General features: G+C 47.9%; 5 protein-coding genes, 1 long non-coding RNA gene, 2 other non-coding genes and 1 pseudogene across 28 annotated transcripts; 2 read left to right on the top strand and 7 right to left on the bottom strand.

Moving 5' to 3' along the window:
• Nucleotides 1–13,022: 13,022 nt before the first annotated feature.
• On the bottom strand, nucleotides 13,023–49,773 carry LOC128316137 (cytochrome c oxidase assembly factor 8). Of its 5 annotated transcripts, XM_053224994.1 has the most exons (6): nucleotides 49,585–49,772; nucleotides 32,713–32,910; nucleotides 31,520–31,583; nucleotides 24,651–24,741; nucleotides 23,745–23,809; nucleotides 21,758–21,809 (listed from the first exon to the last, which is right to left on the bottom strand). In XM_053224994.1, exons 1-5 carry the CDS (start codon nucleotides 49,705–49,707, stop codon nucleotides 23,767–23,769), a joined length of 519 nt encoding a protein of 172 aa, XP_053080969.1. In that variant the 5' UTR covers nucleotides 49,708–49,772; the 3' UTR covers nucleotides 21,758–21,809; nucleotides 23,745–23,766. The 5 variants fall into 5 exon arrangements, with proteins under 5 accessions (XP_053080972.1, XP_053080968.1, XP_053080970.1 ...); XM_053224993.1 differs by lacking the exon at nucleotides 23,745–23,809 and having other exon boundaries at nucleotides 21,438–21,809; nucleotides 49,585–49,768; XM_053224997.1 differs by lacking the exons at nucleotides 21,758–21,809; nucleotides 23,745–23,809; nucleotides 24,651–24,741 and adding an exon at nucleotides 13,023–16,347 and having other exon boundaries at nucleotides 31,508–31,583.
• Nucleotides 48,116–56,353, top strand: BAG5 (BAG cochaperone 5). 3 transcript variants are annotated; one of them, XM_053224992.1, is made up of 3 exons: nucleotides 48,116–48,231; nucleotides 48,982–49,219; nucleotides 51,966–56,353. In XM_053224992.1, exon 3 carries the CDS (start codon nucleotides 51,993–51,995, stop codon nucleotides 53,334–53,336), a length of 1,344 nt encoding a protein of 447 aa, XP_053080967.1. In that variant the 5' UTR covers nucleotides 48,116–48,231; nucleotides 48,982–49,219; nucleotides 51,966–51,992; the 3' UTR covers nucleotides 53,337–56,353. The 3 variants fall into 3 exon arrangements, with proteins under 3 accessions (XP_053080967.1, XP_053080966.1, XP_014928845.1); XM_053224991.1 differs by lacking the exons at nucleotides 48,116–48,231; nucleotides 48,982–49,219 and adding an exon at nucleotides 49,832–50,079; XM_015073359.3 differs by lacking the exons at nucleotides 48,116–48,231; nucleotides 48,982–49,219 and adding an exon at nucleotides 50,316–50,534.
• Nucleotides 56,354–74,120: 17,767 nt separating this feature from the next.
• On the bottom strand, nucleotides 74,121–81,067 carry TRMT61A (tRNA methyltransferase 61A). 3 transcript variants are annotated; one of them, XM_027066709.2, is made up of 4 exons: nucleotides 80,888–81,067; nucleotides 79,958–80,317; nucleotides 77,333–77,599; nucleotides 74,121–75,418 (listed from the first exon to the last, which is right to left on the bottom strand). In XM_027066709.2, exons 2-4 carry the CDS (start codon nucleotides 80,286–80,288, stop codon nucleotides 75,147–75,149), a joined length of 870 nt encoding a protein of 289 aa, XP_026922510.1. In that variant the 5' UTR covers nucleotides 80,289–80,317; nucleotides 80,888–81,067; the 3' UTR covers nucleotides 74,121–75,146. The 3 variants fall into 3 exon arrangements, with proteins under 3 accessions (XP_026922510.1, XP_026922509.1, XP_026922508.1); XM_027066708.2 differs by having other exon boundaries at nucleotides 80,878–81,024; XM_027066707.2 differs by lacking the exon at nucleotides 80,888–81,067 and having other exon boundaries at nucleotides 79,958–80,871.
• Nucleotides 81,068–81,188: 121 nt separating this feature from the next.
• On the bottom strand, nucleotides 81,189–86,049 carry LOC113601519 (eukaryotic translation initiation factor 1b-like; annotated as a pseudogene).
• An 880-nt stretch (nucleotides 86,050–86,929) lies between these two features.
• CKB (creatine kinase B) lies at nucleotides 86,930–90,337 on the top strand. The gene is made up of 8 exons (XM_027066706.2): nucleotides 86,930–87,089; nucleotides 87,403–87,614; nucleotides 87,825–87,979; nucleotides 88,053–88,185; nucleotides 88,406–88,577; nucleotides 89,319–89,442; nucleotides 89,685–89,874; nucleotides 89,950–90,337. Exons 2-8 carry the CDS (start codon nucleotides 87,422–87,424, stop codon nucleotides 90,126–90,128), a joined length of 1,146 nt encoding a protein of 381 aa, XP_026922507.1. The 5' UTR covers nucleotides 86,930–87,089; nucleotides 87,403–87,421; the 3' UTR covers nucleotides 90,129–90,337.
• Nucleotides 90,338–103,425: 13,088 nt separating this feature from the next.
• On the bottom strand, nucleotides 103,426–214,884 carry MARK3 (microtubule affinity regulating kinase 3). 13 transcript variants are annotated; one of them, XM_053224990.1, is made up of 18 exons: nucleotides 214,750–214,884; nucleotides 191,496–191,687; nucleotides 174,899–174,952; nucleotides 145,108–145,156; nucleotides 142,123–142,188; nucleotides 137,539–137,609; nucleotides 132,575–132,631; nucleotides 130,106–130,342; nucleotides 129,824–129,943; nucleotides 129,019–129,118; nucleotides 128,586–128,698; nucleotides 127,908–128,061; nucleotides 123,144–123,361; nucleotides 121,378–121,478; nucleotides 113,501–113,638; nucleotides 112,552–112,809; nucleotides 106,441–106,485; nucleotides 103,426–103,970 (listed from the first exon to the last, which is right to left on the bottom strand). In XM_053224990.1, exons 1-18 carry the CDS (start codon nucleotides 214,798–214,800, stop codon nucleotides 103,625–103,627), a joined length of 2,370 nt encoding a protein of 789 aa, XP_053080965.1. In that variant the 5' UTR covers nucleotides 214,801–214,884; the 3' UTR covers nucleotides 103,426–103,624. The 13 variants fall into 13 exon arrangements, with proteins under 13 accessions (XP_053080965.1, XP_026922498.1, XP_026922501.1 ...); XM_027066697.2 differs by lacking the exon at nucleotides 113,501–113,638 and adding an exon at nucleotides 107,769–107,795; XM_027066700.2 differs by lacking the exon at nucleotides 113,501–113,638 and adding an exon at nucleotides 107,769–107,795 and having other exon boundaries at nucleotides 127,908–128,013.
• On the bottom strand, nucleotides 158,297–165,118 carry LOC128316138 (uncharacterized). Its single transcript, XR_008299747.1, has 2 exons — nucleotides 161,797–165,118; nucleotides 158,297–159,147 (listed from the first exon to the last, which is right to left on the bottom strand). It is a non-coding gene; the product is annotated as an uncharacterized LOC128316138 (long non-coding RNA).
• Nucleotides 175,333–175,524, bottom strand: LOC113601655 (U2 spliceosomal RNA). Its single transcript, XR_003422945.1, has one exon. It is a non-coding gene; the product is annotated as a U2 spliceosomal RNA (small nuclear RNA).
• A 9,597-nt stretch (nucleotides 214,885–224,481) lies between the features above and the next one.
• On the bottom strand, nucleotides 224,482–224,554 carry TRNAE-CUC (transfer RNA glutamic acid (anticodon CUC)). The gene has a single exon. It is a non-coding gene; the product is annotated as a tRNA-Glu (tRNA).
• Nucleotides 224,555–231,487: the final 6,933 nt, after the last annotated feature.

Here is a 231,487-nt window from a genome sequence, read left to right as displayed (position 1 = left end):
CACTTCAGATTTAACCTATCCAAAACCAAGCTTACCATCTCGTCCTCCTCTCATTTTCCCCATCTTGGTGGGTATTACCAGCCAGTGAGCCTCCCGTTAGTGACAAGGAAGTAATTCTAGATGCATTCCTTCAATAAACATTTATTAAGTGCTTATAAAAATCCCTGCCCTCATGGAGATCGTGGACATGAAGTGAAAGGGACGGACAATAAACGAAGAAATTAAATACAATGAAAGCATACCGTAACAATGACAGAAGTGCTAAGGAACATGGGGAAGTGGGGACACGGGGACATACAGAAGAGCAGGCTCGGCAGGAGCCTGGGTGTGCTTAAGTGAGGGCAAGAGTCGGAATATGAGGGAAAGGCATGGGGGCAGAGTGCTTTCAGGACTTGGCGGAGGAGTGACCGATCCAACGCCTGCCCTAGCAGCTCGCTCTGGCTGCGAACACTGCCACTCCATGCCTTCCAGATTGCAGTCCGACTCTTACTGGTCTGCTCACTCCCAAGTCAGGGCCCCTGGAACCCTTGAAGCCATCTCTAGTCCATTTGTATCACTGTTCCTACTGCCGCGGCCCCAATTCAGGAGCTCTCAGTCCGCATGTGGGGCTAAAAGCTTCCCATCGAGTCTCACCTTGGTTCAAATCACCTGCCACACTACCTGCGCTTTCTAAAGTGTCCCCACACTCTCAAGAATCCCCCAATCCTCCTTCCTGCTTTCCTTCTCTCATCTTCCCTTTCCACTCCTGCCCTCCCCCCCCCCAACTTCACTCCCCTCTACTGCAATGCCGCCTCAGGGCCTATGTCCTCCAGAACGGCCACTACCAATCCCTGGCATTTGGTACTTTTGAGTCTCATATCCAGAATCACCTTCTCAGGACACTCAGCACAGCATTTAACCTAACCTGCAGTACCCATCAATTTTCCTCTGTCTCCACACCAGACTGAACTCCAAGAGAACAGTCTCTATTTCCCCAACTACTTAGCACAGCACTTGCCATTCAGTTGGGTTATTTATTTATTTTTTTTTAAGTTTATTTGTTTTTGAGAGAGAAAAGAGAGAGGCAGAAAGAGGGAGAGACAGAGGATCCAAAGCAGGCTCTGAGCTGTGAGCAGAGCCTGATGCGGGGCTCAAACTCCCGAACTGCAAGATCATGACCTGAGCCAAAGTCGGAAGTTTAACCAACTGAGCCACTCAGGTGTCACTCAGCTGGTTCGTGATAGACATTTAAGAACAAGCTTTCGGGGCGCCTGGGTGGCTCAGACGGTTGAGCATCCAACTTTGGCTCAGGTCATGATCTCACAGTTCTTGAGTTCGAGTCCCGTGTCGGGCTCTGTGCTGACAGCTCGGAGCCTGGAGCCTGCTTTGGATTCCGTGACTTTGTCTCTCTCTTCTCCTACCCCGCTTGTGCCCTGTGTGTGTGTGTGTCTCTCTCTCTCAAAAATAAATAAACATTAAAACAAATTTTTTAATAAAAATTAAAAAAAAAGAAACAACTCTTGGTTTCATTGATTTAAAAAAACAAAAGACCAAGCTTTCATCATTTACCATGCTAATCATTTTTATTCCATGTCCTGAAATTTGACACTTAAAACTGGCCTGTACTTCTGTTGAGGGTATTACTGATGACTTCTTTGTTACATAAAGTCCTGGTTTCTTATTATAGTCCACTTATGTTTCCATGTTATATGAATCTTACAAATTAATCAACTTTTATAGTCCCATATGGAAAGTTACACATCGGCTTACCTATTTTTCAACGTTACAGAACACGCTTAAGAACGTATAATTCTTTAATGTACAATTTTAAGTAACTACAGTTAACATTTTATTTATTTTAAAATACTTACGATACTATACGCCCCTCCCCGGTGGCATTTTCTCTCTTCTTCCTGCAGGTACGGTCTTGATGCCCATGCATGTCTTTCTAGCTTAACTATGTGTTGTCTAGCGTTTTTAGAAGGCACTCGCAAGCAAAGCGAATGAGCCAGGTCACAGTGAAGTTACCACCCGGGGTCTCCCACACCCTCAGCAACATCACAGGGCTGCCAAGGCTCCACCGCATCATGATGTTGCATTCTCTGATGACCTGGACAAGATGGCTCTTAAGACTGCTTCCCACGTGTAATTCCCCACAATCTGAAATTAATATTTAGTCTCGTTGTATTCCTAAACATATTTTAGAAACAGAACGAATCAAATTTTGCATCCCAAAGAAGGCTTGCTGCCAATCCCTGAAAGAAGTAAATTCAGTAATAAGACCAAGAGACTTAAGAAGGTTTCCCAAATTCCTAATGGGTTTTTCACTGAACTATTACAACGTATTCTGAGCTAATCATTCGGACCAATGGCTTAGTCATGCTGTACCCAAAAAAAAAAAAAAAAAAAAAAAAAAAGGCCTTAGAATTTAATGCAAAGAATCAAAGAACTGCCCTTTTACATACCAGTTTAAATAGCGTATTTCAAATGTTCTCTTCTCACACTTTTTAAAAACATTTTTGCAAGTACTCCTTATTAAACGTGTAACATGTAAAATCTTAGTGTTTTTGAATGACAAAACAACAAGGAACAACAATTCTATCACAAAATCACCTGGAGCTACAAACGTTACGTTATAAAACCATCCAACCCACCAGGCACCAATTTTACTTCCTTCGTGTTTCATTTTAGTTTCTGTTTTGTTGTTGTTTTTTAAGGAAAGAGGCGCACCATATTTGACAACAGCGTAAGTATCCCAAGACCAGGGCCGCTGCAAGTTTCGCACCAGAGCAACGCCAGCCCAGGTGAACACGGTGCAAGAAACAGACCCTGCACGCTTCCGACCCGCCCGGCAGCCCTTTGCCGGTGAGCATGACAGGCGCGTCCGCCCAGGGCGGTGCCGCCGGAGAGGGCGGGGGCCGGAAGGAAGAGGGAGGATTCGGACAAAGCCAGCCGGGCCGGCCGCCCCTCCCCGCGCGCCGCGTTCCCGGGGGCGGCCCTATCCCCCTGTCGCGCGGCTCCGGGGGTCCGCAGCTGTTCCCCGGGGCCGCCGCCCCCGCCCGCAGCCCGGGCCGGGGATGCGCACAGGGGGACGTACACGGGGAGGGGCCGGGACCTGCACTGGAGACCGAGATGGGGAAGGGGCTGTGGCCGGGGATGAAGTCTCGGCGGGGGCGGGCACGGGACGTGGATGAAGACCCGGGGCCGCGGCGCCGAGAAGGGGCCGGGCACGGACGACAAGTGGACGGGGATGAGGAGCCGGGCGGGGCTGGGCCCGGGAAGAGGAGCCGAAGGGGATGTGGATGAGGGCGTGGGACTGAGGACCGCGGTCCAGGGAGGGGACATGGGTGAGGAGGGGGGGTGCGGCCGGGCTGCGGACCTGAAGGGGACCGCGGACTCACCGTGCTGCTCCCGCGGGGCCGCGCGCTCGCGCTGTCAGCACCGGGAGGTCGCGGGGCGCGTGCGCGGAGCAGGAATGCGCGGGGCCCTCCGCCTCGGCTGCCTCAGGAGCGGCGCCGCGGTCACGAGCGAGGGGCGCTGGCGCGGCCGCCCCGCAGCATCCTCGGCCGCCCGCGAGCGCTGTCTCCCGCGGCTCCTCCCCGTAGCCGCCGCCCTGCGCCCGCCGGCTCCAGCTCTGCTCCGGCTCCGCCGCTCCCGCCGCCGAAAATGGCGTCTCGACGTCCCTCCCCCGACTCGGCGCTCCCGCCCCACAATGCTGCGCGCCGCCCGTGACGTCACTCGCCCGCTGCCGGGGGGCGGGGCGAGGCGAGGCGAGGCGAGGCGAGGCGCTGCCTGGGAAACTGAGGCCCACGCGCTAGAGGAGGGCGCTGGAGCGCTGCGCCACCGCCCGAGACCTCTGCGCGCCCGACGGCTGCCCCAGCCTGCGCCCCGGCCCTGCCCTCCTGCTCTCCCGTGTCCGGAATGATGTTCACTGTGTGCCATGCCCCTTATTCACGCGTTTTATGGGCGCGTTTCAATCGCTCTGGAACCCACAAGGAGGGGCCAAAGGAAGGGGTCCCCAGCTCCTCCAAAGGATCCTGAGGAGCTAGGCTAAGCCACGAGGCCTCTCTTTCTTCTCCAGGGAAATCTAGTCTTTGGTTAACGTGCTGACCCTCCCCATCTTATTGTTCCTTCGCCCTAGTGTCGTCGGATCCTCAAGAATTAGAGCTCAAGCGGAGTTTCCGGGCGCTCCCCTCAGCCACAAAGGCCTCGCACAAATTGCACCTCTAGTGCCTGGCAAGGGCAGACGTGCCACCTCCTGCTGCTGCACCCCTCCCCCACCCCCCAACAGCAGCCTTCACCAGCCCACACCCCGGGCCGCAGTGCCACGACCTCCAGCCCCCGCCTGAAGGGCAGTACTTCCAGGTCAGAGAGCGCTCCTGGGCCTCATACTGCTGCATCGCCAGCTATGCAGGCCTGACTCAGCAGTCGGGCCCGGAGGACGCATGCTGATTCAGTGGGCAAGCCTCAGCTTTCTCTGCCTGCCACCAGCTTGGGAGAACCACCGCCCCCCCCCTCCCCCCCCCCCCGCCCTCCACCACCACCAGATGCCTGCAGATGTCCCAAGTGCGGGGGCCCTGTGGCCGTATTAACCAGGAGGTGTTCCTACACAACACACTTGCTTTTGAACTGCCGTGCTCTAAAGATGTATCAGCCCAGCACCAGCAGCCCTTTTAACCCTGGAATTACACAGTCACTAGGGAAGTTAAGTGCTCCCAGGTTCTCGCAGGGAGGTCCAATGACTTTAGTATCATATAAATGTAAAGATCAGCTTAAAAGGGGCGAGGGAGAGGCAGTGCGTCAAACCTTTCCACACTCCCTGAGTGATTTGGCCACACTGCTGTAACCAAAGTGCTCTGTAGAAAAGAGAAACAGAAGAGAGAAACAAACGGGCTGAGCGAAGCTCCTTTCTCTGTAAATCTGGGCTTAGTGATTGTTCGCTCCACTCACCCAGAAATCTGAGATGCTTAATGTCCTCTTCTAATGAGTGGCCAAGACCCTACCTCCTTAATATTGCTTTAGTCCCTCCCCTGTCCGTCCCCACTCCTGCCACTCTGTTGAGGCTTTATCATCATGCTCTTTTATCCTTCGGACAATTATCTGTTGAGCTGCGGTGATCCCACTGTAAGAGCCAAGGTGCGCTGGTAAACAGAATAGATAAGATACTTGCTCTTGCTCACACGGTGCTATGCAGAGAAAAATAAGGGAATGACAAGGTGGTGGAGTGAACTCTGACACAGGCAAGTGAGCTGAGACCTACCTGACAGGAAGAAGCCAACTGAGCAAAAGTCCTGAGGCAGGAATGAGTCCGGAGTGTTGGGGAAAGAGGGAAAAGGCCGATTCATCCACCACACCCACGGATCCCTGAATCCGATCCCGCCACTTCCTTCCCGGAAAGGCTTCAATGCACCCATTGCTCAGGGCTCAGGGCGAGAAGCCGGAGCACAGGCATTTGGGGCCATCCTCGCTCAGAGCCTCACGCTGAGACTTGTAATCCCCCACCCTCACTGAGCAGCCCTGGCCATTCTCAGCAGCTTTCAAATCCTTGCTTTAAAAAAAAAAAAAAAGTTTGTTTGTTTGTTTGTTTATTGAACCACGCGCGAGAGAGAACAAGCTGAGGAGGGTCAGAGAATCCAAAGGGGGCTTAGTGCTGACAGCAGAGAGCTAGATTCAGGGTTCAAACTCATGAACAGTGAGATCATGGCCTGAGCAGAAGTCGGACGCTTAACCCACTGAGCCACCCAGGCGGCCCCCTCTCGGTTGCTGTCGCCCCTCTGATCCTCACAGCAGCTCCAAGAGAGGCACTGCTCTCCCCTTTTACTGCAGCTAAGGCCCTGCAGGCTCCCTGGCTTGCTAACTGATTCCCAGACAAGGATTAACTCAGCTTTAGGAATCAGAAGGGAGCAGCTCTGCCCTTCCTATGTGGGCACTAGCAGGGCTGAGGAGAGCCCTTGTGGTGGAAAAGCCTCAGCAAGGCTACCCAGGGGCACCACATCCATGATCTGTCCTTAACCACAAACCTAGAGGACCAGGGCCCTGGGAAGCACACACCACACCTATCTGCACAAGGCTTGCTGGCCTCCAGCATCCCTGTGGCCACCAGCTTGCTGGGCTAGCCAGGGTCCCAGGACATTAGCCAGGGTCCTGGAGGGTGAGGCTGTGTTCAATGGGAGCAGTGGGGGAACCTTTGGAGCAGGCTCTCTCCCTGCTCCCTTAAGTGCTCTTCCATTCTGAACATAGGCAGCCTGTGTGGGTGAGCCACCTCCTCCTCCTCCTCTTTGCCTGTCTGTCTCCTGCTTTTCCCTTGTGCTCTGCCTTCCTCTATTTCCGTCTCCTTCCCCACCTTCTCGAACCATTCTCTTCCCTGTTCTGAAACCTGAGGGATCAACAGGCAGCCTGGAGATCTATCTAAACAAAGGCTGGGGCTCGTGTAAAGACTTGGAGGCAACCTACAGGACCCAGATGAAGCCAAGACTGAAGCCCCTTGGTCAAGGAAAAGAGAATGTGAGAATGGGGTGCCTGGCTGGCTCAGTCTGTTAAGCATCATGATCAGGTCATGATCTCACGATTTTCTAGATCGAGCCCCCCATCTGGTTCTGTGCTGGAAGCACAAAGCCTGCTTGGGATTCTCTCTCTCCCTCTCTCTCTCTGCCCCTCCTTTGTATGTGCTCTGTCTCTCTCTCTGTCAAAATAAATAAATAAACATTTTTTTTAAAAAAGTAAGAGCGAAAACATCCAATGCCAACCTCCTGCAGATGGCCAGCACCTGGGAGTCAGAGAGAAATCGGGAACATACAGTCTGGTACCCGCTTCATTCCTGATACTTATTGAGAACTACTGGTGTCAGCTGTGAGGCTGGGTGATGGGAGAACAGACACCCCTACGCTGGCGGACAGCCTGCGGAGCTGAGACAGAAGGCCCAGGTGAGGTTTCCAGCAGGGAAGCCCTGCGTCCCTCAAGGGTCAGGGGGCCTCCTGGACGAGGGGCATTCATGTGGCAGGTGGTAAGAATAAAGCAGATGAGTCCAAGTGGTGGAACTGTAGGGAGAAAAAACAGTGCCCGACAGAGAACGCGCACGGGCGCCCCCCTCCCCCACAGAGTGATTTGTCTCCATTGGAGAATGGAGAGGGCTCCCATCTTTTTTCAAAAGCATTCATCTTTTCACCATCACTGTCTGTGGATGTCTCCGTCCAGGAGCTGCCCTTTGCGGTAGATTTCCCGAGGGGTGTGCGGCCCCGGGGCCAGCCCCAGTCCATTAGTGTCTAAAGAGGAGAGGGAGGGAAGGGGCGGAAGGGAGGGAAGAGGAACCGGAAGCCTGCCTTTGGCGGCGTAGCGGCGCTGAGAAGCGATTCTGGGTCGTGGGTCCTCAGGTCAGGAGGGGGCGACCTGTCCGGGTCGTCCTGGCCAAAGACAGGCCCACGCACCCTCGGAGGGACAGGCAGGGAGGAGGGTAAGCACAGGCCGTGTGGCCTGTACCCCCGCTTCGCTCCAGCCCCGCTGTGCTTCCTCCGCAACACCCCACGCAATCCCACGGCCGCGCCTCCGCCCCACCCCAGCCTGGGCACCGCCCCCCGACCTGGGCGCCTCCCTCACGCCCCCTTCAGCCTGGGCGCCCCTCCTCAAGCCCCCTCCAGTGTGGGCGCCACCGCCTTGCCCCTCCAGCCTGGGCACTGCCCCCCCCCCCCGCCACACCCCTGACCTGGGCGCTTCCGCCACGCCCCTTCAGTCTGGGCGCCACCCCCCACATCCCTTCAGTTTGGACGCCACTGCCTTCCCCTCCCATCTGGGCACCGCCCCCCACGCCCCCAACCAACCTGGGCACCGCCCCCCACGTCACCTCCAGCTACCGTCTGGTCTTAGAGAGGCTTCGCGACGGCGGCCTGGCATCTGGACCGACTATCCTGGATGGTCCAGCCCCTCCCACAGCCACGTGTGGGATGTCTCCACGTGCAGACATGATGCTCAAACACAGGCAGGAAGGGCAACTGAGTCTCTGCTGGAGAAAGCACCGCGGCCGTGTGTGGGTGCATACACACCACTCACCACTGAGCCCAAACGTGCCTCTGAGCCGGAGCCCTACCATTCCCAGACCCAGGAGACTATCCGACTACACACCCTCTCCACGAACTGCCAGACGTAGGAGATAAAGTGCTGGACCTCCCACAATATGTGGCCTGGAAGCCTGACCTGTTTTATGTGGCTGTCTACAAAGGGTTATGCCAGAAACCGGAGGAGGGGAGGGCAGCTGTTACTGAAACACTTGCAATGTAATTTGATGGATGGGAAGACAGAAATAAGCACTGGTGGGGGTGGGCGGGATTGCAACTGGCTGGCTTGGCGGGCGGAGCACACGACCCTTGATCTCAGGCCCCACAGTTGGGTATAGAGATGGCCTAAAAATAAAATCTTGGGGCGCCTGGGTGTCTCAGTCGGTTAAGTGTCCAGCTCTTGATTTGGGCTCAGGTCATGATCTCGAGGTTCGTGGGATCAAGCCCTGTGACAGGCTCTGCACTGACAGCACAGAGCCTGCTTGGGATTCTCCATCCCCCCCCCCCCCCGGCCAAAATAAGTACACTTAAAAAAAAACACAAAATCTTAGAAGAAAAGAAAAGAAAAAAAAAGAAAGGAAAGGAAAAGAAAAGAAAAAAGAAAAGAAAAAGGAAAAGAAAAGAAAAGAAAAAAGAAAAGAAAGCACTGGGGACCTGGAATTAGGCACATGTCATGGAAAACAAATTCTCCCTGGGAATCTGCCCATTTTATTATGAAAATACTCAAACATGCAGGAAAAAATGTACGGTGAAGACCACATACCCACCACCTGGATTGTACAATTAACATTTTGCTCTATTTATCTCCTGTCTCTCCATTTAACCAAACCTCTCTCTCCAGCCCCCTAGACACTGGCATGCGTATCATTAATGGTGTTCGATATTTGTGTTTTCGGGGGAATTTACACAATGTGAAATGCACACGTCTGAAGGACACCATCTAGGCACTCCAATCAATGTTTATATGTGTAATGGAACCTCTATCAAGAAATGGAATGTTGACCCCACAAAATTCCCTCGTGCCCCTTCTCAGTCCCCCAAGCACTGTTCTGTTGCTTCGTTTCGTTTACTATAGTTTACTTTGGCTCTAGTGTGTTATATAAATAGAATCATACAGTATCTGCCTTTCGTGTCTGGCCCCTTTCACCCAACTGGCAGTTTTTACACTCACCCAGGTTGATTGCCGCTCCCTTGTGGATGAGACCTTGGGCTGCCTCCACTCTGGTTGGTAGGAATAAAGCTGACCTGAGCTCTCTTGCACGTCTCTGGGAAACGCAGACTTTTCTTTCCTCTTGGGTGAATACCCAGGAAAGGAACTGCTAGGCTATAGGGTAGGTGTATGTTTAGCTTCATCAGAACCTTGTAGACCTTTTTCCTAAGCAGTTGACCACTTTCTGCCCCAGCGGCAATGGAGAAGCACTCACGCATGGCAATTGCTGTACAGACATCCTTGAGACGGTCTGCCGCGAGGGACGGTCAATGCCTCCGCTCACTAGGCTCCCAAGCCAGCAGGAGTGGGAGAGGCGTGGAGCGGCGATGCTCAGCCACACCTACACCCATAGGGGCACCACACCCGGATTACAGAGGGGCCTTGGGAGGCGGCAAGGGACATAGTTCCTCAGTGGCAGCCCGGCCCCCAAGGCGCAAAGCTCCTTCATAAGACATCCTGTAAACCAAGGATTCTGCTGTTAAAAAAATGATTTAAAATGTTGGCCTATGTGCTCCAAATATGCAGCAAGAGATGTGGTGGAGACCCGGGAGGACGCACAGCCACCATCTTTGGAGAAAAGACGGCCCTCCAGCAGGGACGGCTCAAATCTGACGCTCCTGTGGCAGATTCCACTTCACAGAAATGGTCATGCCAACCAGTATCTCCCATACCACACATTCTCCTTACAATGTGATTTTGACACTCCTCCCATGAAGAGCTGCAGTCTCTGTCCCCTTCCTTTGAATCTGGGTAAGCCTGTGACACAGTGGAAGTGACACTATGTGACTTCAGAAGACAGGCCTTAAAAGGTGATATTGCCTCCCCCTGGCTCTCTTGGGAAGCTCACTGTTGGAACCCAGCTGCCATGCTGCTGGGGGAAGCCCAAGCAGCCACATGGGGAGGCCACACAGAGAGCACTTGTGCAGATGTCCCTGCTGACAGCCAGTGTCACTGTCACACGTGTGAGTGAAAATGTCTCCTGTGAGATAAGCCATCCTTGATGTGCCCAATCCAAACTGCTGACCACACAGTCTATGTGCCTAACGGAATGGTTGAGATCTGCCGTGAAGTTTTGGGGTCGTTTGTTACACGGCACCAGTAACTGGCACATCTTGGGACGTTTTCTCGGGTCCCCAAGCACGATCCGTTCCTCTGAGAACTCATGGGCCTTCATGAGCTGGCACCCGGGGGTGGAGGGGCATAGGTTAGGAATGCACCCTCCACACCATTGCCAAAAGCGAGCAGCACCCGCCCCCCAGCTGCTGAGGTGAGGCTGATCTTTGTGGCTCCCGGTGTGATGCACAGCACGGTGGCAGGCACAGACGGTGTGAAAGGAAGAAGTGGGGAAAGAGGACGGAACTGAATTGGGTCCCATGAGAAGCCACACTCAGCTGGAATCAGGAGACTGGGCCCCAGCCCCAGGCTCCTCCTTGGTGTAATCTCAGCCTTTTTCCCATAAAGTGGGGGTCATCAGCCTGTCCATCTGCCTCCCAGGAACATCATGAGGGGACGGCGGATGGGAGCCGGTCCTGTGTTCCACCCCAATCCCTGGGGGGCAGCTGTGCCAATGGCCAAAACTTGGGGGTGCCTTCTTCACGGACTGTGTTGTGTCCCCTCCCCTCCCTGCACCTATCTGCCTCCTCCAGGCAGCCCCCCAGTACTTCTCTCTCCTGGGGGCCCTGCCAGCCTCAGCTCTGTACTCTTCACAGAAGGGCACCCCAGGGAGGGGGTCACCAAGCCTTTCCAGGGGCGATTCTCTTGGTGATCAGGCTCTTCACAGGCCCTGCTTCTGCAGAACTCTGGAGCCCAGGGACCCACATTATGTTAGCCACCCCCTTTCCACCTCGATGGCTGTGATTCCAGAAGGGGATGTACTTGCTCAAGGACACAGATATGGGGCTCCTCGGACAGGCAGATGGAGATCTCCTTCCAGCTTTTGGATAAATATAGCCACGCAGGTGCCAAGTCTGTCCCAGAATCAGCACAGGCTGCTCCTGTTTGGAGACAGTCCCCTCTAAGAGCAGGACACTGTTTGGGGACTTTAACCCCCGGATGCCTGACAGCAGCTGCCCACAGGCTCCGAGGTGCTCCCGCTACCGAACGTAGCCTCCTGCCTGCTCTCCATGGTCCCCAGCCTCATCCAGCAGGACCGGGCTCGCCTCACAGCGGCTGAGCGCTCTGGGGCACAGACCCCACCTGAATCCCCCTGGAAGTTCCTGCTGCCCCTCCCCAGGACCTAGTTCAGGCTCTTAATAGATGGAGCTAAGCTGAATGAATAAATGAGCGAACAAGCAAACGAACGAACGAGGAAACATTCGGCACCCCAGATGCCGACTTTCACACATCCCAGGTGGAAATCCTGGTCTTCATTTGCCTCACCCCTCCCCAGTGCCACCTGTGGGTGGCCTTGAACTTCCGGATGCTGCCATGGGGGTGGGGGGGGCTCCGCGTCTTGCGGCTTTCTTACCTCTGCCTCTAGTTGGCATGTAATCGAGTCTCAGCCCGGCTCCCCTTGTAGGAGAAGTTGCTGCAGTGGTCCAGACATCACATCTTTGCACCTCACCACCCGGGAGGAGAGAGACCCTCACCTCCCGCCCATCAATAAATGCCCCAGGCGACAAGCCCACTGGACCCCCGCCTGCCCAGAACACCTTGCACTGCTTGGCTTACCTGATGGGGGGTTCCCCGGGGAAAGTGCTGCTGCAGGATCGGGGATGGGGGTGGGGGCTGGGGGCCGCCAGTCCTCTGTACAGGCGGCTCTGGCTCTCTGAGCTCACACCCCCGGGGGCTGGTGCAGGGGGGCCCCTCCAAGCTCAGACTGTCCACACCAACACCGGTCTGGCTCACCCAGTCAGGTTGGTAAGCCTCCCTGGGGCTCGTGTCCACCACCCTCTGAGCCGGCTTCCTTCTTTCCCCTCCCCAGCTCCCGGCTGCCCTTCACACCTGTCTACATAGGAAGTGCGATTACGAACATTGTTTGCACTGGTTTCTTCTCTTAGTAGATGTCCTGGTCCCCATATGATCTGCTGCATTCACAATCACGTTTGGGAGAACAGGCTCACCTATTCCCACCAGAATTGCCTCTGCGTTGGCCCAGCCTGGGCCACACGACTCCAGAAATGCTCAGGGGAAAGGAGATCTCAGGACTGGAAGCCAGCCAAAGACGGGCTTAGAGGGCCACCCTAGGAGCAGTAGAGTCCCAGCCCGCCCAGACAGCCACTGCACCCGTCTCCGTGCGGAGGCAAAGGCCAGGCCTGAAGGGACCCAGGCTGCCCACCCCAGGAAAGGCTCTCAGGCCTGCGTGCGTTCAGTGCCCTGGGATGAAGTCTGCCAGGCTCTGCTCAGCTCTGCGGAGAAGGGAGGACGAGGCAGACGCTGAGTAAGGAAATGCACAGATGCATCTATCATCACAATGGGAGAAAGAGGGAGACGTCCCAGCCTTCAGAGCGTCTGGGGTGAGCCTGTCTTGGCCGTGCTGGGTGTGTCCGTCTGAGCTGTGTCTGGGCCCCAATCCACACCCCGCATCCGTGATCCCTGTCTGCACGGAAACTCAGTACCAAGCTTGTCCCCCGGGTCCACACCCACGTTCCATGAGCACCTGCCAGGGCAGGGAGCGCCATCCCACTTTACACATGGAGAAACTGAGGCTAAGAGAGGGGAGACTGGTGGCAAGTCTGACTCACATCCAGTCGCTGCACCAAAGTCAAGTGCCCACTTTGATGCTTCAGTAAGACGAAAGCTCGTACCCGGGTTCTCGGCTCCAGAGATGCCACTCGGGAGGAGACTTTCAGCAGGGCCTCTGGAAATTTTTATTTATTGATTCTTTCGAGAAGCTGCTGATCCATCAGACACAAATCTCATTCCCCTCTCCCAGGACTGCACATCCACTCAACCTCATTCCAAAATGCTCCATTCCTCCTGCCGCTGTCATTAGCGCTAAGTCTGGAGCCTGCCACAGTATGTTCGCTGGGGCTGCTGTGACCACAAACGAGGTGGGGGCTGGGGGTACCAAACAACAGAAGTAGATTCTCTTACAGTTCTGGAGGCCAGAAGTCAGACGCCGAGGTGTGGGCAGGGCTGGTTCCCCCTGGGGCTCCGAGGGAGGGGTGTGCAGGCCCCTGGCCAGACCCCAATAGTGGCTCGAGCCCCCGGGCTTGAAGACGCACCGGCCCGGCCTCTCTCATGGTCACATGGCCTTCCCTTTTGTGTGCCTGTGTCACAAATCTCCTTCTCCTTTCTTGGATGTAGGGTCCTCTCCTAAACCCACGGTGATCTCACCCTGATAACCTTAATTACATCTGCAAAGTCCCTGTTTCCAAACAGGGGCACAGTCCTGGGTACAAGGGGTTAGGACAGGGACACATCTTCTGGGAGCACTCACTATGGTCAGCCCGTCTCCCGGAGGCAGACTGCTGATGCCCCATTTTACAGATGAGGCAAAGGAAGTGCGGAAGGGTTAAACACCGTTCTGTTCTCAGTGTGGATGCATCCTGGAGCCTGTGAGAGGGGCGGGGGAAGGAGGCGGACTGTCCTCGCCTCGTTCTGCCAGGTGCTGTTTTGGGGGTAGACAACACAAGCCAGATGCATCACCTGCTCCCAGAAGGTGAGCCCAGGGCCGCCATGTTTCTCGTGCTGGCGAGGCCTGTGGAGTCGTCAGACTCGTAAGAGAAACAGGGAGCAGAATGGTGGGTGCCAGGTCCTGGGGTGGGGGACTTGCTCAGAAAATGTTCACTGACCCGACCTCTTGAACAAGCAAATGAGCTCACCCGCCAAGGCCCAGCTGGAACATCACTCCTCTGTGAGGCCGAGCCCATCCCAGCAGTACAGCCTGGTCTCCGTGATGGCTCTCTGCACTGGTCACACTCACCCAGCCCTCCCTTGGACCACGGCGACCTCTGTGGCCCATGATCGCTGCAGCAGCACCGGCCAGTGGGAAACCAATGCGAGCCGCGGTGCCATTTAAAATGGTCCAGTCGCCACAGTAAAGATAAGGTAAAGATAAGCAAGTGAACTTAACTTTAGTAATATATATACACATATTGTTTCTTCAGCAAGTTTTATTTATTTTTAAATGCTTATTTAAACTGCGCCTGGGTGGCTCAGTCAGTTGAGCGTCCAACTCTTGACTTTGGCTCAGGTCATGATCTCACGGTTCATGGGATTGAGCCCCACATCGGTCTCTGCACTGACAGCACGGAGCCTGCTTGGGATTCTTGCTCTCCCTTTCTGCCCCTCCGTCTCCTCCCCTCCAAATAAATGGATAAACATTTATTTATTTAAATCTTTTATTTTAGAGAGAGCGAGTGAGTAGGGGGGGAGGGCAGAGGGAGAGAGAGAGAATCTTAAGCAAGCTCCGTCCTCAGTGAAAAGCTTCAAGGGGGGCTGGATTCCATGACCCTGAGATCATGACCTGAGCCAAAATCAAGAGTCAGATGCTCAACCAACTGAGCCACCCAGGGGCCCCAGAAATTGTTTTTTTTTTTTTAAGTAAGATCCATGCCCAACGTGGGGCTCGATATGCAGAGTCATATGCTCCACCGACTGAGCCAGCTGGAACTGTAGCTGGGGGGGGGGGGGGCTGGCCAGAGGCCCTGTGCTCTGTGGAGACACCCCCCAGGGCCCCTCGAGGTATTCTAAGGGCGCCCCAAATCCCTGTAAGGGAAGCTCTGGGAGCCATGTCTGGCAGACCGCAACACTCGCTTCCTGTTAGCGTTATTTGGTAGAAGGGCCGGGGCCCACAACCGCACTCGCTCAGCACATCTACTGGCCCAGGTCCACTGTGCCAGGCGGTGAGACGAGGCAGGGGTGGGGGCGGGGAAGACGGAGATAAAGACAGACACAACTGCCCCTCCGGAGGCCGCATCCAACGGATGGCGAGGTTCTGGGGTTTTCAGCCACACGCAGCAGGACCCTGTGCTGACAGGAGGTCCCACTTTCTTTCTTTTTTCTTTTTTAAATGTTTATTTATTTTGAGAGAGGGCACGAGTGGAGGAGGGGCAGAGGGAGAGGGAGAGAGAATCTCAAGCGGACTCTGCACTGTCAACGCAGAGTCCGATGCGGGGCTCGATCCCACGAACCGTGAGACCACAACCTGAGCCCAGATGAAAAGTCGACGCTGAACCCACTGAGCCACCCAGGCGCCCCGTGGGGAGGTCCCACTGCCGTCTGGAAGGACGGACTCCGGCCACGGAGCAGGAGCTGGGGCTGTAGGGGTGGCTCTGAGAGGCGTCCCCGCAGGGGTGGACGTCCCCAGCAGCACAGCCAGGCCTGGGAGGTGCTGAGGACGTGCCGGGGTGCTGGTTTCTCTCTAAAATAAAAATCTTGTCCGCCCACTGGTTCTTCTGGCAAATGGCCTACCTAACCTTCCACGAGCCAGTGCCACTGCCTATACCTCTGGCTGTGCGTTCATCTCCATCTGCACCAAACCGTGGGTCTGTTTTGATGGCAAACTCATCTCTGGGTGCGTGTGTGCAGGGGCTGGGGGAGCACGAATAACCCCAAATACCTGGACAGAAACCACCCCTGGAAATCTGCCGACCTCATCCCTCCATCTCGTCCCCTCCTCCAGGGGCTCTTCCTGTACTTTTCCACCCAAGGACTGACTGAGGACAAAGTAGACGATCATCGCTGCGAATCAATAGCCAGTGGCTACAAATGCAGCTTGAAGCAGCCTGCACATTTTTGGAAGATTGATCAATTCGTTTTCAATGGCATGAAAGGAAAGAAATTACTTTCCTGGAAGACCAGTGGGGTGAGCAGGACATCTGAGAAGGGGTGCTGTCCGGCAAGGAGGATGGCGGTCCCCACCATGGGCACAGGACACTGGGGTCACGAGACGGGTGGGTGGCCCAACAGGGCTCTCTCCTCCACTGCTCCTCTATTCCCAGTGCCTCGAGCAGGGCCTGGCACGCAGTAGGTCGAATCGATGTGGCAGGAACGACCCCGCTGTCCTCACAGAACCCCAGACGGAATGCCATCACGTGCCCTTTGCTGCGAGGGTGCAGCACGCGTGAACTTTGAGGATTCCCAGTTCCAGGGGCACCTGGCGGGCTTAGTCAGTAGGGCATGCAACTCTTGATCTCAGGGTCATGAGTTCAAGCCCCACATGAGCTTTCTTAAAAAAAAAAAGAATAAAAATAAACAAAGGAACAAATACCGTATGATTTCATTCACATGCAGTCCCTAGTGTATTCCAATTCACAGAGACAGAAAGGAGAAGACTGGCTGCCAGGGACTGGAAACGGGGATGAGAGTGAGTGTTTAATGGGGACAGAGCTTCCGGCTGGGGAGAGGAAAGAGTGTTGGAGACAGAAGGTGGTGACAGGAGCGTGACAGTGGGAATGTGCCTCATGCCGTGGGGCCGCACTGCTGAGGGGGCATCTCGCGGGACAGCAGCAGCCTGGCGGGCTCGGCTAGGCGGAGGGGGAAATGTGGCTGTGACACAAACTCCCAGCCCCCACTGGGACCCGTGTCACATGGGCTTTGTGAGCAAGAACCCCCAGCCTCCCCTTTGGGGAAACTGACTCTCCATAAAGAGTAGCAGTCTATGCCTTCCTGCACAGTTTTAATTTGCTAACCAGAGACCTTTGTTAAGTGTCAGAACATGGCTAATCGTGTTTTACTTTTGTTTTTAAAAACGGAACAAAGGGACGCCTGGGTGGCTCCGTCGGTCTGGCTCTTGATTTTGGCTCAGGTCATGATCACAGGGTTTGTGGGATCGAGCCCTGAGTTGGGCTCTGTGCTGACAGCAGGGAGTTGCCTTGAGATTCTCTCTCCTGCCCCCCTTCTGCCCCTCCCCTGCTCACGTGCTCTCTCTCTCTCTCTCTTAAAAGTAAAATACATAAATAAAAATAAAAATAAAATTTAAAAACAGAAAAAAGCAGGGATGCCTGGCTAGCTCAGTCAGTGGAGCATGCAACTCCTTTTGTTGTTGTTGTCGTTTTAGTTTATTTTGAGAGTGTTGTGTATGTGCACGAGCAGGGGAGGGGCAGAGAGAGACGGAGAGAGAGAATCCCAAGTAGGCTCTGTGCTGTCAGTGTGGAGCCCAACTTGGGGCTTGAACCCACAAACCATGAGATCACGACCTGAGCTGAAACCGGCTCAGGAGAGCCCTCTCTTACTCTGATAACTTCGTGGACAATTCCTGAAGATCCCTTGCGTGTTGACAGCTATGGGACATTCAAGGAACCAAAGGGAACCAAAGGCATTTCCTACTTAGACTCTGGACTGGGGGGTTCCCAACCCAGCGGGAGTTGGCTTTCCGCCTTCCCCTGCAGAGGCCCCGCGGTGCCCAGGAGCTGGCTCAAGGACACCCTTACTAGTCACTGCGAGTTGAGCAAGCACTTGTGAGAGGCCAGATGCACGCCGAACCCACCCGGCCACCATGGCCAGGGTGCCAGGTGTGTATCCTCCCAGCCAAGGGAGCAGAGGCCAAGGGATGGGCCACAAGGCAGACAAGCCAGCTCTGGAGGGCTACTCCAGTGCTATTATGTCGTAAGGACACCTGGCTGTCCCTCCCAGAGGCGGACTTCCCCAATATATTAGGACTGAAGCAAGACAAGGAACGACACCGTGATCAGACTTCCTGTTGTCACTGACCCCTGAGGCCCCTGCATTTCTGATGGCTACACCTGGATCTGCTTTTCTTGGATAAACACAAGCAATGAAAAGACCAATGTTGGGGCACCTGCCGGCTTAGTCGGTAGATCTAAGGTTTTAAGTTCTTGGGGTCTTAAGTTCAAGACCCACGTTACGTGTAGACATTACTTAAAAATCAAATATTTGAAAAAAAAAAAAAAACACTAGGGCTCCTGGGTGGCTCAGTCCGTTGAGTATTTGACTCTTGATTTCTGCTCAGGCCATGATCTCGCAGTTTGTGCGTGTGAGCCCCCCATCAGGCTCCGTGCTGGCAGTGCAGGACCTGCTTGGGATTCTCTCTCCCTCCCTCCCTCTCTCTCTCTCTGCCCCTCCCTTACGTGTGTGCATGCGTGCACTCTCTCTCTCTTAAAAATAAACAAATAAACTTTAAAACAAACCAACAGACGAAAACGCAAAACACGAATGCTTACAAATGGCACCTAACACACAGAGGGGGAAAGAGACTCAATTTTATTTTATTTTTTAACTCAGAAAACAGAAACATTAAATATATCAGAGACATTTTCAGGGAAAAGCTGTATAAAATATGTCCCTGAGCTAATCTTCATTCTATAATTATTTGAAGTCCACAAAAATAATTTACTTGAATATGGTTATGATGGGAAATCATTTTTTTAATTAAAAAAAATTTTTTTTAACGTTTATTTATTTTTGAGACAGAGAGAGACAGAACATGAACAGGGGAGGGTCAGAGAGAGAGGGAGACACAGAATCCGAAGCAGGCTCCAGGCTCTGAGCAGTCAGCACAGAGCCCGACGTGGGGCTCGAACTCATGGACCGCAAGATCATGACCTGAGCCGAAGTCAGCAACCCAACCGACTGAGCCACCCAGGTGCCCCTGGAAAATCATTTTTTTAAACTTACTTATTTGAGAGAGAGATTGCAAACAGGGAAGTGGCGGAAAGAGAGGGAAAGAGAGAATCCCAAGCAGGCTCCATACAGAGCCCAATGTGAGGCTTGAACTCACGAACCACAAGATCATGACCTGAGTGGAAATCAAAAGTCAGACGCTTAACCAACTGAGCCACCCAGGCGCCCCTGGAGACATCTGACTTCCTACCCACTACCTGTGCCCGGAGCTCATTTGAATAAGCTTCTGTTCCTCGAAGCCTCAAGAGGCTCGCCTCTAGGAGCCAGGAGCATGTCAAGAAAACCAGCAGGGGCGCCTGGGGGGCTCATTGGTTGAGTGTCCTACTTTGGTTCAGGTCACGATCTCACAGTTCGTGGGTTCGGGCCCCGTGTCGGGCTCTGTGCTGACTTCTTGGAGCACAGAGCCTGCTTCAGATTCTGTGTCTCCCTCTCTCTTTGCCCCTCTGCCACTCGTGCTGTTTCTCTCTGTCTCTTTGTCTCAAAAATAAAATACATATTACAAATAAATACATAAATAAAATAATTTTTGAAAATTAAAAAAAATTGATGTGCAAAAATAATTCATAACAATACCACTGCAAGTTGCTGTTTATTCCAATGTCCCAGCATTTAGGGCAAAGACCATCTTCAAACAACCTGACGGTCAGCCAGTGAGTTTGATGGGATAAAGGAAGAACTAAAAACTCGCTCACACGGGACCCCAATCCTGCCGGCTGTCTGAGCACGCACACAGTGCCACCCACGCCGGCCACGGGCTGAGAATCCCAGTGGAGCAGAGGTGTGGTGTGAAGAAACAACGTGATGTTATTTCTGTGACACCCCGAGGTCCACGCTGCTTGGTGCGTGCACTCCACCCCGCGGGGACCTGTTAACAGGAAGCTGGTGAACGGGGCACGGAGCATGAACACCTGGGCAGCACTCTCCTGGGCAGACACGAGGCCCGCGAGGCTCTCACGTGACCCCCACTCCTCCACGCGGCCTTTAAGGCCTCCACGGGGTGGGGGGAGGGGGGTGCCATGTTTCCTCTGCCTCCCGCGTTTTCTCGGTGCAAACCGTATTTGCCGGCAGCAGCTTAGAAGCCACAGAGACCTAGGCTTCTGACTGTATCATCATGCCTCACCCTGTGACAGACTGTCTGCCAAGTGGCTTCGGTGAAGTCCAGATACCCCATCTGCCCTCAGCGGACACACTCCCTAACGCGGCCTGGCTCTGAAGGCCACCTCCCTGTTGCTGCGGCAGGTGTCCCTCCTGCCGGCTGTGACTCCCCCACGTCACAGGGCTCCAGGAGAGAAGACAAAGAGAGCCTCGGCACTTTATAATACGTAATCTTATTTACTGGTAAACTCTACCCCCAACGTGGGGCTCGAACTCACAACCCCAAGATCAAGAATCACCTGCTCAAAGAAGACATCCAGCTGGCCAACTGACACATGAAAAATTGCTCAACATCACTTATCATCAGGGAAATACAAATCAAAACCACAATGAGATACCACCTCACACCTGTCAGAATGGCTCACATAACATGAACTCAGGCAGCAACAGATGTTGGCGAGGATGCGGAGAAAGAGGATCTCTTCTGCACTGTTGGTGGGAATGCAAGCTGGTGCAGCCACTGTGGAAAACAGTGTGGAGGTTCCTCAAAAAATTAAAAATAGAGCTACCCTATGACCCAGCAATTGCACTACTAGGCATTTATCCACGGGATGCAGGTGTGCTGTTTCGAAGGGACACAGGCACCCCCATGTTTATAGCAGCCATATCAACAGTAGCCAAAGTATGGAAAGAGCCTAAATGTCCACCAATGGATGAGTGGATAAAGAAGATGTGGTATATATATACAATGGAGTATTACTCGACAATCAAAAAGAACGAAATCTGGCCATTTGCAACTACGTGGATGGAACTGGAGGGTATTATGCTAAGTGAAATGAGTCAGTCAGAGAAAGACAAAAATCATAGGACTTCACTCATGTGAGGACTTTAAGACACAGAACAGACGAACATAAGGGAAGGGAAACAAAAATAAGATAAAAACAGGGAGGGGGACAAAACAGAAGAGACTCATAAAGATGGAGAACAAACTGAGGGTTACAGGAAGGGTTGTGGGAGGGGGGATGGGCTAAATGGGGGAGGGGCACTAAGGAATCTACTCCTGAAATCACTGTTGCACTAGATGCTGACTTGGATGTAAATTAAAAAAAAAAAAAAGTCACATGCTCTACAGACTGAGCCAGCCAGGTGCCCCCATGCAATCCTGTTTTAAATAATGCTGATTTAAAAAGAATTTGGAAAACAAGGGATGTGGTCCAGCAGCAAGGTGTTCAGGAAAACTTTGGAAACCGAGGCTCCACCTCACTGGGGTAAAGTTCTCACTGGAGGAAAGTTCTCCGAAGGTGCCTCTGCCGCCACCTGGCGTCTCTCTGACACAGAAGCGGCGCCTGCTTTCACGTCCGCAGGTGCAAGTGTCCCAGGACAGCTGCGTTCCGTCAGCACTGACCGGGGTTGTCCAGCAACCCCTGGCCGCTGGTCACGTGAGGGTGGGGTACGGTTCACTCGGCAGCCAGCTTCCAAATCACTCCCGTCAGTGGAGTCAAATTTGCAGATCAAGTACACGAATATTTTTATATTATTCTATTTCAAATTGGTAGAATTCAAAACACAGAAAACAGTACACAAAAACACTGGTTTTATTTAATAGCATGTCCGTGACCCAGGGCCAGCTTGGAATCCACAGTCGGGAGAGTCACACGGCCTACGGCTCACCAGGACCCCCGTTGTCCCAGTCCACCCTGTCCTGACACAAGCCAAGGGCCCCACAGGGGAGGTGCGGGCGTCCGTTCACGTACAGGTTTTCAGAGCCCTTGTAAAATGAACTGCTCAAGCAGCTGCTTCTGGTGGAAACTCGGGACACCAGTGGGTGGGTCAGGGTGAGCTCCTAAGTGCTGGTCTTCCTTTGCTTTGGTCTCAGCTTGTGCCAAACCCTCTCCAGGGCCACTTTTCCCATGAAGAAGGTGATGGCAAAATTACGCTTGTACCAGTCTCTGTGGAGAAACCAGACGAGCACACGTGATGCCCCAGTAACTGAGGACCAGCACCCCAGCTTCTGAGGGGAGTTCCCGGCCAAAAGGCAAGTCCTCCTGACTATCCCCACCTTTCCTCACTGCCTCTTCCTTTTTCTGCCCTCATTAAAGCTAACCTGTCCCTAAAAGCCTTCCCTCCTTCCTCCTGGATTTTCATCAGGGCCCCCCAGGCTATCACAAGAGAGTAAGGCTCAGCACATGAACCCCCATCTTTGCCCATTCCGCTGCAATCCTCCTCTGGTTTTTGCTAAGAGACTCCAGAAAAGGAGATTGGGGCCTCAAGACTTCCGTGGCATTCCTGGGGAGCCACAATCGTTGAGTGTGGCAGGACTCCGTGGGGACCATCCTGGTTTGGGGCCTTATTTGCGTGAGAAGCGCAAAGTACTCCATCGGGAGAAGTTAATCTGTCACAAGTGCCAATGTCATAAAGCTCCACATCCTCTTTTTCTAAACAATCTGAGCTTCTGTGTCTCTAAATAGAGAATTCCAGGGCTTCCTCTAAATATTGGGGTGGAGTTCACCAACAGCCACGGGCTCACTTGCCTGTGAGTTACTGTACAAAACTTGCAAATTCACCTCACTGCTGAATGGGCAAAGCTTGGGAAGTTTCCACAACAGAAGGCACACATTCCAGACTCTCAATGCTAAGCCTCTGGAAGCTGAAATGTCCATAAGTACCGATGCTTTTCAGCCAAATGAACTCATGAGTGAACACGGAACTTCTGTTCCAGACTGGACTCAAATGACTTACTGAGTCCAGGACAAAAGGAAGCAAAACGACCACGGGCTCAAAAGAAGCGACAGCAAGAGGTAAGGACGCTCGTTTTCTGGAGCCTCTGTGTTGGCTGAAGAGACAATCTCCCTCCCTCCTCGTGAGAACGATCTTACGTTTCTATCCACTTAAGTGATGTTATAAATGGGAAGCAGTGCCCTAAATAAACAAGGCTTCCAGAAAGAGAAAACCGGTACCCCATCGAGACGGCAGTTCTTAGGTTACTAAGGAAAAGCCAGATTCCACTCCACCGACGCTCTGACAAAGCGCAGGGAAACTAAACTCTCCCTGTTTCCATGGGGAAGGCAGGGGCAGGGTGGCGTGGGCGCGGAAGGGGGCACTGACACTCCCCTGCCACCTGACCCGGGGTGGGGCTGGTCCTCTCTTCTCTGGTCCCCCTCTCCTCTCCAGCACACATGCTCGGGCCCACATCACAACTCACACTGGCCTGACGTTATAACCTAGCTAGTTCAGAGTAACACAGGACCGCAGGAGTGCCAACGTGCTCGTGCTGCCAGACTCCTCTGTCTGAGGGTCGGTCTCTCGAGCTCACCCAGCCTCACCCACCACCACCGTCCTTTAGATCTTACCTGCCCTGCCTGACCGACACTGCCACTGTCACCTTCTATTTTATTAAGTTTATTTCTATTTATTTTGAGAGTGGGGTGGGGGGCACAGAGAGAGGGAGAGAGAGGACCCCAAGCAGGCTCTGTGCTGTCGGCATGGAGCCGGATGCGGGGCTCGAACTCACCAACGGTGATATCATGAACTGAGCCGAAATCAAGGGTCAGATGTTTAACTGAGTCCCCCGCCAGGCTATCATTTTAAACGAGGTCTTCTATGAACCCCTCTCACCCCCGACCCATACACCCTTTACATATTTCCTGTGATCTGGTTGGTACTAAGTACGGGGGTCTGCCTAGATTCGGCTCTGTGTTCTGGTAAGAACGCCTCACAGGTGCTGCCCAATACTTCGTCCTGCATCGTGCAGAGGCAGCTGGCCCAGTGTGCGCAGCAAGAGAAGACACGGGGTGAGGGGCCATCACCCCATCCCGCGCCCTGCAAAGCCCCGCCTGCCTTCCTGCCCGCTGGTTTCAGCAGCTGTGGGTCACCGCTGCCCACACCTATTATTTCCCTGGGAAAATGTTAATTCTCCGACTCCACCGCTCCTTCTGCATCAGCTGTCAACCTACAAAGAAAAATGCTCCTTCATGTGGTTCCCCTGAAACAGTCGATGCAGGAAAGGTGTGAATTCTCTGGGTTCTTTTACTGATCAATTTGCAGAACGAGTTGGCTGACTAGCAGTGTGCGGAGGGGACCGAGCTCCTCAGCCTTGCTATGACGGCAAAGGTCTTTGCAGACTCGGTATACTTTTAATCCACTACGGTCATTTCCTTTGTGCGGCTGAAACGGCCTCACCCTTAGCCTAAGGGAGCCCCTCAAGTAGGCCCCTGTGCCGTTCTCATGTGACCCCGCCAGTCTCTGGGCCTCCTCTTTGACACAAGGTGTCTTGCCTCATCGTGTGCTGTTCCCACCGCAGACCTGCTTCTCTAAGGAGTCCAGGTTCCCCTTAGTGGAAAGTGCTGTTTAGAACTGTCGAGGGGCATCTGGGTGGCTCAGTCCGTTGAGCGTCCAACTTTTGATTTCCGCTCAGGTCTTGATCCCAGGGTCGTGGGATCAAGTCCTGTGTTGGGCTCCATGCTGGGGGTGGAGCCTGCTTAAGATTCTCTCCCCCATTGCCCCTCTCTCCTGCTCACACTCTCAAACAAACAAGTAAACAAATAAATTAAATAATGTAAAGTAAACTTCAAAAAAAGAACCTGCTGTCAGAGCACTAGGGGTGCAAACCGTTATGGGGTGGCCACGCAAATAACTGTAAGCCGTCCATTTTATTTAAAAGTACGAAAACTAAGTTTACAGCAACGTCTACCTTTAACATAAACATCAACGTCACTAAATTCAGGTAAGAAAATAATCCTACCCAATATAAATATGATATTCAAAATTTTAGAAAAAAAGTAAGCACTTACCTGTTATAACACAGGTGTTTCTGAAAATTTTTACTTAAAAATTCCTTGTAAAAGTCAGCCATTTCTTCTGCATCTAATGTTGCTTTCTGACCTGAAAATTAATTTCAACTTAAACATTAAGACTTAAGAAGAAGAGACCCACAGACTACTATTGATCTAACAAAGGAGGTCAGCAAGATCAAAATGCAAACATCAACTGTATCTTTCTATCTATACACTAGCAATAAACAATCCAAAAATGAAATCAAGAAACAATAATTTCAGGGGTGCCGGGCTGGCTCAGTCAGTAGAGCATGCAACCCTTTATCTAGGGGTTGTGAGTTGAAGCCCCATGTTGTGCATAGAGTTTACTTAATAAAAATATACATATATTAAAAAAAAAAAGAATACCATTTACAGTATCACCAGAAACAATAAAAGACTTAGGAATAAATCTGAAAGGAAGTGTTAAGACCTACACACTGCAAACTACAAAACACATTAAGAAATAAAAGACCTGAACAAACAGAAAGACATTCCACGTTCATGGTTTTAAGGACTGCAGACTGCTGAGATGGGCAGCACGCCCAAGCTGACCTACAGATACAATACAATCCCCATCAAAATCCCAGATGGCTTTTTGGCAGAAACTGAGGTGCAGATCCGAAAATGCAGAGAAACCCATCAGCCAACACAATCTTGAAAAAGAAAAGGGGAGGGGCGCCTGGGTGGCTCAGTCGGTTGAGCATCCGACTTCGGCTCAGGTCATGATCTCGCGGTCTGTGAATTCGAGCCCCGCGTCGGGCTCTGTGCTGACAGCTCAGAGCCTGGAGCCTGTTTCAGATTCTGTGTCTCCCTCTCTCTCTGACCCTCCCCCGTTCATGCTCTGTCTCTCTCTGTCTCAAAAATAAAGAAACGTTAAAAAAAAAAAAAAGAAAAAAGAAAAAAGAAAAAGAAAAGGGGTGCCTGGGTGGCTCAGCCAGGTAGGTGTCCAGCTTCGGCTCAGATCATGACCCCACGGCTCAATTTCTTCACGACTGAGGCAAGCACAGGTGTGCGTCTCCCAATACACAGCCCGCGACGCGCTTCGTCACGTCCCCTCAAATGCCTTGAAGCTTCTAACGAGAAACGTGAGCCACCCGTAGAGGGGAAACGGACTACTTTCAACCTGAATGCATCCTGGCTCAACAGCGCACCCTCCCACCCTGGCCCGGGGTAGGTGCCAGCCTAACCAGTCCATCTGGGAGTCGGTGAGCACACGCTCAACCAGGTGACACACGGGGACTAACCCGGCCACCTCCACGGTCCTGGTCCTCCCTGTGTGGTGGGAGATGCCGACCGCGGCGCCGGCCCCCAGGGCTCCCCCATCCCCCCCCAGGTTTGAAAAGGCCACACAGGACAGCAACCAGACTGCCAAGGGAAATGCGGCCAGACAGCAGCCCACAGGCCAGTCTCAGGACACCCAGTGATGGCTCGGAGGTGAAGGCACTCTGGCTTTGAAGCCCCAAACAGGCGCTCGGACCTCTGCCCCCCGGGCTCTCGCACGCGTAGAGAGGCCCACGTTCGAGTTCCTACCTCGGGTGTAGCACGCTTGCCCCTGGAAGACGCCGCCTCCGGGCAGAGGCCACGTTTCCCGGCCGCACTGCCGAGGTCGATGCTGCAACCCCAGCGAGGCTTGGGGGAGACGGGCTGGGAGGGTAACCCAAGGGCACGTTTCCACAGAAACAGGAGGGAAGGTGCTGACCTTTGACACATACGACACGGAAGCAAGCACTCAGATGGCACGGTCCAAGCGTGTGTCTGTCGGCGCACAGAGGACAAGGACACGTCCCTTCCACAACATAACCAAGGACCTGCCTGAGTCAACAGCAGTATTTTCCACATGTTCGTTCTCACTCCTCTGACCCAGCCTCCTGCAGCTCCTCAAATCCTCCATCTGGGGTCTCTTCCCTCATCTAGAAGATTCTCTCTCAAATCTCCCCTAGCTGTCCTCTCCTCAGACAGGCCTCTGTGAGGCCCTGTTAAGATGCCCGCTCCCCCTCAATTCCCGGTTGTTTTTCTTCCAGGGGCCGACGACAGACCCCGAGACCTAGTATTCACAGGGCTACCTGTCTATTGGTCCCACTCCCAGCCCACACTGGAATGTCCGCTCCCTGAGGGCAAGGCCACAGCTGTCTCATCCAGTATGAGGTCCCAGTGCCTAGCGTGGCACACAGAGGAGTTCGACAGCTACCTCGCATCAACACATGGCCAGATGCTAAGTGGGACAAGAAAGAGAACAGCCAGCCGCCCGAGGAGGGGAGGGTAGCCGAAGGCTCCCAGAGAAGGCGACGTGTAGGCTGGGTCTTAAAGGACGAGTAGGAGCCCACGAGGCAGAGAAGGGAGAGAATGGGTCAGAAGCCGGGGACCGGCACAGAGGGAAACAAAGGGTCTGGAGAGGCACAGATGTGGCCGAACAGAGTGAGTGAGGAGGAGGGTGGGCAGGGCTCGAGTGTGGTGAGGGGACCAGGGAAGAGCCCCCAGCTTCAGGCAGGAGGAGTAGCCAGGCCGGCCCAAGAGCATTAGTGTCCTCTGAACGATGGGTCTTGGAGGGACAGCACGTGTGCATGCTCGAGTCAGCATCCCAGCACATCTGTCTGCACCCCCACGTGAGGACCCGACGAGGCGCCCCAGCGGCAGCGGTTAGCGGCCCCGCGGAGCTCTGTCCCTCGCTGGCTGCTGGCCCAGGACTGTGGGTTCTCATCTAGAACATGGGTCAGAACAGCACGCATCGTGAGGCTGCTCTGAGACAGAATGGGTGGCAGCCAGTGTGACGGGTGACACGGGGCCTGGCACGGAGCGCACCCTTGTCACCACCACTGGCGGGACAGCAGGAGCCCTGGGCTCTAAGGACAGGCAGGTGCCAGCTTCAGCTGCTGGTCTGGTTTGGTGTCTTGTGCAAACACCCCACAGCCAGAGCTCAGCATAAAGCAGAAGCCAGGTAAATGTCTGCTGAGTAACTCGGCTTCCATGTCTATCGACACTGCAGCAGGCTACTGCGCTCGGATGAAACTAAGCAAAGAAAGGGAGGTGGGATAACCTAGTTCATTACACATTTGCTAAAAACCACGTGGGGGTTTATGACTGCAAGTAAATCTATCTCCATGGCGTGCTTTCTTCCCACTGCGTGAACACTTTAGCAACAAAAGAAATTAGAGGCAAGAATCTTCCCACCATACTGCTGCCCTACAAATGAGACTCAATTTGGGGACATGCAGAGCTGAAATCAGGGTATTCCGCTTTTGCACTGGAAATTCAGTAATTTTTCTACACTGCTGCAGAATATTCCAGTGAACATCCACTGAGTGGGCCACCTTAGCCTTACCCAGTCCGTGATTACTAGAATTATATACTCCCCCCCTTTTTAAAAGATAATGCTGCAAGGAACCTACAGCTACCTCTTCTGTTTTCCTCTAGAATGCATTCTTAGATATCCTGTGGTCACAATTTCCCTGCTTCTTGGCAGGGGTGCTGCCTACAGGGGCATCCTCTGGAAAGACGGCTGGAAATTTCCCCTGCCGCGGACCACCTACGAGCACTGTATTGGACTATAACTCTAACTCCACCAGCACGGAGTGTAACCACTGAAGGCACCCCCTGAATTCAGCAAGCTCAAAATGATGCCCAGTTGCTGTTCTGATACACATCATAATCTGCAGTCACATTACTCACCTACAGGTATTTTGTTGTTTCTACAACCCTGTTAACGCTCTTCACAAAGACTGCCCCTGTCGCCTCTGTTCTATCATCTGCTGTTCATGCTTCACCTGTTTCCTGGATGCTGACCTTTCGTTCCAGCCCTCTGCTTTCCCAGACACCGCTTGCAATTGAGCACACAACTCTTGATCTTGGGGTTGTGAGTTCGAGCCCCACGTTGACTGAGGGTACAGACTGCCTAAAAATAAAATCTTAACAAAAAAAGAGGTCCTCACTTACATAGAAGGCGGTTTTCATGTCCTCCTGTCCTTCTACCTTAACTGTCGAGCTTAAAGAACCACCATTCCTCCAGACAACGGAGACTCAGTTGTGTTCTATCAGACCTTCTACAACTGGCAGCTACGTATTTAACTCTTAACCCACAAATAACTGATTTTTAAAAAATGTTTATTTATTTATTTTGAGAGCAGGGGGAGGGGCAGAGAGACAGGGAGAGAGACAGACTCCCAAGCTGTCAGCACAGGGCCAGTATGAGGTCCCAATATGTGGGACTCAAACCACAAACCATGAGATCATGACCTGAGCCGAAATCAAGAGTCAGACACTTTAACCAACTGAGTCACCCAGGCGGTTTTTTTAATTAATTGATTTTTAATAATTAGCTTTTCGATCCATTTGGAATATATTTGTATTATAGGGGTCATGAATCTAAATTTACTCTCGAGTCAAAAATAGTTTCTTCATTAACATTTTCATTTTATTTTTTACATTTTATTTATTTTTGATAGATAGAGACAGAGCTTGAGCAGAGGAGGGGCAGAGAGAGAGGGAGACACAGAATCAGAAGCCGGCTCCAGGCTCTGAGCTGTCAGCACAGAGCCCGATGCGGGGCTCAAACTCACAGACTGTGAAATCATGACCTGAGCCGAAGTCGGACGCTTAACCGACTGAGCCACCCAGGTGCCCCATTTCCATTAACATTTATTAAACAAACTCCTCCTCCCTCGGTCCTGCAGGACCCCTATAATCACGTGTTCAGCACGCATTCTGGCCCACTGAGGTGACATGACTGTCACCCCCCCCCCCCCCCGCCCCGTTTCCATCACTGCAGCCTGGAAACTGTTTAACTAGCTGACACAGTGGGAACCTCCCTTCATGTGTCCTGTCCTCAATACATTCCTTCCTGTTTTATTACCAAATTCATTTAAAAGTCTGATTTAAGGCCAACCTTTCAGTTCTTAGAAACGCCAGCAAGAGAAACTCTGATATTAATAACAGGACTCAAAACAACCTTTCCCGTGTTAAGAAAGTGGTTATCTCCAAAGCATGTCCACAGCCTCCCTGACCCTGCCTGATCCTGGTGAGACTCACGAGGCTGGTGCCCCTCCCTTAGGGCTGCAGCATCTGTGACCACAGCCCAGGGCCCGCTCACTCGTCAGCAGGGCCGGGACAGCACAGGGTGAGCTGAGAGCCACTGTGGCACGGTGACATCAGATGGGCCCGGGAACCCTAGTCACTAGGCCAGAACATAGGCCCTCCACTTCCTGTGTAATTTTGGTTCAATACCTTGCCCTCAGGTTCCTCATCTCTAAGGTGGTAAAAGCAGCGGGACCCGTTCCTCTGGGTCATTGTGGGAAACAAAACAGATACAGGCAAAGGACTTGGCGCATACAGTCAGCATCTGAAATTGTGCGCAATTATGCTATGCTTATTGTTAGGACTCTGCACCCTTTCCTGCTGGCTCCGGCCCTCCACGATGGCACCTTGATGGGACCCTGCAGCCGTCGGCAAACAGCAGAGCCCATCATCCGGCATCCACCCTCCCAGCTCTTTCTCCCAAATGGAGTCAAGCGGGGCTAAGGGAGGGGCAGCGCTTTAGCTCAAGGACAGACGTGGCTTTTGGGGTCAACGGTTCCAGATTTTCCATCAGAATGTTTTGACAGCAGACATCTGTTTAACAAACACTATGACACGTTATTTGGACCTCACGTCAACAGCAAGAGAAAATGACTAAAGGTCATTTTGGGCACCAGACCTTCTATCCAAAACAGGAAAGGCAGCACAGCAGGCAGAGGGAACTGAGTGCATCCAGCATCCCTGGCATGTCGCACAGCATGGGGGACAAGATGTAAAAGAGGGGACAGGACAGGCGCGGGCCGGGGAGGCCTTCAGTCCAGACAGAGAGCGCAGCTGTCATTCCATAGTCACACGAGTCTAAAAACCTAAGCCGGGCAACAAATGTCAATTGTGCATCTGGGGCAGGACAGTCTGACTACACTGCAAAGGATAAGTCTGAGGCAGGAGCTGACAAACGACAGCCTGCAGGCCAGCCGCCCCTGCTTCTGTAAATAAAGTTTTATTGGAACACATTCATGCCCATGAATCTATGTGTTTTTCTTTCTTTTCTTTTTTCTCTTTTTTTTTCTCTCTCTCTCTCTCTTCCTTCCTCTCCTTAAAAGAGCAAGGGCCAAGAGCAGAGGGAGAGGGAGAGAGAGAATCTCAAGCAGGCTCCACACACAACGTGGAGCCCAACTAACCCACTGAGCCACCCAGGTGCCCAGTCTACGTATTTTCTAGGTCTGCTTTCACGCTTCAACAGCAGAACTGAACAGCTGAAACAGAGACCCCATTTGGCCCAGAAGGACTAGTCTATCTACTATCTAGCCTTGACAGAAAGCTTGCCCATCCCTGATTTAAAGATCGGAGGCCAAGGAACCAATTAGAAAGTTACTACAATAGGCACAGAAGTAACAAGGGCCTGGGGACAGGGAGTGGCAAAAGCACTGAAAAATGTTTAAGAGGTGACTGCAGACAGATGGGAAGGGGCGGGGCTTTGGGAGGCTGGTGGGCGTGACCTGAGGTCAGGAATCTGGGAAGTCCAGCTAGTACAGGAGAAAGGGTGCAGAAGCCAGGGGACTATGGGACAGAAGTCCAAAGGTCCGAGGGAAGTCATTGATCTCGGAAAGACCTAAAAGTGTTAGAGGGATGACCTCACCCAAAGAGAGGAAAGAGACCAGGAGGAAGGCACACATGTGTCCCATGTATGAGTATGAGGACCCCCTCAGAGCACCTGTCCCAAAGGAGATCACGACTTGCCCCAGAGCTTTCTCCCCTTCATCTGAAATCCTTTCTTTTTATCTTCTCATGCAGTTAAACAAACACCATGTTAAGAGGAAAAGGACAAATGAACTAACCTGATCCGGTTCTCAGTTCCAGGCCTTTAGCTTTTAGTCTTGAGCGAATAAATTCTTCTTTTTCCTAAAAGAAGACCACTATCAGAACGCTCTTTCTTCGTCTTTCCATCTTTCCTTGGGTGGGACACAGCCCAGAGTGGTCTGGGGGAGTCTGCATGGGCCCATCTCCAAACCTGAGCTAAGCCATCTCAATTTTCCTTGGGTGGGACACGGCCTAACATGGTCTGGGGGAGTCTGCATGGGCCCATCTCCAAACCTGGGCTAAGTCATCTGAATTTTCCTTGGGTGGGACACAGCCCAGAGTGGTCTGGGGGAGTCTGCATGGGCCCATCTCCAAACCTGGACTAAGCCATCTGAATTTTCCTTGGGTGGGACACGGCCTAACATGGTCTGGGGGAGTCTGCATGGGCCCATCTCCAAACCTGGGCTAAGCCATCTGAATTTGGTTAAAAGTCCCATGCTTGAAGTAGGGATTTCAAAAGAAGATGTTTCATGAACTGTTTATAAATCCACAGAATAAAATAAGTACAGTCCATGTGACACAGCCTACCCAAATGGATAGACATATAAAGCTTTTCTTCTGGATTAGAAAATTTTTACTTCTTTCTCATATAGTTTATTTATGAATATGCTGTTAAGAATTCTGAATTCTCAGAATGAAATCACATCACAAAAACCCATATTTCATAAACATAAACACACACATTCTAGTTCTGGCTCTGCTACTCCTTTTAAGGAAAGACTATTGAAAGTCTTGAGATCTATGATTTTATGAATGATCAGTATTTATGTACAGTTACATATAGATTTAAAAACTATATGCAGGGGGCACCTGGGTGGCACAGTCAGCTGAGTGTCTGACTTCGGCTCAGGTCGTGATCTCACAGTTTGTGAGTTCAAGCCCTGAATAGGGCTTCTGTGCCCCTTCGGATCTTCTGTGCCCACCTGTCTCTGCACCTCCCCACTGGTTTTCGGTCTGTCTCTCTCAAAATAAATAAACTTAAAAAAAATAAAAAATTATATGCATATGTTAATTTACATACAGGCATACATATGAGAGAGAGAAGGGAGGGAGATGGAGGGAGGGACCAAGTCAGGACTGAGTAGAAGAAAGGCAAATAGTAAGGATTTAGCACCGCCAGGTGGCCATTTGTGGTACCTCTTTCTCATTCAGACCTTAAATCAAAGCTTACCCGACAGAATGTCAAATTCTGGTTTGCCCAAAACTGTTGGTTCCATTCTTGTGTTTCTTGTCTTAATTTTCGTAGCTTTTGTTCCAATGGTGATTCATTTTCGGGGACATAAAAATGAACAGGTCGAAGGTTTGAATGTTTGTCTGGGGGTCCTATCCAATCATGGCAAGATTTTCTTGGAGGGCAGAATCCTGAGACCTTTAACAAAATGCACAGGGTGAATATAAACTAAGCAAATCTCCAGTACTGTAAAATGCATAGTATAAATTTATTAAAGCCCCTCATTAGCATTCTCTTTTTAAGACCATGTGCCAGAGAATACCCAAATTAAAAGAACTACAATAAATATTATTAACGTGAATACTATAGGGAACATGTTCAACAATGGCACTGGAATAATGCAACTCGTAATGCAAAACCAGCATTTAAGCCTGCACTTTGTACTGTATACAAAACTAACTCAAAATGGATCAAAAGCCTAAATATAAAATCTGAAACTATAAAACGTGTAAAACAGCAAAATTTGCACAACCTGAGACCAGGCGAAGATTATTTAGATACAACACCAAAAGCACAATCCATGAAACAAAAAAGATAAGCCACAGACTGGGAGAAAATATGTGCAAATCTGAAAAAGGACTTGTTCCCAGAATATATAAAAATCTCTCAAAACTCAATAATAAGAAAACAGACGACCCAATTTAAAAATGGGCAAAGTGGGGGCGCCTGGGTGGTTTAGTCGGTTAAGCGTCCGACTTCGGTTCAGGTCATGATCTCACGGTTCATGAGTTTGAGCCCCTCTGTTGGGGTCTGTGCTGACCGCTCAGAGTCTGAAGCCTGCTTCGGATTCTGTGTCTCCCCCTCTCTCTGCTTCTCCCATGCTCATGCTCTGTCTCTGTCTCTCAGTAATAAATAAAAGTTAAAAAAAAAATGATTAAAAATGGGCAGTGGCCAAATAAAGCTTTCTCCGAAGAACACATATGGATAAAAGCATGCTCAACATCACAAGTCACTGGGAAACGCAAATCAAACCCACAGTGAGATACCACCTCACACCTTTTTATACGCCTAAAATAACCCACAAAGACATCTGACAATAACAAGTGTGGTCAAAGATGTAAAACAAGTGAGCTTTTATATGTTGCTGGTGGAAATGCACAATGGTGCAGCCACTTTGGAAGAAAGGCTGGCAGTCCGTTACACAATTAAACACACACCTAACGCACAATCTGGCACCACTCCTAGGTATTTATCCAAGATGAATAAATACATATGCTCACACAAAAACCTGTCTGTGGCTGGGAAAAGTGGTTTTATTTAAAATTGCCAAAATCTGGAAGCAGCCTACGCGTCGTCCTCCCACTGGTAAATGGCAAAACCAAGTGTGGCACACACAACAGTGCTCGTCAACGACAGAGCGCGACACTCTCAACAGCAGGCAGCACATGATGGATCTCAGGTACATTCTGCTGACTGAAAGAGCCACACCAACAGGCCGCCTGCTGCAGGATCCTATCCACAGGCCATCGCTCGCAGGATAGAACAGGCGTGGGGGTGGAGGAAGCGGCTGACTACCCAGGAATTTCTACACCGAGACACAGAAAATGTTCTATATCTTGAGTTGTGGTGCTGTCCACACATTCGTCAGGAGTGAACTTCACTGTATGTCAACCGGACTTCAATAAACGCGACATTAAAATGAAAGGATCAGCTGGGTAATCGAAAGACTAGCTTTCCATTTGTCTGCTTTAAGACTGATGCAGATCCATTGTCTGGGTGGCTCAAGTCAGTTAAGTGTCCGACTCTTGGTTTCAGCTCAGGTCGTGAGGTCACGGTTCATGGGTTTGAGCCCCACATCCAGCTCTGCACTGCCAGCACAGAGCCTGCTTGGGATTCTCTCTTTCTCTGCCCCCCCCCCCCTCCGCTCACGTGGTCTCTATCGCTCTCAAAATAAATAAATAAACTCAAAAAAAAAAAAAAAAGATCAATATAACCTAAACTCATGAGGGAAAAGTACCAATCAATTTAGAAATCTCTTATACATTATTTAAAACAAACAAATAAGCTCTATTGAACACGACTTCCACCTCTAGCTACAACAGAGTGCCTCCCATGCGCCCTCCCCGCACCAACAACTAGAAAACTCCCAGCCACAGGAAGGAGTGAAACCACTGAGACTCACAGCATGGACGAGTCTTAGAAAAATACAGAGGGAAAGAGCCAGGCAGGAGAGAGGATGTACCGTGGGAGCCCTCCGTGCCGCATCCTCGAAGTCAGTGGTGACTGCAAACATTCACACGTTTGTCCAAACTCATCAAATGTACACTTTAAGTGGGGTACTCAGGGGCACCTGGGTGGCACAGTCGGTTAAGCGTCCGACTTCAGCCAGGTCACGATCTCGCGGTCCGTGAGTTCGAGCCCCGCGTCAGGCTCTGGGCTGATGGCTCAGGGCTTGGAGCCTGTTCCAGATTCTGTGTCTCCCTCTCTCTCTGCCCCTCCCCCGTTCATGCTCTGTCTCTCTCTGTCCCAAAAATAAATAAAACGTTGAAAAAAAATTTTTTTAAGTGGGGTATTCATTTTACTGCATACAAATTAAAAAGCCAATTAAAAGAATGGTTAAAGCTTACAAAGACCAAAGGAACTACCACACTGCACATAATTAACATTTCTTTTCCCTTTGGAAGGTACTTCATTCAGGATATTTCAGTTCTTCGGGATCACGGTTACAAGATGCGACTTCCAAGGAACTAAAACCAGAGAGGCAGGGTTTGCAAATTTTAACATGAAACAGCTTTGTCTACTTGGCTACTCACTGATCGTTTCATTTGAAGCAGAAATAACAGCTAGCTTACAAATATGATGTGGCCAGTGTTTCGCGGCAGGTCAGGCGGCATCAGCAGCAGCAAGGGGCAGGGGGAGGAGCCGGAGCAAGAAGGTGGACATCTGCTCAGCTGGGGACATTGCCCCCAGGCACCCTCCCCAGTGTGGGCTGACATCCCTTTAGGCCCCTAGACTCAACCTTGAAAACACAGCTTGCTAGTTTTTGCTTCTATGCGCCCTGCGAATCACCACCAACACACCAAACATCTCAAGAACCCGACGCTGCCGAAGAAGGTTGCTACGAGCAAAACCACCAGCGGTGTGCCCATTTGCTCCTTTTCTTGGATGCTAGGACCTTCCTACATTTTCTACATTCCCAAGCATTCTACAAATAGGATGAACTTAAAGCATGGCAAGGAGCAGCAGGTTGGGTCTGGAAGGGTCGTTCCCAAATTTGCTGCAGAGAGCGTCTCAGGTTACAAGAGCTCTGAAATCCTCCTGTGAATTTGGAAGGCCAAGTTCTACTGTAAAATACACAGGCACAGCTATTCATGCAAAAAGCCTTTTCCTTGACCTGTGTTCTCCACAGGCGGTTTTGGAGTTACGTTATAGCTCCTCCTTCAGGACAACACTGGCACCTGTAACAGTTTATTAAAAATCTGGTGTGTTCACCTCAGCTTCAGAATGCTTACCATTTAGAAAACCATCTTGAGTCTAGAATAAGTGAATGAGCAGGACAGGTTGGAAAGTATATTGGGATTTCCTCAGACTTTCAAACTGTTTCTAGAAAAGAATCTTTAGGGGCGCCTGGATGGCTCTGTTGAGCCTCCAACTTTGGCTCAGGTCATGATCTCGCGGTTGGTGGGTTTGAGCCTCGCGTCCGGCTCTCTGCTGACACTTAGCACGGAGTCTGCTTGGGACTCTCTCGCTCTTCCTTTCTCTCTGCTCCTCCCCCACAAAACAAATAAACTTTAACAAATAAATTCAAACTGTTAAAGACTTGACACATTAGGTAAAAGAAGTTACAACATTTGAGTGAAAAAATAAAACCATGGACAGGAAGTGCACCATCACCGAAAAGGAGTTGTAATGAGTGAAAGCTGTGGTGCTGGGGTCCTTGGGTGGCTCAGTGGGTTCGAGCCCCGCGTTGGGCTCTGCGTGGACAGTGCAGAGCCTGCTTCCAATCTTTTCTCCCTTTCTGTCTGCCCCTCCCCCGCTCATGCTTTCTCTTTCTCTTTGAAAAGTAAAAAAACAAAAAACATGGTGACAATTACTATCACAACATGGAATGCTTCCTCAAGTTCAAGCAACATATCGGAGGCTCCAGAGGAGTGGGGGGAGGGACCCCCAGGCCTGCTGTGGCGGGGCGGGGGGGGGGGGGCGTGCGAGCACACTGTGGGGGCAGGGAGGACAGGAGCCTTTCTCTGCTGTCACCGGGGGAGGGTGCAAGGCGGAGGCACAGGGAGAAGCATGCAGTGGTGAGGGATCCATGAGCCACCCCGGGCAGCGCACAGTCCCTGATTAATATGGCTGAGGGAGGTATACAAGTGCAAGGGTGTGCAGTGCACTTTACAAACAGTAATGAAACATGACACACACCCTTCCTGATAAACCCCACGCAGCCAACCGATTCTTACAAACTGCTTTCATTGTTTTGACAACGGCTTTAGAGAAAAATAATTCACGTACTGTGAAATTAACCCCACTGAAGCGTACAATTCCGTGTTTTCAGCATGCTCCCAGAGATGTGCAACCATTACCAATTCCAGCACACTGTCACCACCCCAAAGAGAAAGCTGTCTTCATGAGCAGTCACTCCGCATTGTCCCCCAGTCCCCACTACCACTGTTCTATTTCTGCCTCTGTGGATGTGCTTGCTGTGGACATTTTGTGTAAACGGAAGATCACAGTATGTACTCTTTTGTGACTGACATTCACATAACATGTTTCCAAGGTTCATCCACATGGTAGCACGTGTCAGAACTTCATTCCTTGTTACGGCTGAAGGCTGAACCAAAAGGTATTTCGGTATTTCCCAGCGTGGCCATAACACATTTTGTATCTGTTCGTCAGCTGAATGCATCTGGATTGTTTCCACTTTTTGGCTGCTATGAATTGTGTTGCTGTGAACACTGGTGTACAGATTTTTGTGTGGACATCTGTTTTCAATTCTCTCGGGGGTACACACAGGAGCAGGATGGCAGGGTCACATGGTAACTCTATGTTTAACCTTCGGAGAAGCCACCACGCGGCTTCCCACGGCAGCTACACCAGGTGACACTCCCTCCGGCAGGGCGCGGGGTTCCAGTTTCCCTGCTGAGCATTTGTCACCGCGCGTCTTGTCCTCATTGTAGCCACTCTAGTGGGCACCAAGTGCTGTCTCACTGTGGCTCCTTCTCAGATTTCTGCCACAACCTTGTATCACTAGCCAGCCCATGGCTGCAAGTGACTCGTTAGTGTCCTTCAGACACAAAGGCTACTTGGTAGCGAGGACAGGAGAAAAGTGAAACAAGCCCTATTTGTCAAAGACAGGAGTAATTTCTTTGCTTTTGAATACTAGAAGAATGTTTCCTCAACTTGGGGCTATCCACGAGGTAATGGCAACAGACAAGATACACTTGTTAATTTAACTTCTGTTACTAACATCTTCTCCTTTGCCTCCCTAAGTCAAGACAATCAACAAAACAGTAACTCAAGTCCTGATTTAGCACATTTGCCAATTTCCATGGTGCAAATCCTTCCACTGTGGACAATTTCAAGCAGTATACCATTATGTGGTTTTTCTACCACGTAGGTACAATAGTCGTAAATAACCTCAAAAGCAGAGATGATTGTAAACTATAATAAAACACATGTGAAAGTCTAAATATGTATTATCTTTAATATAATTTATTTTAGTATATAATTTTTAGTAATAGCTGTTTATTAGCAAACTTCCTGAAAATGTAGCAGGGCATCTGGGTGCCTCGATCGGTTAAGTGTCCGACTCTTGATTTGGGCTCAGGTCATGATCTCACGGGTTCGTGAGATCAAGCCCAGCATCGAGCCTGCTTGGGATTCTCTCTGGACTTCCCCTGCACATGGTGGCAGGCGGGGGGGCGGGGGGGGCGGCACACGCTCTCTCTCAAAAATAAATAAAAACTTAACAACGTAGGAAGCAGCTCTCTTCACTGCAGGACGTCAGTGCTAGCTGGGACACACCAGGCCACACTCCTCACTGCAGACCCCATCACGAATGCACTGACCCAGTCACCTCAATTCCCTACTGCTTTTCAAAAGGGTTCATAACATGTTCCACACCACTTTAACCAAGTTATTACAGATGTTCTCTGGAAATGGTGGTCAAAACGTAGCTTAAGTATTTATAGTTTTGAGCCGTAGGTGAGGCCAAGCATCCCCCCCCCCCGCCCCACCCTGGGGTCTGCAGCTGGACCTGCGGGGTAAATCCACGGGAGACACATCCACAGAGGAAAGCCCCAGGGGTCATGCAGGCATGGGCCCCACAGGGAAATGAGGACCCAAGCAGCAGCCCGGTGCTGATACACTAGGCTGCACTAGAAGCATCAGCTGTGGAAAGGAACAGAAATATATGGAGACCAGAGGAGGGCAGGAACTACTTTAATCAAGGTTTGTTCCTGTAGATTTCCTTCATTCCTGGTGGTGAGAATGCTTCTTTCCTCCTGGGGGTGGGGGTGGCGCCTCTCCAGAAGCTTCCTCTGGGCCTCTCTCGGAAGGCAAGGAAGGCAAGGAGGGAAGACCACCCTGTTGGCATGTTTCCCGAGTGCCTCACACCAGAGCGGCCCAGAGCGGCCCACGCCGTCACCCTTCGGCACCCTGTAGAGAGCAACAGCTTCAATGGTTTAAGCACCCAAGGTGGTTTCGCTTTTCTACCAGTATGTATGAGAAAACAGATGAAACCAAATAGAACTTCCAAAGCTATCAACATGATGAAAAGGTTTCCTATAACGTCTTCTAGAAGCAAGCGAACGTAAGTGTGTGTATGAGAAAAACATAAGAACGTTTTTAAAGAAAACATTTCTAAGACTCCCTGCAGGCAGCGTTTGCCACAAGAGCTCTGTCCCGTCCGCCTCATTTTCCGAGCGTGTCTGTTGGCAGGCCCTGCTGCTTCCTCCTGTACTTGACCGTTCTTATCACCTTCAGACTTCTGGAGGAGGAAGCCACTGGAATGCAAACTTTCCACCTGTTTCAAGTTAACTTATTTCGTGATCACTGCCAATACTTTTACTTACAGCCCTTTTTCTCACAGCAGCAAAGGCGAGGGCCCGCAGCGATCAGAATTAAAAAGAGTCACACCCTGTCCTTTGAGAAGCCTTCTCTGTGGCTGAAGGAATAAGCTTCGCAGAATTCTGGCCACCGGACTCTGGCACCCCCCTGCCAGGACCTGAAGGACTCGGCTCGGGTGGCTGCAGCAACCTCCCCCCACCACACACACACCACACACACACGCACACACACACACACACAGGCGTGCCCGCCTCCGCCATGGTGAGGTCTCTGGCCCCGTGGCAACTCCTGATGGGCTGGTCTGAGCAGCGCCACCGCCTCCAGGCTGCCCCCTCCCCGCCTACTCCCTCCCCACCTACTCTGTCTCCATACCCACCCCTGCTGCGAAGCAGTGTCTCCCACACCCCTGACCGAACTGTGCCGCCCCTTCCCGTAAAATGTAAAATCTTCCTCGGTGATTATCATTACCCTCAGGAGAGAACCTAACCCCTTCTTCCTGTGGTCTGGCAGCCCGGGCCTGCTGGGGCCCCAATCTCTCCTTTTCCTCCACCCACAGGAGGCTCCTTTAATGCCACGCCAGCTGGCTTCTGTCCTTCCTCCGCCTGCGTGTTTTCTCCTCCGTGCTCCCTCCTCATGTTCACGGCCCCGGGTTCGAGGGCACCTCTCCGCGGGCTCCCCCCTCATCTTCACAGACAAGGGCACCTCTCTGCGGGCTCCCGAGGCTCCTCACAGCACTGGCACGTCTGCTTCTCCCAGGAGCCTTCGAGCCCCAGGAGGCAGGACTGCGCTTGTTGGAGGAATGTTCTTCCCAGTCTTAAAATTTTTTTTTTTAACGTTTCTTTATTTTTGAGACAGAGAGAGACAGAGCATGAACAGAGGAGGGGCAGAGAGAGAGGGAGACACAGAGTCTGAAACAGGCTGCAGGTTCTGAGCGGTCAGCACAGAGCCCGGCGTGGGGCTCGAGCTCACGGACCGCGAGATCGTGACCTGAGCTGAAGTCGGACGCTTGGCCGACCGAGCCACCCAGGCGCCCCTGTTCTTCCCAGTCTTAATCTTTCCTGTTGACTCTCTGCTTATGCAAGAAATGCACTTCAACGACAAAAAGCCCTTGAACTTTCTGCCGGAAGGACACCTGACAAGCTAGTTATGGCCATTATTGATGAACTGGTGCCAGAACTTTCAGAAGTTGTGAGCGAGCCAAACACCATCGGCTGTCAAGACTGTTCTCGAGGGTCCGTCACTGCTAGATCCCGCCGAGTTTCCAGGTTTTCCGGTCTGTGCGGTCAGAGCGGCGCGCCTCACGGGCGGTTCTGCAGGAAGCTGGAGCACAGTGGGAGACTGGGAGGAGCTGGTGTAGGTGGCCGGGCCGAGCTGCGGCAAAGTGGGAAGCCAGGCTGGCCGGCTGGCCAGGAGGGAGAGGGGACAGGTCCTAGACACAGCGGTCATGTCCGCGTGGCCACAGCTGCGGCACCTACCGAGGTGTTCACTTTGTCCTGCGTCCGCTTCTCGCAGACTCACACGTCCTCACATTTGATCACGGTGACTTCTGTCTGGCACTTCCGAAGCATCTCTCTCACGCAAAGCTGGACCAGAAGAGGCACAGCCAAGGTGGAAAGTTCCAAGCGAAGGGCCGGCTGGTCCACAAAAGGGACTGAATTCCTCCTTCCTGTGCCATAGCGACAGGGCCCCGCTGGCAGAAAGACGCCCTCATCTGCTTACCTAAGACCTGAAACTGCCACTTGTCGTCGTCAAATACGACTGGACACCACACTGAACAATCGTTCCAGGGTTGCAGTGTGTAGATCTTCAACCTTTCATCCTTTATGTATGTATGTATTTAGAGCGAGCGAGCGAGCGAGCGAGCAGGGGAGGGGCAGAGAGACAGGGAGAGAGTCCCTTACTGACAGTGCAGAGCCCAACACGGGGCGTGAACTCACGTACTGCGAGATCATGACCGGAGCTGAAATCAAGAGTCCGACACTTAACCGACGGAGCCCCAGGCGCCCCTCTCATCCATCCTTCTAAAAACAATATATGATCTCTACATTTTCCTTTTGTTTTCCAAAAAAAGCATTTTTTTAAAACCCTACCTTTCCACAAATATTCCTGGACTTCTGCCCCAAAGCCTTCAGTCTTAGAAACTAAAGGTGATTCACACACAGGGACCCAGTGAGTGGCAACAGGCAGCTGGCCCAGGCTCGCCCCACGGACTTGCATCCCAAGATGGGGACCCCTCCCCTCCCCCAAGCCGACCGAGGACGCTGAAGGACAGCAGCAAGGGGACAAAAGGGCAGGGGTCACCCCCGCAGTGTTCCACCGGCTCACCACCCTCCAGAACTGTACCCCAGTGGCATCTTCTTACAGGTTCCTTATCAGGAAGCGTTAAAGCAGTCACCCCAACAACTCACGGCTTTTCCGAGCTACCCACACATGAAGAAGCGCCAGGAGGCGCCAGGAGTGTTCAGTGACCCCTCCTCATGTGTCACCTCGCTATTGCCTAAATCATCGGCTTTACAGGTGAACTCTGTCAACCAGCTCTCTCAACCACCCTCAGTTTTCCACTATAATTTGAGAGATTTTATCTTAACTGTAGCAGAGTTAGCTCTTCTGCGCTCCCCGGTAAATATATGTTCTGTTTTTGTTCACCCCAGAACTGCTATTTAAAAGGGAGGAGAAGGAGCTTGGGGGAGGAAAAAGTCCTTCTGTAAAAGGAAGACTCCCTTTGAGGTTAGAATAATTACCGTAATTTGCGGCTGTCACAGCAGCAGCATGGAATGCACGGCTTCCTCACAGTGGAGTGGCTGTCTCGGGCGGGACAGGAGGCGGGGGCCGCGCAGGCTAGAACCCACCAGCTCTGCTGGCGCGCAGCCAGGACAAGAAAAGGAACGTGCGTGTACGTACTTGTCACACTGAGCGTTCGTCACCGTGTCTGGGAGGGAACAACCCCTCCCGTTTTTCCTCTTTCTATGTAAACTGCCAGCCAGGCAGCCCCGTGGGGGGCTTCTCCTCCTCCAGCGCTGCAGGCCCGGCCTCCTTCTCCACCCCTTCCCGCTTACAGCAGGCTCCTGGGCTCTCCCGGCACAGTCCCGGGCCCACCTCCCCACGAGGAGCCAGGATTTGGAACCAAAGACTTTCCCCTAGGCCCTCCTTCCCGGAAGTGCCTGCACAGAACACGAAGCTCCTGAGCGAAGGCGTCACACTACACCACTGGGGAAACCGGTGGGCAACGATGAGAGGAACAGATGCTGGCAAAACGTGGCGTCCCTGAAGGTCTGTAGTCCTGACACTTCGGGGCTGGGAACCGAAAGTCTTCCTTCCGGAGGGTTGGGATCCCAGCCTCCCATTCTAGACAGACGTAGACACATCAGCATTCCGTATTCAGCAGTACCTAAAGGACTAAACAGGGTTTATACTGGGAGTGAAACGTTGGCTTCACATCAGAAATCAGCCAATCCTGATAGAGGAACACAATCCCCCAACGAAGTTAGTCTTCTCAAAAACAAAGTCAAATCTGGATGTGGTCAAGGCTCTAGACTGCAGCTGTCAATTTACAGGAGACACACAGATCGGAGGAACATGGTACATTACGCCCTGGGAAAGCAACAGCAAAACACAGTTTGTGGAAAATTCAAAAGGACACATCCTTCCCCTCCTCCCGCATAAACTACTTTGAAAAAAGGAAGGGGACGGAGTCAAAACCTATAGATTAAAAGGTAACCAAAAGAATGTCAATAAATCACAATCTGTAGCCCTAATGTGCATCCTGATACAAGAAAACTGTAAAAGCAACACAAAACAAAAAAAAGCAAAAAACATTTCTACGATAATTGAAGAAATCTAAAAAAAAAAAAACTGAACGCTGAACATTTGCTGAAGTTGTATTTTAGTTATTATGTTTATATATATTTTTTAAAGTTCATATCTCTTTTTTTTAATTTTTTTTAGCACATTTATTTTTGAGAGGCAGAGCACGAGCAGGTGAGGGGCAGAGAGACACAGAGACAGAATCTGAAGCAGGCTCCAGGCTCTGAGCTGTCAGCACAGAGCCTGACGCAGGGCTTGAACTCATGAACTGTGAGACCATAACCCGAGCTGAAGTCAGCCGCTCAACCGACTGAGCCACCCAGGTGCCCCTATTTCTTTCTTTTTTTTTTCAAGTTTACTTATTTTGAGAGGGACAGGGAGAGAGAGAGAATGAGCAGAGGAGGGACACAGAGAGAAGCCCAAGCAGGTCGGCAGTGTTAGCACAGAGCCCAACACGGGGCTCAAACCCATGAACCATGAGATCATGACCTGAGCTGACATCAAGAGTCGGATGCTTAACGGACTGGAGCAACCCAGACGCCCCCATATGTAACTGTAAAAGATACGAACTTTTGAACTCTAAAAAATAGTAAGCATTAAAAAAAAAAGTTAAAAAAAATATGAACTTTGGGGCGCCTGGGTGGCTCAGTCGGTTAAACGTCCATCTCTTGATTTTGGCTCAGGTCACCATCTCACAGTTGTGACTGAGCCCTGCGTCCAGATCCACGCTGGGCGTGGGGCCTGCTTGGGATTCTCTTTCTCCCTCTCTCTGTCTGCCCCGCCTCCCCTCTCAAAACATTAAAAAAAAAAAAGATACTTAGGAAATATTACAAATGAAATGTTCCTTTTTTTTAACTTTTGAGAGACACAGCATGAGCGGCAGAGGGGCAGAGAGAGAAAGAGAGAGAGACTCACACACACACACACACACACACACACACAGAATCAGAAGCAGGCTCCAGGCTCCGAGCTGTCAGCACAGAGCCTGACACGGGGCTCGAATTCAAGAACCGTGAGATCATGACCCGAGCTGAAGTCAGAGCTGAAGTCAGACGCTTAACCCTGAGCCACCGAGGCGCTCCACAAATGAAATGTGAAATCTGATATTTGCCACAAAGTAATCTGGGAGCCGGGAATGGATGGGTAAAGATGAAATAAACACCCCCAAGCAGACAGGGGTAGAAGCAGGGTACTGGACACACAGCATTCTTTACACTCTTCTGTTTTTGCAAGTTTAACATTTCCCATAAATAACAAAAATAGAAAATAAAGGAATGTATTTCTCCACATGAACAGAACAAGGGGAAACCCTGTAACTGTTTCACTCCATGAAGAAACAGCGTGTGGGGACATCTGAACAGGAGGCAGAGAGTGAGAAAGGCCCCTTTCAACCCTGACTCTGCTGGGTAACACCAGGCCAGTCACAGCCAGGCCCTGGGCTGTTTAAAGTCCTCTGCCCCAGCTTTAATTTTCTTCCAACTAATTTATTGAAAGCCTTTTAAATACTAGAAATATCCATGCTTATTTTAAAACCCTCTGATGAGGCTGCCTGGGTGGCTTAGTCAGTTGAGCATCCAATTCTTGATTTTGGGATCAAGCCCTGTGCTGGGCTCTGCATCAGGATCTGTGCTGAGTGTGGAGCCTGCTTAAGATTCTCTCTCTCTCTCTCTCTCTCTCTCTCTCTCTCTCTCTTTCTCTCTCTCTGCCCCTGTCCCCTGCTCATGGGCAAGTGCACTCTCTAAAAAAAAAAAAAAAAATTTAAGTTTGTTTAAAAATAAATAAATAAATAAAATCCTCTGATTAGACCACTCACCACTTTCTCATTTGTCTAGCATTTAACTTCCCTCATGTGTTTACTCTGAAGCTACATTTGAAGGGAGGGGACTGTTGAAAATCATTCTCTTTAATGAAAATCTAAGCAAAATATGGGATCAGGACTCCCACTATTTATCTGTAAATATTACCTCTCCTGCTGAGGGCCTGTTTGGGCTTTTTATTTATTTATTTATTTATTTTTGATCCAAAAGTTACTAGAAGAAAAATGTTAATTCACTATCCTCTAGATACAGGAACTATAATATAGATATTCTTTATGAGCAAGCGCTGTGATCTTGAGGAAATGTTTCCATCTTATTGCACTGAAGTTTTCTGGTCTGTACAACGGGGAGGGTAAAAGCACCTACTTCACAGAACCGTGCAAAGAGGAAAACAGGCAAAGTTCACAGACCAGCGTGTGCAAACACTTGGTTAATGCAAACTAGTGCTGTGTTGATGAATCCAGGACTACAAGCAAATAGTCTACTTTATACATTTTTAATGTTTACTTATTTTTGAGAGAAAGAGAGCGAGACAGAGCATGAGCATGTGAAGAGCAGAGAGACAGAGAGAGACAGAATCTGAAGCAGGCTCCAGGCTGCCAGTTGTCAGCACAGAGGCTGACACGGGGCTCGAACTCGCAACAGCTAGATCGTGACCTGAGCTGAATTTGGACTCTTAACCTGCTGAGCCAACCCGGCGTCCCAGGACTACAAGCAAACAGTAATGTGTATAATGTAACCACTGCTTCTCTAACTTGTGAGCTCATTTTTATTTTTTTTAACGTTTATTTATTTTAGAGACAGAGAGAGACAGAGCATGAATGGGGGAGGGTCAGAGAGAGAGGGAGACACAGATTCTGAAACAGGCTCCAGGCTCTGAGCTGTCAGCACAGAGCCTGACACGGGGCTCGAACTCACAGACCGTGAAATCATGACCTGAGCCGAAGTCGGCCACTTAACCGACTGAGCTACCCAGGCACCCCTTGTGAGCTCATTTTTAGACTCCCCCTGATAAAAATCCTGATGCTATACTTCAATAAACCTGGGCAGGGGAAACTAGACAAACCAATAAATAATTAAAGATCCTGGTGCCCAGGGCCACATCCCAGACCAATCACCTCAGAATCTCAGGGGGTGGGGAGAGGGGGTGGTATTTTTTAAAGTCTTCCAGATGATTCCAAATGTGCAAACACTTTTAGGAGCCGATGATGTAAACTACAGAGACAAGGAATAAACAGGTGTTAAGTGCCTAGAATACACTTAATTTTAGAGCTGACTTTTTTTTTTTATTTTGAGGGGGGAGGGGCAGAGAGCGAGAGAGGGAGAGAGAATCCCAAGCAGGCTCCCCACTGTCAGTGCAGAGCCTGATGCAGGGCTCGATCTCTCAAACCATGAGATCATGACCTGAGTTGAAATCAAGAGTCCTAGCTGACTTTTTCAGTTGGGTTTGGAAGAAAAAGTGGTACCAGAGACAGCAGATGGGAATAAATCATGTAGGTCCTAAAGCAGCTTTCCTGAACTCAAGTGAGGAACAAAGAATTAAAGAAAAATATGTAGTGAGGATGTGGAGAAAGGGGAACCTTCCTACACCGTTGGTAGGAATGCAAACTGGTATAGCCACTCTGGACAACAATACAGAGGTTCCTCAAACATTAAAAATAGGACTACCCCATGGTCCAGTAATCACACCACTGGGTATTCATCCAAAAAATACAAAAACACTAAATCGAAGGGATACACGTATACAATGGAATATTCAGCCATAAAAAAAGAATGAAAGCTTGCCATTTGCAACAACTTTGATGGATCCAGAAAGTATAATGCTAAGTGAATAAGTCAGAGAAGGACAAATACCATATGATTCACTCATATATGGAATTTAAGAAACAAAACAAATAAGCAAATGAAAAAAAAGAGAGAGAGAAAAACTAAGAAACAGACTCAACTGTAGAGAATCGATGGTCACCAGAGAGGAGGTGGGGGGGGGGGAGACGGGGATGAAGGAGGGCACCTGTTGGGATGAGCACCGGGTGATGTAAGGAAGTGTTGAATCACCGTATCGTACACCTGAAACTAATATAATAGTGTATGTTATACTGAAATTAAAATTAAAAACTTAATAAAAAATATGTTGTGTGAACTAGACATACAGGATTAAGATATATCTATTTAAATAAAGAAAACAGAAGGTTCACGACCTGTTACTTTTAAGAAGACCTAATATCTATGGGGCGGGGCGCTGGGTGGCTCAGTTGGTTAAGCGCCAGATTTCGGGTCAGGTCATGATCTCACAGTTCGTGGGTTTGAGCCCCATGTCAGGCTCTGTGCTGACAGCTCAGAGCCTGGAGCCTGCTTTGGTTTCTGTGTCTCCCTCTCTCTCTGCTCCTGTCCCACTTGCGCTCGCACTCTCTCTCTCAAAAATAAGTAACCATTAAAAAAAAAAAAAAAGGTCTAATATTTAAAATCAAAGTCTGAAAGACAACAATCTCTCTGTGCAGCAGGAATTGAACTACCTGGACAGAGCCAGCCATGTACTCAGCGAGCACAGGGAGATACGCCCAAACAGGAAACACAAATCGCCCTGAAGTAAAAACTGATCCTGTAAGTTCTGTGCAAGATCTAGCACAATGGGGCGCACGTCCTACAAAAACACAGCAGCAGTTTCCGCAGGAGAGCAGGGCCAGGTCTGACTCACAGGCAGCTTATCCCCTTGTCGGCATCACAATCCACACCTTCGCAAGTTCAGGCGGCCCAGCGGGGGAGCAGCCCCCTGCTCCACTGTCACTTGGACAACAAAAGGAAGAAAGGTCTCATCCTGAGGATTAGACCCACGGTAAGACTGACTTCAGCAAAAGGGTATGTGACAATAAAGGAAACCTTGTTTGGGTGTTTTTTTTTAAGATTTTATTTTTAAGTAATCTCTTCACTCAGTGTGGGGCTCACAACCCCAAGATCAAAGGTCGCATGATCTACCCACTGAGCCAGCCAGGTGCCCCTTGGGCACCCTAGTTCACAAAATAAGCTAGGGTAAGTCCTCATCCTAGGGACAGTTGGTTGATGTTACGTTTGCCTGCCCGGAGCATTTTCAGATACCTGTTGAATACCTTGCTGCCCAAAGACTGAGATGCTGGGTGGGTTTCTATATTGTAGGAATGAAAGTCCCCGCTGTGGCCACTGGAACAGGAAGCTGAGCTAGAGACCGGGGCTCTGGGTGACCAGTTGCCCTGTTAACTTCTTCGCTAAACTATAAACCAGGCAGAACTTCAAAGCTGCATTTATAAAAGAATGCTAACGGGCAACAGGCTAAAATAAATGAAAATTTACAGGCAGGCTCATTTTGGAATTCTTTACTGGCTCTTTTATCCCGGGCTTTCCAGGTCCCCTCCTTAGCCTGTTGGCAAAAGGAAGTGTTAGTATTTGTATGCTTTGTTTAAATATTTTAACTGCAGCGCATTCCACAGTTAGACGACATTTTCTTGTGACAGGTGGACTCAAGGCTTAGAAGTCCACTGACTAAAAAAAAAAAAAAATCCTTTCCCAAAAAAGTGCAATTGATAAAAACTGTCATTCTTTGTTGCTATAGATATTGATCTTTGTGGACCTTCAACCTGTAACATGCGTGTATGCAAATAGCTTCCAAACAAAAAAAACTATTCAACGTGAAGTCCCACAAAAGTCGATGATAACGTGTGCCATAGCTTGAAGAAAAGGACTAATAATCTTGACGAAGCCAAAACACAGACCGAAAACAAAACAAAACAAAAACATGCTGTGCACATCAAGAGCTGTTTAAGAAAGAACAACCTTCGGGAAGAAATAAGGTACGTGTAACAAACTCGCTACAGCTGACTCGGAGGTACGAATTAGCAAAAGTTCCGACCACCAACAGTCCCCGGCGTGACAGCGACACCCTCAGTTCCTAGAGACCAAGGGAGTTGACGCAGGGCACTTGGGGGCCCCTCGCGCCGGGGACTCCCCACTCGCCACGCCCCTGTCCCCCGCGGGCCGCGGGCGCTGCTCCGCGCCAGGCCCGGACGGGCTCGAGGACCCGGCTCCCGGAGAGCTGACGCCGCAGCCCGGCACAAAGGGGTGCGGGACCCACAGGTGTCCCTGAGGAGCGCCGCCTGGGTGTGTCGCCACCTGCGGTCCCCCGTCCCGGCCCACCCTCTGCAGGAATCCCGCTTACCCGGCTCGGCGCCGTATCCCTGCGCTCCCCAGCTCGCTCGGGAGCGAGCTGACAGCCTGGTCCAGAGAAGGCGCGGCAGAGCGGAGAGACCAGAGCCCTCCTACGGGGCCGCAAGGCGGCCATCGCCCGCGTCCCCCGGCTGCCGCGGCGCACGGCAGAGTCGCGCCGGCGCGAGCGGCTGCGTTACGGCACGGTCGCAAAGCCGGCGGGAGGGAGCGGCGCGGCCGACGGTGCGCTTTCCCAGCGTGGCACCGGCCGCGGGGTGCACCCGGCGGGGGCGCAGGGCGCCGGCGGCCGCTCTTGGGCCGCGGCAGTTCCGGGCTGTTGTGCCAGGCGATAGCGGCCGGCGCGGCCCGGGCGCGGCGCGGCGCCGGAGGACGTTTTCCCAGGGCGGGGGCTGTTCGGCCCCGGGGCGGGGCCGCGGGCCGGCGACCGCGGGAGCGGCGGGGTCGCTGGGCGTCGGCGGCGGAGTGCGCGATGGCGCGGGCGGCACAGGTGAGCGCGGCGCGGCGGCGGCTGGCGGGCCCGTGGGCGACCCCGGCCCCGGCGCGACCCCCGCTCCGGCGCGACCCCCCCTCCGGCCCGGCCGGCCGGGCCTCGGCGCCGCGCCGTCCTCGCGTCCGACGCGGGCCGGCTCGCTCGCCTCCCGCCCGGGGGCTCCGCGGCCCCGGCCCAGAGCGGCCGCCCCCTCCCCGCGCTGGCCATTGTGAGGTCAGGGCCGGCGGGCGCGTTGGGGGCCCGGGCGAGACGCCCGTAGCGGCCGCTGCGGCCAGTAGCTGCCGCGCCACCGCCGGCCCCTTCACCGGCCGCCCGGTTCAGACCTAGCCGGCTGGGGTGAGAGGGATGCAGCCAGGGGCTCAGCTCCCGTGCCGCACCCCGTAAAGGGCTGACCTTCCACCTCGCCATCTCACCTCGGGAAGCCAAGACCAAACCAGCTTAGACTCTTCTGGGTAAAGTGCTGGCAGAGAAGGGCGAGGGGGGCGGAGAGGAAGAAGCCGGGCAGCCCGCCCTTCGTGGGGCTCCAGAGGCATGTTCCTGGCCGGGACACCCACAGGGGGTCGGTTTCAATTGATGACCCACTCTCCCATTGAGCCGTGATGGAGACCCGAGAGCTTGGGGGGAAATGCGTTAAGCCATTCTCGACTCTTGATGGGAGGCTAATGAACGAATTGCTCCTAGCTGTCACATGTTTGGGGGAGGGGGTGGCGAACGTGACCGGGGCTGGGGAGGTACTAGCCCTCCAAAGCCCAGCGTGGTGCTTTTAACACGGTACCAGTCACCTGTCCCTCTCCGGGCAATTTTCTACTTCTGCAGGGAAGGTTTGCGAGGTGCTAGAAGGGTGCGGGGAGAAACGGGGTAACTTTGTACACGTGCGTGAAGGATGGCGAGGAACGGTAGAAGTGGGGACTTTTTTTTTTTTTTTTCCAACGTTTATTTATTTTTGGGACAGACAGAGCATGAACGGGGGAGGGGCAGAGAGAGAGGGAGACACAGAATCGGAAACAAGCTCCAGGCTCTGAGCCATCAGCCCAGAGCCTGACGCGGGGCTCGAACTCCCGGACCGCGAGATCGTGACCTGGCTGAAGTCGGAGCTTAACCGACTGCGCCACCCAGGCGCCCCAGAAGTGGGGACTTTTGGTGGCGATTGGGATGCAGTGGTATTTGTTTTATTTAATTACCTTTTTCTGGAAACTAAGCATAGCTCTTTGGTCAGGTGGGTGCTTAGATGGCACTGTTCCCATGTGAAGGTAAAAAGATAAGAGGCCACTGTTTTACATCCCCCAAAGGTGCCTGCTGTTGCCATCAGCCAGGTTCCAACGTTAATACCTAAGATACTTGTGCTGTTTCTAAGCTGATAGTTGATTTCATTCTGTTGGTATAAAGACATGGGCTGCTCTCTGACAGTTGAGGAAACTCGAAATTCACAGGCACAGAGCTCCAACTCCGTCCACACTGCAGTAAGCCGTTCTTAATCTCTGCTGTGTGTAGGTGATTTTCAGGAAGGTGGATTAGTCACTCTTTCTGCACTTGAGTATGATTGTTGTTTGGATCACAGCAATGACGGGCCTTTTTTTTTCCCCAATGCTTATTTTTGAGAGAGATTATGCACAATAGGGGGAGGGGCAGGGAGAGAGGGAGACCCAGAATCCGAAGCGGGCTCAGGCTCTGAGCTGTCAGCACAGAGCCTGATGCGGGGCTCGAACCCACGAACCATGAGCTCATGGCCTGAACCGAAGTTCGGACACTCAACTGACTGAGCCATGCAGGGGCCCCGGGCCCTTTTTCTTAAATATATTTTTTTAAATGAGAATCTCAGGATAAATATACAGTCACCGTTCTGAAGAGGCTTTGTGTAATTTGTCATTCTTGTCATTTTTTAGTGCTTCTAAAACTGAACACAGCAAAGTATGGATATGGGAAATCAACATCCATCCATCAGTAGGCTTCAGGAAATCCAAAAGGAAGTGAAAAGTATAGAACAGCAAGTAATTGGCTTCAGTGGTCTGTCGGATGACAAGAATTACAAGAAACTGGAGAGGATTTTAACAAAACAGCTTTTTGAAATAGACTCTGTAGATACTGAAGGAAAAGGAGACATTCAGCAAGCGAGGAAGAGGGCAGCACAAGAGACAGAGCGTCTTCTCAAAGAGTTAGAGCAGAATGCAAACCACCCACACCGGATCGAGATACAGAACATTTTTCAAGAAGCCCAGTCCCTGGTGAAAGAGAAGATTGTGCCCTTTTACAGTGGGGGCAACTGTGTAACCGATGAATTTGAAGAAGGCATCCAAGACATCATTCTGAGGCTGACACACGTCAAGACCGGGGGGAAGATCTCCCTGCGCAAAGCAAGGTATCACACTTTAACCAAAATCTGTGCGGTGCAAGAGATTATCGAAGACTGCACGAAAAGGCAGCCTTCCCTGCCGCTCTCCGAGGACGCGCATCCTTCGGTTGCCAAAATTAACTCTGTGATGTGTGAGGTGAACAAGGCCAGGGGCACTCTGATTGCACTGCTGATGGGAGTGAACAATAATGAGACCTGCAGGCACTTATCTTGTGTGCTCTCGGGGCTGATCGCGGATCTGGACGCTCTGGATGTGTGCGGGCGGACGGAGATCCGAAATTACCGCCGGGAGGTGGTGGAAGATATCAACCAGTTACTGAAATATTTGGATTTAGAAGAGGAAGCAGATAGCACCTACGCATTTGACCTGGGACAGAATCATTCCATCTTAAAGATAGAAAAGGTCCTCAAGAGAATGAGAGAAATAAAAAACGAGTTCCTTCGAGCACAGAATCCTCCTGAATTGTACCTGAGCTCCAAAACAGAATTGCAGGGGCTGATCGGACAGCTGGACGAGGTAAGTCTGGAGAAAAACCCTTGCATCCGGGAGGCTCGGAGAAGAGCAGTGATCGAGGTGCAGACCCTCATCACTTACATCGACTTGAAGGAGGCCCTGGAGAAGAGGAGGTCCTTCGCTTCCGAGGAGCACCCGTCCCATAAAGCGGTCTGGGACATCCTGGGAAACTTGTCCGAGATCCAGGGAGAGGTTCTTTCATTTGATGGGAACCGAACGGACAAAAACTACATCCGTCTGGAAGAGCTGCTCACCAAGCAGCTGCTCGCCCTGGACGCCGTGGACCCTCAAGGGGAAGAGCAGTGCAAAGCTGCCAGGAAGCAGGCGGTGAAGCTCGCCCAGAACATCCTCAGCTATCTCGACCTGAAATCCGACGAATGGGAGTACTAACGTACCACAGGCCTCACGGTGGCAAGTTCTGCTCTGCACTTTATATATCCTTCTGTGTGTTTAGAGAGAGCTTTCGGTTCGTGGAGCCGAAATGGAATTTATACGTGCATATTTCAATCTCGCTATTTATGATTTAAGCAAATTCTATTCGGTATCTCTGCTGCTTTTGATGTTGCAAAACGAATATGATTACAGCACATTAACTTTTCCATTTGGATCATTATTTGTATGTTGTGGTGTGGTTTTTGGCTTTTTTTTTTCATCAGAAAGTGGAATTGGGCAGCTCTTGTGATCTCTAAGTGGGTTGTGCAGGCATTAAAATGCAGACATTTCAGGATCTACATGTAGGCATAACCTCATACGATACTAGAACAATTATGAGAAGGGGGAAGATTTTTGGTTAAGTGGAAGTAACGTCCAAACACAAAAGCAATACGGTGATGTGTTTTATTATGCTGAGTAGAGCAGAAGGCTTTTTTTTCCCCCCTTAATTTCTAAGGCCTGATTGGTCCAACCCAAGTTAATAGGGTGGGGTTTTTTTTGTTTGTTTTCAGATTTTCTGTTCTTTTCATAAGCGTTTTTTGTTTGAAAAATGGTGTCTGTATTTTCCCCCATACTCTGCACTTAGAGGGGAAAATCTTATTTTTGTGTGCAATGTAAGACAATTATGAAAGCTAGTAGCAAAGAAACCTTTGAGACTGCATCGAAGAAGGGATCAAACATCAAATTGCCTTCAAGTTGCCCTTGTTTGCACAACCTGAATCTATAATTTTCCGTAGTAATTAGTAAGGATGGGAACATTTAGGTAAGGTTAAGAGACCTTTAGAAAAAAAAAGAAAGAGAAAAGGAAACACCCTTACGTGTAGCAGGGTGATGAAGACCGGAGATTAGTTACCAATGTCAGGCTGCTAACACTAAGCCAGCACGTCTGAACGTGGTGCGGCATGGGCTGCCTCTGTCGTTCGAGACCGTGTGATGGACAGACTCCCTGAACCCACCTGCTGCTATCATACAGCATCTGAGAGCAGAACCCGCCGGGAGCTGCGTGGGACCAGATGTTTCCAGCTTGTCTGAGGAAGTTCGCTACTCGCAGCAGCCCACACCCTCGCACTCTGGGACGAAGCCGCAAAACAGCTCTGAGCACCTGCCTCGCTCCTTAGCTCGTGTCACTGGTCCCCAGGTGTTTCTCTAGTGCCCTCGAGAGCCAGTCAGTTCTGTCCACGCGGGACGTGTCTTTCCTCCTGCTGAAGGCATGCGTCTTTCTGTCAATGCTTTCTGAGGATTCAGTTTCATGGCTGCCAGTCTATGGGAACAAAAGAATTTCCCAAAGTTCTGAAGTGCCTCCATAACATGTCGGTCCCAGTATTATAACAGACAGACTACTCTTTTCTGTTCCCACTTTTCACAGAAGAATCCTGTTAGAGCACATCTTTTGGACCCTATAGTCTGTAATTTTCTCTCAGAGATACTAATTTGGTAACTGTGTAAGCAGTTAAGAGTAGGAGATAAGGGACTAGCCCTAAATACCTAAAAATGATAAGTGTGGCCCTAACAGATTTTCACTTTGTCCCATAATGAAAAGCCCTTGATGTGTCTTTCCTGCTAGAAGTGTTCTAGATGCAGTGGGCGGTGGGGTCAAAGGCACTGGCACATGTGCACAGGGCTTTCGCGTGTTGGGACCTTGAGCCCCTCCCTGTGCACACCCCGCCCCCGGCCCCTGCGGGTTCCCAGTGCAGGTCACTGGCAGCTCATTTTGGCCAAAGTCCTTTTAGGCCTGCTGTTCTGCACGCTAATTTTAGGGCCCTTTTAAATCTGGGAGTTCTTAAATTCAGTGCCGTCTCAGTCACCCCGCTGGGAGATCAGGGCTGACTCCGCCGCATTGGGCGTATCCTGCGCAAGGCTCTACTTCAGTTTCAACGTCAGATTTGGAAGTCTGGCGTCAGCATTTCCTTCACGAGCATCCATTGTTCTTTGAAAAGGGACCTTCCGGTGCTGTTCATTTCAAACAAGGTTTGCCGTAGCTCTGGCGGCGCTGGCCCGTGTCGCTAAGCCCGGAGCACTGGTCTGAGGGCACCGATGTCTTGCGTGGAGCCATGTGGATTTCCCACGTGGGTTATTTTGGTCACGGAGGTGATCGGGTCAGCCTTGAGTGAGTGTTCAGGCACGACGTTTCCTGTCTCCCATCCTGTTCCAGTTCCTTACACCTGATTATTCTCCCTTAAGGAACCCTGGTGACGCGGGATTTACGCTTCCTGTCTGTCCCCCGCAGGGTGGTGTCTGTTAATGGGGCCTGCCGCATGTAACCATAAACTGGGCTCGTTACATTGTATTGTATTTTCATGACCTTACGTGAGGAGAACCTGTACTGGAAGTAAATCCTACCCCTCAAAACGTTTGGCCTTGGGTCTGCATTAAACGGTATAGTCCATGTTCAAGCAAAAACTGGCTGGGAATGTTTGCCTTCTTTACCTCCCGTGCAGACAGCTTTGCCTCCAGGGCGGTCCTTACCCAAATTAGATTAAAGTCAACCGACCTATAATGAAGTAGTTGTGAAAATAAAAGGTAGTGAGTCTCCGCAGTACAGTGGGATGCTTTATTTTGCTACGACGACCGACGCCTTGGCGTGTGGTGTATCTGTTACAAGGTATCGTGTGTGAGACGGGGGGGGGGGGGGGGGGGGGAGGCATCGCTTTTTCTCATGTTTTACTTTGCCAGTTTTTATCTGGTTTTTGAAAGTCTAAGCTTATCCTATACACACAGGTTATTTTTGAGCAAAGCTTTTCAGCTTTTAACGTGTCTAGTATTTTTCTAAGAATAACCGAAGAACTATTTGCCATTGGTTTTGATGTACAATACAGATGTGTTACCCCAGCGTGTTGGTTCCTGCCCCCTCTCTATTCGTTGTATGACTATTGTAACCGTATGTCTGAAATAATGCAGTATTTTGAGATACTAGTGTGCCCTTAATTATTAATGAAATAAAAATCTCCTAGCTTATCTTTGCAGTGGAGAAAGGATACGAGTCTGAGGTGTGAGTTCTGTTCTGATGTGTTCACCTTCACTGACTGCCTGCTTTGGGGAGGAAAAGGTCTTGCCCGAGCGGGCCAGGCGAGGGGAAGGTGGGCTCCGTAAGTCCGTTTGGTGGCAGTGGCCTAAGAAGGTGACAGCACTAAGCACAGGCCAGGGTCCTGTGGCAGGTGAAGGGGTACCTGTGTAAAATGCCCCGGAAGCGTGGGCGCCGGAGAGCGGCTCCCCCGGGGCCCGCGCGCAGGAGTTGACCTTCCCCTAGGAAAGGGGAGAGTCTGGGGAGCTCCTCCCCCCGGAGAAAAGGCTTGAGTTGAGGTACTGAAGCTCACCTCTTGCGGAGGGAGCTCGGAGTTCTGACCTGTCGGTCCTTCCGGGGCTCCCGAAATCGCGCCGTGGCCTCCGGGGCCCTCGGCCGCCTCCCCGCTCTGCCTCCCGCGAGGACAAGTCCCTGTCACTCGGGGCAGCCTCCCCGCGTGTCCTCCGCCTGTTACAGGAAAGCGGCAGCTTGGTTTCTCTGCTGCTCGCCTTCCACGAGCACTTCCCTGCTGTCTCCCGTCTACCTGCTGGCGTCTTCAGACGGTCCCGACAGAAGCAGAGGCGTGTCCTCGGCCGTGCAGATGCGTCACAGGCCCAGAAGTGAAAAGAAACCAGCTGTACGGGTTAAAAAGACCCTTGGGGGAAATTTGAAACGTGTAACAAATCCTCTGCCTCTGCCTGCACCGTCTACCGCGTCGGGCTTTGATTACTTCCGGACACTCGAACCCGGGTGGTCCAGCTCGTGCTGTGTGCTGAATGCTGTGCTCCTGGGTGGAACATACCCGTCAGGCCGTGTTGCCCCAAAGAACCCAGGGTGGTTAAGGTGCTGGAGGACATGTACTGGGCACCCCGGCGCTGTCTCTCGCCTAAACGTCTGGACATCAGGAGGGCGGGGCAGGTGCTGAGTGTGCTTCGCAGAGGCCAGGGGGCGCCACGGGCCCGGAGGCTGAGGGAGGGGGCTCGGGGGGGCCCCTAAAGGAGCTGGGCGGCAGAAACCCCGGAGCGGGCTGGGGCAAGGCCCTGGCGAGCAAAAGCGCCAGCTGGGGTGCAAGCCGGGCCTGAGTTGGGCCCCTGGAGGGGAGTGTGAGGTACCCAGGCTGTCAGGATGTGTCTGACGGTGGCTTCCATCGCTTCTGCTGTAATTTAAACGCTTCATTTCTCAAGCCATCGCAGGCTGGGCCTTTCTACGTGTCAGGCCCCGCGTGGAGCATTTACGTGCACGTTTACTTCTTGGAACTGTTCCAAGGCGGGTTTTAGTCTCCTGTTTCCTGGGTGATTCAGACACTCCGGTGTCACCTGCTCCAGGAACCGCCTTCCGTCACCGCCTGGGATGGCACCGGCTCAGGGCTCCTGCTGAGTGTTGGTTCACCTGGAGGCTCCTCCCCACAGGGCTCCTGACCTTGTGCTCCGGGCCAGCACCCCAGATCTCAGCCCTGCTGCTCCCCCCTCTCCCGCTGGGCCTCAGTTGGCTCCCACAGCACGGGTCCTTCGCACCGGGCGTTGAGGACTCCTAGCCGACGCACGCCGCCTTGGGCGCCGACGTCGATAAACCCTGCATCCTTTTTTAGAAAAAAGATGTGAAGTAATTTCTACACCCCATGTGGGGCTCAAACTCTCAACTGCGAGATCAAGAGTTGCGTGCTTCAGGGGCGCCTGGGGGTCCCAGTTGGTTGAGTGTCCGACTTCGGCTCAGGTCATGATCTCACGGCTCATGAGTTCGAGCCCCGCGTCGGGCTCTGCGCTGACAGCTCAGAGCCTGGAGCTGCTTCGGATTCTGTGTGTCCCTCTCTCTCTCTGCCCCTCCCCGGCTCATGCTCGCTCTCTCTCTCTCTCTCTCTCTCTCTCTCAAAAATAAACATTAAAGATTTTTTTTTCTTAAGTTTTTAAAGTTGCATGCTTCAACCAACTGAACCAGCCAGACACCCCTGCCACTGCATCTGTTTTAATGGGAAAACTTCATTTGAAATACTGTCGTTTCTAGAGGTGCCTGCGTGGCTCAAGTCGGTTAAGTGTCTGACTTCAGCTCAGGTCTCATGAGTTCGAGCCCCGCGTCGGGCTCTGTGCTGACAGCTCGGAGCCTGGAACCTACTTCGGATTCTGTGTCTCCCTCTTTCTCTGCCCTTCCCCCACTTATGCGTGCGTGCACACACTCTCTCTTTCTCGCTCAAAAATGAATAAACGTTAACATTTTTTTAATTAAAAAGAAATACTGTCTTTTTAAAAAAATGTTTTATTTTGAGAGGGGAAGGGCAGAGAGAGAGAGAAAGAGAGAGAGAGAGAGAGAGAGAGAGAGAATCCCAAGCAGGCTCCACACTGTCAGCACAGAGCCCGACGTGGGGCTCAATCCCACAAAACTCGAGATCATGACCTGAGCTGAAATGGGAGAAATAGTGTCTTAAACCAGCGTCTTATTCTGTCCTAATGTCTCTTTGCCGTGAATTATAACTGCGAAAATACATCCTATTTATCTCAGCGAAGTTAACGCTTGTCTTCTTCGGACCCATAGACCTTTCTGAGCTGCTGGGAGGCCGTGGCTCCCAGTTTGAGAAGCCCTGCACGCCTCCATGTCGTGTCTTCACTCCCCGGTCCCAGCACAGGCCGGTTCCATTCGTACAATAATCCTCTAAACCCCTGAGCCCTTTCCCTGCACCTGTCTCCCCACGAACGTTGCCAACCCTCATGCTGATGTGAGCGCCCCCTCCTTGTCCTGGGACGCAGGGCTAGGTGGCTTCTGTCCCCTTCCTCCCGAGCCCTTGCTACCTGGCCTCTGCCTCACCTGTCACCCCCACACCAGGCCGGGCCACACTGCCTTTCCCGACGAGCCGCCTCTCGGTGCTTGTGGCCTCAGGCCCTGGCAGTGATAGGCGCTCAAGTGTCCTTTGGAGGAACGCTTCTTTAGAAGTAGTGTCCTCGGCTTCTGGCGCTTAAGACATATTCAAAACCTCGCTGAGTAAATGAGTAGAGAATCTCAGCTTTCAGATAGCTACATGAAGTTTTAAAATCAGCTGCCTGGGGTTCCTGGCTGGTTCAGTCGGTAGAGCACGAGACTTGCTTTCAGGGTCGTGAGTTCAAGCCCCATGTTGGGTGTGGAGCCTACTTAAAGTGTTAAAAAATAATAGAATCTGGGGCGCCTGGGTGGCTCAGTCGGTTAAGCGGCCGACTTCGGCTCAGGTCACGATCTCGCGGTCCGTGGGTTCGAGCCCCGCGTCGGGCTCTGTGTGGACAGCTCAGAGCCTGGAGCCTGTTTCGGATTCTGTGTCTCCCTCTCTCTCTGACCCTCCCCTGTTCATGCTCTCTCTCTGTCTCAAAAATAAGTAAGTGTTAAAAAAAGTTTAAAAAAAAATAATAGAATCTTAAAAAAAATTCAGCTGCCTTTTTGCTCATCAGGATTCAAAGAACTTCTGTTCGCTGCACCTGCAGCCAGGATCCTGGTGTCACTGTCAGGAACTCGCCGTATACCCACCTCACCCCTCGGACAGGGTCAAGAGTGCCCCAGACCAGGGCCCGTGTGGAGAGGGCACTGCCTCCGACCTACGGCCCTTGGCTGAGCGCCTCGCTGGGTGATGAGCCAAAGGGACGCAGGCAGCGCCCACATGAGGGAGCCCCCGCGGGGTGCACACTGTGGCCTCCTCCGTCCTGCCCTCTTCCCGGCCAGGCCCGGGACTAGACAGCAAGGTGCCCCAGGCCCAGCGTGTCAGGCAGAGGCAGGAGCCTTCTGCCCGGAGGGGCACTACGGCCACGGCTCAGGCTCACGGGGGTGGAGACGGGTGTGGAGGGTCCTACCGGGACTCCTGCGGTCTGGGTGCAGGCCACCCGCCTCTCTCCCCATCTCTGTTTCCCCCGGGGAGGGCGGAGAATGGAATCGCTCCTGTCTGGTGCCTGGTCACAGGCAGATCGACGAGCACCTGACGGCCGTCCCCGCAGAAGGGATCAGCTTCTGGGCCGCTCTCCCCGGTCCTCGGCACGGCCAGGCCGACCGCTGAGGGGTCGGCACCCACCCCAGGCTTCAGACCGAGCCCCGTGAACCCGCCGGGGCAGCGGGAGCCAACGGCAAGCGCTTCGTGCCGGAGACTGGCCACGGTCCTGGTCCGCGGGCTCTGGACAGTCACCCAGTGCGATGCTGCCGCACTCCTGTCTCCATCCAGACCCCGAGGACACGAAACTGTTTTCTTCCTGGCCGTGCCCTCAGCACCTAGAACGGCACCTGGCTCAACTAGTAAACACCTGATGGGTGAGTGGGTGGAGGCTGTGAGCCCGTCCCTGGGGCCCGGGGCAGGGAGGCCCCGCAGCCCGCTCGCAGCCCGAGGTCTTGCGCAGGCGTCCCCTGCAGGCCTCCTCGTGCTTCCTTCCCTGCGGGCCGCCCCTGCAGGACAGGGCGCGCCCCGCGGCCCTCGGCTCCTGGGAGCCTTCCTGTCTCCGGGACATTCAGGCCCCATCTTCCTGCTCTCACCCCCCACCCAGCCACTTAAAGGAAAGGAAGGTGGCCCGGGACCAACGTGGCTCTCGGGGCGGCCCTGTGGGCAGGGGCCATGCGAAGATCTGGGGAAGAGGGTGCAGGCAGACCGGTGGCCAAGGCAAAGGCCCAGAGGGGCAGCAGCCCCTGGGGGAAGGTCAGGTGCAGCTCGTCAGGGCTGGATCCCATGGCACCTTGCTGGCTGTGGGGGGAGCTGTGGGTGCCTCGGGTGGCAGGAATGCCTGCTGGACCATAGGGTCCCTGAGCACGGAGGGCCGGGTACAGGTGGCCTTCTGGGACCGGGTGCTTTCCCCCAGCCCCAGCCCACTGCAGCTCCACCAAGCCTGGGTGTCTATCCAGATGCTAGGCCTGTACCCCAGCAGGCTTGGGAGGGCGCCCCAGGGGATCCCTCCGACGAGTTCTCTAGAGGCCTGAGCCCCACTGCGTGTGGGGCCTGCCAGGCCGGGGGGCCAAGGAGGGCTCCACAAGACCCTCCCCGCCCCCTCTACGCCCCTGGCCCTCCGCAGAGCCGCACCTGCAGCACGGCGCACGGTGCCCCTGCTTAGCACGCGGCCCCTTGACCTTGGAGGCCTGAGGAGCCGGTCGTGTATTGTTGTTGTGACAGCGGCCGCCAGGCGGCGCCCGCGACCCGACCCGGCGGACCCAGGGCCGCGCCGGGTGGAGGGAGCCGCAGAGTGGGCGTCGCAGCTGTCGCGCCTGGGCCCCCGCCGGGCGCACCTGCCCTCGTGCTGGTGGACAGGTGGCCGCGGCGCCGCCTGGCCGCCGCTTCTGCCCCCCGCTGGTGCCTGTGGGGGCTCTGTGACCCGTCACGCCACCACTGTGCGCCACGATGGAGGTTCTCGCAGCTCCTGAGGCACGGCTCGGGATTGGGGTCCAGCCGGACCCTCTCAGGCCTGCAGGCCCACCCACCAACAGCCCACATCGCCCCACACCATCAGGGTGGAGCCCCCCCCTCCCCCCCCGCCTGGCAGGCAGGGGAGCCCATGCTGTCTGTCCAGTTCTCCACGCAGGCTGGTCCCCCGCCCTGGGGAATTCCCGCTGACCTCCCTGCCCCAGCCCACGTGCTGGCCCCTCGGGGCTCTGTGATGCTCTGGTCTTGGACAGACACCCCCTGGAGCTGGGTAATCCCCATCCCATCCTCTGTCTTCAAGCCCCGCTACAGCTCCTGTGTTCTGGGGCCTAGGGCAGAGGGGTGGAGAAAGTCAAGGAAGGCTGGAAAGGAGGAAGGAGCCAGAAGACCCGCAGCACGTTAAGTGTGCCTGGGCTGCGGTCTGGACCCTCAGGGTCAGGAAAGGCTGCTGTGGGAAGGGAAGGCTGGTCCTGACCCTCCCTGGGCCTCCCCCTGGTACTTTTGGCACTCAAGGAGCCCTGTCATCCCCTGTCCTTCTCCGGGCCTGGGCTTCCCCCAGCAGCCCTCCCAGGGCCATCCCAGGCTGACAGGGTCCCCACACTGTGCTGTGGGGTCAGCAGCCATGAGGGCAGCACAGGCGATGGTGTGCCAGGCAAAGGTCACCGTCACCGGGCAAGGCAGGCCTCTGGACGCTGGCTTCGTGCTGCCCACAAGCAGCCGGTGGGGCAGGGTGTGTGGGGTGATGGCACCTGCCCTGGCAGAGCTCATTTGCTTCCCTGGAGCCTGGCGGGTGGCCTAGGGTACAGCTGGGGAGTGGGGGACCTTAACTCCTGGCCTCGAGCCTGGCCAGCCTCACTGTGGCAGTGGCCTCGGCGCAAGGGAAGCCTCCTTGCCATCAGTTCAGCCCCAGGAACAAGGCCCTCTCCCTGCCTCCACCCCTGACGTCCGCTGCCTCCTGCCTCGCCCAAGCGCCCTGGCTCCAGCCCATCCACCTGCCCCTCCATGAAGCCCCCCTCTGCCCTGCCTCTCATGCCTCTGACCAAGGAGGCTTTCTGGGCCTCTCAGCGGCCACCCCCCGACCCTGCACTCAGCCCTGCCTCTCCTGAGCACACCTCACACGGCGTTATGCCATAGAGAGGCCTGGAAGCCCTGGCACTGCTGGGTCCTTGGCTCAGGCCTTGACATTGCTAAGAGCTCAAGGCCTTTCCCAGGGACCTTGAGATTCTGACAGACAATAACTCTTCCCCCAAAGGACACAAGCGCTCGTGGAGGCCACAGCCACCGCACAGGTGTGGTTTCTGTCGAGTGGTGCCTCTTTGTAAGGCGGCTGTCCCGTTTCCCAGGGGCCTGCATGTGCTCAAACTCGGGGGGGGGGGGGTGGCTTGGGGATGACCCCTGGCCAGCCCTGTGTTGTCAGATGGAGAGGCTGCGGCAGGGGATCCAGGGGCCCAGCTGTGACCCTCAATGCGGACCTGGGCGTTCTCCAGCAAGGGGCCCCAGCCCCTCCCACCTGGCCCCTTCCCAGCACTCCTCCCCAGGGAAGCTTCTCGGCTCTGCCATTCTCCCTGCCCCCTCAGTGGGGTCCCGCAGAGGTTCAGGGACCCCCGCTCTCTCCCCTGATGCCCAAACTCCACTCTTTGACATCAGTTGACAACGAGAGCCAGGCTGGGCCGCCTAGGGCCCCAGGGCCTCTCTGTGCTCCAATGGGCCCCCGAGACAGCCCGCGGCCTTGCCAAGGCAGCTGTGCACCAGTGTGTTTCTGGGCCACTGTCTGTGAAGTGAGCAGTGGCGAGTCCAGTGTGGCCCACGGAGCCCTGGGTGAGGGGGAGCACAGCCAACATGCGGGCAGGAGCCCAGCAGGTCCCGGTACCTCCCAGAGGCGGCCTCATCTGAACTCAGTGCCACTCGTGTCCTCCCTTTAGACCGGCGTGTCCCCTAAGTCCTAGGCCAGGAGAGCCTCCTCCCCTCCTCTCCACCGTCAGCAAGCAGATGAAATGAGGTGGGCTCCTTGCCAAGGCCTCTGAAGCCCAGCTCTGGGCTTAGTGGCCCCTGGAGCCCAGGCGGGTCTTGGAGCCGGAAGTTCTGCACAGACATCTCACTTCCACTTTGCCTGGGGCTGAACGTGGGTGGAGCTCTCGGGGACTCTGGGGCCATGGCTCCTGCAGCTCCAGTGAGCGACTTGTGTGGCTGTGCCTGCGTGCCTCCGTGTGCACGAGTGCTGCACGCTGTGTGCCTGTGTGTGCATGCACGTGTGTGCTGTGTGTGTGACAAGGTGGGACGGAGACATTGTGCCACGGACCCCCCAGCAGGCGGCAGGTGGGCGAGGGGCCTGGGGACAGGGCCTGGGCGGGGCTGGAGAGGGAGCTCTGGAGGCGGCCAGAGGTGTCCTGGGAACGTCCCAGGAGGCCTGCTGCGGCACCATGGCAACGTGGCACAGAGCGCTGGCCTACTTACACCCCGCCCCCGCCGCCTGCAGGCTCTCTGTTCCAGGAGAGGGTGCGGGGCTCTCAGGCCTCCTGGGGGGGCTGCACACCCTGGCCTCCGGGGGCTCGTGCCTCGGAAGCCTTGGCCTCCTCCGAGCCTCCCACCCAACCGTGGATGTGGGGCCAGGCCCATGGGGGTCATTTCCTGTCCCTTGAGAGTGACGGGGGCAGAAATGCCCAGCATAGTAGGTGCTCAGCCACACAAGTCCCCCCTCCCCCCGCCCCCCGTCTCCTGGTGAGCTGCGGACTCAGTGGTTGCTAAAGACCTTTGGAGCACCCCCCCCCCCCCGAAACCTCAGGGCTCTCTGCGCTGCTGTGCTGACAGCCAGCCGTGAGGTTCTCTGTACCCCAAAGGCCTCAGGCCTGGGCCTCCCCAAGTCAGGACAGCATCTCAGTGGGAGGGGGCAGCCCGGAGCACTGGGGACAGAGCCCCAAGCCGCCCATATGCCCCCTCATGGGACAGGACCCACAGGAGGGCCGGTGCCCCTCACTCGCTCAGACACCTCAGCCCCTGTTAACAGCGCGGCTGTGACACCAGGGCCAGATTCCACTCACAGCAGGTGGGGCAGGTGGGGAGGTTCATCCTTCAAAGGACACCCCCTGGGCCTGACATTAAGCTCACCTGTGCCTGCCTCCTGCCCCACTCTGACCTTCGAGGGCCAGTGCCACGCCCGCTGCCTCCACCTACAGGAAGCCCGTCTGGCCTGGAGCCCAGGTGCACTCAGAACTGTGGGGCTGGGGACAGTCAAGCGTCTCCGATGCCCAGGGAGGCTAAGCAAGTAGCCAGAGGAGACCCGGGTGCGTTGGTGGGGCAGCCTGAGGGACCACCTGGGTGAGCCGCGCTGGCTGAGCCTTATCTGTGATGTCTGTCCACATGTCCCTGTTGCCATGGGCTGCCCTGGGCTACCCAGACCCAACGGGGTCTCCCGCAGGAGTCCTCTCTGGGGCAGCGCCCTGAGGGCTAAGGACCAATAAGGCTGTGAGGACACTTTGTGGAGTGGCAGGGGCCCTGGGGACAGGAAGCCCTTGGCCCCACAGTGGGGGGGGGGGGGATGTCATAAGACACCACTCATCTAAAAGCAAACGTTTTCCTGACCTCACCTGATGAGCTGGCCAGGCTGAGGGGCACCTGCTGGACCTCGGACACCCGCAGACGTGCATGCTCAGCCCCAGCCTCCCCTGGGGACCAGAGCCCCCGCCCGGCAGACAGGCATCCAGTCCTTCCTCCAGCAGGTGGTCTGTGTCCGCAAGGCCAGCACTGATGACCACGTGAGGAATGAATGAATGAGGCTTGGAGGGGGCAGCCCCGTGTACCCGTGGTGGGGGGGGGGGGAGGGAGGGTCGGCTGTGCGTTTGCGCACGAGAACGAGAACGGCGCGCCTCCCCCACCGCCCTGGGCGCCAGCTGCAGCCACCATCCCCTCCTCCACCTCAGGCCCCCTAATTTATGCCATGAGGGGGGCCATCCGCTCACTTGTTCCCCGCCTGGCAGCGGCTTTGTCCCCAGGCGGATTCCCAACAGCCGCCTTTGGGAAGAAAGGGCCCTTCTCTGGCCGGCAGTGAGGTCACCAGGAGGGGCCGGACGCGCACAAAGGCCATGCCCACCCCCCACCCCCCCCCACCCCCCCACCGGCAGCTGCCTCTTTGTCCCCAGCTCTCAGCCTAGAAGAGCCCCCCAGCTCAGCATAGGCCGGGCCTGGGCCTCCTTGGAAAGTAGACGGAGTGGGGGAGGGGACGGGAGCGGGCCCCTTCCCTGGCTTCGCTCCTGAAGAGTGACAGCAGCAGTTGAGGTGCAGCATCCCCCCTCCGAAATGCCATGCTGGGCCCAGGGCAGCTGGAGGGGTCTCGGCTTAGTGGGGGGGGGGGGGGTCTGTGTCTAGCTGTCCCCCAGGCAGGCAGGCGAGCTCCCTTCAGGAGTAGGGGTTGCAGGAAGGTGAGAGGGAGCCTGAGGTGTTAGGAGGCAGCCTCGAAGGGGCAGGCAGCTGGTCCCCTGGCCTGGGGGTGCGTGGTCACGGGGAGAGGCTCAGGGCAACGCTCCTTTGCACTCAGCCGCCAAACCCAGCTTCTCTCCGGATCGCGTGACGCCTGGCCTGTGCGTGTGTATATCTGCTGTGTGTACACACACGGGAGTGGGGTGGGGGGAGAGGGCCCGGCGGCCCGAGGGTCTCTCGAGGCTGAGAGAGGAGGCGGGGGCGCCCTGGGGGGAGGGGGCCCACGGCGCAGAAGGCACTGGATGGGGGAGTTGCGTGGGCAAAGGCCTGGTGGCCTGACCCAGGAGCTCAGTGAGGGCCGTGGGGCGGGGGCCAGCCACGTGGACCTCCGTCCCCAGCCTGCTGAGTCCGTCCCCTCCCCACCCCCCAGGGCCAGCTGGTGGCACTTGGGCCCAGAGCTCCTTAGCAGTCTCTCCGCGGAGGGAGGAAGTGGAGCCTGAAGGGCAACACAAAAGCCCTCGTCTTGTCCCAGACAGACAGAGGCCAGGCTGGACGCTGGGGACGGCCGCTGGGGGCCCGCGGCCCTGCCAGAAGTGCCTGCAAGCACAGCCAGAGCACTGGCCAGGCTGGGCTGAAGGCGGGGGCGCCGAGCCTGAGGGCTGGGGAACAGAGCAGACGGCAGAGGACTGGGGTGCCACCAAAAGCTCGAAGACCTGCCCAGGACCCCTGAAATTCCTGCATCAAGATTGTGGGGGACCAGCCAGGAAGCAGGACCGGAGGAGGCAGAGGCCGGGAGGGGGTGGCAGGGAGGGTGTTGCAGGAACCCAGCCAGCGGGCCTGGGTCCCGGAGGGCGCCTGGGGCGGGCACAGGACAGGCACTCTACCCCGAGGGCCCAGGCAGCCAGTGCACCTTCACGTCCTGGGGGGGCACAGAGCTGGGGGATGGGGGGGCCTGGGCCTCCAGTCCCCACCTCTCCTTCAGCGACGGCCCCGGGCCCGTTGCCTAGTGCCGGGAATGTCCATTGTGCCTGTAGCTTAGCAACAGGCCCCGGTCACCCCTGCCGCCCCCGCCCCACATCCCGCAGCCCGCATTCCTTGGCGGCTGAGTCTCTGAGTCCGCAGGCCTCTTCTGTGTATCTAGCAGCTCAGAGCCCTGGCCCATGCACCTAGCATCCTGGGAGCCTAAGGCTGCTGGTGCGGGCAGCTGGGGTGCCACCGACCGCCATGTGCCAGCTACCTGCTCTGAGGGTGCCTCTGAAACCACGTTCACTCCTCACCTCAGTCACTGGTTCAGTCCCATTTAGAGCCTCTTTCTCGAAAATGCTATGATAGTGGCCAAGAGCGGCTGCCTAGGGCCGGGCAGGGGAGACGGCGGGAAAGGGGATGGGGTCACACAGGACTCCTGGATCGGGACAGTTACATGGGTGCCATCCATCACATGTCAATTACGCTGCAATGAAATGGGTTTCTGGGCTATTTTCTGGGGGACAAGGTCAGTGGGGCGGGGGCAGGGCTGAGGGAGGGTGTGGAAGGAGGAAACAGGGTGGTCTTCTGGAGTTGGGAGCTGTGGGACACAGCCTTCTCCAGGGCAGGAAGCAAGGGCCCTCCTTCCCTCTGTGCTGGGGCCACTCGCAAGGCCCACCCTCCACCACAGCAAACCCACTCCTGGGTCTGTGGCCTTGGATCCATGCGAGGAGCATAGAGTGGATGGCGCACTGTGGCCCTGCCAGGGACGGGCCACCTGCCTCTCCCACCTGCCCCGCAGCGTGTGACCCACTGCTCCCTGCCCCTATGCTGGGAAACCCTAGAGAAACACCAGGGCCCTAACTTCAGAGGAGGCTGAGGGAAGTAAGTCTGGGGCACCTGCAAAGACAGGAACTTCTTCCTGCTGCCTGGAGAGTCTAGAGCAAAGAAATGGTTGAAACGGCCTGGGGCACTTTTTTCCTTTTAAAAAATGTATTATGGAAAATGTCAAGGGCACCTGGGTGGCTCAGTCGGTTGAGCATCTGACTCTTGATTTTGGCTCAGGTCACGATCCCAGGGTTGGTGAGCTCAAGCTCTGCATCGGGCTCTGGGCTGAAAGCATGGAGCCTGCTCGGGATTCTCTCTCTCTCTCTCTCTCTCTCTCTCTCTCTCTCTCTCTCTCAATAAACAAACAAACAAATAAATAAACTTAAAAAAAAAAAAAAAGAGGGGCACCTGGGTGGCTCAGTCTGTTAAGCATTCAACTTCAGCTCAGGTCATGATCTCACGGTCTGTGGGTTCGAGCCCCGCGTCGGGCTCTGTGCTGACAGCTGGGAGCCTGGAGCCTGCTTTGGGTTCTGTGTCTCCTTCTCTCTCTGTTCCTCCCCTGCTCACGCTCTGTCTCTCTCTCAAAAATAAATATAAGAAAATGCAAAGCCTTCCACGTCCAAGGAGTATGGGGCTTCCTCTCTCCCAGCCTCCACTCCGTTGGCCCAGGGCCACCTCCCGGTACCATTAGCACACCTAAAAAAGGTGTCATTCCTTAAACCCACGAAATAAGCGCTCAGGCTTCAGTTTCCCAAATGTCTCATTTTGTAAAATAAAACCTCTGGGTCGTTCACGTCAGGACTCGAAGGGGTCCGCGTGCGCTGCCTCTCCCAGCTCGCCGGCGAGATGAGCCTCCAGAGACACAGCGATCTCAAGAGAAGGGTTTGGGGACAACACGAGAGTTCCGAGCAGGAGCAGGCTGAGGCAAAATGAAGCTCTGACTGACACCAGCGCGGCCTGGAGGAGTGAATCCATGGTGCTAGAAGCCTCCACGGACTTGACCTTGCTGCTCAAGTAATCGGGATGCGTTTGCGCGTTTTAAGAAACAAAAGAAGGAAGAAAGTTCGAGAGTTGCCGGTGTCTCTGCAGTGATCACTGAGCCCCATGCCCCCAGCTTCCGAATGCCGCAGGCCTGGGGTGGGGCCAGGGAAGAGCATTTCCACGGAGCCCCCAGGCGATGCTGATTCGGCTGGTCCAAGGGCCGGCCTCAGCTCCGGGGAGATTTCCTGGACACACCCGCGGCCCAAACTCAGGAATGTTTTGCCACGGGAACTGCCTTGTGGGTTTGGAAAGACGGCCTGGCCAGCAGAGAGGACTGAGGCCTGGCCGTGGAAGGTCACTTCTGCCTTCTGGGGGAGGGCAGCTTGGCAGAACTCATTCTGGGCGGACACATCCTGATTTTGCTACAGAGACAGGAAGTCAGGAGGGGGTGCCGACCTTTGGGTCCTGGCAAAGTAAAGGCCACTCAAGCATCTCCCTAAATGTCTGGAGTTCAGACAACCCCGTCCACCTCCTGTCCCAGGACTCAGTGATTTCTGTCTCTCACTGGGATGCCAGACCTAGGGTCCACGCTTGGCTGTGGGGACAGGCTGGGAGGGACTTGAGGGCTGAGACTCAGAGGGTCCCCCTGTGCCAAGTGCTTGGTGACTGGCGCACGAACAGAGCATTTGTGGGCACGTGGGGAGGACTTGAGGACATTAGGGGCAAAAGGGCTGTGTACCATTTTGGGCTCAAGTTGGGGGGTAAGGGGCTGCTGAAGAGAGACCTGAGGGCTTGGAGAGACACGAGCCCCAGGATCCCCCCACTGCTGCCTCTATCCTCCACGGAAGGAAAGAGGGCCCCAGAGAGAGAGAGAGGGAGACTCGGGAGGTAAAGGGCAAGGGCGGCCAGAGCGCAGGCAGGAGGGCATGGCTGGTGGCTGGCGGCTGAGAGGTGGGGACGGCGCAGGTCGGGGGAGGGGTGGAGGTGGCCCGTCTGGCGGGCGGGGGGGGGGGGGAGAGTGGAGGGATGTAGGGCCAACTCGTTACCGGACCCTCCTCCCCTCCTGGCCCCTCTGCTTCTTCTAAAAATGTGCCCACACCCGGCCGACCCCCTTTGAAGGGACAGATGTCAGGGAGAAAGCTGATTACTGTCAAAGGCTGGAGGCTGCGACCGGAGCTCTCGGTGAGCGTGACCCAATTCTGAGCTATTCTCAGCCTGGTGGGAGCCGAGCTATTCCCTCCCGCCGACGCCGACGCCGCTCCCGAGGCAGCCTGACTTTGAAATGCCCTCCTCCCTCCGAGGGGCGAGGCAGGCGGGGAGGGCAGGCGAGGCCGGCAGAGACCCGCGGTCCCACGCCCTGCCCTGCCCCGCCCCCCACCCCGCCCCTGCCACGCAGTCCCGCCACCCGAACCGCAGGGCCCCCCCGTCCGCCCGACCCGAGGGCAGGCCGTGTGATGCAGGGCTCGGAAAGGGCCCGCCCGCCCCCCTCCCTGCACGCAGGCCAGGCCGCAGCCCCAGAGGGAGCAGAGAAGCGGGGGGCCGGGCTGAGTTGACATCAGCTGGCCCCGCACGTGAACAGGCCTGGCTGAGGTCGGCCAAGAGCAGCCACACCGCAGATCTGAGGGCGAAAGGGACTGCTGCTGGCAGCCTCTGCGGCCATGGGGGGATAGGTATTTGTTATGTAGCACGCCTGCGTGACAGCTGATTGACCATGCACGTACCTCAAAGGCCGTGAGGTCACCCAAAGTGCTCCTTCCCCCCACCCCCACCCCGCTGGCCTGATGTTCCCGCGGTTCTCAGTTTTATTACACAACCGTGAGCACAGCGGGCAGATGAGCTGGGTTTTCCAGAGACGTCTCAGTGTCAAATCTTCTCTCCCATTATCCTGAGAGACTAGCCAAGTGCCCCTGAAGCAAAAAGCTATTCGAGGACCTCAAACACCAAAGAACATTCTCAGACCCAGAGTGGCCCCAAGATTCTGGCATTGGAATCTGAGACGGAGACTGACGGCTTCCCGGAGGCGGTGGCAGCAGTGGCTCTCACCAGCGATGACAATCACAGATGTTCCGGGTGCCCGGAGGGCTCAGCCAGAAGAGCGTGCGACTCTCGATCTTGGGGTCAGGAGTTTGAGCCCCACAATGGGCGTAGAGATTATTTCACAAACACCCCTCTAACTTACAACAATCCAAAACGTTGTACGAGCACCAACTGGGCAAACGCCAACTGGATATTTCAATCCCATGGCAGCTCCTCCCCACTCCCACCCCCAGGCAGGCACTGTGTGTGTCCTCCTCTCTGCCAGGAGGGAAGGGACTGTCACCACGGCGCCCAGAGGGGGGACGTGAAGCAGGTGGGCCCAGAGCCCGAGCCCCCCAGTGCAGGGCCCAGGGGAGTCTGGCCTCCCTAAGAATCAAGTCCAAATATCCTTGTCCGTCGGCGACTGCAGGGGGCCACCTCCTGGCAAGGCCTTCCTGATGGTCCCAACCCTCCGTCCCCCTACACACCACGGGTTGAACCCCCTTCCCTTGCTTTGCTGCCACTTCGTGGCTCTCACCTGCACCGTTGGTGCCTGGTTCTCGGGAGCCCCGCAGGGGCAGGCAGGGCTGCCCGAACGTCTGGTTCCCGGCGCCGGGAGGGCGTGACCCGTAGCAGGGGCTTGGTCTGCACTTGCCGGACTGGCGGACACACCCGCGAGGCTGGCCAAGAGGGCAGAGTTCTGAGGACTGGGCAACATTAGCCTCCACCTGCACATCCCTCCTGGGGCATCAGGAGCCAAGACCCCCAGCAGGGAAGCCCCTGGGGACCCTCCCACCTGAGGCCCCACCAGGAGGCAGGGACACCCCCAGCCTGGCCTGTGAGCCCAACAGCTTCTGGGTCGAGTGGGGCACTGTCTGGGCGGCCAGCCTGTGCACACAGCAGCCTTGCAAACAGGGCAGGCGGCTACCAGTCTCAGAGGTGGGGACACTGCCCTCTACAACTCATCAAGCTGCCCTCTCCCAGGCCTGCCCGTGGGATTCCTGTCTGAGGCCTGTACACTCCCACCTGGAAGGACCCTTGCTCACCCTCCTCCAGTTTCCACCAGCCCTTCCACACCTTGCACAGCGGTCCCCTCTTCTGAGGAGCCTTCCAGGATTCCAGTGGAAATTGCTCTCCCCTTTGGCCTCTGTGGTTACAATCCAAGGGACCACACAGGGCAGGAGAGCGTCTAGGAGTCCCCGGTCAGCATGCAGAAGCTTGGCGGCCTGGGCCCCAGAGAGTCTCATTTCCTCTGGGCCTCAGCTTCTCCGCCTAGGCAGTGAGCTAGAGCCGGGTAGGAACAGCATCATCTCTCCGGCCTGGGGTCCCACACAGCCTGTCTGCCTGCCTTCAGCAACAGGTTGGAGAAGAGGGGGGCCTGTGTCCCTAGAAGACAGACCAGGTAACGGAGGCAGACAAGGCTGGGGGGGGGGGGGAGGCGGTGTGAGGGGGGCAGGTGTGGGGCAGTGCACCTGCTGTCCTATCCTCATGGAGCAAACAACCCTTCCTCATCACTTTGCTAGACAGGGTGTGGCCCCCAGCAGCCTGGCATCCATTATGCCACCTGCTGCCCATCCAAAATCCCACCCTGGGCCCCCAACCCATCCCAGCCCAGGGGCTTCTGGTGGAGGGGGTGAGCCCCTCAGAGGCAGGCGAGGGTGAAGCATAGCGAGGGCAGGGGCAAAACACACCAGGGCTGAAGAGGGCAAGGCCCAGGGGGCTTCCTGGGGGAAGGGTGTGATCTTGGACTGCGACCCTCGGAGCAAGTAAGCCAGGGTCTCTAGGTGTTGGAGGGCTCGGATGCCCAAGGGGGGCAGCAGGGGAGGCAGTCAGACGTGTGACATCTTCACATCTTGGGTGGCGGCAGGGTGGGTATAGGAATTTCCAGGAAAAACTGAGGGTCAGAGTGAGTGTCTGGGGCTGGGCAGGAGACGTCCCCGTGAATCCTTGCCCTGTGACCAGCCCCGTGCTGCTGACTCGCAGAGGTGGCTGTCACCAACCTGCTGACCGGCCACTCATCACGGGCCCTGGCCCTGCCTCTGGACACTGGGCTCCCCTTCTGCAGAACTGGGACACCACTTGGCTTTGGCTCCTTTGCCAGGAGACACGGGAGCAGAGAATGGTTCCCCAGGATGCTCCTGCCTGAGGCTGGGGCTGGGCGGCACTGAGACACATTTTGAGTGCGGTCTTTAAGGGTGCAGAGTTGTTCACCGGGGGCTCAGGGCCACACGGGGCTCCAGACTGAGGCTGAATTGGGCCCAGAGGGCTACCTGGGGCAAGGCTGATGCCTGGAGGCCCGGTGGGGTCACAGGGGCTCACACGGGGCTTGGCGGCACAGATGAGGGGCCAGAGGGCCACCCAGACTTGAGAGCTGCCCTGTGCCTGGTGTGCCCGTGGGGAGGGGTGCAGGTCTCCTGACCCCAGTCCTCTGGCAACCCCAGGCCCAGTGACAAACCAGGGCCGTGGTCTAGATCGCCATCCTCAGCCCCATCTGGGAAGTGGAGCTCGCCGAGGCGGGCCATGCCCTGTGCCAGACCTCCTGCAGGCCTCTCTCTCAAAGGCCAGGGGAAGGCACAGGTCCTCCTCTGTCCCCGAAGCTAAGCATCCGCTCAGAGGTCGGGCCAGGTCCCGGGAGGCAGGAGAAGGCTGGGACAGTGGTCCCAGGGCCCCAAGGAAATCTGGTGGGGCTCAGGTCCTGCCAGGAGGTTGGGAGGAAGAGGGAGCCCCGCCCTGTGACGCTTCCCCCAGGAGACCAGTCCCCCAGTAGGCCCACCTCTTAGGCATCTTCCCACGGACTCAGGCCTGGAGGGTCTTTCTTGAGCTCTAGACCCTTCAGAAAGCAGAAGAGACAGACCGTGCTGTGAATGGAGGGTCCAGTGCTCTGGGACGGAAGGACGGAAGGACAGACGGACGGACGGATGGACGGACACACACACAGAGGCAGACCCTCTCCCCCCTCCCCCACTAGGACAAGTGGCCCTTTCTGCAGCTGAGTGGGGGTGGCCACACACTCGCCCCTTTGTCCATCATGTCCCAGGCTGTTGTCCTGGAGTCCAGAGCCCCTGTCCAGACGCCCCGCCCTGGGACAGGGAGAGGAAGGAGCAGACCCAGGGCTGTGTGTGGGGAGGCCCAGCCCAGAGGCTGGTGTCGGGAATGAGGGTCTGACTCGAGCGGCACCAAACAGACCAGGTGCACGGCAGGGGCAACGGTGTTTATTTCTCCGCCAGGCATGGTCAGGGGCCGGCCCCCTGCCCCCTGCCAGCACAGCACCCTGGGGCTCTCGTCCAACATGGGAAAACTGAGGCTCCTGATGACAGCTGAGGCCGAGGGCAGACACTCGGGCCCTTCACGCGGCGGTGGCAGGCACGGATGCCAGAGAGCGGGGCAGGCCTGCCCTGGAGGGGTGCCCTCCCCCCTGGATGCGCCCCCGTGTCCCCAGGGCTCCCGTGAGGGTGGGGCACCCACGTAGCTCCGGGGTCGGACAGCTGGGGTTCAAACAGCTGAGAAGGACCGCCAGCCAGATCACTTGAAGCACTTCTCTGCCCTCCTCAGGCTCCCAGCTAAGTGAGCCGCGGTCTCGCTTCTTGACGCGCCCGGGGCTCTGGCGGGACCGCGGCCACAGGAGGCACTTCGGCAGGGGGCAGGGCTCCCCTCCCCCGTCTCTCCAACAGGAGGGGCCGCAGGACACTGCCGCTTGGCCTGCATAGAGCCAGGCAGGCTGGGCCAGGCTCGAGGCCACACGGCAAGACCACCTCTCCCTGGCCTCCGGGCCAGCCTGGCACGGGCAGCTCTGGTCGGGGGGGGGGGGGGGGGGGGTGCCCAGGGCAGCGCCAGGCCTTGCCCCGGGGAGAGGACGAGCCAGGCCGCACACCGAGTGGGGCAGCAAGCCCCTGGTCCTTCTCCTCGGAGTCCTTGCTCCCCCTTCCCTGCCAGCTTGGGGCCACCTGGGAAGGGGCACCCCTTGGCCTCAACACCCAGAAGAGCTTGCGACGCTGGAGATTTTCTGTGGCAAAAAGAACAGCAGCAGCTCGGGGAAGCAGAGCCCAGCAGTGACTGGGGCAGGAGGCCTTCCTGGAGCCGCCCCCTGGGGCGCCCCAGCCCTGCCCGCCCGCCCCCCCGCCTTTCTAAACACAGGCCTGGCCCGGCGGTCGCCCGCTGACCGTATAAGGCGGCCTCTGGCTGAGCCACACCTCCCTGCCTGGGCTCCGGGGAGGCCCGCTAGCTAGCCGGGGGTCTTGGTGGCAAAGGTCAGGTAGCCGGTGTGGCCCACGGCCTCCTTCATGGGTGTGCCACTGCGGAAGGGGCTGGCGTCGGGGCCGGCTTCGGGGCCCGGACCGGCCCCCAGGTCGGGCGCGGGCAGGCTGACGGTGCGCACGTTGTACACCCGGGGCAGCACCTCCAAGGTGCTCAGCTCTGAGAAGCCGCGGGCCGCCAGCGCCTGGCACGTGCGCTGCACCTGCTCGATGCACGGCGAGAAGGAGCAGAAGCGCCCACCTGCGGGGAGCCAGACGCGCAGTCAGGGGAGCCGGGCGGGGAGTAGGGTGGGGGCTCAGGAGCCAGCAGCCTGGGGGCTGCGGACTGCGGGCCGGGCGTGTGGGTGCAGAGCCCGGGGCCCGAGGCTCTCCACCACGCAGAGCCTGGCAGCAGGGTGGAGGAGGGGCAGAGGCCGGCAGGGCAGGGGCTCTCCGGGAGCTGCGTGGAAGGGGCCACTTAGACCAAGCCCACGGCCCTTATTTCTTTGGCCTTTGGCAGGCACTTCTACGGGGAAAGCCGAGGGTCGGGGCCAGGAGGAACAACGGGCTCAGGGGTCAGGGGTCAGGGCAGAGCCCTGTCCCAGCTGCAGGAGCACGTGCCCAGAAGCACTCACCACACGGCACGGTGGCAGTGGGGGACGGGGCTCACTGGCGGGCGTAGGCTGTCACAGGAAATTAGAGGCTGTCACCCGCTCTGGGGAACAGGAGGCGCCGACGGCCAAGGATGACAGGGTGCAGGCGGGAGCTGACAGCCCCTTCCTGCCACCTCCCACCAGGGCCCACCTGCAGTGTCCCTCGGCCTGGCCCGTGTCCAGCCCACATCCCCATCCTAGCAAGGAGGGTGTGGGGAATGCGAGGTGGGGGAAGGGATGTGGCCGGGCAAGTCCTGGAATGCCCCTGAGGCCTGGTCACCTCAGCCACACCTGGGGACACACCCAGGGACCGCCAGATGGATCTTTGGGAAGGGGTGAGTTTGGAGGACGCACAAGCAGTTTGATGGTAACCTAGAGGGCACAGTGTCATCCCCAAGAAGGCACCTGGCCCCTGAGCGTACTGCTCAGAGACAGGGACAGAGACAGGACCAGAGACAGGACCCTCTGGACGAGGGCTAGAGCCTTCCGGCTGGCCCGAGTCCCAGGGAGCCTGGGGACTGCACTTCGCTGGGGTCGGGCTCACAGAGCAGGCAGGTATCGGAAAATACAAGGCCCATGAGCAAGAGACACAGAGAGAACCCAAGGGAGGGGCTTGGAGGGGTACAGGGGGTGGGGTCCACGGATGGTGCAGCTCCCCCCAGCCAAGCAACAGGAGGGAGCCCCAACGACAGGAGGAAGGCTCGGGAGGGTGACCATGTGGACCTGGCATCATCTGGGGGCAAAGCTAGAAGGGGTGGAGGGGCGGGAAGCTGGGCTCAGCTCCTCCCGAGCCCCAGGCCACCTTGGCAGAGAGCAGGGGCACGGCAGGGGACCCACTGGGACCCACTGCTGCTGCCTTGCTGTTTGAGGCTCGCCTTGGCACCTGTCTTTGGGGGGGGGGGGCAGCCCTCCCCCCGGGGGTGCCTGGGCTGGCTCTCCACCCTCCTCCCCACCCTCTGTCCTGCTCTGCTCCGCAGGCAGGAGGGAAGGGGCCCTGGCTGCCTGGGCTGGCTCCTTCTCCACAAAAGGGAAAAACCCAGGGCCTCACCAGCGCCTCCCTGGCTCAGAGCCAATGTTCCCGCCTCCTTCCCGCCGCCTCCACATCTCGTATCTTCCCTAAAAGGGGCTACTCTGCTGGCTTGTGGCTGGTGGGGGGAGGGGAGATTCTTCGGGCAAGAGCTGGGGTCAGAGTCTGGAGTGCCCTGAGGTGCCTTAGAGGTGGCACCTCTAAGGTGGGGCTGCCACAGTCCCCAGGGAACTCAGATGCCTCCCAGCTCCAGGGGGTGAGGGGTGGGGGGGAACGGGGCAAGGCCAAAGAACACAGGCTCAGCTGGAGCCCCGTTCTCCCCAGTGCCTATTCCTCTCCACCTCCCCACGAGCCTTCAGCCAGCCTGACCCACCCCGACTTCAGGTCAAAAGGGGCCCTGGCCTGGCCACACTATGTGGCCTGTTGGCTTCTGACCTCTCTGGGCTTCAGACAACCCACACCCAAGGCCAGGCCCACACCAGAACCCCCAACGTACCTTCAACCTTGAGGGCGTCCCAGGCGTGGCCCACAGCCTCCCAAGGAGACGGGATGTCCAGGAAAACAGCATCAGCCACGTGGCTCACACCAAAGCCGCTGCGGCACACGTCCTGGTTGCGCACCGTCACCCAGCGGCCCACTCGGTGCTCCTGGAACTCCTCCCGGGCCTTCTCTGCCCGCTGCTGGTGAAACTCCACCGAGTGCAGGTGGCCCGTGGGCGCGATGGTGCGGATGAGCGCGTGGGACACGGAGCCGCTGCCAGTGCCTGGCAGGAAGGGACGGGTGTCAGGCAGGACTGCCGGGGACACTTAAGAATCAACCCCACCCTTACTCTGGAAAAACCCACACGGGGCCCATGGGTCAGACGACCCTGGTCGCTAGTGGGCACCACTCCGGAACTGCCCAGCAGGTCCGGGCTGCCCACGGTTTTGTCACCGAGTCTGCACTGGGGCTGGGTGGGGACGCGACCGGCTGGGTTTGTTTCCGGGGTCTGCAGTGGGTCCGGGCGGCAGAGCGGCCGCCCTGCCCGATCCCAGCACCGGAGCAAACCCCGTCCCCGCCCCACACCCCCTACCCCCCACCCCCTACCCCCACCCGGTGGCTGGCCCCGAGTCCCCCAAGCTCGCTGCCCACTCAGAGGTCTGCCCACCACTCCTGCAGCGGGAGTGTGGTGTGCCTCCGCCCTCGCTTCGCCTGGTCTCACGGCACCAAGACACGGCAGCCGACTTGCCACAGGGCCCCACTCTTCCCCCACGTCGCAGTCCGCCAGTTCTCTTCCACCTGCCCTGGCCACTCCCCGGCTCCCGTCAGTGCTGCCCCTCCGCCTGACTTCTCACCTGGCTGTGCCCAGCTGGGGCTGCGTCCCCCCATGATCTCCCCCGCCCTGCGGTTTCGGGTGCCAGTCTTGATGCACGCTCCCCAGTGCCAGGTCCCTTCGCTGCAGACTCCTATTGTCCAGCACACACGCACGACCTCCCAACACCCGACAGCGCTCGGCGTTAACGAGGACAAAGCTGGATCCGCTCCAAGCCCGAACCCCTCCCATCGGCCCTTCCTGCCCAGTCAACGACACCCACAGCTCGACCAGACATCGCAGGGGTGCCCCAGACTCCCCTCTCCCACCCCACATTCGGTCCACAGGTGGCTCCTGCCTCCCCACCTCCACCCTGCCCCCGTGCAGCCTGGGCCCTCCTCCTGGCTCTGTAACCACCACCAGACAGGCAATTCTGTTCCCCCCGGTGAGGCCCTGCTCTCGCCTCTCCACACGGGTACAGTCAGACCCGACCACCCTCCGAGCTGTGCCCGTTTCCTCCCGACCTCATTTCCTGCCCCTGCCACGCTGGCCTCCTTGCTGGGTCCTCACTCAGGGCCTCTGCACAGCTCACCCTTGGGGTGACACTCTCGCTTGCTTGGCTCTTGGTAGCGCCTCCTCCTTCTCGTTTCCAACTGAATGTCCCCATGCCAGAGGTCTTCCCGGACCGACCGAGGTGTAGGGACCTCTTGGAGCCACCCTCAAACACACAGTCCAGTTTTACTAGCCTCACAGCGATCACAGCACTGAAACAGTGACACTGGGCTTACTGTCCCCTCGGGGAAGGGCAACCTAGCCTGTCTTGTTCACGGCTGTACCTGTAGTTCCTAGAGGACAGCTGGCATATTAGAGCCCAGAAGCACACCCACTGCAGAGAGCAGTAGGGGATGGAGCTGGCTCGAGGGCCTGCTGCCCATCTGTCACCGGCCCCCCAAGTCCCCAGTGGCTGAGCAGCAGGCCTCTGCCTAGACCCCACTAACCCTCTGACCCACAGCCCAGGTTCTGCACCTGACTCTTCCCGTTTCAAAGTATCTGGCTGGCCAACACGGAGAAAGAGGCCTGAGAGGGACAAGATGGCCTCAAGTCCTCAGACCTGGAAGCAATGGTTCTGGGAACTCTTTGTGACCTTGGAGCCCAGCTGCACAGCCCATGAGGCACATGCTGGAAATATAGGTGCATCGGGCCTGGGCTGTTCCTGACCAGGCTGTATGCTTCAGTCTCCACCCCAGGTGGCCCCAGCACATGTGTGTGTGTGTGTGTGTGTGTGTAAGGGCCAGAACGACCTCAGGCCCTGGGCTCAGTGACAGCAGTGCTGGCCAACGATGAGCTTGAGATAGAGACTCCCCACCTACAATGAGTACCTCAGAGCAGCCCTGGTCTCCCTCCAGGAAGGGGAAACTCTCGGCACTGGGGCTGGGTGGTCGGGGACTGCTGGGCCAGCCACTCTCTGCCCTCCTGTCAGCACAGGGGTAGCGACTGGCAGTCAGCACCTAGGCCACAGCCAAGTGGCACTCTGGCCCTGCCTCGCCAAGGCAGGCAGGACTCTCACTGAACACGAGCTCCTCTGGGGGAAATCCCTGGTCCAGTGCCATCAACTCTCATTTAGATTACAGCACCTGCCTCCTAACTAGTGCTCCTGCTTCTGCCCTCACTCCCTGCAGTCAGCCCCCCCAAAACATTGGTAAAATAGAAGCTGAGCAACCACGCCTGTCTTCAGGAAGGGCAGGATGGAGGCTGTCTGGATGCTGGGTCAGACTTTCATCTTCAAGTCAATTTTTCAGAATCAGGATTGACGTAGCCCAAAGAACTCACCGGATTCACAGACCACAGAGCCAGGCCGAAGCTCCAGCATCATAGTGAGCAGAGCAATGTCAGTGGAGTAGAGGATCTGGGTGCGGTGTGGCAGGTTCAGTGTCCAGAGCTCAGGCGTGGGGTGGAGCACATACACCCAGCCACCTCGACCACAGGTCACCTTGGAGCCGAAGGGGCGGCCGATGAGGTCTACTGAGTGCCGCAGGACGCCATGCCGGGTCTGGGTCTGTGCCCCCCGCTGCACACGCACTGCCACCATTGCACCATGGCCCAGTGACAGGATGGCCGTGTCACCCTCTTTGATCAGCTCCTCATACGCCACGAAGCTCATGGTGTTGCTATCTGGCAGGTGCCTGAGACCTGGGAGAATGTGTGTGGGCATGAGCATGCAAAGGTGCCAAGAGGGTGCACCTGGGATCTGGGTGGAGGGCTGTGAGGCCCAGGTCCCAAGCGGTGAGGGTGGGGAGGCTGGCTCCGTCGCTGGCTCTGTCCAACAGGACGACCAACAGGCTGCACCCTGCACTGACGTGTTAAGCCCTTCTTGGTCTAGGTCATGAATTAGAAGTCATCAGCCCAAATCACAGATGGAGAAACTCAAGCGGGGCAATGGCAAAGGACGAGCCCACGATTTCCTACTAAGGATCAGACCCTCTCATCACCCTTCTCCGGGACACCGGCTCCCATTCTCCAGGTGTGAGAGGAGGGACCGGCCACCAGCGGGGCAGCGGTCAGTGGTCTGTGCTATCACCTGCAGGCCAGGCTTCATTCCACGGAACCCCCCTCACCCCAGTCTCCCCCAAAGCGGGCTTCCAGGCGGACGGGCGGCAAGGGGGGGATGCAGGAGAGGTAAGGGCCCCCCAGCAGAGGTTGGGGACGCGGCAGGCCGGGCCGGCACGGGGCGAGGGGGGGGGGGGCCGCACCGAGTCTCACCCGCCAGGCTCGGCGGGCTCCCACTGCCGGACGCTCCGCACGTGGCCGCGCGACGCTGCCTCCGCACTTCCGGCTCCGGCGCGGCGCCCGCGGATGGCGTCACGGCGCCCCGCCCCTCGCGCGCGGGATGCCGGGACCCGTGGGCAGCCCCTCCCGGCTGCGGAGCGCGCCTCCTGGGCGGCCTCTGCTTGCTACGACTTCGCTGTTTATACAAGCTCGTGGAAAGGACAAACGAGAAGTTCCAGCGTCCCCTCGGTCGGGCTGCTGTGGGCGGGGACCGGGGCAGGGCCTCGTAACGCACTCTTTTTGGCAGCCCTGAAGTCCCCGGAAAGGCTGGCCCTTTGCTAGCTGCCCACGCCCTACGAGGACACTTTGCCTTGGCCGTGTTGTCCCAGCAAACCACTCTGGGAACACCTCACACTGGGCCCCAGGATGAATTCCAGAAAATGGAATTGCAGATCAGAGGGTCGTCCCAGAAGGCTCTGGCCCGAAGGGTCTGCAGAAGTGGCCTTAGGCCAAGCCTTGCCTCCCCTGCAGGGGCACATTCTCCACTTCGGGGAGGCGGCGGGCGGTCCCCTCCCGGAACCGGGGCACAATGAGAGCTGCATGAACCGGGCTCACATGGGGGGTGCTGAGGACCAGGTGAGCAGCCTGAGCAGGCACACTGGGGGAAGGGCAGCGGGAACACAGGGGCAAAAAAAAAAAAGGGAAGCGGCAGCCCTGTTCTGTCTCAGCAGGGCTGATTCAGAGCCAGTTCCTCTGTAGAGAGGGCGTGGGGCGGAGGGGTGGACAGCAGGGGATATGGAATGCCTTCCTCTAGCACTCAGCTCCCAGCACCCTGGGCTCGTTCTGATAGAGCCCCTCAAGCCCACCTTGGGCTTAGTCTGGGCCCTACTAAATCGAGTGACTGTAGGCCCTACTACAGCAGTGACTGTAGGCCACACCCCAGCCTGACAAAATGGGAGTGGCCAGGCCCCTGCAGGGCCAGCCTGTCCGTGGGGCACTCTGAATTCTTTTTCTGGGGCCAGGACTGCCAGGGTGCCTGTGGCCCTTGCCATGGGCCCCTCAGAGAGTCCAGGGTAGAAACCAGGTGCCTAACCTCAGCTCCCCCCACCATGCCTCTGCCCTGGCTGGGTCTGGGTCTGGGAACCTCTCAGGGGTAAGAAGGTAAGGGGACTTAGGTGGCCACCTAAGTGGGTTATTGTTCCTTTTCGGCCAGCACTCTGGCCACCAGCTGCCCACGTGGCTCATTATGGCCTTGCTGCTTCTTCCCCTTAACATGGAGACAAGCCAGCCCCATCTACAGCTTGACAACCTCTGTTCCAGGTCACTCTGCTTCACTCTCTTGGTGATGCACCTGCCTGAATCACCCCCTAATTGCTCCACTGGGAGATTTCAACTTTCCACTTCTGGGGGTTCCTCTTCCCCAGCCTCTCAGCTGTGATATGGAGTTGAGGTTGGGTGCCTACTAAGAGCCTAAATTGGGACTTAGTGACTCGGCAGTGGTTTCCTGTGGTCCCAACTTCCCACTTGCCTCTCTGTCTGTGACTGGTTAGCTAGCTTCTCCAGTGCCCCCTCCTCTAGGTAGCCTACCCAGAGTTGCCCATCTGCTCCATCTGAGGCTGCCCCAGCCCTGAGCGGCACCCTTAGCACTGCTCCCCCAAGCCCCAGCTGATTACTCAGGTCAGGTGGACACTTTGCCCAGGGCAGAGTTTGTATACTGGGACTCCCCTACCAAGAACTGGTTCTAAAGAATCCCAGGTAAGTATCATTATATTAAACCTTCTCCACAATCCTGTCAGGGTGGGGACCACTTTATGGAAACTCAGGCTAGGTAATTGCCTGAGGTCACAGCCACTGGGGGATTGGGATTTAAAGCCAGTAAACCTAACTTGAGAGAACCAATGGCAGATTTGAAGAAAGGTGGGAACAGGCAGGAAAAAGACCCTGGAGACAAGGGTCACAGGCACCCTGTCAGGAAGAGAGAAGCTGAAGATGTCCACGGGGGGGGGGGGGGGGGGGGGAGGAGAAGGCTGCACCTGGACCTGGTGCCCTGACATCCCCCTTTCTCTGAGTAGCCCAGGCTCTTACCCCATGGTGCTCAGTGACCCCAAAGCAGCCCCTACCCCTCTCCTGACTGCAACCAACTTCCCCTTTGGGTTCTTCAGGGCTCAGGGACGGGGCACCAGGAGCAAGCAATGCCCATCCTGTCTTTTAAGCACAGGCTCTGAGAATGACCTCTGGCTCCTTGCCTGTCTCTCCCACTTGGCCTACCCCCCCTGCATGCCTGGCGCTGCACCCCACTGGGCAGGCTGAGTTTGTGGATGAAAAGCTGGGGACTCCATTGAAGCTCCCCTCCCCCTCTAGGGCTGGCTGGTTAATGTGCAACCAGGTGTGATTTCTGAGGAACCTGGACCATAAACTCGTTGGGTGATGTCACCCAGCTTCTTGCCCAGACGCTGCCAAACCGGCTCCTTGGGCCCTGGGGGAAATGGAGGGTCCAGAGACAAAAGCCAGGTCACTGGGGCAATGTTATTCTTGGTGAGGTGGAGGCTGGCACCGTCCAGGCCTCCCTACCCCTTGTTCCTCTGCTCTGGGACCACACAGGCTCCCAAGCAGTCCCTGGTAGGGAGCCATCCCCTGACATTTGGGTCTAAAGGTCTTGAAGGCCCCCTGCCTTTCCCCCATCGCAGCTGTTGACCACCCATGCTGTCAATCTAGTGCAGCCTGGGCTTGGCCAGCCCTGGGGTGGGGGGTGGTCCCCAAGATAGGTCCCAGGTTAAGTTAGCTCAGGGCCAGGCACTCCAGGACCAGTGAGGGGTTGCTGGACCTCTGACCTGTCTCTTCTGTCACCCATCTTCTGATCTGCCTTTGCTTATCTGCGAAAGGTTAAAACACCCCTCTCAGAGGCTGTATCACAGGGCCTGACCTTGAGCAAGGCAACCCCAAACCTCTGGACCTCACCTCTCCAGCTTGGACCTTGCTTTTGGGGGGAGAGGGGATAGGACCCTTCCCTCCTCCCACCCAGCAGGTCAGGCCCTTGGTGGCCTGAGGGTGGCGTGGGGGACGGGTTGAGAAGCTGCAGAGGCTGAAGACAAAGGGGAAGCCCTGAGTGCCCCTCACCCCATGTCTGAAAGCCAAGTCTGCCTTCAGGTTTCCAGAAACAGAAACTTGAGCCCATCAGGCTTTTGGGGGTGGGGAGGTGGAAAAGGCAACTGCAGATTATTTCTAAAATGGGAGGAAGGGGCTTCAAGGGGCACAGGGGGCAGGAATTCCAGGCTTAAGGGACACCTGCTGTCTGGGCAGTCCTGCCCATTTGCCTCTTTACCTTGGTTTGTTTTATGTGTCTAAGAAAATGTTGACTGGGAACAGGCCAAAGCACACCAAGGTGAGCGAGGGAAGAGACAGAAGTCCCGTGCGTGGTAACCGCAGGGACAGCCTAGCGACACTCCACACCCTCTGGTGCGCACACAGGCGGAGGTGAAGGGGCTTGCTCATCCTGTGCCTCTTTGCTCCACTGCCGGTTCCTCAGAGGTACCAAATCCCCTGGAGCTCCTTGCTCCGCCTCTGCCCTGCCCCCAGCCCCCGCAGCACCCGTCTCCTCCCGGATGGCGACGTGATTTCATTCACGTGGCTGGTCACTCATGGCCAGCCTTCCAGCAGCAGCGTGATGTTCACCTTGCTGTCCCCCAGAGCTCACTGTGTGGTCCTGGAGGCGTTTTGTTACATACACACAGAGAAGGGTGTCCCCTCCTTTCTTGCCTTATTCACAAGACGATGCATGGCGTGCATTAACACACAAGCTCCAATTGACTCTTCTTTTTCTCTTTTCATTTTATTGCATGAAGCACGACTACAAGTTAAAAGCAGACCCCAAATGGTTACATTATACAAGCTGTGGGGTTTTTAAACTTGTGGCAAGGGACAGAAGGGAAATTCTACTCGTTGCAAGGAAATCCTCACTTAAGCTTAATCAAAAGCACTTAAAACCCATGAAACTGGGGCGCCTGGCTGGCTCAGTCAGTGGAGCACGCGGCTCTTGATCTCAGGATCGTGAGTTCAAGCCTCAAGTTGGGGGAAGAGATTACTTTAAAAAAAAAAAAAAAAGGAGATGATAATAATAAAAAGAAAACCAAGTGGGTAACTTCAACTAGGGCTCCTTCGCCACACCAGTCTCCACGAGGAATTGGCGTATGTTCTTGCACTGGTCACCCTGCAGCTGAATTACTTCTCCATATTCTGGGTGCTCAATTACATCACCATTGCAGGGGAATTTCTTAAACACCTTACTAGTTCCTTTTTGTTGTAATCATCAATGACCCCTTGGATAGCAGTAAGGGTCTCCCAGCCATTTCTCTGTTGGCTTCATATGTGGACAAGACCTTCAGTGTTCGCAGGAAGATCGTCACTCTTACTCACGTCGGCAAAGGGTTTGGAAGAGGGGATGTTCTAGATAGTGGATGTGGGATAGGATCTCTTTTCCGCCGTGAAGGTGGCCTGCAGAAGGCTCTCATGGGACAAGGCAGATGGATCTTCAAGAGGTGAGGGGGCCGAGGGGGAGGCTGCTGAGTCCTTGCTGGTGGCTCAGTGACTAAGGGTCTAACTCACTTTTATTTTTATTTTATTTTATTAAAAAAATTTTTTTTTTAAGTTTATTTATTTTTAACAGGGACAGAGAGCGAGCATGAGCTGGGGAGGGGCAGAGAGAGAGAGAGGGAGACACAGACTCCGAAGCAGGCTCCAGGCTCCAAGCTATCAGCACAGAGCCCGATGCGGGGCTCGAACTCACAAACCGTGAGTGAGATCATGACCTGGGCCGAAGTCGGATGCCCAACCGACTGAGCCACCCAGGCGCCCCCTAACTCACTTTAAAAAATAGCTGTGTTAATACTCTACACTGGGGATGTGCCTTCCTACCCCTGGCCAGTCCCCAAGTGATGGGCATCGAGTTCATTTGTGTGTTTTCCCCACTGCACATCTCTACCTGCAGGGATGAGACCGTCCTTTCTAAAGGCTGGATTCCTAGAAGTGGGATGGCTGGGTCACGGAGTACAAACGTTTTTAATTTTAATAGATACTGCCAAATTACTTTTCAGAAAGGATGTAGCAGTTCACAGTTGCAGGCCGCGTGTGACCGTCTGTCTCTCCACATTCCAACCCATGGCCGACACTGGCTGGTGTGTCTTTCACATTTTTGCCATCTGGGTGTTTTGGGGGCAGTGGAAGTCCTTGTTTTAATTTGCACGATCCTCATTTCTAGCGACTCGTTGTTGTTTTTTAAATCTCACATATGCTTATTGTTTGTGTTTCCTCCCATCTTTGCTGAGAGTCTCTGGGGGACTACCTTTGGGGGTGGGGTGGGGAGATGAACTTGTCCCCTGTGGAAAGGGCCCAGGGCTGGGGTCTGGAGGCTCTGAGACCGCGCACTCCCCAGTGGCCTCCCAGGGCCACATTGTTCTCTCACCTACCAGGAAAGGCTGGCCCCGGGGGTCTCTGGCTTGGGTCCCCTGGCGCCGGGGGACTTGCCCAAGGTCAAGGCACCACGGGTGCCACCCCACTGGGCCGCAGCCAGATTGCACCTCCCTCGAGCTTAGCTCTGCACCAAGATCGCCCGGGAGATGCCTGCGGGCACCTTGAGGAAGGTCGGCAGCTCCGCTCCGGGCCAGCTCGGATGGGGCGGGGGTGGGGTGGGTGGGTGGAAGGGTTCGTACCTGCTGCGGGAGCCTGGGCCGGTCACGCCTGGACCCTCGTCGAGATCCAGGGACTGGCGGGGCTAGGGAGGGCAGGAGCAGGGCTGCAGATGAGCCCGAGCGTCTTCAAGTGCCCAGTGGCTCTTCTGCCTCAGTTTCCCGCCCGGAGGCAGCGCGGGGAGAACTACAGAATATCCAAGGGCCTGAGGCTTCAGCCGCGGGGTCTTGGGCAGGCGCCGGGTCGGACAGGCGGGCTGCGCGGGGTCCCAGCAAAGGGATAACAGGGGTGGGCGGCCGGGTGGGGGGGTTGTCGGGGGCTGCGGGTGGCGGACAAAGCGACGGCACCACCCCGCAGCGCGGGCCAATGGAATGAATGGGCTATAAATAGCGGCCAATGGGCGGCCCGCGTCGCGCCCCTTAAGAGCCGCGGGAGCGCGGAGCCACCGCTGTTCGCCTGCGCCGCGCCCAGAGCTGCCGACCGACCGAGCGCCCCTGCCCCGCCCGGCTGCCCGGTGAGTGGGCCCGAGGGCTGGGGGGAGGGGGGGCGGCCGCCTGGGCGCCGGGGTGGGGGCGCTGCGCACGGAAGGAGCTCGTGGGCAGCAAAGTCGTGCACGCCGGGGTCCGCCGCCCGGAGCGCGCGCGCCGGCTGGGCCTGGGGTCCTGGCGGTGCGGGAGTCTCCCCCGCGCGCGCGCTGCGGACCCCTCTGACCTTGGCCGCGCGCCCCAGGGTGACCAGGAGCAGGGGCAACGAGGCCCTGAATGGTCCGCAGGTCCCTGGGGGGCCGGTGCGCCGGGTCCCCCCTGACCCTCGAGTCTCCCCCGCAGCCTTCCGCTCGCCGCCGCCATGCCCTTCTCCAATAGCCACAACGCGCTGAAGCTGCGCTTCCCGGCCGAGGACGAGTTCCCCGACCTCAGCGGCCACAACAACCACATGGCCAAGGTGCTGACCCCCGAGCTGTACGCGGAGCTGCGCGCCAAGTGCACGCCGAGCGGCTTCACACTGGACGACGTCATCCAGACCGGCGTGGATAACCCGGGTACGCGCACCTCGGTCCCGGGGTCAGGGTACCGGGTCGCCTTATCTGCAAGACACTCCCCTGGGGCTCGGGCCCAGCGCCTCCCCTAGAACCCCTCCCAGGCTAGGGTTCCCGCGGCGCCCCCTTCCCGCGAATAACCTCAGGGTCCTGAGGGGCTCGGTCAGGCCTGGCAGTGACGCCACTGTCCCCATTCCGCCGCGCTCCCCCCAGGTCACCCCTATATCATGACCGTGGGCTGCGTGGCAGGCGATGAGGAATCCTATGACGTGTTCAAGGAGCTCTTTGACCCCATCATCGAGGACCGGCACGGAGGCTACAAGCCCAGCGACGAGCACAAGACCGACCTCAATCCCGACAACCTGCAGGTACGAGGTGGCTCCGGGTGGCGGGGCGGGCTGGGGAGGGGTCCCCCAGCGCTCACCGCCGCTCTGCCCCCAGGGCGGCGACGACCTGGACCCTAACTACGTGCTGAGCTCGCGGGTGCGCACGGGTCGCAGCATCCGCGGCTTCTGCCTCCCCCCGCACTGCAGCCGCGGGGAGCGCCGAGCCATTGAGAAGCTCGCTGTGGAAGGTAGGGGTCGCACCTCTGTCCCCGTGCGGTTTGTTAACCAGTCACCCCAGTCACCTGAGCCGCCGCTGCCGTGCTCTCATCTGTGCGCCGGGTCCGGTTTCCCCAGGGGGGACAGCGGCCTGGGGCCCTGCGAGGGCCGGCCCGGCCGGGGCTCCCACAAAGCTGGGCGGGCGTGAGCACAGGGGCTCCCGTGTGTCCTTCTGAGCGCGCCCCTCCGCAGCTCTGGCGAGCTTGGACGGCGACCTGGCCGGCAGGTACTACGCGCTCAAGAGCATGACCGAGGCAGAGCAGCAGCAGCTCATCGACGACCACTTCCTCTTCGACAAGCCCGTGTCGCCCCTGCTGCTGGCCTCCGGCATGGCCCGCGACTGGCCCGATGCCCGTGGCATCTGGTGCGTGCCCAACTCCTCTCGCGGGTCCCCCCCGCCCCACTCCCCTTCCCCTCCTCCCCTTGGCCCTCCCCACACCAAGGCCAGGCTGAGGAGGAAGGAAGAGGGAGGAGCAGTGCTCCTAGGACAGGTTTGGTGCTTCCCAGGCCTCCTCGCAGGTGACCTTGACCACACAGGTGCATCAAGGGACGCCAGCTGGTAGAGGCTGAGGCCTCGTGGGATCTTGGAGGTGGGCATTGGGTCGCTTTGACTGCTCTCCTCCACCCTCCTCTTGGGAGCCGGAGCTTCTGGTTTTCTCACCCCTTTCCCCGCAGGGACTCTGCCAGGTGCTGGGTGACGCAGACACTTCCTAGTGGGAGTGGGAGTGGGGGTGAGGGTGGGGAAGGCTTACAGCTCCTGCCTCCACTGTGTGCGTAGGGAGGCTTCTGCGCCCAGATACAGCGGTCCTCTTGCTCCTTACCTCCTAGGTGGGGCCCTCGTCCCTCCCCCACACCCAGGCCACGCGGCACATGACTGGCTACAGGCTAGGGCACAGCTCCGGGCTTTCTGGACTCTCTGAGATGTCCTGGCTTCCCTGCCTACCTCCAGAGTGTGGTCCTGGCAGAAGCCCAAGCTTCTGGGTACAGCCGGATGGAACACCTCAGGGACTTGGAAAGTTCCTGGGGTCTGGGGACCCCCTAGAGCTTTTTTTTGGATGTGCTCTGAGACCTCCAAGGAGGAGGCTTGACCGTGCCCCTCCCCCAGGCACAATGACAATAAGACCTTCCTGGTGTGGATCAACGAGGAAGACCACCTTCGGGTCATCTCCATGCAGAAGGGGGGCAACATGAAGGAGGTGTTCACTCGCTTCTGCAATGGCCTCACCCAGGTCAGGCCTGACCACCCCCAAACCGGGCTGGCACGAGTGGGGTCTGGGGCCAGGGAGGGCGCAGGGCCAAGCCCCAGAGCTCAGGCCAGGATGTGGGCGTCCCATCAGTCCCCCTGGGAGCCCTGGTCTCCGTTACCTCAGGGTCCTGCCAGGGGACTCCTGGGTCCGAGGGTGTCCCCCACCTGGTGCCTTGGAGGTGCCCCTCAGCCAGGCCAGCCCTGTCTCACCTTCTCCACCTCCAGATTGAAACGCTCTTCAAGTCTAAGAACTACGAATTCATGTGGAACCCTCACCTGGGCTACATCCTGACCTGCCCGTCCAATCTGGGCACAGGGCTGCGGGCAGGTGTGCACATCAAGCTGCCCCACCTGGGCAAGCATGAGAAGTTCCCGGAGGTGCTCAAGCGGCTGCGGCTTCAGAAACGAGGCACAGGTGAATGGGGCGGGTGGTCTTCTCCCCCTGGGGCAGCCCCCCACCGCAGTCCTGCTGACCTGGCTGTCTCCCCAGGTGGTGTGGACACAGCTGCCGTGGGTGGGGTCTTCGACGTCTCCAACGCAGACCGCCTGGGCTTCTCGGAGGTGGAGCTGGTACAGATGGTGGTGGACGGCGTGAAGCTGCTCATCGAGATGGAGCAGCGGCTGGAGCAGGGCCAGGCCATCGATGACCTCGTGCCTGCCCAGAAGTGAAACCCTGGCCTGCACCTGCCGCCACCACCACCAGCCCCGCTGCTTCCTAACTTATTGCCCGGGCAGTGCCCACCACGCACCCTGATGTCCGCCGCCTGGCGGCTGAGCCCTTAGCCTCGCTGTAGAGACTTCCGTCGCCCTTGGTAGAGTTTATTTTTGTGATGGCTAAGATGTTGCTGATGCTGGAATAAACTAGGGTTTCGGCCTGCCATGAGTCTCCGAGTAGTGGCTCCCCTTTCCCGAGGCTGTTCTGGGACCCAGGAGCCAGGATCTGAGGGCCTCAATCCTGGATCTACCCTTTCTGCTTCACTTTCCTTAAGAAGGGACAAAGTCAGGAGGCAGTCACTGTGCCATCCTGTCTACTTGGCTCCCCTGCAGCCCTGGGATGGGCTGGCGGGGGGGGGGGGGGGGGGAGGAGGGGGAGGAGCTCTAGGGTGACAGAGCCCCAGCCGGAGCATCTAAGGGCATTTGGGCCCTGGGAGGTGGAGCCTGGCACTTTTGCTCAACCCCATCCCGCAGTGTGGGAGGAGGTGTGGAAGCCGTGAGGCGAGGGTGGGTCTTGCCCCCCTAATCTAGTTCCTTTTCCAGTCAGGGTCTCTGCCACCTCTCCTCCCCACCTACAAGAGCCCCTAAATAATCTCTCTCCTCAGCTTCCCTTCCTCACAGCCTCAGGCAGGGCAGACAGTACCCCCTTCTTGCTGCCCCCAGGCCCAGCCCTTCAGTCCCTTTCAGAAAGCCCTGAGGCCCCTTTGGAGCCCCCTCCTCCTTGCAGCCCCCTCTCCAGGACCCTCAGGTGCTCCACCCCTTGGCCTCCCATGGCAGGTCCTCAACATAAGGTCCCTGGGCGGGAGGATGGGGTGGGGCCTCGCTTTCCCAGCCACTCTACAGCTGCCACAGTTCCTGACTGATCTCACACCATGGTGGGCTGGGGCCATAGAGGTGGACCCTGTGAGCCAGCCAAGGGCAGGGCTTGTCCCCCAGCTCCACAGCTCTGTGGACAGTCTGTGCTGCCACCTGTCGGCCACGGCCACCTCTGTCCTGGTCTCCCACCCCCACCCCCATCAGAATCTGGGGTACCCCAACTCCTCACGCTTTGGGTCAGCAGGCCCTAATCCCCACCAAGGTTACCCTGCAACTAGGAAGAGAACAGGGCACGGCCTTTGTGCCCACTGTGTCCTGGGCTGGGCAGTCTTTCCTGCCCCAGGGGCAGGGGCAGCTGGCCAACCCAGACCCTGGGGCCCAGGACAAGCAGGCTGGGTGGACAGCAGTGGAGTAGAAGCAGCTCCATCTGCCTTAGTGGCCAGGCTTGAGCTGAGGGGCCCACCCAGGCCATGTGCCGGCAGGGGAGGGTTTCCAGGAGCCTGTGCTGGGGGAAGAGGCACAGGCACGGAAGCCAGGTGAGTGAAAGCTGGGGTGGGATGGGCAGAGTAGGGGGCAGGCCTCCTGGGGCACAAGGTTGGCAGGGAGAGGATCTCTGAACCCACCCTTTATTTAGGTCAGGGGCTGGCACTTGGTTCCCTCCTCGGCTGACCGGTGTGGGGCACACATCAGATAGGGCTCACCTTTTCTCACCTTCAGTGTCCTCCTCTGGTCAGTGGGCACTGGGCCGGGGCAGACAGTACACTGTAGACTGTGGAGTCTGGTAATTTGGGAGAAAGGGCTGTGAGGAGCACAGGAAGAACGTCCTCTGGAAAGGCCTCAGGCTGCGTGTGCCCATGCTGGGGGGGCCCTTGTCCAGAAGGCCCTCCTGCTTGCACAGGCTCAGGGATGGGCCACTGTCCCCACTCCACCCTGAGGTGCGTACAGGCACCTGGGGGCCTAGTCAGGCAGGCACATGGCTTCCTGATCGTCTCCACACTGTCTGGACCGTTAAGAGTGGGGCAGTCCCTTAACTATCAGTGGTTCCATAAGACAAGCTGCAACCTCCAATCACCTCTCAACAGGACACCCAGGGAGGCCCCAGACTTCTTCCAGGCAGTAAAAGCTGCTCCTGGGAGCCCCAAGGGCCCCTACCGTTCTCCCCTGTGCTGCGGCACACAGTGCTGGGCCCTCTCAGGGGGCTGGGCAAGCAGGCGAGCCGCTCCCCACGGCCCTCTGGGAGGAGCCTCGCCACGGGCCCAGGGCTACACATGCTTCTATGGGCCACTTGTTTTTCTACCTGTAATATTCTCTTTGCTCACTTTTATTCTCATTTATTTTATCCTGCTCTATTGAACACACTTTTTAGCTGAGTCCATTCTTTTTGGGACAAGGCAGGGCTTACTATGCTCTCCCCTCAGTGGGGGTACCTCTGCTTCCCAGTCCATGGGCCAGACTCCCTACAACCTCCTCCCTTTCCTCTGCATTCATAAGACTCTTACACAGGGTGAATTTAACTTTCCTCGAAGTCACAGTCAACATGGGGAGTCTAAGAAACACCCTACCACACAACACAGATGAACGCACTTTTATTCATTCACTGTCTTGGATGGACCACACCCATCAGCAGCACTAGAAGCATCCGTTCCTGTACCTTGGCCATGGCCCAGCTAGGACATGACCCCATGGCAGGGTTTCTCAATGGCACCCACTCACGTCAGGCAGGATGACTCCGGGCAGGGGCTTCCCCTGAGCACTGCAGCTCAGCCTCCAACCTCTAGATGCCAGCAGCTGTTATCCACCCACCCTGTAACAACAGAAATTATCGGACGTGGCCAAAAGTCCCCTGAGGGCCAAAATCCACGCCTGTCTCTTTGAATAGGGTTTACACTTTTTTTTCCCTTTTTTTAAAGTAAGCTCGGGGCTTCTGGGTGGCTCAGTCGGTTAAGCGTCCGACTTCAGCTCAGGTCACGATCTCACGGTCCGTGAGTTCGAGCCCCGCGTCGGGCTCTGGGCTGACGGCTCAAAGCCTGGAGCCTGTTTCGGATTCTGCGTCTCCCTCTCTCTGTCCCTCCCCCACTCATGCTCTGTCTCTGTCTCAAAAATAAACAAATGTTAAAAAAAAAATTAAAATGGGGTGCCTGGGTGGCTCAGTTGGTTAAGCGTCCGACTTCGGCTCAGGTCATGATCTCACGGTCCGTGAGTTAGAGCCCTGCGTCAGGCTCTGTGCTGACAGCTCGGAGCCTGGAGCCTGCTTCGGATTCTGTGTCTCCCTCTCTCTCTGACGCTCCGTCTCTCTCTGTCTCAAAAATAAACATTAAAAAATAAAAATAAAAAAAAAAATAAAGTAAGCTCTATGCCCAATGTGAGGCTCAAACTCACAACCCCAAGAACAAGAGTCACATGCTCTACAGACTGAGCCAGCCAGGTGCCCCATGCTCCAACTGCCTCTCTGAGAACCACTGCCCTACAGAAATAATGAAAAAGTACACAATCACTCCAGAACAGGGAGGAACTGATGGGTCAGGACTGCCAACAAGAAAGGCTGGTTAAAAATCCAGGCCACCTCCCTCAATGAGGCACCATGCAGGCATCCCAACAGCATGAAGAACTCAGTGAGATGGCAGCATGCTTAAAAAAATGGAAGTAAAAGCAAGTTATAAAACAGCTTGTACTGTGGATCCCGGAGCATGTATGGAAAAATCCCAAAGAACAGTAAACTGTGGGTGGTGGGGTAACAGGTGATTTCCTTCTTTATACTTTGTTTTCCAAATTTTCTACAGTGAACATGTATTACTTATATAAGCTGAAACAAATTCTTTTTTTAAGTGGTGTTTAAAAAGATGCTCTAATGTGTCACAGTTCGTGGGAGCCCACTGAGGCAGGACTTCATTGTCACCACCCCTCATTTAGTCTGTGTGAACGGATCACTGCCCCTCCGCCCCCAGCGTGGGGCGGGGAGGGAACTGGATGCTAGGAGAGGAAGGAAGACTGGCTCAGGGTCACCAGTTTGAGACCACCCGGTTCGAAGTGCTGGGCTCTTTTCACTGCTCTTTAACTTTTCAGAACATCCAGACCTCCAGCGTGCAGCCCCTGCTGCTCTTAGCAGTCGCTGCATAGGCGGCAGTTGCCTGGAAGGTGCCTCATCCTGCATTTCTATTTGGAGCTGCCTGATGCCTACAGTAAGGCCTCCCGAAGCACCCTTGGGGCTGCACCCTGCACCCACAGAGTCTGAACTAATTTCCTTTTGTATAGGTGACAAAAGGAAGCAATTTTTGATTGGCAAGAGTTGTCTTTCTGGCTGAGAGGTTTCCATGGAGCAGGGGTGGGGCGGGGGGAGCAATTCAGTTTGGAGCTGTGAATTTTACATGTGGATTGGATGACAAAAACCTTGGTTCCCAAGTCTGGCTAGAGCCTTTTTTTTTGTTTTGTTTTTTAATGTTTATTTATTTTTGAGAGAGAGAGACAGAGTAAGAGCAGGGAAGGGGCAGACAGAGAGGGAGACAGAATCAGAAGCAGGCTCCAGGCTCTGAGCTGTCAGCACAGAGCCCAACGTGGGGCTCGAACTCACAAACCGCGAGATCATGACCTGAGCCAAAGTCTGACGCTTAACCAACTGAGGGCGCCCCAAGGCTAGAGACTTTCTGTAGGGATCCGTGCACAGTGTTTGGACTCTTCCCCGCCGCCCCCCCCCCAAACCTGTCTTTGTGGAGCTCGTTCTGCTTTACTGAAGACACAGAGACGCAAAGACCATGTTCCCGGTTTTAGAAGTCCTGACTTTCATATCCTTCTCCGAGTTGGGGCTTGTAAAATCTAACACTCAACTTAATTAAACAATGGCCCTTAGGACCCAGAAGAGCTAGAAGTATTTGTAGCTCTTCCCACTGCTGATGAATCTGTGTGGAATTGGCCGCTTGTCTCCTAGCGGCCATTTTCCCCTTCCGCTTTGGTAACAAAACCCTGGTTTTGAGGCTGGCATGCGGCCGTCGGGCTAGAGAAGCACATTCTCAAGACGCCCCGGAGGCAGCTGTAACCAAGGGCATGAAATGCTCCAGCAGCCACCCTGGGATGGGAGACAAGCGCCACCTGAGCCCAGCAAACGGAACGCCCGCATGTGCGTGACCCGGTGTACACGCGTGAGGCGGCCAGCACCGCTCCTCAGGTGGCAGTGGGGGCTGGGGCTGGGACGCTGCTCTGCCGCTCACGAACCCTACTGCGAGGTGGGGCCTGGCTTGGTGCTTGCTGCCGTGGCAGGGTTACAGGTCAATTTGTCCAAAACTGTCATTGGAACTAGATCCAGTGGCTCCAGAAACACAGGCTGGCTTTGCCCGCATCCACCCCCCATGCTGATGTGCATGCAGACTGCAGATGGCACATGTGGGACCAGGGACACACAGCAGAGGTGCCAACCCCTCCAGACCTGGTCTAGCCTGGAGCCCCCTGCTGCACGCCTGTTTCCTGGTTTTGGTCCCACCTCCCCGCCTGCCCTAGCCCTCCTTTCCAGAACGACCTCAGTCCCCTCTATCATTCTCCTCGGGCTTCACCCTTTAGGCATGGCCCCTGGCCCCGTCACATACTTGCTTCACTGAGAGTGTCCTCTCTGAGAACACGGACTGTGGGGTCAGGCTTTGGGTCTCCCCCCACCCACCCCACCCCCACCCCACCCCAAACGGACTGCTCCCATTACTGGTGAAGGTGGTCTGCGTTAACATGCCTGGGCTACTCTGGAAAAATACAACCTAGCAACAAAAGACAACTTCCGTTAAATTTTCACTGAAGCGAAAAGTCTAGTTTTGTCTATACTTTTGACCCATCAACTGACCAACATGTCACTACTTGCAAGAACTGATAAAGATGACGCGTCATCACCCGCACTTGACACTGGTGGCTCTGCTCGACGGGACCCACGTGTGCTGGCGCCCGCTGCAGCCAAAGCCACAGCAGTGGTGCCAGGCTGGGAAAGGAGAGGCTCTGGGCACAGGGAGGCCACAGGCCAGGCCTCCTCCTCCTCCCCAGAGACCAGAAACGAGGGTCAAGGTGTTTATTGCTTTCCTCTGTTCCAGGACTTTCCTCTTCTGGCCTGGCTCCGGTGTTTTGGTCCAACTTATTAATGATATGATACTAGGAAATGGAGCCCAACAAAACGTGCCCTACGCGTTTATGATGTCAGGACAAAGAGGCATGTGGCACTGCCTTTCTGGGTGACAGGACTCCCACTGCACACGGGCTGAGCTGATACCTAATGAGACAACAGGATTCTCCAGAGTTCAGAGAATGCGGGGAGAGGGCCCCAGGGCACCGGGGCTGAGAGGGAGGGAACTGCAAAGATGGGAGGCAGCAGGTGACCAACGAGCCGGGTGCTGCAGGGCAAGTAGAAGCTGGTCGCAGGACACAAACAGAGGAGAGACCGGCCTGAGCAGTGCCCCAGGGTGCACAGAGCAGCTCCTGGTGTCAGATCAGGAAGCAGCTCTCAGGGGCCCGTCTACCAGTCTACCAAAGGATTCCGGGTTCCTTATTAATGAACATGACTGCATAGGCTCCTACTTCCCAGCTTATTTCCATGCAAAACATGTCTGACTTGAGAATGTATTCACACCTACCCACGCCTGCTGGCAGCTCCCTTTCGAGAGTGAGGGAGAGGCAAGTCCATGCAGACCTCACTCCGGAAGGAGCTGGCATACCAGGTGCCCCATACTGGCCGGGATGCTTCCTCTCTGGTCCCTAGAACCTGGCTTCCTAGTGCCGTGAGGTCTATTTTTGGTGACAGAACTCTACCCAAAGCCTGCCACACCACTTCCTAAGAAAGTACTGGACTGAAGTCCTCTAAACAGAACAGAGGTGCATTGTTGGAGACATATTTTATCGGGATGGTGACCAGACAGAGCCTGTCCAGCAGCGCACCGGCCCTGTCACTGCCCCCACACACGCCCCAAGTCCGAAGCAGGAGGAGCCTTTCCATGCCTTCCTTTGCAAACACCACAGCTTCCTCTTCTGCTGAGCAGAACAGGGGTGCTTCGGGCTGTACCTGTAACCTCTGCTGCCTCCCACTCAGACTGGGCTTCCTGCCTGGGTTTCCACCATGCAGCCCTGGCCATCCCAGACTTCCAGACTGTGTCTGTGCCGCTCTCCCTGGAGACTTTAGAGGACTTGGGTTTTACCCTGGTTATTTTTGGATCCACAAAGCTCAGCACAGGGCCCTCTAGAGTAGCTGCCTCACTCTAAACCCTCCAAAAAATGCATGTCGATGAATCAACATAGGAACAAACAACCACGAAAACTCTTCACTCTTCTTGTCCCGAAACACCCGAAAAGAACTGGGGCAGTTTAACTGAGAGAAGCAAAATTTGAGAAGGAAACACAATTTCTATCTTCAAATACTTGAACCCTGACCAGTTAAAGTTCCCAAGAGTAGGAAGCCACCAGGTGGTGCAAGAAGCTGATGAGCACCAGGAAAATGCAGAACCAGACAGAACTCTTCCCCCCAGTTCCCTGGAGAGAGAGAGAGAGAAAGAGAGAGAGAGAGAGGGAGGGAGGGAGGGAGGGAGGGAGGGAGGGAGGGAGAGGGAGAGGGAGAGGGTGTGTGTGTGCGTGCACGCACGCGCGTGCCCTGGCACTGAAGGTGCCCCAGCAGAAGCTGGAGAAGTTCCTGATGAGCAATTGCAGATCTCCCTCCTGCTTGAGGGAGGAGTTCTAGAATTCTGGCTTAAAATAACACTTAGAGGTGGGTTAAGTGGGTGGGAGGTAGAGAGCAGGAAATTGCAAAGGAACAGGCTGGGGGAAGGGCTGCAAGATGAGCAGTTGTCCCCTTTCTCAGCGACGCCCCCCAGGAAGGCACCTTATTGTCAACCCACATGGTAAGAAGATACTTCACCACAGCTGCAAACCATAGGTGTGAACATCTAGGGAACTGGAAAAAGACGTGAGACCCTGAGAATCTGTAACCAATCAGCCCCACCACAGAAACAAGACAAACCAAGCAATCAAACCAAAGCCAAAAGCAGCAAAAGTGCTTCCTGTGGCCCCAGCCTCTCCAGGCTTCCCTGAGAGATCTGGGTCATCTCAGCAAGCTGCGCTCTAGCCTCGCCCCAAGGTGACCCCCGAGGACCAGCCTCCCTATCTTGGGCACGAGGTGTGCAAGCTCTGCGAGCCAGGACTTGTGCTCAGCAGGTCTCACCTTTGGCCCGGTGCCTGCAAGCAAGCGCTCAGGGTGGAGAGCTGCTGTCCATACCGCAAAGCCTCCGTGACCTCCAGCTCACACACTGCGGCCAAGCCTCAGGTGGCTGTTCTCTTGAGGACTGAAATCCAAGCACTACACCGCATGACTCTGCTGGGGGACACAGATTAAGTCTCGAAACCAAGCGTTTTAACCCCCGGTTTCATATCTGAAGGCAAATGTCATGCGATTCAGGACTTCCCCCGGACACCCACAGCAATCGCATGCTCTCGTCCCAGACTGGACTGAATGACACAACAGGGCATCAGCTATACAGGCAGCTCAGTGAGAAGGACATTTCCAGCCCACCTCTGAGCCTTGTCTGTAAAACAGGAAGGGCTCAGCTCAGAGCGCTGCTGGAGACCGAGGAAAATGGACCACAAATCCAAACACAGCTTCCTATGGCTGTGCCTGCCTCATCCTTGGGCCTTGGGCCATAGGGGAACCTCAGGAAGAGTTTTGACTGAAGCCATTAAAGCAGCCTGTGCCTTCCAGATAGTTCTTGCCCATACTACTACTACTTACTCCTCCATCATCATCATCATCATTTTTTAAAAAATTTCTTAACGTTTATTTATTATATTATTGACACAGAGAGAGAGAGAGAGTGCATGAGCAGAGGAGGGACAGAGAGAGGGGGAGACACAGAATCCAAAGCAGGCTCTGGGCCCCGAGCTGTGAGCACAAAGCCCGACATGGGGCTCAAACCCACAAAACGGGAGATCATGACCTGAGCTGAAGTCAGATGCTTCACCGACTGAGCCATCCAGGCGCCCCATCGTCATCATCATTTTAAATGAATACTTACTTTGTAAGTAAGTACCCGGCACTATTCTAGGTACCTAAGATAGAGAAGAAAAAGCCCTTCCCCGTGCGGCTTTCATTCTAAGTATGGGTGGGGAGGGTAGATACAGAGACAAATACATTTGTCCATGATGCTGACTCTCAGCATGACAGGAAGCAGCAGAGAGTGGGAGGGCAGAGCTGGGCAAGCAGTCCAGGAGAGAGGGTGTCATTTTATTTTTTATTTGTTTAAAAAAAGAAGGCTCCATGCCCAACGTGAGGCTTGAACTCATGACCCGGGGATTAAGAGTCCCATGCTCTGACGACTCTGGGCCCCTAAGCCAATGAGATCTTAAATGTAATGGCAACGGTAGGCCTGTTGGAAGAGAGGTGACCAGCAATCCGAGGAGGGGAGGGTACCATCGGCCACCCCCGCCTTCCACCAGACTCTCCCACCAGACTCACGCTCTTCCTGTCCCCTGGGGACACAGGCCAAAACTTGGGGCGAAGAAGGTGGCAGTGCAGGCTGGTCAGCTTCCCAGACACCGCAAGCTCAGAGACCAGCACTCTACACTTGAGAAACTGGGCGAATTTTCTTATCAAGTCTCTGCTGGGAGGGCAGAGAGCATGCTGTTCACGGACTTCGGTGTCTTGGCTAAGCTGGGCGGAAGGGCGCCCAAGAAAACCCTCGTCTCCCTCGCCTGTGCCAGGCACCCTGCACTTGTCACCTGGTAGACTCTGCCAAGAATGCAGAGTGAGGCACTATCACCACCATGCTGCCTTTATAGAGGAGGCGACCTGAGGTCACGAGCCTGGAAACCAGGCTGCGGTGATCAGGACGCACCCCTCCCCCACTAAACCACACTGCCTCCAGCGGTCTTCACCATCTAGGCCCTGCTGCAGAAACCAGTGTGTGGACCTCAGCATCCCACACAGCCAGCGGCTCCCCTCCTGGTGGAGTGCTATTCCTGTGATTCACACGGTCTTCCCTCCAGTGTCTACCCTGCTGCCTTAGTGGGCTGGGTTCCTCCTTGAGTCTCAGACCCCCCCACCCCCGCCTCAATCTCCACGCGCCCGAACGTCTCCTTCCCCGGGGGAGGGGCCGGGCCCAGACGTCCCGCTCAAGCTTGGACTCCTGAGGCACACGTGCCGCTTTGACGCTGATCGTGCCCAGTGGCCACCCTCGGGTGCCACACCGATGGCGAGCACTACCTCTGAGGGAGTATCACCCCTGCCTAGGTTCTGTCTCTGAAAGTGGTAAACCAAAGACCCATTTGCAAAGCTGTTAAACTCTGTCCTCCCTGCTGACCGGAGAAGATGCCCAGGTTCTACTCTTGGGGACGGTCACATTTAGACTCCTGCGTGCAGTGTCGGGACACCTGCGAGGCACACCACCCTTCGCTCACCATCGCTCCCTTCGAGAGCCACCTCCTCGCTCCCTTCGAGAGCCACCACGCTCCCCGATGCAAAGTGCTTGCTGAGCTCTCTGAAGGGTCTCGTGGCACATTGGCAAAAACAACCCCAAACCCCAAGCTCCCCAAAGAACAAAAAACTCCCACAAAAAAACAAAGTTTTGAGCAGACACACCTCCCTGCCCCAGGGCCTCGCCTGCTCTGTGGACACGGAGGTCACCGTGCGCCACTCACAGAGCGGGAACTGCCAGGAAAGGGTATTCTAGGGACGGTCTCCACAGCGACAGGGACGTGTTCACAATGCACACACAGGGAGATCTTTCTTTTAAATATCATCCTTCTCTGGGCTTTTGGAGAAACACATGCTGTGAAAACGATCACGGTTGTGCTTCTCAAAGTTAGTCATGTTTCCTGCCAGCTTTCTTCACTCTCAGAGATGGACGGATGGCCCAAGAGCCAGGCATGTCATTAAGGAATGCTGTCTTGGTCCCTCGGATTTGCCTGATCTGGACGAGAGCTGGCGATACTCGAGTACTAGGGGAGGACAGCACTCTGGTCGTCAGGTAAATAGGAACAGCACCGCCCCCATAAGGTACCTTACCTCACCTCTGAAGGACTCCAGAGGAGCGGATGAGGAAAAAATGTGGCCTTGTCATTGCGTCTGAAGTGATTATGAAGTACTCTAGAATATTCCTTTTCAAAATTCACTGTATGCAGAATAAAAACATCATATTATAAAAAAAGTACTCTCTAAAGGAAGGGCATGGGCCCCTTAATAATCGACTTGAATTCATGTTCCAACTGCAGTAAAGGTAACACTACCTATGTTGCCATTAAAATCAAACCGATGTCAATCAGTGATAGCGGCTTTTCAACATGAACAGCTCAGGTGAATTCTGCGGGTGAACACCCGTCTCTCCTCGGACCAGTAACGTACTAATGCAGACACCACTTACGACAAATCAACAACTGAAAACAATATGAGCATCTACCTGTGTCTGCATATAGAGTGGCCATTTCATCAGACGTGGGGGAAGCTACCTGCTCTCAAAGGAGCCCAACTTCCAGTATTCAATTTGTCCTTGAGAACAAAACTATGGAAAACTATTAGAACGTCTCCTAGGCGTAAAGGTCAGAAGGAACCACGCCGCAGCCACACCTTGGCTTGGCAGAGCTCTGCTTCACCTCTGCCAGCTTCCACAGGGTGGCCGCGCAGAGGATACCTCGCACCCCGATGCAGAAGAGAGCTGGTTCCAGAGAAGGAACAAAAATGCCTCAGGTGATAAGAGGAGGGAGAAGGCACTTGCTGGGTTGAATAAGGGAGGCTCGAAAATTCTAGTAAGGTAAGTGTGAGCTCCACGGTCAGGTCAACCGCCACCCTGGCTGCCGGGGTCCCTCGCAACTCACTGCTTCCCTGCCGGCTCCGCCTCTTCTCCCAGGCCTCGCCCTTGTCTGGGAGCTTCTCTGCCAGCTCTGCCAGCTCAGAATAGGATCCACCCACCCACAGGCTGAGGGCTCCCAGGGCCTCTCCCGGGGTCTGTCCCGGGTGCCCATACGGTGTCTTGAAGGCACCTCAAACTCCGGGCCTTCAAAACTGCTCTCCTGTTCTCCCTCCCGGCCACAGCAGTGGTGATTAACCACAGAATGGTTAATTCCAATGGACAGCAAACCCATCCTTCCTGTTCAGGCCAGAACTCATCCACATCCAATCAAGAGCAGATGGGCTGACTCTGTTTTCAGGACATAATCCAGAACTGACCACCGTCTCCCTAGGCCAGTTACCTCTTGCCTAATCATTGCCGACAGCCTCTGAACAGCTTTCCTGGCTTCTTCTTGCTCCCAGAGAGGCCAAGCCACACCCCCCAACCATCACCCCATGTAACGTGGCACCAACCAAACCTCAGGTCCCTAGCAATGCCTCAACCCGCCCTGCAATTTTTTTTCCTGGCATTGACCACTTTGTTCCTACTTTACTTACTAATGCTTATTGACTGCCGTCCTATTAGGACATATGCTTCAAGAGGCTCTAGGGATCTTTGTTTTCTTCCCTGATGTGTCACAAACACCTAAAACAGTGCTCTGCCTGTGGTAGTAAATATCTATGACCGAGTGACTGTCTAGACTTTCATACTTTGACCAACAAGAAAAAAACCCAGAACCCAAAACAGCACACCAATCGATGTGGCAGTTTCCCCATGAGATTCAAGTGTCACACTAACTGATGAATTCATTACTCCCTCTGTATAACCATGCAGGGTGCTGGGAAAAAGCTGTAGGACTGATTCATGTACTGAATCAAAAAACAAGAGAGGAGAATTACATACGTCGTGGAGAACCAACCCAGAACCGTCAAGACCTGGCGTCTCTCCACATGGGCTCGCGAGGCTCCTGATTCCCTTCCTCCTCAGGTCACCAGGAGGGCCGACTTCTCCCTTTATTTCCTTTGGAGAAAAAAGATGCTAGTAATCACAAAATGCTGGGATCCACGCTAAGGACAAAGTGGCCCCAGGCCTTCATACACTTTCCATTTGCTTTTGTTCAAGTTGGTGGCGGAGGCAAAAACATTTAGTCACTGCCTTAATTTGAGTCTTAAATACAGCATTAGGAGACAATGGAAGACTTTACTGAGAAAAAGTGAATTTTTAATTATCTTGTGAATCTACTTAGAAAAACACAAGCAACGTTCACAACTATAAATTTAAACCTTTTGCACTAAAAAAAAAACCCACAAAACAACAAACACAAAACCACAGGCATGAACTGTAAACCTGTATTAATTATCAACTAGTCTTAAGGTTAAGGTTAATTCTTAGTAGTAATTCAGTATTTTCCTCCTTGGCAATTTTAATGTTTTAGCACCAAATGATCTCCCACAGAGGTACTCGTAACAACTCTGGCTGCCAGTGTAAGGAGATGCTTCCGTATGCACTACTTCACACGCACAGTCCACGCTCACACCACACAGACAGGAGGCCCGTGGCGATGATGTCACACGCTGACTTTCAGGGCAATGGAAATAAGACAGAGGGCACGCGTGTCACACATCTTTAATGTAGTGCATTCGTAGAAAAAAGGCCAGCTTCCGCTCCCAGGCGTGCTCTCGTCCTTATATTTTAATATCATGATTTAGAAGATGCAGACGTTATTACCTAAATATTACTCTATACATTTCCATCAGTGTTCAGGAAAACACTTTAAATTGCTACTTAATTTACACCGTAATTACTGGGTTACAGCTTTAGCTCGTTGGCAATTTTGGAAGCAATATTTTTGAAAGCTATGGATGTCCCTGATATCCGCTTAAACCGGACCCCGTTCAGAGACAGTCTTGGCAGCTTGCACACCTCCATCTCCCACTGCACGAGGTTCTCCGCGTGCCCATCACCGTGGACACAGAAGAGTAGGAAGCGTTCTCTCTGCTCATAGTCGCAGTTATTGGCATCCAGCACTTTGCGGATCTCCCGCATCATGTCACTGGGGTCCATGGAACTAGTGGTTTTCATGCTCCAGGTAAAGCGCAGGGAGCGAGGTTTTGCTTCTTTGTTTTCCTCCTTTTGCTCAGCAGATACGTTGCGACTGAAATGCACAGTAGCAGGTTTATTTTTAATTGCACAGAAAACCAACCTTTTCTGTTACAGCTAGCTCATAATCAACATCTTCGATGTAGCATGACTGACCTCCACATTTTTCTTGCACAGGCTCACATCTGATTATCTGTTCCTTTCCGGAGAAGTATTCATCTACCACCCACCCCCGGACTCCCTTCCAAATCATAACCCATACAGGCAAAATTCTACCTGGCTGGAAAATCTTCATCAGCCATCTATATTTAATAAAATTAAGAAGATAATTTGTGAAACAGAATCCTTGGAGATCAGCAAATTACATGGCGGAGCGCCTCTCCAAAAGCCCAGCTCTCCCCTCTAGGCTGACTGCAGGCGGCAAGGAGCCGAAAGGGCCCCCCAGAGGCCCAGCTCAGGGAGGTCGGGTCGGCCGGCCAGTAGTACCACTTTTCTTTTAATTCAGCTCATCGCGACCTTTCGCTGGAGATGGTACTCAGGATAGCCAGTGACTCCACATGGTTCAAAATCACTTTCCTTGCAAATGGCACCCCCCACCCCCCATGCTGAGTACACAGCTGGGTGTGGGGTGGGCTGTTCTCAGTTCCCTCCGCCCACCTGGATATTTTTCCATTTTGTTAAAATTCTGATGTCACAGTTAAAAATAATTCTTAGATGACATTATCTTACGACTGAAACAGGAAAATGAAACGTTAAAGCTTATCTGCTGCTGAGCACTGAAACCACCGGTGTGAATGCAAGCTGTATCGATGCACAGAGTAAGCTGTGGTCCCAACATCTAAGAGGTGATGTCATAGCGGGGTCCCAGGCACAATTCTCTTGGGAACCCCAAGACCAGGTGTCTACTATCCTGCCGTTCCCCAGCATTTAATCATTGCCACAAACCCGTTATTTACACTCTCACGTGTACATCTGAATGTTTCAATTAGGAAGGTGAACACCTAACACTCTTGTGTATTAAAAACACCCTGCACGTGCATGATAAATACACTTAATCCAATGGCAAAATCGGCAAATTCATCAAAGCTGAGGGTTTGGGGCTATAGGTTTTACTTTAGATAGAGCTGCCAGGCTGCTGGTAAAATATTCAATTTGGTTCACACCCACTAAAGTTGATCAGGAGCTTCCTGTGTATAAAATGCTGTTTTAGGTACTAAACAGGTTACAAAAATGAGCAAAAGCTCTCAAGCTGCGTTGGGGTTGAGGGAGGGAAGACTGCAACTTAAGGAAATAGCACTAGCACAGGAAAGGTATGAGCACACCATGAGGGGGCGGGGGCAGAAAAGACAGGTAGGGCCCTCTAGAGGGAGGAGGGCGGGGAAATGAGGAAATGGGTTCCAGGAGGGAGGGGCATCTGGGAAGAGCTACCAAGAGCCCATAGAATTCCAATACAACGGGGGTGGGGAAGGAGAGATCGTGTGCTGAGCAGAGGGAGTATCATAAGCAAAGGCAAGGAGGTGTGGAAAGCACAGAATGTGTTTAGGGTATAATCAAGTGTGCAGATGGACTGGAACTGGGGGCACAGCATCACCCCCACAACAGCCGCTGAGTACTTGCGGGAAGCAAATAGGACAGCTGGAGCCTGCTTGAGGCTGGGATGGGCAGGCCTGGGGTGGGAATGCTGCCAGGCCGTCATCCGGGCACTCTGCCTCAACCTCGGTGGGGAGGGTGGGGGACTCCAGGGCTGGGTCAGGCCAGTGACCCAGCATGACCTGGGTCAGGTCAGGCCTGGTGAGGCCACCCAGGGTGGGTCAGGTAATGGGGCCCCTGCAACTTTTCATTCAGAAAAGTCACATGATCAGAGCTGGGCTTCAGAAAGAGCAGAAAGAGAGCAAATGGGTTAACGGGGACCCAAAACAGCATGGTGGCGACTGGTATGGAATGAGCCGGAGTAGAAAAGACCCAGAACCATGGCAGCCTACCTGCGCCTATCTGGCGAACTCCCCCACCCCCCGGACTTGTGTAATGAAATACAAAATGATCTACAAAATGTGAAAGCAAAACATCTGACTACATAATTGTTCTTCAAAAAAACCATGTAATTTAAAATATGAAAATTCAACTCCATATTCTGCTTTCATTCCTTGAGAGGATGGTGCAGGAGTCATGGACACAGCAAGCGTGCTCCTACTGACTCCCAGAGCTCACTTCAGGCCATCAGCCCCCAGGCAGGAGGGCGGCACATTTTAGCACCCAAATGCCCAGTGGAAGCCCAGTGGAAAGGCTGGACCTGGGAGGCTTTCACCAGCGGGCAGCCATGGCGCTCTGGCGCCCTCAAGTGGCCACTAAGAGGTGGCAGCAGCGACAGGCTCCTGCTTCACAAACCACACAACGGGACTCTGCCAAGCAATCCCTACATTGAGAGCAGGGATCTGATGCGGGATAGTCAGAAAAGAGCATTGTCTCTGCCACAGACACGAGGTAAATACCTATAAAATAGTTTAAGTAAAAATCATTCCCCTCACCTTGAGCCCTCATATCTCCCGTTCCTCTCATATTCAGTTGGAAGCCTCAACGAACAGAATGCAGAAGCACAGAGAAATGGGAAAGAGAAAAGAAATCTTACAGACCGATACACGACCACCCACATACAAACACAGACGTCATAATATGAACAAATCCAAAGCGCTTGGGGTCACCAGCCAACTCTTGTTCAGCTCGTAGTCTCCCAGGGGTGACCGGCCCAGGCCGCTGTCCTCTGTGCGAGCTGGCAGGCAGGCTGGGAGGCCGACCGCGCACCGGGCATCTCTGCCTGGCTCTGGAATTGGAGGTCTGCTGACTTTTTAATACCTCCCCCAAAGTGTAATGGTTTTTAACTAAAAGGAAATGAATTCTATCAGTTAAATCCTACATTCAACTACAAAATTTTCTGCCCGAGGAAAAATTTGCTGGGAAGATTAAAATCATGGAGTGGAATTTCCCACAGGAGGAAAGCACTCTTCCCAGTTTTTGATAAAGAGCTCACGTTCACACAGCCTTTCAGTGGCCCACTGATTTCATCAACATAGAAAAAACTCCATAGCCTGGCTTTCTGGACACATGGCGGCCAAATGGCAGATTTTCTACCTCATTATGTGTGTGTTGTTAGTCTCCTGATTCGTTATCATCAAAACATATTCACCTGGTAGGAATATGATTTCTTACAGTGCTTTAAGTAAAAGTAATGAGACACACTTTCTTCAGTGGTTGGTGGAAAGTGGCTTTTAGAATACTACTCTTCAACTCTCTGAAAATATTAAAGCATTTCTGCTCTACAGCTGCCCATATCTTAGTTTCCAAAAACCTCAAACTAAATGAGGCTGTAGGTCTGAATTTTATGCTTGTTTCCCCCATAAAAATATCAGCTAATTTCCCGGTCATTTTAAAGCCTTCTGCAGATTCAATCCTTCATGAGATAAAAAATGGCAACAGTTACCACTTACCTTCTGCACGCCCGAGGCCAACCATTCATTGTACATTAATATTACTGAACATTGCATTCTTCAAACAGAAGCATGCTAAGTGTTATTAGTATGAAGACAGAATTATTTGGATGCTAAATAATTCTACCAAAGAAAGACAATGCACAGAGCATGCACAGGCCTGTTGTTATGTGGGCGCCTGACAGAGTCAATCTACTTCTTTCCGAGGCTCCTTGCAAAGAAGTAAGTACGTAGTTCTCAGCAGAAAGTTTAGTTTTTAAGAAACAAAACAAAACAAAACAAAAACAAGGCTAGAAAGCCAAACCTGATGTTAATTGCAGGAGCCATTTTGGGGTAAGGATTGAAAAATAATGTGTATATATAAATCCTACCTTTTGATAAACCTGAATGACATGTTTCTAAAAGAAATTAAGCCAAAAACAAAATTAACAAAAATGACTTGCACAAATGAAATAGAAAATCTAGTCAATTATAGAGAGAAAGAAAAACAACAAAACAGGGCTCCTCTTCTGTCCAATGAACGATGAAACAGTGACATTTGTTGAAAAAGTAAAATTACAGGTAATCGAGTACATGATCTTTTAATTTTCTAGAAATATAAAAAAATCTGTCCTTGTAAGAAAAAATTTAGCAGTAAATATTGACATTAGCTGTAATTAAATTTAAAGGTTCTTCAGATGGATAGACTTTAAGCTAATAAAATCCAACATTCCATGTTAAAGAAATGACTTAAGTCATGTGCAATATACTATAGTAATAAAGTAACATTTCTTGATTCTCTTCAGAATATTCTATGAACAAAAATCTCACCTTCTATACAACATTAAAAAGTTCATTTTAAAATGTTCAACCATTAAGAGAACCATTACTTATTTCAGGAAGACGATTTAAACATTAACAGAATGTCTGTTACAGTGGTATCACATATATCACTTAATAAAACAGTAAGTTACTGCGGTTTAAAATGAAGTGGACTTTTCAGAGTTTTAGACAGCAAAATGAATGGAAACAAAATGGTAACAACGGGGGTTTCATGTTTATGTTCTGTGTAATAAAATGGAATAACTGTATTTAGAAGTAACTTTGCTCATTAAAACTTAAGGAGATGCTGAGGTTGTACTGAACAGAATCTGACAAAAGAAATTCCAAACTACCCATCAGGCTTGTACGATCATGTGGTCAGCATTCCTGGGCGAGCGCAGGCTGGCCTTGTGAAACCATTTCTGAAACTTCCCAGTTCTGTGACTGAACACAGAATTCAGTCTGAGTGAATGAAGTAACGAATTCCGTGGGTCGGTTTTTCTAATACTGGTAACTTTGACATTGCTTCAGATGCTGCCCAATTAAAAAACAGCTAATGACTGTAGGTAACAGCCAACCACTTCATTATCAGATCAGAAGTGGTCCACAGAGGGGTTATATGCAGCAGAGAAGATCATGCATGTGACAGGATTTTGTAAATAATTAAGCACTACATAACAAGGCAGGATTATTCAAAAGATTATTTTAGTTGAAAATTGATTAAAAGGCCTTTCGGTATTTTCTCTTCCCAATTTTCTGCCTGAGAAAGGTCAGGGTTATTGGTCAAGCACCCAACTGCTTTTCCTCGCTTTTTCAGCCACGAATCCCTGAGGTATAAAGAGGAGGAGCAGCGGGACTGAGGCTCTCTACTCCTGCCAGGCCCTGCGGACCAGCGCAAGGCACACAGAGGCACCTACATCATGCCTGGGCTGTTCTGCCTATAGGGTAGGAGTGGCCCTGAGAACCCTAAGCAGGCCAGGCCTGGCCCCAGGAGAGAGAAGCCTTGCTCCTTCTGACTACAAATGGCTTCCGAGGTTGGAGAGCACACAGCTCTCCAAAGCCACACGTACCCAGGGCAGAGTCAGCGCCAAGAGAACACAGGCTTCCTGGCGGTGGAGCTCCTCCCACCAGATCTGAGCAGGCCTCCGACGCAGCACCTGGGTGAGAACACCTGAGCCTCTTTTGGGCACCAGGACTCTGATCTTAGCATTTATTGTCAGGGCAGGATAAGCAGCCGACGCTGACAGCAGCAGCAAGAAGAAACGGACCACCGCCAAAGTACAGTAACCAGGGAAGACTACAGAACTTAGTTTGCAAACTTTAACAAACAGAAGACTACCTTTCTGTAAATCTTTAGGGGTGGAAATTGCCTGAAAATGTAAAGTAAGATGACCCCTGAGACTTTTTTTTTTAATTAAACCAAGAAATCTGTCTCCAATTTTAATTGAAATGCATGAAATACACTAAATTAGAGAATGAGGGACAAGGATTCCAGCCTACACTATCCTTGACCGTTCTGCTCTGCAGGGCAGCACACGCAGTGTGCCCTGGAGGGCCTCTTCTGGAGGCACCTTTCTGGCTCAGCATTTTTTGGGTGTAGAATCTTCAACATGTGCCTTAAACTCTCTGAATCTCATTTCCAGCTTGTTCTACACAACAGTAAGAGTATCTACTACACAAGGTGGACGGTGGAGATTACGTGAGTATGTGAGAATGTGTTTGTACGTATGTGACACGTGCATGTTTATCAATGAGAAACAAGTATAGCTCTATACATCTAAGGACGCTTATCTACCTTAACTTAGCACACAGGAAAAATACACCACAGAGGCAACAATCAGGGGTGCCCAGCTGGCTCAGTAGGAAGAGCACGTGACTGCTGATCTTGGGGTTGTTGAGTTTGAGCCCCACATTGGCGGTAGAGATTACTTAAAAATAAAATCTTTTTTTTTTTAATGTTTATTTTTGAAGGAGAGAGAGAGAGAGAGAGAGAGAGAGAGAGAGAGAGAGTCAGTCAGCAGGGAGGGGCAGAGAGAGAGAGAGGGAGACACAAAATCCTAAGCAGACTCCAGGCTCCGAGCTGTCAGTACAGAGACTGAGGTGGGGCTTGAACCCAAGAACTGTGAGATCATGACCTGAGCCAAAGTCAGACACTTAACTGACTGAGCCACTCAGGTGCCCCAAGATATTTTTTTTAAGTTTATTTATGTATTTATTTTGAGAGAGAGAGAGAGAGAGAGAGAGAGCGAGCATGAGAGGGGAGGGGCCGAGAGAGAGGGGGACAGAGAATACCAAGCAGGCTCCATGCTGTCAGCACAGAGCCTGATGCGGGGCTCGAACTCACAAACCATGAGATCGTGACCAAGAGTTGGATGCTTAACTGACTGAGCCACCCAGGTGCCCCGCCATCCCCCAGATTTTATTTCTAAGTAATTACTTCACCTAACGTGGGGCCTGAACTCACATCCCCAAGATCAAGAGTCTCGTGCTCTACTGGAGTGCCTGGGTGGCTCAGTCGGTTAAATGTCCGACTTCAACTCAGGTCACGATCTCACAGTCTCACAGTCTGTGAATTCGAGCCCCGCGTCCAGGCAGAGCCTGGAGCCTGCCTCAGATTCTGTGTCTCCCTCTCTCTCTACTCCTCCCCTGTTCATGCTCTGTCTCTGTCTCAAAAATAAATAAACGTTAAAAAAAAAATTAGAGTCTCGTGCTCTACTGCCTGAGCCAGCCAGGAGCCCCTGACATATGACATTTTACCTAAAGAGCCCATCATAGACCAAAGTGTAAAGACACAGAACTAGCTGACCTGTAACTAGATCTCAGACAGACCTGACTGATGCATATCCCCTCTGCACTCAGGGCTCTTACAGGGCAAAATACCCGTCGACATGAAGCTCAGTCGGGAAGGCAAACAGCCAGGTGAATGATACCAGGCTCCGTCTTCTACCACCCAAGTTTTGGAAACAGATTCCATTTCAGCCTAGTCCATAATGAAGCAACTAGGGGACAGGGAGGCCTGGGACAGGCCATGGGATGATCCTAAAAACAAGGAATGAATTATTCTGGGGTCAGCAGACTCTTCCTGGATTGAGCTCCCTGCTTCTTTTACTGGTCACGAGTGGGTGCCCCAAACTTGGCAAAGTCCTTTAGACCACTCTGCCCAGTTTGGAAAAGGGGGTCTCAGCAAAGGAGCCGAGAAGAGAACAAGAGGCCGCTGTAACTTCTGGCACCTATCTGGCCTCCAGCCGATGATAAGAGACAGCAGAAGTCCTCCTAACTTGGTAGCCATGTCCTGACAATAAGCAGAGTACCCGGAGAAAGACTAAAAATACTAAAAGAACATAAAAATACTGGACGAATTAAGGAGACTGAAAATGCGGTATTTGGCTTACAGGTTAAATTCCAAAAATGGAAGGAAACACAGCAGGCAGCTGGTGAGCCACAGGGGGCGCCAGCTAGTTCAGGCTTGGAGAAGACCCCACTGTTGTTCTGAGTAAAATACAGATGAAAAGAGGGTCTGCAGCGGGCAAAGCGGCAGGATGCCTTGGACGTACTAATCCTCGGTGAAGCTCAGTGTCGAAGAAATCTCTCCTGGGAGTCCTGAAAGTGAAGGGGCCCTCAGTCTCCTGAGTGTGGGCCCAGCTGGCGGTGCCTCGGCCTATGTGTTTATGGTGCAAAGGGGCACTTCCTCCTCTCATAGCCATCAGTGATTCTAGGCCTTTGCAACCTCCAGATGAGGTTACGGAAATAAAGTACAAAATACCTCAAGAGAAAAAGTATCACATGAAGGATTTTATACACAAGCAGATTTACTATATCTTGGTGAGAATAAATCAGGAATTTTATCCGCCAAACTGTACCGTTTAAGCAAGTTACTTTGTTCTTACTATAACTTACTGAGACCAAGAGAGAACAGTTTTTAAGATTTAGACCCTAAGAAACTTAGTGCTCCTCAGAGACGCTGGCACGACATGAGAGAAGAGAGGTCTCTCTCCTCTGCGTCCAGGCTGGCCGCACCGCACACTGTCTTCCTCGGGGACGGCTTCCGAAGTGCCAGCTTGCACTAAGCTGCAGTAACCATGCATGTGGGCAGATGTGTGATCAAAAGAACAGTAATTAAAGAGAACGACAACCTCCCAAGTGCTAGAGGGACTTCTGATGTCGGGAAGACTCTGAGCTCTGTAATTCCTATTCTAAAAGGTTTTAAAGTATAAAGTTCTATATATAAACCAGAAAAACACGAGCTAAAGACAAAGTGGAAAGTATCTGGGCAGCCGCATCACACGACAGAGAAGACGTTTCTCCTTTTGCTCTTACATTGGCTGCAAACAACCAGCACCACCTGGCACTTACCTCCTTGTGAGTTTTGAAGTTAATTTACTAAAAAGATTAGTGGAGCCTCGGCTTCGAGTCTGTGACAGTGGTGTGGCTTCGTGGGACAGGCTGGGCGAGGCAGGTGGGCCGTTATACGTGGCGGTCCGCCGCTCCCGGGGCTGCCCGTGGAAAGTGCTGCGGCTGGCGGTGCCCCGTGGGAAGCGGAGCCGGTCTGGGGTGGCTGCGCTGCTGACACTGTGCGTTGAAGCAACGGGAGTCCTCGGATCAGGAATAGTGCTAGTAGGGCAGAACAGAACAGACTCACTCTCACTGTCACGTGGTTGGCAAAAGCCCAGCTGTGTGGCAAACATGGCGCACGACAATCCACGATCCCAAAAGACACCTTTTATCCTCAGTGGACAAAATCAGTTCTAATAAATCTAGACCCAAGGCAGTATTTTATAGAACTCAGGACCAAAAGGCAAGTTAAATAGGAAAGGGTATCAAATAGATGGTATATAATGAGACAGAGCCTCGTGGGGTTTAAGGGAATAGGTTGTACATATTTTCAAGGACAAGATTAATGCAGGGAAATTCTAGGACACAGAATGGCTAACTCAAGCTTTTTCCCTTTGCTTCCCTCCTCAAAGTGCTTATGTGCGAGAACCCTGCCCCTGTGAAAAAAAGAAACATGAAATGAACAGGCAACTAAAAAGTTTTAGAGACATACAAATGGCATGTTTCCTGTGAAATTCCACATGCTAAGAGCACTGTGAAGAGGAGGGGGATTTCTCACGCCTTCTGTAGTATGCAAAGGCACAGACGACCAAGGACACCGTGAGACAGGATGTGCTTAACTAAAACCACACACAGGAAGAACACCTGTGGACAACAGATAGTAACACATCGCGGACTATAAAATCCACAGCACAGAATGAAGCAGCGGTGGGTACACATTAGTTTCACAAGGAATGTGCACTTTTCTTACACAGCCTCACATTTCCCTCCTTCACTGTCTATTGGAGGTACCATCATCGGAGGGGTGCCCATAGGCTGGCATGGACACCGACCTGATGTCTCACCCACTGAGGCAGGGCTAGCTGCAGAAGCGAACACTCCTGTCAGGCTGGGAGGGGGGTTGGGATCAGGCAGAGGCAGAAACAACAATATGATGGCACAGTGACAGAAAAAGTTATCTGCTATTTAAAGCACACACCTTCCTCTTAACCTTGTTTTGGGGATTCTGTAGCAATTACTGACCTGTAGCTGCCTTCCCCCCCCCCCCCCCCGCAAATAAAGTAAAAGATTTATTAGCCTTTTAAAAAAAGTGTTTATTTATTTTTGAGAGAGAGAGAGGCAGAGAGAAGGAGACACAGAATCCGAAGCAGGCTCCAGGCTCTGAGCTATCAGCACACAGCCCGATGTGGGGCTCAAACTCACAAATTGTGAGATCATGACCTGAGCTGAAGTCTGACACTTAACTGAGCCACACATGCGCCCCAAGCTACATTAGCTTTGGGGGGGGGGGGGGGATGACATCTTACTTGTTTGAATATTTAGGTGAGGGGGCAACGTTTTCTGAGCTGTGTACAAAATAAAGCCTTTCCTAAAAGAGATGTCTCCATTCAAACTGAACTGGTTGAGTGAATCTATAATATGAGCACACCTTGCTTTCGGCCTGTTCTCCAAACACACAGACATATTTTAAATTGTAAAATTTAAAATATGGTAAAATGACACATATAGTAATTAGTTGCTATTTATCAAAGTGTCCTAGGCTGTTTCAAGATAGATGAGAAGCTTCCTACGCAAAGGACATTCACTTCTTTATAAACAACAGTCAAAATTCTTAAGGGGTCAACAGAACCCCTTTTTTCAAGGCAGGAAAACTATTCAGAGTAAATTAACTGTTTGCAGACAGAGAAAAAGAATGATGGACATGGCTGGATGCCTGCAGCTTCCCCCCGGCACAGAGAGACGAGCCGCGCCCTGGCCACTCTGCTTTAATTCCAGCTCAAGTCATCTTGCCCTTGGAGCTCCGAAGAGGCAGTTTCTCTCCTTGGAGGAGAGCCGGGGACTCAGGACTCAGATCCCGTGTGTCAGTCTGCATATACGCCCCCACCTCTACCCCAGGGTCTCGGCACCTCTCCCCTTCTCTCCCACACGGACCTATACCTCAGTGTCTGTCTTGGCTACACACTTCCCAACCTGTCCAACATATAGCCATGAACGTCCCAAAATGCAAACCTGACCTTGTCACTCATCAACTTAACAGCCTTTCAAAAGCATGCTGCATCTTCAGGACAGACTTCAAATTCCTCACCCTGGCATCCCAGTCACACCCTCAGGTACCCACAGCCCAGCGGCGCCAAGCTGTATCTCCAGGGTCTACCTTCTACTGTCACCTCTGGGACTTGACTTTCTGGAGCTCCTAATGATGTGCAATCCCTTGGTCATGCATCAGGTCAAATAACTTTCACAGGAACTATTCTCTGTGCCTGGAGTGCAGGCACCTATTTTCATCAAAATTCAACCCAGAGGTCACCCTCTCCATGAAGTCATCTCCATGAAGTCATCCTCTCCCATCAGGAGTTTATCATTCCCATTTTGTACTGAGTATGTGCCCCTGCCACCCTGTGCTACCCCAGTGACCTTTCCCTGATAGAGTGTCCTGGAAGCATGGTGCTCAATGAATGCTCTCCCGAGAAGTTAACAAACTGGAGTTCTTACAGTCCTGACATTGGGGGGAGGATGGGCACTTTATAATAAATTGCTCAAGATTTGTGCGTCCCTGCATTTCTGTTTGAGAATTCTGTCTTCTGACTTGGGAGAATGGCTCTAATATAGTCCAAGAACTGAAAATGAGTACCTTATAAAGATAAAAAGAGATTCAGTTTTGTGTTTTTGCCACTCAGCACCTACTTTTTATCCTGTGGCAACGACACTTGAATTCTGCTATTAGGGAAGCAAGTTCCTAGGCTCTGGATGTCAATGACTCCACCCCAGGGTTTCCTAGCCACCCTGGTCAGTGACAGACTTAGAGACAGGCACATGGCCAAAGCCAGACCAACAGAGACCCAGAGACAGCTGCAGGGCTTCTGTCTGAGCAGAGCTGAGTGTGGGAAGATGCCAAGTCTGATGCTGTGAGCCCAACAGGGGAACCACCACAGAGGAAGCAGAAGTAGGAGATGGACCCTGACTCTATTCCTAGACATTTTTAGTTCTAGGAAATCAAATATGCCCTTTTGAATTTAAGCTTGTTTGGACTGGGTTCCTGTGATGCAGCACAGAGTCCTAAATGATTCAACTCTTTTTTTTTTTTTTTTTAAATATTTATTTTTTGGAGAGTACAAGTGGGGGAGGGGGCAGAAAGGAGACAGAAGAATATGAAGCGGGCTCTGCAATGATGGGCTGACAGCAATGAGCCCCATGTGGGGCCTGAACTCACAAACTGCGAGACCATGATCTGAGCTGAAGTCGGACGCTCAACCGACTGAGCCACCCAGCTGTCCCTTCAACTCTGTTTAAAGACTAGTCAAGTGCAGTAGTGAGAAGTAAGGAGAAAGAGTAGAACAAGGAATGATTCAACTATCTGAAGAAAGGCTTGCTAGTTTCTTATACATAGACATACATACATATATGCAAATACATACTTTTTTAAGAAGTTACATTACAGCTAGTATGACTGTCTTTTGTGCTCTATTACCTGCTTAGGGCAGGTCAAGGGTCAATATGCTTGATGCCTCTCACCAGCTGCTGACATTCTCTTGCCCACATTAGAAGCTGGGATCAACGGGTGCATTAAAAGCAAGGGAAGAAGGGAAGACAGGGTTATCTGTTTCCTTCCCTGGAGAATACAAAAGATCCCAAAGACTCAGAAGAAGGCAAGGGCTTTTCGTCAGCATATAGAGCAGAAGACGCTTGATCTACTCCTCCTGAGACACGCTGCTTGTAGGCTGCCCAGCACAGGCAAGATCCACAGGGCACAGAAGCATAGCAAGACCGGACACACACTTCACAGCAAAGAAACTGACCCTTCTCAGAGACCTTCCTAAAAAGGAAGTGTAAATTGATATTTTCATTATAAATTATTAAGTTTTTTGACACAATAATCCTAAGTGCAATTAAATGAATTATTTTAGAAACTTAATCCTAACTGCTTTGTACTTATGTTTGACTATCTTTTTTCTAAAATTCTAATCCACTTACGGTGACTAAAGGACAGGTATTTTCTACTTTTTCAAATGTTTATTTATTTTGAGAGAGAGGGAAAACACACACATACAAGCAGGGGAAAGACAAGAGAGAGAGAATCCCAAGCAGGCTCTGTGCTGTCAGCGTGGAGCCCAATATGGGGCTCGACCCCACGAATTTTGAGATCATGACTTGAGCCGAGACCAAGAGCTGGATGCTTAACCAACTGAGCCACCCAGGCTCCCCAAGGACAAGTATTTTCAATTTGACAGGACATCTCTCCCACAGCAGAACGTTCTGACATGAAATGTTCTGGGGTGCTGATTCAAACTATACTCAGTGACTGGGAAAAAGCAAAATTAAAAGTAAAGATACATGTGTGAACTGTGATCACACTTTCTCTGCTCAATCCCTGTGCCTTGATGCATGACAAATGGATAAAATAATAGAGCCATTTTGCACTTATAAAATCTTATCTAGAATATCAAATGCCTAAAATTTATTTGAAAAGATTCTGTTGGGGCGCCTGGGTAGCTCAGTCAGTTGAGTGTCTGATTTCAGCCCAGGTCATGATCTCATGGTTTATGAGTTTGAGCCCCAACGTCGGGTTCTGTGCTGTGCTGGTAGGGTGGAGTCTGCTTGGGATTCTCTCTTTCTCTCTGCCCCTCCCCAACTTGCATGCTCTCTAAAAATAAATAAACTTAAAAAAAGATTCTGTTCTGTTGTGCTTTATTATAACCATATCACACTCCTTCGGGGGTATTCAAATGAATACATTTGCAACAGTCTTTTTTTTAAACAGTCTTCTGTAACTATCTAGAAGCATATGAAAAAGCAGGGCAGAGTCCATGTTATTTGTGTCGGTTAGCAAAATTATTAAGTCAAAAAGTGAGTGTAAACTCAGAAAATTTTTACATTCCCATCAGAATGGTTTATTACCAGTACTTCGATAAGCTAGTTTTTTGTTAAGCATTATGTGTCAGTGCCTGTGCTCAGTGGTTTAAGACTCATTATAAAAACCTACGTGATTCTGACAGAATCTTACAACTGAAGATGTAATTACACTTTCTCATGCCTACTTAGTACTGACTGTTAGTCAATTTGAAATTGGGCCATCTTCAGAGTCTGCCATCAAAAGAAGGTAGAATAATTATACCAGAACATGTAGCAGAAAATAAGCTGGACTTCAGCATGCCTGGTGTCAAAACAACAGTCTTCCTTAGAAAACCACTCACATGTGCTCAAGCCAAAGCAACAGTTTGCCAAAACTTGTAACTTCTGTCCCTTAAACAACACTGATTAGCATTATTTTTCATACAGTGAGGCTGATAAACAGCACTAGTAAGAATCAACGCATAAAATTAATTTTAAAATGAAAAAAATGATCACATGGCCGGTGGCGAGACTTGAAAACCACATCTCGTGCTCACTGCTCACAGCAGGATTCTGAAGACAGCTGAAAACCAGCTTGTTTGGGGCACGTACAGCCTTTGGTTGTAAACATGCATAGTTTTCACTAGCATGATCATGCTCATACTGGAATTCTGTATAAACATACACACACACACACGAAAAAAAATCCCATATATTTACGGTTAAACATGAAATGAATGTCCTTTCAGAAGTTAACATGGACCCCGGCACCTGCAGCTCACCAATATTTAAAGAGTAAGAGATCCATATGAGAGAGAAGAAAGCAGTAATTTCCCTAAGAAGTCATCTGTGCACAGAGAAGGTCCAGTGCATCGAATTTATCTTTCAGCATCTATTTCACAGGTGAAAAGTCACATTTCGTGCTCTGAGAGTAAAAAATATGACTACTTTGGCATTCACGCCCCCAATAATTTTCCACAGTTCTTCCATTAACTTGTACGATAGAAAAAGAAAATCTAGAGATTATAAAAATTAAGGGCCCAATCTTGTGTGGTTTGGCACTGAGGCTCTGTTTGGCTAAAGATAGAAACAACATTTTCAAAAGCAAAGCGTTTAAGTGACTGAAGCTAATGAAAGCGGTGAGGCCTAGGTTGGGATAAGGAGGAGTCAGCTCAATAGGGAAGGTGTGGGCAGGGAGGACACAAGGGTAATGACTCCAAAAAAATCAGAGAATTCTTCAAACTCTTTCCAAAGAGTGAATTGGATAACTGCAGGAAGGAAGGGTTAGAAGAGCATGTGCACACACACAAACACAAGCCGGGTAGCAGAGAGTAGATCTTCATCCTTAATGGCCTTTTTAAAAAGTTTGACCCTGAGGGGCACCTGGGGGCTCGGTCAGTTAAGGGACAGACTTCAGCTCAGGTCATGATCTCACGGTTTGTGGGTTCGAGCCCCATGTCAGGCTCTGTGCTGCCAGCTCAGAGACTGCAGCCTGCTCCAGATTCTGTGTCTCCCTCTCTCTCTGTCCCTTCCTTGTTTGCACTCTGTCTCTCTTTCTCTCTCTCAAAAATAAACATTAAAAAAAAAAAAGTCTGACCCTGAACTTCAGAGAATTGTACTTTCAAAAAAAATTTTTTTTAACCTTTATTCATTTTTGAGAGACAGAGAGAGAGGAAGCGTGAGCAGGAGAGGGGCAGAGACAGAGGGAGACACAGAATCCGGAGCAGGCTCCAGGCTCTGAGCTGTCAGCACAGAGCCCAACGCGGGGCTCAAACCCATGAGCTGTGAGATCATGACCTGAGCCAAAGTCAGACCCTAAACCAACTGAGCCACCCAGGCGCCCTGAGAATTGTACTTTCAAAGTTCAAAAGGCATCTGACAGAAGAGCTGAACAACTTAGAAGAATTTCCAAAAGAAAGAAGAATCATGAAGCAACATTTATATTAGAAACTCCTAATTAAGTCTCCTACTGATATCCTCTTGAACTAGATGAAATCTGGTAGACTTGAGAATGTAACTAATAAAAGAAACTTTATTAGAGAATAAACTATACTATTAGAAAATAAATATACCAATCATATTTGTAAGCTATCTAGCACAGCTACTATAATATACTCAAGTTATTAACAGATTTTAATCATAAAGAAAAGGTGTTAAAACAAGCACACAAATAGGAATCAGACAAGAGAGCACTAGAATGTAAATATTTCTAAAAATGCTCTGAAAAATCAACATAATCTTCCACAATAAGCTTTTACCTTCATGTCAAATTCAGAGTTCAGTGGTGTATGGAAGAGAGAAGTTATAAACAGTCTGGTTTTAAGGATGAAAAAGGAAAGAAGAATTTTTGTTCAGGCTGTCACAGAAGTTAGTGATCAAACATTTGACTAGTGAGATCTAAACGGAACAGAAACCATACAATGCAGTATCAGAGAGTAAATGTCAGAAAAAAAGAAACCATTTTGATGCCACACATGGGACAAGTGACGAGACCAGACAATGTTCAAGTTAGGGGGCCAAGGGACAATTAAAGATGGCAGGAATTACTTTATGGATTTCTACCACAGAACTTTAACTGGTTGCTGTAGCTTTATCTCACCCTTTGAATTTAATTTATACACTATTCTTACCAAAAGGAAGAAGGAAAATCCATGCCTGCCTGAGAAATTTGTCCATACAGAATACATTTACTCCACCAATCTCAACTTCTCTTTTTCTCTCCCCACAAACTATGGTCTTTGGACCTACTTAATCCCACTCAGCTTTTTTCTTTTTAAAATTTTTATTATTTTTTTAGTAAACATTTTTTTTTTTTTTTTACACATATATATTTATTTTGAGAGAGAGAGTAAGAGAGAGAGTGCACGCCTGCATGCGGGAGAGGGGCAGAAAGGGAGGGAGAGAGAATTCCAAGCAGGCTCCACATTGTCAGCGTAGAGCTCATAAATAGTGAGATCATGACCTGAGCCAGAATCAAGAGCCAGACGCTTAACTGAGTCACCCAGGTGCCCCAAGACTTTTTTATTATTTTTAGGTAATCTCTATGCCCAACATGGGGCTTGAATTTACAACCTTGAGATCAAGAGTCACATGCTCCACTAAATGGCCAGCCAGGTGCCCCCACCCCCCCACCTTATTTCTTATTTGGTAACCCTAACAAAGTTGTTTGCATGATATAATTCTCTCCTTATTGACATATTACTTTATTTGTATTTTAAACTGTACTTACCCTATGTGTGCCTGCTTCCCTGCCAGATTAAAAAGAAAATCATCCAGAAGACTACTCTCTGCATCTTCCTGGGGTTCTCAAGTGTGTCCAAGGTGGAGACTGTGTTACTGCTTGTCCCCTTGGCTCCTCTGGCAGACTGCTGGCCTGTTACTGAGGCTCACTCACCCTACCTCCCACTGTCCTCTAGAGGCACGGCCCCCTGCACCTCAGGTCCTTATCCCTCCCCGCTCTACCCTTTGTTCAAGTTATTACTGTACACAGCATAATACACATTTCCCTATTTCCTATTCTGGAATGACACCACCGCTTCAGATCTGTGTCCTGTGGGAAAGCTCTCTGGTTTAACCCAACCCTTTCAACCATCACACGCAGCCCGCCAGGAGGACAGGCTCTGGACAGTAAGAGGAATTTGGAAGTCTAGTATCTCACTAAAAATCTGCACTTAAATTTACCTTACCGTGAAGAACACTTCACGATTATCATCTGAATTTTGATTCTAAAAACTAAGAAGTAACTTCCATTTCTTTTGCGAAAAACAAATTTTCTTGCAAACAGGTAAAATTTCGTACCTTTCTTTCCCATTCTGAATTACTGAATGTCTGTCGGCTGTAGTTCTTTCACTGCAGACGTAAGTATTGCGCCGTGTCATTCCACCAGCTGCTGTATTACTCTATAAAAAAGGGGGGCCCATTTTTGTCTTAAACCATTTAGAAATAAGTATAGTACAATGAGAAAAAAATTCTTACCTAAATACACACAATTTAATCCTTATTTTTAAATTTATTTGTAATGCTTATTTATTTTTGAGAAAGAGCGTATGTGTGCACATGAATGGGGGAGGGGCAGGGAGCGAGGGAGACACAGAATCCGGAGCAGGCTCCAGGCTTCGAGCTGTCAGCACAGAGCCTGACAAGGGGCTTGAACCCAGGGACCATGAGATCATGACCTGAGCCGAAGTTTGGACACTTAACTGACAGAGCCACCTAGGTGCCACTGGAGACTGAATTTAAATTGTAGGGCTATGACATGACAAACCAATTTTATGGAATTAGGAAGCCAATAAAAAACCTTTTACAGGATGCCTGGGCAGCTCAGTTAAGGAACCGACTCTGGATTTCGGCTCAGGTCATGATCTCACAGTTCATGAGTTCTGGCCCCACGGTGGGTTCCGCACCGATGGTGATTGTGGAGTCTGTCTGAGATTCTCTTTCTCCCTCTCTCTGCCCCTCCCCTGCTCACAGGCTCGCACGTGCTCTCTTGCTCTCTCTCAAAATAAACATTATTAAAAAACAAACAAAACCAAAAACAAAAAACCCTTTCACACAGGGTTTACTCTGACAGAACGCAAGGTCAGAGGATGGAGCAGACAAAACCCTTTGACCTCTGTCATGAGCTCCTATCCCCAGAACGGCACATACAAAAGCCTCCTAAAAGCAGCAGCAGAGCTTCCATGAGGGTCCCTCACTCTGGGTTGTTTTTTTTTTTTTTTTTTTTTTTTTTGAGGTAGAGGGAGGGCTGTGTCATTGTTAACTTTGCAGGAAAAAAAAATGTGGTCACAGAATATCCCTCAGACTGTATATGCTCTGCAAATTCTTTCTAGAATTACTTCAGGAGTGCTAAGAATAAGAATTACTGTATTAGGTCAGAGAGAACACATTTCAATTCACAGAAAAGTTCCGGAAACTGAACAGACTTTAGCAAATACTACCTATTTAAAGGGGAGATTTGTCAAGGATACGGATTAAGAGATGGACTCAGATCAGCAATATAATTTTAGGCAAAGACTAACTTTTCTTCATTTTTTCCACCTTAAAATTTAGGTGGTACATGCAAAAGCATTTGGCACAGTCCTTGGCACAAGGTAAGGACTTGGTCAAATGTTCTTTATTGTCAGAGCCCTTTGAGGATGCACGCCACATCCTTGGCCCCCACATCCCTGGCCCTCAGGCAATCAGATGTCCCAGAGTCCCGCACAGAACCCGTTAGGCATCTTCTGTCCGCGGTTTCTTGTCGGCACCATCATCATTTGGTTTTATTTCCTCAGACTATGAGGCATTTCTATTTCTCAGGACCCGATACAACCTAAAGCTCAGATGTTTGTGGAATAGCCAGAAACAGCCCTTGACACAAAAGATCGGGTCACTAATCTAGTGGGATGGGGTGCAGCAGGAAACCCCTTCAACACAGGTATTGAAAGTGATCTCTACAGGTGGGAGACTGGGCATGGTGGCCCGGTGGGGACAGCACTGCAGGTAGTTGAGAACACAGGAGTCAAATGTCTAGACCACCCTAACCCTACAATCTTAGGAACGCTCTGCAGTTTAACAATACTTACACTAGGGACAGTAGAGCTTTTCTTGCGTTCAGGAATGTCAGCCTTATTGGGATTACTTGCATTCCCAAGCATGGGGCTCGCTGGAGCAGTTCCCTTTCCTCCGACAGCACTGCCGCTTGTTTTCCGGGAAGGAATTCCGTCTTCTTTGAGGTCACTATCTGCAGTGCTGGTCTGACTCCTTTTTGGATACGCCACAACTGAAGGAATAGCTGGTCCAGCTAAAATAAAACAGTTTACTTTTTAAAAGCCAGAATATAGTTTTATATTTTAGTCTGTGAAAACCAACGTATTTAATAAGATGACCCAAGACTGCTATCATCTAAGAAAATACAAGACAGTAAAATCCTGTAAGAGATTTCCCACCATGTATAATGTCCTTCCTTATACAATGAATTCAATTTTGAAATTTCACTTTTGTCCCTTTCTATTGAAAAATTAAAAAAAAAATTATTAGTAAGTTTGTATAGTATTTGTGCTTCAGAAATACCTTCAGGGAGAGTTATCCACTGAAACAATCTCTAGAGTGTTACTGTACAAATAACAAACAAACTAAGCGGGTGCATGTGTATCATGGCAGCGTGAACTACTTCACCTGGTATATCTGAGAGAACCTTAGTTATCCTTTTTTGTACACGAGATGCGTTCACCTTTTGGAACAGAACAGTACAGACTTATGGGTCATTACTTCTGAAGTGTTATCCTGGATCTTTTGTAAAGCATTCGGAATCTTCTAGATAAACAGGAATTTGAGTAGACAGGGAAAGGTGACACAGGCAGAGGAAAGCATGTTCCTCATGCAAGCGACAGGGAGGAAAGGCGGCAGAGGTTCCCAATCACACCCCACCCCAGGAGGAGTGTGCCTAGGTACATCCTGGATGGGCAATTAACCGATATCCTACAAAATAGCATCAGGAGAGTCTGATGGCAGCACAGGAAATTTGGAGTTCAAAGCATTTTGGAAATGAACAAACTCATATATAACTCATATATTCATTATGTATACTGTCCAGTGGTCATCTTCAAGAATGGCACCAAATGCTCATCATTTATAGTAGAAGAGACTTTATATGTTAGGTGTACTAAAAAGGGGTTGGGGTGGGGTAGAAGAAAACTACTTTTTGGACAAAATCTAAATGGTAAATCTATTTGGAACTGAATTAAAAGTAAACAAAAGTTTGTTTTTATTTATGGGAGGAAAAAAACTAAGCTTCCAGTTTGGGAAATTTACCACATAAAACAAAGAATTAACCAAGCATGCGTGATACTACCCTTAACACTTATCTTTCTTTGCAAAATCATGAGGCAGCTAAGGACATCCTGCACTTTCAGGGTTACTGCTGATCTGCTCTGAAACTTGGCTCAGACCGCATGGTCTCACCAGAGCCACTTGCATCCGGGGCAAGTTGAGCTCCAACGCACATTTACCACCTGGTTGGTAAATCCGGGCCAACACCAGTCACGCCAGAGCAGTCCTGTCCCGAGGACTGTGTGGACTGCCTTTGCCAGCACAGCCACCTCCTCCACCGTGGCCTCCAGCTCCCTAAACCCTGGTAATCACTGGTCTGGTCTCCATCCCTCATTCTCTCCTTTCCAGAATGTTACATGAATGGAATCAATTTCATAACACCTTTTGAGATTTTTTTTCCATTCCGTGTAGTTCCTTTGAGATCTATGCAAATGGTTGCACCTATCAATACTTTGTTCCTTTTTATTGCTGAGTAGTGTTCCGTGATGTGGCTGTCTCACAGAGAAATGTGATTTTTATGTAGTCAAACTTGGTAAACATGTCTTTTCTTTCATAACTATTAGTGTTGGGGTTTCGGTCAGAACGACCGTCACTAGTCCAAGTTACAACGCGAAAAGCAAATTATCTCGTGTTTTCTTTGACTATTTCCATGTTTTTCACATTTCCATCTTCATTCCAAGTGGAACCCACCCTTGTGTAAGATGTGAGAAATGGATACAGATTTATTTTTTTCTGATCACTACCAAACTGCCCCAGTGCCCCAGAGTAATAAGCCAGTGATTCTTTACTTTTTTTTCCCCCTAAGACAAAGAACGCTTTGAAAATCGAAAGAATATCACCTTTCCTAGAAAAATATGTGCACACATCCCAGGGGTTCACACCTGGGACCCAAATTAAGAACCACAGATAAAAGTTAAGTTATACTTTCATAGAACCAGGCCTATATAAACAGCTGGCATCTGGAAGGAGGAAACAAGGGGAGAAGGAAGAGGAAGGACAAGCTGAAAGCGGGGTTAGCTGTAGGCTTGTCTGCCTTTACTCAGTACCAAGTGAGTGTGCTTTACTAGACATTGCATTTGGGATCTACCTCATTCTTAGCCCTTAAAACTACACAGCCAGAGGTATAACAAAATCTCTCCTTTGCTGACCACCATCTTCATCCCCATAAAGAATAAAAAACAACACAGAATTGGGTGACTTTCTATATATACTTGGATTTCTGGAAATATTCTTTTTATGAAAAATTTTTGGTACTATTTTTTCTTTTTTTTTTTTTTTTAAGTAGGCTCTGTGCCCAACATGGGGCTCGAACTCACGATTCTGAGATTAAGAGCTTCGTGCTCCACTAATGGAGCCAGCGAGGTGGCTTTCATGAACTTTTTGCTATTAGAGGCTCCAAGAAGGAAGGATCGTTATCATCACACAAAGAGCACTCCCTGAGGCAATCAGTGGGTCAGTGGGCAGAGCCACGGGACCTGGCCCCTGAAGTCCGGGCATGCTGCCACAGGTACTCCCACATCCTTGTAACCCTGGGAGATGTGGTGGGCCCTCTTGATAAAATTGGAGGTTTGGTGAGTGTCTGACACCATGTCTAATGCTCTTCTTAGCTCTAAAATTTTCTGAACTGGGTGAGAAAGGCATTACCAATCCAAATGGAATACATATGCTTACAGAAGAATTAACTTATTAAGATCGTCACTAGAGACAGGAGAAAACTCTATTACCAGGTTTTTCCCCTCCAAGACTTTAGGAATAATTCCCTTTAAACTGGATGGTCCAGAGCAATCTGGAGGCATTTTGCTAAATGCCTTGTTGTCTAGAGGCGCTGAAAATCCCTCCTTAACAACTAATCTGAACATGGACAGAAACAGAGACCCAGATCAACACTTGGTTTACAAATGCGATGTGCACAATACCTAGTGTCAGAATGGGTCCTCGGCTCTCAGTTACGTCCTAGAATAGCAGACACGCTCACAGTTTACCGGCAGCTTCAGTACATGGTGCTGCACCAGCCCAGACCACACAGACAGGCAGCACATCAACAGGAAGAGAAACGGACACTGAGCAAAGTGTCATCGCTCCTGGTACAAAGCCAAAGCTATCCACACAGGAATGTTCTGTGCCACCGTCAAGCGCCAAAACTCAAGGTGAAAGAATGAAAGCGGACAAAGTCCAGAGAAGGGAAATGAACTGAACAAAAAATAAATGGGTGTTTCATGAGAGGATGTATTTTTATAATTTTTTTTTAACATTTATTTATTATTGAGAGACAGAGAGACACAGAGCGTGAGCAGGGGAGGGGTAGAGACGGGGAGACACAGAATCCGAAACAGGCTCCGGGTTCTGAGCTGTCAGCACAAAGCCCAACATGGGGCTCGAACTCACAAACTGTGAGATTATGACCTGAGGCGAAGTCAGTCACTTAACCAACTGAGCCACTCAGGCGTCTCGAGAGGATGTATTTCTATTTATTTTTTTTTAATTTTATTTAAAAAAAAAAAAAAAAAAATTTTTTTTTTTAACGTTTATTTATTTTTGACACAGGGAGAGACACAGCATGAACAGGGGAGGGTCAGAGAGAGGGAGGCACAGAATCTGAAGCAGGCTCCAGGCTCTGAGCTATCAGCACAGAGCCCGACGCGGGGCTAGAACTCACGGACCGTGAGATCATGACCTGAGCCGAAGTCGGCCGCTTAACCGACTGAGCCACCCAGGCGCCCCGAGGATGTATTTTTAAAAGTTAGGACCAGGCCAACTGGTCTAGGTTCCTGGATCTTAAAATGCTGGAATTAAAGAAATACCTGCAACATTAACATTCACAGGTTACAGGCGAATAAACACACATCCATGCTAGAGTGTCTGGATTCCAACACAGGGTTGCCTTGAAGGTAGAATAAACCGTTAAATTTGGTACCCAACATCTCTTAGGGTCCCGAGTCTCATGAAAAATTCACTTCCATGGTGAATATGTTAAGAGTGAGGGTGTTCAGACACACCAATGGCCATAGTGCACCTGACAATGACCCAGGTCAAAAATTTAAACCAAGTAAGGCAAAATTGGGGTACTATGCATTCTCTATGGCTGGCCACGTGTAGCTACATAAATTTAACTTAAACAAAACTGAAAACCATTTCCCTGGTTCAAGTGCCCAACAGCCAAGTGTAGCTACTAGCTACTCTGTTGGACACCATCGATCCAGAACATTTTCATCACAGCAGAAAGTGCTGGACAATGACGCTCGGGAAAGTAAGTCTGATGCAGAGATGGGGAGGGGAGTGAACAGAGAACCAGAGAGTGAAGCGAGAGTCCCAGAGGACTGAATGTACCAAGGAGATCAGAGCCTGGAGATGATCAGGCCAACACTGGCAGGACTGGTAGGAAATAAAAGTCCTGAAGGGAAATCAAGTCACTTTCCCACCCTGACAGGCCTTAAGCAAAAGGATGCTTCCCAATATTAGGAGGCTTCTTGTTTTAGGGGAGACTCAAGGAAAACACAGTGGAACAGTCTCAAACTTACCATGGTCACTGTATCGCCTCTGCTTCTGGCTGGAAGAAACACTTCTCTGCACCTTGTGGTGAGGAGACTGGCCAGTGCTGTTGTTGAGGTCACTGCTTGGCCTAACCTTAGCAAGTGAGAGATTGCTGCTAGAACTGGAGTCACTAGCATCCAGCTGAGAGAAAATGAGAAGAACAGAGCAAACCACAACACGGACCCAAACGGTACGTTAGGAAACTAAACTTCTCGTAACACATAAACCTCTCACAAACAGTTCATTCACAGATGAAGAAGCACCATGTACAAAAACGACAACCTTACATTTGGGCAGATGTATTTTTCTGACTGCTGAAAAGCTCATGAAAGGACGGGTATTTATGACCTTTTTAGGCTTTTTCAAATAACGTAAAACACTCTCTATTTACTTCACCTGATACTTTATATCACTTCCAAACCATTAATGACCACAGGCTAACTTATGATGTTCATGTCTGTGACAACATCCAATGTTACAGTTACCATCTCAAAGTTGAAACAGGAGCTCCTAAAGGTGATAGCAGTTAGGTTCATCCTTTGCAGGCCAATTTCAAAATTACATACCCAATGTTATACATATTAACAAAATAAACACTAAGAAAAGAGCTTTTGAAACTGATCATTTACATAAAAGTTGTATTAGCTTTTTCCAATTACTCTTACCTCTGAAGATTTTCTTCCCAGCAACAAATATGTAGCTGTGATTTCATCATATTTCATTTTACTAAGAGATTCTTGAATTTCTTCTTGTGAATATCCCATTCCCACCATAATATCTAAAAGAAGGGCATAATACAGTTGATGTGTTTTGTCTGGATACGAAATCACTGTGTTAGATATTAAAATAATTTCCTTTACTCGACTCTAAACATCATAGATTTTCTAATTTAAATGGGCGGTTGGTTTACTTCTGAGTAACTATAAGGGATAACACAGGAAACTACAGGTGGGTTCCTAATATGACAAAACAGATAAGCTGACTCATATAACTTATGTTTCGCTTCCTACCGTTCACATTTGAGGTGTATGCATACGAGTCAAAACAGAAATATGCCACTTGCACACACACAAGCATGGAGGCACAGAGTAATTTTACCTATTCTCTTCTGGTCTGAGATGTCCAGTTCTGGTTCAACAAATGGTTTAAGTTCATCTTCTTCGTGCCCTGCGTTGATCCACCTGTCCTTCATGATTTGCTGAAAGGTCAACTGTTCATTAGCAGCATAAAATAAAACATGCTAATAACCACAATATTTAGAAAAAATTATTTTCAACGTTTCATGGATTACAGCTCAAAAGGTTAACTTTAAAAAAATGTTTCTGGGTGCCTGAGTGGCTCAGCCAGTGAACGTCCGACTCTTGTTTTCGGCTCAGTTCATGATATCACAGTCTTGTGAGATCAAGGCTCACAACGGGCTCTGTGCTGACAGCATGGAGCCTGCTTGGGATTCTCTGCCCACCCCCCCCTCCCCCAATCCCCTGCATGCTCACGTGTGTGTGGTCACTCTCTCACTCTCAAAATAAATAAATAAACATTAAAAAAATGTTTTGGGGAACCTGGGTGACTCAGTCCAGTTGGGCGTCCAACTTCAGCTCAGATCTGATTCCACTGTTTGTGAGTTCGAGCCCCATGTTGGGGCTCTGTGCTGACAGCTCAGAGCCTGGAGCCTGCTTCAGATTCTGTGTCTCCCTCTCTCTCTGCCCCTCTCCCACTCTGTCTCTTTCTCTCAAAAATAAATAAACGTTAAAAAAAGCTAAAAAAAAAAAAAAAAAAAAGTTTTAATGCCTCCATTCCTGCTTTAAAAGCCCCAGGGCAGTATTCTCATACAAACCAAGCAAAGTTCTACAAATACCTTAAAGACCCTCCAAAGTTGTTACTTACTTTGCACTTATGCAATTACCTCTAGAGTGCCTCGCTTTATTGGATTTAGCACCAGGAAACGTTTGAGAAGGTTTTCACAGTCTGTGGACATGTAGAAAGGGATTCTGTATTTCCCTCTTAATACTCTTTCTCTCAGTTCCTTTGGGGATGGAGGGAGGAAAGAAAACTAGTGAGTCAACTTTTAGGTTAAAAAAGAACCAGTGAGACCCCATGATACTGACAGATTCTTATAATATTAACCCTCATCATTTTATAAAATCTTTTGCATTCTGAAGAATGTGGATGCAACTGGTTCTAATACCTTTAGGTTCTGTCCGTCAAAGGGGAGAGACCCGCTGACAAGAGTGTAGAGGATGACGCCCAGGCTCCACACGTCCACTTCTGGCCCGTCGTATTTCTTGCCCTGGAAGAGCTCTGGGGCTGCATATGGAGGACTGCCACAAAACGTATCCAGTTTACTGCCAACAGTAAATTCATTGCTAAAACCAAAGTCAGCTATTTTAATGTTCATATCAGCATCTAACAATAGATTTTCGGCCTAGAGGGAAAACATCAAGACAAAAATGAAATTTAACCAAAATATAATTAGAACTGTGACAGAATTAGGCATTTCATAAAAGCTTTCTGTAATGATATCAAGTTAATATATCCTAATGAATAAAATGAGAAAACATTCTTTCTAGAGGAAAAAAAAAAAAAACAACCCTGAAGATAATTAGAATTTCTAATTCTTTTTTTTTTTTTTAAGTAATTGCCACGCCCAATGTGGGCTCAAACTCACAACCCTGGGACCAAGAGTCAGATGCTCTACTGATTAAGCCAGCCAGGCGCCCCAGAATTTCTAATTTTTTTTAACATTAACAACCAGTAACAGATATGAGGTATAGATTAACTGGCAATAATTTAAACAACCAATGCCCATGATAAAAAAAAAACAAAAAAACCCTGAAATAGCTTTTCAATTAATAATGATAAACAGCTTTTAAAAAATGAAAACTTGTTTTAAGTGGACAACCATGTTTCATAAAAACTGCCAAAGAGCTGTGCAATGGCTATTATTGGGGAGGGAGAACCTAGGCCTCATAGAAGATACAGAGCCAGCCACTTTCATTTATTTCAACAAACATCTACCACGTGCCAATCACATACCAGGAACAGACATGGTGTCTGGATGTACAATGATGAATAAGATAGATGGAGTCTTGCCCTCAAAGAGCTCATAGGTTGGAGGGGGAAAGGCAGAAAGTCAAGTAGCCACACTCTGACCTGAGTGCCAAGACAGGAGGTGTGGGGAGTTGTGGGCCCAGCACTGAAGGAGCAGAAAGGTCTCCTAGAGGGGCGAAATCAAAGCCACTGCCTGGAGGCTTGGTCAATAGTAGTGGGTGTGTTGGCCTGCAGAATACAGTCTGAAAACCCAGGAGGAAAGATAGACCATGTTTTACTCAAGAAACTGAAAGACAGTATATGGAAAAGAGGTGCAGGGGATATGGCGATGACTGAATCACAAAGGGCCAGTTGAGTGACTGGTAGGAAGTTTGAGTTTTCAACCTAATGGCAATGGAAAGCCATTAAAGAGTCACTCAAACAGGAAAGCGACAATGTTATTTGTGTTCTTAAAAGACCACTGCGGTTGTAATGTGTAAAACAGACAGGACAGGGAGAAGCAAGATTGGAAGCAGGGAAGACCAAGCAAGAAGCTAGTGTACAAGATGCCGGTGGTCTAGATGAGAACAGTGGTAACAGGGACAGAGAAGAGTGTGCTCAAGACAGGTTTAGCAAAAGGGCCTGGGGGCTGAGAGGGCAGCAAAGGAGACTGAGGCACCGAGGGACACAAGCACCAGAACGAGAGGTGAACATTCTGGGGCAGCAATGAAGAAGGCAGGCTGTGGACCTGAGCAGGGGCGCAGGTGGTGTGGTCAGACAGCTGGGCACCAGACTGCAGAAGACAGCTCTGGCTGCAGGCACGGATCCAGGACTCGCCAGCATGCAGGTGGCCACTGCAGCTACCAGCGCAGGTGCGAAAGCAGCACGGGTGGGTATGGGAAACAGGGAGGAATGTGGACAATGTTTGGGGAGATATGTGGCAAAGGTGGAGAGAGAAAACGGAGGGTATCTGGAAGGGGACGTGGGGTGAAGAGGTGTTTTGGTGAAGGCAGTACAGACTTGAGCATGTTTTTGTAAAGGCTGCTGGTGAGGAGCCAGCAGGTAGAGAGGGTGGATGAAGAAACAGGAGTCAGGAACCAGGACCCAGAGGCAGGGCCTGCAGGGCCAACCTACTGACCGTAACGACAGGAAGGGGGCATGTGGTACAGCTGACTCTGGGAAACCACAGGAGTTCCTGCCTGGTGGAAACTAGAAAACCTTATCCTATGCCAAGAGCGAGGGCAGAGGTGAAGGAAGGATGGTGCAGCAGGACTCCAACGGCACTGCTGTTAACAGAAGACACTGCTGACCAGAGAAACAGAGGGGGCCAGGTGGCGCGGAGGGCACTGTCCACGTGACAGCACACGTCTCGGAGGCCCCCAGCTGTTTGGCAGCATGATGGTTTTTCTCCAGAGACCAGCTATGAGCTACGTTTACTGAAATGTAAAATATTTTTAATAAACTTCCTACTTCTTTCTTTTTAATACCAAAACCTGATTAAAAGGATCAATTATTATAGGATTTATTTTTTTCTTATTTAATAACACAGTCTAATCTGTGACCGCTAGGAAAACTGAGTGCATGCAGACAGAGCACACGCTCACAGACTAAGGGCCCCACAACTCACCTTGAGGTCTCTGTGAACAATCCGCTTTTGGTGGCAGTACTGGACTGCAGATACTATCTGCACAGGAGAGACACAAGGTTATTAATCATCGTTAAGAAGAAAAGACTCCATTGATGTTCACACATGCCAAATACTTAGTGATCACCTGAATGTGTGGATCTCTGAAAATAATTTTCTTGTGCTTTGAACTTTCCAATTCGGAGAAATTCAGGGGTGAGGGTGAGAAGAGAAGGGTGAGGATGTTTTTGCTGCTCTCTAGTTTTAACTGTAAAGTCTCCTTTGGGACCTACCCCTTGACATTCTGGTTCTTTGGGAATGGTGCCAGGGTCCAACAAATCACCAGGATCTTGAGGACCCTCTTTGTCCCCAGACCCAGGATCGGATGGCTCGGGTGCAAGCTTCCCACACTCATGTAATTAACTCAAAACCGAACTGGCGGTTACAGACGATCAATGGTCAGGCGTCCATCCAGGTCGGGTCTCCTCTGTTAATCACTTCTCTTCCCAGTCAGACTGCTCCTTATAACACTCTCTTCCTTTTAGCTGATGCGGGTGCAAAGACAGCAAAACTTACTTCACCTCTCTGACAATCAGTTTCCTCTTCCTCAAAGTGGAAGAGTAAATGTTGTAACGTGTGAACTACAAACCATGGAATGGTTGTGTGCTCCATCGGTCAGGGTCCCTTCCACACTCAGCAAACGGTATGCTTTTATTTAGTCCACTTTGGATTATTCCTGTGATTAGTACTGCTGATTAAACAACTATTTTGCTGAAATTTCACACTTCCGCCTAACTTTTTAAGAAGTCTCCTTTTCTAAATATGAAAGTTTTAGATGCTCATTATAGGAATTTTAGGAAATACAGAAAGGTATATATAGGTACATGACTGATAACATCTCTTGTTGTCTTACTGCATCTGCTTCTAGTCTTTTCGTTGGTATTATGCCTGTGTAACTATGTATGACGACATATACACAAAACTGGGGTTCTAAAGCTTTCTCCAGATCATCATCAGCTTTTAGTTGTAAGCCCCACACACCCACCTACACTGGACATAAACATTCAGAGAGGCTGTTTTTTAAGGAGGCTCCGCACCCAGTGTGTGGTATGAGCTCACTGAAGAGTCGCATGCTCTACTGATTGAGCCGGCCGGGCACCCCAGGCTGTTTTATCAACTTGCATTTTGGTTCAAAACAGGCAGCAAGGAGAAGCTGGACTGGGGTTAGGGTGAGGTGATGCCAAAATCAGGGCTTCACTAAGCAGCTTCATACTTCATAAAGTGAATAGTCACAAGATCAGATCGGATCCACTTATAACCAACAAAAAATAGAAAATTTCTAATGGTAAAATACGGTTTAGAACACTTGTTACCTTGGATTAGCATTTACACTTGTTCTAGTCTGTCTGCATGAAAACTGAGAAAATGACATTGCTTTGTTTTCCCAAGACAAACACGTTTATTGCCTGAAACACAGGTACAGTTTACCTTCCTTCTGCCTGATCGGATTTTCCCTCTCCTGCCATACTGAGATTCCCCTACAGGTTATTTCCAAACTCTGTTTTTGAACCAGATTTGACCATCTCCCATCCATCCTCAAAGAGATCACAGAACTTCTCCTACCTTAGAACAAGTGAACCTAAAGCCACAATAGCCTGAAAATGGTCAACTTTAAATCACTGCGGTATTTTTTGCATTCTTTTAAGCTAGAAACAATTCTTTCTTAAAAAAAAAACAAAAACAAAAACTGAGGATCTGTGTGTTTTCCAGATTGAAATATGAACACAAGCCTAATTTGCCTCTAGCCAGACAGGAGACCACAGAGGCAGCAACGTTACCAACCCCCTAAGAAGAAGGTGAGGAAGGCAAGACGGAGCCGGGAATCTAGTCTTTCTCTCTGAAAACAACAGAGCTCTTGTTCAAAAGCTTAAAACCACACAAGCAGTCACTAGGAGGAGAATGGCGAAGGAGACATCACCTGCTAACGGATGTGAAAAGAAAGGCCTATTTCTGACACAAAACACGATCCTACCGAGTGTACTTTTTGTACGGCATACCTTCTTCTTTGCCACAAACAGGAAAACGTATTCAAGTAAGGATGGCTTATAACCTTTTGGAAAGCATGGCTATTCGAATCAGAGCAAAGAGGAAACACCAGTATCTCACTTGATCCTTCCAGCCTTAAGTGAGGGGTCTTAAGGAAATACTAAGGCAAGAAGAAAGAATTACATTAAATTGTAAGCAGTGTAAATCAAGTCATTCGTAGGAAAGGCACATACACTATCTTTCCTGGACAAACTAATAGGTTCCTCAAATAAAGAACTCAGAAATTTCTGCAGAAAATTTAAAATAACTGAGCAAGTGCCTCAAGATTTGGGGTAGTCGATGTCCAAGCCCCTCTGACAAGTGAGACCCCGCCAGGGGGCTGGGTAGAGACGGAAGAAGTGAGGGGCAGTTACAGGGTTAAGCACCGAGCTGCTTCCTTGGAGAAGGTCAGGCTCAAACCTGTTGTTGCTGGCTGGCGCTAAGCAGCCCGCTCCTCACAGTCAACAGACCACATTCACATAAATGTGTGCAAGTTAGACAGATTCATCTGAGTGGGAAGGAACTGAAGTTTTAGGAGGAAAGAAAAAAAAAATCTTGGCTTTTAAGGGGCCAATTTACAAAAATTAAGAGTACAGTTATGGGAAGGGCCAAATAGGCTTGTCTTGTAATAAAGAGAACCTTGAGCTTCCCTCCACAGACCACAGAATAAAATGATAAGAGAACTGGAAAGTACTTCAAAGTTTATCAAGTAAAATTCCAATTTTTGAGCTAGAAAAACTGAGGACATGAGAAGTTAAATAATAGCCAAAAGTTAGTTTCAAATTTTGATATTTAATAGGTTTTAATTCAAAGTATCATTAGTATTTAAGCTTTTAAATTAAATTTAAGGAACAGAAGTTAATCTGAGTAGCAAGTTCTTAACTGTAAATACCAGACTAAGCAAAAGAGGCAACTGTTAAAAGAAATCTGGAAAATCAACTAAAATTGTCTTTCCAAATATTATGAAATCTTTAAAGACTACTGTCTATACCTCTACTGTGGCAACCTTATAGATAAATAAAACAAAAAAATTAAAGGTTCTGAAACGAGGCTATACTGCCATCTAAATACAGAACTGATTGATGTCTAGCGAAGTACAGAGTTAATTTAATGTTTTTATTTGTTTTGACAGAGAGAGTGCACGTACATGTGAGTGGGGGAGGGGCAGAGAGAGCAGGAGGGAGGGAGAGAGGGGGAGAGAGAGAGAGAGAGAGAGAGAGAGAGACAGCGAGAGACAGAGAGAGAGAACCCCAAGCAGGATGGAGCCTCATGCGCTCGATCCTAGCAACAGTCAGATCATGACCTGAGCCAAAATCAAGAGTCAGACGCTTAATCGCCTGAGCTCCCCAGGTGCCCCAGTACACAGTTAGTTTAAAAGCAGTAAAGGGGGTGCCTGGGTGGCGCAGTCAGTTAAACGTCCAACTTCAGCTCAGGTCATGATCTCACAGTTTGTGGATTCAAGCCCCACGTCAAGCTCTGTGCTAACAGCTCAGAACCTGGAGCCTGCTTCTGTTTCTGTGTCTCCCTCTCTCAAAAAAAGGAAGGAAGGAAGGAAGGAAGGAAGGAAGGAAGGAAGGAAGGAAGGAAGGAAGGAATGGAGGGAGGGAGGGAGGGAGGGAGGGAGGGAGGAAGGAAGGAAGGAAGGAAGGAAGGAAGGAAGGAAGGAAGGAAGGAAGAAATGCGGTAAAGTATCCTGCTCCTTTTCTGTGTCTATATCAAGGATGGGCAAATCATGGCCTTCAGGCTAAATCTGATCCACCACTTGTAAATAAAGTTTTGTTGGAACACATTCGTTGGAGCATATTCTTTTACAAACTGTCTACAGCTGTTTTTGTGCTACAACAGTCATGTTAGATGGCTGTGACACAGGCTGTGTGGTCCACAAAGCCTGAAATATTTACTCTCTGGCGCTTTACAGAAAGAGTTGCCTGATTTGTAATCTAAAAAAATAGGAGAATATAACGATTAAGAATTTGAGTTTTTGAGTCAGAGGACCTGGGTCTGAATCACTGGCAGGTCTGCTACTTGCCAGACGTTATATTTTGGGCAAATTATTTAATCTTCCTGTGCCTCAGTTTCCTTATCTTTAGCAAATGAGCACAAGACCCCTTAATTCACAAAGGCTGCAGCAAGATTCACATTAATGTAGATAAAGCACTTATCCCAATATCTGGTAGGTAATGATCCATCAGTAAGTAGCAGTTATGATTACTAAAAACAGGGAAGTTAGGTCACCTTTATATTTAAAACCTGCTTATTAAAATGAGCGTGTCTTTGGGGCACCTGGGTGGCTCAGTCAGTTAAGCATCCGACTTCGGCTCAGGTCATGATCTCACGGTCCGTGGGTTCGAGCTCCGCGTCGGGCTCTGTGCTGCCAACACAGAGCCTAGAGCCTGCTTCGGCTCCTCTGTCCCTCTCTCTCTTTGCCCCTTCCCAGCTCGTTCTCTCCCTCTCCTTCTCTCAAAATAAATAAATAAACTTAAAAAAATAAAATGAATGTGTCTTTGAAGAGCAGGGTGAAGACAAAACTAATAATGAACTGTGGGACTGTGATACTCCTCTTGCTAAAAACCGGGAGATGGTTTTAATTAATGCAATCATAGGTGTTTTGAAAGACTAGATTTTTGAGGCTCAACTGTCAAAAGTAAGGTTAAGCGTGAGACTAAAATTCTGATAAAGCTAGAAATAGAACCCACAGTCATTTCTAGCACAGCGCCTTAGGCATGAAAGGCACTTAATGAATTTTTGTTGACCCGAATGGCCAACCCCCTACTCCATCCAATGGGACTTACAAGCATTTATTGAGGCAAACACTCTTTGCTTCAGGGTTTAAGCAAGATAACTTTATTAAATTAATAAACTGGAGGTGCATCAATTCATACCTGTCTAAATTTAGCTCTTGCTTCTTTTTCCTTCATTCTTCCATGTGCAACCAAATAGTCAAACACTTCACCTAAAATTGAGAAAAATGAAAGTAAGCAGAAGTCCTACTCTGGAGCACTAATTTTCCTATAAATTGATATTTCACTTTTAGGAATGCTCTAATTTTTATTTTTAAATCCAGGTTTGAAGATAAACAGAAACGTGGATTTTGAACTAAGTTAGCCTTAAGTTTAACTATAGGCAAAAGGTTCATCGATAAAATCTTTAAGCTAGAGAAAACGCTTACAATTAAAATCTCTTATGTTTATACAACTTTTATTTTAAGCATGATGCTTTCAATGTGCTTTAACAAAAACTGAAAACTAACATGGGAAAGTGATTTGTGTTAAAAGAGGATGACACCTTCATTGTGGGATTATGATAAAAGCAGTTCCTTTCTTCCTTCTTTCCAGAAGTATTTATTGACCGCCTACTAGTTGCCAGGCACTGCTCTAGGCTCTGGGGAAAGACGGCAGTGAACAAAGCGAAGTCCCTTTCCTTGTGGAGAGTTTACAGTCTAGCAGGGAGAGACAATCAGTAAACAGGCGAAGAGCATCTTGGCTGACGAGGACGGTGGAGCAGACGCGGGGAAGTACGCAGAAAGTGTGTGTTCATGTGCAAGTGCTTTGCTGACTACTGTCAGGGGGTGGACATCGTCCTTGTCTGGGAGAAAGAGTCCGGGCAAAGAACAAGGAAGCCATGTGGCCGAAGAACCATGAACAAGGGGAAGGGCACAGAGATGGGAAGAAGGGGTGAGGTGGTAAGAGTCCCGCAGGCTTTGCTCTGAGTAAGAGGAGAAGCAGAGGAGAGTGTGAAATGACTGACCCCTTAAAAGGGTCACTGTGGCTGGGGGCAGGGTTGGGGAAGGTTGGGGAGAGAACGGAAGGACAAGTGGGCGTAGCGCAATAATCAGGGCAAGAATGAGGGAGGCTGGGCCTCAGTGGGAAGTGGTGGTAGTCAGGATGCGGTGGGAAGTTCGAGCCAACAGAACGTGCTGGTGGACGTCTGGCTGGTAGTTTACACAGTATTGGTTCCTCAGCAAAAAGGTGACACTACAGAAAATGTATCAGAATTGCCAATTGCTTATCAATTTGGAATAAAGAAACAATACCTCAAATCAACAGAAAAGGGTATTAATTTAGCAAATTAGACATAAAATGTGTTTGGGAAAGCATCCCATCTACTTCATACAAATGAATATTTCCATCAGCTTAGTGACAACTTTCAACTAAAAGATTTTTACACTTAAAAAATGCTTAGTTTCAGAACATAACAAATACTTCTGGGGAAAAAGCTGCTCTGAATTGCACATTAATATCTCCAACTTCTAAGCTTCTAGCCCTGACTGAAACATTTTTAAATAATGGATGGGCATAAATACTGTATTTTCAAGTTCTCATTTGACTGCATAATGATCTATTCAAAGGCATTACATAATGTTAATTTACACTACACGATTCGTGTTAACTACGATGAATTATGAAGTTAAATGTCAGCTAAGTAAAATGTCAGCATTTTCTAAGCGAATGACCTTTCTATTTGCAGAACAGTATACAATGTCAAAACAAGTGGTTAAAAAGTGAAAACCACTAAAGATATGTGCATATCCTATGAAAAACAGTTTTGACTTAAAAAAATTAATGGATTAATTAAACCCACTAGTTGTAGAGTAACATGGAGAAAGGTCTGTCAATATAATTTTAAAATAGTATTTTTATAAATTCAAAATTTATAAATTATAAACCTCTTAAGAAATTTGGAACCATGAAGTCACACTCACAATTACTAAGTTACAAATCAGGAATTCAACTTATAAATCAGGAATTCAACCCAGATCTCTTTATTTGCCTCATTAAAAGTGTATTAGCACTCAGATTAAGTAGCTAAACTGAAAAGCTCAAAAGGCAATTTATTAGGAAAAAGAGCACAGAGTGGCTCTCCCTACCCAGGTCAGGGACCATGCAGTTTGACAGGAAGCCCTTCGTCCTAGCTCAGGTCCTGCCACTACCTAGCAGTGGTGCTGCTGGCACAGAACAACCTATCAGAGCTTTACTTTAAAAATTACTTAAAATTTTTTTGTGGGAGCGCCTGGGTGGCTCAGTCAGTTAAGCGTTCAACTTCGGCTCAGGTCATCATCTCACAGTTCGTGAGTTTGAGCCCCTCGTCAGGCTCTGTGCTGACAGCCCGGAGCCTGGAGCCTGCTTTGGGTTCCGTGTCTCTCTCTGCTCCTCCCCCCGCCCCATGCTCTATCTCTGTCTCTCAAAAATGAATAAACATTAAAAAAAAAAAATGTGGGGCTCAAACCCACAGATAGTGAGATCACGACCTGAGCTGAAGTCGGACGCTTAACTGACTGAGCCACCCAGGCGCCCCCCCCCGCCAAAACTACTTTAAATTAAGTAAATTAATTTACTTTAAAAATTAAGCAGTTACCTTGGATGACTTCTAAGATTCCTTCCAATTCTAAAATTCTATGATTCTACCAAACTGAAAAATACCAGGCTAGGGAGGAGTAGGTAGTCAATTTATGAAACTCTGGGTTGTTCCAAATGGCAAATGTATCAACAATAAAACAGATGTCCTGGAGACAGTGCTTTGTTGAGCTGATTAAAACAGCCCAAGCCAGAAAACCACATCACCAATGAACAGTGCCCGTTACAGCGCTGAGCCCCGCACTGAGCCCTCAAAGGAGGGCTGTGTTAGCATGTCCACTAAGAGGCTCAGAGACATGTTAATTTAGCAGATCACACTGTCAATGAAAGGCACTGGCTGGACTGACCCCACGTCTGTGTTTTTAAAAGCCCACCCTCTTTCTACTAAAAGTGGATGTTTCTAAGATGTTTTTGCCTTGCCCCTACAGAAGAGCAATCTCTACGACCCCTAAAATACATGGGAACAGAAAGCCACGACCAACTGACCACTCAGGAGAGGCTATCGACTGTCAGAAGGCTCGGGCTCCAGGCCTGACAGCGTGACCACAATGACTTCCCAGCCTCCATTTCTTCAAGGGTAAAAAGCCCATCCTTCACTGCCTGGCCACATCAAGGAGTCATTGTGAAGGTCAAAGGAGATCAGGTAAGAGAAAGCACTTGTGCGCTGCAGAAGCTACACCAATGAAAAGGTTATGAACATAATTCTGTAACACAAGTAGAAAGCATTAGAATTCCATATAGATTTTTGGTTCTGCAATTAAAGTTTCAGTTCTTCCTACTACTCCTTAATTGTGGAAAATCCCAAATAATTCTCAAATCAAACATTTAAACTCTAAATCAGACAACTAATACTGAATTAGGGGTACGAAAAAGTAGTGTCAAAGGTTTGCCTATTGTAAACTCATTCTTGCCCACAACAGGTTGACAATCTTTTCATTGCAAAGAGGCTGTGACTCAATTTTCTGACTGATCAAAGTACTAACAATAAAATAAAACTCTACTGTAGTCAAAACAGTCAAAGCTATACTGCAGAGTTAAGCAGAATATGTCCCCAGTAATTTGTAATTTCATAAATGCAGGTCAGTTCTTATTTGCTGAGTACATCTGCTATGTGCCGGGCACTATGTAGAGGTAGGAGCATGCAAGGACCAGTAAGAAAGCTTCCGCCGTCGAAAGACAAGGAGACTCACATGTGGTCCAAAAACTACAAGCCTAACCCAACCTCAACCCCAAAATGACAATCTTTGTAAAAGACAATAGTTATATACATGCATTTCAGAAAAATGGCTATATGTATACAACCCTGTAGGCAAAAAATGACTAATCCTTAATCTTTAAGGAAAATCTAAATGTATGCACTGCAACCACCATTTCTGGCCTTGGGAAAGAGGAACACCAATGACATTATTATCTGATAAAGAAAATGATCCAATATACAGTACACATTTAATTGAAACAGGCTAAGGCACTGATATATTTAAAAATTCAAGTTCTTAAAATAAACAAAATGTGGTGTATGTATATACATAATGGAATATTATTCAACCTTAAAAAGGAAGGAAATTCTGACACATGCTACAACATGGATAAACCTTGAGGACATTATGCTGAGTGGAACAGACGAAATCACAGAAGTATTGTATGATTCCACTCCTATGAGGTCCCTAAGAGGAGTCAAATTCATAGAGACAGAGAGAATGGGGGGTGCCAGGGGCTGGGGAGGAGGACAGGGAGGTTAGTGTTTAATGGGGACAGAGTTTCAGTTTGGGAAAATGAAAAGTTCTGGGGATGGATGGTGGTCACAGTTGCACAACAATGTCAATGTACTGAATGCCACAGAACGGTACACTTAAAATGCTGAATTTTATGTTATGTACATCTTGCAACAATAAAAAAAAATCCAAGTTTTGGATATCATCACTTATTAATGCTAATAGTGAAGTGCTTAATAGCAACCCACAGAAGAGCCAAGACAGCTTTCCTTCCTGATCCCCTATTGCTGTATTACAACTCTGGACGGTAAACGAAACCCGAACAATCATCCATATGGGCAGTGTGGTTGCGCATTCTTCTAAAAGGGAGAAAGGAAGAAAAACCTTTTAAAATTCTTACCTCCGCTTGCATACTCCATGATTAGGTACAGTGTTTTGTCAGTTTCAATGACTTCGAACAACTTCACTGGGGGAGGGGAAAGAATACAGGAAAAAAAGAAACAAATGTCTTTATGCATATACAATGTACATATAAACTGTAACTATGAACGGTAACTTTTTCCCGGTTAAAGATTTTTATAACTGGCCTTCTTCAGAGAATATTCTTTGGGAATTTTATCACACACAACAACTGACTTTTAAAAGCATGGAATTCCCTAAGAACAATTTCTGGGTGCTCAAGTGATGTGACTCTGGCATGCACTCAGCTGCCTAGGCAGTGCACCTGTGCATATCTCCTCCATCCTCGTCCTGTGCTGTGTCTACACTGGCTAGCTGCCTTCCCAGCAGCTCCGCCTTTCCCCTCAGGAAGAGTTCTTATTTCACATCTAACCTGCAGGAGCTGCTTAGATCTACTCTACTCCTCCAAGTTTAAGTCTGTTCACTTGTCATTATGGCTTTAAGGGTATACAGAACAATTCCACGTGAGATTTCTGTTCACTTGTTCTCAGAGAAGAAGGTTCTTTTGTTACTATTCTGAAGCCAGAGATGGAAAATATTAGAAGGGATTATGCTATCATCAATTGAAAAGAACTTTTTAAAGAATTATTTACAATGGGTCAATGTGACTGCGCTATAGCAGTCTCTTGTTACAGATAAAAATAATACTTCTATTACTGCTAATTTACCAAACCAAATCAAATCAATCAGAAATATACACATTTAAAAATCAAACTGAAGTACATGTCTAAAACTACTGAATCACTTTTTCCATATCTACTTTATTTTGGTAATGCATACTTGGAAGTTCAACTTACCAAAAAAAGGGGGAGGGTGTGCTAGTCTCTTTTACTGCAGACTATTTTCTGATACTTTAATATAGAGCATCAGACCAAATAAAGTGTCTAACATAGTATGCAATGTTTGTTGAGCTGATGAATAAAACTATTATATCATTTCTTTTTTTTTTTTTTTTTAATTTATTTCAAGTTAGTTAACATACAGTGTAGTCTTGGCTTTAGGAGTTGTATCATTTCTAAAATGTTATATTCAGGTTGTCAGGAAAAAGAATTTAAAGAAATTTAAGGCATATATGCTGGTAAACCATCAACATTATCAACGCAAACACTGGCTCTTCTGCAAAAGCTCTCTGAATCCAATACAAATTTAAAATTTTAGAAATTCATACCTATTATCAAAGATATGTTATTTAGGAGTAAGTAGAGAGAAGTCTAATCAGGGCACAATTTAACTAAATAAAACACAAAATATGTTTAAGTTAGCAAGTTCTAGGCTGCTGTGATTGGTTATTTGGTGCAAAGCTGGAATCTGAAATCGAGAGTTAGCTAACCACAAAGGGCTGAAATGAAAAGTAAGGAAATGTTTTCTTCCCACTATTATATTCCTTGTTCTACTTCTCCTAACGTATATTTATTGATTCTAAGATTTTCACATTTTAACTAATATCACTAATAATAAGATGATGGCTTGGTAGCATTTTTTTTCCTTAGCAGTATGTGAAACTAATAATGCCTTTTAAATAATGTGGCTTAGACCTGATGAAACAGGGTGTAAGCTTTTCCCTCCTGTGGCTCCATTTTATTTTCTATTCTTATGCCTTAAGAATTCTTGATAGGGTCGCAACAACATGGGCAGAACTAGAGGGTATTATACTAAGTGAAATTAAAGACAAATATCACTCCCACTCATATGTGGGATTTAAGATACAAAACAGATGAACAGAAGGGAAGGGAAGCAAAAGTAATGTGAAAACAGGGAGGGGGACGATACATAAGAGACTCTTAAATATAAAGAACAAACTGAGGGTTGCTGGAGGGGTCCTGGGTGGGGGGACAGGCTAGATGGGCAAGGGGCATTAAAGGAGGACATTTGTTGCGATGAGCACTGGGTGTTACACGTAGGGGATGAATCGTTGTATTCTACTTCTAAAATCATTATTGCACTATATGCTAACTAACTTGGATGTAAATAAAAAAAAAAAGAATTCTTGAAAAGGTATCCTTAGCATCAAATATCATCCCTTCTACTTCCTAGAACTGATTTTGATATTAAGTTGGCTGTCAAGTGGCTGTCTTAACAGCTATTTCACTCTTGAAATAATATTTTTAGATTGTAGGAGATAGCATTGTGCAAAAAAAAGTATTGTTTTAAAAGAGCTCTATTATGTCATATGTGGGATCAAGCTTTCATTGAGATGTATATACAAAATACTAAGTAATTTGCATACGTTTGCCTTGTTCCAACAATTATGATGAGAGCAGGACCACAGCCCTTCCTCATCCTTACTCACTCACTCATTTTTAAGTAAGCTCTACACCCAACATGGGGCCTGAACCCATGACTCCAAGATCAAGAGCTGTGTGCTCTACTGACTGAACCAGCCAGGCGCCCCTCTACCTTTTTCACTCCCACCTCATCCCACCTAGCACAAAGCTATGCACACAAAGGGCACATAACACAAATTTGTACTGAACAGAACAATTCCTATCAAAATTCCATTAAATAGCAGGTATCCTGTATTTTTAAAAATACAACTCAATATACAAATAATTTCTTAAGAACAATGCCATGGCAAAAACTGTTATACCTTTGAAACCTTAACTCTGACTTAGAATTCCCTTCTCTATGAAATAAAATTACGTTATGTTCTAATATGCATTAAAAATTAGAAAATTATAATCTGATTACAGATGTTTCTACTGCATTAAGTTTTAAATTCAAGTGTTTAATACCTATGCTTTTGACTGTCTTCAGCAATTTCAAAAACTTAATACAAATGATCAAAAATTTGTATAAACACAGATTTTACGAAAAGTGTACCTGGGCTGGGAGGAAGGAAGGAATCTCCTACCACTCCTGGGATGTATGTTTAGACACAAAATGGAATGCATTTAGACCCAAAAGTATTTAAGAAAGCAGAAAGTACCTATGTTTGGATGATTTAAAATCTTCATTATTCTTACTTCTCTGAAGAGCTAAAAAACAAACACATAATCCCCCAACACAGGTTATTAAACATTCTATTCCACTGTTGTAATACAAATTTAAATCTCTTAGATAACTGATCCATTGCTAACGTTCAACAGTCCACATCTAACACTAGTATGAGAGTCCAGGGTAGCTATAAATGCTTCAGTTTTATCTCCTGAAAAAGCAGAAGTCCCAGAGGAGGATGATATGACAATCTGCATTATATTTTGCTATCCTGAATATATGAGACCATTTAGGCAAGAACAGTCTGTGATGAAACTTAGTCTGATTCAGTACCTACCCAGGGGCAGATATTGCAAATCCATACATGTACAGTCCTAAAGAACTACGTCACAAGTGCATTCGACTGATAATTCCAAGTAATTCTACAAGAAGACTTTGAACAAAACCACTTTGGGAAATCCTTGTTGGAGAAGGCAGGTAATTTAGCATGGAAGTTGTGGCAGACTGTGACACTAATGATCCCACTGAGCCCTGTCTCGCATGTTCACGCTTTTGCATGGGCTGTGTGACCTGCTCTGGCTCTGGCCTGTGGGACAGTACCAAATTTGAAGAAAAGGCTGGATAAGCGGTTGAATATCAGGGCTTGCTCTCTTGGAATGATGTTGGCATGAAATGAAGAGGCCAGTCCAGCCTCTTTAAGGATGAAAGGCTGTATGTAGGAAAAGAGCCACTGCTCCAACAGAGGACAGCCCCATCAACTTGTCAACCGAATGCTGCCATAGAAGTGAACCCAGCAGATGCCATAACAAAAACCACCCAGGCAAGCCGAGAGCTGTCCAGCCATCACAAAGAATAAGGAGAAATATTAACCTGTCGTATACACATGTGCTGTAAATTCAGAAGAGGGGCACAGTGTACGGCCTCGGCTAGTGTCAGAAGATCTCAGAAAATAACAATTCTAGAGACCATCTTATTCCACCCTCTTGCAAACAGGTGGAAACCAGGAAAGGGGAGGAAAAGATCTCCGAAGGTCCTGCTCTCTTTCTGTAGGGAACTGGGCTACTAGAACCAGGTCTCCCAACACCCAGTATCCATAACCTATGAAAGGCATGGGCTCAGCAGAACTTGGGAAGGAGGAGCAGCTGACTATGTGGAAAGGAATCTGGGGAGAAATCACAGGGGTCTTACCGCACTTGCCCTGCCCACCACATCTAATCTAGAATTGAATCGGCACCTAACAGCTAAGAGCATGGAGATGGGCATGGATGTATCTGACCTATAAACCGAGCTCAGAGCCTAAAAACATGGGGTCAGAAGAGTAAGATTCCTTTCCTGAAGGCTGGGTCATCTCTAAAGGCACTTTTCTCTCCAACACAAATCTCTCCTGTTGCTGCTGTGGTCATTCTCACATTTTATGTTCTGAGATGAGAAGTAACTACCCTGACTACCACTCAGGCTTGAGTCTGTAGTTTCCCTCTGTCAAGCCAACATAGAAATCCTGTTTTCCAATCCATTATAGTTGAATTTGTAGCATATAATCTGAAACTCCCAGTTATTTCCACAACTGCTAAATTAGGAGAGCTCCAAGTTAGATACAAAGCCAAAACAAGTTAGGACACTGCATTTCGAATGAAACCCAGGCTTGCTCCTCCCACCTCAGCTCCAGCCACCCCAACTCCTGTGACTCCTCTCAGGTAGGAGAGCATACAAAGCTCCTTCCTTCCTTAGAGTCTCTTCTTTCTGTCCTTGAAGTCTCAGGCAGATCCTCTGTAAACCTCACCTGAGAAGATCTTTGTTTTACACCATAGCGGTCTGTTTGCTTCCTCATTACAATGTCTTTCAAGTGTAAGGACACACTTTTGGTGGACCTGTGGGGAGGGGGCACATCAGTGTCCTTTCACTACTGTACTTGAGACCAAGCCTGGCACACAGCACTCCTCTGGCACACGTACTGACCACCAAGCAGTGTGGTTTCATAGTTCTGCTGGCAGGAGGGCAGGTCAAATGAAGGTGATCAGTTTTAAATCCCTACTGGCAGTGCAGCAACTGAAACAAAGTACTCAGGGCCAAGGAGCAGGAAAAGATGATGCAGTATTCCAGGAGCCCAAGGGAGGCAAGAGCTCACTTTAGTAACCAGACTTGTGCAGGACTTAACAAGAGGTCTACAGCAGAAAATGAGCTCAGTGTGCTTTGGACACATGAGGAAAGATATGGCGTGACCAATTAAGACTATTTAAGGGGGTGCCTGGGTGGCTCAGTGGGTTGAGCGTCTGACTTCAGCTCGGGTCATGATCTGATTATCTGTGAGTTTGAGCCCCGTATCGGGCTCTGTGCTGACAGCTCAGAGCCTGGAGCCTGCTTTGGATTCTGTGTCTCCCTGTCTCTCTGCCTCTCCCCAACTCATGCTCTCTCTCAAAAAGAAACAAAACTTGAAAAAAAAAAAAAAAAAAAAAAAAAGACTATTTAAGGAAGACCAAGGGATCCATCTGGCAGAACAGTGCATTTCCGAGCATGGTTTTCAGGTCACCTGCATCAGAATCATAAGGATATGCAAACTGCAGGTCCCTGCGCCCTACCTCTCGCTAGATCAGAAATGGGACTGAGAATCGTACTTAAACATTTTTTTTACGTTATTTTTGAGACAGAGAAAGTGTGAGTGAGCAGGGGGGGACAGACAGAGAGAGAGGAAGAGAGTGAATCCCAACCAAGCAGGCTCAGAGCCTCAAACTCACTGGGATCATGATCTGAGCCAAAACCAAGAGTTGGACACTCAACCCTGAGCCACCCAGGTGCCCCCCACCCTTTTTGAGAGAGAGAGAGAGAGAGAGAGAGAGAGAGAGAGAGAGAGAGAGAGAGAGAGAGAATATGAATGAATCTTGAGTGGGCATGGAGTCTGATGTGGGGCTCGATCCCAGGATCCTGGGATCATGGCCTGAGCTGAAACCAAGAGTTGGATGCTCAACCGACTGAGCTACCCAGGCGCCCTGAGAATCTTTCTTTCAACAAGCATCCCAGGCATGGTGGTTTTAAAATTCTTTTTTTTAAAGATTTATTTTTTAATTCTAAAATTTGTCGTGTCCACAAATTCTTTGATAATCCTCCCTGCAAAGGATAGAACATAATATCCTTGCCTTTGAGTGAGGGGTATACTTAGTGACCTGCTTTGAATGAACTGAGTAAGGCAGAAGTGATGGTGGGGAGCATTCAGAGATTGACCAGGTCCTGAAAGGCACATGGCACCCTCCAGGTCTCACACATCACTTGCTTGTGTGTCACGAGGACGTTAAACCCTCCGATGGACAGACCCAGATGGCAAGGTACTGAGGCCTCATGCCCATGGCCTGTGAGGAAATGCAGCCCCTAGACAAAGCCAGGTGAGAGGGCTCCTCTGGAAGCAGAGCTGCGGGCCCCAGTCAAGTCTGCAGATGCCTGTAGCTGTGGCTCCTACCAAAACTCCCCAGGAGCCCCTGGGACAGAACTACCCCCTTAAGTCACTCCCTAACACAAGACTCGCAGAAACTGTTAGATAACAAATGGCTTCATTTAAGTTGCTAAGTGTTGGAGTGATTTGTTAGAGAGCAGTAGGCGACTAATCTACTACAGACAACCCATGACTTACAGCAGAGGGTATGCCGAGGGAAGCGCTGTGAAACCCAGAGGAAAGGTGAATGGGGCCCGACGGAGGGATGGGTAGTACAGCATTCTTTTAAAAGTTTTGTTATTATACTGAAGTCTTGCCATTTGCAACTACGTGGATGGAACTAGAGGGCATTATGCTAAGCGAAATTAGTCAGAAAAAAGACAAATATCATATGACTTCACTCATATGAGGACTTTAAGATACAAAACAGATGAACATAAGGGAAGGGAAGCAAAAATAATATAAAAACAAGGAGGGGGACAAAACAGAAAACAGAAGAGACTCCTAAACACGGAGAATAAACAGAGGGTTGCTGGACGGGTGGGGGGATGGGCTAAATGGGTAAAGGGCATTGAGGAAGACACTCGTTGGGATGAGCACTGGGAGTTATACATAGGGGATGAATCACTGAAATCTACTCCTGAAATCATTATTGCACCATGTGCTAACTAACTTGGATGTAAATTATAAAAAATAAATAGATTATAGAAAGAAAAAAAAGTTTTATTATAAAAGGACACTTGAAGAGAAATCACCTATTTCTACCATATTAATTTACCGTATTTCTCTATATTCCTTTTCAATCTTATGCAGAGGCTAGTTGTAAAAAAAACAAAATGAAAAAACCACTGAAATGGATAAAGTGACCAATCTGCATCCTCCTAACATCTCCATGTCCTCTAGGAACTGGTCACCCAGGAGGAGAACCAACATGTTCGAAGGCAAAGATTCAGGATCCTGGTGATCAGAATACCAAGGACACCAAATATACAGTACCAGAGAGTAAAGAAATGTCCCAACAGCCAGGACTTGGGACGTCCGGAAATGATCTTTGGAAAAAGACAGTTTACCAAGTAATGTAAAATGAAGTGAGAGCATAAAAAAAGAGCATGAAGGGTGGGGAGGAAGGGGTCATATAAAACTGGGGTCAAGGCTCGCCTCTCCAGATACACAGGTACAAGACAGGAGGAACAGGCTGTAATGTGGACGGCCTGTGCTTTTCAGGGCAGCTGAGTGACAGGCTGAACGACAACTTAGGTGGTAGAAATCATGAAGCAAACATAATGACCACCTTCTTCTTTAATAGAAAACAGCCGTATTGTAAATCTAAGATTCACGAGTAATTATTAGCAGTCTTGGATAAAGAGAAGGAGACACAGTCAAGAAACATCCAGAGGGTAAAGGAGTCAGAGGCCAAGGGGACGCTGACACCTCGGGTGCCACTCTGAGACAGAGAAGATGTGATGGTCTGAGCCACAGCACAGCGGGGCAGACTGAGCTGGTTTCGGACAAGCAGTGCGAGGGGTGCTGGAGGCCAGTGCAAACACAGCATAGTATGTGTGTCCGGACCTCAAGAAAAAATTCTGGGCTAGAGATAAACTCTGTAGAATTACCAGCTTAGAGATGACATCCTTGGAATGACGCAACACTGCCTAATTGTGCAGAATGAAAAGACAGAGACACCGAAAAGCAAACATTTCAAAGAGGAAAGAGCTGGGGTCCACAACAGAGACTCAGACAAGGCAGCCAGAGACCATGAGATCCGGACACCGGGGTCTAATGCCTACCACAGACCTACACGCGGGGCCGGGAATCTATTGACCAACAGCATACCAGGTCCTGGGGCATCTCGAGGGTGCTTTAGGAAGGAAAGACGGAAAGGTGATATACCTGCTCTTCCTCTTCACTGTGCAGCAGGAATCTCTGTTCCTCTGTTTTACTACGCTGCTCCCTGCAGCTTTGCTCAACGAAAGGATAAATCAAAGCCTCTCTCAGATAAAACCAAGGGAGAGAGGCTGGCAAAAACCCACAGAGTTTAATGAAGAAGAAATTGTGAAGAAAATGCATTGGGGTGAAAAAGGAAAAATACAGGTCTTCACTTTTCTGTACACGGAATATCTCTGGAAGGACAAACAGAAACTGATGCTACTGGTTGTCCCAGAAGCAGGATCAGGGTGACTGGAAGTCAAGGGCTGAATGAAGACCATTCCTTCTATACTTTTTTCTGTCCTTTGAACTTTGAATCACATAACTGTATTTTAATCTCCCTTCCCCCAATCAATCTGATTTTTAAGAAAAAAGGTTGAGAATGAACAAAGCTTTTTGTTTTTTGTTTTGGCTAAAAGGGGAATTCTTAAAAAAGACAAGGTAGCTGGAAATTGCTGTGTTTTGATCTCTGGTAACAAGAAGAGCAAATCCTATTCCTTCTCACCATGTGGGTGGGAGGCTGCTGGTGGGTGAAAGGCAAGCGAGTCTTCTAGGGAGAGTCTCTGAAGTCAAGTAAATGTGACAGCCAGTGCCATAAGGCAAAATTTAAGACAGGCAGAGATTCCAGTTGCCCTGAGAACCACCCTGACATTAAATGTCTTGAAATAAAGAACAGAATAGGAAAGTTAACATGATAGGGAAATAAGGTAATTAGCAGCATTATTAAAGACCATGTAACAACACTAGCCAAAAGCAATGACCTCTCCTACCTAGGAAGAGATGTCTAGAGATGTGGGGATATGACACGTCTGGGTGTATTACAATGCATTTAACTAGGATTTTACTGACGTCACGTAGGTTACTAATACATTTATGCTATTATAACAATAAACTGAACATCCTTGTGCAGTAGTGCCCCGCCCCTCGACCTTATCTGCAGTTTCAGTTCCCTATGATCAACCTCAGTCCAAAAGCAGATGATGCTCCTTCTGATGTATAGTTAAAAGGTCGGGAGTAGCTGAACGCTGTCATATGCCTACATCACTCACCTCACTTCACCTCATCACTAGGCATTTTATTATCTCACATCATCACAAGGGAAAAAGGGGAAGTACAGTACAGTAAGATGTTTTCAGAGAGACCACATTCATAGAACTTTACTACAGTACATTGTTATTATTCTACTTTATTATTAGTCATTATTGCTATTCTTACTATGCCTAATTTGTAAATTCAACTTTATCATAGGTGTGTGTGTGTATAGGAAAAACGTAGTATATGCAAGTTTGGTACTATCCATAGTTTCAGATAGGGAGTCTTGGAACATGCCCCTCTTGGATAGGAGGGGACTATTGTATATACATTCTTGTACACTTATGCAAATGTACTGGCAAGGTAGAGTCTTAGAAAGCGAATGGGGGCCAAAGGGCATACACACTTTTTTTTTTTTTTAAGATTTTATTTTTTTAAAGTAATCTCTACAACCCAGCGTGGGGCTCAAACTCAAAACCTCAAGATCAAGAGTCACATGTTCTACCAGCCAGACACCCCCAAAGGGCATGCATGCCTTTAAAGCTTTGTTAGTGCTATATTACTAGATTGAAATATATTACACTATTGGCAACAATATGCGGTTTCCTATTTCTCTACACTCTTGCCAACACTACGCATCACTAGTTTTTTTTGCAGATCTGAGTGATGAGAAAATGGTATCTACAGGATGTTGAACATTTTTACTTGAATACTGACCATCTGTCCTATTAATTACTTAAGTATATCTTTCGATTATTTTCCACAGATTATATACTCCTGTTCACTGATTTGCATGACCTTTTATGGAGTTAAGGAAGTAAGACCTGTGTCTGCCAAGGCAGGCACTGTTGGTGACTTATCCAAACTCATCCCTGCCCTCTTCTGTTTGCCTCTCTTCTCTGTGAAGTTCCCAGAAGCAATCCTTTCAACTTTTTTAGCTATTTCACCTACTGTTTACCTACTTATTTCTAAAAAGCCAGAATATAATGCTTCCTTAATTTTCCATTTTAGACGTTTTCTTGTAGCTACCTACTATAGCGAGCATTTTCAACTCTGGCCATTTGCTGCCTTACTTCTAAATAGCCTGCTTGCACTGCTGTTCACGGATTTGTTTAGCCCCTCCCCAACCCCATTATCTACTGAATTTAAGTAGGCTACGTACCCAGTGTGGAACTCAATGTGGGGCCTGAACTCATGACCTTGAGATCAAGACCTGATCTGAGGTCAAGAGTTAGATGCTCAACTGTTTGAGCCAGCTAGGTGCCCCTTTACTGATTTCTTAATATGGGCAGTGAAGACTTCACTCTCTTATGTCCTTCCCCCACGGTATGTCCCTTCCCTCCTTCTTCCTAATCAGTTATGATAGCATTTGGCTAAATCATTCAGTTTACGTTATATAAATATTTACATGGATGGAATGCATTTCCATCTTTTTTATTTATTTTTGGTTTTCTTGGAGCCAATAACTTCCTTGGTAATTTTGTTCACCTAAGTTTTTTTAAGTTTATTAAATAAATAATTTTGAGAGAAAGAGAGGAAGAGAGAGAATCCCAAGCAGGCTCCATGCCATCAGCATGAAGTCCAATGCAGAACTCAATCCCATGAACCATGAGATCATGACCTGAGTTGAATCAGGTCAGATGCTGAACCAACCGAGCCATCCAGGTGTCCCTGTTTACTTAAGTTTTCTATGTATCCCTCACTTTACTATTTCACCCTTAAACTCTGTGACAGAGGTGTAAATCTTTCAAAATACTTTCACAGTTAAGTAATTTTTTTTCCTTATAGATATTCATATTTTGAAGGCCTCTGCCCTGTTCTCAAGGCCCACTCTGTTGGATTTCCTGTTCTGGATCCTACACTTGTCTCTTTCTTGGTATTCTCTCTTGTTGTGGTTCCCAAGTGAGGGTAAGTATATCCCACCAATAGTTCCCAAGTGAGGGTAAGTAAATGGTTAATTTTAAGACCTTGCATGCCCCAGAATATTTGATTCTGTCTTCACATGTGATTGACAGTTTGGCTGGGTAAAGAATTATATATTGATTTTTCTTGGGGCTCCTGGGTGGCTCAGTCCATTAAGCATCCAACTTCAGCTCAGGTCATGATCTCCTAGTTCATGAGTTCGAGCCCCGTGTCAGGCTCTGTGCTGACAGTTTGGAGCTCAGAGCCTGGAGCCTGGTTGGGAGTCTGTGTCTCCCTCTCTCTCTGCCCCTCCCCTGCTCACACTGTCTCTCTCTCTCCCTCTCAAAAAAAACATTAAAAAAACCCAATAGATTAGATTTTTCTCTCAGAAAAATTTCCCCTCAACTTTAAAAGGTGTTTTTTGAAAAGATGTTTATTTATTTTGAGAGACAGAGACAGAGCAGAGATCAAGAATCGGACACTTAACAGACTGAGCCACTAGATGCCCCCTCAGCTTCAATGACATATAATTAACATGTGACACAGTGCAAGTTTAAGGTATAAAATGTAATGATCTGAAACACCTATATTTTGTGAAATCTTTACCAAAATGAAGTCAGTTAACACACCCTTCGCCTCACGTAATTACCATTTCATTGTTGTCATGGTGGTGCTACCTCCACAGCAGTGTCGAATATACAACACAGTATTGTTAACGCCAAACACCGTGCTGTACGTGAGATCCCTGGACACTAACCATCTTTAGAACCGGGGAAGTTTTTTTTTTTTTTTTTTAAGTTTATTTATTTATTTTGAGAGAGACAGAGACAGCGCAAGTGGGGTTGGGGCAGAGAGAGAGAGAGAGAGAGAGAGAGAGAGAGAGAGAGAGAATATCCCAAGCAGGCTCCACACCGTCCGTGCAGAGTCCAACTTGGGGCTTGAACTCACGAAACGGAGAGATCACCACCTGAGCTGAAACCGAGAGTCGGATGCTTCACTGACTGAGCCATCCGGGCGCCCCATAACGGGAAGTTGTATCCTTTGTATCCACCTCTCCCCATTTCCCCCACCCCCCACTGCCTGCCCTCTGCTTCTAGGAGTTCGGTTTCTTAAGATTCTACATAGAAGTGAGAACATACAATATTTGTCTTTTTCCATCTCGCTTGTTTAACTTAACATAATGCCCTTGAGATGCATCCACGTTGCCTCAAACAGCAAGATTTCCTTTTTCGTGGCTGAATGATATTCCTGCATGAGTGTGTGCGTGTGCGTGTGTGTGTGATCTCACATCTTCTTTATCCATCTGTTTTGTATGTTAATGTCTTGGCTAGTGAAGGTCAGATATCTCTTTGAGACAGTGACTTCATTTCCTATGGATGTGCACCCAGAAGGGAGACTGCCAGATCCTAAGGCGGCTGTCCTGTTGTTTGAAGACTCTTCATTCTGTTTTCCACAGCAGCTGCGACAGTTTGCATTCCCACATTCCCACCGATGAAGAGTGCCCGAGGGTCGTTGCTTCTCCACAACGCGGCCAGCATTTACCCCTTTCTGGCAACAGCCATTCTAACAGATATAAGGTGAGAAAGATCTCATTGTGGTTTTGATTTGCATTTTCCTGATGATGAGTGAGGTTGAGCACCTTTTCATGGACTTACTGGCTATTCCAATGTCTTCACTGAAAAAAAGGTAGGTTTTTGCCCATTTTAATCTGATCATTCGGGTTTTTTGTTTTTACTATTGAATTGCAGAAGTTCCTTATCTATTTTAGATATTAATTCTTTACCAGATATATGGTTTGCAAATATTTTCTCCTATTCTGTGGGTTCCCTTTTCATTTTGTTGACTGTTTCTTTTCCTGAACTTCTCCACTAGTTGATTTTTGCTTTTGTTGCTTGTGCTTTTGGTGTCATGCCCAAAAAATCATTGCCAAAGCTAACGTCCAAGAGCTTTTGCCTATGTTTTCTTCTAGGAGCTTTATGGTTCAGGTCTTACGTTTAAGTTCTTCATCCATTTTGAATTAACTTTTGTCAGTGGTGTAAGATAGGGGTCCAATTTCAATCTTTGCCTGTGAATATCCAGTTCGCTCAGAATTTTAAAGGCCTCACTCCATTATCTTCCAGCTCACAACAATGCAGAATAGTGTGATGCCATTTGGTACAATTCTGTTTGTGACCTAATTTTTCCTCTTCATTCTCCTTAACCTTGATGTATTTAAATCTTAATGGTACCAGAGATTTAATATCTGTGCTGCATTAGCATTCATTAGATATACTGTGGGCCTTTAGTCATTTTGCACTGGGCACCAAGCCTCTCAATCTGGAAGTTCAGATTACACGGTTCTGGGAAACTACCTTTTGCCGTTCCTTGGTAACTTCCTCTCCTATCGTCAGTTCTTTTTATCACTCCTCTTTATCACAAACTACACCTCCTGGATAGATACTTCAATTAAAAAAATTTTTTTTTAATGTTTATTTTTTTGAGAGAGACAAAGACAGAATGCAAGTGGGTTGGGGCAGAGAAAGAGGGAGACACAGAAGCAGAAGCAGGCTCCAGGCTCTGAGCTGTCAGCATAGAGCCCGACACGGGGCTTGAACCTACAAGCTGTGAGATTGTGACCTGAGCCGAAGTTGGACACTCAACCGACTGAGCCCCCCAGGCACCCCCAGATACTTCAATTTTATACCATATCTTCCTTCATTCTCAAAGTCTTTGAATTTTTGTTACTTTCTGAGAAATTTCTTTGACTTTATTTTCCAACCCTTTTATTGACTTCCTTCCCAATACCATAAATTACCCTTCCTCAATGGTCCTTTTTCAATGCATCATGTTCTTTCACAAATATAATGATTGTTATTGTACTCTCTTTCTCTTTTAAATCTTTGAAAACACAAATTATAGTTTTTCATTTCTTTTAAGTAGTCTAGTTTACTCTTCCAGTTTTCCTTTTTCATTCCTGTTTTAGTCTCTAGTTATTCTCAAGTATCTGGAGATTTCTGGTTGTCCTTCTATATTTCCATATTTAAGAGAGGCACCTGTCAAAAATTCTCTCAAAGATAAATAAATAAACATTAAAAAGAGGGGCGAGTGCCTGGGTGGCTCAGTTGGTTAAGCATCCGACGTAGGCTCAGGTTGTGATCTCACAGTTTGTGAGTTTGAGTGCTGTGCTGACAGCTTGGAGCCTGGTTTGGATTCTGTCACCCTCTCTCTTTCTGCCCCTTCTCCGTGCTCTCTCTCTCTCTCTCAAAAATAAATAAACATTAAAAGAGAGAGAGAGAGAGAGAGAGAGCGAGCCCCAAAACTCTGGACTAAGTGTTATGTATATGAGGGCTGGACCACAAGATGACTAGGCAGAGATTAAAGAGCTTCAGTAGAAAATACTCAAATGTCTGTATCTGTATTTTCTTTTCTTTCTTTTTCTTTTTCTTTTTTTTAAGGGGGGGTAGGGGCAGAGAGACACAGAGAGAGACAATCCTAAGCAGGCTTGGCACTATCAGCACAGAGCCCAATGTAGGGCTCTAAACCACAAGCCTTGAGATCATGACCTGAGCCAAAATCAAGAATCGGATGCTTAACAGAATGAGACGTCCAGGTGCCCCGTATCTATATTTTCTTGAAGTCAATTTTTCCAGAAAAGAAATCTACGATTTCCTTTTCAGGCAATATACAAGGGGCTAACAAAGTTCTGGGAAGTGAGCAAAGAGGGTGGGCCCCTGTTTGAGGTATGGGGTCCCCAGTCTAGAAGCTCTTAGATTCACCCTCTTCAGAAAACTGCCCAACATCTACAAGGGCAGAGAAGGGGAAGATGCCTAACTGGGCAGGCTGCAGAAGGTGGCATAGGGCCCTGGCACAAATTTTCGGCCAGTCTTTCCGTTTCCAGTTCTACTTGTAACTCCACCCCCAAAAGGAGTTAGAACTTATTTCTCAGCGTTCTGAATCCTGTGGCATGACTCAGCATGATTCTTTTTGCTACCAGTCTCTATCTACCTCCACCCTTAACTCCTGCTTGTAGGGGCTTGGTTTCAGCTCAGTCAGGGTTGCTAAATCTATTAAACACCACACACACACAACACACACATGGGCGCATGCCATCTGGCAAAACTAGGTTCGATTCTTTGTCAGCTAGTCTTCTGTGACTTCTTTTTTTAATTCCTTCACCACTATTTAGTAAATGGGGGGAGGGAGCAAAGATAAATATACTAATGTTTAAGTCTAAGTCCTATATGCTAACACTTTTAATTTCTGGTTTTTGAATAGATGTGATATTGAACTGTAGTTTTCTTCCCTTTTTCCAATGCATTTTGATACTGTTTCTAAATTTGAGAAAAGAATTAGTAATTTCCAGGGCCCCTGGGTGGCACAGTCAGTTAAGCATCTGACTTCGGTTCAGGTCATGATCTCACAGTTTGTGAGTTTGAGCCCTGCACTGGGTGAGCTTGAGCCCCACTTCAGGCTCCACACTCTCTCTGCCCCTGGCGGGATCTCTCTCTCCTTTCTCTCTCCCTTCCCCTGTCTCTGCCCCTCATGGGATTCTCTCTTTCTCCCTCTTTGCCCCATGATCACTTGTGCTGTCTCTCAAAAGTTAAAAAAAAAAAAAAAAAAAAAAAAGTTAGGAAGTTCCCCTTCTTTCTTAAGTTCTGAAATAGCTGGAGAGAAATGGTACTATCTATTCACTGAAGGTCTGAAAGAAGTCAAACATGAAATCCTGGGTTTGGCAATTTGAGGCGTGCATCTGGCCTTTTTACCACTTTCTCAATTACTTCTATAGTTACTGGTGCAGATAGATTCTTTCCTAGAGTTAATTTTGGTAACTTATGTTTTCCTAGAACACTATCCATTTCTTAGGTTGGTTCTAATTTATTTGCACAAAAGGTTCCCTTGTAATAATTTTAATTCTTCTCTATCTAGTCTTTTCCATGCCCTTCATTCCATACTTGGTATTTTCTCTCCCTTTCTCCCACTAAGTTCCCTAAAGTAATGAGGTGGTTTATCTTTTTTATTGCCTCCCTTTTCATCCCCCCTCAAAAATAACAACAAAAACCAAAGCTTTAGATTTCTCTTTTCTTCTGTTTCTCAAATTCGTGAATTCCTGCCTTTATTAGTTCCTTACATTATTATTAATACTTCCCAAGATTTTGTTCGCTCTTCTTAGTTTAATATTTAATGTATTCATAGTCATTCTTTCTTGTTTAATAAAGTGTTTAAAGCTACAAATTTTCGGGGCGCCTGGGTGGCTCAGTCGGTTAAGCATCCGACTTCGGCTCAGGTCATGATCTCGCGGTCCGTGGGTTCGAGCCCCGCGTCGGGCTCTGTGCTAACAGCTCAGAGCCTGGAGCCTGTTTCAGATTCTGCGTCTCCCTCTTTCTCTGACCCTCCCCTGTTCATGCTCTCTCTCTGTCTCAAAAATAAATAAATGTTAAAAAAAAATTTTTTTTTAATAAAAATAAAAAAATAAAGCTACAAATTTTCTTGAGCATCAAAAGCAGTATTCTTTAGGTTCTGATATGTAGTTTATTAGTGTTAATACGCCTAGATATATTCCAATTTTGGTTTGCATTTTAATAAATAACCTATGAATTCTGTGTTTTAAGTTCCACATGTTTGTACTTTTATTTCTATTTTTATTGGTTTCTATTTTTACTGCTCTTCATTCAGAAAATGTAGTCTGCAGGGTCGCCTGGCTGGCTCAGTTGGTAGAACACGTGACTCCTGATCTCTGGGTCATGAGTTCAAGCCCCACGTTGGGCATGGAGCCTATTTAAAATTTAAAAAAAGAGAGAGAGAGAGAGAGAGAGAGAAAATGTAGGCTGGAAAGATCTATTAGGCTTATTAATCATATTAACAGAAGCACTGCTTACAGTTGTGCAAGTTATGTATCATGCAACTCTGAAGAAATCACTTACCTTGCAGTCATCATAGATTTTGACAGCGATTACAATAATTTCCTGGCACATAGTTATAACATATCCTAAGAAATGGGTGCGTTAAAAAAAACTCCACAAAGTTATAATATAGGCTAATACACTGAGATCTGTATCTTTTTTCTCATACTTAATGTGTTATGCATGGCCTGAGAGACATAAGTCTCCTTTGTCACTCATGTGTTCCTGTTAATTTATAGCTCGGATTTTACCTCTTAGCTACTTTGGGGTTCTATTTATTATGTGCCACTAAACTAATAATATTAAAAATATGAAAATAAATTTAAAACAACTGCCTTTACAACAATTGCTAAGTGACTCAGAGTAACCACTTCAGAAGAACAAAGAGTGTGTGTACCAGGTGTGTGCAGGCATGGAAACTGCACTGCACATCAGTAGGGAGAGGAGGCACTAGGGGGTAAGTTGAAGCACATACCAGAAAACACGAAATTGGATCCCTACGCCACAATACACACAACTTCCAGACAGATTAGAGATTATAAAAACTTTAAGACAATAGAGAAATACCTTTATGGTCACAGGTATGGAAGAATTTCTTTTTTAATTTATTTTTGAGAGAGAGAGAGAGAGAGAGAGAGAGAGAGAATGTGCACGTGAGGGGGGGGTGGGCAGAGAGGGAGACAGAATCCTAAGCAGGCTCCACGCTGTCAGCACACAGATCATGACCTGAGCCAAAACCAGGAGTTGGATGCTCAACCAACTGAGCCACCCAGGAGCCCCTGAAAGAATTTCTTAAAAAAGACACAAAATCCACAAACCTTTTAAGAGTGATCAGTTCAGGTGCATTAAAATTAAGAACCTCTGCTTTTCATCAAAAGACAACATCAAGACAATAGAAAGATAACTGGAGGAAGACATCTGCCATGTATGTTAGTATCCAGAATAATCTCCTAAAATGATTAAGAAAAAATTCCACTTGAAACTGAATGAAAGATGCAAAGAGGCACTTCACAGAAGAAACAAAAACTAGTAACAATATGAAAAGATAGAAGACTTCCTCAGAAATGTTATTTTTATATCCACCAGATTGGCAAGAATTTAAAAATCAGACAAATTCAGATTTTGATGAGGATGTGATGTTACTTGTACTGTCTCCTATATGTTACTGGTGGGAATGCCAATTAAACAACTGCTCTGGAAACCATTTGGCCAGCTCCAATAAACAGACCCTGTGAACCAATAATTCTACCACTGGAGATATATTTATCATTAAGAAACTGTCGCACAAGTATACCAGGACAACTCATAGCAACAGTACTTGTTATTACAAATAGCTAAGAGCAACTCAAATGTCTCTGAACCAGAGAATGGATATATAATTCATGGTGTATGCATGTAAAATAATTCTATATAATCATGAAAATAAGCACAATAGAGAAAGTGACTGTGAGTTAAATATTTCAACATGGAACACAATTTGGACAAAAGAAAGCAAATAGAAAGATACATAAAATGTGATTACATTTATATAGTATTTTAAAACTTTACAACACTTTGGAAAAGATAAAAAAATAAAACCTTTACAACTATTTTGATGAGGGAATCCACATATGGCAAAATTATAAAGACAACCAAGAAAACAACACAAAAATTCTTGTCAGTGGTTACCTGGTAGGTGGGAAAAGATAAAGGGGAGTGAGTTTGAAAGGGCCACAGTGGGAATGATTTATAGGTACTGACGATGATCTGTTTCTTGAGGTAAAAGGGTGTTCATTTCCTATAATGTTTACACTGTAAACATCTAACATTATTTTCTTCTTTAAAAAAAATTTAATGTTCATTAATTTTTGAGAGAGAGAGAGACAGACAGACAGACAGACAGAGCATGAGGCGGGGAGAGGCAGGGAGAGAAGGAGACACAGGCTCCCAAGCAGGGTTCAGGCTCTGAGCTGTCAGCACAGAGCCCGACACAGGGCTCAAATTCCCCGAGCCGAAGTTGGATGCTTAAGGATGCTTAACTGACTAAGCCACCCAGGCGCCCTTTTTCTTCTTTTTTTAATGTTTATTTATTTTTGAGAGAGAGAGGCAGAGAGAGGAGGAGACAGAGGATCCAAATCAACCTCTGTGTTGACAGCAGAGAGCTTCAAAAGTGGGGCTCAAACTCACAAACCATGAGATCATGACCTGGGCTCAAGTTGGCAGTTAACCAACTGAGCCACCCAGGTGCCTGACATCTAACATTTCCTTGTGTAAAGCATTGAATGAAAATTAACTGAATTTTAAATAATTGCTTAGATTTAGCTGGTTAATAAAATTAAGCAGTTTTTAAAAATTTAAAATAAGAACAGCAGCAATGTGGATTTTTAGGATTATATATTTCTAAGACAAAGATTCTCCTACTCCCCAAACCCCAGGTTCTGGTGGTCAAGATTCCTGGAATCAGGGTACTATGAGAAAATATTAACTCCGTGTTAAAATAAATTTGGTAATTAATAAAGAACAGATTTCACTGGGCATCTACCATATGCAAGCTGAACTTCAGTATGCTCCTTTGCTGTCCTTCCCATATGGAAGGTGCTGGGCCTGATTCCTTCCAAAGGGACATGGTGGAAAAAGACTATCTGAAGTTAGAGCTTTAGGTTCTAACACCAGTGCAGTTGCTTCCTCATTGGATGACTGAATAAGCTACAGAATGTTAGAAAACTTCAGCCTGCTCATCTGCAAAATATAGATAAAAATAGCTATGTCACGGGTCTGACATGAGAAACAGGCAATGTGTGATGTAGGTGGTGTGCACAGTCATTAAAAATCTGATCTCTGGAGCATGATACCTGGCCCTAGCCTGGCTCTAGCAATGACCAGGTCTAGGTGACGTGACCTTCCTGGGACTCTGGTACCCACCCAGTTAAGGGAGCTGGATATGTGGGAGGCTTGGAATAGTACCTGGCACATGACAAACAGTATGGGGTTGTGACTCTGGCTGCTACTGTTACTGTTATGATTCTTTCCCAAAGGCCTAATTTGTGCCCAATTTTCAATTTTCTGTAAATGGGTCCATGTTATGCTCTAAGTTTAACCTATTTAAAATATTTTGCTCTTGAGTGACTTTTCTAAAATAACATAATGAATCATGGGTACATTTGTATAATTATAATTGGTATAATTTATAAAAATAAATCATATATTCTTAATTCACAATCTACTTTAAATATCAAGCTGCATTATTTCCTGCCAAAGCATAAATAAGGCTGGCAATAAATTAAAAAGTTCCTCCTTTGCAACTTCATGGATGGAACTAGAGGGTATTATGCTAAGTGAAATTCGTCAGAGAAAGACAAATATGAGTTCACTCATATATATGAGAACTTTAAGATACAAAACAGATGAACATAAGGAAAGGGAAGCAAAAATAATATAAAAACAGAGAGGGGAACAAAAACATAAGAGACTCTTAAATATGGAGAGCAAACAGAGGGTTACTGGAGGGGTTGTAGGAGGGGGGATGGGCTAAATGGGTAAGGGGCACTAAGGAATCTACTCCTGAAATCATTGTTGCACTATATGCTAACTAACTTGGTAAATTAAAAAAAAAAAAAAGATCCCCCTAAAGGAGTGACAACATGGAAGCTGTATTTTCCTACATTTTTTTTAAAGTTTATTTATCTCTTTTGCAAGCAAGAGACAGAGACAGAGACAGAGAGAGAGAGAGAACGCACGAGCAAGCGGGAGAGGGGCAGGGAGATACAATCCCAAGCAGGCTCCAAGGAGAGCCCAATGTGGGGCTCAAACTCATAAACTGTGAGATCATGACCTGAGCCAAAAACGAAGAGCGGGATGCTTAACTGACTGAGCCACCCAGGCGCCCCTTTTCTTGCATTTCTACTACAGCTTTTGAAATGAAAACACATACATAAAAATTGTTTTTTCATTTTATTTTTAGAGAGAGAGCGTGTGTACATGTGCAGGGGAGGGAAGGAGGGGGGAGGGAAGGAGCGGGGAGAGAGGAAGTGGGGGCTCTGGGAGGGAGAGAGGGAGAGAGGGAGAGAGGGAGAGAGGGAGAGAGGGAGAGAGGGAGAGAGAGAGAGAGGAATCTCAAGCAGGCTCCATGCCCAACACGGAGCCCAATGTGTGACTTGATCCCAGGACCTTGGGATCATGACCTGAGCCGAAACCAAGAGTCCAACACCTAATTGACTGAGCCACCCAGGCACCCCCATACATACATTTTTATTCTCATATTTTGAATATGTATAATCAAGAAGGGTTGTAGATTTCATTTACCATACTCTGGTTTGCTTTAGTTTAACCAGACTCATTATACTGATCTGGAGGCAGACACTGTACTGTAAGTAACAGGACTTTTGTAACTACTTTTGTTAACGGCTTGAACTGCGAGTTTGCTACAAGTCAATCTGGAAAGAAGCGGTATTAAGAAAGGAAAGGATAACAGAGCTGTTCAATGAAAAAGATTCCCAAAAAGACTTGTGCTTCACCTGATGGAAAAGGGGAAGGAAGGAAGTCCAGAGATTGGATATGGAAGCATTCCCAGGAAAAGAGGTGGAGAGAAGGAGGAAATACTGGCACTGGCAGTACAGCAGTGTCTAAGACTTAGAACACTGAGGGAGAGGTCATCTTTAAAACAGGTGACCTTGTGGAAGATAGGAGAAATTAAGAACTTAGAGGGGAACCAAATGACGTCCAGAGGCCATTCTCACCTGGGCTGTGCACTCTGGGATCCTCCTCTTTGCCCCAGGCCTATCAAATCAGAATTGGTGGGGGGAGGGCTGTTGTGAAGGAAACATGGGCTTTTTTCTTTTTTAACTCCACAGATGATTCTAGTGCACAGCAAGCAGTGGAAATTACTGGTTTAAGGAGGCTGAAGCAAAAGTGACCCAAACAACCCAGTGGTGGTAACAGTAAAAGTAATTGCACCGTACCCCACATGAAAAGCATGAACTGGTTCTCTCTCCGCCTTCAAAGTATACAGTTCTCTCATTTGTCCCACAACTAACATTCTCTGGGATGCCAAAAAGGCCACTACTGTCACAGAGCTCTGAGAGCATTAGCAGTGACTCCAAAACAAACAGCAGCTTTAAAAAGAAAACAGGCTGAGGAGCCTGGGTGGCTCAGTCGGTTAAGTGTCTGGCTTCAGCTCAGGTTCTGATCTCATGGTTTGTGAGTTCAAGCCCCATGTCAGCCTCTGTGCTGACAGTGTGGAGCTTGGAACCTGCTTCGGATTCTGTGTCTCCCTCTCTCTGTCTCTCCCCTGCTCACACTCTCTCTCTCTCTCTCTCGCTCTCTCAAAAATAAATAAATGTTAAAAAAGAAAAGAAAATAGGCTGAGTGGGTGTTAAGTAGGATTTCCCCACAAACACCCTCATAAAAGGAATCTATAGCCAATAATATTTAAATAAACCTTAGACAACCTACTGTATATTTTGCATATACTTGAACTTAATGCCTTTTTTTCCTTCATTATTTTTTACCAATTTTTTTTTTTTTTTTTAAAGCACAGGGATTTCCCTTTCTCTCCTACTAAAAGTCTGGATTGAAGAATGGTACTTGAATCTTACTCAAAAAATGCTTTGTTCCTGAGTCAGCAGGATCAACTAAGGGATGGATGCCCCACTGAAGGCCTGTCATATATTTTACCTGGATGAAGACATCCTTACCCAGTTTATGCAGCACCAAACTAGAAGTGACAGCTAATACAGAGGACTCACTATTCAAAAATACCTCAACAGACTGGAATTGTGGCAGAAAACCAATAAAATGAACTTTAGCAGGAATCAAATTCAGGAAAAGAAAAAAAAAATCAGGGGTGCTTGGGTGGCGCAGTGGGTTAAGCTTCTGACTCTTGATCTTGAGTCCACATCAGGCTCTGCTCTAATGGTGTGGAGCCTGCTTGGGATTCTGTCTCTCCTCTGTGCCCCTCCTTTGCCTGTGTATAAGTGCTCTTTCTCAAAATGAATAAATAAACATTAAAAAAAAATCAGTTGTAGGAATCAGATAAACTAGGCCTATGTTGAGGGCAATTACTGCAGCTGGCCCAAGAGGCTGAGTATTGACTTTGGTGAAGGGACCAAGAAGACTCACTCAAAAGAGCTGGCTATGTTTGCAGTGGTAGAATGACCCTCCACAGCTCCATATGGCAAAAGAGAGAACAGTGTTGTAGATGTTTCTAGAAGACAGATGCTAGTGCCAACTAAGGGGAAAAATTAACTAGAGCCATCCAGCATGAACGAGACAGTATAAGGAAGTGTGCCTCTGTCCCTAGATGTGTTAAAACTGGCTAACTAACCAGATACCATAAATACATATTTTAAACAATTATTTCATTGCATGTTATAAATCTCTTACTTTTAATTAAGTGGTTCCAGTTTAAGAAAAAGGAATTACTGCTTCAATCGATTATGGCAGAGTATGGTGACAACTAAGTTTCTGCCACCGAGAAGAATATTTCTAACATAACAAAATATTAGAAGAACCCAAGGGAAGGATGGAGAGTCACTGAAAAGTTTTTTTTTTTAATTTTTTTTTTAACGTTTATTTATTTTTGAGATAGAGAGAGACAGAGCATGAATGGGGGAGGGTCAGAAAGAGGGAGACACAGAATCCGAAACAGGCTCCAGGCTCTGAGCTGTCAGCACAGAACCCGATGCGGGGCTCGAACTCACAGACCGCGAGATCATGACCTGAGCTGAAGTCGGCCGCCCAACCGACTGAGCCACCCAGGCGCCCTGAGAGTCACTGAAAAGTTTACTGCACACAGATGACTGTTCCTTACAAGAGCCAGGCACCAAGGGCTCCGGTGGGGCCCAATGTGAGCCCTGGTGCATCTTCCTGCACTCAGCTCAGGGCCCTGCACCACCCTGCACACACACAGCTCTCTGCAGCCTGATAGTGCACCGCGTCCTGGGCTGTGCACGCAGTCTTGCCAACAATGAGTGAGGGTCCCCAGAACACGATGGGACTGCGAAGGTCTTTCCATCTTTTTTACTTGGCAAAAAAATACTTAGATCCTTCGAACCTAGGTAAAATTTTACTGCAAATCACACGGGTTCACCCAGAGTCCACTGCACTCATCTGACCCATCAGAGACATCACAGAGCTTGGTTCAGGAGGTCATGATGTATCTTTCTTTCTTCCTTCCTTTCCTCCCTTTCTCTCTCTCTCTTTCTTTCTTTTTTAATGTTTATTAATTTTTGAGAGAGAGAGTGAGCACATGCAGGAGAGGGGCAGAAAGAGAGGGAAAAAGGATCTGAAGCGGGCTCTGTGCTGACAGCAGAGAGCCCGATGCGGGGCTCAAACCCAAGAACTGTGAGATCATGACCTTAACTGAAGTCACATGCTTAACCAACTGAGCCACACAGGGGCCCTGGATACGATGTTTCTTAAGTGAATTAGTAAAAGGCCACCCTTATTTTTCATTTGAAATCTACAGGTTCTTGAAATACTATCTCCTCAGCCTGTGTTTTAAAATGTAGGTTACTCAGATATGGTGAGCCAAGACATCAGGACAAGCACTGAAAGGAGGCCATGCAGGGCCACATGGGGAAGCACCAGGGTCAGTCAGGATGTAGAAGGAGCAAGAGGGAATCATGGGAAAGAGACTTCATCTTGGTTTCCACAGGAAAGGAATGCCCAGGCAGGGTAACAGACTGGGGACTGGCTTGTCTGAAACATTTCAGGAGGCTCTCGGGTACAAATATAGTTTCTAATTATCTGGCACCTAGCCCTAGGATGATTAGGGCAGAGGAACTCCTGGAGTTTAGGAGCCAGATAAAGGTGATGGTTCTGAGTATGAGCTCTGGATTAATTCGTTTGCATATGAACAGTACACTCACAAGGGAGCAGTCTATTTCTAGGAATCAGCTGCCCTGGGGGGGACAGTCTATGAAAGGTCAACATAGCCCCAAGTGCAGGAGCATCAAGAAAACAGAAAATAAGCATCTGGGGGGCTCAGTGGGTTAAGCATCCAACTCCTGATTACGGCTCAGGTCAAGATCTCATGGTTCCTGGGCTCCGGCCTGCATCGGTCTCTACACTGACAGGGCCAAGTCTGTTTGGGATTCTCTCTCTCCCTCCCTCTTTCTCTCTGCCCCTTCCCCATTCTATCAATAAACAAACAAACAAACAACTTTAAAAAGGGGGGGGAAGAAAATAGAAAATAAGAAAATATAGTTAATCCATCTCACTTTATTTTCTTCAAAACACTGACATGACGTTATATATTTATTTGCTGCTGCTCCCCTACTAGGATGTCAACTCCACTGAAGTGGAAACTTCACTTGGTTCACTGTTGTATCCACACTGCTTACAACAGTGTTTGGCATACAGTAGGTATTTAATAATGTTTGTTGAATGAATGAGTGAATAAATGAACAAACCTGCATAAAAACCTGGCTTATGCAATGTTTGGAAGGAGAAGTGGAGTAAAGGCCTACTTTTTTTTTTTTTTTAACATTTATTTATTCTTGGGAGAGAGAGAGAGAGAGAGAGAAAGAAAGAGAGAGAGAGAGAGAGAGAGAGAGAGAGAGAGAGAGGCAGAGTGCAAGTGGGGGAGGGGCAAAGAAAGAGGGAGACAGAATCTGAAGCAAGCTCCAGGCTCCGAGCTGTCAACACAGAGCCTGACATGGGGCTTGAACTCACGAACCATGAGATCATGACCTGAGCTTACGGCTTAACCGACTGAGCCACCCAGGTGTCCCTTGGCCTACTTCTTTTAAGTACTTGAAATATTCCTCCAAACTTTAAACTATTAACTTCTCTATTGCTACTACAAAGGAAAGTCTCAGGTTAGTTCCAGTCCAAATTTTCACAAATCCTGAATTAGGGAAATTTACTAATTACAGTAAGGGGGCACAATCGAGCAGAAAGAGCCTCTATTTGGAAGCCAGACCAGGATTTCCATCTTTACCCACCACTTACTAGCTGGAGAACTGAACTATCTCCACTTCTTAGAGTCAGTATCCCTCACTGGAAAATCAACAGAGTATGAAAATGAAAACATACCTATCAGACTAGCTAATGTGAAAAAGTTCAACACTTCTATGTATAAGAACACAGGAGGCACAGGCTCTAGTGCCTAATGACAATGAATCCCCACAAAACTAACACTCAAAGGTGACCATAGGACACTGCTTACCAAAATGTTCTATTATCTTAACAGTGGCAAACACATTTTCATTCAGTGTTCACTAATGTGTGACTTAAAGCTAACCACACCTGCCATGGAAGGACTGCCCAAGTACCCATCAATTATTACTTAAGGGACTTTGGGCAGGTTTCTTAATCATTCTGGCCTCTCTTTCCTGTATAACAGAACTTACCTTATGAAGTTGCAAAGAGTGAAATGAATGCTACAGACTGAACTGTGTTCCCCAAGATTTGTATGTTGAAGCCCTAACCCACAATGTGATGGTATTTAGAGCTGGGCATTTAGGAATTAAGTAGGTTTAAATGAGGTCTTAGGGTAGGTCCTCATGATGGATTAGTGCCCTTCTAAGTAGACATGTCTCTTTCTCTGCAATGTGAAAACACAGTGAGACAGCAGCCCTCTGCAAGCCAGAAAGACAGCTCTCACCAGAACCCAACCAAGCTAGCGCCCTGGTCTTGGGCTTCCCAGCCTCTCAAATTGTGTGAAATAAAGGTCTGTTGTTTATGCCACCCCACCTATGGCATTTTGTTGTAGCAGCTTGAGCAAACTAATACAATGAGTTCATACAGGTAATACACTTAGAAAAATGCTCAGCATTCACCAAATGCTCAAACATTAGCCATTACCAGAAATAGTCCACTGCAATTAAGTTCTACAAAAGAGACTGAGCCAGGGGCGCCTGGGTGGCGCAGTCAGTTAAGCTTCTGACTCTTGGTTTCGGCTCAGGTCATGATCTCACAGTTGGTGAGTTTGAGCCCCGCATCGGGCTCTACACTGACAGTGCAGAACCTGCTTGGGATTCCCTCTCTTCCTCTCTCTCTGCCCCTCCCCCCCCCCCACACTCTCTATCTCTCTCTTTCAATAAATAAATAAATAAACAAACTTAAAAAAAAAAAAAAAGACCGGGTGCCTGGGTGGCTCAGTGGGTTGAGCGGCCGACTTTGGCTCAGGTCATGATCTCATAGTCTGTGGGCCCGAGCCCCACATCAGGCTCTGTGCTAACAGCTCAGAGCCTAGAGCCTGCTTTGGATTCTGTGTCTCCCTCTCTCTCTGGCCCTCCCCCGCTCATGCTCTGTCTCTCTCTCTCTCTGTCAAAAATAAATCAACATTAAAAATAAAATAAAAATGAAAAATAAAAAAGAGGGAGGGAGGGAGGGAGGGAGAGAGGGAGGGAGGGAGGGAGGGAGGGAGGGAGGGAGGGAGAGAGAGAGAGAGAGAGAGAGAGAGAGACAGACAGACAGACTGAGCTAGAACCCAACACTGAATTCTTAAGCTTTGCTTATTTCCTGTGAGGGGAAAATTTTACTCAAACAAAAAACACCCTTTACCCCTCAAAACCAAGCAAACAAAAACTACTATTCAGCAGAACACACAAAAACAGCAAGAATTCATTCAGTCCTTATCGTGTGTCAGGTACTATTTTCTGCCCTTCTAAGGGCTTTTTTTTTTAATTTTTTTTTTTTTTAATTTATTTTTGAGACAGTGAGAGACACAGCATGAGCAGAGGAGGGGTAGAGACAGAGGGAGACACAGAATCCTAAGCAGGCTCCAGGTTCTGAGCTGTCAGCACAGAGCCCGACATGGGCCTCAAACTCACGAGCTGTGAGATCATGACCTGAGCCGAAGTTGGATGCTTAACTGACTGAGCCACCCAGGTGCCCCTTTAAAAAAAATTTTTTTTTAATTTATAAGGGCTTTTAAATGTTAACTTGTTTATGCAATAACTTCTTTCTAGATAGGTCTCCTGAGGCAAAAGAAACAAAAACAAAAATAAAATATTGGGACTACACCAAAATAAAAAACTCATGCACAACAAAGGAAACAATCAACAAAACTAAAAGGCAACCTACTGAACGGGAGAAGATATTTACAAATGACATATTCAATAAAGTGCTAGTATCCAAACTATATAAAGAACTTATAAAACTCAACACCTAAAAACGAAATAATCCTATTTAAAAATGGGCAGAAGACGTGAACAGTCATTTTTCCAAAGAACGCACCCAGATGGCCGACACAGAAAAGAAATTCATCATCACTTATCATTAGGGAAATACAAATCAAAACTACAACGAGGTATTACCTCATGCCTATCAGAAGGCTAAAACCAACAACACAGGAAACAATAGGTGTTAGCTAGGATGTGGGAAAAGGGGAACCCTCTTGCACTCTTGGTGGGAATGCAAACTATGTAGCCATTCTGGAAAACGGTATGGAGGATCCTTGGTTAAAAACAGAATTACCCTACAACCCAGCAATCCCACTACTGGGTATTTACCCAAAGGATACAAAAATACTAATTCAAAGGATACAGGCATCCCTATGTTTACAACAGCATTATCTACAATAGCCAAATTATGGTAACAGCCCAAGTGTCCATCGATTGATAAATGAATAAAGATGTAGTATGTATGTGTATATACACATGTACACACATACATACATACAATGGAATATTACTCAGCTATAAAAAAGAATGAAATCTTACCATTCGCAAAGATGTGGATCAAACTAGAGAATAGAATGCTGAGCAAAATAAGTCAGAGAAAGACAAAGACCATCTGCTTTCACTCCTGTGTAATTTTTTTTTCATACATGAAATTTAAAACCAAACAAAGGGGCAAAAAAGAGAGAGAGGCAAACCAAGAAACAGACTCTTAACTTTAGAGAGAACACTCTGACGGTCACCAGAGGGAGGTGGAGGGGACAAGGATGAAACAGGTGATAGGGATTAAGGAGTGCACCTACTGTGACGAGCACCGGGCGTTGTGTGGAAATGTTGGATCACTATGTTGAACACCTGAAACTAATATTACACTTTATGTTAACTGGAACACAAAGAGAAACTTAAAAAGGCGTGCCTGGGTGGGTCAGTCGGCTAAAGCGTCCAACTCTTGATTTCCACTGGGGTCATGATCCCAGGGTCATTGGGACTGGGCCCTGTGCTGGGCTCTGCACTGAGCATGGAGCCTGCTTAAGATTCTCTCTCCCCACCCCACGCCCACTCACCCTGCTTGCACTCTTTCAAAACAAATTGTTTTAATAAAATATTAACTTACTTAATTCTTACTACAGCCCTATTACCTACTGCTACTGTTCCCATTTTAAAAGTGAGGAAACTAAGACCTGGGGAGGTTAAGTGACTTGTCACACAGCTAAGCTGGGTTAAGCCTGGCTCTGAATCCATGTAGCCTGGCTTCATAATGTTCCCAACCATCACTCTATACTCTCTCTGCATGTTAACAGTCTACTCCAACACTGACAAAGAACAGTAGTTACTAGATGGATTACACTGAGTATACCTGAACGTCTTTAATAGGTAAATACCTTTTTAAAACTGAGCCATAACTTGCTTCTTAATGACAGACTAAAATAAGACCCAGCAAGATTACTTGCATATAATGAAATCAAATTTAAAAATGTGTAAAACCAGGGGCGCCTGGGTGGGCTCAGTCGGTTAAGCATCCTACTTCGGCTTACGTCATGATCCCACAACTTGTAGGTTCGAGCCCTGCATCGGGCTCTGTGCTGACAGCTCAGAGCCTGGAACTTGCTTCAGATTCTGTGTCTCCCTCTCTCTCTGCCCCTTCCCCTGCTCACGCTTTGTCTCTCTCCAAAAATAAACATTAAAAATTTTAAAAAATAAATAAAAATAAAAATGTGTAAAACCAAAAAGACTAACATAGTTCTTATACTTGCTGCTTTCAAAACCATTATAGGTACACAACAATAAAAAGACTGACCTTAAAAAACAACAACAACAAAAAAGGATGACCAAAAACATTTACAAAGAGAAAACATCTTAGGAACAGTAGTTCAAAGTTGAAAAGTACAAAAACAATGGAGAAAAATATCTCTTAACAGAATCTAACATTTACTAATGCAATGGCTGGAAAAATAAAAAGAAAAATGAAAAGATCTGTCTATGAAAATAACATCAGTTTACAAATGTGCAATCAATTCAGGTTTACTTATATGAATTTATTAAATGTGCATGATTCAATGTGCAAGCCTGAATAATGTGAATATTTTGAGACGGACACTATTGTAACACGCATGTTAAAAACACTCTTGAATGAGCCAGTCCACATTTTTTGATAAGTGGCAATACAAAAAGATTACATTTTGTTGATGGCACAATGTTCCTTGAAGTGAATGTTAGCTTCTAAGGCAGTGCCCTAAATTTCAAGGATTAAAATCACATTATATAAAGAGAGCTGTTCCTGATACAGATGTGATACAATTGTGCACAGTGCTGAGGAAGAAAAAAGGCTGTGTGAAGCACTATCCCAAAGGCAAAGATGCCATGTACACTCTACCCTACAGCAACTTTTCCATGGGAAAGCAATTCAGTGAAAAAGAATTATAGAGAAATATAGAGAGAATGCTTTTAATTTCTAAGAAAAGAATATGAACCAATACACATGATTTAAAACAGTGCCCTATACTTCAATAAATGGTGCTGGGAAAACTTGACAGCTACATGCAAAAGATGAAACCGTCTGGAAAACAAGATGAAGGTCCCTCAAAAAAAAAAAAAAAAAAGATGAAAATAGACCACTTTCTCACACCACACACAAAAATAAAGTCAAAAGGGATTAAAGGCCTAAATGTCAGACCTGAAACCATAAAACTCCCAGAAGAAACCACAGGCAGTAATTTCTTTGACATTGGCCATAGAAACATTCTTCTAGATGTCTCCTCAGACAATTGAAACAAACGTGAAATTACACTATTGAGACTACACCAAAATAAAAAGCTTTTATGCAGCAAAGGAAACCATCAACAAAACAATAAAGCAACCTACTAAATGAAAGAGGATATTTACAAACCATATACCCAATAAGGGGTCAATATCCAAAATACAGGATATTAAACTAGAATCCTCAATAAACTTCTCATATACTAATTTTAGTTCTGAATACCAAATTTATTAACCCTTAACTTACTTATTAAAACCAAGTCCTTAGATATATGAAGAAATTAACGTTTAAAGTAATGGATACAATTTTATCTTCAGAACAAAGAACTGGAACTTTTGGGTCCATTCCAAAAGCCACCTTGAGTGCCATTAAGACTCACTTTGGCCTGCAGAACCAACTTGTTTACCATTTTTAGTGCAAGATAAACTCCCTCCCTCCTACTTCTCTCTCTCTCTCTCTCTCTCTCACACACACACACACAGGACTTCAAAATTACAATGATATAAATGGAAAACAATCATTAGGAAAACATTAGGAATTTATACAGGGCAATATGCTTACAGTATCTTACATGAAAAATGCTTTGCAGTTTATACTCTTTTAAGTGCATTGTTTTATTAATTCATCCATCATGAGCAGATTAAATTATCTCTATTTAAAAAAAATTTTTTTTAACATTTATTTATTTTTGAGAGACAGAGAGAGGCAGAGTATGAGTAATGGAGGGGCAGAGAGAGAGGGAGACACAGAATTCGAAGCAGGCTGCAGGCTCCGAGCTGGCAGCACAGAGCCCGATGCCAGGCCTGAACTCACAAACCGCGAGATCATGACCTGAGCTGAAGTCAGACGCTCCACCGACTGAACCACCCAGGTGCCCCGAAATTATCTCTATTTTAAAGATGAGAAAGCCAAGGTTAAGAAAGTTAGCTTGAGACAGTTAGCTCGAGGTCAAGTTAGACATTTCACTAAGTGGCAAAGCCAGGACTTAAATTAGGACTACCTGTTCCTAGTTCAGGGTCTCTAAAACCCCAACTAGGATTGGCCAAATTTAGAAATCAAACAAAGTATGTAAAAAGGCTATGCAAGACTAAAAAGAACAAGAAGGATTTTATTATGAAGATCATTAATCATTTGCTAATGCACCAGTGAAATACCTATGCCAAGCCCCTAATCTGAGCAATTAAATCAATCTAGGCCAGTCATCAAGACTTTCAAAAGAGGTCCACAGAATTCTAACATGCACCAGGGTTGAAAATTTCAGATCTCCATTAGATGATACAAATGGCAACAGTGCATTACAAATACGTTTTTCAATTATTTTTATTTTTACATTTTCCTATGAATTAATCATCAGTTCTTAATTAGACATAGTGACAGAATTTAATAAAACCCAAAGTGCTGACCTTAAAGACCTCAGTATTAGCTATAAGAAAGGTGTATAACTCTACATTAAGAGTAATCACACAAAAATGTTTTTAAAAAAATCTGTTCTAGTTGATACTTAAGAGTATTCAGTTAAAATGTACAGCCTTCAGTTTGTGCTATTAAGAACACTTAAAAATCATTATATTCATCTGAAGGAAAAAAAATCCAACAACTTTTTGTACAATACTACATCTAAGTTGCATTCATGCTGGAATCAGAATCTTTACTGTACTAAACATAATAATTAAAAATAACAGGTGTACTGAAGGGACAAATTTGATGGCAATTTGTACCGAAAATCATTTTAAAAACACTGGATACTGAACCAATCTTACCTTTTGTAGACTTGTTGGATTCAACTGAGTTTTGTCAATTATTTTTATTGCAACCTAGAAAAAAATAAATAAATATTACAGGTTTTAAGAATTTTGTAATTATAAACTAACTGGTAATAGTTTTATAAATGCCCAAACATGTGGGCATTTACCTAAAAAACTAAAACTCAACTAGTTATAATAATATTTTATACTTTATAAATATTTTTTAATTGAAAAGAGGGGCTTCATGCAAATACGAGTATTGTTAGAACATTTATATTTAAGTTACTTATAGACATGGGGAGAAACACCTCCCACAAGGTAGAGACAGAGAAAGAAAGAGAGATTATACAATGAAAACACTTCTAAAAATAGAGGACAATGAAGCAACTCTCCCATTCCCTATTTACCAATACTTAATTTTTTTTTTAATTCCCCGGGGTGGGGGTGGGGGTGGTTGCACCGTTCCTGGAGGTACTGCAATACAAGGGGGATGTGTGGAGTGGATGGAGCAAGCTCCTATTTCACCTCCTAGTTCCCAAAACCCATTTAATATATTGTCCTCCGATAGAGGACATATCAGATATTAAACTGATAAGAAACAGATACTACACTTGATCTTGGCCAAAAGGCTGAGAAGCAACCCAGTATTTTAATTTCATCTGACTCTGACAAAATTGATCTGATCCAAGGGCAGGAAGTACAGCTTTTACAGATTTATACAGCCCAGAATGCCTTGCTCAGAGTGTCTTACACACAGTAAGAGCTTGATAATTGAGTAAATATACGAACCAACAGGTTGGATTCAATCTGAAAACTTCAAAAACATTAAAAGAAAAAAAAGAAAGAAAGAAAAGCCCTTTAGGTAGTTAAAGAAGGAAAAGGGACTAGTTCCAGAACAATCTGTAGGCTAACCAAGTGAAACATGTACAGCGGCAAAAAATGGGTCACCCAGGAGCCTTTGTTCAGAAAGGGGTGAGTAAACCCCAAGCAGTCTAAAAAACAAGCCACTAAGATACAGGAAGAAAGAACTATAGCTTCTAGTTATATGTGTTTATCAATTTAAAAAAATCAGTTTTACTAATATTTACTAAATGGACCTACAGCAGCATCCTTATCTGGTAGGCTGTCATTACCAGAATAAAAGGATTTCTAGGAACTACACATATCCAGAATGAGGGGAGAGGGTGACAGTAGGGGATGGAAGGGAATATAAGTGAAGAGAGAAACTTTGCCATGAACTGAGGAACATAATTAACTCAGCTTTGCATCTGAGGTCCAGAAAAACAATGACCTCACCCCACATTGATGATGCTGTTCCTACTGTGCATCCTTCAGGACACAGATCCAGTAAGAAGCACCAATGAAGAAAGGGACTATAGTCAAAGTCTGGGGAAAGCGCTTGAAGATTCTCTATGTCAACGGTGCTCCAACTTTTTGTCGCCCTTTACACCCTTAAAGATTACTGATGATCCCAAATGTGGATTATATCTATCAATATTTACCTTATTACAAATGAAAACTGAGAAATGTAAAAATAAGTATTGAACATAATAACATTCATTTCAACTAATAAGATTCAACAAATGGTGCTGGGAAAACTGGATATCCAAGAAGTTGGACTGTTACCTAACATCATCTACAAAAATTACTGCAGAGTGGATCAAATATCTAAATGTAAGATTTAAAACTATCAAACTCTTGGGACACCCAGTCAGCTCAGTCAGTAGTAGAGCATGCAACTCTTGACCTCAGGGTTGTGAGTTCGAGCTCCACGCTGGGTGTGGAGCATACTTTAAAAAAAAAAAAAAAAAGTAAAGAAAACAGCAAAAAACTATCAAACTCTTAGAAGAAAACATACAACAAAAGCTTCACAACACCTGACTAAGCAATGGTTTCTTGGATGACACAAAAGGCACAGGCAACAAAAGAAAAAACCCAGCCAAATCAGACTATAAAATTTTTAAATTTTGTGCATCAAAAGACAGTATCAACAGAGTATAAAAAGGCAACACAGAGAATGCTAGAAAATATGTGCAAATCAAAGATGTGATATGGGATTAATATCCAGAACATATAGAGAACTCCTAAAGCTCAACAACAAAAACCCAATTTAAAAATGGGTGAAAGACTTAAAGAGACATTTATTCAAAGAAGATATACAGTGGGTATCTCAAACAATGCAAGGTTTCAGGGTACCACCCCTCTCCAGCACAAATATCGATGATAGCTTTTGACTCCCCCAAAACTTAAGTACTAAAAGCCTACTGTTGAGCTGAAACCTTGCCAATAACAGTCGATTAATACATATTTTGTACGTTATGTGTATTCTTAAACTAAGCTAGAGAAAAGAAAATCTCATTAAGAAAATGATACAGAAGATAAAATATATTCACAGTACTGTACTACTGCATTTATTGAGAAAATATCTATGTATAAGTAGACCTGCACAGTTCAAGCCGTGTGGTTCAAGGATCAACTGTACAAACGGCCAGTAAGCACATAAAAAAGATACTTAACATCACTGATCATTAGGGAAATGCAAATCACAACTACGAGATGCTACTTCACACCTATCAAGATGGCTACTATAAAAACAAACAAACAAACCTGTAAGAAAACAACAAGTTGTAAGGATGTTGGGAAATTGGAACCCTGTGCACTGTTGGTAGGAATGCAAAATGGTACAGCTGTGGAAAGCAGTATAGAGTGCCTCAAAAACATTAAAAATAGAATTACCATATAATAGAGCAATTCCATTTCTGGGTATGTACCCAGAAAGCAGGGACTTAAATAGATTCTTGTACAGCTGTGTTCATAGCAGCATTATTCACAATAGCTAAGACATGGAAGACACCCTAGCATCCACTAAGTGATGAATGGGTAAGTCTAATGTGGTGTCTCATACAGTAGAGTATTATTCAGTCTTAAAAAGGGAAGAAATTTTGAAACATGCTACAGCATGAATGAACCTTGAGGACACTATGCTAAATGAAGTAAGCCAGACACAAAAGGACAAATACTATATGATTCCACTTTATGAGGTTCCTAGAAAGTTCACATTCATAGACACATAAAATAGAATGGGGAATGCCAGGAGATGAGGAAAGGAAAGAATGGGGAGTTAGTGTTTAATGGGTATAAAGTTTCAGCTTTACAAGATGAAAAAAGGTCTGGAGATATATGAAGGTGATGGCGGCACATTATAAATGTATTCAAAACTACTGAAACCTACACTTAAAACCAGTTAAAACGGTAAATATTATGTTATTTGTATTTTATCACAATTAAAAAAACTGGGAAAAAAAGCCCATTATATGTTAATATAAATAACATCAGTTTGAAATTTTCATATATCCTTCTGTATTCAATCTGTTGTGATACCACACATCATAGAGCCTCTGAAAAATTTTACTTTACATTCATGAGAAAGAGTGGAAAAAGTAATGTCTTAATAGTATTACAAAAATAGCTTAGACTTTGCAGACCCCCTAAAATGTTCTCGGAGAAATCTCCAGAAATCTCTTCATATTAACACTTAAAAAAAAAAAAAACAAAACCCAAAAAAACCAAACTACCCTACTTCACTTGGTCTAAAGTCTCCATCGCCTAAGTTATTTGATCACTACCTGTGAACCCATTCATCTCCAGAGGGGCTAGAGAAACACTGCTAACAAGGCATGTCTGACCCTGGAGTGGAAGGACCCACCACCTCATCCCATCCTCACCTGGGGAGGTTAAAAAAAAAAAAAAAAAAAATCAGAATTGGAGAAGCAGAGAGTTATAGCATGTTATGTGCTTGAAAAAAGCAAAGACAGAATTCTAATTCTGTATTCGGAAAATCGAGGTCTTGATGGAAACTACAGTAAATAAAGCGAAAGGAAATACTGGTGGCTGGAATATACAAACAATGACCACCCTGTTCATATCTCACTTGGTGTCTGCCTTACTATTATAACACTAGCACACTACCAGGGACATAAATAGCATTTAATAAATGCCTCCTGCATTGATGTGAGGCCCTGAACCTCCATAATCAGTGAGCACACACATTAGAGATAGAGACAGAGGAGTGAAGAAATAGGATTTCTGGTGTTTTAACAGATATCAGTGTGATTTTTAAAATTACATTATTTTTTTTGGTTAATATTTATTTTTGAGAGAGAAAGAAGAGTGAGGCAGAGTGCAGGAGGGAGAGGGGCAGAGAGAGAGGGAGACACAGAATCCGAAGCAGGCTCCAGGCTCCCAGCTGTCAGCACAGAGCCTGACGCAGGGCTTGAACACACAAACCACGAGATCAAGACCTGAGCCGAAGTCAGACACAACTGACTGAGCCACCCAGGCGCCCCATAAAAATTACATTATTTTAAAGTTTAATGAATTAATTTTATTCAAATTTTACTTTCATAAGTAATTTTGTGTGGCATCTATAGATCTCCCAATTTCCAAAGAAATCATACTATTCTTTTCTGGCCACCATTCTGTTTTCCTCCCCCTTCTCATGGCCAGATCTAGTACATACGCTGCCTTTCTGGTTCTTCTTCCCTCTGATCTTCTGAGACCTGGTTTCTATTCTCACGACCAGACTCTTGATCACTAGCCACTCTTGGCTCTGTTCAGTATCTGTCTTTTACTCTAAAGATTCTATTAAGCATTTTCTTTTTCAAATACTGCTATTCAAATAGTATTTAAAGCAAAAACAGGAGCAAAAATATGTCTCATTCAGCTAAATCAAACTGTAGAAGAGAGTCATTTTATTAAAAGTAAGTGTCCTAGAGTGAAACACTGTCATTTAACATGATGGTGTATGTGTGGCAATGAAGCCTGAGGGGGAAGTTCCTAATCCCCTCTTCCTTTCCAGCTCCTTGCTGGGATGACTCAACTACCAAAATAACCTTGGCCCAGAGCTGGAGCCTGCAGGAGAGTTCTGACCTTGAGGTCAATAAAAAAAGGCAATTGTGGGGGCATCACCAGGTGCCTGAGAAAGATAGAGACTGTAGAGAAGACCACACACACACACACACACACACACACACACACACACACACACCCAAGGTCATGGAGTTTTCTGGAGGTTTTTTTGGGGGGGCTGGGGTGGGGGAGGGCATGCACAGCAAAAGCCAAGGGAGTTCACTAGGCGAGGAAAGAGGAGTGTCCCTGCCACTTGTTGTGTAAAGTTCTGGGAAATTCCATTTTTCACCCTGATGCCAGAAACAAAGTGGAAAATTACAAAATAGGGATAAAGGCAGCTCATACATGAGAAGGACTTCCCCAAGCATATGTCACCCTAGCTGGCCCCACAACCCTATAGCAAACACCGACCAGAGAAATAAATATCCTTATCTTCCACTTCCTGTCAATTTTCTACTGGTCAAAAGGCCCCAATATCCTGCTCCCGACATGCATTAAAGCATCCACAAACACTAAAAGAGCAGGCAAAAAAACAATCCCAAGTCCTTTAAGAGAATGCACTAGCCCAGAAGGATGAATTACTAGTCAGCTCAGGCTGCCATAGCAAAAATGGCATAGGCTGAATGGCTTAAACAACAGAAATTTCTTTTCTCACAGATTAGGAGGCTGAGGTCTAAGATCAGAGTCTGACCAACACAGTCAGTTCCTGGTGAGGTTTCTCCTCTGGGCTTGCAGATGGCTCCCTTCTCACAGTGTCCTTACATGGTAGAGAGGAGCCAAGCTCTCTGGTGTCTCTTCCTATAAGGACACTTAACCATACTGGATCAGGACCCTACCTTTGTGACCTAATTTAACCTAACTACTTCCACAAAAGCCCTATCTCCAAATACACAGGGGGTTAGGATTTAATATATGATATTGAAAGACACAATTCAGTCCATAGCAATGAACACCATGCCAAACAACTACAGTACTTGACTACAAAATAAAACTCCAAATTAAAACATAAGGCACAACACATGGAAGAATGTCACAAACATAAAGTGCAGTGAAAGAGGCAAACACAAAATATATACCATGATTCCATTAATACAACGTTAAGAAAAAAAAAATATCTACGGTGCTAGAAGTCAGGATAGTGGTCACCTTGGGAAAGAAGGGCAGACAGGTGATTAGACGATAGAAGGGAAGCTTCCGGAGTTCAAATCATAGTATAGTTTTGCCCTGGGTCGTGGTTATGCAAATGTGTTTACTTTGTGCTAATTCATCAAGGTGTACACTTACAATGTGGGCACTTTTTCTGGATGTGTGTTGGATTTCAATAAAGAGTTTATTTTTTAAAAAGTCAATCACGACTCTAAATAACCATAATGAAAAAAACAGTAGGTAACGTTTAAAACTGAAAAATAAGTAAGAGCATGCTATGTGTCAACTATACTTCAATAAAAACAATTTTTAAAGAATAAAAGCATGTTAAAGATATAGTAGTAAAACCTAAAGAATCAGTTTATATTGTACACCTAAAACTACTATAACACTGAATGTTAACTAACTGGAATTAAAAATAAAACTTAAAAAAAAAAAAAGGAATCCGTTTAGAAGACTGAAAGTGACTCTCTTGGAAGAGTAGGGAATGGAGGTGGGGGATCAAGGGACACTTTTTTTTAAACAAGCCTGTACTCTTTAAACTGTGTAATACATAACTTGAATAAGTAAGCAGATGTGGGGCACCTGGGTGGCTCAGTCAGTTAAGCATCTGACTCTTGATTTTTCCTCAGGTCATGATCTTATGGTGCATGAGTTCAAGTCCTGCAGTGGGCTCTGTGCTGACAGCATGGAGCCTGCTTGGGATTCTCTCTCTTTCTCCCTCCCCCCCCGCCCCTCCCCCCCTCAAAATAAATAACTAAATGATTTTTCATAACCATAATGAGACATTTGGTTAAAGATAGCATCATATACATTTCTCTCTTCTCCCACCTGATGGCCCAGCTAAAAAATAAAGAATGACAAATAATGGCAAAGAGAATGAGAGAGGTACCATCAGTATATAAGCGACTTTAAACAATTTCTGGAAAATAAAAATCTGAAGCACATGTGGCAGGGTGCATACAAGCCTAGGGTGTACTCAAAGAAGGCTACAATCCATGAAAAACTTAACTGAGGAAGTCACTTTGTGCTGTGTATGTGGCAGGTCCCAAGCTATATAAGAGCAACTTTCCTACTGGCTACCTGGAAGCTAAGCTGGGCACTTGACCAGCAGCTTCCATAAACCCCATCCTATGTAGAGGGCTCTCAGTTTGCTTCCTAGTGCTCCCCTCTTGAAAACATTAACAGTGAATCAAAAACCATCAGATATACAAGGAAAGCCTATGACTTTCCCTAATACCCTTCTCCATGTATCTGTTCAGGGAAAACAGCAGATAACTGAGTCTTCTCTTTCAAAAACAGAGACAGTTGATTATTGTCGGGTATGGTAATTATGTTCTATAAAGCCACTGTGAACACTGAATCAGCATATACTGGAAGCACTGTTCCTAGAAGAAATACAGGGTTAGGCTCCTTTGGGCCCCAGATCATAAAAATTTTCACCAACTGATCAATATAACCTTGTTTTATGTGTGTTTCTCTTTAAGGACACCTTATTTACTACATATCATTGATTCGTTAACATAGAATTCTCAGCCAACAGCAGAATTTAATTCACATCTGAATGAGGCTTATCTAACATATGTGTTTTCTTTATCAGGCACAACACAGCCTTGCACTTAGAAACACTGGCCAGGGGGCACCTGGGTAGCTCAGTCGGTTAAGCATCAAACTTCAGCTCGGGACATGATCTCACAGTTCCTGGGTTCGAGCCCTGTGTCAGGCTCTGTGCTGACAGCTTGGAGCCTGGAGCCTGGAGCCTGCTTCGGATTCTGTCTCCCTCTCTCTCTCTGCCCCTCCCCCACTCATGCTCTGTCTCTCAAAAAATAAAATAAAATAAAAAACCCACAAAACACTGGCTAGTACTTCAGGCCAACTCTTGGGGGCCATTTTAAACAGCAAAGTTGACAACAAAAAGCACAAAAATGCAAAAAACACGGACTACACAGACCACAAAAAGAGCATCTGTTTATAGTACGAAAGCTGAAACAAGGCAGAGAACATCATCACCTTGTTGGAGCTCAACTGGGGATGCACACATTGGGCAATTCAAACTTTTTGATGCTTTGTGCATGTCCACAAATACTGCAAAAGCACCACAAGTACTGATTCTGGAATTACAAACAAATTGTAGTGAGTAGGTGAATTTACGAATAAGATCAACCATATCTGTCCTAGAGATGGGTGGTGGTGACGGTTGCACAACAATGCAATTGTACTTAATGCCACTGAACTGTACACTTAAAACGGTTAAGACTATAGTTTTGTTATACACATTTTATAATAAAAGAGTGTAACAACTGTGTGATTAAGTGATTCTTAATTTGTACTAATTGGGTTAGGCGAGGCTTTTCTCTTTTTCTGCACACTAACTGTAAATACTCCACCTTCAGATTATACTAAAAGCCAGATGATCATCTTTATACTTTTCAGTTATACCTGTTATTGGAATACGAGGCTCTTTTGCCCTTCTGCTTGCTTGCTCGCTTCTAGATCTATTATTATTCATTTCCAACTGAAGCAAATTGTTCTGGGTATTAACACTTTTTGGCAGTCACTATAGTCGTTTTGAATACATGTTCAATTAATCATGCCCCCTCCTGCCACCAAATTCCTACTTGTTGAGTTTTAGCATAGTATCAGAGAACAATATTTGCAATCATCCCAAAGAAGAATTAAGATACTCCTCTCTTCTAGCTACCATTTCTGTATGAGGTTAGATTTTCTTCATAAACTTCAACTGAAACAGTATACGGACGCAATTTGAATGCAGAAGAATGTATGAAAAATCCAGCTACCTTATATTAAGCCAGATACTAAAGAGATTTGCAAAAATTAAAACAATGTCACTCTTCTCAATAACTAGCTTTGAACAATAGAGTCTCTTTTCATAAAAATGTTATTTATATTAAATATAATAGGTCTGTCATTACTTTAAGTGAATTAATAAATACTTGAACTTTTTTAGTGTTAACTTCTAGTACAGTAAATGTCAATATATATAACCCACGTAAACAAACACTTTTGGGGAGTCCTCACGTTAAGAGGTCTAAAGGCAAACTGAGGCACCAGGAGCAGAAGGCCTGTTCTCCCCAGCGCAGCTGTGCACAGCCACTAAGCCTACTCGGAGGACCATGTGGAGGCCTGGAAAACTGCTTTGGAGGAAATTCTGAGGGACAAGACCCAGGATACAAAATTATGACCAAAAATATATTGAAAAAACATGCATATAAATATGGAGAATATACAAAAATAAAAATGGTATTCAGAATATGGTCATTGTGGTATTTTTTTCCTCTTCCAACTCTCCGAAGGCCATCTTCACCCACACAAAAAGTTGTGACTAAAATTTATGACCATTAATCTAAAGTCGCAAGAAGTGGAACACATCCCAGGATGAAGTACTATGGTTTTATCATTCTTACAATCAATGACAAATGATAAACGAGGCTCCAGATCCAATTTTCCCCTTCTGGCTCCTTCAGTGCAGGAGGCAGGACACAGATGTGAGGAGGTTAACGACAGTCAAGGCACAAAGTGCACAAGTGCACAGTAACAAGTTGAGAAGACAATAGTGGAAAAGATAGTTCAATAATTTTCTGAAAGAGAACAGAGAAAACTGTAACCAGAAACAACATGATTTGTCCAAAGGGCTCCAGATGGGCTTCAAACTTAGGAGGTTCTGAGAAACCACAAGCAACACTGGAGCTACTAGTAGGGCTAATTACAAGGTCAAAAGTCTGTATACACAATGTCTACTGCTCCCCAACCCAGCCAATAACCACTGGTTCCTTCTACTTTTTTTTTTTTTTTTTTTAACCACTGGTTCTTTAGAGGCTGCAAATTTATTCTGTGGAGAAGATGATGAGGTTCTGGACTCAAGGTGAATGGGCCCAGCAGAGGACAGGAATGAGGCATGGACATGAAACGGAAAATGAAGGGTCAGACTGCCACAGAGGGGTTGGACCACCAGTTCCTCCCAGGCAGAAGAGAGGATTCTCACTTAAAGAAATGAAATGGCCCCACGAGAAGAGATCTAAAGACTGGGGTCCTCCAATAAAAGCACCAGACAACTTCCAAAAGGAAAGCTCTGTGGTCAAACATATCCTATGCATGCAAACTCAGCTTCTGAAGGCTCCAACTTAAATACAAACAGATAACCAAAGATTACCAGATTCCAAAGAAAGACTCTGTATGAAAGACAGTTACCAAGAAAGAATCCCAGAGAAAAGAGATACAGTGCAGGGAGCAAATTCTATTTAAAAAAAAAAAAAGAGGAAAGTCTTTACTATCCTCACAGGGAGTTAACAGAAGAAATAGCATTCATGACCCCAGAAATGGATGCTATACAGACAAATAATCAGTGCACAAGAAAGCAGGGAGGAGGAAGAGGGCATACATAGGGACACACATACACACAAATTTAACAGAAAGCTGGGAAAATGAAATTAAAGACATCCCCCAGAAAATAAAATAGAAACACAGAGAATTTTTTTTCCCCAGAAAAAAATCAAGGTTCTTTTCCAAGAGATCTTACTAATCTCTGATTAATAAGAATTACAGAATAAAGACTTTTATTTTTTTTTTAATTTTTTTTTTTAACGTTTATTTATTTTTGGGACAGAGAGAGACAGAGCATGAACGGGGGAGGGGCAGAGAGAGAGGGAGACACAGAATTGGAAACAGGCTCCAGGCTCTGAGCCATCAGCCCAGAGCCCGACGCGGGGCTCGAACTCACGGACCGCGAGATCGTGACCTGAGCCAAAGTCGGACGCTCAACCGACTGCGCCACCCAGGCGCCCCTGGAATAAAGACTTTTAAATAATAAATAAAATGAGACAATTCTCCAGAACTGAAAGACAAGAATCTCCAAATTGAAAGGGTCCAATAAGCAGCCAAGAACAATGAATGAAGACCAACTCCTTGGTACCTCACTGTGAAATTTCTGAACAGCAAGGATAAATGTGAAGAGTCTAAAAAGCTTCTAGAAAGGGGAAGAAAAAGTCACATACTTAAGCCACTTACATTGTTATACTCTAACCTCTGCAACTACCAAGATATGAAATCTCTTTATGACCTTAACTTTGAGTTTCCCACTTTCTAATCACCTCCTCTATGGTTCCCACCCACTCAATCTAGAACTCCAACCAATAACTCAGACCCCTGGGTGGCTCTGTGGGTTAAGTGTCTGACTCCTGGTTTCAGCTCAGGTCATGATCTCACGGCTTCATGGGTTCATACCCCACATCTGACTTTGAACTAGTAGTGCAGAGCCTGCTTGGGATTAGCTCTCTCTCTGCCCCTCCCCCATTTGCACTGTCTCTGTCTCTCTCAAAATAAATAACTAAACTTAAAAAAAATTAGAACTCCAGTAACTATTTGAACTCACCAGGATCCATAATCCACTGGTCCCACCATCTTCTTATGGACTGTCTTCCCACTCAAGTTATTTCCTATTCAAATCTGTAGTCTTTCATTGTAATCATTCCCTTAGATATTCCAAATCAATGCCCTTGCTCTGTTCCCATTTCACTACACTTAGTGTGACAAAAACCCCAACCATCTACAAATGCCAGGCTTGTGTCTGGGGTACCTGGATGTTGCTGGAGAGTAACTTCCAGCCACGGTGCCTATTCCCACTTTGAATCCATGATCGCTAACTTCAGGGAAGCCTTAAGGCTGCCTGGCAATTCTTCTAGTCCGTTCACTCTCCTGCTTGCCTGGTAATTACTATAACCTCTCACATGTCTAACACCTCCTGTCTCCTTGATAATCACACTCTTGGCTGATGATTTTGCTTTCCATTTTACTGAAAAAATAGCTGTGATGAGAAGAAAACTTCCACAGGCTCCCATACCACCATACAGAGCCCCTCACCTGTACCTATACGAGTATCCTCTATCTTTCTCCTGTTTCTATGGAACAACTGTCCACACCAAGGCCAACGCCTCCACCATCTCCTCTCATTCACTCAAATATCTCTCTGATAGCACCATCTTCCCTTTCTGTCAGATTATCCCCATTAACTGATAAACATGTTGGTATTTTGCCCATCCTTTAAAAAACAGTTTGGCCTGACAGCTCCATGTAGCTACCCTTCTGTATCTTCATTACATGGTGGCAACATAAATCTATACAACTGTTACAATTCAGAAGACTGTACGTCAAAGGAAAAAGATGTATAATTTAAAAAATAGCAAAAACTTGCTTAATTTTGATGTCCAAAATGAGAGTTCAAAAGGTGCCCAGATACAAGATGTTATACAAATGTTACAGCATTTCCTTAACAACTAAGGAAAAAATTCCATTCACAACAGCAAAAAAAATTTTAAATACCCTGGAATGAACTTAAGAATTATGTAAAACTATTCACCTACTCAATAAAATTTATTTCTAACCCCCTTGAAAAAGAATTATGCAAAAACTTAGATGAAAAAAATTACAAACTCTGAAAACAAAATTGAGACACATTTCATATTCCTGTATAGAAAGGTTTGGTATCATAAAATAGCAAATTTCCCCCAGATCAGCTTACAAATTCAGTTAATTCCTATCAAAATTGATCTTACCGAATTTCCACTAAGACTATTTTTGGAACATGGCATCTTGATTCTAAAGTTCATTTAACACAGCAAATGGCAAGAAGAGATATGAAGTTTTTAAAAAATAATAATCCGTGGGAATGCAAGATGGTGCAGCCACTCTGGAAAACAGTATGGAGGTTCCTCAAAAAACTAAAAATAGAACTACCCTACAACCCAACAATTGCACTACTAGGCATTTATCCACGGGATACAGGTGTGCTGTTTCGAAGGGACACAGGCACCCCCATGTTTACAGCAGCACTATCAATAACAGCCAAAGTATGGAAAGGGCCTAAATGTCCACCAATGGATGAATGGATAAAGAAGATGTGGTATATATATACAATGGAGTATTACTTGACAATCAAAAAGAATGAAATCTTGCCATTTGCAACTAGGTGGATGGAACCGGAGGGTATTATGCTAAGTGAAATTAGCCAGTCAAAGAAAGACAAAAATCATACGACTTCACTCATATGAGGACTTCAAGAGACAAAACAGATGAACATAAGGGAAGGGAAACAAAAATAATAAAAAAACAGGGAGGGGAACAAAACAGAAGAGACTCATAAATATGGAGAACAAACTGCGGGTTATGGGAGGGGTTGTGAGAGGGGGGATGGGCTAAATGGGTCAGGGGCACTAAGGAATCTAATCTTGAAATCACTGTTGTACTATATGCTACCTAATTTGGATGTAAATTTTAAAAAAATAAAAAATTAAAAAAAAAAAGAATAATCCTCAGAGCACTTAACCTACTCTAAAACATCAAAACGTACAATTCAAAGCTGCCATAATAAAATTACTGTAGTATGGGTACAAGACTAAATAAATAGATCAGACATTAACCAAAAGACATATACGGGAATTTGGTAAGTGATAAAGCAGGTATCTTCAACTGGGGGAAAGAACAGATGATCCCAGGACAAGTGATAAACCACATGGGGGAAGAAAAACTAAAGCCCTACACTTCATACCAATCCCCCAAAATATATACCAAATGAATTAAACATTCAAATGGGATCCACAGGACTATTTGAAGAAGATACAGAGCCATTTTTTACATCTTGGGGCAAAGTAACTAAACCTTTCTTACCAAGTCATGAAACTCAGATTAGACATGAAACCCAGACAAATCAGACTGATGTATGAAACACATAACGGGTTTAAATCATTAAGATTTAAACGGGAAAAGAAAAATGGATAAAGGACACAAATAGGAAACTTATTTTAAAAAGAAAATATGAATGACAAAAATACATGAAAATATCAATCTGTTACCAAAAAGAAGCTTGCAAAAAAAATACATTTTTTTTTGTCCATCAGATAAAAATAATCTATGTAGTATTAGTAAGGGTGCAGAAAAATGGATACTTTCATTCACTTTGATAGGATAATAAAATGCTGTAAAATTTTCTCAAAAGCAATTCACCAGTACCTATTATAATATCAAATATTCATCCTTTTTGACCTGGATATCCACTTGTAGGAATTTATCCCACAGAAACACTTAAACAGAGTAGAGAGTTAAGAAACTTTCACTGCAGACGCTTACAGTAGCAAAAAATCAGAAACCACTCAAGGCCCACTGACAGGGATAAACCACAGCAACAGCACACACATGTAAGATAGAATGTGTCAGATCTATGAGCACTGAGATCCAGACACAATCAGATATGTTGCTAAGAAAGTTACCATTATTTAAAAAAAAAAAAAAAGTTACCATTATATCCATGAGTCTCTTTTTGTTAAAATAAACAAAAAATTAGCATCTATATAAAATACTGTGAGAATCTACACCAAACAAGTGATCCTCTTTGAGAAGAGAAATTTCAAGGAACTTGTACTTCCTACATAATGAATTTCCAGACTATAGAAATATAAATATTACATTTTCTAGGATTCTGGGTGATACCTACAGTAAGGGGGTGGGGATCGAGTAAAACAGTTTATTTTATTTATTTTAATTTTTTTTTAACGTTTATTTATTTCCGAGACACAGAGAGATAGAGCATGAGAGGGGGAGGGGCAGAGAGAGAGGGAGACACAGAATCCAAAGCGGGCTCCGGGCTCTGAGCTGTCAGCACAGAGCCCGACGCGGGGCTTGAACTCACAAACCGTGAGATCATGACCTGAGCCGAAGTCGGTCGCTCAACCTACTGAGCCACCCAGGCGCCCCTAAAATAGTTTAATTCAAAGTTAAAAAAAAAAAAAAAAAAAAGAAGAAGAAGGAAAACTTTAAATTAAGTCACTCTGCTAGTCAGATTCAAGCTTTTTTGGCAAGAGAACCTACCAGACGTAAATACAGTAGGCCAAACTACAGCTAAGGAAAAAGTGAGAGGGTCTGTCTGGCCCATTCCTCTTCCAACCCACCATCTGCCCGTGTGAGGAAACTGGCCAAGCAACCACCTAGAATTGTGGGGACTAAACTCAAGAAGTCTTGAGTTTCAGAAAGCTCTGCTCAGGGACAGCAAGGCAAGACCCTCCTCCACTCATGCTGTTCATGGACTCGAAAAGCAGCCCAGGGATCTTCATAACAAGGAGTACTGACCATGGATTTGTCACCAAGTTGAGATGGAACGTGAACAGGCAAACTTTTGGTTCAAGTCTGTACTTAATATTCCAGTTAGTGTGGACCTGGGCCTCCAGCCTTCTTCAGCTCCCAGCACTCATGGAAAACAGGAATATCTGGAGGGCACCCTGCAGCAGAGGCTGCTTCCAGACGAATGACTGGCCCCTGGCCCTGCTCCAGCAGCCCCGGGCATGGTGGGCTGCGGGCATCAATGCCATGACACGTCGGTAATGCTGTCATGGCATATCTATCAGGAGGCTCTGGTACAGGGAAAGCATTTCTTTAAAAAGCTTCCTTCAAAAGTATCATTACAGGGGCACCTGGGTGGCTCAGTCGGTTAAGCGTCCAACTTCAGCTCAGGTCATTATCTCATGGTTCACGAGTTCCAGCCCCACATCGGGCTCTCTGCTGACAGCTCAGAGCCTGAAGCCCGCTTCTTCGGATTCTGTGTCTCCCTCTCTCTCTGCCCCTCCCCCGCTCACATTCTGTTTCTCTCTCTCTCAAAAATAAACATTAAAAAAAATAAAATAATGAAGTATCATTAATATCATTCAACATATATTTACTAAGCACCTACTATGTGCCAAACACTGTTAAGTACGGCTATCTGCCCTACAGACCAGAGAGGGAAGATGGGTAAATAAGCAGTTCCCATAAATGTAAACTGTGCTATCTGAGGGGAAGTACCAGGAATTTTAACCTGAGTCCCATACCTGGGAAAAGGGAGTCCATCAATGACTCCTTCCCAGAAGAAGTGGTTGCTACACGAAAGTGTGAAGTGCATTTCAGGCAGAGGAAATAGCAGGCATAGAGACCTAAATGCAAGAAGTCAAAGAAGCAAAACAGGTTCTGTATTGCACATGTGGAACATGTGGAGGGAGTCAATTCAGGAGTTTTAACAGGTGTATTTTTGATAAATACAGAATGCAGTTGAGCAGAAAGCCAATCATCACAAAAGTTAGGAAAGCATATGCCTTCCTGTACAACAGCCGATCAAACCTAGGCTATGAGAAAAGTTTCTTTGGTGAAATGAAGAAACTTCTTGGGCATAAAATCTATAAAAACAGACAACACTCATGATTTCCAAGTACTGTGAGCTTATACATTAAGTTCCAAACAATTTTTATTCTGGTGGCAGAAAGAATATTAATCTGGTGGCAGTTCTTAGAACAAAACACTACCCACTTTGGCAAAAGCCAATTCGAACACTCAATGTAATACTACATTTAAAGACATAAGAAAGCAAAGGAACTCCCAGAAAATTAGTATGTAAGTTTCTTGTTCTTAAAAACAATATTTAATTAGCTCAGAAATTCGCTCAAGTAATATATACATTCTCTTCCTCTCTCACATGGAACTGAACAAAGCAAGTATCATAACAGAAATTAAACTTAGTATTTACCTCTCTTCCTGTAAGGATGTGTCTTGCCAATTTCACTTTTGCAAAATTCCCCTTGCCGATTGTTTTCAACAGTCTGTAGTTTCCGATGTGAGGTTGTTCATCTGCACAGGAAGCTATAGAGTTTCTACACCGAGCTCCAGAGCGCCCAGTGCGAGAGGTAACTTCTTGCCGCCCATCTCCATGTGACGTGTGCTACAATATAACATACATAAAAATAAGGAAATGAGAGAACACATGGTACCTGCCAAGTTTTAAGAGCCCCTAGTTGAAGAAACAAAACACCACTGCTTTAATTTTAATCCTAACGTATCTAGCACTTTAAAGGAATTTGCCCACGATATAAATTTATGAGGAAAACAAGCAAATGCCAAGAAGAAAAATATCATCAAGGGTTGAAGTGGGTGTTCGGAAGGAAATGAGATATTTTTTGTATGTGGTTGTAACATAAAATAGGAGTAACAAAGCTGCCTTATAATCATAAAGAATGTAACTTTTCCATAGCTATTAAATGCACCAGCACATATGATCCTTCACCAGATGAGGATACTTTTGTGATTTATTCACTGCCACATCACTACTTAGTGAGAAATCCAAAGAGAATATAATTTAGGAACTGGAACACAGCAGTATATAAAACAAAGTCCTGTCCCGCGAGGTATGTATCAAGTGGTTTTACTATTTACACAACAAAAATACAGTCACTAAAATTGTACTAGCCACAATTTGGTTTAAAAAAGCTTGTGTAATGTAAATGTATTTTCTAATTTACATGTTTTGTAAATTCAGCTTTTCATACATTAAGTTTTCTAGCGTGAGACACAGTTAAATGGAGAAAACATTAACTTACATCCAAGTCAACTGTCTTCTATTACACATAAAATAGGAATATTAAAAGAATCTTAAGATTCATAGGCATCCAAAGTTTGTACCTTTGTTTATGTTACTCTTACTCCTCAATCTACTTATAATTAAAGAGTAATTTCTTAGCATCAACCAGATGTAACCTTCAGGAGGACAAGGATTTTTGTCTGTTTTGTTCATTATCAGATATTCCTAGAACTTGGGAGCAGTGACTGACACAGAGTAGCTGTGCCATACATTGTTGCTGAATGAATGCTAAATGAATTCAAGGCCTTGTGTGATCTAATCCATTCCTCCTTTCTGGCTATTATCATCCACTCTTCTCTAGGATGGTCCTAGTCCCTCAATTTGAATGCCCTTTCTTCTCTTCAAACCTAAGATTCCTACTCATCCCCTTATGTTTGGATCATTTGTCACCATCTTTATGAAGCCTCCTGTGACTTTTCTTGCATCTAATCAGTTTCTTTTTCTTCTCCTTTGGGTTCCAGGGGTACTTTGTATCTATCTATATTATGCTACTTTGTTGTGGACAATACTATTAGCCACCATATTAGCTCTTTTGCTTCTGAGTTTGTGGAGGATCCCACTGATTTCACAGAGGAACTCAGACCCTCTTCCCTCATTTGAGTTGGCCCAGCCATGTCCCTAAGTTTAGCCAATGACATACAAATGAAAATGACATGTCATTCCCATGCAAAAGCATTATTTATCAGTGTTTGACTTCAGCCATCTTTTGCTCTCCTGAATCCTAAGCATTGCCCAAAGACAGAAGCCCTCAGGGCCAAATTATCCTGGACAGGGAGATCAATCTTCATAGAGCCAACAAGCCCTCAGGCAAACTGTTTAAACAAGGGTTTTTACTGTGTTAAACCACTAAGATTTTGATTGTGTATGTTACTACAGCATAACGCAACCTAAACTAATACACTTATGCAAATAAACAATCATAATACAAAGCCAAAAGAAACCTGCATTTCCCTGTTAGATTATAAATTCATACAACAGATTTAAATATCTGTTAAATTTGTAATATCTGTTAAATTATAATTTGTTAAATTACAATAGGGTTAAACTTAGTATATTTAGTAAAGTATACTAAACTTCAGTATACTTAAATTGTAGTATATGTAAATTTGAAATATCTGTTAAACTGTAATTTGTTAAACTACAATAGGGTTAAACTAAGTATATTTAGTTTGGTGTTTCCTTACATAAAGTCCTTAAATTAAAAAATCTGGGCGGGGGGGGGGGGGTGCCCGGCTAGCTCCGTGGGAAGAGCACACTACTCTTGATCTCAAGGTTGTGAGTTTGAGCCCCAAATTGTGTAGAGATTACTTAAAAATAAAATCTTTAAAAAATAAATCTGGGGTGCCTGGGTGGCTCAGTCGGTTAAGCCTCCGACTTCGGCTCAGGTCATGACCTCACAGTTTGTGAGTTTGAGCCCTCCATCGGGCTCTATGCTGACAGCTCAGAGCCTGGAGCCTGCTTCAGATTCTGTCTCCTTCTCTCTCTGCCCCTCCCATGCACGTGCTCTGTCTCTCTCTCTCTCAGAAATAAATAAACGTTAAAAAAATTAAAATAAATAAATCAATCTAACTTGGCCATCAAAAAGAATGAAATCCTGAGGCGCCTGGGTGGCTCAGTTGGTTGAGCCTCCAACTTCCACTCAGGTCATGAACTCACGAGCCCCACATCGGGCTCACGTGATTTCACTCATGTGGGATTTAGGAAACAAAACAGATGAATATATAGGAAGGGGGGAAAAAAGGGAGAAAAGCAAGCCATAAGAGACTTTTAACAATAGAGCAAACAAACTGAGGGTTGATGGAGGAAGGTGGGTAGTGGATGGGCTAAATGGGTGATGGGTATTAAGGAGGGCACTTGTGATGAGCACTGGGTGTTATATGTAAATGATGAATCACTAAATTCTACTCCTGAAACCAGCATTATACTATATGTTAACTAGCTAGAATTTAAATAAAAATTTGGGGGGGACATCTAATGTATTTAACTTAAAAAAAATTCTCTCAAAACAGACACAAATTATTTATCAGGGATATACTGGCATATAGTTTTCTAGTAGTGTCTTTTTCTAGTTAAACCTGATTTCTTAAGTAGGCATCTCAAATTTCAGGTTTGTGCTTTACCAGAAAGATAGAAAAGCAAACCTGGAACCATATTTAACTATGTTAAAAAAATTAAAGATTATTTTGGGGGGGTGTATGTGTGTCTAAGGTATATTCTAATTTGTGTCTTGGTCATATAATAAATTATATGGTTCTTACATATGGACACATTTTCAAGAGCTAGTATGTATAACATAAAATGGAATGTATTCCCCATTTTTCTTACTGCTTCTTATGTTAGTGTTGATACAGCCCTGTAACAGTTACTAGAGCTTCTACTTGGCTTTCATTTTATTCATCCCATGCTTCTATCAATGGCCCTAAAGAAAAATTGTTTCTAGGGGAGCCTGGGTGGCTCAGTCAGTTAAGCATCCGACTCTTGGTTTCAGCTCAGGTCATGAGCTCAGTTAATGAGTTTAGGCCCTGCGTCAGGCTTTGTGCCGACACCATGGAGCCTGCTTGGGACTCTCTCTCTCGAAATAAATAAACTAAAAAAAAAAAAATTAAGAAAAAAAGAAAAAAGTTTCTAATCTTATACCACTCAATGTGCTAAACAATTAACCAAATAATTCTGAATTCTTTACTATTAGCCAATTATTTCATGCATAAGGGTTTTTTTTTTCTCCCTATGGAGCCAGTAAACAACCCAAGGGTAAAAAAGGAAAAATGTTATAGAATTCTTCAGTATTCACATTACATTTTGTGGCAGCACTAAGCTTGTTAACAGGTACCCTAAGCTGTTAAATTCAAGTCTTAAAGATTAAAGGAGCCCTGAACCTTCTCTCTCCCATGGAGTTGAGCTGATACCACTTCATCCACCAGAAAATTAGAATATGTACACTGCTACTGAAAATAACCAGAAGCAAACCAAAGACAGGAGATTATTAACAAATTTATAAAGCATCCATTTGCAAACTAAAACCTTTACTGCAGAAAATTTAAATTTCCAGGTAATATGTTAGAGAATGGGGCAAACATTATAGTTATATACTCAATATCCATTTCTCCCTTCTTCATTACCAAGAGAAGCTGGCTGGGTATTTGATGAGGCAACAAGACCAACTAAATAATTGTTTTCTCAAACGTGTCTGTAGCTAGGGGCACCTGGGTGGCTCATTTGGTTGAGCATCTCGGTTCTGGCCGGTGCTCATTAATGAAAACATACCGGTGGGGGGCAGGACAGGGGCAGTTCTGGGAAAACTTTTTGTTTCTCACAAAGGGCCACAGACACACTAGTACAGTCCCTTCTTTCTCTTTCCTTCAATGCAACCATAACTGCAGATGTATAAGTTATCTTGCAGCCAAAAGGTCTCAAACACAAAAGAAAATTTTTTGTTTTTATTTTAAGTAGGCTTCACACGCAGCACAGAGCCCAACGTGAGGCTTGAACTCACCATCCTGAGATCAAGAGTTGGAAGCTTAACCGCCTGAGCCACCCAGGCACCCCAAGAAAATAGTATTTTTAAAAACCACCAGCTCGGGGCGCCTGGGTGGCTCAGTCGGTTGAGCGGCTGACTTCGGCCCACATCATGATCTCACGTCCGTGAGTTCAAGCCCCGCGTCGGGCTCTGTGCTAACAGCTCGGAGCCTGGAGCCTGTTTCAGATTCTGTGTCTCCCTCTCTCTCTGACCCTCCCGCATTCATGCTCTGTCTCTCTCTGTCTCAAAAATAAATAAACGTTAAAAAAAATTAAAAAAAAAAAAACCACCAGCTCTGGGGTGCTTAGGTGGCTCCAACTTTGGCTCAGGTCATGATCTAGAGGTTGGGAAGTTTGAGCGTTCCATCAGCTTGCTGCTGTCAGAGTATAGCCCACTTGGGATCCTCTGTCCCCCTATCTGCCCCTCCCTACTCTCTCAATCTCTCCCAAAAATAAATAAAATCTGGGGCGCCTGGGTGGCTCAGACTCTTGATTTCAGCTCAGGTCATGATCTTACGGTCTTTAGGATTACAAGCCTGGTGCTGGGCTTTGCACAGACAGTGCAGAGCCTGCTTGGGATTCTCCCCCCGCCCCCGTCCCTCCCCCCCCAATAAATAAATATTAAAAAAAAGTATTAAAATATATATATATTTTTAAAATAAATAAAAACCACCAACTTCAATATTATACTGCTGAACCAAAGCTAGAAACTATGTATGTTTCTTTTGTGAGAAAAGCAAACCCCTATTTGGTTAAGCCATTATGTTAGAGTTTATTACTTTCAGTCAAAGCACTACTGTTACAGAGCTGTATCAACACTAATGTAAGAAGCAATAAGAAAAATGAATGGAGGAGTGACTGGGTGGCTCAGTCAGTTAAGTCTCTGATTATTTCGACTTGGGTCAGGATCCCAGTTTCTTGGGACTGAGCCATATGTCAGCTCAGCACTAAGCACGGAGCCCGCTTGGGATTCTCTCGGAAAAGGAAAAGGAAAGGGAAAAGGAAAAGCAAAAGGAAAAGGGAATAGGAAAAGGGAACAGGAATAGGAATAGGAAAAGGAAAAGGAATAGGAATAGGAATAGGAAAAGGAAAAGGAAAAGGAAGAAAAAGGAGGAAAAAAAAAGAAAGAAAAAGAAAAATGAATGGAGAATGCATTCCATTTTGTTATGTTCTTTAAAAATGTATCCATATTTAAGAGCCATAGAATATAAATCTTATAACCAGAAGATACAAATGAGAATATACCTTAGACACACATCAAAAAGGTTTTTTTTAATTATTTTTTTTTAACATTTATTCATTTTTAAGAGACAGAGACAGAACATGAGTGGGGGAGAGGCGGGAAGAGGGGAGAGGGGAGAGGGGAGAGGGGAGAGGGGAGAGGGAGGAGAAAGAATCTGAAGCAGGCTCCAGGCTCTGAGCTGTCAGCACAGAACCTGACACGGGGCTCGAACTCACAGACCGTGAGATCATGACCTGAGTGGAAGTCAGATGCTTATCCAACTGAGCCACCCAGGCACCCCCACCAAAAAGTTTTTTAATTTTAATTTTTTTAGCATGATAAATATGGCTCTGGGCTTACCATTGTATCTATCTGGTAAAGCACTAATCTTAAATTTGAGAAGCCTACTTAAGAAATCAGGTGTAAGCAGAAAAGAACACCATTAGAAAAGAAAACTATAGGCCAATATCCCTGATGAATATGGATGCAAAAATTCTCAATTCTCAATACTAGCAAACTGAATTCAGCAGCACGTTAAAAGGATCATTTACCAGGGCACCTGGGTGGCTCAATCGGTTAAGTGTCCAACTCCTAATTCTGGCTCAGGTCATGATATCACTGTAGTGGGATCAAGCACTGAGCATGGAGCCTGCTTAAGATTCTCTCCCCCCCAATCTCTTTGCCCCTCACCTGCTCATGTTTTCTGTCTCTCTTTCAAAAAAAACAAATTTAATTTAAAAAATACACACACACACACACACACACACACACACACACACACACACGTAGGATCATTTACCATGATCAAGTGGGATCTATCTCTGGGATGTAAGGATAGTTCACCACATCAATCAATGTAACATATCACATTAACGGAATAAAAGAAAATAGTCATGTAATCATCTTGATACACACAGAAAAAGCATCCAACTTCTGACAAAAGTCAACATCCATTCATGATGAAAACTGTTAACAAACTGGGCACTGAAAGAACATATCTTGACATAAAAAGTCCACATATGAGCAGCTCGCAGCTAACATCATACTCAATGGTGAAAGGATAAAAGCTTTTCCATTACATTCAGGAAAAAGACATGGTTGCCCATTCTTACCACTTCTATTGAACATAACACTGGAAGTCCTAGTGGGAGCAATCAAGCAAGAAAAAAAAATAAAGGTATCAAAACTGGAAAAGAAGTAAAATTGTCCCTGTTTGCAAAAGACATGATTTTACAGAGGTGCCTGGCTAGCTCAGTCAGTAGAATGTGTGACTCTTTTATTTTTATTAATTTTTCTTTTTTTTGAGAGCAACAGAGAGAGAGTACACACACACACATGACTGAAGTGTGAGGCACAGAGGGAGAGAGATAATCCCAAGCAGGTTCCACACTCAGCACAGAGCTAGACGCCGGGCTCAACCCCATATCCCTGGGATCATGACATGAGCCAAAATCAAGAGTCAGAAGCTCAACCACTGAGACACTCAGGTGCCCCAGAGCATGTGATTCTTGGTATCGGGAGTAAGTTTAAGTTCAAACCCCACGCTGGGAGGAGATATTACTTAAAAAATAAAATCATTTAAAAAAAACAAACATGATTTTATATATAGAAAACGCTAAAGACTCAACTGAAAAACTGTTAGATCTAACCAATGAATTCAATGAAGTTGCAAGATAAAAAAAATTAAATTAAAAGATCAGTAGTGCTGGGCACCTGGGTGGCTCAGTTGGTTAAGCATCCAACTCTTGGTTTTGGCTCATGTCATGATCTCATGTTTTCATGAGTTTGATACCTACATAAGGCTCTGTGCTGACAGTGCAGAGCCTGCTTGGGATTCTCTCTCTCCCTCTCTCTCTCTGTCCCTCCCCCATTCATGCTGGCTCTGTCTCTCTCAAAATAAATAAATAAGCTTTAAAAACACATTTTAAAAAATCAGTAGTGTTTCTATACACTAATGAGATTTCTGAAAAAGAAATTGATACTATTTACAACAGCATTGAAAAGAATGAAATACTTAGGAATAAATTAAGGTGAAAGATCTCTATGCTGAAAATTATAAAGACACTGATGAAAGAAATTGAAGACAATACAAATAAATGGAAAGGTATCCTGTGTTCACGGGCTGGAATTAATATCGTTAAAATGTCAAAACTACTAATAGCCATCTACAGATTCAATGCAATCTCTATCAAGATTCCAATAGCCTTTTTTACAGAAGTAGGAAAAATGCTCCTAAAAAATTTATATGGAACCACAAAGACCTCAAACAAAGAAATATTGAGAAAGAGCAAATCAGGAGGTATCACACCTCCTGATTTCAAGCTATATTATAAAGCTATACTATGATAATGAACAGTATGATAATGGCATAAAAACAAATAGACCAGAATATAAATGAGAGCCCAGAAATAAGCCCAAACATATAAGGTCAACTAATATTTGACAAGGGAGCCAAGAATACTGAATGGAGAAAAGACCATCTCTTCAATAAAAGATACTAGTATAACTGGGTACTCATATGTAAAAGAATGAAACTGGATCCATATGGTATACCACTCACAAAAACTAATTTGAAATGGATTAAAAACTTAAATGTAAAGGGGCACTTGGGTGTCTCAGTCAGTTAAGTGTCTTTGTTGGTTTCGGCTCGGGTCATGATCTCACAGTTTTGGGATTGAGCCCTGTATTGGGCTCAGTGCTGGGCGTGGAACCTGCTTGAGATTCTCTCTCCCTCTCCTCTCCCTCTGCCCCTCCTGTTTGCACACACACAGGCATACACGTGGGCTCTCTCTCTCTCTCTCTCTCTCTCTCTCTCTCTAAAATAAAAATTAAAGTCATTAAAAAGCACTTAAATGTAAGACCTGAAACCATGAAACTCCTAGAAGAAAACATAGGAACAGAGCTCCTTGATATGGGTCTCAGTAATGATTTTTTGGATGACACCTAAGGCACAAGCAACAAAATAAAACATGAACAAGTGAGACTACATCAAACTAAAAAGCTTCTGCACAGCAAAACAAAACACAAATAAATTGAAAAATAACCTATGGGATGGTAAAATATTTGCAAACTATATATTTGATAAGGAGTTCATATCCAAAACATATGAAGAACTCATATAACTCAATAGCAAAAAACAAATAACCTAATTAAAAATGGGCAAAAGACTTGAACAGAGATTTCTCCAAAGAAGATATACAAAAAGCCAACAGGTACGTGAAAAGATGCTGAACATGACTACTCATTAGGGAAATGCAAATAAGAACCACAATGAGATATCAGTTCACTCCTGTCATAGTGGCCGTAGCCATAATCAAAAAGACAAATAATAGTATGGATGTAGAGAAAAGGAAACCCTTGTGTACTGTTGGTGGGACTGTAAATTGGTATAGCCACTGTGGGAAACAGTATGGACAACCCTCAAAAAATTAAAACCAGAACTACCATATGATGCTGCAATTCCACTTCTGAGTATATATCTAAAGATAACAAAAACACTATCTGCACTCCATGTTCACAGCAGCATTTATGTACAGTAGCCAAGACATGGAAACAACCTAAGTGTCCATCAAAGGACGAATGGATAAAGAATTGTGGTATGTATACACAATAAAGTATCATTCAGCCATAAAAAAAAAACAAACAAAAAAAAACACAAGGAAATCCTACCATTTGTAACAACATGGACAGATCTTGAAGGCATTATACTAAGTGAAATAAATCAGAGAAAGACAAATCCTGTACGATCTCACTTACGTGTGGAATCCAAAAGCAAAACAAAAACAAGAAAACAAACCCAAACTCATAGAAAAAGAGATCAGAATTATGGTTACCAGAAGAAATGAGTAGGGAAGGGGGATCTGGGGGAAGATGGTCAAAAGGGACAACCTTGCAGTTATAAGGTAAATAAGTACTAGGGATGTAACGTAAATCATGGTTACTACTGCTAACACTGCTATATAATATATAGGAAAGTCGTAAAAAAAAAAAAAAAGTGTAAATCCTAAGAATTTTTACCACAATGAGAAATTTTTTTCCTTTATTAATTTCTTCTTTCTTTTCTTCTTATTGTTATCTACACGAGAAGATGGATGTTAGCTGAACATATTGTGGTACTCATTTCTCAATGGACATAAACCAATACCTTAAACTTATACAGTGATGTATGTCAATTACTTCTCAATACAGCTGGGGTGGGGCGGGGGGGACGGGATCAGGTTTAAAAGTTAAAAAAAAAAAACAACTTTACATCATGTTTCAACTCTTCCTAAATAAACCTTGGTCCCTTTTGTAAAACACAAGACGTGCCCACGCATCCTTTCTAATCCTTAAAATAACAAACCACCTCCTTAACACAAGGGCAGGTTTTTCAAGTGTAAAAAAATCTACGAAGCTAAATTGTGACAATAAAGGGCTGTCCCCCACGTATTTTGTACTTTTAGAGATATTCATAAAATCAAATTTCACTTTTGAAAGCAGCAGGGCGATTATTCCATTCACTGCAAAAAAAATATTTCGTAAGATTGAACAATTTGTGATTTAAAAAACTCTTAGCAAACAAGAAACAGAACAGAACTTCTTTACTTTGATAAAAATCATGGACCAAAACCTTCAGCAAATATTACACTAATGGAGAAACTTTAGAATCATTTCTTGAAAATCAGAAACAAAACAAAGTTGTCTATTATCACTACCATTATTTAACATAATACTAAAGGTTATGGCCAATACTTGAAGGAAAGAAAAAAGTAAGATATGAGAATCAGAAGGAAAGAGATAAAACTGTAACTGTCTGTAGATGATACAATCTAACTACAAACCAACAGAATCAGAAATACCACTGGAACTCATGAGAGTTTGGCAAGATACAAGATCAACCTATCACATTTCTCTACACTGGCAGTAACCTGCCACAAAATTTAACAAAAAATAGCCATATCAATAAAAACTATAAAGCAGGTAGAAACTAACTTAATCAAAAAGAATATATAGAAGCTCTTTGGAGAAAGCTTTAAATTTTTAATGAAAGACCTAAAAGATACTCAAATAAATGGAAATTCCATGTTCATGGATAGATACTATAAATTCTACCCAAATTAACCTACAAGATCAAGGCAATTTCAATTAAAATTTCCAGTCAGTAGTTCTTGAGCATTTTTTTTAATGTTTATTTATTTTGAGAGAGAGAGAGAGAGAGAGAGAGAGAGAGAGAAAGCAGAGGAGGGGCAGAGAGAGAGGGAGACAGAGAATCCAAAGCAGGCTCTGCTGTCAGCACAAAGCTGGACTCGGGGCTCGAAACCACAAACCATGAGATCATGACCTAAGCCAAAGTCAGACAGTCACTCAACCAACTGAGCCACCCAGGTGCCCCAAGTAAAAAAATTTTTTTAATTTTCTAGTAATTTTAATCTTACTCTGACGTTTACATGGATGAATAACTGCCAGGTCAGCCTCAAAAAAAGAGTTAAAAAAAAAAAAGAAAAAGGCTCAGAAACAAAAAGTGATCTAAGTTAGTTAACACAAGCTTAACAAAACATATCTATATAATATATAATCTACATAATCTATATAATATATCTTTTTCTTTTAATTTTTTTTTAATGTTTATTTATTTTTGAGACAGGGAGAGACAGAGCATGAACGGGGGAGGTTCAGAGAGAGAGGGAGACACAGAATCTGAATATATAGAAGCTCTTTGGAGAGCTTCTGAGCTGTCAGCACAGAGCCCGACGCGGGGCTCGAACTCACGGACCGTGAGATCATGACCTTAGCCGAAGTCGGACGCTCAACCGACTGAGCCACCCAGGCACCCCTCATGTACCCTTTTAATAGCATACACTAAGAGAGACACATCTTTTGTGTGGTATTCTTACCAAAAATATATAACCTTAATTAATTGTGAAAAAACATCTGACAAACTTAAACGGAGATATATTCCACAAAATAACTGACCAGTACTCATCAAAACTGTCAAGGGCATAAAAGACAAAGACAGAGGAACCATTACAAATTGGAGAAGACTGAGACACAATAACTAAACACAATGTGGGATCTTTGATTAGATCCTAGAAGAAAAAAAGAACCCTGGAGAAAAACTGGTGAAAATTCAAGTTCTGTCGTCGTCATCATCATCATCATCAACAGTATCAGACCAATATCAATTTTCTGGCTTTCATAACTGAGCTATGGTTATAAAGGTGTTAACATTAGGGGAATGTGAGTGAAAGGCATACATGAACTCTGTACCACTTTGGCAATTTTTATTTAAGTCTTAAATTATTTCCAAATAAAAAGTTCAATAGATAAGATACACACATAGATACACAGATTAAGAAGATTAACATTGACTGTGAAGCCATAGTAATTAAAGAGAACAGAAAAACCTAAGGGGTATGGGCACAACGGAAAAACAGACCTATGCACCAGAATATAAAACTAAATGACATGAGTACATGGGAACCTTCAGATACAGTGAAAGGGGCCCTATAAACCAGAGGGGAAAGGATAGATTGCAGAGTAGACAGCAGTGGGAAAACCGGTTCACCTTATCAGCCGGGGGGGGGGGGGGGGTACAAAACTAGATCCCTACCAGAGAAAGGCTATGTCTCCAGAGATTAAAAACCTACATGTGAAAGGTAAAATGATACAAGGTTAACAAATGAAATATAAGAGAATATCCTTGTGATCCAGGTATTTAAGTAAAACTTCAAAAGCACAAACACAAGGCAAAATTTATGTTGGTTACACCAAAATCAACAATTTGTTCAATGAAGGGCATTACAGAAAGATGACAGAAGATATGTGCAATGTCCACAACCTACATCAGATTAACATCTAGAAAACCAAGAATACCTAAGAATCAACAAGGAAAAGACAACACAAAAGAAAAACGGACAAAGGAAAAACAGCAATTACAGAACACCCCAAAAGCCAAAGTATATATAGACCTAATAAAAATCAAAGAGAAATACAAGTTTACAATGAGATATCACATTACACCCAACAGGCTGGTAAAAAATTAAAGCTGGATAATGCTAAATGTTGGCAGGAACCAGGGATACTATGCACAACTGGCAGGAGTGTGGATTGATTTAGCCACCCAGAAGGACAAGTTCTGGCCCTATCTGTATTTCCTGTGACAGAGCAAGTCCACTCCTAGCTACCCCAAGAAAGTCTTACACGGCTCCATAAGGGACATGGATAAAGATATTCATGGTAGTATTTTGTGGCTGCAGGAAGTGCAATGTCTAACCCTGAGGAGCAGACAGGTTGAGTATGGTAGATAGATCACCATCCCACAGACTGCTAAGCAGTGGTCAGAAAACAGATTAGACTCATAGATGAGACATATACAGTATTTACACGAGGTGCCAAATGTATACTTTGTAAGAGCACATACATGTACACACATTACAGCATATTAAACAAACTATGGGGAATGAACTATGGGGATTAACAAGAATAAATAAGACAAGGGCTTCACACTGACCTATAAAGGTAACGTGGTGGCACCTGGGTGGCTCAGTTGGTTAAGTGTCTGACTTCGGCTCAGGTCATGATCTTGTGGTGCAGGAGTTCAAGCCCTGAGGCAGGCTCTGCGCTGACAGCTCAGAGCCTGAGCCTGCTGGGAATTCTGTGTCTTCCTCTCTCTTTGCCCCTCCCCCGCTCACTTTCTGTCTCTCTTAAAAATAAACATTAAAAAAAAAAAGATAATGTGACTTTTTGCAGCTGAGTTTACAAAAAAGGCTTCTAAGAATATGAACAACAAATAGGAAACTATTACTGTTCATATCCACAAATTCAGTGAAACTGGTTTCATTTTTAATAAAATATTATTGCTGTAACAGATAAACTAATCATAATAGACTGAAAAATCATTTACTCGTCTAATCCCCAAAAGGACTACAGGCACAAATAAATTGTGGCTAAAGAAAAATTTCACTCAGTAGCTTTTGACCAGTTAACTATAAGCTAAGCAACTATTAAGTGCCAGGCACTACAGACTGATGAAATAAAGTATGGTGCCAAACCTTCAAGGTACTCCTAACCTACCTGAAGAGCTAACATGCGGAATAATAACTAAAACAAAAGGCAATCCCTGCCCCACTGAGAAAATCAGAGAGTAGGTACTCTAAGTGCCATCCGTCTATGTATTTTTCAATTTTCTAGTAGAAACACTAAAAAACGTATCAACAGGTTAAATTAATTTTAATATTTTATTTAACCCAATATATTCTCAAATATTTCAACACATAATATAAAAAGATTAAGACTGCATATTCTTTTTTTCACACTGTCTTTAAAATCTGTATATATTTCATCCTTACAGAGCCACATTTCAAGTGGTCAGCAGCCACACGTGGCTAGTAGCTACTGTGTGGGATAATGTAGTACTAAGCACTCAGAGGAGGTGATCACATTTGAGTGAGATGAAAGAAAAAAGGTATCTTATGAAGGGATAATCTTTAAAGGATAAGTAGTAGAGTTCTAATGAAAGACAAAGGTTATTTCAAGCCAGGCACTAGTACAAGGAAACCTAGCAAAACGTGGGGGGTGGGGAAATGATCCCCTCCCCTGCCCCCGCCCCCTGCACCCCAACCTGCATGTCAAACCACTTTCATCTCTCACAACTCTCTCATTTCATGGGACACTAACACTGGGGGGGGGGGGGGGAGGGAGGGAACGCTTCATTTCCTTGACATCATGATGGCTGACAATTTATCCTTATGCTCCTGACTAGGCTGTCCTTTCTGCCTTGCTCTGCTCTCCATCCCCAACCCTTAGCTTAATTAATGCCTACACCAAAGTACTTGACTATGAGTTCCTTGTGGGCAAGAATAGTCTCATCTCTGTATTCTCAGAATACAGGACCTGGCAACTAGCAGGTGTGAAATCACTGGGTAAACAAATAGCTAAGCAGAACTGTCTGGCTAGAGTACTAAGGTTATACAGATGAGCAGTTGGAAACAACAAAGCTAGAAAGGTGGATCAAGAATAAACCTCCAAAAGTTTAAAAAAAAATTTTTTTTAATGTTTGTTTATTTTTGAGAGAGACAGAGACAGAATGTGATTGGGTTAGGAGCAGAGAGAGAGGGAGACACAGAATCTGAAGCAGGCTCCAGGCTCCGAGCCATGAGCACAGAGCCCAACGCGGGGCTCGAACCCACAAAATTCTCATCACAAGAAAAAAAAAAAACGAAGTATGTATGGTAATGAATATTAATTATTATACTTATTGTGGTGATCTTTACACAATCAATACAAATAGTGAATCATGTAGCACATCTGAAACTAATAAACCAATATGGAGGTTATGTCAATTACATCTAAAACTTAAAAAAACAGTGAAACAAATTAAATTTTTAAAAGATGAGGCATAGATCAGTGAATTGGTCATGATTAAGTTACTTGTATTTGAAAGCTAGTTTTACATTTTTTTTTAATGTTTATTTTTGAGAGAGAGAGAGAGAGAGCGAGCAAGTGAGCAGGGGAGGGGCAGAGAGAGAGAGACGCAGAATCCAAAGCAGCCTCCAGGCTCTGAGCTTCAGCACAGAGCCTAACATGGGGCTCGAACCCACAAACCGTGAGATCATGACCCGAGCTGAAGTCGGACGTTCAACTGACTGAGCCACCCAGGCGCCTCTGAAAGCGAGTTTTAATTACAAGTATGTAATTAACATAACTCCAAATCCCAACTTCTTGTAAGTTTTGTTGTTGTTGTTCCTTCTTTTTTGCTCCGCATCTTGTCCACTCTACCTCAGACATGTCTTCAGATGCACTCCTTCAACTGGTCTTAGGCTCCCATCTTTCTCTCTCCCTTCCAAGCCCAGACACTATCCATCAGTTCTCCCTTTAAGAAAGCAGTCTGAGGTTTTAAAAAAAGGAGAAAGGAGATGATGTTGCTGGAATAACTACAGAGGGGAGAAGCTAAGGATACAGGGATAGAGATGAGAAGACCAGTAAAAAGACATCAACATTAACGACAGCTAACATTTATCTGTTACTTACTGTAAGTAACAGGCACTGTTTTAAATGCTTTCCCCATATTGTCTCATTTAACCACTAATTCAACCAATATTTTATTGAACCCCTATAACAGATGACAAGCATGTTCTAGGTATTTGTTGTATCAGTAAGCAAAACAAATTATTTCTGTTCTTGTGGAGCTTTCAGTATACCAGAAGAAACTGACAAAACACAATAAACATAAGCAATGTGTAAATATGATACGTGAGAAGGTAATAACTGCAATGGAGAAAAGAAAAACTAGACCAGGGTTAGGGAGACTGGGAGAGTCACAGGTGATTAAGCCACTGAGGTGATATTTGAAAAGAGGAGGTAAGAAAGTTAGCCATAAGAATATCTGGAAGAAAAGTGTTCACAGAGAAATGCAACGTCAAGGCCCTGAGGTTGGAGTGTCGCTTGTGTGTTCACAGAACAGCAAGAAGACTCTTAGGTCTATGGGCAGAGTGGGTGAGGAGAGGCAGAAGGTGAGGACCAAGAAGAAAGGAAAGCCGGCGCATGGAAGGCCTTATCGTTGTAACAGCCCTATGAGGTCGTCACTATTACCAATGCCATTTTACAGATGAGGTAACTGGGGCACAAAAAAGTTAAATAACTTGTCCAAGGTCACACAATAAAATGCTAGACCAGATTATAAACCCAAAGAGTTACTATTAAGTTGTTTTGAAAACATGACGTTGACATTGTTGACACGCTTCCCATTACAAAGTAAGGTCCGTGTCCCTTGTGTTGTGATAGATTTAACCAAGAGCAAATGACACAGTGTGACTTCTGAGGCTAGGTCATAAAAGGCAGGGAGCTTCTATCTCTTCTGAAACACGGAGCAACCTCGGAAGTCTGTTCGCACTGAGGCCTCCACACTGGAAAAGCCCTTTGTAGACCCTCTGGCCAAGAGTCCCAGCTGAGCCTAGCCCTCTAACCACATCTGCCAAGGTGCCAGATACATAAGTGAAGAAACTATCTAGGATGTGGATCTTCCAGCCCAGCTGCTCAAATCCCACTAGCCTTTCGAGATCCTCCAAACTGAAGTCCCAGATATAGAAGAACAGAGATAAGTCATCCCTGTCTGAATTCCTCAAACACAATCTGTGAGCATAATAAAATGGCTGCTGTTCTACATTACTAAGTTATGGAGTGATTTGTTCCACAGCAATAATATGAAGAACCACTATACAATAAGCAGGAAACAAACGTTAACAACCTGAACTAAGTAACAGAAATGGAAAAAAAAAAAAAAAAGAACCCCAAAACAAAAACTGGAATACACTACCATGGTACATAGAAGGTTCTTTATCATTAAACATCTTTAACGTCTAGATGGCAACATTCTTTTAAGAGAAGAAAACAAGCTCTTTTATTCCATTCCACTAATAGAGCTAATACATGCCTATGGATACCAAGGAGGGCCTAGGAATAGGTAAAGGCTAGCAATTGAGGGAAGACAAGGAAAGAGGTGGAGACAGTATGTGAACAGAATGCCATCAAAAACACCTCAAAGGCCTTCAACAACAAAAGGTGACTGCCCTGGTTTAAATTATTCTACTGGATAAAGAATGGCAATTCTCAGAGCAGAAAGCTGAGTTAGGGAATGGTTCTGGATCGACTCCTCTCTAGGATTCCCTGCTAGAATCTGCTCTTGTAGTCAATGAAGTCATAAAGGTGCTTACTGCATAAAGAATGAAGTTATATATAAAATTCAGAAATAAAAACCTTTGGGCTCAGTTTATTCAAATTTTATATTAAATTCTACCCAAATACACATCTTCATGTAAAATGTCCATACTACAAACCCCCCAATATTGAACATCCACTCAAATGCAACTGCCTATTAGCAACAAACAAAACACCTCGTGCTGTTTAACACCAAGACCCCTTTGTAACCCACTTAAACAATGCCTCATCTAGTCTACATAAGATTATATAAGACTAGCCACAGATGAGCAGCTCAGGTGGCTAGAATGCAGTGCTAAAGAACTGTTCCTTGAAGAAAAAAATGCTTTCTTCCAGTGCCAACTTCCGCCCTCCCAATTACTGTGCAGGCAGGTGCATATGGGTCAGCATAAACTCCTTATTACTACTTGCAGACAAATTCCAAGCACATTCTTTAAATTCTTTTGTAAGACAACATTAAAGCTGGGAGATTTCCAGGGAACACATCTGTTCTCTCCTTCAGATTTAATTTGAAAGTTTAAAATGGTGGTGAGATGGGGTACCTGGCTGGGTCAGTCGGTAGAGCATGTGACTCTTGATCCCAGGGTCATGAGTTCGAGTCCTATGCTGGGGATGAGTTTACTTAAAAAAAAAAAAAAGTACTAAAATACTTAAAAATATATAAAAATAAAATAAGATGGAGGTGAGACAAGGGTTTTCCGCTTTACTCCTCCTAGTGGTGATCAGAAAGGGCTGCATTCCCTGACTCTCACTTCCTGGTTGGGAAAAAATTCCAGGGACAAAATTTGTCTTAGATCTTGGATCTTAGAATCCAGAACAATCCTCCAAAACTAAAGGTAACAGATACCAAGGCGCCTGGGTAGCTCAGTCAATTAAGCATCGAACTCTCAATTTCAGCTCAGGTCATGATCTCATGGTTTGCGGGATCAAGCCCTGCTTTGGGCTTAATGCTGACAGTGCAGTGCCTTCTTGGGATTCTCTCTCTCCCTCTCTCTCTGCCCCTTCCTCTCTCTCTCTCTCTCTCTCGCTCTATCTCAAAACTAAATAAACCAAAAAAAATTTTTTTTTAAGACAACAGGTACCAGGGGCACCTGGGTGGCTCAGTCGGTTAAGCGGCCAACTTCAGCTTAGGTCATGATCTCATGGTCTGGGAGTTCAAGCCCCGCGTCGTGCTCTGTGCTGACAGCTCAGAGCCTGGAGCCTGTTTCAGATTCTGTGTCTCCCTCTCTCTCTGACCCTCCCCTGTTCATGCTCTGTCTCTCTCTGTCTCAAAACTAAATAAATGTTAAAAAAAAAAAAAAAAAGACAACAGGTACCACAAATTTACACTGAGTTGTGTGTAAGTCTCTCACAGGTAATTGCAATGTAAATAACCATGCACTACATAAAGTAACCTGTACTCTACTCATTGCAAATTTCCAAGTTCACCTAATTTACACATAGAAGAAACAAAAATGACCTTCAAATTGAAGTCTGTAAGATTTTTTTCTCAAAACACTTTGACACCATAAAAAAATATTAATTCTTCAGAGATTAACTTTTTTTTAAAGGCCCAAACAGGCTTTATTCAACAGATAGTTGTGCTTGAAAGTTAAAAGGCAGATTAAATAAAGGCATAGTATATACTTTAAAAGAAATGTCATTTAAAGTACAGTAAGTGATCAACAAATAGTAACTATTTTTATACTCCATAACCATACTTTCTTACAAAGAACCAACTTTAAAAACTCACGGAGCTTGAAAATTTTATTTAATCCATTGGAAATCTCTCTTCTATAGTCACAATACAACCTAAAGGGACATAGTTTAGTTGACAAGCTTTCAATGAATACTAATGCAGTAATTAAAGTGTGGTTTCTGGACCACAAGTTCTGGGAACTTGTTAGAAATGCAAACTAGAATCAAGGTCTGGGGAGGGGCCCAGCAATCAGAGCTCTAACAAGCCCTCCAGGTGATACTGGCGTTTACTCCAGTTTGAGAGTTTATTAGACTAGCTCACAGAGCTCAGGATGCTTTGTTCTGCAGGGACTGGGAAGTCCTAAAGAGCAGGTACAGGTACAACATGGTTCCTAGATATAACTTCTGTGGAACCTAGCAGTGTCCTACACAAAGTAGGCACTTAAACTTGAACAGGTTAATGACAGTCTCCTATAACCTATACCTGGCTAGACAAGAACACCATCAGTTTATCTATTTCACAGAGATCAGAAATTCTGATGGCTTGTCTCCATTAACTAATAATAAGTAAATACAGGCTGCACACACACCAGGAGCTGTTAACTGACAGAGCCCTGGGGCCTCTGGTACTTTGACAAACGGCTCAGGCTTACAACGTGTCATATGCTTTAAAATTTAAGTGAAAAAATACATTTCTGATTTTACCAGTGTCCAAACAGGATTTGCCCATGGCTCCATATAAGTCATGACACTGCAGAACAAAAACCAAAACATAAATTTTTTTTTGTTGCCTTCAAAATGCATCTTATTTCACATATTAGCTCACTGTAATATATGGACCCTGGATGGAGTCCAATTTGAACAAAGTGTTAAAAAAGTAGACAACTGAGGAAAATTGAAGACTGACTGGATATCTGATGTTAAGAAATTATGATAAAGGGACTAGGATTACAATCTTTATAAGACTAAAGCTTTATCTCTCCTAAAAGCTTTAGAGATGAAATGATATGAGGTACTGAATTTGCTTCTTGGGGAGACCCCAAATGAAATAAGACGGCCACTGAGTATGTGGGGGGCTAACTATATACAAGGGTTTCTCAACCCTGAGCCTATTGCCATTTTTTGCCAGATGTTTTGCTGTTGTTGGGGGGAGGAAGGGGTGCTGCCCTGTATACTGTAAAATGTTTAGCAGCATTCCTGGTCAGTAAACTCTCTTCTGCTGTGACAACCAAAAAATGTCCCCAGACATCATCAAATGTCCACAGGGCAGCAAAACTGTTCCTGGTTGAGAACCACTAATACAAACTAAATTCTCCCTACTTGTTTGTTTGAAATCTTCCGTAACAATACATTTAAGTCTTATTTTAATTATACTTTGTGTAATGGCACATCTATATCTCTCTGGTTGAGTAATTAGTACATACGCTTTTGAGGAACAGCTTGGTACCCAAAAAAGCAGAGGGAACTGAACTGGAGATGTGGAGCCTAGTGGTGGCTCTGCTACTAAATAGTGTTGTCACAGCAGCTCCTGTCACCTCTCTGAGCATCCTCATTAGGTCAGATTATTTGATTAGTCCTTACGAGTTTTAAAATTATTTGAAAACAGTATTATCCTTTATATACCCATCAGCTAAAGGTGGGTACTCACATTTATAAATCAAACAAACGAAAACAGAGTAGCGGACTAGGATGAAGACAATATTCTTGTTACAAATAATCTGCCTTTTATTATTCCTCTATCTATAAGCAACATTCCCATCACAGCCATATACAATTACTTAAAATTGATTCCCAAGATAAGCAAAATGGAAAGTCTTTTCACAAAAAAGACAAAGTTGTTCTAGTCATAGTAGCCAAAATGCCCATCAACGGTGAATGGATTAGAAATTGTTGTACATTAACTGGGTGATGTATGGAAGTGTTGAATCCCTATACTACACACCTGAAACTAATATAACACTGTATGTTAACTATACTGGAATTAATATCATAACTTAAAAAAAAACAAAGAAACTTCTGTACATCCAAACAATGAATTACCCACCACTCAGCGATAAAAAGAAATGAACTACTGATACACACACAAACATTAATAAAGATTCCATTTACATGACATTCTAGAAAACATAAAACTATAGGGACAGATAACAGATCAGTGGCTGCCAAAGGCTGTAGAAAGAGAGAGGCGACTGACTGTAAAGGGCCACAATGTAAGCAAGCACCTTCCTGGGCAATGAAGATGTTCTGTATCTTGACTGTGGTGAGGGTTACATGACTATACATTTGTCACAACTCATCAAACAAGACACTTAGGAAGAGTAAATGTTCTATCTCAATAAACCTGACTTTAACAAAGCAGCTGCTCAAGAAACTGAGAGCTCTCATTCATTCTTGTACCCTCACCACTCAACTGGCAGTTCAGGAATGGCAGGTAAATAACATGACATATGCCAGACACGTAACACTCGACACAAGGGCACCACACTGTCAAAGACACACAACTACTTCCAGAAGATTCTAACACAAGTTAAAAAATGGAACAGGGCACGGTGAATCCATGCCATGATACGCTACCAACCTCTGATTTTAACATTGTCAAAAATTCAAATTTAAACACATTCTACAAGAATAAAGGCACGCTCCGTACCTTACATTGTTTTCAAAGAATAAACTTAGTAGTTTCTAACAACACACAGAAAGATTAGAACACGATTCAACAAATTCACCAGAGAACAAAGTAAAGACTCACTTAGGGTAAGTCCTTCATTACCACAAACCTGACTGTTTTTGGCTTCGGTTCATTTAGAAAGTATGGAGCTCCTGCTCTGGGTCAATGTAAGATTTTGCCGCTTTGAGTGCAAGTCAAGGACCGAAGCTAGCCAGCTCCCTATTTTGCTTACTCCGCTCTGCAGTGTGGTCAAGGAACAGGAAACTGATCAAGTCAGGAACACGTTCTTCAAAAGAGCCCTAAGAAAACGAGTTCACGGACTCACCTGGTCTATGATTTCCCATCACTGACCCTTCACGGAACTTTCTAACCCGTCTCAGGTGAAGGAACACGCGCGGCGGAACCACCCACTCACCAGGGGAAAGAGCACTACGTACTGGGCGCTGATACACCACGGGAATGCTTTAGACCAAACCCTGCGTGAGCAGATTAAGTCACCTGAGCGCCACCCAGCCAACAAGCGGCACTTGCAAGACTCAGACGAAGGCACCGGCACCGCCAGGCCACAGTGTCTCAGGCCACGGCTGAAAGCAGGGAAACGGGCAGAGCGAGAAGGCTGTTCCTCAGTGACGGCGTCTTCCTGCCAGGAACCACCCCGGAACACGTCTGACGAAAGGCCCGCGGAGTTTCTTCCCAAGCTACCTGCTCCACGTCTTCCAGAAGGCACCCCCCGGACCCGAACTGCCCTGAACCGAGCGCGAGACAAGGGCTCAGAGAGCCCTTGCACGGAGTCAGCGTTTCTCCGAAGGCCTTTCCGCTGCACGTCGCCGCCCCCGGCCCTTGGAAAGGTTTCCACGGACACAACCAAAGGGTCCGCGCACAGAATCCCAGGCCGTGAGCGCTGGAGCGGGGGCTCGGCGCCGTCGAAGCCCGCTGGCGGTCGGCAGGCGAGAAGCCAAGCCCGGAGCGGGCGTCCCCCGGCCGGGGCGGCGTTACCAGCCACCTTCCTTTCAAAACCGCTTCATCGACCCTTCCAGACAGATGCGCCCGGAAGGGCAGCGACTCCTCAAGGAAGCCGGTACTCTCTCCCAAAACTTCTCTCCTGACCCTGCCAAGGGGCCCTCGAACACTCCCCCGCGGCCACTCAGGTGTCGAGCCGGTCACTAAGCTTAGTTCCAAACAGTGTGACAAAACCAGGCAAAAAGGACAGCCCACTCGACCCGATCAATGGCTTCTCACCGGCACCACGAACACGTTTCCAGCCCGCCAGCCCCTCGAGAGCTTGCCCGCCCCATCTGCAAGGAGAGCCTGCCCCAAGTCATCACCAAGCGCGGCCGAGGTCCACCCCCCCCCCACACACACACACCCCGGCCGGCGAGCGGGACTCGGCGAGAGCACGGAGGCACGACCCGGGCCGCCGCCTCCAGGAAACGGTCGCGCCCCGCCGCCCCCCGCGGCCTCCGGCCGGCCCCCCGCGTCCGGCGCGCTCCGGGCCGGGGACCCCCGACGGCACGGGCTGCCGTCGCGCTCCGGGGGGCAGCGGGGGAGACCCGGCCCGGGCAAACCCCGAGGAGGCCCAGGGCACTTACGTTCTCAGTGTCTCTTTCATTCACCGTTGGCAACGGGGTCCTAGTGGACATTTTACTCCACTCCACTTCTGCACAATGCGAGGGTGAAACAAAACAGCACACGGCCTCGGGGGGCCGGCGACCTCGTCCTCGAGCGCCCTGCGGTTCCGGAACGGCGCCGCGGAGGGCGGCTCCCCTCCCCCACGGCCGTCTAGATCCCGGGCCGGGCCCGGGCCGTCCCTCGGCGGGTCCCGGGGCTCATGCTCCCCCGGCCCCGGCGGCCGCGCCGAGGAGCCCGGCGGGCGGCGGTGGCGGGGCCGGGCCGGCGGCGGGCTGCGGTCGGCCCGCCGGCGTCCCCGCGCCTCAGGGCGCCCCGCGGGCCCGGACCCCCTCGCCTCCTCCTCCGCCCTCGCCCGTCGCACCGCGGATCTCAACGCCGGGGCCTCCACACAGCGCCGCCGGCTGCCCCCGAAGAGGAGGAGGAGGAGGAGGAGGATGTGGACAAGATGGACCGCAAGACAGGCCGCCGCGGGCTGCGGGCGCCGACCATGGAGGGGGCTGCGGAGGCGGCGCCTGCGCCCGGCTGCTCTGCTCCCTCCGGCTCGCTTGCCGCCTCAGCCTCCACCCGGTGGCCGCCGCCGCTCCCGGTACCTCAGAGCCTCACGGACCCAAGATGGCCGCCCCTCGGCTTCCTCTGCTGCCTCCGGATGCCGGAAGTGACGGAACCACCGCCTCCCGGAACTCGGCCAATCAGCGCGGCCCGAGGAAGCTGGCCCGGCCGCTGTTGCTAGGGGCGACTCAGTCAGGTCTGGGGTGGAAGAGGCGGCGCTCTGGGACGCGGAGGGGTGGTGGGTCGCGGCGGGCGCAGCAGGCACCCCCGAAAAGAGACGGCACATGGCCCTGGGCGGTGGCTTGAGCAGGACTGCTGGGTTGGCATTTACAGTGTTGATAGAGCGCCTACTGTGTGCCGAGGTTGAGGTCGCGCCCGCGGGACCGCGCTGCACAGAATCGAGCCGCGGCAGCAGTTACAGGGCCGGGGCTGCGGGGAGGAGCCGGGCTTCTGTATGATCAACCGCGACCCCGGGATCGAAGATGCAGCCACCTTTCCTGCCTCCAGCTCTGGGTAGCAGGAGGCTAGGCTCGGCACCCGGAGGAGCTCGCTGTCTGGAGGAGGATGGACTTGGACCCACCTAAATGCCATTCGGAAGACGAGAGTGCCTACGGTTGGGCTTGAAGCCCCCCCCCCCCCCCCACCCAGGGACCAGTTCCTAAATGCCCGTAGGGGTTTTATAACCGGGCTCTTCTACACCAGCATGTAAGTGCCGAAGGGCTGGAAGCATCTCTGGGTGCCAGCCTTGGGCCGAGCTCAGCATCGCTTGCAGGCTGGAACGTTGGAAATGCTACTGGGAGCCTTTCTTGCCCCCTTGCCTCTGCATGTGCCCCGTGGTCCCGCGCAGACCCTGGCACTGCGGTGGATGGCGTTTATTGGTTCAGGGACCTTGGGGATTTGTTGCCTCATTTAAGCCTCAGGGTAATATATATACGCATATATATATTTATGCGTGTATATATAATTTTAAGTAAGCCCTATGCGCAATGTGAGGATTGAACTCATGACCCGGAGATCAAGAGTCTCATGCTCCACCGACTGAGCCAGCTAGGTGCCCCTCACGGTAACCCTATAAAGACAGGCAGACACATCTTGCCATCCAAAGCCTAAACAGATTACAGTGCTTTGACCAAAGTATCCAAATGGGTTAGCTGCAGAGCTGGGATTTGAACCCATGTCCTAAAACTTCCCTAACAGATAAGTTCTTGTAGTGGGTATGCCTTGTTTTTCTTACTTTCCTCCCTCTTATTTCCTTCCTCCCTTCTTTCCTGCCTGCCTGCCTGCCTGTCTTCCTTTCTTCCTTCCCCAGCATGTGAACCATCTTGCTATGTCTGGGGCATTTCCTGCTCCGTGAGAAATACATGTCTTTAAACACCAGCGTCATACCCAGAGAGGACAGACGCTCCCATCACAAAAACACATGAGGACTAAGATGCATTCGGGGCTTCAATCTTACCCTCTCAGGCAAGTGTTCACTGGGGCCAATGGCAGCCTTGTTTAAAATGTTATTCTGTCTCTCCCTGTTTGGACAAGCACACATGATTGAATTCCCATTAGTTAAATGTGTGCTTCATACACTGCAACTGAAATGTGGGTGAGCACAAGATTGTGGAGCCCCAGTAGGGCATTTAGCCCAATTTGGGGGGTTGGGTAAGGGAAGCTTCCTGGGAAAGAGATCATTTATTTACACTGAGTCTGAAACCATGAGTAGAGTCAGCCGGTGAGGATGAGTAGAAAGGCATTCCAAGCAGAAGGGCAGCCTGCACAGGGGCACAGAGGTGGGAAAAAACATAGTGGGATTGGGTAAATGTCAAGAGAAGGGGAGGTGAGAGTTTAGGTTGGAAGGGGAGGCAGGAATCAGGCCAAGCTTGGACGTAGCATGACATTCAATTCAGCATCTTGAATGTCAACTAGATCAGCCATGAAAACAGAGGACCCGCAAAAGGGTTTCAGCCTCAGGTAGGAGCAGAGAGACAGGGTTTGGACAATTCAGAACATTCTATATTGGCCAAAGAAGTAGCTGGGGGATGAGGTTTCCAATTAAATGTCTTTCTCACCTCACCACAGCACACATTAAATAATAAATTAGTGAATGCCAAAAGACAGGAAGCAAAGTTGACACTGTTTAACTCAAGATTCCTCTGGTTTTCATGAGAGCTGGAATTAAAGAAACACTTTGAGCTTTTCATTGCACTTATGTCAAATGACATCATGGTACTATAAAGACCTGGAAATGAGGAGATGGGAGGCAAGGTATGCATATGGACATGAAAAAAAAAAAAAGAGGAAGAAGTGGAAAAGAAGAAAAGAAAAAGCAAAGCATTGTTATACATGGAATGGATCTATGATCTGGAAGGAATGGAAGAGGGAGATCTGAGATCTGGATCTGGAAGTCATTCTCGGAATGCCTTCTTCTGTCCTTGTTCCCTATCTCCCTATTAAAGTAGGTTCTGTCTTGGTCTCCTTAGACTGAAAAGACATAAATCAACATACCAAGCTGTGTATGTGCAGAGGCAGTGCTTACTTTCATGTTAGCAAGGAAGCTCATCCTGAGATGTCAGAAACTAAAAAGAATCCAGTTCTACCCTTGCTGCTGGAGGGTGGAAAAAGAACGGAGCCTCGAAGCGGTGAAGTGACTTGTCTGCAGCGGCACAGCTAGTTGGCGGGAGAACCAGAATGGGGCCCAGCTCTCTCAAACCCCAGACTCCTGTTCTTACTCCCGGCGACAGCTCTCCTCAACTGTATAATGACAGAGGATACAGAGGGACCAGGAAGATGTTCCAGCCAGGAGAATGGGAGGAACACCGTCTCAGACATGAAAATTCCTAAGCTGCCTGCTGGCCCCTCCCTGAGGGCAATGATGAATGGCCTTGTGCAAGAAACATAAGCACCCATTTGTTTAAGCCATGACAGTGTGGCTTGTCTGTTACTTGCAGACTAGTGCATTCCTAACCAGTTCTGTCCTGTGCAGTGGTCAGATCTCCTGCCGCCCAAGCCTAGTGCTGTCTGCACCACGTCTAGTCTGGAGGGCCAGAAAGGCCTGCTTTGGCCTGGCCACCACACAGCACTCAGCCACCATCCTTCTGCCAGAATGTGGAGGGTGATGGGGGCCAGGAGCTGTTCTCAGTGTGTGTGCATGTGTGAGAGAGAGATGGGTAGAAAGCTGACAGAGCTGAGCGCTGAGAGTAAGCCACAGAGAGAGGAAGTGTGTAATAATCATATGACACCTGAGAGGCAGGGTTGGGGGGTGCCGGGCCGAGTGTAGGCCAAGTAGGCCACAGATGCCTGGGGACACTGGGAAATATGAAGCCCATTTCAGATCCACCCTCCAGGCTGCTCTCCAACATATTGGTGGTCAGAGCAGGCCCGCTGCTATCCTTTTAATTCACTACTCTGGTCCCCTTCTTCACCCCAGTGGGGCCATGATTGCCCTCAGGGAGGGGCCAGCAGGCAGCTTAGGAATTCTCATGTCTGAGACTGTGTTCCCACTGTTCTCCTGCCTGGAACATCTTCCTGGTCCCCCTGGATCCTCCCTATCATTATACAACCCTATCATCTCACCTCTTCCATGGAGCCTTCCAAGATTGGCCTCCAGTGAGCTCTCCCCCACTCTCAGCATCCTTGATTTTTACTGCCTGAGGTCATAGTACATATATTGAGCTCCAGCTGTGTACCTGGCACCAGGCACCTACACTTAAGACTACTAACTCTCCAACACCATGTGAGGGAGTCAACACGCCCGTTGTTGGTGGCAAGGGGAGGGGACCAGCGTTCAGAGAGAGGAACTGTAACTTGTCCTACATTGTCATCCCTAAGAGGAGAGCCAGGGTCAAACTCCAAACCATGTTTTTCCCTCCAAGTGTCTAACAGTGATGGATCCCTTTTATTCCGGGTAAGTGGGGGGCCTTCTAGCCCCTTGTGCTTAGCTCAGCAATGTCCAGTTAGAAACTCAGCACAGATCTGATGGTGACCACCCTTCTCTCTTCCAAGTACTGTATCCTTTCAGGATAATTGTGGATGGACTGCTTCTAAGATGGGTCACGGACATACCAGCCTTCCTTCCTGAGCACACAAAAATTCAACTTTGATCAATGACTTATAGCTACCGTTTTATCAGTTCCCATAATGCACTGCAATATTGGGATAGCTTTGGGGAATATGGAGATAGAAAGGACCATCTGCCCCTGCACTTAATGGCCCCAAGCTATTGAACTGTTCTATTCTCGGGGCACCTGGGTAGCTCAGTTAAGCATTGGACTCTTGCTTTTGGCTCAGGTCATGACCTCATAGTTCATGGTGTCGAGCCCCATGTCGGGCTCCACACTGACAGTGTGGAGCCTGTTTGGGATTCTCTCTCTCCTTTTCTCTCTGCCCTGCCCTTGTGCACACACTGTCTCTTTCTCTCTCTCAAAATAAATAACCTTAAAAAAAAATGTTCTATTCTCTGATGTGCTGGAGATTGTAGTTCTGGATCCAGATCCAGATGCATATGTATACGACATTCTGTTGGGTGACCTTCTAGATCCTGATGGTGTGGGTCTCTGTAGCAGGCCTTCTCTCTTGGCCACTCCGCTCTAAGCTAGGAAAGCCCACTGTTTGGAATGCATGCAAAGGTCTGTGGACGCAATAGTTGCGGAAGAGAAGTGTGGACTCTGGAGTTTGAGCCTTGACTTATGACCCTGAATGCTGGGTGACCTTGGGCAAATCACTTCATGTCTCTCAAGGCCAATTTCTTAATTAGTCGAATGGGAATAATAGTACCTGTCACTCACTGTTGCTGTGGGGGCCCACAGAGGTCATGCGCAGGGAGCAGCCAGCACATGTGTGCAGGGTTCACCCTTCCCGGGCAGCTGCCCTTCTCAGTTCTCCCCGGGATGAGCGCTGGAGGTCAGGGTCAAGTCTTCTTAGGCTACACATGGCTGAGAGGTCAACACTCACTCCTCCTACCAGGCTTCCTCGTCCAATCTTACCCACCTCACCGGGCACCTCATTATTGGAGGCAACGGATGCAAATGCCCTTGGTAAGAGGTCTGGCAACACAAGGGAAGCTGTTAGTGTCCTTATCAATGCCTCTATTCGCATTCAGGAACATGGAGACTCCTGAAGAGTGAGAGGCTTGCTCAAGCTCCCCACGCAGAAAGTGGTGCCCTAGAGGGGCGCCTGGGTGGCGCAGTCGGTTAAGCGTCCGACTTCAGCTCAGGTCACGATCTCGCGGTCCGTGAGTTCGAGCCCCGCGTCAGGCTCAGGGCTGATGGCTCGGAGCCTGGAGCCTGTTTCCGATTCTGTGTCTCCCCCTCTCTCTGCCCCTCCCCCATTCATGCTCTGTCTCTCTCTGTCCCAAAAATAAATAAACGTTGAAAAAAAAAATTAAATTATAAGAAAGTAGTGCCCTAGATCCCAGGCTGGTGGTTCTGACATCATGCTGCTGCAAAGACAAGTGGGCGATAATAGACTAGGGGAGAGCCGGGAAGAGCGGGTGACGAAGATTCACGACCTCTCCCGAGACTGACACGTGCCGCCTCCCTTATGGCTGACCTACGGAAGTAAGCACATCTCCCGATACAAATAATAACTTTTTCAGAAACAATTCTAAGCTCTTTTTGAGGAAAACATATTTCCTCTGTTACTTCAGTTCCTGTGCCATCCTTGGAACCAGCGGACCCCCATGAAAAGCCATATTTGCCTCTAATGGCAGCCCTCCCTCCCTGTCTCCTTTCTGTCCTTTGTTCTTCCCCTAACGAGTGTGTATCTTGCACCCACTTTGTGTGAAGCAGTGTTTCAAGCACTAGGGATATAGCTCTGAACAAAGTTCTCAGCCAAGTGTCACAGGACACACATCAAATAATTCATGAGTGATATAATTTAGGGCACGATAACTTATAAAAAATTAATGAGGGTAGAGTGACAGAGACTAAGCTCTTTGGTTTTAATTCAAATTGTATTCAATTTTTTTTTTTTTTTTTTGGTAATAGATGCACATGGTGCACAATTTACAAGGTGCAGAGGGATACACAGTTAAAGGAAAACTCTCCCTGGGGTGCCTGTGTGGCTCAGTCAGTTGAGTGTCCAACTCTTGGTTTTGGCTCAGGTCGTGATCTCACAGTTCATGAGTTCAAGCCCCACATCAGGCTCCGTGCTGTACGGAGCCTGCTTGGGATTCTCTCTCTCCTCTCTCTGCCCCTCCTCCACTTGCACATGCCCTCTCTCGCCCTCTCTCTCTCTCTCAAAATTAAAAAAAAACAACTTTAAATTAAAAAAAGCAATATTCCATTTATGCAAAGCTCAGAAGCAAAAAAATGCAAAACCAACAACATATTGTCTAAGGATGCAAACGTATGGGGTAAAATAATTCAGAAAAACCGAAGCAGATAATAAACACAAAAATCAGGGTAGAGGTTCAGTGGTTTGAGGAGACAAGGGTGGAAACAAGCAGCAGGTGTAGGAGCATTGGTATGTCACCGTCCCTGACAAATACTTGACATGTTTTTAAAAACAACTCATTGAAGGAAATGCCCCTAACATGCTATTAAGCATTTCAATTGAGTAATTCAGGGGCGTTTAGTACATTTGAAATATTGTGCAACTACCAGTTCTGTCTAGTTCTAAAACATTCCCAAAGTAACACCCCTCCCCACGCAGTAAGCAATTTCCCTTGTCCCCTTCTCTCCTAGCTCCCGGAAGCCACCTACCTGTGTCCTGTCTCTATGGATTTACCTATTCTAGATATTTCACATAAATGGAATCAGACAGTATCTGGCCTTCTGTGTCTTGCCCCTTTCACTTAACACAACGTTTTGAAGGCTCACCGACATTGTAGAATGTGGCAGTACTGCGTTCGCCTTCATGGCGGATGACAGGCCATCGTGTGGATGTACCAGCTGTGTTCATCCATTCATCTGCTCGGCGACGTTTAGCTCCAGGAGCGGTTCTGCGTGGGGCACCAAGGGAATGCATGCATCTATGTGGGTAACTGCTTTCAATTTTTCTGGGTAAGTGTCGAGGAGGGACATTTCAGGTCCACCCAATTTTTATTAAAAAAATACAATTAAAATAGTTAACAAACATCGGTCAAATATAAGATAAGAGGGCCCTCCGGCTAGATGTGGAGGTGTTGGGAGGAAGCTGTCGTGTGTCCAGGAGAGAAGGAGGGCTGGAGCTAGGGTTCACGCTGGTTCAGATTTGGGACAGCGTGTCCCAGTTGGGACTGCAGGGCTTGCTGATTGACCGGACACTTGGGAAGAGAAAAAAGTAGGAACTGAGGCTAGCTCCTTGTACTATTTACTGAGATGGGACAGACAGGGTTGGGGGAGGGGACTGGGGGTAACAGCGGAAGAAATAAAAAATTCAGTTCGGTTGTGAACATGTTGTATCTGAGATGCCTATCAGACGTCACATGCAGTAACTCGGGACCTATTTTGTGTCTTGATTTCCATATAATAAAAATTGGGTGGTGGGAAGAAGAACAATAATACCTCTTGCAATCCTACTATATTATTGTAACTACATTTGTTGTGGAATATAAACTCAGTAGGTGGTGTGAATATAAATCTATTTTTTGGCCCCCTGTTTTCAATGGTGTTCTGTTGAATCCACTTCAGGTTGTTCTCTAACTTTCTGGACATTCACAGTTACTGAAAGTCCTGCCCAGTTTAAAGCTGCCAGATCAAACTCAGTGTAAGACTGGGACTTCCCGATCCCCTGCTGCAGTCGGGCCCCTGGTGGAAGAAGGGGGTGCCCCCTTCTGGGCTGGAGCCCCTGGTGGGGAGGGGCACACACTGGGTGGGCAGAGGACCCTGAGAGTCAGAAAAGCAGCGACAACTTACCCAGAGCCCACTCAACACACCCTGTCCAACGCCCACAGACACCCTTGTGCCCCATGGAGGGTCACCCTTTCCTTCTACATCCCTGAATATCCCAAAGGAAGTGCTCCTGTGGGGAGTCTGGACCCATGTTCTTCCAGGCACCCCCAGACCCTCCCTGGGCCCTCAGCCCCTCCTTCCTTGGCACCTTCTCTTTATGTATAGACCCTTCCACCAGCCACAAACAGTTGCCTCTCTCTGTATTCTAGGGGACCCTCAACTCCATGTCCTCACCCCCACTTTCGTCTTCTCTTCCACTCTCTGCTGAGGTCAGACTTGTGATCTGTGACACTATGCCCCGCCCCCCCCAACAACTCCTGAGTCGCCCTCTCCTATAGCATTTCCAGCTTCATCCTCCCTCAACTGTTTGGTATCTTAGAAGCCATGGGCCTGCCTGTCTTCCTTCTTATCTCTCTGTAATGTATGAGTTCCCATTTTCCAGATGAGAAAACTGATATTCCTAAAGGTGAGGAGGTTTACTGAGCTCCCTCAACTGGTAAATGGTGACACCAGGCCTCTGCTGCAGGCCGTTGACTCCATGTTCTGTGCCCCGCAGACTTCTCAGGGTCTGGAGAGTATCTGAGCTCACCAGCAAAGTAGGGCTCCTGGCCCAGGTCACACGCCCAAGCACCAGCCTGCCCAGGCACCAGTGGGCTCACACAGACTTAAGGACCTGGTGCCCCTGAATGTTGGGTGGTGACAAAACGAAAATGAATGATGAGTGATTGACGTATCGGTCAGAACTGGAAGGAGCCTCGGAGTTTTGCCACTCAGTATTTATTTTGTCACTCCCCCCAGCTGATCAGGAGAGGCTGAGGCCGGGCATTGTTGGGGGCAGAGGTTCTGGAGAGGCTGCCTGCCAGGCCTGGGCTGCTTAGAAAGGTCGCTCTGACAGGGGAGGGAACATCAGCTGGATCTGGCCAGAGGCAAATCCCAAGAGCCCACAGGGCAGAGCAGCTGCTGCAAGTTTCCCACGGGGACCAGGTACACTCCTCCTGGGCTCAGCGTCTGTTTCCTCTGGCCACTGTACAAATGACCACAGGCCATGTGGCTGGAAGCAACCTAAGTTTATTCTCTCAACTTCTGGAGGTGGAGGACTGAAATCAAGGTGTAGGTGGGCCACACTTTCTCTGGGGGCTTTAGGGGACAATCTGTCCTTTGCCTCTTCCCGCGTTGGTGGCTGCTGGTATTCCTTGATTTGTGGGCACATGGTTCCAATGTCTGGTCACACTGCCATCTCCTCTTCTGTCTTTGTGTCATATAAACACATTTCAGCAGGCTCCATGCCCAACTTGAGGCTTGAACTCATGACCCTGAGATTGAGAGTCACATGCTCTACCAACTGTGCCAGCCAGGCAGTTGTGTCTTTGTGTCTTGCTCCCTTCTGGCTGGTTCTCATCACACTTGTGATTACATTTAGGGCCCGCTCCGATAATCCGGGATGATCTCTCCATCTCAAGATACTTAATTTAACAACATTGGCAAGATCTTTGCCATATAAGGTAACATCCACAGACTGCAGGGATCAGAACCTGATATCCTGGGGGCCACTGTGTAGCCTAGTACCCTTAGACTAACTAACTTGCCCACAGTCACCAACTTAAGTGAGAAAATGATCAAGAAAGTGTGGCTAATATATTCAGGACATTTATATTGGCTATTTTTGCAGTTTTTTACCACTTGCTGGTAATGGATTTAATTTTATCTTGAGGTCAATGCACTAGGCACAATTAACAGTGACTGACTACCTTTCTGTTGCTCAATATGTAGGAGCCTTGTAGGAACCTGAAAGGGAGTGGTCATCAAGAAAGGAGGTTCACCCTGCCTAAGACCCTTCCTGCCCTCCCTGCACTTCCCTTTTCACGACCATGATTCTGATGCTTCATCCTGTCCCCTAGCACACATCAACCAGGAAAGTGGCTGTCATGGTTGCATTTGGAAAATATTTGTTACCAGTGAGTTTGATTCCAGGTCAAAGACAAGGGCAGAATTGAAAGAGTGAAACTCTCAAAGGTCTAACTTTTCCTGATTAATAAATCCCTGACCTCACACACGGAACCCGTTGAGTTGTTAGAACAAGATTCTGTTCCGGCGGGTGTAACCTCAGACGTGAGCTGTCCAGGGCTGGCCTTCTGAGTCAGCCTGAGTCCCACCTACATGCGCTCCCCTGGGGCTGCTGGACTCAAAGGCTCTTTTCACGAAGAGAGCAGGAAACAGATGACTCGATGTGCGTGGCACATCCAAGCCGGAGGGTAACTGATGTGCTTGAATATTAATAAGAAAGAACTGGCTTCTGTAGCCTGGGAACCCTAAAAGAGATTCTGTTAAAGCATTTGAATCTAGACCTACAGCAGGCAAGCAAACGCACAGATAATTTATAGACCAAATGAATCAAGAAGAAAAAAGTAGAATTGAATAATGTAAAACTTTTACTCATCAAAACTTTGGGGATACAACAAAATGGTATTTAGAGAGAAAATCACAGCCTTATATGCTTAAATGAGAAAAGAAGAAGAGCTAGAAATTAATGAGCTATGGGGGCGCCTAGGTGGTTCAGTTGGTAGAATATGTGATTCTGGGTTCTGTGAGTTCAAGCTGCATATTGGGCATAGGGCTTACTTAAAAAAAATTATGAGTTATGCATTAATATTAGGTAGTCAGAAAAAGAATACATTATACCCAAAGAAAGTAAAAAGGACAAATGGAAAGCAGAAATTAATAAAGACAAAATGAGATGGGAGCCTGGGTGGCTCAGTTGGGTGGGCATCCGACTTTGGCTCAGGTCATGATCTCGCAGTTCATGGGCTCGAGCCCCACGTCAGGCTCTGTGCTGACAGCTCAGAGCCTGGAGCCTGCTTCAGATTCTGTGTCCCTCTCTTGTTCTGCCCCTTCCCCACTCATGCTCTCTCTCTCTTTCAAAAATAAATAAACATTTAAAAGTTAAAAAAAAAAAGATAAAATGAGATCAGTAAAGCCAAGAAATAGTTCTTTGTTGGGAGAGAGGGGAGGGTGGGTGATGGGCATTGCAGAGGGCACCTGTTGGGATGAGCACTGGGTGTTGTTGTATGGAAACCAACTTGACAATAAATTTCATATTAAAAAAAAAGAAATAGGGGCGCCTGGGTGGCGCAGTCGGTTGGGCGTCTGACTTCAGCCAGGTCACGATCTCGCGGTCTGGGAGTTCGAGCCCTGCGTCAGGCTTTGGGCTGATGGCTCAGAGCCTGGAGCCTGTTTCCGATTCTGTGTCTCCCTCTCTCTCTGCCCCTCCCCCGTTCATGCTCTGTCTCTCTCTGTCCCAAAAATAAATAAACGTTGAAAAAAAAAAAAGAAATAGTTCTTTGAAAAGCCTAGTTAAAAAAAAAAAAGGCAAAACTCTAGCCTGCCTAATTAAGAATAAAGGAAAGAAATGGGGAGTGAAGTATTAGAAAATACAAGGTAGGAAACGACCACAAATGTTACAGAGGTTTAAAAAGTAAGGAAATACCATCAACAAATTTGTGTCAATAATTTTGAAAGCTTATACAAAACAAATTAATTCCTAGAAACCATAACATCATGAATACCCAAGAATAAATAGAAAATGAATAGCTCCATCACTGGTAAAGAATTTGGGGGGGCATCTGGATGGCTCAGTCAGTTAAGCATCCGATTCTTGATTTCAGCTCAGCTCATGATCTCACTGTTTATGAGATTGAGCCCCACGTCCAGCTCAGTGCTGAAAGTGCGGAGCCTGCTTGGGATCTCTCTCTCCCTCTCTGTCTCTGCCCTTTCCTGGCTCGCTCTCTCTCTCAAAATAAATAAATATTAAAAAAAAAAATTGAGGGGCACCTGGGTGGCTCAGTCGGTTGAGCATCTGACTTTGGCTCAGGTCATGATCTCACAGTCCGTGAGTTCGAGCCCCGCATCGGGCTCTGTGCTGATGGCTCAGGGCCTGGAGCCTGCTTCCGATTCTGTGTCTCCCTCTCTCTCTGCCCCTTCCCTGCTCATGCTCTGTCTCTCTCTGTCTCAAAAATAAATAAAAACATTAAGAAAAAAGATTTTTTAAAAAATTGAAGCAAGGGCAAATAGCTTCACAGGCAAGTTCTACTGAACTGTCAAAGAACACATTATTTCAGTTTCACACAAATTCTTTCATACAAGAAGAAAGGCTGAAAATCCAAGACCTAAGTAAACATCTCAAAAAGCTTGAAAACAGTAAACCAAATCCAAAGAAAGTGTAAGAAAAGGAATATAATAGAAAGAATCAACAAAGCTACAAGTCTCAGCGCTGGTGAAACTGATCGTGGTAAGAGAAGCACAGGAAACACGGTCAAGAGTGAGAAAAAGACGTTACCAGAGATCCTTCAGACATTAAACAGCAGTATGAGAGTATCACAAACAACTTCATAAGAACACATTAAAACTTTTAGATGATAGGGACAAATTTCTAGAAAAATACCTTACCAAATTGGCATGAGAATAAATAGAAAGTCTAGATAGTACCTTAACAATGACATTGAACCTGCAATTCAAAACCCTCCCGAAAGAAAACCTGAGAGAGACCCTGAGGATTTCACTAGGTGTTCTCCCAGCATTTAAAAAGAAATAACACTAATTTCACACAAACTCTTCTATAGAAAAGAAAAAGAGGAGACACATGTTTGTTTTAGTTGGACACTGTATGTAGCCTTTTTCCCAAGTCTGACGAGGACATTATGAGAAAAGAAAATTACATGCCAATATTATATTGCTCAGGAACATAGATAAAAATAACTCTAAAGAAAATATTAGTAAGTCAAATCCAGTGATGATTGAAAGATAAAACATCACAACCAAGTTGAGTTTATCTAGGAATGCAAACTTGGTTTGATATTCGAAAATCAATCAATGTAATTCACCAAAGTAGCAGAATACAGGAGATAATAATCGTACAAACACCCCAATGCCTGCAGAAAAACAACTGATTCAATATTCCTAGCAAACTAGGAATAGATTGGATTCTCCTTGATCTGTTAAGAATATCTAAACAAATCTGCAGCAAACTTTGTCATCCCTAACTTTACAATGTTTCCAGCTTTCTCTTTGCCATCAGGAAAACACAAGGGCAGCCACTTTTGCTGCTTTAACTCAAGATTGCACTGGAGCTCCTGGTAAGTGCAGGAAGAAAAGAGAAATAAAAGATAGAAGGATTGAGGGGGTTCTGGGTGGCTCAGTCAGTTGAGTGTCCAACTTCGGCTTAGGTCATGATCTCGAGGTTTGTGAGTTCGAGCCCTGCGTCAGGCTCTGTGCTGACAGCTCAGAGACTGAAGCCTGTTTCGGATTCTGTGTCTTCCTCTCTCTTGCCCGTTTGCACTCTGTCTCTCTCTCTCAAAAACAAATAAACATTTAAAAAAAAGATAGGATTGGGAAGGGATACATAAAACTGTTATTATTTGTAGATGATATGCACATAGAAAATCTAAAATAAGTATATGGATAATGATTAGAATTAATAAATGAGTTTAGGGAGCACCTGGGTGGCTCAGTCAGTTACCAATCCGACTCTTGGTTTTGGCTCAGGTCATAATCTCACAGTTGGTGGGATCAAGCCCCGTGTGGGGCTCTGTGATGACAGCATGGAGCCTGCTTGGGATTCTCTCTCTCCCTCTTTCTCTGTCCCTCCCTGCTCACTCATGCACTTGCTCTCTTTCTCTCTCTCTCTTAAAATAAAAAAAAAAAAAATAAACTTAAAAAAAAAAAGAATGACTTTAGTAAGGTTGTTGGGCATAAGATCAAAGTACAAAAAAGAATTGTATTTCTGTAAAGTAGACACAGGAGCTACAGAATGAATTTTTGTAAAAGATACTGTTTATATATAGGATATACAAGGCAGCTACATAAAAACTAAAGAATATTATAAGAAATCAAAGAATAGGGGCATCTGGCTGTCTCAGTTGGTGGAGCATGTGACTTTTGACCTCAGGGTTGTGGGTTCAAACCCCACATTGGGTGTAGACATTACTTAAAAAATAAAATCTTAAAAAAAAAAAAGAAATGAAACAATAAATAAAAGGTGGAATATACTGTGTTTTTGTCTCAGAAGAGTCATTATTATAACATATTCATTCTTCTATAAAATTGGTCTGTATGTTCAATGCAATCTCACAAAAAACATGCCCGAAGCGTTGTGTGTATATATGTTACAATTCTGTGTAACTTGATAAGCTGATTCTAAATTTCTATGAAAACGTGAAGGACCAAGAATATCCAAAGTATTTTTTTTTATTATAAAGCCAGGTTTTATTTATTTATTTATTTATTTATTTATTTATTTATTTACTGTTTATTTTTATTTTGAAAGAGAGTGAGAGAGAGAGAGCAGGGGAGGGGCAGAGACAGGGAGAGGGAGAGAATCCCAAGCAGGCTCCAGGCTGTCAACGCAAAGCCTGATGCAGGGCTTGATCTCATGTACTGCGAGATCATGACCTGAGCCAAAATCAAGAGTCAGATGCTTAACCCACTGAATCACACAGATGCCCCTTATTTAATTAAAAAAAAATTTATTTTAGAGAGAGAGAGAGAGAGCACTAACTGGGGACAGAGGCAGAGGGAGAGAGAGCAAGAAAGAGAGAGAATCTCAAGCAGACCCACCCTCAGCATGGAGCCCCACATGGGGCCTGATGCCATGACTCTGGGATCATGATATGAGCCAAATCAAGAGACAGACACTCAATCGACCGAGCTACCCAGGCAACCCTCCAAAATCTTTTTATTTATTTAATTAATAACTAATTAATGTTTAAATGTTTATTTTTGAGAGAGAGAGAGAGCACATGCGAGCCAGAGGAGGGGCAGATAGAGAGAGAGAGAGAGAGAGAGAGAGCGCATCCCAAGCAGGCTCCAAGCTGTCAGCGCACAGCCTGATGATGGAGAGCTTGATCTCACGAACCATGAGATCATGACCTGAGCCAAAATCAAGAGTCATTTGCTCCACCGACTGAGTCACCCAGGCAGCCCAAAAATCTTTTTAAAGCAGAGGAACAAGATAAGACAATGACTTCACCGGATATCAAGCCTTATTATAAAGGATGGTAATTAAGGCACTGTGCTGGTAGCGTATGAATGCAAAGATAACCCAGTGGAATGACAAAACTCCAGAAGGAGACCAACACGTATGTAGATACCTGGTTTTCAACAAAGGAGCTCTTGCAGAGCAGTGGGGGAAAGAACAGTCTTTTAAATAAATGGTTCTGGAACAATGAGATATTCCCATAGGAAAGAAAAGAGAAAACCACTTGATCCTTACTTTGAACCATATACAAAAATTAATTATGAAATAAAAATATAAAGCTTGTAGAACATAAGGAATATAATATCTTCAGGAATTTAGGGTAGCAAAAATTTGTTAAGTAGGCATAAAAATAAGCCTGAAGGAAAAAAAACCTGATAAATTTAGTTACAGGAAAATTAAGAACTTCTGTTCACCATAAGACATCATTCAAAGAGTAAACAAAGAAACAAGAACAAGCAAATATCCAAGGAAAGATATTTGTAACACATATAACTGACAAAGGGTCATATTAAGAATATTTAAAGAACTTGTACAATATTTAAGAAAAAGCCAAACGAAAATTAGAGACTTGAAAAGGCACTTCACAAAAAGACTGGCAAATGGCCAGTAAACATATGTAAGCGACATTTAATTTGTCAGCAACCAGGAAAATGCAAATTAAATCCATTTTATATTAAAGGCATCATAAAGAAAGGGAAAAGACATGTACAAACTCAAAGAAGGTAATTTCATGCACACAATTAACAAATGACTAGTGTTGTCTGGAATATATAAGGAATTCTTGTAAGGCATTAGGAAATAGCAAACAACACAAAGCAAAATAGCAATCCATTGTATGTGGATACGGTTTTATTGATCCATTCATCAGTTGGTGGACATGTGGGTTGTTTCCACTTTCGACTGTTAAAAACAATACTGCTATGGCATTCATGGGCAAGTTTTTATGTGGACACATGTTTTAATTTCTCTTTATTACTAAGGAGTGGAATTGCTGGGTCATATGTAAGTCTACTCTTTTGAGGAACTGCAAGCCTGTTTTCCACAATTGCTGTACTATTTTACATTCCCTCCAGCAGCGTGTGTATGTGAAGTCTCCATTATGTCCACATCCTCACCAACGTTTGTTATTATAAAGTCTCTTTTTATTATGGCCACTTGTACTAGTATCCTGGGGCTACGGTAACAGAGTACCACAAACCCGGGAGGTTAAAGAAACAGAAATTTATTTCCCAGTTCTGGAGGCCAGAAGTCCGAAATCAA

Source organism: Acinonyx jubatus, chromosome B3, assembly GCF_027475565.1.
Source record: "Acinonyx jubatus isolate Ajub_Pintada_27869175 chromosome B3, VMU_Ajub_asm_v1.0, whole genome shotgun sequence".
NCBI lineage: Eukaryota > Metazoa > Chordata > Mammalia > Carnivora > Felidae > Acinonyx > Acinonyx jubatus.
This window is presented reverse-complemented; position numbering and strand designations above follow the sequence as displayed.

What these genes read in the sequence shown, in the direction of transcription:
- TRMT61A (XM_027066707.2), bottom strand. Translation starts at nt 80,345, where the DNA reads ATGCTCATGCCCACACACATTCTCCCAGGTCTCAGGCACCTGCCAGAT. An exon ending in CTCTGTGGTCTGTGAATCCG is followed by an intron (nt 77,600 to 79,957) that starts GTGAGTTCTTTG and finishes CCTTCCTGCCAG; the next exon opens with GCACTGGCAGCGGCTCCGTG. An exon ending in GGACGCCCTCAAGGTTGAAG is followed by an intron (nt 75,419 to 77,332) that starts GTACGTTGGGGG and finishes GGCTCCCCGCAG; the next exon opens with GTGGGCGCTTCTGCTCCTTC.
- MARK3 (XM_053224990.1), bottom strand. Translation starts at nt 214,800, where the DNA reads ATGTCCACTAGGACCCCGTTGCCAACGGTGAATGAAAGAGACACTGAG. An exon ending in ATCCAACAAGTCTACAAAAG is followed by an intron (nt 145,157 to 174,898) that starts GTAAGATTGGTT and finishes TTTGTTTTTTAG; the next exon opens with CTCTTCAGAGAAGTAAGAAT. An exon ending in GGGAGATATGAGGGCTCAAG is followed by an intron (nt 103,971 to 106,440) that starts GTGAGGGGAATG and finishes TGTGCATTTCAG; the next exon opens with TCGCAACGTATCTGCTGAGC.
- CKB (XM_027066706.2), top strand. Translation starts at nt 87,422, where the DNA reads ATGCCCTTCTCCAATAGCCACAACGCGCTGAAGCTGCGCTTCCCGGCC. An exon ending in TCAATCCCGACAACCTGCAG is followed by an intron (nt 87,980 to 88,052) that starts GTACGAGGTGGC and finishes CTCTGCCCCCAG; the next exon opens with GGCGGCGACGACCTGGACCC. An exon ending in CCCGATGCCCGTGGCATCTG is followed by an intron (nt 88,578 to 89,318) that starts GTGCGTGCCCAA and finishes CCCCTCCCCCAG; the next exon opens with GCACAATGACAATAAGACCT.
- LOC128316137 (XM_053224993.1), bottom strand. Translation starts at nt 49,707, where the DNA reads ATGGCCGCCTTGCGGCCCCGTAGGAGGGCTCTGGTCTCTCCGCTCTGC. An exon ending in AGAATTTGACATTCTGTCGG is followed by an intron (nt 31,584 to 32,712) that starts GTAAGCTTTGAT and finishes GTCTTCTTTTAG; the next exon opens with GAAAAAGAAGAATTTATTCG. An exon ending in GGAACTGAGAACCGGATCAG is followed by an intron (nt 24,742 to 31,519) that starts GTTAGTTCATTT and finishes ATTAATTTTCAG; the next exon opens with GTCAGAAAGCAACATTAGAT.
- BAG5 (XM_053224992.1), top strand. Translation starts at nt 51,993, where the DNA reads ATGGATATGGGAAATCAACATCCATCCATCAGTAGGCTTCAGGAAATC.